The sequence below is a fragment of the Paramisgurnus dabryanus genome, chromosome 15 (genome assembly GCF_030506205.2).
Source record: "Paramisgurnus dabryanus chromosome 15, PD_genome_1.1, whole genome shotgun sequence".
NCBI classification, from domain to species: Eukaryota; Metazoa; Chordata; class Actinopteri; order Cypriniformes; family Cobitidae; genus Paramisgurnus; species Paramisgurnus dabryanus.
The window spans coordinates 34,270,693-34,559,050 of record NC_133351.1 but is presented as its reverse complement, the minus strand read 5'-3'; the positions used below and the strand labels follow the sequence as shown (position 1 = coordinate 34,559,050).

The following is a 288,358-nucleotide window of genomic DNA, read 5'->3' as shown; positions in this document are numbered from 1 at the left end:
CTCTAATTTGCCCATTTAGTAAAGCTGGCCCAATATGTACTATTTTAATGACAAGACAAGGCAATGAAGCTCCTGCAGGTAAAAACTAATACAGCAAACCTGAGGCCTGCATATTAGGAATCAAAATTATTTCTGAACTTCCCAGAGGTAAACATGACATCAGGGGGCATTCATGTGCAATTCTGACATATGAAACTCGCATTTATGATAATTCTGATAGCCTATGAAGGTATCATAATCTGTACAATTTTATAAGATTTGCTTACGCTCCTGTGACGCTGGGGTTTCGGGTGGGGTTTCATTATTGATTATAATAATTGCAGTGCTCTGGTCCTCCAGGGTAAGATTTGAGGAACCCTGTCATAGGGGAACCATTTTAGTGCTAAGTAGCACCTGCAAAGAACCTATAAAGAACCATTTGTGGTGATATAGCACACCTATAGCACCAGATATGGTTTTATAAAGCACAATATGTTTCTACACTGGTGCTACATTATATGGCACTTAAAATGGTTCCTCTATGATAACGAGCCGGTTTTAGTGCTATTTAGCATCGTTTTTTTTTAAGAGTGTATTTATTACCATTATACTGAACCATCTGTTTATATTTTCCTAAACCCCTGATGAGTCCAGATATCAGTCTATATATGTGTTTTCTATTATTGTCGAGAGAAATACACATAAATTATGGATGTAACAAAAGACACAAGTTTTTGGGGGGACAACATACTTTGAAGGAATTTTGTGAATAAAATGCACAAACCAGAATCAATAATACCCAACAAATAGTAATGGCTCTTCAAAGAACAAATTATATTTGCTAGAAAGTGGCTGTTTATCATGATCACATTTTTCAAGTTGCTGTTGCATAAAAAAGGTTCCATAAAAAATGCCTGCAAAATTATAAAGCTCAAAATTCAATGCCAAGCAATTTATTTTCTTTAACAGAATTCATTTTCAAGGTTTACACAGAACGGCCGGTTTGGACTACAGCCCTCTACTTTCCGGATGAATGACGTCAATATAAGAGTTTTTTCACTAAACTCCGCCCACAGGAATACGTCAGTCACCAGCTAAGCTCAAACAGCTCAGATTCTTTTGCGTAAAATAAAGATCACGATTCTCTCTCAATTCTCAAGAGTTAATGTTAATTGTAGAGTGATTGTGTAGTCATTTTATTTAAAGAAAAAAAATTAAATATACATTTTAAGTAGACATGGATGAACATTGATATATGGTAATGAGCTATGACGCAGTTTGACGGGAACCAATCGCAAGGCGGAAACGTTCGGCGGCAACCAATCGGAAGATGGATTCCAGAGAATGCATTCAAGCGGTTTTCGACGCTCTCATTGACGGCGTGAAAGTCCATCGGGTGAGTAAATGGAGCGGACACAAGCACATCTGGCTTGCACAATATTAAATGTGACGTCAAGACGTCATTGCGGCCGCTGTGATTGCGTGTCGTCGAGAGAACTGACGAGACTGCATCTTTCCTCCTTAAAAATATAATTACCTGAATCGTCGAAATGCTGGATTAAGATAGCTTGGGGGGGTCGAATCGAGATCACGATCTTTTAACAATTAATCGTGCAGCTCTAATAAAGATATGTAAATTGTGTGAAAAATACTGTGTTTTTTACCCGTGAAACATGAACACATTATATTGCGCACCGTAAATACAATCAAAGCTGAAAAAACACATTTATGAGGAAGAAACAATAGGCCTATTATGGAAAATACCTTTAGGGAAAAATTTACGTTTCACGGTCAGATTTCCATATTCAAAAATATTGTTTCCCAAGCCATGTTATTTTTTATCTCGTGTAAACCTGGACCACAAAAGTCAAAAAGCACCGGAACTTTTGTAGCAATAGCCAACAATAAATTGTATGTGCCAAAACTATAAATTTTTAATGCCAAAAATTATAAGGATATTAAGTAAAGATCATGTCCCATGAAGATATTTTGTATACTTCTTCTGTAAATATATCAAAAATGTATTTATCGTTAGTTATGTGTGTTGCTAAGGACTTCATTTGAACAACTGTAATGGCGTTTTCTCAATATTTTGATTTTTTGCACCCTCAGATTCTGATCTGCCAAATATAGTCCTATCCTAACAAACCATACATATATGGAAAGCGTATTTATTCAGAATAAATCTCAATTTATTAATAAACAAAAACTAAAATGTCAAAACTTACTCTTGTAGATGATTTAAATGTGTTATTAAGAAACATTACTGATTCTGTCATTTTAAAAGGGTCCCTATAAAAGGGATAGTTCACCCAAAAATAAACCTGTTATAAACCTGTATAAAATTTCTTTGTTTTGATGCACACAAAGGAAGATATTTTGAGGAATGTAATCAAACCGTTCATAAGCCTCATTCACTTCCATAGTATTCTTTTTCCTACTATGGAAGTGAATGGGGCTCATAAACGGTTTGGTTAAATTCCTCAAAATATCTTCCTTTGTGTACATCAAAACAAAGAAATTTTATACAGGTTAACAACATGAGAGTGAGCCAGAAAGATGACAGAATTTTCATTTTAGGTAAACTATCCCTTTAAGTCTGTATGGGGTCGCTCGCTGGTTCTTAAAAGTTAACAAACCCTGTTTTGAAACTTTAACACTGAATATCCCAATAACATAATATAAACCTGAATGACAGGTTTTGATTTTGAGCCACACAATCTCCTTTAAGTTGCCCTCCCCACACTGAACCTGACGGCGGCTGTTATCTGAGCGGCCCAGCAGAAACTACCGCGTTCAACCACACAAGAGAGATTTCACTTATCAGTGCTGTAGCGCGGCCGGGCTGCACTCACATCGATCCACGCGCGCCGCGGCCGCTGCTTTCACAGGAATATATCACTTTACACCCCTTTTCTCCTTCTATCTGAGGAAGCAGAGATCAGTAAGAAGTCATCCAAACAAAACTCACCATCAGCGTGAACTGCTCAGGCTTTCATCCCTCAGCACAGAGGCCACGTGAGCGGCTCTACCGTCTTGAAGGCCAGCTGGGAATTCTGGGTAACTCGCAGTAATGGCTCGACTCATTTGGTGGAAAGGTGAGGATGTGATGATTCATGGACCCTGTTTCAGTATTCACTGCTCTCAACCTGACTTCAGACCCGCGTAGCGCTATTACAATATTCAGATTAGCGTGCACTGGAAATTAATTGGACTAATTAACATACAAGTAAATGATGATACCGTTAACACATTTCATTAACTCAAACTGTCATTTCATGTTCGCCGTGCTCTCCGTATTGCATTACAATGAATTGAATTCATTAAATTATGCAAATGAAAGGTGGCAAGAAACGGACGGCTCCGTATGAACATTAACAGAGTCTGTGTCGACTTAAATTCACAAGCATGTGCTTTTTACTTTGATTTGACAGATTCAAGATTTTAGATTACGTGTGACTGCAACCACATAAGTGAGGGAAAAACAAGAGATTTTTTTAACCAAAGATTATACACGAGAAACTGAATCAAGCAAAAACATCATTGGCTAGGTGACACTGAGAAGCTGTGACACCAATGAATTACATCCTATATTGGTTTGTTTCATAATTATTATTAAGGCAGTTTTTATGTATTTGTGTCTGGGCGTGCACCATTTTTTTAAGGGGGCACAGCTCAAAGAAAATGTGCAAAAACATTAAAATAAATATTATAAAGCATCAAGTATTTCCCTTGGCACTCACTTACATTTAATCTGCAAAAATAATATAAATAAAGGTGTTGACCAGCTTTTATTTGAATTACGTAAATCAATTAATTCAATCAGAATAATGACATTAATGCATTTGCACAACCACTGCGTAATGTTATAAAATTAATAAAATATGAAATCCATAAGTATATATAAACAATGAAAAAGCGCGACAGTTCACGCGATTGATTTTAATATTTACTGCTGCAAAAGTAATAATGTTGTAACCCTTTTTGTTTTTTTTCAACTTTTTATTTGAATTGCAAATATTAAAAACTTTAAAAATATGTTTATATAAAATTATTAGATGATCGCATTTTTTGCACTAAATTTTACCTCATGTGTGACTGTGAGCATGTGATTCCGCGCCCCCCTGTGAACTCTGGCTGTACCAATATGAATCTAAAAATCTACTAATATTCTCTACACAGTGGAGGTTAACTACACATTACCGTACTAAGTTTTGGAAATGTTGTGAGCGTTTCTGACGAAGTTTAAATTCTTCAGATAGCAAAATGCAGCAGCAGCGAGGAGCCCGCGCTCAGATGCTGATGACGTCAACGACTGCGCTGTTGCGTCTGCAGCGCCTTCCTAATGCATTAGTAACACGATCAAAACGGCGAAAATCTCTGACAAGTTTGCCGCACAGAACTGATAATACTGTGCATATTAAACAGATAAAAAGACAAGTAACAGATCTGTGGACACTTCTTTGAGTTCGAAGTTGCATGCAAAATCCATTTGGCTCAAAAATCTGAGGGCATGACGCTTCTGTTTGTGTGTTTTTATGACCTCTTGAAAACTACATAGGGATGTATTAAAAAAAAAGTCAGACCACAAGAAATACACACTTTCCCACCACTATAAATTTTGTCAGCTACACAATTTCATTTCCACAGCTAATTTTTTTGTATTCAAGAAACACTCTCAACCATAAAGTGTTACGTAGCCTTAAACCTCCTCAAAGAGGAAATTGCTGTAAGTATATTTCTAGATTGGAAATGAAAAATGGGGAATGATTTTCACACTTGAGCAAGTCCAAGAATAAACATGTTTCCAAATGCAATTTAAGGGGGTAAAACAGTAGGTGGATGCTCTCCGTGTACCGTCCCTCTTTTATAAATATTTGAACAGTGACTTAAGATTCCAAACTAATTTAGGAATAAATCAGAGTCACATGAAGCGGTCAGAGATTCAGCTGGATCCCCATCTGGCCCTGCTGCTGCAGTGACATCTGCTGGACTTTATGTACACAAAGGTTACACACTCTCACACATGCACAATCACACAGTATGTAAATGTAACCATCTAAAACACACCAGAGATATTAAATGTAACCAAAACACAAATTTGTATATGGTGAGATGAGAAACTAAATATACAATTATTTCTTAAACCACTTTCCTAACAATTGTATGGATGTTTTAAAGGTATAGTTCACCCAAAAGTGAAAATCCTGTCATTTTCTCATCCTCATGAACTTTAATGAACACAAAAGAAGATATTTTGATAAATGATGGCAAGCGCACAGTTGACGGTACCCATTGAATTCCATCATATTTGTTTTTCCTATGATGAAAGTCAATGTTTACAATCAGCTGTGTGCTTACCATAATTTATCAAAATATCTTATTTTGTGTTCACCAGAAAAAAAAAAGAAATTCATATTTAGAACAACATGAGGATGAGTAAATGATGACATATTTTTCATTTTTGGGTGAATTATCCCTTTAGGTTCTGGTCACATTAAAGGATGTTTTTACATAAGCTAGTAAAAGCAAACAGGTGATTAAAACTATTGGGACAAAGATAAAAGGCAGCACCTGAAATACACACTTTCTGTGCATATAATATTATGATCAAATTAAGACAAATGACAATCAGGACGTTACGTTTAGTCATTTTAGTGTGAAATAAACAGCTGCCCTCAAAAGTGGGCATTGTACAACAGTTTGAAGCTTTCTTGAAGAAAAGACCAAATAAAAAGGATAAAAGTGACATGTTAAGATGCTATTTATAATGAACAAAATCAAATCAGACATCACAAACTAGGAAAATATAGTAAAAATGCAATCTGGATCATTGACAGAGCAAAGACTCTTATCAAATCAGCAAACAAAATAGTGTTTCATTATCTGTCATTTGCCTGCTGGGCTTTTAATCAAAACATATGAAAATGTGGTTCAATAAACTGAATAGTGTAAAAACCTTTTGGCTATTGGAGGTTGGCAACGGAACTCAAAAGTGAATTGAGAGACAATCATTTTTAGTTAAAAAAGCAAAAAAAAAAAAAAAAAACATATAGAATAAGTGTACAGTAACAAGTGGAAACAAAGCCATACTTGTACATGGACAGCAATGCATTCTCTTTACAAAATATTCATGATCAAACTTATAGTTTAACAATGGGTAACAGGGAGTAATCTCCTGTCAGGACCTGTTAAAAGGCAACTGAGCGTCTACATGGCTACGGTAAGCAGATGAAGGAGACAGATCTTTACAAAACCCCACATAACAACAACCTGGGATATATTGCCTAAAACATCACAGAGTTAAGCAGTGATGTGACTTCTCAAACCCAACACAAGCGTAAAGGGCAGAGGTATTGTCCCACCAAACATTTCTTTGTTTTACAATGGTGTACACTACACCTGTAGGACTTATTTTAACCTGGCATCAGTATTTGATTCCAGAGATTCAGAGCTGCTCTTTTGGTCCTAAAACATGATCCAGGTCCACAAACAGACACGCATAAAAGAAACAGTTTCTTGCTCACTTCATCAAAGTGTGAATCAAATAAATTTTGGCAAACTACAAACCAATTAATTTCATACAAACAATTTTTGACTTATAGTACAGTTTGTTTAAAAAAAAAAAAAAGTGAAGCCAAAGGTAGTTTGTTTCTTAGAAAAGCAGTTGTAGACACCACAAATCCAGATTACAAGGTATATAAATATTTTCGCTCAAAAAGACTTATTTTTCAACAAATGCATACTAAAGATCTGATCAACAACAAGAGGTTTGAGAAATATGATACATAAAATGTTTTTTAATTACATGATTGTTTTAATGTTCCCATTTGTTGGGCCTGGGTCTCCCTAAAGAAAATAAAACTACATAAAATAAAAACCCATTTTAAGAGACGTTTAAAGACACTTTCAAAACTCCCAACAGCTGAATGGCAAACTTCATTCTAATATTTTATCTTCCTCCTCATTTGAAAAAACTTACACCACTAATATCACTTTAACCTAGAATTAAATTACATTAAAGTTCACAAAAAATCTAATCTGTCATTATGTACTCACCCTCATATCATCCCAAACCTGTATGCTGTTACTTTTTAAACCGAGAACCAGATAATTCAAAGTCACCGTGCCTGTCACGCTCCAGTCTAATGCATGAAACAAATATCTAAATGTTAATCTTCGATGGAATATAACCAATAGATAACACACTGGTTGTGTTTTGGAGTCTGTGCTCTCTTATTTGCACTCTTTACATTATGAATGCAAACATGGACCGGACAACTTTCTTTCAGAGGTTGAGAAGATGGTCAGTGAAGAATGACTTGCTATTTGGTCTGTTCCTCAAACAGCCATCATATGTCTTAAGATGACAATAAAGCACCAGTTATTGTTAGTTTTTCCTTCTTGAAATATCTAAACGTGGTCACTATGAACTATTCAGATTTTTTGTATCCAATAGACAAAAGCATACAGATGAGGGTGTGTAAATAATGAATTTTTTTGTGAACTATTCCTTTAACATTAGCCACCAGTTACCCACCACTGCTGCATTCTTTATACAACATGATTATACCCACACCAACAAGTACATACTGAAACGGGAGCTTAAAACACCCATGAAGAACTCTAGCTTTGTACACAACAGCTTATAATACAAAATAAGGCATTTCAGTGTTGTATGTGAAAAGAAATAATGCTTAGCCCATAAAAAGATGAACAAAACCCCCAATAATTCTATATTTGTAAAATATATATATATATATGTGTGTGTTCGTGTGTGTATTTATATTTATATATATATATATATGTATATGCATTCACGTAAATGTACATATTTACGTAAAGAAGAGTAAATATGTAAAGGTACAAAAGCAAAGTATATGCGTGAGTGTAGAACTGATGTAGTCAAAATGAAGTCTGAGGCCCCAGCAGAGGATGTGACATCATAGAGGAAGAGATGGAACCTTAGCAGTCCAATAGAACGGTTCAGTTGTATCCCAGAGCAGCGGTTCCTTTCAAAAAAACTACTCCCCCTCTGCACCAGACCAGTCATGCAGTCACTCGGCCGTGTCCCCGGCGGACACAGAGACTAACTGCAGAGGAATCTCAGCCGTACCCATCTGCTCCTGTGAGCCGGAGGTGTTGACCGTAGCGTTGACTGTGGCCAAGCCCTGCACGCCACCCGGTTGGATGTTGGTGAGGATGAGTGTGGTACCACCCGCTGTGATTATGCTGTCTGTGGTCATTGCCCCGCCCACACTGCCTACCACGGCTCCGACCCCTACCTTCTTATTCTGGTGCGTCTTTATGTGCTTGGCCAGGTGATCGCTACGCATGAACCTCTTTGAACACTCTGAACACACAAACTTCTTCTCTCCTGTCACAGCATAGACAAATAATTCATTAGTGCGAAAAATGCATTGAAATAACTTGCATATAGTGCTAACACAACTTTTTTTAGCATTGTAACAACATTGTACTTAATTGAATGTGTCATTTAATGTTGAGGCGTCCATCTCGACAGTAACGTCACAAATGTCGTTATGTTGAGATTGGTCTGTTTTCCAGCAGTCTTTTGCATGCACAAGGTTTACATAAGGAGGAAACAATCGTGTTTGAGGCTCACGATATGTCATTACCATGTACAGAGCTTGTATTATTCATCTGTAGCAAGGTAAATACAGTTTTACATTCTATGGCACCTTTAAATCAACAAACTAAATTAAAACTAGACTAAACAAGAGGTTGAATTTTTTGGTTTTCTATGTGGTTTGCAAATTTTGCAACACTTTCATTAAAAGTTGTGACATTTAAAAGTTTAAATCCCTGATTTTGCAATGTTCTTGCTGTTTTGTTAGAAAACAGCTATGAATAACGAGTAACACTGGTAAATACTACAACTCAGTCAACACTAAAATGAGACTTTCTGTAACGTCTACCATTCTGTACTGCATGTTATTTATTTGGTGTGACAATTTTTGCTGTTATGTCCTCAATTTTAACTATATAAAAATATAAATAGAAAGGAATTCCATACAATTAAAAACTGATGATTTTACACAATATCTAACCAGGCCTGTGAAAACCCACTTTAACCATAAAAACATCTTACATAATGTAAAGAACATTTTGTGAAAATATAACCTTTAGGGATGCACCGATACCACTTTTTTGGAATACGAGTACGAGTACTTACATTTCAGTACTTGCCGATACCAATACCGAGTACTTAATAAAAAAACATGATTTAAATTTACAGGTAACAGCTTTAGTCATATAATTTAACAAAAAAACAAAGGACTAGTTTTCCAGTTTGTTGTAAACTCTGCCTCTTTGGACAACACAAGAGACATTAACCCCTTACACGCCGCTCAAACATAGACATTTCTCAGACCGTGGTATCGATTCCAGGTATCGGGGGGACTTTTAACGAGTACTTTAGAAAATGTGGTATCGAGGCCGATACCAGTATCGGTATCGGTGCATCCCTAATAACCTTGATATCTTTAATATTCATCGAGCAAACTCATGTCAAATATTGAAATTAAACTTTGATGATTTTACTCTCACTATCAGATTATGAAACATTAACCTGGTTTTCACAGGCCGAGTCACATATTTATGAGCTATGAATATTTTGCATTGTTAGCTTAGCGACATGCTAATGTCAAACTCAAATTAATTACGATTAAGTCTCCTGTGAGCTTCACATTAAGTTTCAGGATACTGCTTAAGAAAGTATGTCAGCTTGTTATCTGGTAAAGACACATAATTGTGTGTGTGTGTGTGTGTGAGTACCGGTGTGTGTTCTCCTGTGTCGCTGTAATTCATCACTGCGTGTGAATCTTTTCCCACAAAACATCCAGGTGCAGACAAAGGGTCTCTCCCCCGAGTGCCAGCGCAGGTGAGCTCGCAAGTGAGATGTCTTCCCATACACCTTCCCACAGCCGACTATATGACAAACATGCTGCTTCTTCTTGCCCATGTTTGATCCTCTGCAACACAAGATAAGACGACATACAGTCAGTACAAAAGTAAATAACACAAATGTTTCATAAAGACAATTCAAGTAGACAAACAGAAGAGACTAATATATAATCTGATATCATTTGGTCATTTTAATAATAGTGCATATAAAGAGTTCAGGTGCAAACCCATTTAAGTGCATCTTTTTTATCAGGTTCTTATGTTTAGTTTCATAATTTCACTTTAATGGCAATGTAAAGGTTATTAGTCAGTAATTGAGATGGCTTAATTCATGGCTTTTAATTCACTAATGTCATTTTAGTTATTTCATTGGTATTTTACAAAGTTGACGGTCTTTCACTGCAAAACCAAGTGCATTCAAGTTTTTTTGAGAAACCTTCACTTCTAAAAAAAAACTCAGTTAATTTCCTAATATATTCTGTAAACCTCCTTTAACCAGAAAAAAAATATTTTGCCGCTCGACAACTGAAATCAGTCAGTCAACAAATTATTTTTCTTTGCACCTCATTGTGGCTTTTTTGTTCACACTGCTGGTAAAAGTGGCCCAAATCTGATGTTCTCATGACAGTTTGAACAGCACAATCCGATTGTTTTCAAATCAGACCCAGGCCACTTTCATATGTGGTCTTAAATGGGGCAATCCGACTTCAGTCTATACGGCCATGTCACATTTCATTCAACTTTTACGAGCAGCATCCATGTTTTTTCCACAAACAGTGTGCTGTGTCTAGGGTTGCAAAATTCCAGGAATTTTCAAGGCTGGAAACCTTCCATGGGAATTAACAGGAATATTTGGGAATTAATGGGAATAAACTGGGAATTTGAAAAATAAAAATGCGGAGTTGGGAAATAAGTCAAGTAAGTTTTGATAATAAAACTTGAATAAATACATTATAGTTTAGCAAATAACAAAATGTGTTTATACAGTAGCTAGCCAGTAAATCAGATATATAAATGTAAGCTAGCACTATTATAATAACTATAATAATGTTATTATGCTTTTGTGTTACTCAATGAAAGAATCAATTCAAGTTTTACTTACAATTAAATCAGTCAAGACTTTATTGTTATAATACATTATTGGTAAAACCTTGCATGCATCTCTGCTAATGACCAAACTAAATGTTTATTTATGCTAAAAGTGTATATAAATGTCCAAAAAATTCCCATAAATTTGGAATATTTAAAAAAAATACCCAAATTACAATCCCAGGGAAAGTTTTTAAAAATTAACCAGAAATAATACACCCCTTTGCAACCCTAGATGCGTCTAACTTCACGTTGTCTTCTGCGCATGCTGTTCACTTCAGGGCTGTATACAATTTACACATGAGACTGAGGGCAGTTGCATTTAAATTAGGGATGCGCCGATACCACTTTTTTGGAATACGAGTACGAGTACGAGTACTTGCATTTCAGTACTTGCCGATACGGATACTGAGTACTTAATAAAAAACATGATTCAAATTTACAGGTAACAGCTTTAGTCATATAATTTAACAAAAAAACAAGTGACTAGTTTTCCAGTTTATTGTAAACTCTGCCTCTTTGGACAACACAAGAGGCATTAACCCCTTACACGCCACTCAAACATAGACATTTCTCAGACCGTGGTATCGATCCCGGGTATCGGGGGACTTTTAACGAGTACGAGTACTTTAGAAAATGTGGTATCGAGGCCGATACCAGATACCAGTATCGGTATCGATGCACAGGGAGCTACACTGCGACCAAAATGGTCGCATATGCGACCTTTTGAACTGCCGTTGCGACCCTAATTTTTAATGGGTCGCAAATGTGCTACCTAATGTTTTAGACAATATGCTATGATTTACTATGAGCATTTATTAAAACAGAAATGTGGATTTTAAGAATACGTTTTATAACATGCTCTGAGCCATCAACACGTTGGCTTCATTTTACGTGAAAGCACGTCGTGTCTCTCCCTATCAGTGTGCGTTTGCGTGCTCCGCTGTTTTTCAATGAATTAGGTGCGACGCAAGCGCAGTGTCTTCCATGTTTCTGAACTTGAGCAGAGGTCTTTCTTCACTGAGGACGCGGGACCCGTATGGTTCCGGGTTTATATTTTAAATGGTCTGTCGGGTGCGGTTAGGTCCTAGTTTAATTACTTTGGGTCCCAAGTCTGATTAATGTTGTGTTTATAACCCGAGTCGATCGGAAAACGGCCATGAGCGCTACCGCGCTAAAGCTCGAGTGCAGATTCAGCGTGCCTTCGGTTTCTATGGCGATGGTTCTTGTTACGACCACGCGCTGCATTTGCTTTCTCACATTTTTTTAATGATCTTATTATTAATAAACCACATCTTTTCTAAAACCATATCCATATTAAGTTTGGACAGAGATTGTAGCAAAAAGCAATGCTAATGTCAAGCCAATTGCACTGAACGAGCAAAGCAATGTAAAGTTTGTCACCGGGACAGCAAGTAGACTTTTAAATCTGAAATAATGAGTGGATTAAGCTTTTTAAATCGGCAAGAGAGAAATAGAAAGATAGAGCAAAAGCAGTAAATCTAATAGAAATTATTACCATTATAACATCAGTCATAACATCAGTCACATTTATAATCTATAGACCTGCACTGTCTATTAATTTACTATACATAGTATTGTATTATATTAAGTTTGATAAAAGGGGTCTAATTGCTTCATATATCAGTGCAAAAACAGTAAGTGTTTTCGTGGTGCTTTGACAAACAGTGTCAGCTTTGTTAATGGCAAAGAAAGTTTGGGGTGGTTAGATTGATGAAATATAATGTGAAATTAATATTAATTTTCAATGAATCAAAGTATTGTGTTGTGTCACACATTATTAGTTCTACGTCACATGTATAGTAGACCATTATTTGTCAGGGGGTAATAATTGCCCTTTTCACCGGCTACCACCACCAAGTACATTTCAGATCTGTGGGAAACACTGCAACGTTTAAGAAAACAAGGCGGCATGTGGTTTAAAAGATGGCAAGTAAAATAAAAAGCATATCTGTATGCAATACAGTTTCATTATTGTTCATTATTATCCGGAGCGCCTTAATATAACTTGAAAAAAATATGTGCGACCAAATCATATTTTGCGCCAGTAACTGAAAAAGTTGGTAGCGCAAGTGCCACCAGTGGAAAAGGTTAGTGTAGTTCCCTGATGCATCCCTAATTTAAATGATAATGTGAATAACAGCGCAAAAAAATCAGATTTGAGCATCAAGACCTGCAGTGAATTCTGCCAACAAACTGTCTTTCTGAATGGCCTGAGGCAGTGTTTCCCAATCCTGGTCCTCAAGTACCCCCTTCCAGAAAGTTTTTGATGTCTCCTTATTTAAAACACCTGATTCAACTCATCAGCCTCCTTCCAGAATGGTTAACATGTCTCCCCAACAAGCTCATGAGTTAAATCAGGTATGTTAAATAAGGAGACATCTAAAACTTTCTGGGAGGGGGTACTTGAGGACCAGGATTGGGAAACACTGCCCTAAGGCATTAAGCGGATTTGAAGCAAAATTATTTGATAAACGTATAGTACGAACATGCTCAATATCACTAATTTTTGACATTTTCAGTTTTAACTAATATATTGAATAATAAAATGTAGCAATCACACAAAAGTTTGTTATCATAAAAATAAAAGAAATTGTAGTCATTTAGTTTGTGTCTCTGAATGAGATCAGAAGTCCTGGGCCATCCACTCCACATCTTTTCAAAAAACACTTCATTAACATTTTATTAAAAAATAAAAACTCACCTCCCGCCTCCTTCTTTGCAGTTAGGGCAGGTGCATGCGACCCTGCGCAGTCGTTTGCCCTCCTGGCTCAAGCCCTCCATCTCCTCCTCCACTAAACGAACACGAAGGTGAGAGAGGTCATTGGCATTCAGCGTAGAGCTACTGTCCAGAGGCCACTCCTCCGAATCAGGCTCCTCCTTAATCTGAATATCTACAGAGTATAGTATGATCAGAGTTACACTAACAAAACCGTAGTTACTGCTAGACTCAAGCACATCATCTCCTGATCTCCTTTCACCACACTGCCTATTTCGAGTGGCTTTGTCCCAAAACTCGGCTAGTCAAGATTCCTTACACCAAAAGTACAATCCTTGCAAAGAACAGCCTATTTAATTGTAAGGTACCTTTAAGACCTTTACATGACCTCTGTCACGAGTGGCGTAGTTCACACTGACGTTCATCAGAGCGGGACAAGTTGCTGAATATACTGAATAGGTAATGATATCTAAATGTGGACGGTCAAATGTTACTAAGCATCATGAGGTTTTCTAAATCATTTCAGATTTCACATTAACTTTAAATGTAATCATTCTTATCTCTGAAGGAGAGGTTTTATCATCATCTCCAGCCATACCTCCAGTGCTGTCAGTGTCTTCAGACTGTTGGAACTGAACACCTGCCTGACCCACCGAGTTCACCGTCACTGACTGCAGGTTAGGAATCTGTCCTGATGCCAGACTGACCGGTGTACCGCCCTGACCCAGAGACAGTGTCTGCACTGGGGCCAGGGTGATTTGCTGAGTTGGAGTCGTCTGGAGTTGAAGGTTCTGGAGGTTCTGAACTCCTTGTACCTGCAAATACGAAGGTCAACAGAGTTTGGTTACGACTAAAATATCTGTTAGAAGTTTTAAGCTAACAAATACAGATTAAGGACAAAAATTTCATTATATTATATTTTGCTTAGTATATATATATATATCATAAGACCACATTGTGGGCCATTCTGAATGTTTTTGGTGTATCTGCTGAATACTGGTGTACTGTTCTCAAAATATATTAAGTAGTGATGCACCGATGTATCGGCCGCCGATATTTATCGGCCGATTTTTGATGAATTTATAACCATCGGCATATCGGCAAGAGCACGAGAAAGGCCGATACCGATTGTTTATTAATTAACTGCATAAAAAAATCCATTATATGTAAAAAAAAATGAGTTAATGTTGTTAATAAAATAAATGCTGAATAGCAAAAACCACCTTTGAAGGTTGTCATGCTGTCTTATTATATTTGTTTTAGCGTAATTTGTGCCTCTCTTATTAGGTTGGTCAGTTGAATGTTAATTAGATAAAATCCATGTTCAGTAAAAATAATTTGATGCAGAAATAAACTAGCTAATAGACCAACTGTATAGTATTGTATACAAGTGTTTAATATCCGTATCGGCATCGGTATCGGCCAGAAGTTGTCTGTTTAAATCGGGATCGGCCCAAAAAAATCCTATCGGTGCATCCCTAATATTACGTTTCCCAAATTACAAATTCACTGCTGGAAAGTCGTACCTGGAAGGTCTGCCACTGTATCTGTCCTGATGGTGTGACTGTTTGGGCCTGGATGAGGAAGGTTCCTGGGTTGATGAGCTGGATGTTTTGTTGGGACTGAGCAGACAGCTGACCGTCACTGCTTTGTACAGGCAACTGCTGTAACTGGATCACCTGCTGTCCGCCCGACACCTGCACCGCACCCTGAGTGAGGTAGCCCGATCCATCCCCCTGTTCACCCTGCGTCAGCACGCCCGTCCCATCTATCGTGCTGGTCGGCTGCTGCGAGGATGCTGAAGATGTGGTAGGCACATACATGTCATTAGAGTTGAGCGTCTGTTGCTGATCTCCCGCTTTCTCCGAGCCTTCAGTATTATCTGCGCTCGGATTGGTCATAATTAGCTGTCCATCAGCAGTGACGCCGGTGGCTATTGGCTGGGCCCCCGAGAGTCCGAGAGAGTCCAGATCGACGCTGTTTATGGGCACAAAGGTAATGTTACCAGGCAAACCCAGAGGCACGTTCGTGACCACTTGACCCTGGCTGCTGAAGGCAGAACTTCCCAGAGAAACCTGTGGTATCTGCACTTGGCCCGACTGGGTCATGAGGTTGTTGCCAAGAACATCGGCTGATGACGCTCCCGTGACGCTGATGGTCTGAGTCCCGTCTGGGAGGATTTGGATCTGCCCTGAGGCATCCTGCGTCATTGAAGCTCCCTCGACCGAGAAACTCAGCTGCCCTTCGGATGTCTGCACCTGAGGGATCACTTGGTACTGGATGTTAGGCACTGTGCCGGTGGACGTGTCTGTCCCTGATGTTAGTAAGATGGACTGGTTCTGCAGACCCTGGAGGCTCTGGAGAGGAAGAACATATTGTCCGTTGGACGTGACGATACCTGTGCCGGGGAGATGCAAGACACCGGAATCATCCTTTACAGCCTCCCATCTGTCAGACGACCCTGTTAAGTGCACTGACAGGTCTGCGTTCTACAGGAGAAAAAGACATGTTTTACACAGAACAAAACAATGACACTACTAGACCATTAGTAAATGCATTATCTAACATGAACTAACAATGAGTAGTAGTGCTCCAATATAGCTAGTGGTCGAGCATTGCATTTGCAACGCAAAAGGTCATGGGTTCGAACCCAGGGAACATACATATGGTGCTTTTCCATTGCATAGTACCCCACAGTTTAGTTTAGTTTGGGTCGGGTCAGCTCACCTCACTCTGGCGGTTAGCTTTTTCATCAAGTTCCGTATCACTTCGCAGTGGGAGGGATTATAGGCGTGTCATTATATTTGCGCTGCATACTGCTGTGACATCATATAAGTGAGAGCGTCCTTGTACATTCCCATTCATTTATTTATTTCTCAGTTCGCCACAAAATTAAAATTGGCCACCACAAATAGATGTTTGCACATTATGTTTATCACTAAGGTTACCTCTATCTCACATGACAGTTTAAACACCCGTGGCGTCAGTAGTTGACGCACTCTGCTGAGCCTCATTGAAGTTGCATTTAAGCATATATAATACTGATGTGCTCGTCGCAAATGTTCCACCACAAACTGCAAGTTTGGAAAAAACGGTTATGGTGTCCCTGATTCTCAAACTGTTGATGTTTTCATCGCTAAAAGGGAGTTTGGGAACTTATAGCAGAGCACAACATTTTTCCTCGAGACAGCGCAAGCTAGCACTAAAGGTAATGCTAATCTTTACATTATAGTGATGACGCTTAGACGATTGACCAATCAGTGATCTACTGTGTTTTCGCGTCACATTTGGTATCAGCTCGGGTCGCTTGGAACCCCAACCAAGGTGGTACAAAACAAAGTATCGGGTACTACATACTGCACCCAATGGAAAAGCTCCCAAAAGTAAGCTGACCTGACCCAAACTAAACCAAACCGTGGGGTACTATGTAATGGAAAAGCGCCAATACTGACAAAATGTATACCTTGTAATGGACTGTAAGTCGCTTCAGATAAAAGTTAATTGGTAATATCTTACAGCATTTAGTGATCTTTGTCCATCTTAGTTAATACCAATACAATTGTTCAAGTTAGTTCACCATTAACTCATGTAAGCAGATAAAACTTTTAATAATATTATTTTTATTTATTTATTAATAAATGCTTGAATTAAAATTAATAAAGCTGTTATTGTAAATTCATGATAACTAATGAGTTTACCTCAATTGATGTCAACAAACAAAACCTTAGTGTAAATGTAAAATGGTCCAAAAATATTCATCAGTGCTGCTGAGGTCCCAAATAAGATTTACATTTATATTTCATAGACGCTTTTACCCCAAAACGACTTAATGTGCATTGCAAGGTATACAATTTATAACTATGTGCATTCCTAGGATTGAACCCACAACTTTTTGTGCTGCTTACACATTACTTTACCATTGAGTTACAGGAACACATTTTTTACAACTGTACACATTTTTGTATAAATTTAGTAATATTTCAACTCATGCCATGACCATGCAAAGCTGGAAAAGGTGGTACTGTATACACAGTATGCTTAAAGGGTAAGGAAATACTGTTACATCTAACAAACTCAGCCACAGGACTGTTGCCCCATATAGTCAACATTTACACAAATTAAAGAACTTTAAGAACAATAACTTTCAATTTCTGCTTATAAACCCCTAAAATACCTTCCCCTTTACAGTTGGTGTGATTTTTGTCCTCCCATTTTGAAAATAAAAGTGCTAAACCACATAAGAAGATCATACTGGTTCGTTACAACATGAGATTGGGCAAACAGTAATGTTAACTATTTGGGTGCTCGGTTCCTTAAACTTGTACTGAACCCTGGACAATTCTTGAAGTTTGAGGCATAAACATCAACACACCCGAGGACACAACCGTACTAAACGTCACTGCAAGGTCCTTTAAAGGTTATAAGAGTAGTTGGTGACTTACCACCCCAGCAGAACTGTTAGAATTCGCCGCGTTGTCTCCCCCGGGGGCGGGCGAACCGAGGCCCGTGCAGGTGGCGGCAAGCAGGGCAAGCGGCGAGGGCTGGCCGTCCTGATAATGGGCGGGTTTAACAAATGTAAGTGGGTGGCCACACAGGAAGTACTAGTGTTTTTAAACTGAACTAATTCAAAACTTCACCAAACCATATGCATTCGAGAGAAAGAGAGGAGATTGAAGGATTGAACTCACCTGCTCTACACCGCTGCCGTCCTGAGCGCTACTGCTGTCCGCCATCACTCCTGCTTTCACTGGCCCTTCAGGCGCTGACACACAAAACACAACAAAAGCCGTTAGAAACCGTGCACGTTTGGTGTTTTGACAGCCTCAGTTATTTTAACGGAAACGCTCAATTGCTTTCCTTCTAATCCGAGGTCTTTATTTATTTGCGCCACGGATCTTAAACTCGCATATTTACCCGCCAGCTAACGTTAGCTTAGCCTAGCCTAGCATAAATAGAGCCTGCACAAAGATTCAAAGCAGCCATTCCCGCGCTCGTCAAACTGCTACGTACCGGTCATTACGTGCGGTCTTTAAAAAAATACGGATATTTTGCGCTTATTTACACTCCGAGCATGATGATTTTAATCTGTATCTGCGCTCGCTTTAGTCCAGTTTGTTTTTTTCCTAATTTGATTGACGGCGGGGCTTCCACTTCGCAACTGCGTCACCAACAGGAAGTTCCGCCCTTCGTTTCGCTCTCATTGGTAGTCAGGTTTCAGAGCTCGTCTGTTAATTGGCCGTGTGTGATGTCTGTCATTTCAACCGGCTTGTTTCCTATCCCTCTGAAGTTTGGGCCGGTGAAGATGTGAGTGCGCTTTCTGCACACTGAACTGTTGTTGTATCAGTTGTTTTTGTTTTCGAGGCGTTGACTTTATCAGTGAATTTAAAGCTTATTGCCACGAATGCCTTACTCGTTTAATGTGATTTTATTCACATAATACAAAAACTCTAACGTTAGGTCACATCAGTTTTCTTTGTCTTTCAATATTGTAATCAGCTATTAAGAGATTTATGGTTTAATGTAAGAGCCACTTCAGCTCTGTTTAAGTGTTTCTCAAGTAACCAAAATGATTAATGATATGCAATTATTTCTGTAGCTTAGTCTGAATGCAGAAGAGAATTATCTCTTTCTAAATGATGAGAGGGAAATATCAACTATCCATAGTCGAACTCTGTTGGTAATATATAAACCCCTCTTATCTTTGATATTCCTTTTTCCCTATAATAGCTACAACTCTTCTTCTACTTTGTAGACAATGCTTATGGTTGGCTCTTCTGACAAAATGTTAAATACTCTTATCAGTGGTAAGTCATTTTGAATAAAAGTGTATCATATAATAAAGGAAAACACCACCCATTTTTATATTTTACTATGTTCTTACCCCAACTTAGACAAATGAATGCATACCTATCTCTTACAATGCGTGCACTTAATCATTGTACAGCGCGTTGGGAATGTGTTAGCATTTAGCCTAGCTCCGTTCATTCCTTAGGATCCAAACAGGGATGAATTTAAAAGCCACCAAACACTTCCATGTTTTCCCTATTTAAAGACTTTTACATGAGTAGTTGTTACAACAAGTAAGTATGGTGGCACAAAATAAAACATGGCAATTTTTTAAGCAGATAAAATTGAGAACTAGATTGTATGGCAGAAGAGGATTTAAGGGGTTCATACACTGGACGCGCAGCTCGGCGTCGAGTCGCATCTAGGTCAACTCGGAGGTATCGTAGAACCAGAAGTGCACATTAAATAGCGCAAGTTTAGTCAGATAGCCTCTACTTCAAAATGCAAAATATACGTTAGCAGCCAATGTTAATTGTTAATGATTTGGGACAAATATGATGTTAATGTTAAACTATGTGAGTGGCGCAAATTTGAGCAACTTCCTGAGTCATAGCTGGGCGCCGCGGACAGGCTACACCTGTCGGTGCCGGTGTGCGTATACTCATAGAACACAATGTGCTCGGGTTATTTTTAGAACGGCGCTAAGCTGAGTGTCCGGTGTGCGACCCCCTTTAGTTTGCAGCACTTCAACCTCCGGTGCAGTGCTGACGGAAGTTTGAGCGAGAGGGGGAGGAGTCAAGAGTGATGATGTTACTGCTAGGTTGAAGTGCTGCAAACTAAGTGCTCTTCTGCTAGGCTAAATGCTAACACATTAGATTAAGTGCACACATTGAAAAAGATAGGTATGTATTAATTCATCTAAGTTGAGGTAAGAACATAGTAAAATATTGAAAAACTGTGGCGTTTCCTTTAACTTGTACTGTAATTTTGGTCACTTTTTTGTGTTTGTTACTGTGTAATTAGAGTGATTATTTATTAATGTTATTGATATATTTGGTTTATATTAAGTAGGTATTTATTGTTATTATTGCATGTTGTTGAATGCTTTATTCTGATTGGCCAGTCGAGACATTTGCAGGTTTGAATTCCCAGATAACAACCGCTCAAAACTAATAACACGTGGTAACCTGCATGTTGCAAATCATTTTAACAGGTTCAGTTTAATATTACCCACAAATTAAATATGAATATGTCTTTTAAGTAAGCAATAAGGTACGAGCGGCCGTTACTTATTCACGATACAGCACTTGCCTCAAGTAACTTATTGCTTTTATAAAACGGTTACCACACAATATTAAAGTAAAAAAAAAATATTAGTGCAACTTTCATGGAGTTAAATCAATAAAAAGCATTCCTTCTGCTAGAAAAAATAGTCCCTGACCGTGAACAAAAATGTGTTCCAATGTGTAATATGCATGAAAGCTCAAATAAAAACAACAAACCGATACGTGTGGTTGCTAAGGGTGTTGTTAAGGGCACAGTGATAAACAGAACGTTGGGTGAAGCGGTCATAGCCGTGTTTTATCGTGAATAAAGCACACCTATTGACCAATCAGAATCAAGGATTGGAACTAAAATTTTTATAATAACATATATAACATTTACAAATGATTAAACCAAGTAGTGTTTTCATGACATTTGAACATCTTGTCTTACCTTAAAAACAAAAGTAAACGGGGTTTTCTTGCGGTCGGTCTGCGTTTGTTAAAAGAAGCGTAATATTTTTAAAGAAATCAATATTTAATACTTCTTACCTTACTTATGAGGTAAATAGCTGTGTAATGAGCGTTCTAATGTACAGGCAGCCGATTGTTAAGTAAGGAATAATTGATGATGGGCCATTGAATAAGAAAATAATGCACACCCAAGGTGCCCGAACCGCTTGGTGTCGTGCCGTTACACCATGGGTGTGCATTATTTTCAAATAATTCAAAGGACCGGAGTCAATTATTCCTCTTATACCACGATTACCACAAACATTGCTCTCGTGCCTAATTTTAAGACATTTGAGAAGTTAGGTGTGCGGTTATTAGAAATTAATGCATAGCCACGGAACATTTCTCAGCCAATCAGAATACAGCATTCAACAGACCCGTGGTATAACATAAAATAAGCTCCTTCAGTGTGATACAACAACCTGCTGCCTGTACATTATCCCTTACGTATTGTAAAATTAAGAGTTATAATTGATTAAATAATACACAAGCAATGTAGGCTTATAAGATGTCCAATCAAGTTTGTTAGGCAAAGTAAAATCCTAATGGCAAAGAAAGAAGGCGGCATCAATATTAAAAGCCCTCAGTACAGTGTCAAACAAACAAACAAAAAACCCTACCAAAATCACAAAGACAAGAATGCTGGGCCTTCAAACTGTGGAGGCCCTTCAGTGGCAAATCATTTGATAAAGGGAATGATGGCATCTCTTTGTCACAATACTGTCTGCAATTCTTATCAACTTTGACAACTGATGTACCTATGCCTCCCTGCTTCGCAGTGCGTCAAGGGAGCTCAGCAGCACAGAATGAGAATGAAATTATCTTAGGAAATTAGACTGTCTGGGGGGCAAATTCGGCAGATTGTTTTGTTATTCACCAGAGAGTTTGAGATGAAAAACTGTTCCGATAAGACCTCACCAAGATCACTTTGCATGATCGTCCTAGATGTCAAGAAGGAAAAGAAAGTCTCCGAACTTTGTCTGTTGCAATGGTGTTGCTTTTATAAACGCTGAGAGATTAGCAAGATTGCATTGAGATAACAGCCCAGAAACATTCTGCACTCTCAGCTGCGTTCCCGATCTAAGACTTACTGTTCTCTGCATCGTTTCCACTATGTCAGCTCCTCCCAGAGAGTGACCAGAGAGAAGCGTTTTCCTTCAACCTTCAATTCAAACTTGGGCCATTACAGCCAGACTACAAAAGCACTTTCCGTGCACTCAGGGGCTCGCATCAGTGAGTGGGGGATATTTCCAATCACTCCGCTGTCACTCTGAGTGTCAGGTAAACACAGGCTGGCAGACAGAGCCTTTAGAAAGGCCCACATCTGTGGCTCTCGCTCTTCTGCCTTATACCTCGCGCTGCCTTATCCACAATCTAACGCACAAAGACACCCACGCGCAAATGGAAAGGCAAAACGCAGCTGTTGTACAATGCCGCATGTATCTAATCTCATATCTTTAGATTGAGGTACTACACAATAAGTTAATTGCTTCGAGATTTTGTCTTGCGTGTGAAAGGATGTGTTTTCAGGCTAGGTGACAAATTGGCTTGCAAACCAAGGAACAGGCTTGTGTGATACAAGAAGAGCTAAAACTTTGAACGTGGGATTGTGTTGTTGAATGATCTGGTCACAGATGAGCCATGAGTATATTTTGGGAGGTATAACACAGTTGAACTTCAAGAGCCAGAGTTTACATACAGTGCCCAACCATATATCTTCTTTGCAAAGCTTTATTCAAGGTTCCTCTATATCCTTACAAAATTAACCAAAAATGTAACTGTGGTAAAACAAAAAAAGCCATGGTTACTGTTATAAAACCATGCTTACCACAAAATAACAATGGTTTTGACAACCATGTTTTAAAAAAAAACCCATAGATAAACCCTGGTAACTGTAGTAAAACCATGGTTTTGCTAATAGTAATCAATACACCAAAAAAAAACATGGTTTTGCCTAACTTTACAAACTAAGTTTACACAAAGTGACATGAATTTGAACCCAAATACCTCCACAAATTTAAATTGGATTTCAACAAGCCCAAATATGTTGTTTGCTTCAATAGTTAGCTACAGTTTATTATTTATATTTAGCTTTTTCATGACCTGCCAACTGTGTTGTAGCAGTCTTGTAAGAATTTGTATGTCATTTACGAGTTGTTTAATTCGTATGAAGCAGACTGTACAAAAACGTACAATTATTATGAAAGAAACAATAGTGAGATTGTGAGATTCCAACTTTTGAAAGCAAATCATACAAAAAATATAAATATACAAATTAACCACCTCATACCTACAAATTGTCGTGAGAATATGTTGGATGCAGCTAAACAATTCCGTGCCAGTTTTTGTAAAGATTTGTTCCTCAATTTGATGCAATTACAAAAAAATTGGACTCATAATTGACGTAGAATTAGACACTTAGCTTAATGCATTTTGAATCTAAGGCAACAAAATCGTTCAAAAGAATAAATACAAATCCAGTTATTTATGACCTTTCAGAAATCTGCATGTTTCGTTCGGAGAGGGGGAAAAATCAGTCATTTTCCGTTATTTTGTAAAGCGCAGAGGTGAGAACAAGCTCTCCGTCTACTGGGGTGAAAATAGCCAGGCCTGCTTACAGCGTGAATATGAGTTGTTTCTGAAAGTGTTGTATTAACATATTGGCGAAGCCGCTCGCTGGGGCCGATCTGCAGTGGAAGGGACCGCGTGGAGAGAGTCTGCCCGGCTGGAGACTCCCGGTGGCCTGGGTAAATGGAACCTCAATGGGGAAGCTTCAAAATGGCACCACAGGAAAGTCTGTGGCCAGAATATCAAATGTGTCTCAATGACACACGAGAAAAGGGACCTCTTTGGACACCGCTCAGGTGAAGACAGAGGTTTTTACTGCGGTAGCAGCTTGGGCTAATGTTTGAAGAAAATATGAGTGGAAATTAGAATCAAATTTTGCTTTTTGCCTGCCCATGCAGGATAAGCAGATACCACAGATGTAGTTATGATGAAGAAAACATTCACATGAATTACCCTGCATTCTTAAAGCTTTGACACCCGTGAACTGAGATGCTGGTTTCATCTGGATAAAGGGATGCGTGTTTGATTGCAAGACTGATTCATAGTCTTGTTCTTGTTTTTGGTTGACTCATTTCTATAGCTGCTAAATAGCACCGGCTTTTTCCCCATATGCAGTATGTATATAGAAATGTAAATTACCACCCTACTGAAAACGACCAGCAAAAAAAACTGCCTAGGCTGGCTGGCTGGTTTTAGCTGGTCTCCAAACCTGGTTTTAGCTGGTGTAGCATGCTGATTTTAGATGTGGGTTTGGACACTTTTTTTAGCTGGACTTCCAGCCTGGTCAAGCTAAAAAATAGCCCAACCAGCTTGCTCCACCAACTTAACCAATTAAAACCAGGTTGGGAGACCAGCTAAAGCCTGGCAACAGGCTTAGGCTGGTTTTAGCTGGATTTTTCAGTAGGGTGTATATGGCATGTGACAGTCTAGGGCAGGGTTCCCTAATCTTACCCTGGAGGGCCGGAGCACTACAGAGTTTAGGTAACCCTAATCAAACTTACCCACCTGTGATTTTCTACTGATCATGAAGACCTTGATTATCTTGCTCAGGTGTGTTTAATCAGGGTGGAGCTAAACTCTGCAGTGCTCCGGCCTTCCAGGGTAAGATTTTGGGAACTCTGGTCTAGGCCCTGTTTACACGTACATGGTTATTTTTAAAAACTGAGAGATTTACCTTCATTTGTGCCCCTCGTTTACATGCAAACGGAGAACTCACCTCTGAAACGGATTGTTTCTAAAAATCTTCGGTTGCATGTTTGCATGTAAACTGAGACAAACGGATGTTTAAGCAGGCAACGTCACAGAGTATGCGACATAGCTCGCACCTACGTCAAAAGTGTGACCTATGTTTACATGTGACTGCTACTCTGAATGCTTCCAAGATCACATTTATGTTCGTGCAAACTCGTTTCGTGTGTTTGTATTTGCAAATACAGCTGCTCCATTATGTCGAGGAGCAGAGACGAGTGCTCGGAGGTCAGCAATTTCACGCGTGTTCGACTTCATGCGCCGCTGCAAAAACCGGCAGAATGATGATGTCAACGTACCGCGAGAGCGAGTTGAGAAATCGCACGTAAAGGTCTAATTTCGAATCGCTCTCGCGGGACTTTAACGTCATCGAACACCTACTGCAACAACTCCTCCCTCCAACACGAAGAACCAGTCCGCATCACCACCAGCGCCGCCGGTGATTGGCTTACGTGGGCTTGAGCTTCTCTTGAACACATGTACGTGTAAATGAACTCTTTTCTGAAAACTGACATGTGTGCACAATATTATTTTTGAAACCGGAGATGTTGAAATGTCCGTTTATGAAAATAGCCGCCCACGTGTAAACTTAGCCCTAGGGTGTCATGATTCTGCCCTCTTGTCCTTGTTTTATTATTAAGTCTTGAGGCAGGATCATGATAGATCCATGTTTTGTGTAAAAGCACTGGCTTTGTTTATTCAGGCCATGTGCTTTCTGTCTCTTCTCCTGACCCCGCCCCCTCGTTTCCTCAAAAATTATCCTATAATGTTTCAAGATTGTCACCTGTTCCCCTCTTGATTTTCTCCCTTATTTAATGCCCTTGTGTTGGCTGTCCTGTGCCGATTCATTTTCTACTCTTTATCCATGTAGATCTGTTCCTGTCTACATGCTAGAAAGTCCTGGTCAAGTTGAACTTTTGTCTGCATTCAGTTTCTTAGTTAGGTTTGTCTATAGTTCATTTTTATTTTGAGTTCTGTATATCCTGTTTACCCCCTCGTGGGGTTTAATAAAGTCTGTTTTAAATGAAGTCTTTGTCCACACAAGCCTGCGTCTGGGTTCGGTCCCTCTTTCTTTGAAGAGAACTGTGACAATATGGTGTATATGGCATGTGACAGCCGTTAGTCCACGTTGTTTAGGAAAGACAATTTTTTTTATAAAATAGGTGCAAAATCATTCTTAAGAACTTTACAAAATTAATTTAAATCACAACGCGCATTTTATTATTAATATTTTATTTTATTATTTATTTATTATTACATTAAGCATTGTTTTTCTTTATCAAAACAGATATTTGCTTAAAAGAAAAACTGTTTTTTACTTCAACTGAGTGAGACTGTAAAGACTGTATGTTTTATGTGCCTGCTGACGCAATTTTCGTCATCAGAAGCGTGCGCGCTTATTGTATTTTGTCGCAAAGTGATGCTTAGTGCGTCTGTGTACATGCATGACTCAAATATACTACTTTGCAAGGCTGTGCGTTTAACCATGTGTGTACGTTCGCGTACACGTAAAAAACTATACTCTGTGCTTAAGGGTTACACCTTTTGAAAACTATATTATTTTTTGTGATATATATATATATATATAACTATATAAGTTCTTGTGACACTGTATAAGTCTGGGTGAAATCAGCTGTTTGACACAAAAGTAGGACTGTACTTGATGTTATGCATCAGGAATTGATTGTATGATGAAAAGTTGCCTCTACATGTCTGTTGCTTGAACGGGGGAGCTGAAATCCCAGTACACTTTGACGTCTGTATTTTCTCTGTAATGCAGTGCTAAATCTTTCTAATGACCCTGATAAAACAACAACATCAGCGTCTGAAGAATCTTATTTACAAGATCTTATTTAAACGAACATTTTGTTTTACAGATTATCTTTATTCTTATGCATTTGTTTGTGTTCAGAATTGTCACGTTAATTTATGTGTTTGTTTCTCTCATGTAATCTCATAGATCATATTTTTGGCTTATTGCTGTGTCGGTATGATTTATAACAGCAGTTTCATGGGTGCAGTTTTTTAGTCTCACTGTCTTGCTTGGTGTGGTGCCATTGTGGTTTTTGCCTCCGGGCAGAGTGGCACCATCTGATGGACGACCGTGACAACATTCGTACCAAAAACCAGCCACTAATCAGACTTTGATATCTTCTAATCCTTTCATTTCTTTGAATCTGTTACAATTAAATGAAATGAAAGCGGTCGAAAATGAAGAGAAGAACCAGAGACGCTCTGATGTGTATTTTATTCACCAAAGTCAAACGGGCTGCTGTTAAATTCCAAACATCTTTGAGCGATGATGTGTTGACATGCGAGTGGAGTTTATGATGTTTTGTCTTATGAACTACATCTGCATTGTCCTAAATAACTTTATTATTGTTCCAGAAATGTGACTGTCACTGTACGCAAAACAAAACGCCGTAGCCAAGCCGCAGGAAAACAACTTTTCATCCTAACTCATTTAGCTTTGACAAACAGGCCTCAGTAATGGCTTTCAGCTTTGACTAGCGCAGAACCCAACATCTATTATCTTCCTGTGAACTTCTTAATGAGGAAAACCTCAGCGGTTGCTATAAAAATACTACACACATCCAAAAAGTGAAATGTTCGTGCCTTTCTCTGCACATTTAGTGGACCCTTTTTCACAAAGCTACCAAGATTTGAAAATAATAATATGTGATGGTAAGAACCTTAGGCACTGCATGTGGAAATATGTGAACAAAGATTAAATAATTAAAAACAGGCTGGACTCCTCAAAAATAGAGATTATACAGTAAATGCTGGAATGGCAGAGATTTGTGTGTGTGTGTTTTATGGCGTAGAAATCAGAGACCGAAATCAGTATGCATGGTTTCCCAGTGTTCCCGTGGAGCGAGGCAAAATATCCTTCTCTATGACCTACAATCAAAACATGTAAAGTACTACAATTTAAAATATTCTATCATCTCTCTCTTTTTTTATCATACACATCTTCTACTCAATCTCCCCTTGAAGTACAGAGACAGTAATACAGGAACGGTTTTGTTTTCCCATATCTGAGAGTGCAATTTCAGCCGGGAATACTATACTACGCCACATAGGCACAGACTTTGTCTCGTAAATTTGAGAAAAGATGACAATTTATGCAGTCTGTCTGCAGAGTAAGAGTTTGCCGGGTCTAGAGGAGAATACTCGGAGCTCAGAGACGATCATGTGTGTGTTTTTCGAGCTCCTGCCGCGAATGTGATCAAACCAACATTACCATTCCATTATATACACATACACATGCATTGGGGGTGTGGGGTAAGATGTGCCGGTTCTTACTTAAGCTGTCCTCTGGTCAAGGAGGAATGAGACAGGAAATTATGTAAAATTTTATGATTATGATTATTACGTTTACGTATTTGGCAGATGCTTAAAGATGCATTACTAGGTATACATTTGTATATGTGTTCCCTGGGTTCAAACTCATGACCTTTTGCACTGGTAATGTAATGCTCTACAACAAAATTTTTAAAGGGGACATTCATGAATATTTGACTTTTTCCATGTATAATTGGGTCCACAGTACTTCTATCATCCTAAAATGTTACAAATGTCAACCCAGTAACTTTGTGAAGGTAACCATCTTACCCCGTCATTCCCTAAACACTGGCCCGTTTTTACAGACATGGCTCATAGGGCCTATGCCGTTGCCTCGATGCTGTAGGCTACGCATCAGTTTTCATTCATATTTCTGCGTCATTGTTCGCATAAATGTGCAATTACAGATGCAGACCGCAAGTAGGCATTATTCACACTTGTAACCCACAATAGCAGAGCAACAGCGAAAAAGCAGCTTGCCCAGTAAACCCACAAATGAAGAAGAAGCTTGTGTATGTTATTTGCGAAGACCAGTAGTGATGGAGGTAAATAGACAGCGAATATTGTTGCAGTTAAATAATCCATCTCAACTTGGCCCATCTGCGATGCAAATCTTTTTGACCTGACAGATGGGGTGCTAGCAGACCGATTACAGCGATTGCAGTCCACCAGTGGCGGCTCGTGACTGCACTTCAGAGGATGCGCTTATTCATAATAAGTGTTCGGATTGTCACGTGTGTGGTTCCCTTTTCCAAAATATGTGTCATGCGTGTGGAGAGATCTTGTGTGCATCACGTGTTTTGTCAAAATAAGTGCCTGCTGGAGACGCGTGAAAACCGTTTATGATAAAAGAGACGCTCACGTTCCCTAAATACACGCAACACTCCCTTAACGGTAAACTCTGATTACGCATGAGATTGTGCGAGTATCTGGCACATACGCGAGTGTCTCCTTTCAAGTTCAAGGCAGCAGGCACTTATTTTGGCATGACACGTGATGCACACACGATCTCTTAAAGCGCAGAACACATATTTTGAAATGACGAACCACACACATGACAAGCTACATACATGTTGTGACGAACTTTGCATCGTGCGCTTCAAAAAAAAGAAGTCACCAGCCGCCACTGCAGTCCACGTAGCATTGACGTGCTGTTACATTTTGAGAGAGGACCGTCAGGCAATCCGTAGGCTACTACGCAGGGTTCGTGTCTCTGCATGGGTTACGCCGTACTATCAATGCAGACCTATAAAGCCCGCTTTAGGCCACATCCACACAAGCCAGATCTTTTTTTCCCTCATTCTAAAATAAGTCTGTAATCACAGCGTTGTCTCAAGAAATATCTGCGTACACACACTGAAACCGACTTAAATTGATGTAGTATACATGCCAGACCAGTATGTGGCACTGTAATCCTGCCACAGACATACCCTAAAAACAGAGAAGACTTGGAGCATGCGCATAAACCTTTGGCCCTGTCCCAAATGGCGCACTTCATGTGGACTTTCGTTCTCGCTGCCTTAAATTGTGCGTGCTTGCATAGTCTACGAGTCCGTAGGGTGTCCCATCTGTCATTTTGACACTTCAAAGTGTTCTCATCAGCGCCCCCTTGTACGGTCTCCGGCGAAGCCCGCACTGCAGCAGGATTCACGCACTTTACCAACCCAGAAGTCCTTGCCAAAGAGTAATCAGACCAATCAGACGATTGAAGGGAGGAGTTCACACTGACGGGCAACTTCTCTTCCTATTTCCGGCGTGACGCTCAAGTCTGTCCCAAAATACGACTCCGGTGCACCCATGTGCACTCGCATCAAGGGTCCCTAAAGTCTGCACTACTTGATGTCATCAAAGTGTGGACTCTGAGGAGGACCACAAGTCCGGAGTGGGCCATTTGGGACAGGGCCATTGTTGTTGTCCACAATCATTTGTTGCTCACCATAATAGCAAAGCAGCAGAAGATTTTGCTTATAGTAATAGGCTCACTGTCGTTGTTTTTATTGTTGCTGTTATGATACTTAGCAGTGTCTGGGGGTTCAGTCAATCCGTATATTTTGTGATACGATGATGTCATCACCCTATAGACATAGGGTGTCATGTTCAGATTGATCCACTCTGGGACCCGGTTCGAAAAAATAGCAGTTTTAGGCTCTCAAAATGCCAGATCCATCTGGGCGAAATGGACAAAATTTTTATTCCATATTTATAAAAACGATCTTTGGCGTGGAAAAGTGCTTAGCACCACGTCAGGGTCTGAGCAGGCATACGCAGTTTTGCTTGTCTGATTGATCAAACGTAAACATTATATGTCGATGACATTAATTGGGCGTCGTTTAAAGGCGGAGATCTGAAACTGCTCAGCTGCGCACAAGTTCAAGATCATTTGCGATTTATAGATTTCACATCTGATTTCACAGTACATGGGTTTTCTGCGCATACGTTTGGTTTATGAATCACACGTACGCATTTTTGATATATGATCGTAAGATCAAATGTAGGATGGTTTCTACGCAGCATTTTATAAATGAGGCCCTAGGCCCCTTTCAAACACTAAGATGCAAGTTCTTCAAGCTGTATGGGGTTTTAAGGGGTATCCGACCGAGTTCAGCAACGATTTTATTGAGAATATCAGCAACAGTGTTTATCCCTACTCGAGCAAAAAATAAATAAAACAAAATAATGAAAAAGAAAGGTTAATCCAAGTCTCATTTCAGGCGTGCAGCTCTTCCTGCATGAGATAATCAGGATGGCACACTTTGGTCAAATCCAAATCCCTCCACAGATACAATTATCCCTGTCCGCCGGCCTGCCAGTCGCTCTGTCAGCCCACTCTTTTAATTCTGTAATCAGAGACGAGCAGCCCCCGTATCGCAGTCTCCACACAGCAGCCAGTCAATACAGACATCCCCAAACACACTTCGCCTGATTCCCTCAAATGTTTTATTGAGTGCGGACATCTGGGCTACTGTAAAACACGCATTATCTGAGCTGGGAGGAGAGCAGCGCCCCGCTTTGTCCCCGCTGTCAGCCGTGGCAGCGTCGCCGCGTTTGAGGGAGATTAATGAAGTATCAGGAGAGTAATACGCTTCTTCGAGCACTCTTACGATCTGGAGGAGAGGACCGTCCCTGTCTTAAATAGCAAAGCTGTCAGCGTCGAGAGGACCTTTCGCTCTGGCACCGGCGTGTACGATGCTCTCTGAAAAAGCACACAGAGATAATGCAGTGCCGGGCAGGTGGGGACGGCCCGGTCACCTTTTGGCAGGTAGTTATCGAAATCCGAAACTTCATTATTGGATCATGTGAGCCTAATTTGTCAAACAACAGTGAGTCGTCTTTTGAGAGGATATGGACAAGAAAATATTTTTCGTTTAAACGAATCACAGGTAGGGATTTGGCAACACAATAAAACAAGTCGCACGCTCCATACGCGCTCTCGTGTGTTATTCATAACACGTCTGCATTCCCAGTGGGCGACCGTACCTCTTCCTATGTCGATTTCCATTCAGACGTACAGCTAAAATGGAAATAATTCTCTTTCATTTGAGAGGATTCACACAAAATGACTCCCATCAGCTCCGCGTATACGTCGGGCCTGTTTGTTCCCTGTCCGGCCGAACTCAAAATAATTGACTTGAAGTGCAAATACGAGCGAGTTTATGCATTCTGCTTCTGAACGGCGCACAATTAATTAGAAGAATCAATGTTCCTTTTAAAGACTCAGGAGACCATTTAATCCGAGCTCAATGCCGGCAGACTGGCTGCCTTGAGGGGGACACAGAAAAAATCAATGGCTATTTGTGAATCGTGAGTACGTATTAAAGGCGGCCTCGTCTCGCTGCTTCATTTGCACTTGAAAGCAGCCATCTGGAGCAGCGGGCTTGGCTTAAGCAGATATGATTACTAATAATGTGATATAGCCGTACACTGGCCCATTCAAACGCCCTATTCCCAGTGCAGAAATGAAAAAGGACTGGTTTGTACCGCGGGGAAGCCACGGACGGCAAACACGCACATGCATACGGATAAACGGCAGATAAAAAGTCGCACCACGGGGCTTTATGCGGATGAGACTCAAAAGCAAATCTGAAAGAAATCTTAAGAAATAAGTTTGTTTTTAATCATTATAATTAGCTTTATATAGAAATAATGGAAGTTTAATGCACACAAGACCTTTTGCAAGTGAATTTCTGTCAACACATGTATGTTTGTTTGTTTGTTTGTTTTTAGCAGACTGTGGGAAAAGTCAAAATAATTTTCCGTGCTTAAATAACCTAGAGCTAGATTCCTTTAAGAAGTTGTAAGTGGGAAATACAGGTTGAATAGAGACAAATGGAGCATATTTAGAGATTACAATGAGGACAACAAACCGTATGTGTCAGATCCCTCGGGCTAGCGCTAATAAGGGTTAAAGGGCCGTCTCAATTACACACACACCCAGAGAGAGGGATTACTGCCTAACACTCTTTATTTAACTCAATCTCCTTCAGGCTACTGATTAATCTAATCCATCCTGATAAAATATCACTTAACTGATCCCAGTTTACACAGACATTGCATTCTTTTCACACTTCAGACCCGACTGCTCCATGCATAGTGTCGGCATTGTCATCTAACCAAATATTTGGACATTTAAGCCACATGCATGAATTTCATTTAATTGGATGAGATACAAAGCTGCACACTTTTATAGGAATTTTACAAGACAACGTATACAGACTGATCTCATGGAAAGTCCTGTTATAGTCATGAAAAATTTGATCAATTTATTCGTGTCCATGGCACGAAATTCAGCTTTTTTCGTGCCTTGAGCACAAATGCCTTTTTATGTGTCTCTTATTGTTTTTTTTCCTATTTTCTTACCATTGTCACTTGGGGTTAAAATCACTTTCTGTTACATTTTCAGACATCCTAACCCCAACTCTAAACCCAACTCCAGGCGAGAATAGTCTTAAAAGCGGAAGAAAAACATGTAGAAACCAATACATAACAGTACATCCTAACCCAAATCTAACCCCAACCCTAAGCAATAATGAGAAAACAATACATAAAATGACACAGACACGAAAAAGTATTTATAGAAATTTGTACTGAGCGGCACTAAAAAGGCATTCGTGCTCAAGGCATGAAAAAAGATGAATTTTAATAAAATTTATAAATTAATAAAAAAATTTGTGACTATAACACAACTTTCTGTGAGATCATGTTGGTTTTAAATAAGCACTGTCAAAAATGTAAATCTATGTTGCACTTAAATTTGTAAGTTTAATCAACTTGAACTTACAATTCGTTTCAACTTTCTTGACAAGTAATTAAAAAAATAAATAAAGTTGAATTAGACTTGATTTTTTATAACTCCTCGCTAATCAAGAAAGTTGTAAATTCAAGTTGATTAAACTTACAAATTTAAGTACTACAATGATTCTTTTATAGTGCATTGGCTGTTCAGACTAAAAACAAACAACATATTTACAATTTCCAATTGCTTTATGTTTGTTTATGATGAGACACCTGTGTGAAAAAGTTACAAAAATATGTAGTTCTGAGAAGAGGTTTAGCATAATTTGCTCATGTAGCTCAAATGGTTGTGTTAGCAAGCCACATATTATGCACTGAAAGCCCTAATGATGTTTGTTCGAGTGCAATTAACTTAAAATGATCAGTTAAAAATGATGTAAGGAATCCCCCTTGTGCCTAAACATTTTGAATGATTTTATTTTGGTCAAATAATAACAACTGAATGGACATATGAACAGTTGTAAATAAAATTTCTGATTTATAAAATCAAGTTAAAATTGTTTAACTTAATTTTTTAAGTTAGAGTAACATAAAAATATATGTTGATTTGACAAAAATGCTTTGTATTTTTTACAGTGAGAGTTTTACACTCTTTTTAACATTATTGATGTTTTTTGTTGTAAATTATAGTTTTTTGTGAAGTCACCGTTCAGGTGATCAGTGTTTCCTTTGGTATGCATGCTCCTCATTAAACTCATTGTATTTCACTATAATGAAGATACACATGAACAGTCCAGTGCTTTACAATTTTTTGTTTAATCAGCTCAAATTTACAAATCATTTCAACTTAATTTGAGTTGTTGTAATCACTTGTCAAGATAAATAATGAAATTACTTGTAAATCTTAAAATCTTAATTGTTTAGGTGCACCGTCCTAGTTTGGTGAACTTAATTATTTAAGTTCAGTCTATGTTGCCACCAAGTTAAGTGAACTAAAATATATAAGTTTTTGGGAGTCCCATTACTTAATTGAATTGAGAGATTTAAATGAGTTCAGTCAACTTATTATGGTTTTTAAGTGTGGATTTGATCCCCAGATAACAAACATACTGATTAAAAAAATATATAAGAAAGACTCAATGCACATTAGATGCTTTAAATAAAAGCAAGGGCGTAGGTTTGATTCTGGCATTGGTGGGGACATAAATAAAATGGTCGCATTGCAAAAACTGTTTATCACCGTTTACTTGACATAAACAACAGACAACTCAGTATGCACTTTACTCAGTGACATCTGACTCGCCACCCCCGGTGTCATCCCAAATTTAATGTACTATAATAAACAATAACAATTCGTTATGTCCTAGAGCCTAATAAACAGTAACTGTTTAAGTCTTTGTCAAAAAAAAAGAAAATCACATTGTAACATATATGAATCCATATTTACTTTATAACAATGAAGAATATGCAATTAATATTTAATTCTTAATGTAATTTTGCCAAAAAAATCCCAATGTTGAAGTTGGTATCATGCTGTTTCCTGTTTTTACCATGTTGGGGTTATTTTCTTTCATGGATTAGGGACCCCCTAAATAACCTTGCTACCCCATTTATAAAAGGTTGACAAAAGTTTGCAACTCCTCAGGTTAACATGGGATTGTCGTGTATTGTGAAAACACTGTCCTTGAATCATTATGTGACACAACTTGTTCCGTATTTTGTGCATGAAACAGTTACAGTGGGTATAATAATACTTTCTTCCTCACTTACCTGTAGCCCGAATAATCACGCGCGTCTTGTTGAGTGAACTTTGGCGCGTTGTACAAAGTGAAACCATCCTATCACACGTAGCGAGTAAAGACAAGTCCATAAGTGATGTGATTTAAAGCGGCGGGACTCAAGAAATGCTAATCCAATCATATTAGCAATGTGAGTAGAGAGGCGGGACTAAAGAAATGCAAAGCCAATCATATTAGCGATGTGAGATACGGAGGCGGGCACTGCAGAGAACGAAAGCTGTTAACCGTTTGTGTACCACATAGAGCGTCATTTTTACAGAACGGGATTGCAAAAGATTTTTAATCTCATTTAAATGATTCCTGAAAAAATATATAATTAAAAAAGTAAAGTAAAAAATATAAAACACAAGAATAAGACGGACATTAGTGGTTATATATAAATACAGATTAATTGTTTGGTCGAAATTATTGCTAGGGACAATTCAGTCTTCCCTGAATATTGCTAGGGACATGTCCCTAGCGTCCCACCCTAAATCTACGCCCATGAATAAAAGTGTCTGCCACATGCACAAATGTAAATAATTTTTAGCACATAAATGTGAGATTATTACTAAGGTCCACAGTAAACAATGAAGTGTATATTTTATCTCAGGTCTAATCTCTGAATTTTATTCGAGGGCTTTGTGTCAGGGTTTGTTCTCACACCCTTATTCTGTTCCCTCCTTAATACCTCTTTAGTTTAAACAGGTGCTGCAAATACCTGCAGGCCTTGTGCGCCCTTAGGAACAGCATTAAACAACCACTCACTGTCACATCACAATGTTGTGTCTTACAATGCAAATGCACAGGTATTTCCACCAGAAGGAAAGCTTCTGTCTCTTTATCTGTGGTATGTAGATCAGTCGCTATATCTGTGGTAATATTTGCTCATAATCCAGGCCAGAAAGATATTTTATGGTTTGATTTCAAAGTCACCTGATCTGATCTCTTCTTTCCCTTGTTTCCCCACCAAACATTTAACCAGAATATCCTCCATCTTCTCAGACTCCCCACCAACCTCATATAGTCTGAATCCGGTGACGTGATTTGTCCTGGAATGCTTTTCCCAGCCCCGGGCATTTCCTGTGAGATGTGTCACAATGGCATTACCTCACATATCAATCCAATGTCACACGTTTAACCAATTTCAGTTAGCTCACCCTTTGCATCTGTTTATAAATGTACTACGAACTTAAAAGCCACATTAAAGAGTGAAGCAGTTTACTCCATAAACATGTAAAATACACACATAAAATGACAAAATGAGCAATGGTGTTAGATTTACAGCCCGAGTCAAGCATTTAACAGCCATGGCGTGCGTGAGTCAGACAGCGAGACCCCTGTGTGAAACTCTTTAACACGGTGTCAACATGCTTTAACTCGATGCTTTTGTCATTACAAATCCACCATAAAATTCACTTAGGTATGGCCAATCTGTCTGTGTGTAAAGACACGCCGGCTCTGTAAAAAGGTCACAACACGTCGGCAGTCACAAAAAAAGATATGCAACCCTTATCCGTGCTCCCTTCATCCGTGTAACACAGTCCTTATGTTAAGAATTTCACACTTTATTTAACGTGCCTCTCGGTATCAGTGTCAATGCTGTGCGCTGGTTAAAGAGGATCTGGCAACACGATAAAAAGGAAGCCAGAGGAAAGCTCTTGTACTGGATGTAGAGTGGATTTCAGACTGGATTTGGAGGTTTTGGCAGTAATTTCTCCCTCTGTGTAAAAGTGTGTGTAGTGTGGGGATGTCTGAGCTCTCTGATCACTGGAGGTCGTCCTCATCTGGGCTCTGACATCCATCCCTCTGCCAACCTCTTTATAACGACCCAGTTTCATCACATCACATAAAACAAAGCCGCCTGCGATTCCTCACGGATTACTCCGGAATACCTGCGGAGAACTTTTCTTGAGGATGGATGAGAGGGAACTAGAGATAGAGGAAGATTTATACATTTAGAGATGTGTGTGTGTGTGTGTGTGTGTCAGGGTACCTGTGGAAGGTTTGTTGGGTTTAAGTGATGCCACAGAGCTCACATTGATCAAACATCAGTCCTGCTATCTGTTATGGATTCACATCCATCTAACACTGCAGACCCATCAGGGCTGAGATGAGACAAAAAAGATCAGTGGTAAAGATTTATAATAAAAAGACTTTACATAACACAGCATAGTGTTACAGGGGAAATGTAAATGGATTTTAATATGTGTGCTTTTTTTATTATGTGCGGGATTGCTGATACCCATTACGTTGCTCTATTATGGGTGGCAGTTTATGGTTGCTCAGGTGTTCGGAGGGATTATTCTTGTGTAAAAATGTTTGCCAGATCTTTGCTAAGATATTATAGTGGTTGCTCTAAGTCAAAAGAGCCCACCTACAAGTAAGGAATAATTGATGACAGGCCATTGAATTTTTGAAAATAATGCACACCCAACGTGAAGCGGAGTGCCATTACACCGCGGGTGTGCATTATTTTCAAATAATTCAAAGGACCGAAGTCAATTATTCCGCTTATACCACGGTTACCAAAAATATATTGCCTATTTTTAAGACATTTTAAAGGTTAGGTGTGCAGTTATTAAAAAAATCAACACCAGTGGAACATTTCTCAACCAATCAGAATAAAGCATTCAACAGCCTGTGGTGTAATTATTTGTATATAATTCAAAGGACCGGAGTCAATTATTTCACTTATACCACGGTTACCACAAACATTGCTCTGGTGGTTATTTTAAGACATTTGACAAGTTAGGTGTGCGGTTATCGAAAAATAATGCATACCCGTGGAACATTTCTCAACCAATCAGAATACAACATTCAACAGACCCGTGGTATAAGTCTTTATAACATTCATGTCCCCAGACAAGTTTAAGTTTAACACATAGGGCCCTATCTTGCACCCAGCACAATTGACTTTGTCAGTGACGCATGTATCATTCGTATTTTGCGCCGGCGCACAGCGGGTTTTTCCCTCCACAGATGCACGTCGGCAAACTAGGGAATGAACTTGCGCTCCCTGGGCGGTTCAGCGCAAAAAAGGAGGCGTGTTGGGGCGCAAACCATCCCTGATGCTATTTTGCAGTTTCAAAAAACAATTGCGCCACTGACCAGAAAAAAATAGTCTAAAGTCAGTGGCGCGTTGCGCGTTGTTCATTATGCTATTTTAAGGGCGCATGCTTGACCATAATGTATAGCGTGCACAACGCGCACACACTTTGCTTATCTAATCTACACAGATGCAACAGTTATTTTTGCACATCATAAATTGTTACAATAAAAAATATTAACACATAAGATAAGAGGAATCATAGTGGTGAGCACAGTGGTGATAGTTTTTATTTATTGTGTGGCTGCGTTAACAAATTCTCATGCAAATAACGATTAAAATATTTTCATATTTGTTGTGTGGCTGTATTACGTTTATTTTATGTAAATATGCAAGCGTGGGATTCCCCCGTCTCCTGACATCATTGTAGCGCTTGGCGCAATGATGGGGTTGCCAGCTGATGAGACAATTGTGGCTATTTCCTCCCACGCCTGTTTAACCGACGCTGATTTGGGCGGGTTTCTCCTATCCCCATACAAAACAACTTCTCTGTCTTTGACTGCTCTTACAAGAACGTCGGTCTCCTCGGCTGTGAACCGCTCCTGGCGTGCGCCTGGTAAATCCGTCATAATAATAGCAACCCGCCATGGAACTTGCGCCCTTGCTTTTAAAGGGAATGTTGGATAGCGTTCTGATTGGTTTATTTGACGTTCCGCCCAAACCACACCTATGAATAATGAACCTACTTCAGACCAACCCCTTATTGATTTGCGCCTGGCGCAAGAGTTATTTCTCACGCCGGGAAAATAGCAACAGCGCCCAAGATCCGCCCACAAACTCACTTTCGTTTTGCGTTTCGCACTTGCGTTTCAGATCGTTAAAATAGGGCCCATAGGGTCAGGGGTTTATTCAAATGCCAATTTTAAAAATGAACAAACAAACTAGGTTATCATGAAATTTCAGCCTTGCTGTCTTAAAAATAAGATGTTAAAGGGTTCTTTACAGCGATGCCATACGAGCCATTTAGTGAAACGTTCTTATAGAAGAAATATTTTATTTATACCTCTTTAATCGGAAGAACCTTTTTCACTACAAATAGCCTTTTGGGAAACCAATGCTATTTTATGGCAATTCGTACATATTTTACAAGGTGACTAATTTGTACGACCACATTCCTACATTTTTGTACACTTTGCTTTTGCCCCTGTGATTTGTTTTTTACCCCTGAGTTAGGGAAGGGGTTTCGTTATTGTTTATTTATGACAATGGTATGTTTTTGTACGATTTATTTCGTACAAATTCATGGGAATTAGCCAACTTAAAAATTGTAAAAAAAAGTCAAATGATGAAGCCAATATGGAAGTGATTTAAACTGCAATTCATCGACTGGCCGCTTGATGCTGGCTCCAAAAGGGAGTCAATTCCCATAGACCTCCATGTTAAAATGGCACAGTAGAAAATAATATGTTTACAGCCTGGTACAAAAAGTGTTTATGGTCTATATAGCTAATTTTGCCCTTCATGACAACAGTGAGGGGCGTGAATTTTGTTCTAACTCATCCGTTTAAATTATATTAAGCCTTAAAGTTCTGCATAATTAAGGGCGTGGCCACTTGAGTCGACATCGAGCTAGGCGGGCGTGGTTTCAGCATCCAGCCACCTAAGCTTTACATAGGTCCCGCATCTTTACACCGGTTGTCCGCAAGTGACGCACGACCAAGATGGCGATGGAAAGCCCCGCCAACTATTGGCTTAAAAAAACCTATGGGCCGGATACTATGTCCATCAATGTACGCAAACATACATTTTAGTCTGGTACTAGGATAAGACCTGTATGGGAAACCACCCCTAAAGGTTCAGATCGGCATGTTTTCTGTAAAAACTAGACATATAAAGTTCTGTGGAAAATATTCTGTCAGTAATGATCCACTTAATGTGCTTCTGCACAACAAAAATCCCAATGTTTGCACTTCATAAAAACATGCAGGTTAACAACTAAAGAAATGATCACTTTTTATGTTAAAAACCAAAACTAGAAAATACATCCATCTCAATAAATTCATGTTTTGTAAATCCGACTTTCTAATAAAAATCAATTTATATGCATACCCGTTGGAGCGACGCTCGGACGGATGAATAAAACAAATGGCGTTCTGGCGACGCATCAATTTGACTTGCGGCTGTCGGCGATGAGCAGCCCAGCTCAACAGCACACACACGGCCGCAGAACTGTTGAACGCTTTTAATTACGTGTGTAATAAGATCAGGGTCAACATATTTCATGCCAGGAAAATGATGTGTATTTAATGGCTCTCATATATTACCCTCCCTGTGTAACATCACTGACGGAGTGCCTGTAAGTTTAACCGCTATTAATCAGCATCAGGGTTTGTCTAGTTAGAGAGGAACAGATGAGCCTGCGATGTTCTCGCTGTGAATCTTGATGCCGAGAGCCGGCTGATAGATAACATTCACCTCAATGCTGCCTAATAACGCATGTTAGAGGGCTTAACTGAGCAGCGTTACAGAGTGCCGTTTTTACAGTGCAAGATGTATTGGGTTAATATAGCTACTCACTGGTGCTTACCTGACTAAGTACCTTTCATTCAGGAGCAAGGCTGCTCATAATCAGTTACGCGCCGGGCTCTGTTTGGCCTAATGAGATGATGTTCCTCTTGGTGTTGTTCAAGTGAACACGAAACACCGTTCGCCATAACCCATTTGACTTTCGGAAGGTAACGTACAGAGGAGACCACAAGTCTGAAACTAATCTAGTTTTGAACTTTATCATTGACTGTGTAAAATGCATAAGACATAGAAGAGTGGAGGGATTATCTTAAGCCTGGACTAGGCCTTAGTTTAATTAGGAAATATAACGAATGTTCAACAAACATGCCTTACTAAAAACATTACTTGTGTGCATTCCGAGGCCAAACAAAGAGCACTGATGTATTTTAAGATATGTAAGTGCAAGTTGTTTTCAGTTTGGACAGCTCTGACATTTATTTTAGTTTAGAACTAGTCTAATCCCTGTCCGGGAAACCGCCCCTATGTGTTTATGATGAATCAAATGTAACCGAAATTTGTCATAATATCCGTTTTACAGCCATGGTTTTAACTGTAATGATAGTACACATCAGACACAGACTATGCGTATAACACTTACCTCAACTAGACTTTGCACATAAACATTCGCCATGTTCACATTGCACTGCACACTTTGGGCCCTATTTTAACGATCTAAGCGCATTGTCTAAAGCGCACAGCTTCTTCCTCGGACATTAATGGGAGTATTTTGGGCGTAACGTGCAATAAACCAATGAGAGTCTCAGCTCTCATCCCCTTTAAAAGCCAGTTGCGCTGGCGCTATGTCTAATCCCTATTTAGATGACGGACTTTGTAAACTGAAAAACTAAGCGGAGGAAGAAGATCCCCAGTTTAAGATTAATGTAAAATATTTGTGTTGTTTTTCACTTTTAATGAAATTGTTATTTTTTCATTAAAACATTTAACATTTCTTTTAGTCATGGAAGTAAAAAAGCTGGATTTTAATTGCTTTAAATGGCTAGCCAATATCATAAAAAAATAATTTACAAGTTTGTAAGAAAAGGTTTGTACTCTAAAAATACTTTATTTGTTACAAACAGGAGATAAAGAATTTAAAAACGGCTCTCCGCAAGGTTCAGCACTTGGACAGCGTCAGTTTTTTTAAGCATTACTTAAAAATGTTTCTCATCTCAGCATATCCACAGGTACAGAGTCATCATATACAATAAATCCGTGAGGTAGCATTAAAAAAACATTTAAAAACAGATGCATTTGTTTAAAGCAAAGCATTTGTTTACTTACCAGGCTACAGGTGAAACATCTCTTTACGGCTTCTTACGTCTCATAATCGGTCCTCATTTATGTCCAAGAGACTCAATAATAATCTTTCACATTCAATCCTTTAATCTTTCATATTTAAAAGCGTTTTTGTGCTGCTGTGCATTCATGGGTTAAGCAAACCTGCGTTGTCGTCCCGTTTAGGCGCATATTACTAATGCGCTCTTTAAATAACAAAAAACATATTGCGCCATTGACTTTAGACTTTAGAGCAGGTTTTTGTTGGTCAAAGGCGTAGTCTATTTTAGTTGCCTCAGAACAGCAACGCACCAACAATGCCCCTGAACACACCTCGTTTTCAGACCAGAACACCCATGGGTGCAAAATGGGGTGCAAATGCATTTGCTATTTAACCAACAACATGGCGCTTAACGTGAAAATGATCATTGCGCAGGGTGGAAACTAGCAAAAGACACTTGCGTCGCGCTTTGCGCTGCATTGCGCTGGGTGTAAGATAGAGCCCTTTATGTCTTTTTACACAAGAAAATCACTAAACATTTTCTTTGTCAAAAATAAGTTAATGATGATATTGACTGATAATACTAATGCTCTCGACACCCATTATACATTCATCAAATATTTTGGCTTCAAATAATTTATTCCCGGCCTCAGGCCATTGAGAAATACCCATTTGTTGACAGAATCCATTAGCACAACACTTTTTAGGAAAGTCCTCAAAGTTCACGGAAGTAGAATTGGATGAACGATGGCACTCTTACATTAAGTTTTTTTTTTACCTTATTCACGAGTTCGCATTCACATGTAATCGATAGGGAATGAGATAAAGCATATTTGGTGTGCAGTCCGAGGAGAGGGCTCTGAGCTCGGTTTTTCCGGCTAAACCCAGAGTACTCCCCTCTCTTTAACTGGGATAAATGAAACTAGATGAGAGAGAGGTGATGGGGTGGAGGAGGGATGCTGCAAAAAATGCTCCTCCCGAACTTATTTAAATAAACTTCATTAAAGGAGGTTTACTAAATGTTTTAGGATATTGACAGATTTTTTAAGTCTTTTACCTAGTCTTTTAGAAAAGATAGTGAAGAGATGTTTTTAGAAGTGGACTTTTGCATGCACTTAGAGGGTTTTGAAGCTAAAAAATATTTTATTAAATACCAATGAAATGACTAAAGTGACATTTGTGAGTACTAAAACTAAACATAAGGGCCTGATAAAAAATGCTTACAAGACAACAAATGCTGGCTTGTTTTTTAACCTATACTTGGGTCAAAAAGGGACAAACCCAACCGCTGCATTAAATGGATAGTTCACCCAAAATTAAAAAAAATTCTGTCATCATTTACTCCACCTTAATTGTTTAATACCTGTATAAATGTATTTGTTCTGCTGAACACAAATGAAGATTTGTAATCAGTGTGAATGCAAGAGAAGCACTGACTTCCATAGTAGGAAAGAAAAATACTGTGAAAGTCAATGGTGCTCCAAAACTGTTTGGTTACAAAATTGCTCAGATATCTTTTTTTGTGTTCAGCAGAACAAACAATTTATACAGGTTTAAAAAAACTTCAGGAGGATTCAATGATGAAGGAATTTACATTTTTGGGTAAACTATCCCTTAAAAAACAACAACACAGCATTCTGTGCTAAAACAACCCAGCGTAAGATAAATTATATGATTTGTCTCTTTTGACAAAAAGTATATATATATATTTTATATATAAATATATATTAACAGATTATGTGTCATTTTCTGTTGATTTTGTGTTAAAATGTAACTCAAGTTGTGTTAAAAATAACACAAAATTTGTTGTTTCAATTATAACACAGAGATGAGTGGATTCTGGGACAACGCATTTAGTGTGTTGTCCCAGAATCAACACTAATATGTTATTTTTAATGTATAAACTGTACCATATGTTAACCACACTTACATGCATGTATAGTGTTCATTTACACTTATGCACACACTTGCAGATTTGCAATTGAGTAATTATTGTGTACTTTTGTGTTGTTTGTCTTTATTTTTTTGTAGAGTATTCATTTGTAGAGTAAGACTTTAATTGTACAGCGAGTGTTTCTTTTACATATGACAATAAACTATTGAATCTTAATCTTGAATATCAGTATATACCAGATATACCAAACTACTAAAATTCATGTACATTTCACTCAAAAACATGTTTATTATGTACAAAAAAAAATTGTATTCAAAAGAATACATGTCTTTAGTCAGCAGAAATGTGTTTCAGAAGTGTTAGCAGTTTGATGAAAGATTATACAGACAGACTTTTTTGTTTTTATTTGGCATTGGGTACAGATTGATAACACTAAAATAAGGACTGTGCATTAAGAAAATTTTTTTTTTTTACAAAACTAAATGATTCAAAAGCTAAAAGAAAGCAATTTGTAACTTGTTTGTCCTAAAAACTCTCCTGCTATACATCATTTAAATCTTTTTCATTAAGGCTTATGACCTGTTCCTACCATTACCAAGTCAAAAGATGTCAAGAGTTCAACAAGTCGCAGACATCATTACAAACTCTTTTCTTCTATTGGGGAACATTCACTGGAACAAACACAAAGCCAAATATCTGTATCGATGCAAATCCTTCTCATGTTTTCAGATTTGAATGGTCTGAGTGGATCTGAGACGGGGGTGAAGAGGAACAGACCCCTCCTGCACGGAGCCACACACGGCCGCTTGAAAAGCCACATCAATTTCAGCACAGACAAGCGCCGTCACACAGATTAGGCAGCCACAATGCGACGGGGTCTTATCTCCACCCACAGGAGGAGGGCAGCCTGATCTGCGCAGGATGGAAACATTCTCACCGCGTAATGGACAAAATCAATTGTTGCCCTCCGCAATCAATGCGGCCCCTCGCTCTCTGCTCCGAGAATCCCGGTGTAATTGAAGTTCTCCGCGGTCTGGGATGGTGGCTTGACCCGGGTGGAGGCCGGTGATATCTGGTCAGGTGTCTGTGGCTTGGAACACCACCAGCAGGTAGAGAGAATACGACTCACCTGGATGAATCTCATATATAGACACACCTGGTTAAACAAAACTATTTTAGTCTTATTTAAGAATTAAAGTGACTATATGAATTAAGTCAAGTCAAGTATGCTTTATTGTCAATTCTTCCACATATACAGTATACATACAAAGAATTGCAATTGCGTTACTCTCAGACCCCAGTGCTTACAGATAACATTCACATTAAAGCCTAAAAATCTAGAAAAAATATAGATACAACTATACAATAAGGGAATTTAAAGAAAAAAAAGAAGGCATATAATAAATTTAAAAATAAAGTTAAAAAAGCAGCGCAAGGTAAATGACAGATATAGTGCAAATCGATGAAGTGAACAACAGTGCAGATAAAAGATATTTAGTGCAAAACAAATCCCTTATTAAAAATATCTTATTACGTCTGATTAAAGTGAACAAGGGCTCAAGAGCAACCTTTTATGTGTATTAACACACATAAAAGGTGCTGGGTTGTTTTTAACCCATAAATATTGGACAGAACAGACGAGGTAAAAATGACCCAATTTGCTGGGTTGTTTCAATTCATGGTTAAGTAACAACAATCCAAAAACTGCATGCTGGGTTAAAACATGAGATTAACTTTTTAATTATTAATTAGTCTTATTAATTATTTATGCTGGATTGCAAATTTGAGAAAAGTGGATATATGATCATAGGCAGGTCTGAGTTTATTTACCTACGAGCATTTTTATGTGTCCCTTCTTATTTTATTATTTTTACATTTTTAAATGTCTTTTAAATGTATCGTTTTTTAATTGGTATTTCATCTATTATTATATTTTGTCTATGAAAATTCAACACTAAAATATAGATTAAATTAGGCCTACAATAATGTATCAAAAACATAAAGCAATTTATCTCATAATCCCTCTTTCAAAAATTTTTTCCCTAGTTAGTTATATCAAAAGCTATTGGATTTGTTAACTAATCAGACAACAATATCAGTGAACAGCATGTTGAAGACAAAATATTAAATATATGAAATACATGGTAAAGAAAATCATATAAAATCATTTTATTGACCATCTTTTCCAGTCCAGATGAAAAAAAAATCGCTCATCAAACAATCAATCAATCTATTTAACCTTTAACCTAATACCTTTTATATTGACTGAGTAAGGTCACAGATTGAAATCAATGTGAAATCAATGAATGAAATCAAACTTTTGACCCGAATTTCATAGAGAAGATCACAAATCTACATATCTGTTTCTGTATATTGGCTTAGATTAAATTTTAGCTGTATGATTAGCGTAAGCAAGATTAAACAAAAAATTATCCAAAAAATGTGAATACAAATTCCAACACAGAATGTTAATTCACAAATGCATAAATTGTAAAGTGACGGCAGTTTAGTAAATATACATAAATCATAGAAATCATGCATGTACAGTATCTCCATTGACATTATTACACTAGCAGACTCAGTGGTGTAGCGTCTGGGCATGCAGGGCATGCACGTGCAAATGGGCCGGGGCCAATAGGGGGCCCGGCCCTGGGCCCGCCCCAGCTTTTAATGATAAAATTATTTTTCAATTTAATTTTTATTTGTGGCCGCATAAATATATTTTTGTATGCATATCATGTGTAGTGATTTCTTATTTCTCCGTAATGTCTAATTTCTCCGTCATTCTTGTTTGCGTTTATTATTTTTTTGCACTCTGCGGCTGCCGTAGACTACTACGCCATCATTTTTTTACATGACGCATCGCTGCGACAAAAAAAAAAGAAAACACACTGTGAGAGGTTACTATAGCGGCTATCTACATGAACATTAAAGATGGACAAATATAAACATAAAAGTGGGGCCTCAGAGAGAAAAGAGAAGGCGGAGAAGTTAGTCACGGGTCAAAAACTACCCAAAACATTTTGTTTTTCTTTATTTAAATCTACCCTTTAAAGTAAAAAAATAAAGGAAAAATATTTGACTACTTTATTAAAAGTATATGTTGTTAACAGACCTGCGCGCCACAGTTAACAGTGTCAACAGGCAAGGTTGGGGGGGGGCTTTGGCTTAAGGGGGCCCGTACATTTATTTTGCATACGGGCCTGGGAATGACTTGCTACGCCACTGAGCAGACTGAAAATAAACGTGTTTTACTGAAGAATTGTACATTTAAATGAATAAGGCCTGGTTTCACAGACAGAGCTTAGTAAATCTTAGTTAAATTAGGACATTTAGGTAGCTTTTATAAATATGCCTAAAAAAATCAGCACTGGTGTGCATCTTGAGACAAAACAATGGCACTGATATATTTTAAGATATGTTTGTGCACAAAAATAGCTCAAAATTTTTTTCTCTGGGAGTGAGCCTAAGTCTTGTTTGTGAAACCGGGCCTAAAAGTGTGTTTAGCTGAAGAAGCAGTCAGGAATACAATCCAGTCCTGCATTAGCAAAGACAAAGCACATTACCTGACTCAGAGACTGATTAAATATATTAAAATAAAAGCAGGATTTCAACTGTGTTATTGCCCTGCGAGCGAGTTTGATTAATTAGCATATTTGCTTTCTCATTTAGAGGCATTGAGAATTCCTCCTGAACATCATTTTCCATGCGCCTAAAATCCGCTGTCACAATGTCTTTTCTCCGCCGAGAATTTCACAGTGCGAGAACAATGAACCCGAAATGTCTAAGTTATAATTATACCTAAGATGACAGATGACAGTTAAAAACTTAATTTAGAATAAAAATCTCTTTTGACTGAGTTGTGTGGTGAGAGAGAGAGAGAGAGAGAGAGAGAGAGAGAGAGAGAGAGAGAGAGAGAGAGAGAGAGAGAGAGAGAGAGAGAGAGAGAGAGAGAGAGAGAGAGAGAGAGAGAGAGAGAGAGAGAGAGAGAGAGAGAGAGATCTCCTTTAGAATGGTAATTACTCTGCCATTTATTATTCGATCAGCTCACGCAATTAAACGGCTGTGTGGAGGACACAGCTGATAATAAAGTGAAGGGAAAGAGAATGCTAATTAACCTCAGGGATGGCTGCTCCTCGCTCCTCACCACTGCTGACACCCCTCCCGAACTCCTCTGTTCACCTCCTTGTGGTGCCGTGACCCGGTCAGCCGAGTCCAAACTTCTACCTGGGCATCTCCTTTGTGGTTGGTCTGTAAATGCGACACAATTTATTGACGTTACTGACAGACAAGGGTATCTATTATTCAGAAGCTGTTGTATATTTATGATCACAGCCACACCTTCTGTTTCTGAATGATAGGTTTTCAAGGTCATAGCGCAAACTTGTACCACAATTTAACAGAGTTACTGGAATTTCAATACTTCCTTAACTGTACACAACAGGGTTTTGATACCAGTAATGTTGACATTTTCTGAAACAGTCTGGATTCAAAGTTGGTGCTGTGGGGATGCCAAGTAAAACAACTTTATTCCCAATCCTCTATAATACAGGCATGGCTCTATCCCACATGATGTTTGCACCTATTTTATGTCCTACTGTATCGTTTTATGGTTTGAAGTACCTTTCATAGCCACAGCACAGACGGTTAAGCAAAGACAAGTACAGCGCACATAAATGTAATACTTAAGGTTAGGGGTTTGTTTTAATCGCCTTAAACTTTTCTTAAAAGTAAGCAAATGTAATCTTGATTTTGCAAATGCCACTTATCATGAGGCAATAAAAGCGTGGGCTATAATAAAAATATATAAAATAACAGCCTCATGCAAAGCATTCTGGGAACCAAAAATCCTCATCAACCTTTTTCTATTTTTTCCTTTAGATTTGGGATTTTGCTTTGCATGAGGCTATTATTTAATATTTTTATTATGTAAGGATAAAGACTTCTTAATGTTCATTTAACTTTGAACAAACTGTAGCCAGTAAATAACATACTTTTAAATCTACAGTAAGTTACTGGCAAACATCTGTCAGTAATACTGTAATGTCTACAGAATTTTTTTACGTTAACCAGGCTTCTCTTGGTTGGTTATCCTCAAGTCACTACTAAACTAGGCTTGAGAGATTTGCGTGTGTTGCTTGTGCGTGTCACACCGTCACAAGTTCATTAAACAACAAAATGCGTCTGTTTGACACATAGTTTAAAGAAGTCGGACGTCTTTTTAAGAACATGCACGCAATACATGTTTTCATTTGAAAGTAATTCTACAGTAGTCCTACATCTGCTGTTTCTTATACATCACACCTCCAGCGAAGCCACTTCAACCTGAGGCGAGAATCAAAGCCATCATTCTGAGCTAGTGGCCTCTTCTGATGGAGAGAAATTTACATTTAGTTGAAAACTTCACACTCGAGAGAAAAGAGGCGAGGAAAGGAAGAAAAATCCAATCTGCGGTAATAGTAGCTGTAGTTTGGTTTCGCCGCACATTATTTGCATTCCTCAGGTACGAAGCTCTCGCGGTAACGATTCACAAATCACTGTCGCCGCGCCAGTCAAGGGCTGCGCTCCTCTCAATAGACCATTGTACCTGTGAGTGTAATTGGTGAAGGCTTGACAGAGCCGCGAGTCGTAACAAAGATCTCTCGCTTTAGGGCTGAGGGATGATTTTCATAATGTTAGCGTTAAATGAGCTCGGAGGTCTCGGGGTCCTGGCACTGAGTGACACGAGACCAGAGTCACGCGCGCACGTACAAAGAGACGAGCAAAACACACCGCGAGCCGGCACGCACGCCGCTGTCAATTAAGGAATCTGATACGATGTCGACGCTGCTTTCGCCACCAATTTGAAACAACTTTATGACACAGGAAAAGCAGAAGTCTCCTCCAATTATCTGTCTCCAGTGCAAACATCTTGACAAATGAAGATGAAACATCAAACGTATTTCACTGATTTGTTATTTGAAAAGAAGCGTGGTTACGACATAGAAGTAATTGCTTTTGAATAAGACATCTACTCTTCAGGAAACTGCTAAATTGATGTCAATAAGCCAAGAAATGACATTACACAAATTTTGCATGACAAGACAAGACAGTTGAATAAAAATCACATGTATTTCATGATTGTATTGCAGAAAAGTACATTAACAAAACAGCAGCCCCAAAAAGTGTGCTGCATGTGTAAATGCCACTTCAGTGGTTATTACAACACAATCTTATGGCATTTCATATGTATTTTTAGCCTGATCTCACGAGAATTTGTACATATTTTACGTTAATTGTGCAAATACGTACGATTCTCATGAAAAAACAATAACGAAACCCAACCCCTTACCCCGCACCTAACCCCAACGTTACAGGGGTCAAGGCAAATCATACAAAAATGTGGTCATGTGAATTAAGACGAATTAGCCAACTCGTAAAATATGTACAAAATCTCCATTGGGATTTTTATGAGGTGGCTAATTTGCATGAATTTGTATGACCAAATTTGTATGTTTTTGTATGTTTTGCTTTCACCTCTGCTTTGTTGGGTTTAGGGGTGGGGTATTAAAGCCCAACGTGATCTTATGAGAATATGGCTGCGTCCGAAACTGCATACTGTGACAGTACGTACTGAATGAGTACTGAATGTTTTATTTATTGGTTTCTCAATTTTTTACTGTTTTTTTAAACCATTTTCGCTTGGGTTTAGGGTTAGAACAACTTTTTGTTATATAAAAATGACATCCTAACCCAAACCCCAATTCTAACCACAACTCCAAGCAACCATGGCTATAGACAAAAACATGGAGAAACCTGTATATTAAATAACCTCCTTAAGCAAATCTCAAATCTAACCCTAAAACCAAGCGAAAATGGCTTAAAAACCAATCAATAAAACAACAAAAAAGATGTGCCGTTTAAGTGAATGGGAAGGACTGGCAAAGTGGAATTTGGCGTATGTATTGCACAATTTTCACACGTCGTGCTATTTATACGCATTTACATGAGACTGGGTAGGTATTTTTAAGTAAAGTGTGGTTGTACCACACGTACATTTACTTATGTTTTAATACATACTGGACTAATATGTTAATTATTAACGTATTAACAGCTTTCCAGATTTGTATGTATTCCTATTCATTAATATTAAAATTGAGGGCATTGGTGTTCAATGGCGTTGAGTCGATGGACTCTTGAAATTGAAATGCGCGTCTTGACAGAAAGAAGCTGGATTACCGTTCTGGTGAATAAATAAATTTTTATTAATTTCTCTGTACTTCATCATAAACTCCAGATAGCACCTGCAGCACATCCTTATTTTAACTAATTTTGATACTGCTTTTAATATTTCGCAGTAAATAAGTTATTGTGATTATACTTGTCTGTCTGTTATGCTTTTTCTATCTAACACTACATGATTTTAATACACTTTGGGTAGGTTTACACTTAGTAGCTGTAAAAACGTAATAATGCTACGATTAAATGTTGTCTACATTGTACGCTTCAGCATCTATTTTAACGTACAAAAGAGCATTTTTTTGTTTTTTTAAAAACGTTACGTATTAAGACTCCTAGTGAGACCAGGCTTTTTATGAGGTGGTTAATTCGCATGAATTTGTACAACCAAAGTATTCATATTTTTGTACGTTTTTCTTTTTCCCCTGCTGTGTTGGGTTTAGGGGTGGGGATAGGGGTGGTTTATGACAGCCTAATCTCACATGACTTTGTATGTATTTTACGAGATGGCTAATTTCTGTGAATTGTATAAAAAACAGTAATAACACCCCACCCCTAACCCTGCCTCAAACCCCAACATCACAGGGGTGAAAGATTTAGAAATGTAAAAATTTTGTTACTTTTAAATGTAATGCATTACAATATTACATTACTTTTGCGTTATTTTTTTGTACTTGGCTGAGGCTTGATCTCTCTCAGTTTCTGACTTAAACTGTTCCCGCTCAGAAAAATTTAATTAATTAAACTGAAAAGTAACTCGCAATACTTTTTTAAAAAGTAACTCAAACATTAATGTGTAGATTTATAAAGTAATGCGTTACTTTACTCGTTACTTCAGAACAGTAATATTTTTACATAATGCGGGTTACTTGTAATGCGTTACCCCAAACACTGTTCACTAGGTCGGTTAACAAAATAACAGAAGAAAACACACAAGCAAAAAAAGTCACAACAAATTATTAAGAGTGATAAAAAAGACGATGTTTGTAAGCTATCTGTCCTGGTTGCCTCATACATCGACTTCCCCCAGTTCTTTAAAAGTCTCAAAAAAGTAGACAAGCCTTTTTTTGTTACTAAATACAATGAAGTTACACCAATCCTAGTAGTTTTTGTGGCCAGTGCTGTGAACAGATATAATAACATCATTATAACCCTGTACAGCTCACTGCATGATATTTAGCTCAGTGCGAGCGATTCACTGACTCCTGCAATCAAAAGCAAACGGGTGTAAATCAAAGTGAGTGGGGTCACACGTGGTGCGGGTCAGAGTTTGAGAGCGCGTTCAGGGCGTCTGGTCTCAACGCTCTCATCCTCTAGCGCAGAAGATCATTTCTCAACGCTCTGCTAATAGAAAGATTCAGCACTTTCCACCTCCGCTTCCACTCTTTCTCTCTGAATAAATGATGCCTGAAATTTTTATTCTTTTTATAATGGAATTTCAATGGCCTTCACTGCAAATCTAGTGGAAATTTTTGCATATGAAGAGAGCAAAATTAAATGTTAACCACGTTTTAATGTGATTAAAGCTGACAGAGACATTATTTCAGCTAATCATTCAGTACTGACGAGGTCTCGCGCACCGCTCCGCTGCCGGTGAGGTTTCCATCACATCAGCCGCTGGTTTAGTGCTCGACTTCCTGCGTGTGCTTTTACGTGTGACATTAACATAAACCATAAACATATCCGTTTAATACATTAATTAACCACCACCTACGTTCACGTACAATGTATGTTTCATTTGCGCATCTGAAGCATGAACATGTTGAGAGTCTTTTACTTTACCGTTTACATTGATATGATATTGTCAAATCGGTTTATCGCTGGTCTGTGTTGACATCACCTAATGGAAATAACCCCAACAAAAACAACAGCATTAATGGAGTAATGCAGGATGTTTACGACCTTAAGTGTGCATGTGTGTGGGGTTTTCATATGCCAGAGATGGCCCTGGGCTTAAGCTTTGATCTCTTTAAATGTCTCAAATGAGGACACGAGAGGAAAGAAGAGGAGAAGAAGAGAGGAGGAGAGAAAAGGAGGAGAGTAAAGCAGATGAGAGGAGGTTCATACCACTGGTGTACTTACTGTAGTAGCACTGGAGACAGAGAGAGAGAGAGAGAGAGAGAGAGAGAGAGAGAGAGAGAGAGAGAGAGAGAACGAGAGAGAACGAGAGAGAGAGAGAGCAGGTCCTTACAATGTATATATTGTGATGCAAAAACAACTTCAAGTAAAAATTCAAGTTATTTTGACAGCATTGATGTTATTTCTATGTATTTTTAAGGTGTTGTTTATTATCTCACATACAGCCGTGATTTGTGATGCTAATAAAAGTGAATTATACTAAACAGGGCAGATGTGTTGTCAATTACAGTAAGACATTTCTCTTTTAGGTTCTGTGTATAAAGATAATGTTATATTTGGAGATTGAAAATGTACATTGCATTTAATATAAATCATATTTTATCAGTTTTTATCATACGTGTGAATTTTCTTGATAAAATCATTAACTCTGAAGTCAAATGTACATGGAGGTTGAAGTTATTAGTTATGGTTAGTGCACATACTTGCCAAAATATGAATACAGTGATGCAACTGGAATCTGATAGTTCAGTTCCTACACTGTAAAAAAAAATTCAGTAGAAATTACAGTGTTACTTGCAGCTGGGTTGCCGGTAACCTACCGTAGATTTAAATTTATGTTATTTACTAGCAAGAGTTTGTTCAAAGTTAAATAAATTGTAAATATTAACAAGTCTTTATCTTTACAATAACAGCCTCATGCAAAACATTGTGGGAACCAGAAATCATCATCAACCTTTTTCTGTTTTTTGCTTCAGATTTTGTTTCCCAGAATGCTTTGCTTGAAGCTGTTTTTTAATTTTACTTTGTAAAGACAAAGACTTGTAAATATTTAATGTTCATTTAACTTTAAACAAAATGTTGCCAGTAAATAACATACATTTAAATCTACGGTAAGTTACCGGCAACCAGCTGCAAGTACGTAATATCTACATATTTTTTTTGCAGTGTACTGTATTTTTACTGTTTATATTCTCACAGTGACATGAATCACTAAAACAATAAATGTCCAGATTGCACAATAAAATAAAATAAAATAAATCAAATAAATAAATACAAATATTTATTAAAAACATTTTAAAAATATACCCTTAACTGTAAAAAAATGCTGTAGTTATGCAGCAGTTTGTCAGTAACTTACTGTAGATTTATATTTATTTAATTTACTAGCAACAGTTTGTTCAAAGTTAAATGAACATTAAACATTAAAGGTATTGCGGAGGATTTTCTTTTTCTGGGTGGATCATCAAGACTATTGGTCCTCCTTGTTGTTAATCAGGAGTGTTGCGCAATTGCATTTTTTTAAAAAGTGGAGAAGGCGGTTCTTTTCTAAAATTCGAGAAAATCCTCCGCTACACCTTTAACATTTTACATAATAAAACTATAAAATAACAACCTCATGCAAAGCATTCTGGGAACATTCATCTCCCAGAAAAGATTTACATGATGCTGTTATTTTATAGTTTTATTCTGTAAAGACAAATTTCAAAAATAAAGACAACGTTTTACTACTTTTTTAAATTAAATAAGAGTAAATATATCATGTTAAGCACATTGTATTGTACACTGTGTACTTAGATCTGTATAAAGTACTACAGTAAGTAAATAAAGTACTTAAAGATCTGTAAAACAGTACTTACATATGTAAGCCTTGACCCTAAACAGCAATAAAATCAGACACCACATAAAAAATAGAACCAACATTATTTTCAGTACTTACTTTAACACTATCTTTAAATTTCTCTCATTGTGTTTTTCACTACAGTACGTGTGAGCATGTGTGTGTGTGTGTGTGTGTGTGTGTGTGTGTGTGTGTGTGTGTGTGTGTGTGTGTGTGTGTGTACCTGGTAATTATCACATTGTGGGGACCAATTGTCCCCATAAAGATAGGAATACCAGTATTTTTGTGACCTTGTGGGGACATTTTGAGGGTTTCTGTGATGGTTGGGGTTAGGGAATGGGGCAGGTAAGGGGAATAGAATATACAGTTTGTATGGTATAAATGCATTACGTCTATGGAATATCCCCACAAAACATGGAAACCAGAATATGTGTGTGTGTGTGTGTGTGTGTGTGTGTGTTTGTGTGTGTGTGTGTGTGTGTGTGTGTGTGTGTGTGTGCGTGCGTGCGTGCGTGTGTGTGATGGAGAGATGAAGGAGAGAGTGATGAGATGATGGAAGAGTGAGAAAGAGATGGAGATCACAGTGGGACTCTTTTCATCCTCACAGCAGTGAACGACTAAAGGGACGCGGACACAGATGCTGACTGCACCCTGCACGCGCACACACACACACACATGCACTGCAATAGGTGCTCTTGCACACTCAGTTTCTTTTCTGACTCTGTCTGAATTCTGAACATCATTGGTGAAGTTCAGAGATAAACACAGCGGGGAGGCAGTAAAAGATGTTGTTGGTCAGATGTGACACGGGCTGTGAGTGAGCACAGAGGTATTTATTTGTGTATATGCAGATCTATTCCTAAATATTCAAATATACACACCATAGCATCAACCTAGCAACATCCTAGCAGGTTGGGCAAAATGTAATTAATTTTTCTTCTTATTTGACAAAAATTTGACTGTGTACAGTGCAAGTGTGCGTGGTGATGCAATAACACATCCGGTGTTATACACCCATTATAATCAGCAGTCTGTAAAACATCTCACGTAACTTTGAAATCAGTGACATACAATTGTACCAGGTAACATTCAACTCTCAAAACAAGCGATGCATCATCATCACCATGAGAGCGAATCACTTACAGTTTGTGCCAAAAATGATCTGTAAATGGAAAAAAAAATCAAACAAACCCTTCAAGAGCATGTACATCTTAAAAAAAACACTGTACACTACTCAGGGAAGCCATGATGTCACAGCAATGAATTGACTGCCAAAGCGAGAGAGTGTCAGAGCAAGAGAGCGAGAGAGAAAGAGAGAGAGATAGGGGGATACGAGGAGGGGGTCTCGCATCATCAAGATGTGACAATTGTGACAGGAGCTGAGAAAGTGTAGCTGCTCCGAACGTCACGTGCATTTCTCCGTCTCTCGCTCGGCCCGCGGCTGACAGCCTAATGTGAGCCACATGCAATATTTATTCCCATCCACTGTCAGACTGTCTAGCTGTCCACGGGAGTACAAAGAATGTCACTTATTAGAATAAAAGCAGGGGGAACCTGCGGTAATCAAGGACATATGTACATCAGCCGTAGCCTGGCCCTCACGAGAGCTCTCACCTCATCTCTCTCTCCTCTCTGTCTCTGGTAACTAGCTCTCAGGAGCTGCTCGCGGCTGGACTAAATTCATTTATTTATCTCATTAGTGCCGGCAGGCCGCGGGACGCTCGTTGCGACATGTGCGTTTTGTTACGATGCTTATCGCACAACTAATAAACGACGGTGATCGCCGCGGTGCTTGGCGTCGCATGCTATCATTAGCCCTAATGAAAACACCTGCAGTTTAGGAGAAATCGTCCCATCCAGAGCCAAGACGTCAGAGGTGAGATGCTTACAGTGCAACAGACGAGTCTGTCTTGTATACTCTATTGTGAAGAAAAGAGAGAAGATGGAGGTTTGTCAAGGTCATGGTGTAAGGAAAGGCCTACGCTCATAGTGTTTTTTTATCAGCACACAGATATCTACCAAAATCACTGCCCTTAAATTCAATTACTGAAATGCAAAACTATTAACGTGACAGGACAAGAGGGGAAATGGACAATTTTGCAATCGCATACATTTTGTAAATGACTTTTGAATTTCTCTCGGCAGGCGATAATTCGCATTGTGGCGACAAACCCTGTTTATCCTCCTGGAAAGATAACCTGCACTTAACAGAATGCATATCTCCTTTTTGTGTGGTTTAATTCATGGCTTTTGAGAATAAAAACGTGTCATATAACCTGTCCGTGTTGCCGTTTGCATACAACATTGTTTATCTGCTCTCATCAGAACTCAAAGCAGCCGATTATTACTACACGCCCCAAAAGTGAAGCAAAATGTGTTGGAAACTTCTGCAAACAATTGAATGAGGACATTAGGTTGCATTGATAAAACTGACCAAACCGTGTTGCCGACATGCTAAGAATGGATCTTAGGGGCTGTTTACACTTGGTATTAAGATGTGTTTTCATCGATCGGATCACAAGTGGACGAGAGAGACACATCACGTTTACACCTGGTATTTAAATCCGTCTTTTTTGTCCACTTTCGACCTCTTCTGTTCTGAAAACTGTGAGTTGGTGGTCTCAAGTTACGATGAGTTTATATGGACGCAAGCTAATATTATGTCGGAGTCCACTGCTTGTCTTGTAAGCAAACATGCTGCACATTGTTTTGTACATGTACATGTTAAACCTTTCTCTGAATTTTCAGCGCAATTGATGAAATAGGATCGCACAACTTTCACACGCTTGCAAAATGAAACTGCGGAGATCAGCCGCTTTAGATTTATCAATGAAAGGCTAAAAATAGCGCTGTTCACCGTGTGTTCGCGCCAGAAGTCTGAAAAGACGTAAAAGATTCTGTTCAGTACCTTAGATTAGATAAATGGGCGGAGAGAAGGCGGTCCGTGTGGCTGTTTGAACACATTCAAGCACATGTGCGTTTACACTACAAAAGCAATCCGATCGAAAGGGGTTTCGACTACCTTTGAATGTGGTTGAAAGTGGTCAAAAGTGGACGAGCTCAAAACGTTTTGAACACCGTTTACACCTGGCATTAACGTCATCCACTTGTGATCTGATCGACGAAAACGCATGTTAATGCCAAGTGTAAACAGCCTCTTTCACACTTCTATCCATCAGCGCTTCACAGAGTGTGCTAGTGAGATGTGTCTTAGATCTGAAACATATGCAAGTATGTGAAATGTTTCCATGTCAGGAAATAATATTCAAAAGAAAAATGCATAGCATTTTAAGCATTCCTGAATGGGGTGGTAGAATGAGCATAAGTGTATTTTGTCACATTATCAATAGTTTAAAGAGAATCTTGCTAAGCAAGTTACAGTCGTATGCAAAAGTTTGGGCACCCCTGACAATTTCCATGATTTTCATTTATAAATATTTGGGTGTTTGGATCAACAATTTCATTTTGATCTATCAAATAACTGAAGGACACCGTAATAGTTCAGTAGTGAAATGAGGTTTATTGGATTAACAGAAAATGTGCAATATACATCAAAACAAAATTAGACAGGTGCATACATTTAGGCACCCTTGTCATTTTGTTAATTGAATACCTTGTAACACTGAATAATTGGAACACACAATTGGTTTGGTGAGCTCATTAAGCCTGAAATGTCATAGACAGGTGCATATAATCATGAGAAAAGGTATTTAAGGTGGCCAATTGGAAGTTGCTGTTCTCTTTGACTCTCTTCTGAAGAGTGGCAACATGGAGGCCTTAAAACAACTCTCCAATGACCTGAAAACAAAGATTGTTTAGGCGAAGGCTATCGCGGAGATATAAGGTGTCAATGTCCACTGTGATGAACATTGTGAGGAAATAAAAGACCACAAGCACAGTTCTTGTTAAGGCCAGAAGTGTCAGGCCATGTTAAATATTGGAGAGGTAAAGGTTGGTGAGACCGATCAAAAACAGCCCACAGACACCTCCAAAGACCTACAAAATCAACTTGCTGCAGATGGTGTCACTGTGCATCGTTCAACAATTCAGTGCACTTTGATGCGAAATTCATTCATTCATTGCACTTTGACACCACAAAAGGAGTTGCTTGAGGTATGCAAATGCACATTTGGACAAGCCAGCTTCATTCTGGAATAGGGTGATGTGTACTGATAAAACAAAGATTGAGTTATTTGGTCAAAACAAGGCGTTATGCATGGTGGCAAAAGAACACAGCGTTCCAAGAAAAACACTTGCTCTACCCCCAGTAAGATTTGGTGGAGGTTCCATCATGCTGTGGGGCTGTGTGGCCAGTGCCGGTACTGGGAATCTGGTTAAAGTTGAGGGTCGCATGGATTCCAGTCAATACCAGCAGATTCTTGAGAATAATGTTGAGGAATCAGTTAAAGTTATGCCGGGGCTGGATATTTCAACAAGACAAAGACACAAAAAACACTGCTCAAAATCTACTCAGGCATTTATGCAGAGGAATAAGTACATTCTAGGGCTTTTCACACTACGCTTAACCCTGGGTTATCTTCATTCTAAACCCCGCTTTTAACCCTGGGTTAAGGAGCGTTTCACACCTGTAATTTGAAAGCGGTGTTAGCACCACTTTTTACCCAGGGTTATGAAACCCTGCTCCGGAGCAGGGTTAGCACCGCATTTGTGGTGTTAACCCCGCATTGCGGTGCCAAACGCATGCAGTGTGAAACGAAGCAGGGTTAGAATGTTATGACCCTAATTAAACACAGCTGAAGTAATCTTATCAAGGTGTTCAGGGTTGCTTGATAATTACAGACAGGAGCTGGGTTGGCAACCCAGTCTCACCCCATTTCGTCAATATTTGACGACACTTGACCATTCGTCAATATGTGACGCGGAGGGTATACCTTTCGCGTCATTTTTTGACGAACTGGGGACTTCAATACTATTACGTCCGTTGCATTCTCTTCTCCTATTTTCTTACCAATTTCGCGTCGGTTTAGGGTTAGATTTACATAATGACATCCCTACCCAAACCTAACTCTAACCCCAACGCCAGGTGACAACTGTTTCTAACCCCAACGCCAGGTGACAACTGTTTAATTTCGCGTACACTGTTTAATTTCGCGTACACGGTTTAATTTTGCGTAATCTAACCCTAAACCGACGCGAAATTGGTAAGAAAATAGCGTCACATATTGACGAATGGTCAAGTGTCGTCAAATATTGACGAAATGGGGTGAGACTGTGTTAGGGTTGGAGATTCCTGACCCAGGGTTTAGGAATGCACAGTGTGAGACGTCAACTTATGAATACCCAGGGTTATCTCTTAACCCCTGGTTAAGTTTGAACAGTGTGAAACATGAAAAAAATAACCCAGGAATCCATTAACCCTGGTTTTAGAATAACCCAGGGTTAACAATTTCAGGTGTGAAAAGCCTATCTGATATGTTCTGGAATGGTCATCCCAGACCTGAATATCATTGAACATCTGTGGGGTGATTTGAAGCAAATCAAACCTAACTTAACTGGAGATGTTTTGTAAATAGGAATTGTCCAAAATACATTCATCCAGAATCCAGACACTCATTACAGGCTATAGGAAGCGTCTAGAGGCTGTTATTTCTGCTTAAGGAGACTCTACTAAATATTGATGTGATTTTTCTGTTTGGTATGTATGCACATTTGCTATTGTAAATAATTGTATGCCATATAAAACATAAATATAATCATAGATGTAACTTTTAAGAGTATAATTTTTTTTTAGATTGTTTTACAGTAGTCATTAATTATAATTTTTTTTTTTTTTTGGGGGGGGGTGAGGGCAAAGACATGCACTCCACCTGTGGGTGGGGTAGGTTGGGGGATGGGGGTTAGGGGTGGAAGGGATTTGACTGCACATCAAAAAGTTTGAGAACTTCTGGTATAATGCAATATAATGCATAATCAAGCCAATCTTAACTGTTATAATGCATTACATGTGCTGCAAAGCCAGGAATATGCATTACAATGATACCCTGCTTATATTTTTTAACAAAAGGATATAATTAAAAATGCACTATAAAGCATTTTATATACTGTTAAAATGCATTAATAACACATTTATAACACATTTTAACCACAGGGGTGTTGCCGTTATACAAACAGCATTCCTGTAACACAGACACCTGAGAGTCTTTAAAATGCCTGTGAGGGAAAGATGTGAATACTGAGAGAGAGAGAGAGAGAGAGAGAGAGAGAGAGAATGAGAGAGGACTTTATTAATGCCATCTGCTTCTATTTAAACTCTGTGTCAGTCTTCTCATTACTTCAGCTCCAGCCACAAGGCCGACATGCAGCAGGGACCCGCGGCTCCTCATGGGAAAGAGTTTTTATTCCCCATCAGGATAGTACTGTGCTTCCCAGAGGAGACAGACCCAAGGGCTGTCATTGTATGTGAACCCTCAGACGTCTTCCTAACATCTATTTCATGAAGCTGAAAGTGACTGACGCCACAGGAAACAGCAGTTCCTAAAAGCAGGGATGGAGCCAGCGGTCCTGTACTCTATAAAGTCTGCTGCTCTGCTCAGATGATCACATTCAGACTACAGTCGTAACACAGACTGATGGCTACCATTGATATAAGCACACAGACATTTACATAAATCATTGGACTGAAATGTTATGATATACTACTGTCTGTTGTTCTGGTATGACAGGGTTGTTCAGCAAGTCGACATTTATTGGTTTTTGTACTTTTTTTAAGATAAGATTTTTCTACCTTCAGGCAGTATGAGGGAACAGATCTGTCCACAAAATACACTGTTAAAATATTTTCTGCATGTGGTAACATCTAAAACAACTGGTTTGTTTATAAATGTATATTCTTTTTTTTACTGAATGTACCTACATATACACCCTGAAATTGCAGGGTTATTATCAACCCAATGTTGGGTCGAAAAAGGGACGAACCCCAACTATGGTGTTATAATTTAACCTATGCTGAGTTGCATTTTCTGGGTTTATTTAACCCATTGGTTGGGTTCGTCCCTTTTTGACTCAATGGTGGTTTGAAAATAACTTTTTTTGAGTAAAACAACATAGATCAGTATTGTTACATACTATAAACAATACAAGCAATGTATTAACTATATATTGCAATACAATTATAGGTCTGTAGAATGTAAAACTGTATTTACCTAAGAATATAGATGAATAATAAGAGTTCTGTACATGGTAAAGACATATCAAGATCTTCAAACATGATTGTTTCCTCCTTTTTATGTTAACCTTGTGCATGCAAAATACAGCTGGAAAACACTTACAGTCGAGATGTACACCCCCAACATTAAATAACACATTCAATTTGTTTTGAATGTTGAGTTAGCGCTTTATGCTAATGCTATATGCTAACGTTTAGTCTACAATTGATGTTACAGTTACATTTTGCCGGTCCATACTGAAAAAAAAACATAAACTTACCACTCAGAAACGTCCAATAACTATCTCCAAAAAATTGATTATTTCTCAAATTCTGTATCTTTGTCTGATACAGACTCAAACATAAGATCTGTTTACACACACACAGAGCTACTGACGGAGCCGCTCCGAGAAACAGCCAATCAGAGCAGAGCTCAACATTATTATTCATGCCCCCTTCAAATAAGGTAATAATAGACCATTTCATTATAAATGCACATCCTAGGGTTGTAAATGAACATGTTAAACCATCTCTAGATATTTATTGCACTTAATAAAGACACAAACCTTTAGTGTAGATATCAGAAAACAAATTAAAAGATTATTACAATGCATTCTTTGGCACCTTTAAGATATATATTATAAGTTATACTTTGTATATATTTATATAAATTACTATAGTAATTACAATAACTAGTTCTTACAAAATGTATTGATGTATTTAGATTTAAAATTTACCCAATGTCATATTAATATTTCTTAAAAAGTGATGATGATCCTTATTTTCACTGTATGTGTGAGAATGTTCTTTCTGAAATCACAACAGGCTATGTGGATTGTATGCATTCAGAGTATGAAAAATGACATCTTTCAAATTAAACAGACACAGATTTATGAAAACTATCTTGTTCAGATTTGACTGCTAAGCGGCATAAGTGCTGTTGTCTTGTGTCCTTACTGTCTTATAAAGGTCAACACATCTAGAGTCCTTGTGAGACACAAACTCACCTGTGAGCAGCTGCGCTCTCACTGCATTTACACAGAAAAACCCTGAACCAGATCATAAACTACAATTTAATTAGCCACAAACGAGTGTAACTATGCCAGCTCCGTAAATAAAGGTTAAATGTCACAAACATGCAGTTTAATTGATAGACATCTTCTGTACACTGCTGTGTACTCAGAGAGAGGGAGAGAGAGAGAGAGAGAGAGAGAGAGAGAGAGAGAGAGATAGAGAGAGAGAGAGAGAGAACATATCATATCAAGACAGTGGTACAGGAGAACATCATTTCTCATAAAGTCTGCATCACAGAAGACGTCTCACTCATAAACCTGACAAATACGAGCCTCATCATTCTTTACAAGCGGAGATGTGCACACAGCAGCAGGGCTGGAGGCAAGAACAGAAGAGCAAAGGAAAGAGAGAGAGAGCTGTGTGCTTAAACTATCCCCTGAAACATCACTCGTCCTGCACAGCTTTGATCTTTCTACCGTAATTACATTCACATTTAAAACAAGACCTCAGACTTCAAACATATGCACATGGACACATTCTCATACGCTGCATAGAGTCACACACATAAACATACACAAGCTCAAAGAGTCAAATAATTATGCTGATCAATGTGCTAACACAAGTCAAAAATATCCTTTTATTTCACGACATCATCAGGATTGAACCAAGAAAGTTAGATAAAAAAATTGTATTAAAGTAATCCTGACGTTTCACTGTAATTTCACTGTTTTAAGAAGAAGGGAGATGTTGTTTCCTAGTTTAAACATGTGAATATATTATCTTTTTGCTGGATACATCATTTTATATCAAATTAAATAGATTACATTTCATGTTTCGATTTATATTTAGAAACAAAGTTAACTGCATGCTGCATGCTTTTTAAAAAATAAAAATTGCAGTACTGTTTTTACAGTAAACGTCCACCTGGACAAACCTGAAGAAACACACACACACACAAAAAAACATTTATTCACACATACAATCATTATGATTATAAGTTTAATTTAACTGTGGAAGTCAAATTTGGGTAAGTTTAAAATTAGGGTTTGTGTTAGTATGTAATTATTACTTTTGGCTTCATAAGAGCAACAGAAGTCTATTGTAAGTCTATGTCTATACTGATACAGTATATAAAATTGTTATTGAATGTTGGAAGTTAAGTGCGCTAGTTTTTGCACTATATGAATTTTTCAATGCCTATTTCTATTAGCAATATCAACAGGAGTGGTCAGTGTAATGTAATGTGTCTTGACAAGACTTCTGATAAATGGACCTGACGGATAGAAAGCTTATATTTGGTGATTTATTGGTCTGGCCGCAAGCATTTGTTACTGTTAAGCGCACACAAATCAAAGTGAACACACACCTCTGATCTTACTTTGACTCGCTCATGATTCACCATCTCAACCTACACACCATGCATTTGAATTACTTACTTTATTACTTTTATTGCAACACTATGCTATTCTATGTTTTATTTGTGTATTAAAACTTTAATTGGGGATTATTAAATCTAAACAAATATCAAAGTTGAAAAATCTCCTTTTGTTCTTTGAGAGCCTTTAGGAATATCAACTTAATATCATTCTGTCATGACCAACACTAAATACTGTGATAATAAATATGATTTCATATGTTGCCAACATCTTTTAAAATATCATGATAAATGTTTTAAATTGAATAGTACATTATTGTGATATTAATACAATATTAATTAATTCTATGAGTCATACCTAATAATAATTTATGTGTGTATGTTGTCTGGGAATCAATATATTACAATGCCAAAGTTAAGGGTTCGATTTCAAAATAACACACATACAAGTATACATTAAATACACTGTAAGTAGCTTTGGAAAATTGTATTGCACTTATAGGTAATACATTCTATACATTATGTTTATTGATAGATTAATACATTTAAAATAATAGTGCAAAAAGTGTATGATAGAAACAGCATTGGTGTTTTGGAATGATGATAATGATTGCACAAATTCATAAAAGACAAACAGTTCACCATTAACAATCCTGATCACTTTATTTCAAACCCATACACATGAAGAGCACACAAAAAGATCAAACTAGACGACACTATTTTTATTCTCAATATCTATCTATAATCCATCTCTCTTTCTCTTGAATTGCAATTTATCTTGTTGTTTGCCATGTCATCATGTCGACTGTTCACAGGAGACTCGGGGACTTCTGGCGACGGCCAAATGGCAGCGTGGCGTCTGAGAGGCAGACCGCAGCCATTAGCAGACGGAGAGCAGTGTTTATTGTCCAATTAGAGGCAGGCAGATCTACCTGTAATCACCTGCTACAGGTGTGAGCCTCCTTTAGTGCTCCGGCCATGGGAAGCCAGTCATCAGCTGTCAGAGACGGCCTCTTTGATCTTCACATTCTCCAAGAGCAAGAAATGCCCCAAGCTTCTCCGGCTTTAGACTTTATCTTTCCGCCGAAGAGATTTATTGCACTTTGTACATTGTGAAACACACATACAGAGCCACCTAAAGACGTGTTTCACGTCTGATGACGAATGATCCGACAGTCGTGTGTGTGTTGTGAGAGGCGCAGGAGTTGCGCTGCTCTGCTAAGAGCGTTTGATGGGTAATAAGTAAATGATTTCCTTTAGTTCTCAATGCTGGTGTCAGATTGAGAAACCAATATGACAATATAATTTAGTGGACTGGGGAGAGCTGACACATCAGGGGAGAAGAGATAACAAGCATTCCTTATACAACATATACTCTCTCTCTCTCTCTCTCTCTCTCTCTCTCTCTCTCTCTCTCTCTCTCTCTCTCTCTCTCTCTCTCTCTCTCTCGTTCTTCATCTGTATGATCTGTCCAGACCTTAAAGCTCTGGTTGGGTGTCACAGGGTCATGCGTGTGTTTGTGTAAACTTTAAGAGGTGAAATAGTCCCTAGCTGTCCATTTAAAAGGTCCTGTACCATTTAGGTACAGATGTGTATACATTTGGTACATTTTGAAAAGGTACCGCGCCCCAGAGACAGCTATAGGGACCATATTTTACTGACAGTGTATCATTAGTCTTTAATGATTGATGATTGGCTCTTTACTGGAAGGCGAGACCAACTATTGATTGTTAAAATTTACCCCATTCATTAGACTAGAACTGCACGGTCTTGTTAAAATCTAGACTCTCTGATGCAATACATGTACTGTAAAACTACACATTACTCAATGATAAACATTTCAAACATTGCTTTTGCATGAAGTCATTACTGTACATGTTTATTTAGGTGAGTGCACAGCATTCAACATTATTTTTATGTTACTTTACCATAACAAATTAAGTTAAACAATTTTACTTGTTTTTATAAGTTATGTCAACTTGGCCAAAACTTAGAATAGTAGGTTGAATTGTCTTGCAAAACAAAGTTGTTTTAATTTTTAATGCTGCATTTTTTTTACAGTATGGCGTTCAGACACCTCACAGATTAAAAGCTAATTTTGCAATTTTAATCCAGGTTTGTGAAGGTTGTGCATTTTATTTTATTTATTACCTCTGAAAATGGCAGGTTGAGCATGAATTATATCATAACTAAGTCATCTAGTATTGCATGCATACTGCAAGAGTCCTTTTAAACATAGCTGCTTATTCAAAATTTGTGCAATGTTTTCCTGATCCAGTGCGTTCAAGAGCCTTTGCTTTTCTGTCTTGCGTGATGCATTGTGGGTAAACCTGGGCTTTGTAAAATGAGTTATGACAATTACTTTGACATATTCAACGATGATTTTTTAGTGTGACTCACATGTTTCTGCTTAAGGCAACATGTTGTTTCACCAAACAGATAGTAAATAACGTAGTTTCTATTTGAAAACTGGCAGCTTTATATTTTGTAAGTTGTGTATAAAAGTATGTTGTCAAAAAAATCTTTCATGTTTTTAGTCTGAACATATGGCTAATACGTAATATGTGCTTACAACTTACGTAACATACTCAAGATTTGGCAATATAAACATTTATAGACCCTTGCTTGCAATCTGATTTTTACACAACAAAATGCTTTGGATCATATATTTATTGGAAGTCTAATAAGTCAAGCAAATAAAACTGACAAAACATCTTTCAAGTATTTTCCAAACACTTATGTCTACAGAAGGCACGAGAATGCAGACAAAAACAAAGAGTGAAGAAAAACATGATCATGCGCAAACTAAATCATTTGCAATGATTCATACGAGTTTGCCATATGATTTAAGTTACACTGCTGGCATCCAGTCCTTGAGAATTTGTTTTCAGAGTCTTTTAAAGTTTTCAGTCTTGTTTGCTCTTTGATATTGTATGGAAATGAGACATTTTAATAGGAAATGAAAACCATGTGAGCTCACAGCTGTGATGAGGTTGAGTTTATTAAAGGTGGGGGTGATGGTTTGATGCCACTCAGGGATGAGGGACCCTTAACACAGTCGCTCTATAGAATATATGCAATGATGGGCAGTAAAATGCTGAGTGTACTAAAACTGGTGGGGTACCGGAGGTCACTTCCTGTTTTGAGATCAGTGTTGCTTTCAATCTGATTTTATGAGCCAGCTGATGGTTTCAACCTAGCAAACACTGACAGGAAGTCAAATAACACAATTGATCAAGCTCAAATTATCCTTAAACAATAAAGAGAAATACATACTAATTAAAATTCTGCCTAAATTTACTCAACCCGTCATTTAATGTCATTAAAGTACAGTTTTTTTCCACACCACAGCATTGCACTGCCACCAATCATACTGTAGGCCTACTTAAAGTCCCAGTGAAATAAAAAAGAATTGTCAATTTTGATGTAATATTGTATTTATTATAAACTATTTATTTGTGAAAGTTATTTTTTTATTCAGGTGCCCTCATAAACTTCAATCAAAAGCTGATAATGTGCTTCTGCCCTCCTGTGGTGATCATTTTCTGATGATGTCAGCTAGATGCTTTGGGTGGGAGCATCAGTTAACTCCACCCCCTACAACTTTTAGTCTATTGCCAGTTCTATTTATGAATGAATCGCCTACTTTTCTATCTCCAATCAAAGCACACTGGAAAACACAAGCCACGCCCACTATTTTCCTCACTGTTTCACTCTGAAATACATCACAACACGTGACTTCTGGTTTATGGGGACTTTAAAGCTACAATTTGTAACTTTTGCCTGTCTATCTTCATCTCTTGTTGAAAGATAAGACTGCAGATTACTTCACATACTTATATTTACAGTATGTGTATTGCAAAAATAAATGACATTACCCATAAAATCTAACTCAACAACTCAATTGATAAGTCATTATAAGCTTACTGTTATATATGTGCAAGATAAGGAGGCTTTTTTATGTACTTTGCCAGTAACTTATTTGTGTTCATTTTTAATTAATAAAAAGTGGCAGGCTACAGCTTTAGGAATAATTTACAACAAAATTTGTTAATACACCTTTTTTATCTTTTGGCATTTCCATAATAAATTATCAAACACGTGAATTGTGTGAGAGCATCAGATTAAATATTTCCTTAAAGACTTACTGTGCGTAAACAGATGCGAATGAAGCAAATAAATTGTGCTAATCACACATGAAATGTGAAATTTGCCGGCTTTAGCTAGCTTGTAGTCTCACAGTATATATATCAAATAGAGTAAAGAGCGGTTTTTACCACTTACCAGATTGTCCGACCTCCTTACTCACTTTCTTCCAAGCAAGATCATTTTTTTACCCGTTTCTATAAAAGTATAAAGATGTATCGTATAGCTCAGGGTGTATACAGCGATAATGATTTTGTTCTTTATTGTTGTTTTATTTTTCTGCCTTCGCTCGCTACGTTATCATCACGTCACTACTAGAGCAAGCTCCTGATTGGTTAACGTGAAACGAATATCCGCCAAAGTTAAGTTTTTTTAATTCGTGAGTCAAACGCACAAAACGCTAATTTCGGGCCGTGTCATATGTGCGATTCTCGCGCTGCTTCATTCGCGTGAATCGCTCTGCAGGATGTCTATCATGTCTTTGCATTGACCTAACATGTAAATCACTTACGCTTAACGCTTCATTCGCGTCTGGTGCGAACGCACCATTACATTTTTGTCAGTTCCTCACACAAACATCTTTATGTCTGTGTATGTCATAAAAATAGCACCAAAAATTAAAATGTCCTGTTTATTTACTCACCCTCAAGCCATCCGATATGGTGATGAGGGTAAAGCGCACTTCCTGTATATCCTTCCTTTGTATGTATATCTAAGAAGTATACATGTATCTTTATCCTCCCTCTATAGGTGGCGCTCAAAGGTTGGTCTGCCACCAAACACCATAAGAAGAAGATTGTGCTATTGTTTAGCAGAGTCTCTGCATTAATGCAAATATTGTTGCAAATAAACATCGATTGGCTTCACAAGACATCAATATGTCACCAGGAGATGTGGGGGATTACTTTTGTATTGAATATATCTGCTGTTTGCATTATGAATCACAGAGCACTGGGGTTTCTGCAAAACATCTTTATTGTTTTACTAAATAAAAAATGTCATATCGGATGGCCTGAGGGTCAATAGGCAAATTTTATTTTTTGGGTGAACAATTTCTTTGGGTAGAGGAAACAACAGCATTGACATAATAGTCTTTTGTGTCCTGTATAAGAAAGATAAACATGATACATTGAAATGACATGAGTGTAAATAAAACATAACTAAATTATTTTAAGTCAACTGTATCTTTAATAGTTTATTATTGTCATATTGAGGTCATGTATCTATTTGACATGACTTGTGTTTTATCAAACAGTTAAGAATGTATGCTAATGTGTTACTCTATGTCATACATTAGTTTTCAAGTCATGTGCCAAAACTTTTGGCGTGGGGTTTTTAAAGGCCTTGCGGAGACATGAAGCTCATCTGATGCCCAGCAGGGAGCGTCTATCAAGCTTTCAGATCAATATCAACTGACACCGATGCCATTCGTTTTCTCTAAACTAATACATTAAGATTCCCACCAAACACAGCATGCACATTAGGCACTGATTTGCATAGCAGAAGCTTGGCTCGAACAGTGAGATTCTGACTTGAAACGCAGATGAAACTGCAAACCTGACGCTGGGAATTAATAATTTTGAGTGGAACATCAAAGGCTCGCGTCCTCTCTGCTCCAGTGGGGACAGCAGCGGCTGCGTCTTCCTTCTGCACGTTACGTCCTGTTTGGGATTAGAGACCAATGAAGAAGAAACCATTAGAGAAGATGAAACAGAGTTTAAAAACAGCAGGATGCTGGGTAATTATTTCCTAAATGCACGGCATCCTGATGTTGCACTGAACAATGTGGCTCCCTTGCAGTGCGTGGTGAGCAGGTATGACTGAGATGGCATACATGCGCGCACAGACACACACATGCACACACACACACACACACAACACATGCGCGCAAACCAGAACATAAACACACAGACTTCTTTGAAATGAAAAGCAGATGTTTCACCGCAGAAGCACAGTCCTGTGCAAACAACACAAATGCTTGTTAAATCTCATGAAATGTTTACTTATCAGATTACCGAAGGATTGGCATGAAAGATTACATAGTTGAGGTTTGGTTACTCATGCAATGGTATAGAAAAAGTAAAGATGCCGTAAAACTTCAGGTACAGATGCGTGTTGTCTAAATTCTGGTCATGGCACTGTAAATGGTTGATACAGTGTTGTCATAAAAAAACCCTAAGGAATGAATGTAGGGAACAAAAGTTTTGGTAAGTGGTGATCAAATGAATTTCATAAATAATTCAGACCCGGGTAAATATGAGTTTTTTTCTCAGACGAACACTAAATGATCTGAAATGGAAGCATGGCTCTATGTTGGTATGTTTGCTATTCTATCCCATCATCATCCCGTTTAAATCATTTTCATTCCCTGTATTTCTCCTGTATTTTACTATTCCATCCCGCCGTCATCCAGTTTAAATAATTCCCTGTATTTCTCCCGTATTTTACTATTCCATCCCGCCGTCATCCCGTTTAAATCATTCCCTGTATTTCTCCCGTATTTTACCATTCCATCCCGCCGTCATCCCGTTTAAATCATTCCCTGTATTTCTCCCGTGTTTTACCATTCCATCCTGCGGTCATCCCGTTTAAATCATTCCCTGTATTTCTCCCGTGTTTTACCATTCCATCCCGCCGTCATCCCGTTTAAATCATTGCCTGTATTTCTCCCGTGTTTTACCATTCCATCCCGCGGTCATCCCGTTTAAATCATTCCCTGTGTTTCTCCCGTGTTTTACCATTCCATCACGCCATCATCCCGTTTAAATCATTCCCTGTATTTGTCCCGTATTTTACCATTCCATCTCGCCATCATCCCGCTTAAATCATTCCCTGTATTTCTCCCGTATTTGACCATTCCATCCTGCGGTCATCCCGTTTAAATCATTCCCTGTATTTCTCCCGTGTTTTACCATTCCATCCCGCCATCATCCCGTTTAAATCATTCCCTGTATTTCTCCCGTTTTTTACCATTCCATCCCGCCGTCATCCTGTTTAAATCATTCCCTGTATTTCTCCCGTGTTTTACCATTCCATCCTGCGGTCATCCCGTTTAAATCATTCCCTGTATTTCTCCCGTGTTTTACCATTCCATCACGCCATCATCCCGTTTAAATCATTCCCCGTATGTCTCCCGTGTTTACCATTCCATCCCGCCATCATCCCTTTTGAATCATTCCCCATATTTCTCCCGTATTTACCATTCTATCCCGCCATCATCCCGTTTAAATCATTCCCTGTATTTCTCCTGTATTTGACCATTCCATCCTGCGGTCATCCCGTTTAAATCATTCCCTGTATTTCTCCCGTGTTTTACCATTCCATCCCGCCATCATCCCGTTTAAATCATTCCCTGTATTTCTCCCGTGTTTTACCATTCCATCCCGCCATCATCCCGTTTAAATCATTCCCTGTATTTCTCCCGTGTTTTACCATTCCATCACGCCATCATCCCGTTTAAATCATTCCCCGTATGTCTCCCGTGTTTACCATTCCATCCCGCCATCATCCCGTTTAAATCATTCCCCGTATTTCTCCCGTATTTACCATTCTATCCCGCCATCATCCCATTTAAATCATTCCCTGTATTTCTCCCGTATTTGACCATTCCATCCTGCGGTCATCCCGTTTAAATCATTCCCTGTATTTCTCCCGTATTTTACCATTCCATCTTGCCATCATCCCGCTTAAATCATTCCCTGTATTTCTCCCGTATTTGACCATTCCATCCTGCGGTCATCCAGTTTAAATCATTCCCTGTATTTCTCCCGTGTTTTACCATTCCATCCTGCGGTCATCCTGTTTAAATCATTCCCTGTATTTCTCCCGTGTTTTACCATTCCATCCCGCCGTCATCCCGTTTAAATCATTCCCTGTATTTCTCCCGTGTTTTACCATTCCATCCTGCGGTCATCCTGTTTAAATCATTCCCTGTATTTCTCCCGTGTTTTACCATTCCATCACGCCATCATCCCGTTTAAATCATTCCCCGTATGTCTCCCGTGTTTACCATTCCATCCCGCCATCATCCCGTTTAAATCATTCCCCGTATTTCTCCCGTATTTACCATTCTATCCCGCCATCATCCCGTTTAAATCATTCCCAGTATTTCTCCCGTATTTTACTATTCCATCCCGCCATCATCCCGTTTAAATCATTCCCTGTATATCTCCGGTATTTTACCATTCTATCCCGCCATCATCCCGTTTAAATCATTCCCTGTATTTCTCCTGTATTTAACTTTTCTATCCCGCCATCATCCCATTTAAATCATTCCCTGTATTTCTCCCGTATTTTACTATTCCATCCCGCCATCATCCCGTTTAAATCATTCCCTGTATATCTCCGGTATTTTACCATTCTATCCTGCCATCATCCCGTTTAAATCATTCCCTGTATTTCTCCTGTATTTAACTATTCTATCCCGCCATCATCCTGTTTAAATAATTTTCATTTGCCGTATTTCTCCAGTATTTAACTGTTCTATCCCACCATCATTCCGTTTAAATCATTTAAATTCCCTTTATTGCTCCCGTATTTTTAATCTTTCTACAAAAATCCCACGGGTCGTATTTGATGTTTGCTACATTCACCTCCGGTAAAGCAGGTGGCAGTATATCTGTAACATAACACTCAAGTCAGTCGCCAATAAAACAAAAAGGAAAAAAAGAGTAGAAATTACAGTATTACTGGCAGCTGGATGCCAGTAACTTACTGTAAATTTAAATTTAGGTTATTTACTGACAACATTTTGTTCAAAGTTAAATGAACATTAAACATTAACAAGTCTTTGTCTTACGGAATAAAAATATAAAATAACAGCCTCATGCAAAGCATTCTGGGAACCAAAAATCCTCATTAACCTTTTTCTGGGTTTTTCCTTTAGATTTTGTTTCCAAGAATGCTTTGCTTGAGGCTGTTATTTTAGTTTTATTCTGTAAAGATACAGACTTGCTAATGTTTAATTCTCATCTAACTTTGAACAAACTGTTGCAGGTAATTAACATAAATTTAAATCTACAGTAAGTTACTGGCATCCAGCTGCCAGTAATACTGTAAATTCTACGGAATCTTTTTACAGTGCGGTTAAAGAAGAAAAGCGGTGGGTTGTTAGGCTTTGGGTAATTTCCCTTATTTATTCAAATCCCAATGCTGACAGGTATGAACAGTTGATGGATGGATGCTTCAAGAACATGGTCACTATTTAGCACCATTACAAAGCTAGCAAGAGCCAGGATATTATTTAATATAACTCTGCTGAAGAAAGAAAGTCCCACAGGATGGCATGGAGGGCGCCTAAATTATGGGCTTAATTGAGTATTGATTTTTTTAAGTGTGCTGGATGATAAAATGACCAAAATTACATTGAAATTTACCATATGATCCATTCTATAAAATCCAAAATATTATAGAGAACTAAGCAACCACCAGTAAGCAACAACCCAGGAGACCTAGCCAATATTGTGGAGGTGAGTTTTGCATAGGCGAACGCCGCTACTTTATGTAGTCGATCATATATGTAGCCATTGTGTGATGCAGTTTACATGTGGTAAAATAACTGTAATGCACAGCTACTGCTTTAATAAAGATGCATGTTATGATCCTGCACTACAGCAACACATTCATTCTGTTCTTGTCAACTTAACCTCCTCTTCATAAAAACATTGAAAAAAAACAGACCCCCTCCTCCAACCTTCACCCTTCCCCACACTTCACAATCCCTCGCTCGCTCCATTTGAAAAGAGGAGAGGATAGAGAGACCGCCACTGCTTCAATTACACAAAGACTCAGTGACCCCCAACCGGTTACATTCACTCTTCCTGTGGTTCTCTCTGCAGGAATTCTAAAGACCTTTTAGCCATGCGGACCGAACACGGGCCACCCTTTCCTCCAGCCGTCCCCCCACCCTTTCTTGTTCAGATTAATCATGTGTGAAATGGAGGCTGCAAACTGTGGATGTCACAGGTTGAGTTTGCGGCGGGTCGGGCCCATCAGCTGGTCGACAGCGCTCTGTCGGGCAGGTGTTAATAAAGACTCGCAGTTTTGTCGGGGTCAAACGCAAGAACACGCATGCACAATACTTACATACGAACCCACAAATGTGGTTTTCGTACATTGGAAAACAAGATTTCAGGGAAGATGTAGTGGTTTTCTTTCATGTTTGCTTTCTTCCTCTCTGTCTCAGAGAGACCGGGTTGACCCACACTGATCTTCAGTAATTTGACTGTGAATGTAGAGGTGATGTATTGTTCTGTAATTGGAGCTACTGAAATTAGGCCTGAATGCTGTATTATCACACCTCATTCAGTCATTACTGCGTCTGATCACGGCTCACTGGAGATTGTATTCTTCAACCTCACATCATCGCAAACAGACTTAACAGCTGCTGGAATATATCCATGATGGATAATAAATATATCATACGCGCTATAATGCTGTTGTGAATGGGGGGGGGGGCACAAAAAACAAAACACATTGGTTGCTCTTTCATATGAATCTCACTGTTTTAGGTAAAAACCAACTTGATTTTGAAAAAAAAAAAATTGGTCTAAATCTGTTCTTTATATGGAGACGATGGTATGTTGGCAAATCTGAGCATAGCTTACACCATCAGAGAAAAAAATGGTAAAATGGTCACAGGGGTGGTACCCTTTAAAAATGTGCTAATATCTACCATTCAGATACAGATGGCACCTCTAAGTTACTAATGTGCCCCAGTGACAGCTAGAGACCTTTTTTTTCTTACAGTGTCGCTTCAAACTTCAAGAGGAGACACACTTAAGAAGATAGTTTCTTTGTCTATGAGAAACAACTGAGCCAGAACACAGTAGACACTCTTTGTTATTGGTCACTTTAAACTAATTTAAACCTCAATACCATCATACTTTATGGTAAACCAGTATAGATTAAACAAACCGGACTCGGAAAGAAAAACGGAAAACGAGAGAGGGTTTACAGACTGGATGAGACAATCTGAAGGGAAACAGTTTGAAAGATGTTGTTCTTGGTTGCTTCTCTGTCACCCCCCGAGACGGCAGCACTCTGAATGTGTCAAATCTCTCTTTCTCTCTTTAAGAAATTAATTACCGCTCCTCCTCTTTTCCTCTGCAGCTCTTTTGATAGGGCCTTTTCTGCTCTATCTAAAGAGGCTCCTCCATAGATTTCACTTGGCACCAAGTGCACACAACATTCGGCAAGAAGTAATGTAGATCATTTTTATTCATTGCCTCAAATTGTCAGCAATTATGTGCGTCAGTGGCCACCTGCTTGTTCTGAATGGCAGCGGGTCTGGCAGTGTGTGTGCGTGTGCGCGCGCGTGTGTGTGCGTGTGTTAGGAGGGATTACACTAACAAGAAGCGTACAAGGCCTCCAGTTGCAGGTGAAATGGCCCTTCTTGTTAGGATAATGAGTGGTCAGAGGCTGTGTGTGCCCAGGCTGGAATAGACGGCTTGAAAAGCAGGATTACCAGCCCCCACGACACACACACAAAACCCTGAACAAACCGAGGTCACGGCAGACGCCAACCTCTACACGGCTGGCACACGACACAACATGAGCAGTGGCTTTTTCAAGTGTTTGAAAGAATCACACACACATAAAGCATCATTAACCAATAAAATGAATCATTTCTTCTGCAGTCTAACACTTGTGTCTTCATGTGAAAAATCCACCCTTTTCCAATTTATTTAACCTACATCATACTGGAAAGAGAAGAAAAAAGATAAATATAGACAAACAGACAGGCAGACAGACAGACAGACAGTGCACAGACAGACAGACACGGACAGACACAGAGACAGACAGACCAAGCGACAGAAAGACAGTGCACAGACAGACAGACAGACAAACAGACACAGACAGAGAGGCAGAGAGACAGACAATGGAAAGACAGAGCACAGACAGACAGGCAGTGCACAGACAGAAAGACAGACTGTAGACAGAGCACAGACAGACAGACAGTAGGCAATGCAAAGACAGACAGTTGACAGACTGGCAGAAAGACAGTGCACAAAAGACAGTAGAAAGACAGTGCGCATGCAAACAGACAGTGCACAGACAAACAGAGAGACAGACAGTGCACAGACAGACACACAGACCGACAGAAGGCAGTGCACAGACAGTAGACAGACTGACAGACAGGCAGGCAGGCAGGCAGACAGACAGCGCACAGACAAACAGAGAGACAGACAGTGTACAGACAAACAGGGAGACATACATTGCACAGACAGACAGTAAAAACAGACAGTGCACAGACAGACACACAGACAGACACACAGACCAACAGAAGGCAGTGCACAGACAGTAGACAGACTGACAGACAGGCAGGCAGGCAGGCAGAAAGACAGTGCACAGAAAGGAAGAAAGTAGACAGACAGACAGACAGACAGACAGACAAAGACAGACAGACAGACACACTGACAGACAAAGACAGACAGACAGACAAAGACAGACAGACAGACAGACAGACACACTGACAGACAGACAGTGCACAGACAGACAGACAGTGCACAGACAATCAGAGAGACAGACAGACAGACAGACAGACAGACAGACAGACAGAGCACAGACAAACAGAGAGACAGACAGTGTACAGACAAACAGGGAGACATACATTGCACAGACAGACAGTAAAAACAGACAGTGCACAGACAGACACACAGACAGACACACAGACCAACAGAAGGCAGTGCACAGACAGTAGACAGACTGACAGACAGGCAGGCAGGCAGAAAGACAGTGCACAGACAGGAAGAAAGTTGACAGACAGACAGACAGACAAAGACAGACAGACAGACACACTGACAGACAAAGACAGACAGACAGACAAAGACAGACAGACAGACAGACAGACAGACACACTGACAGACAGACAGTGCACAGACAGACAGACAGTGCACAGACAATCAGAGAGACAGACAGACAGACAGACAGAGCACAGACAAACAGAGAGACAGACAGGCAGGCAGGCAGGCAGAAAGACAGTGCACAGACAGGAAGAAAGTAGACAGACAGACAGACAGACAAAGACAGACAGACAGACAGACAGACAAAGACAGACAGACAGACAGACAAAGACAGACAGACAGACAGACAGACACACTGACAGACAGACAGTGCACAGACAGACAGACAGTGCACAGACAATCAGAGAGACAGACAGACAGACAGACAGACAGACAGAGCACAGACAAACAGAGAGACAGACAGTGTACAGACAAACAGGGAGACATACATTGCACAGACAGACAGTAAAAACAGACAGTGCACAGACAGACACACAGACAGACAGACACACAGACCAACAGAAGGCAGTGCACAGACAGTAGACAGACTGACAGACAGGCAGGCAGAAAGACAGTGCACAGACAGGAAGAAAGTAGACAGACAGACAGACAGACAAAGACAGACAGACAGACACACTGACAGACAAAGACAGACAGACAGACAAAGACAGACAGACAGACAGACACACTGACAGACAGACAGACAGTGCACAGACAGACAGACAGTGCACAGACAATCAGAGAGACAGACAGACAGACAGACAGACAGACAGAGCACAGACAAACAGAGAGACAGACAGTGTACAGACAAACAGGGAGACATACATTGCACAGACAGACAGTAAAAACAGACAGTGCACAGACAGACACACAGACAGACACACAGACCAACAGAAGGCAGTGCACAGACAGTAGACAGACTGACAGACAGGCAGGCAGGCAGGCAGAAAGACAGTGCACAGACAGGAAGAAAGTAGACAGACAGATGGACAGACAGACAAAAACAGACAGTGCACAGACATACAAAGACAGACAGACAGACAAAGACAGACAGACAAAGACAGACTGACAGTGCACAGACAGACAGACAGACAGACAGACAGACAGTGCACAGACAAACAGAGATACAGACAGTGCACAGACAGGAAGAAAGTAGACAGACAGATGGACAGACAGACAAAAACAGACAGTGCACAGACATAAAAAGACAGACAGACACAGACAGACAGACAAAGACAGACTGACAGTGCACAGACAGACAGACAGACAGACAGTGCACAGACAAACAGAGATACAGACAGTGCACAGACAGACAGTGCACAGACAGACACAGACAGACACACAGACCGACAGAAGGCAGTGCACAGACAGTAGACAGACTGACAGACAGGCAGAAAGTAGACAGACAGACAGACAGACAGACAAAGACAGACAGACAGACACACTGACAGACAAAGACAGACAGACAGACAAAGACAGACAGACAGACAGACAGACAGACAGACAGACACACTGACAGACAGACAGACAGTGCACAGACAGACAGACAGTGCACAGACAATCAGAGAGACAGACAGACAGACAGACAGAGCACAGACAAACAGAGAGACAGACAGTGTACAGACAAACAGGGAGACATACATTGCACAGACAGACAGTAAAAACAGACAGTGCACAGACAGACACACAGACAGACACACAGACCAACAGAAGGCAGTGCACAGACAGTAGACAGACTGACAGACAGGCAGGCAGGCAGGCAGAAAGACAGTGCACAGACAGGAAGAAAGTAGACAGACAGATGGACAGACAGACAAAAACAGACAGTGCACAGACATACAAAGACAGACAGACAGACAGACAAAGACAGACAGACAAAGACAGACTGACAGTGCACAGACAGACAGACAGACAGACAGACAGACAGACAGTGCACAGACAAACAGAGATACAGACAGTGCACAGACAGGAAGAAAGTAGACAGACAGATGGACAGACAGACAAAAACAGACAGTGCACAGACATAAAAAGACAGACAGACAAAGACAGACAGACAAAGACAGACTGACAGTGCACAGACAGACAGACAGACAGACAGTGCACAGACAAACAGAGATACAGACAGTGCACAGACAGACAGTGCACAGACAGACACAGACAGACACACAGACCGACAGAAGGCAGTGCACAGACAGTAGACAGACTGACAGACAGGCAGAAAGACAGTGCACAGACAGACACACAGACAGACACACAGACCGACAGAAGGCAGTGCACAGACAGTAGACAGACTGACAGACAGGCAGAAAGACAGTGCACAGACAGACACACAGACAGACACACAGACCGACAGAAGGCAGTGCACAGACAGTAGACAGACTGACAGACAGGCAGGCAGGCAGGCAGAAAGACAGTGCAAAGATAGGAAGAAAGTAGACAGACAGATGGACAGACAGACAAAGACAGACAGTGCACAGACAGACAGACAGACAGACAGACAGACAGACAGACAGACAGTGCACAGACAGACAGACAGACAGACAGACAGCTAGATAGAGCACATTCAAACATTTCCTGGATTGATTTCTTGCTTTGGGATTTTGGGTCACCCGTGGTAACACGGCTCATATCCCAGAATGCAAGTGCTGTGAATGTAAGCAGTGCTCTGATTTGAGTTTGACTCCAGATGAAAAGCTGCTGGTGAAGAGACTTTCATTAGCGTGGAGCGCTGACCCGGGTTCAGCTGCTGTGTTAGTATCTCTCTGCTAATGATTTCTACAGCACAAAACCCTCTGACCCGCCAACATTCTCAATTTCCACAGAAAAAGAGGAGAAATGGGCCACTGAGCTGAGGGGGAAGGGAGCAAGTGATGAGAGGGGGAAGAAAAAACACAAGAAAAAAGATTACACATATATTTTTCAGATTGGAGCGGTATGAGAGAGCAGTGATTTAAAGCATGCTGGGTGGGTGGTGCACACCGGGGGCAAAGACTGTGACACACCACCCGAGAGCTGCAGCACGTGTCTGAATGAGCCGTCCAATAAACCCTTACACCCTTCAGACTTATAGATTACATCCTTCACATACCTGCAAACAAACACTCGCAACTGTACAATTACTACTCTGTCAAATATAGTTTCCCCTCTGTGTGAGAATCAATATACACACACGCTCAACGTTAAACGCCTTGACTTTTTTTTGAAATATATAGAAACAAAGAAAATATTAAAATAATTCCTAACATGTGACGCGGGACTGATACCTATTAACTCATATTAAAACAATTAAATATTAAAGATAGATAGATAAAGATATTAAAAAAAATCTGTTGCCAAAATGAAGATACCTGCAGCAGCTGCATCTGATGCCCTACTTCATAACACAGTGGTCTCTTTACACACCGGGCAAATGATGACACTGTTTGTTGGTTGGTTGTGTGTACGTTCATATGCTAGTGAAGGCAGTGTAGGGTCCTCTGATCATAATCAGGGTGTATTGTGATGGGTCGTCCTGATAGTGATTAGATAATGAATCTCTTAGACACTTAAGGTCTGATTCAGTACAGCCATCATTATATGCTAGAGCTGTTAGCCTCCAGACAGACAAAAAGCTCAATTGTGATTGGTCTGTTATAAGAACCAACCACTTCCCATGAAACAGGTCTTCTCAAAGGTAAATGACTCCTGTGTGTGACCACTCATAGTTCCTGAAAGAAGTCACATGACCCGTGATGAAGGTTTTGTGAAGCCCTCAAGCAGCGTGCAACCCACAATAGTAGAAGCATCATCACAAATCATACACACACACACACACACATATATATATATCTAGACCGACAGATTTACGACACACACGTCTACAGACCAGATATTTCCAAATATTAAAGATATTACTCGAGGTCTCTGTGTATTCATTAACCACGTACACACTGTCAATCGTAAATCATAGATGACTGTTTACGAAATGTTGGATGTGGAAAGTGAGTGGGTATGATCGGCATTTTGCGATTGGCCTTAAGGCATTTTAACTGACACCTCTCTGGAGCCGTCTGATGACAGAACAGGCGATACGTCATGACAATTATCCATACTATTCATCTTACATGTCGCTCGAACAATGTCAAACAAGTTTGAGCTGGAAAATATTGATGATTCATTTATCACCTAAACAACAACGCACAACTGCTGTGGTTTTTCTTTATTTTTCGGATCGATTTCTCACTATGCTGCAATTGTGGAACAGTTCAATAGTATATTTGTTTTATTATTTTTAAACAAAATCCTTGGTTGTCATTTGGGTCATGTTTAACACCAGAACATCTTTATTTCTATTTAATAATTTTTGAAATATTTTATAGCCATTTGAAATAAGTAAATGCGTAATATTGTTTTAAATACTAATTAATAAAGGGATTAAATAAATTTTTTGCATGTACATTCAATAGTGATCTTTATTATAATAAAATATAATAATAATAAAAATGACCACTTCCTTTAACTTTTAATTTAAATTATTACAAATTTTAATTCCCATCTGGCTATCTCTCAAGGGTTTTTTTTTCTCCCAAGATCATTTTTCCCTATGGGTTTTCTCCTACAAGTTTTTCAGTCCCTTGCACTGTAAAAAGTGTTTCTGTGCCTTAGTAGATTTAACAAAGATAAAATGAGTAAACTGTATTAAAAAAAATAATTCTTGTTTTTTTTAAACAAAATTTTATTTAAAATAACATAAAAAGATGAATAATTTGAGTAATTCTAAATGAACTTTTTATTGTGTAAATTCAGCTTCATTTTATCATGTATAATCCACTTAAAGTTGCAAGAAGGAAATTAACTTAATAATTTTCTGTTGAAACTACATGAATGATTTTAGTAAACATAGCTAACTAGGCAGTAGACTCGTAGTTCCCAGCATGCTTTGCATGGGACTGCATTTGGACAGTGAAATTAAATTTAAACGCCATTTTATGTGTTTTTAACTAAAAAGAAAGACTTTTTAGTGTTTAATGTTCATTTGTCTTCGAGATTTAGAAGAGTTTTTGTTTCATCTTTGAGTTTTGTAGTTACCATTGTTCAGAAGACTGGTGCTTGTGCATAGACCAGGGGTCTTCAACGTTTTTTTGGGTTGGGGACCCCTTAGATAAGAGAGGCATGGAGCAGGGACCCCCTAATACTAAATGTGTAAAACAAAGATATTTAAGTAAGCAGTAAGGTACGAGAGGCTGCCTTTTCGTATTAGGCACAACACAAAGTGGAGTAAAGTACAACTGATGACCAATCAGAATCAAGGACTGGAACTGTTTTATAAATAGAAACAAACCATACTGTCACACAGCCATACTATATTAAAATACATAATTTTTTTGTTAAAGTAGATTTAGTTTTTATATTAATATAATAATAATAATAATAATAATATAATATTATTTTAAGGTATTTGCAGTGTAATATATTTTAATTTTACTGTGAATTGGACAAGGGCTTTCAGTTTATAAAGAAGACTGATCATGGTGAATGGCGCAAAGACTGTCTATTCTGGTGGAGATAGAGGTTGTGCTACTTCTGATGCCTTTCTCGTGTATCATCATTGTCACGAGTTTGAGTAACGCAGGTTTATTTTCTGCATAGCTTCATATCAGACTCAGGAGAACAACATGCAACGAGTCCGAGCGCATCTCTTTGGGGAAACTTTTTGAGAGGCGGATTTCAACCTGACTATGAATCTTGCACAAAGCACCATCACGGCGCGCGTTTCATTAATTTTTAAATGCGAGCGATAGTTTTGTCACAGTTTAAAATGCAGACGCGGTGTGGTGTCATTTGCCTGTTGAATTAGTGCTTCAAATCTGAACCGCGTGAAACAGCCGTCCAAGTTCAGAAATATAAATGAGACAACATGTCGCACTGATTCTAAAATGACATTCTGAAAGAAAGACACACATAAGATGTACCTGTTTTATGATGACTTCTCTGTCGCTACTGCTGCCTCCTGAGTGGACATTTATAATCTTTAGATATTTTATTTTGGTCCGCTGGCTAAACTGAACGCGCGCCTTCAAACCTATGCGGCCACGCACGTGCACAACTTAAAGGGGACATGTAACGTTTTGTACATATATTTTACGTTTTAAGCAAAAAATTGCTTGTTGTTGAACATCATTTGACGGACCCCCTGCAGTTCCGTCACGGACCCCCTGGGGGCCGCGGACCCCCGGTTGAAGACCCATGGAATAGACTGTATACTGAAGAATGTCACGCTTTACAGCTGCCCAAAACTAAACTGGATGCGCGCGTTGATTGAATAAATAATTTGTGCCCTCATCTCACAGAAAGATGAAGTCTAAATCAATGTTAATGGACATACCAACAAACCATAAAAAATTTACCTGTACCAAGAAAAGTAAATTAAACTGATTAATACTAAAACTATTAGTTAACTCAACTTAATTTTGTTGCGTTTGTAGTAATATTACAGTATTTATTATACTTTAAAAAGGTTTTTTATAAGTTAGATTTAAGTATTATTACTTTTTACAGTGTGGGAGTTACATTACATTTAAATATTGTACACAGCAGAAACGTTTTTTTTCCCAAAAATTTTACTTCTGAAATAAAGTGTTCCCTTCTAAAGCCCTCTCATATACTTAAAGGTGTAGCGGAGGATTTTCACGAATTTTAGAAAAGAACCGCATTCTCCACTTTTTAAAAAAATGCAATTGCGCAACACTCCTGATTGACAACTAGGAGGACCAATAGTCTTGATGATCCATCCGGAAAAAGAAAATCCTCCGCAATACCTTTAACGGTATGTGTTATATCATGAAACCATTTTTGGCAGCATATTAAAATGAATATAGAAAAAAGAATCCGGACTGGTTTATCTCCATGTATCTTACTTTGATTTGATTTTTTTTTTGTTGAGTTTAGCAAACTGTGACTAATGGCTGAATATTTCATCATTAAGATGGCATGAAGGTTGTGGTGATATACTAAGTTTTGATTGTTTATCAATAAAAAGCTTAAATTCTAACATGATGTGGTTCATTTGCTTGTAAGCTCTGTGTTCTGGTAGTCCTGTAGAAATGAAGTTATTCAGTGACAGTGTTGTTAATGAGGCTGTTTTGGTTGCTCTGCTCTCTCTGAGGTACTCTACAGTATAAACAGTTCACTTACCCCACACAGAAAGGGGCTAATCAAGGGAATTATTGTTTTCCTGCTTCAATTTGCCGGCTCCCATTCTCCGGTGATTGGGAAGAAAATGTGCTATTGTTCTCTCCGTTAATGCATGAACTTTCAGAAAAAAATGACATGCGAGTCGCTCCTGGACGGACAGAAATATGTATGTTAAAATATATCCGCTCATTTATACACTCGTATTTACATATTGAATTTCTGATGGAAATTAATTCTTATTGATCATTTGACACAAGGATTCCTCAAAATATGTCCCAATTACATTGTTTTTGTACATCAGCTGTAATGCATTTTTCTTTTGGAGATCATATATGTGACCCTGTCTGTGAAATCCTGGAAAAGTCTCTTAATCTTACCAAAATTTTAATTTTATTAAAGATATCAAAGTTATTTTTAACAGAATGTTCTTTACATTATTAAGGATCATGAGTTTTCACAGACTGGCTCACAAATGAGTGGTTTATTAAAAACAGAAAATCTCAAATATCTATTTTTTTTTTTTTTTGCATAAACCAACAAACAGCTATCATTAATCCTTCATCTAATGCACTCTTTGCGTATACACATGCACTGTTAAAATTTGCTGTAGTTAAGTAGTTAGGAACCAAAAATCCTCAACCTTTTTTCCGTTTTTTCTTCAGATTTTAGTTGATGTGCATGAGGCTGTTATTTTAGTTTTATCCTGCAGACTTATTAATGTGTAATGTTCATTTAATTTTGAACAAACCTTTGCCAGTAAATAACAAATTTAAATACAGTAATACTGTAATTTCTACAGAAATTTTTAACAGTGTATGGATATTTTCCAGCGAGTGAAAGCATCTGGTTGATGTTTGAATCGGTACAGATAGCAAACAGAAGGGAAATCTCCTCAATTAGTTCTTTAACAGCAGGTTAGGCTGAGATCTCAGAGAAGACTGCACTTATAAGGGCACGGCGCCACAGCCAGCCGCACGAAGAACCGTAAAAATAACCTCTGGAGGAGGGCGAGAGCCTCAGAAGTCCAGTCTATCTGCCAATTACCATTTTACTGCTGTTCTTTAGTTACTGTGTGTTTGGAGGGGCCATTAGCAGGTGTGCCTGCATGGGCTGTGTGACCCAACACAAGCCTTCATCTTTAAACAAAACAACCACTGACAAGAGATCTGTAGGACTACAATATGAGCAAAGACAAGTACGTATACATATACTGTACAGTAAGAAAACAACATTACAGATCTTTTAACTTCCTGTAACCTGGCTGTAAACAGATTTAACTTTTTCTGCCAAACAACATTTGAAAAACGCATTATTACTCGAATGTAAACGATTTAGTGCAACGTATATGTTGCACACGCAGTAACAAGATGTATTAATGCAAAAGTGCAAACGAACAAGAATATATACATTATATATACCCGTCTGTACGTCGTGTTGAAATAGATTTATTTGCTAAAGATTTGCCTACCGAAATTCATTGCAACATATGGCCATTACGAAGCAAAGAAATGTAAAAAACACACACACACACATCACACATTTAGAGAGACTCTGATCATGCTACGACTCCGTCTTTTTGTTGTTGATGGCTGCGAGATCATGTGATCGACATCATTCACTCAAATTACAGTACTCAGCGGCAGTGCGCTTCCTGTGCGTGTTCTCACACGTGAAAAGGGAAGAGCAAATCTAGATCACTTGCATTCCTTGGCTTGCTGTTAAGATGTCCTACACAAATGTGCTGTTGCAATGGCCCTGGTATTCATGACCGTAAAAGCTGCTTTAAAAGAAGCCATTCGCCTCAGCACAACAGCGAAATAATCCGCTTACTGCATATATACAAATATAATGGACTCGGCCAGAAAATACTTTTTTTGACAGATGTCTTATACGAGTCCTTGTCTCGCAAATGTGACATTCTGTGTCATTTAAGGGGACGCTTTCCGGTTATACCCAACATTACGTTACGGGCCGACCGAAAGCAAAAATATTTTCTTTCTCACAAAGACACCCCAAATCTTAATTAACATAATATTATAGAGGCAAAAGACTGCAAGTAGACGAGACATTGAGAGGCTTCACTCGACGGGTAAGATAACCTTTCAAACCGTCCCCGAGATTCACACAGTCAAAGAATAGATATATGGGGACAGTCCCAGATTTCATTAGCTTGGAGAGACAATAATGGTTTTCATTCGCCTTTCACGCCAGCCCTCCCTGTCATTTCCCTGCCGTGGCGCGTTTGAGTGCGACTTGATTGAAAGGAACCATCATATGCACATCCGTGTTGTCCCACACCATTCCGAGAGCAAACCGTTTTAGATCCTTAACTATAGCCGCTGCTGTGATTGCTCAGTCGCCGGCAATTTCCTAACCGACCACCACCTGAACAATGATGTGTTCAGCCCTCGGCGCTCCGGGCCTTCTGAGGGGAATCATTTCGCAGTTTGGAGCGAGATCTCCATAGCAACTCCTCTTTGAGGGGTTTAGAATCACCATCCAGTAATTCTATGATCATCAAGCGCAGCCTTTCCCAACCGTTCTTTTCACAGCGGACACAGGCGGCTGGTGTGGGGTGGGGGAGTGGAGGGGCTTGTTGAAGCTGTTCTGAAATTCTACAGTCTATTTCAGGCAATTCATCCAGCCGGCCTCCATTAGAATTCAAAATATTTCGACCTTCAATCACCGAGCGTGTTATGTGGAACCGCTGCGATCTCCAGTCAAGACGGCCGACCGTTTTAGTCTAATCACCCGGGACGAGCGAAGACAGAGAGAGAAACTCCTCGATCGGAGCCTAATCAAAATGCTCGTTTAAAACGCTGACAGTCTCTCAACACGGCCAGTAAACACACGCCGCTGGATCGAGGACCCCTCCTCTTCACCGCTGCCGTTCCAATTACAGTAGATTTTCTCATTGCGGTGACGGAGTCTGTAAATGTTGTACTGTACGTCACTGATGAACTTGTGTGCTATGACGTCAAAGTGTAAGAATGTAAGCAAAAAGCAAAATGGGACCAGTCAGACAGAAAGAAACCCCGGTGGCCTCGGAACATTTATTTTCATTAATTCGTTATCTGATGACGACGACACCAAGGTAAACTCTAAAATGTGCATTCAAAATTGATTGACAGGTCTGGCTCAATGAAAATTAACCTACCGCCAGCCACGCGCTGTCGCAAGCGTTCCTGGCAAACAGAGGAGGGGTTGGAAAAGGTCTCGATGCAGACACAAGAGATAGTTCCAGTCTTCTTGGGTCTGTTTGGCAAAAACAAATTCATTTTAAATTACCTGAGGCCGCTAATATTTTATGTGACCCGTGTCCGAGGCACAATTGAAACTTATATGGCACTTTTCCATTGCATAGTACCCCACGGTTTGGTTTGGGTCAGGTTGGGTCAGCTCACCTCACTTTGGCTTGGTTAGCTTTTCCATCGAGTTTAGTAACACCTCGAATTGGGAGGGATTATAGGCGTGTTGTTATATTTGCGCTGCCTACTGCTGTGACATCATCAAGTGAGAGCGTTGTTGTAGATTCCCATACATTCATTTATTTCTCAGTCCACCACAAAATTTAAATTGAGCACCACAAATAGATGTTTGCACATCGCATTCATCACTAACATTACCTCTGAACGTTACCTTTTACCATGAAGGTAAAGCTAATGTTTTACATTATAGCGATGACACTGGTAGTGACGATTCTTTCAGACCAATCAGTGATCTGTGGTGTTTTCCCGTCACATTTTGGTATCAGCTCGGATCATTTGGAACCCCGACCAGTGGAAAAGCTCATAAAAGTAAGCTGACCCAAACCAAACCGTGGGGTACTATGCAATGGAAAAGCGTCATTAGAGCCGAACCTGCCCAGATCTCAGGTTGGACCTTGGACCTCTAAGCTTGAACTCAAAGGAAGTCAGACTACGTAATGAGAGATCAAATTATAAATTATCAAATTAGGGTAAGGAGAACACAATTTTATTTAATGTACTTCTGCAATAATTGAATTTTGCTCATTTATATCTGAAAACGTATGGATTACAACTTTAAGAAAAATACCAAACTAGATTGGTTCATGAGGGATGCTAAGCCATGCAATGCTAGTATGCTGTGGGTGGTTGCTTATAGACGGTTTCATCGGATGCATGTGCGGTTCTGGTTGGAACTTTATTTCCGGTTTCTGTTTGTTTAATGGTCTAACTAGTTGCTAAACTGAACTCTTTAACAAATACCTCGTCGAAAATAACAAATGTTTTGGTTTCCTAGGTAATCTACGCGTTGTTTATTTTTTGATTGTTATATAAATAAACTTCTTTAAAAGGACTTTGTTGTTATTTATTCCTAGCGTAGTTTATTGGAAGTTACGTGAGTTCCACAAAAGCCACTTGTTTGTGTTGTTACTGCTGAAACTGTCTATGTTGAAAGGGCTTCTGGTTTCTAGATGGCCCAGGCCACTTCTTTAATGCAGGTTTATGGGTATTTTTTGTATGTTTTATTGTACTGTTTTCTTGTATATCTGATCACTTTATAGGGTTAAGTCATATCCTTTGCATGTGAAGTATGGAAAAGAAATATGAGCAACTTTTGCTATGCTTGTCCACCACCACCTAAATGTTTTTTGTGTATTTATTCCCACTGGCAAAATCATGGTTTTACTACAGTGACCACATAAACCAGCACAAGTCATCATAAAACACTATGAACCATCAACGACATTCACGCTGGTCCTACGAAAAAACCCATCTTGAACCAGCATGGAGAGTAAGTGTCTAATTTCATATTTTACCATACTACCAGTTGCGTATGTCATGAAATGCTGACTAGTATTTTAGATCAAGAGCAACAATTCATTGGGCAGTTGGGAAGATGAGCACCCGATAGCACAAAAGTAAATCTTAAATTACAATGTGACAACACTTTACATTACCCAATGTTTCCATACACTTGTGTAGGTTATTTTCAAACCACCATTAGGAGATAAAAATCATATGAATGACATCAAACAGTCATCCTAGAGTAATGGGATGCTGACTGCTGGCTAGCTAACAGAGAATTTCATGTGGACAGATTGTTATAGCGCAAAAATGCCTGTTTATTAACATGCCACATCACAGAGCATCTCTCAGGGATATTTGATAAAATATGAAATATGGTAAACCATATTTCAGCTTTGAGGTGTCAAATGCTGAAATTCAAGAATTTAAGGGTAATTCGCCACAAAAATCAGGTTAGGGTGGGCTCGGTGCCAGTTAACACATCAAATCATTTGAATCGAAGGCGTTCGCTTCTCGCTTATTGTTTGGCTTGGTACCAACTCTGTGTAAACATGAGAGGATTTCTCATCAAGCCATCTTCCATAGTCTGGCAATTTCCACATGGTATGTGTGCCGTGGCGAATTGCCGCACGCAGGTGCCGGAGTCACTACAAAAGGTGCCGATTTGGAGAGGCCAAGCACAACAGTGGCGGTCCAAGTGATCAGCCGCTTCCAGCCTATGTGAAAATGTGCTGCTCCGGGGAGCTTTGGGCTGCTAATGGGAGTTGAGCAAGAATAACAGTGTGGGATGGAAAGAAGCTCATAATGCGCACCAGACTGCAGCATTTTAGATAGACTGAGAGGAGGACGACCACATGTCTCTCGGCTGAAGTATCCCATGGGTTAGGCGGCGCGGACCTCTTTCGGAAAACGAGGCACGTCGAGGCTTCGGTTTTCAGCGCTCAGATCCCCAAACTCCTCACAAATAGTTTTTGGAAGCTTGCAGTGAAAGTGAATCCACTGTTGACACAGCTTTTTTGGGAATCATTAGAGTACCAGAAAATATATCCGAGCCGCTCACACGCACACGCTGGGTAGAAGGTTGAGCAACGTTTCCTTGCACTTCAAAAGTCTCTGCAAGAGGCGGCAATTCCAGTCCGACCGCTGCCTGGCTCCAATCACACGCTGATAAAGCTGCTCTACGTCTGCTTACAGACAAGCTGCCGGCAGTGGTTCAACCCATGAAACAACCTCGGCTATCATAGCGAGACACAATTGCTCTGTTCCAAAACCTGGTGAGCTGCCCACAGAGGCTGCATTTTATGCGATCATCAGCTGTTCCAAAAGGAAGATACATCACATCAAAATATATTACATGTATCCTTCATAGACACACCAATCCCACAATGCATTGCAACATGCTTAAAGAAAGGTTTACTGAAACCATCAGTTAGGCTGAGGTAGGGTTAGGGTTAAGGGTTGTGTTTCATGTGAGTATCGTGACACTTGACACACACGACCATGACATTATGCCCCCTGCCATTCACCTACTCATGTCCATCTATAATCATTACAGATGAATTTACAGTTTGCTGTACAGTGCGAACTTCCATAAACACCCTGTTCGCACAATCTGGAGTTTTTGTGCCGATGCTCAGTTTTATGTAGAACATTCAATGCATTTTGGCAAACGTTCATCTCGATGCAAGAAAAAGCGTGTTCCCACTACCATATAATTATAAAAAGAAGAGCCCTGGATGTTGAAACATGTCCCTGCTGACACTGGATAAAACATTTCTATAATTACAAAACAAAGACAGAAATTGTTAATGGTTAAGTGGTGGAGGAACCATTTATTCTCAGTGGAATCTGTTCAAGGAAAACAATGACGAGCGAAAACAGTGAGCCGTAAATTCATAAAAGAAAAGTGTCTGTTTTATGAGCTGGTTTTCCAGTTCCATTCACAGGCTTTGTTTATGATGGAGATAAAAAAGGAGCTGGATATTTCTAAACATACAGAGAGCTATAAAATACCACAACGTCAAAGGAGTTGAAGCGTTTAATATCTTTAATATGCAACACAAGTACAGCAAAAAACACAAATGTAGACTAGGACTAGATATCTACATTTTTCTAAAGAAAATATGAGTGCCGAGTCTGACTGCCCATGTGAAACTCATTGGGCCGGTGCCAGAGAATTGCAAGCGGTTTCAAAGTGTTCAGGGTTTGCTAAATGTCTGCTTAGGAGCGAAGGTCAAGCATGTCCAAGTCTTAATGACTACATTTAAATGTGCACCAATAATGCCATTATTTCCAATAACCAGAGTAAGGATTTAATCACAGTAAAATGTTTACATGACTCCTGTTTGCATGCTATTTTCATTATTTTTATTATTCACAAGAATGTGAATTATTATTCACATACAGTACCCCAATGCACGGCACCAATGATGAATTCACATACAGTAAGTGTGTTACTGGCCACTGTTTTAACAAATTTAAGTCAAATGCCGAAATATGTCCGGTGCGTGATGAACACAGAAATACGATGAAAATGTGTCTGCAAGTGTTGTATTGTCATGTCTCTGGATGAAGGTAAGAAACAGAAATTGCTGTTGGTGTGTTTTCATCGACCCAATTTTATGCGCATTTTGAAGTATCGCAAAAGAAGCGAGTGACGAAAATGCCAAATTTCGAATAAAAATCCCTTAATTTGCAAAAGTTTATACGCTTGCTTGAGGTGGTTTTTGACTTTTTTATTTTTAAGTGTGTCTTGTTTTATTTACTGTTGGTTAGTAGGTACCACTAGTTACCACCATCATCCGCTTTAACAACTTGATGGAAACGCACCTAATTCATATTTGTTTGTTTTTCTTTTTTTGCCAATTTTGAAAAGATTCGCTACATGTTTCGATGGAAACCCAGTGAGTCATGTTGACAGAGTTCGAGGAAACTCCCTGATGTCATTTTAACTACAAATCTGAGCTTAATCTACATTACAAAAGCACATGCACACGTCAGTTATGTGGAAGAGATGCAATTAAAGTGACTATTTATTGTGATTAAATTCTTATGTCTTTGCATATTGTCTCCACAGAAGCTCCAACGGTGGTTTGTAGTCTCTAAGGACTTAACTTGCCAAGAAACCTTGCCATCAGATAACACAACTGATAAGTGTTGAAATGTCTTGGGTAAACTGATAAAAGATTAATTTGATTAATTTCATTTGATATTATCTTGATATTCAGATGTGTTATAGATTGGTTTTTGACAACTGCAATAACAATGCATCACATTCTTATAAGGTTTTTGATTTATTGTGCATACCTGCCAAAAATACAAAAAAAATTGCATCACTGCTATTGCTATGAATGGAGGAGATCCCAAAGGTCAATATGGCTGCTCTAGAAAAGAAAGTCTATCTTCCAGTAAAAAGAGCCAATCGTCAAGCGTTTAAAAATGACATCATCTGGAGGAGGGGCTTATACAGACTCGCCTTTTCTTTGCAACAGTCCAAGATGATTGTTTGCGCATGCGCAGTATCTGACAGGTCTGCTTTAGTAAGACCTGGAAGCGTTGCAAACATGGTGGCGTAGCGACCCAAATTTCTTATAAACACTTTGATTGCACTTTAAATGTTCTCTCTCGCTATCATCAGATTAATTTTAGTCTAAACATCTAAACATTGCGATGAAACTTTTTTTGTAGATTAATTTGTGACTTTCTTATGCAAATCATTTATATTTGCAGCACTTTTGTGTTGATATAAAGATATATTAACATTACAGTAATCTTACTATACATTAAAAAAATGACTTTCTTACTTAGTCTTTTTGTCTTGTTTTCGGTACAAAAAAATATATAAAAATTCTTAAATCAAGACGCATTTCCTAATGACCCAAGAAAATAAGTCTAGTTTTAAGACAAAAAATTTAATCTAACTTAAAACAAGCAAAAAAATCTGCCAATGGGGTAAAAAAAACTTGAAATACTTGTCCTAAACACTTCAAGAATTTATTACCCCACTGGCAGAATATTTTTTTATATATATTTGTCATTTTTTTGCAGTGTATGAAATTGCAAATGATACATTTTAAACTATGCAGTGAAATGCTGATGTTTATCACTATAATTTACTATATTAAGATATGAAATTTGTTCTTTTTAATTTTTCATCCATGCTAAAATGGAATTTTAAAATGCCATTACTCTGATAAAGATACTCAATAATAAAAACAGTTATATAGAAGATAATGTCACCCGTCCAAATGCTTCAATAGCTTGTTGACTGCTTATAATTTATAACTAGTTGTTTAGCATAACTGCTTTCTTAAGTGGATATAGACTGTAATTGAACTTGCACAGACCTTATTTAACTCTGCAACGTGAAGACACCTTTACTGTTTGCCAGCCATCAGATCACAAAGAAAACCGACAGAAGTCTTTTCATCTACATGCATCCCCCACACTATTTGTCCACCATCATGTTATGCAATGAAATGCTCTCAAATAAACACGGTTTTCTTCCGGACTGAATATTTTTGTTGCGAACTGAGTGGCTCCTTGTTAGGATTTGCAAGGTTGGGTTGATCTCTCTCCTTAGATATCAACATACAAACTAAACTCATTACTGCATAAAGGTTGACTCTCATCTCCTGGCTTGAACTACAAGTTTGCATTGCTCTCCATTTATGTTCATATTAATAGAGAAAATGTAGATTAATAGTTGTAGAGAAAGCAAAAGTAGTTTGGAGAGGTAACGCAGGAGTGTCTCTACTGAAAAATGGCCTTGGAGATGCTGTGACACCAATTCATTCCAGTGACCAGCGATAACGTTGACCATAGAGACTGGCTAGACAATAAGAATGGAGGCTCTGTATTGTAACCCTGTCTCCAGCACCTCTCGCTCGTCCTGTAAACGGCACATCCACTAATCAGAGCTCTTCTCCCGTAATGGGAAAGTCAATAGCTGCATACAATCAGTAAACAAATTCTGCTATTTTTAAAGAGAGCCTCCGTCTCCATTTTAGTGCCGGCAATTTAAATTATTCTACCGTGTAACACCTTAATTGCATAAGACAAAGACGATGTCGAGAGCACAAAAGAGACATGAGAGGAGCGTAATTTCTGTGCTGCCACGCAGAGATGACATGTGATAAGCATTCAGCGCGGACCGCTCCGCCGATACCGAATGACAGTTTGTAGTTAGTCGCCATAATAAGGCAGAGACAAACAGTTTGTCTTTAAGCTGTTGGGAATGTCAGCCTCTTAATGAAGATAAAGAAATGCCGTTAGGAGCGTATCAAAGTCAGCCTGTGCTAAATTCTCTTTTTGGATTTCATTAAACACGCTTTTTATTTTTAACGTTCAAACGCCTATGGCAGATATTGATCTTTTCAAGAGACATGTTTAATCAAGTCTTTCATACGTGAGGGTTTGAATTGTGTATTTATTATGCTGTTGTTAGTAACGCATGAAATCTCCATTGGAGTTTAGTGTCTTTTAGCGTTGAACATTTTGAACACAAGTGTACCGCGAACACTTTAAAACGTGATTCGCCACCTCAACAACCCCAATAAATAAGTACACATAACCTAAACCCTGAAAAACGCAAGTTTTTAAGTTAAATGCATGAATTGTATTATGTCTCTCATTCAACATGAAATTTTGAGTTGAATCAACCTATTTTAGCTTATTTAAGTCTCTGGATTTGAAAATTTTACTTATTGTGCATTGCAGCATGCATAAATTAACTGCTACGGTTACTTGAGTGTTGTTTTGCTGTTTATTTTTCTTCATTTATACTACTGCAGTTGTTTTTTGTTATCATTGTAGCTTATTATTTTTGTGGTAAAGTGCAAGAGCTTATCTTTTCACTTCACAAGATTTGATGTCACCATTATTGAGACTTGTGTGTTCAGTGTTGAGGTCTTTGTGTGAAGTTCTTACCTGTGTTTTCTTAATGTTACTTTTGCTTTGCAAGGCATCTTCTTTTTAAAGATTGCAGACTTCTCTTAACGTTACAAGTTTTATAAAAGTTGTTATTTGTTGTTGAGTTTCTCATATTCTTAACTGACCATTTATAGAAATGGAAATGTTTAGTTAATTAAACAAGGATATATTACTGGAACACGACGTTTTACATTCAGTTAAGAAAAATTTAAATGGCCTGTTCAGCCATTTTAAGTAGATTTAACTTAAAATTACTTGTTTGTTTACCTCAAAATTACTTGTTTGTTTAACAAACGTTTAGGGCAGCGAGCTACCCTATGTTTTTTAAGTAGAGTCAACTCGTCTGGGCTTACACGACGACGTATCATGAAAAGTAGCTTACACTTAAAAAAACATATTTATAATATTTTTTACATTACTTAAAATGCATTGTTTATGCAACACACAAAAAATAAACTATAAGATAAACTTAAAGGTATACATAAAGTGAAATGAAAAATCTGAGTTGTTTAACTATGATTACCCATAAGCAATTGCGCTTGAATATTTTGATTGTTCGTGGTTTTTCAAACAATAAGAACTGATGGGGCATTTAAATAGTTGTTAATAGGAGGTATAAAGAGGTTTAGGCTCCGTTTATCTTCACTATAAAAAATGATTTGCTGCCTTTAATGTTTTTGTTGAATCAAGTCATTTCAACTTACTATTATTTATCTATTATTTGACTAGAGATGAGTTGTTATAGCTACAGTTGAGTTGTTGTAACTTATCAAATATATTTGAAAAAAGTCAACTTCATTTCATAAGTTTTATAGTTTCATAACTCATCTCTTTTCAAGATAAATAATAGTAAGTTGACATGACTTGTAAATCTGAGTTGATTCAACAAAAACATTTGAGGGAAGCAAAGATTTTTTACAGTGTTGTTTTGTTGTAAATGATGCAGGTGATCATTGTTTGCTTTGGTAAACATGGACTCTTTTCAACACATTACATTTCCACAATAATGAAGTCCCACATTAAAAATACACTTTGCTGTGCATTTCTGAGGTGAAGGAAGTCCATGAAATGACTGCCATACACTGTAAAAAGTGAAAAGTTAGATCAAAATAATAAAATATTTCAATCAGTAATGTAAAATCTAAGTTTTTTGTTTTCAAATTAAAATGTCACTTTAGGTGAAAAATATAGGTTGAATAAACTTACTTTTTTTAGAAGGTTTTTTTTTATTTAACCAACGTTTTACTGTTAAGAAGCAGCCATGAAGTTTAACAATTTGAGTACAGTCTACTTGGGCATTACATGTTTGTTTTTGTTTGTTTTTTAAGTAAAGAAAGTTGAATAAACTCAAATGTTTGTGTAAATACAATGATGTTTTTCTTGTTATATTGACGTTAAATCTTGTTTAAAGTTGAATTTACTTAAAAAGCATGAAGCAAACATGGTGCATATGATATATTTTAAGTATACCCAAAATATCATTTTTTACAGTGAGAGTTGACGAACTATATTTTAGTACATAGGGGTGGTTTCCATAACAGGGCTTATCCTATAGTCCCAGACTAAAATGCATGTTTAAGCTGCTTTAATTTAAAAACACCTCGTCCTGTTTAATTTTAGCATATTTCATCGACTTTGTTTTGCCTTAAGATGCAAACCTGTAGTGTTTTGTAAGGTATGTTTGTGAAAACGTCTTAAATGACCTAATATAAATAAGGCCTAGTCCTGGATTAACATGAACCCTGCCCGGGAAACTGCCCTATACTGTATGCACAAATCACTTACACTTACATTTACACATTTTTTAGACGCATTTATCCAAAGTGACTTAAATTGCCTTACAAAGTTATATATATATTTTTCAGCATGTGTGTTCCAAGGGTTCGAACCAATGACCTTTTGCAGTGGTAACGCATTACTCTCCCATTGAGCTATACAGGAGCACTTATGACTTTTCATGCACCCACTGTGTTTTTAAATATATGACCAATAAAATCTGCTGTGGAATGAGAAAGTCCCACCCTCTAATGCCACCTGCCAAGAATAAAATCTTGATTTATAACTGCGTGTAGGTTATTGGCTATTAGAAAAGAGGTACGCATCTTACACTATACCCTGCCTCAACTCCCTCCCCAAGTTTCGACATAGGAAAGAAAACTGTGCTTGTCATTTCATGGGGTCTTTAAAGAGAAAATGGAAATTAAGAATGTTTTCACAATAATACACATTTCTTATTATGAAACGACTCCACATTATTCTAAAGAAAAAAAATACTTTTAGCAATCCCCTTAAATGTCATCTAACTACTCCCCTCCAACCACCCCTCTTATAAAGAAAACTAGATGTGACCCTTCCAGTGAATACCCGAAAATCATCCTACATAATGTAAAGAAATATGATCTTGATATCTTTAATATTGATTGAGTAAGGGCGTTTCAAGGATTTAAATCAATGTGAAATCCAACTTTGATGCTCCTAATCCCATCATTAGATTAGAAGACTTAGGGTTAGGATTTCCCTGTATTTCACAGACAGGGTCGCACACGTTTTCATTCAGCCAATCCAAGAATAAATAAAATAAAGTCGTGAGCCACATTTATTCTTGTTGAATATCATATTTTTATATTGTAAACACGTCTGACCAGCATGGCAGTATTTGTGAAACTGGTTTTTGAAACATTCATTATTTTAGCAGGTAGACTTTATCCTTGACACTGCATATTGGGAAAGTATTACTTTAGCTGCAAAACACAGTCCAAGCTCCAGAAATGCTCAGATACAGACCAAACATATTTCTAACCTACGTTCAGAATGACTCCAGGTGGTGTTGTTTTTTGTTAAGTAACATGCCAGCATGGGGTGGCCTTTTTCAGATGCGTGCGCTGTGATCACGATGATGAAGCCATAAAACTTCAGAGTCACTGCATTGCTCACGGTTGCGCAGATAAAAGTGTGTGAGAGGGAACAGGTGCGGTCCCATCCCGACCTGGCCAGACAGACGCTCTCGTACATGACTCAACTCAGAACAGAAAACTGTTGCGTGACTGGAAGCCTTTACATACCACCACCCCCCCCCCCTCGCAAAGAAAGAAAAAACACTTATGTTACATACGTCCTACACACCCGATCGTAAAACCTAAGGTAAACTCGATTACAACATCAGACAAGAAAAATAAACCTTACAGCGAATCTGTTCAGCAACAAACATGCTTGGGAAGGTGCACTGGCCCTAGAAAGCCACTGGGACAACTAATTCACAACAAACAAGTGGCATTTCATTAAAAGCATTTAAGGATATATCACACATTTTCACTTTTCATGAAAAAATGATGAAAAAACAAATGCTGTGTTTAAAATGAGCATAAACAGTTTCTAGTAACTCTATTAGGACACCTGTGTGAAATTCAGAGAAACTTACACCCACTTAAAATCTACCAGAACTATTAAATGTCATTACAAAAATCTCTAGCATCATTTGTCAACAGATGACACTTGTATATATATGGAATGGCATTCATACACTAGGTGTGGCTGGCTATAGGGAATGTGAATAATGATACATGAAGGGGGGGGGGGGTGACCAATTATAGCATGTTTGTGTTTATTTATAACACATGCTTGATACCAAGTACGAACATGGTGTGAAAGTCTTATTTTTTTAATCCTCATTTCATTTTTTACAGCATTACACTCTTGCACCCTAACCGACAAACTGCAGCAGGCGCAGGAACAACATGTCTAAATATTCAACAAATCCAGAGACAGACAGACGGACGGCAGAGAGAAACAAACCCCATACCTGGCAGGTGTGAGTGTGTTTGCGAGGGCGAACGGCAGCGTTGGTGGTGCCTGAAGTCAGTGTTTTTATCTGGCTCAGTGATGCAGAAGAGGAAACCTTGGGATGCGGCGCACCGTTGTGACTTCCTGCAAACAGAGAGATGTGGTGCACACACAGACCAGATCAGACCTGTGCAAACATAGGAGAACATAGCTGCATCATCTCATTTCTTCTTAAGCACAAAAGACAATGAAATGATATACATTAGATGTTTGGAATATAAAGGATGCCCTGGTTTTATTCCAACACAAAGCCTGATAACAAGGCCTCTAATCCCATAATAGATCTGTCGGATTTGGGGGTAAATTGTTTGTGCGGGTGGAGTGACGGCGTGAGACCACGACCCCATGTTGAGCTGAAAGAACGATTTGTGCGCCAGCTGAAGAGTCCTTCACTCTGGGACGGGTGACCGCGAGAGCAGCTGTCTCCACCTCACCTGCTGCTGGGAATGTGAATGGTCGAAACTCAAAAAGCAATAGGGCTGAAATTGCTTCAGACTGATAACACAGGGCTCGAGGTCTTTCGCTGCCCAGAATAACGCTGTTCAATCTGACAGCAGAATAGAAGTCAAGGGCACCTTAAGGGTGACCTCTAAAGTACTACAGGAACCTGTCTGTAAACACCTGAATAAAATTGGCTAAGGTCCATCAAATCAGATTGAACCCGATAATAATGGTGAACAACAAGAAATTAAATGTAATCTGCCTTCAGATATCTATATATATAATTTTTCTTGCAAACTCTAAAAAAAAAACAAATTTAAAGTATCACATTTGAATTATGTCATACTTTAATATACACATAGTATATTTAATGGTACTGTATGGTATTTCTAAGAACTGTTATCATTCCAAACACCGTATATTTTATTATTACACAGACCATGATACTCAGGTGTGTGCCACAGTGTTTGATTACCACATCCATATGGCATTTATGCTTAAACCAATTAATGCTAAACCATCATGTTTTAGTGTCCAAAAAAAAAACATGATATATGACCATGGTATTTCTATAGTGAATCTTTTTCTTGCTGATAAATCTATGAACAGATCCATCAGTCAGTGGATCTCTGCAGTGGTGGAGGGCGCGCATCTCATCCCTCTGCGCATGAGATTACAGAGCAGAGACTCGTCGTGTCGAGTCTGAGCTGAGACAGTCTCGGCTGTTTCACTGCGCACCTGTTGGCCCGTGTGTTTATCTGAGCTGGATCCTCCGCGTGTCACATACACGACAGAGTCTCGTGATCAGCTGTGACAGTCACATTGTTTTTTCCCTGAAAAATGCTTTTCAGTGGGACCAAACAAAAAAATACCCAATCATGTTTCTGTCCTGCTAAAACATCATTTTTTTTTATATAAAACAATTATAATTTTTTTTTAATACTAATAATAACAGAATGTTTAAAATCTAATGCAATGAAATGAAAGGTAAAAAGTGCATTCATAGTTGCATACCCAAGACGCAATAGTGAACATTAACAGACATCTACAGGAAAAACGCACATACTATACACATGCAAATTTGCATGCATTTGCAAGTAGTAAGCATGCATTGGTGCGCGCAGTGTAACTGCTGCTTTATTGTGACACGGAGAGGATAATAGATAACATTCACCGACCACTTACTGTAGCAACAAACACGACATCAATCGCCATGACCTGCATGCTGCTCGTCAGAGAAAAGCCACCAAAGAGTGATGAATTCAATGCGCACAGATAAGATCACAATGTTTGGGTATTAATCACAAAAGGTTTTAAACGTGAGATGATGTTAATTGATGCAGACAGATATTTGAACACATCTCCTTAAAATGCACCTGACACTGGACGGACATCAGTGAAGTTTACATCTCAAATAAAATGTAGACGATTGGTGACTTTGATGACGTAACGTCAACAATTATTCATAGCTGTCATGTATTCAAATTTGACTTTCACGGGAATTAAAGGTTGAATGCTCACTTCTAGCGTATTTACGCGGCGAGCACGTGCACTGGTGACCGCATAAAAGAGATGCATACATAAAAAATAGAGGCATTTTGTTATGAAGACATAATAGAGCAAATTAAGGGGAAATTGATAAAAACATTTCCTAAATCATTAAACGCATTCATGATCCCATCTATGTCTTCTTTTTTCTTAAACTAAAAGCAAACCATCAAATAGGCTAGTGAAACTGAAATAATTGAGAGAAAATGTTCTGCTTTATTGAAGACGCACATGAGTTAACCTGCTTCACTGCGCATTGTTTTGCGCCAAAATGCGTAAGAGCATAAAGACATTCTCCTAAACCCGTGTCCTTTCACAGTGGTATTCTGCTGCTGCATGCAAATAAATGATGAAGCAGTCAGTTTTTGCTTACAGCCTCGAATCATTGAACATGCTTGAACCTGTCAACGGACATAGCAGGCATTTGTTTTATTGTCAAAATCATCAAGAGCAAAACACACACACACACACAGGAAAATTACTGCTGGCCTCGTAACACTTTTACAGACAAAAATCGTTCAATCGCAAAAGCAGCCTTGAGCAGTGACACAATATGCAACAGGGATGGATGTAAGTGAGATGCGAGCTAATATTTGTTTTGACTCTGTTTGGATTGTTATGGGGGGAGAGCAGACTGTTTGGGGTGATCAAGTGAAGGACCTGTAGTAGAGAGGGATTTAAAATGAGCCAGATTAGTTAATTATCCACAAATGCGCTTTTCCTCTTAAGGGTGGGGACAAATTAATCCCAGCGGCAAGCGACAAAAATTCTGCTCTGAAACCTCCATCCCTGCATTTGTATCAATATAGGGCTTATAGGAGCTGGCCAGACCCTTTTAATGAATAGGTCCGGATTAATCATTCATCTTGTGTTGTTTAGCACTGTGATGGATGTATATCGTCACTCGTGACAATAGATGCGCAGCGTTTTGTTCTTAGCAAATAAATCACTCACATTGTTTAAGGTACATTGATCAATCTAATGACTTGTAATAGGTTCCTAATTACCACATAGCCGGAATGTGTGTATTTTATATATAAAATTATATTTAGCCTAAAAGTTTAAAATTAAAATATATAGAGTGAACTAATACAAAGATTATACTGATTGCATATATTGAGAGATATACTGGATATCGTAATTATCTATATATAGTTTTTTTAGTAACTAAAGAAATTAAGGTTTAGCAAATTACAAACATGTCACAAGGCCAGCACAGTTAAATGTATTAAATTATATTTACACTTTAATTATAGTATTTAATGTTGCTGTTATTTGTTTTTATAATACATCTATAAATATATATATATTTATATTATAGGCCTAAATATTTTTTCTGTATTTAATACGTTTACATAAATGCTGACAGAGGATCTCTAGTATGTAAATCAATTTATACATTAATCGAATATATTTAACATCCGTTTTTATTTTGCATTCATTTTGCCTCGCCTGTTAAGAAATGTACCACTCATACTTCCAATATCATACAGTTTAATTCTTGATTTTATTTCTGATGGAGTGCCAGTGTGCATTCACATGCATTGCGCATGCATTCATATCTAAATATGTAACCTAAACTTTTGTGAGCCTCAGTCCAATTTGTTTATGCTGAACAGACGTTTAATAGTGTTAATTGTTCCTCCGTCAATTTGCAGTGATTGCGCAAATCAAGCGATTTTCGAGACTCCGCCGCTCGTATTTGAATAAATTGTTTTATATTCCCCAGCTCTCTCCATAGGAGGGAATTTAAAGCAAAGCGCTCTGGAGTAAATTGCATCCAGGCTGACTGGCAGCGTTCAGCCTCTATAATGGAGCATTATTTGGTCATTTTGAATACTGTAATGCACAGCGTTTCGGCGGGGCAATTCTCAAGAAAATTGCTTTAACTTTTAAAAGGACAGCGATTCACTCCAAAGCAGGCCATTCTTACATTATGTCATTACCTTTAAATGTTTTAACAAGCAGCGCAACACACTACTATAATGCATTGATCTTTTTATATAAAAAGAACCACTGATGGGAGAAAGGGAAATTATCAGCAAGCAAAAAAAAATATATTTTAAAAAAGTATTTAATTGTTTCATCTCTGTTCTGCATCCAAAACCATTAGTAGGCCTATTTATTTATTTAACAACTTAGTCATTAACTTTTTGGAACTCAAGTTAAAGTAGTACAAAAAAAAACGTTTTTGTTTTTTTTAATAATTTCCTGAATTTGGGGTCATGCGCGCTCTGGCTATCCTACGGGTATTTAGAGAGACCGCGAGGCAGAGCGCGCGCGCGCATTAACACCCCAAACTGTAACCTACATACCCCCATATCCCTCCCTCTTTCTGTCTCTCTTTCACACATACAAACACACACCAGCACAAAAGTCTACACACCTGTTGTGAGATCAGTCCTCTTGATCCAGGTGTAATCTTCTGCGGTGACCGGTCCTAATTTGAAAGTTCGAAATATTTTGGGCTCTGTGTATTACCAAATTTTACAGCAAGAATGTTTAAGAGAACACGTTTATATTAAAATGCCATTCATGGACCCGTGTCAGGGTAAAAACGTGGTAATATTACCTAATAATAACGCTAACGATAATATTTTTAAAATAATATTTTAATTTTTTTAATCAAACCACAACACAACTACCTACTCATAGCTATCTAACTGAAAATAATACATCGGTTAATATTTAAGTGAGGTTAAAACTGAAAATGGTTACGCGCGTAAATCTTTCATTTAAAAGACATGCGTCTGTATCGACAAACAAACAAAAACATTAAATTACATCATGCACAAAATCAAGATAAGAAGCTTACCGCCGCAAGATGCCTATTAAATACCAAAATAAGCCCCGAGCACTAAACTCTGTGCAGATACTGCGCCTTGATGGCCAAATATATATATAAAACGTTGAAAAATAGCTGATAGCTTATTGCATGACAGTAGGATCAGTACCCCAGTCATTGATTGACGTACAGCTTTAGTATTTCTGTCATGGTCGCGTCGCTTATTGGTCGGACGCGTCGCGGCGCGCGCTCAGATTGGCTGCGTATTGCAGCCAGCTGTACTTCAAAGCACGCGCTCACTATACATCTCGAGTAGAGAGAGAAAGCTTGAGCGCAGTGTCCCTCAGTCACACAGCAACATTCACTCATTGTTCTCTTCAAAGAGTTGCTCTAGGAAAGGGCCTGGATATGGCTACGTCTATACTTGGGGTAAGCACCGATTTATTTTAATTAAGACAAGGAGATGCTTTACATTTTCTGTGTTAAGTATTGGTTATTGACATCAAACTTTTATCTAAATTCTTCAATAGAAACTTTAAATTACAAACAAAAACGATGCCATTTGAAACACTTATTAACTTGCACAAAGTAGTTTTTATTTTTAATCTGTATTTTTTTTGAGAACTCGTTTGTGTGCTCGTGCTTTTTGAAAACTTGTAATGAATCCAGAACGCGGAACTGACGCTGTAACATTAAGAACTATTGCAACGTGTTTGTTGTTGAGTATACTGTCTAAAAACATGACAGTAAAGTTTGTGCTTCTTGCTCATTTTATAGTCTAAACGGAAATTTCATCAGATGTGATTATTATATAAAGACATGACAACACATACAACTCTGTTAAAAGTTTGCAACAAGAAAGTACAGCTACTTAGTTATTTCTGCTTGATGGGTGATTGGTGTTTTGGTAATGAACAGGCTATTTGTTTGCTTTTCTGAACATTCCAACTCTTCTTTACTGTCTAGTAAAAAGCACAAACTTTCCCTCCACACACAGGAAGAGCCGCGGTTTGGAACTACCCCTTTAGCTATGCTGGCTGCAACCTGCAACAAGATCGGCAACACCAGCCCCCTCACGACTTTACCCGACTCCAGCGCGTTTTCCAAAGGCGGATTTCATCCTTGGAAAAGATCTTCGTCGAGCTGCAACTTGGGATCCAGCCTGCCAGGATTCACGGTCGCGACGAGCCGAAACACCTCCGGATTAACGACCACCACCGGCACAGGCAACAGCGCTTTCTGTCTGGCCTCCACCTCACCAACGTCCTCTGCGTTCTCCAGCGAATACAGCAGCTTATTCTCCAACACGGCAAGCGTTTCCTCGCAGGAGCCCGGACAGTCTGCGTTCATTTCCAAAGTTCACACGTCGGCAGCAGAGACACTATACCCGCGGGTCGGCATGGCGCACCCGTACGAATCGTGGTACAAGTCCGGCTTTCACTCCACCATCTCGGGTGAGGTGACCAACGGCGCGTCAGCATGGTGGGACGTTCACACGAATCCGGGCTCGTGGCTCGAGGTTCAAAATCCGGCAGGTACTTTGCAAACTTCACTGCACTCCGGAACCCCACAAGCCATCCACTCCCAGCTCAGCGGCTACAACCCGGACTTCTCGAGCCTCACGCACTCCGCGTTCAGCTCCACTGGCATCAGTCCCACGGCGTCCCACCTCCTGTCAACGAGCCAGCACCTGTTGACACAGGAAGGCTTCAAAACTGTCATCCCCACTTATACGGACGCATCGGCCACAAACGCTATGATATCGGGTGCCAGCTCGGGCATAGGAACCTCGTCCAGGTCGTCCAGGAGATATTCGGGACGGGCCACGTGCGACTGCCCGAACTGTCAGGAGGCAGAGCGCCTCGGCCCTGCGGGTGCCAGCTTGCGCAGGAAAGGACTTCATAGCTGTCACATCCCGGGCTGCGGTAAAGTCTACGGTAAGACATCTCATCTCAAAGCGCATCTGAGATGGCACACCGGCGAGAGGCCCTTTGTGTGCAACTGGCTTTTTTGTGGCAAAAGGTTCACCAGGTCAGACGAGCTTCAGAGGCACCTGCGCACTCACACGGGGGAAAAACGGTTCGCCTGCCCGGTATGCAACAAGCGTTTCATGAGGAGCGACCACTTGAGCAAACACATCAAAACACACACCGCCGGAGGTGGAGGCAAAAAGGGCAGCGACAGTGACACCGACACTAGTAACCTGGAGACCCCCAGGTCTGAATCGCCGGAACTGATTTTAGACGGCGTAAACCCCCGGGTCACGGTCAAAGATCAGTCTCCTCACCACGAGTCCTGAACGTGATTTATGACCTCAAATCCATTTTCCTCATAGCTGAATCGAGACAAGGAAACGGGTCTGGAGTATGTGAAAAACTTTTAGCATTCTGCATTTCCTCGCAAAACGAGTCGACGTGTGACTCTTAGGCATTGGAAACAAATTAAGCGCAACACTGGTTATTTCTGCTCTGCACAAACAAACAACTTTCGGGACGATAAGAGTCTTGTCAAGGCTCAGTGTTGTAAAAGCGGACATTTGGTTTGGATCAATGCGCAAAAAGATGGAGCTAAATAAACCGCGGCTACCGCTTGAGCTATAATTCTGTACATATATCCGCAAAAATATGTTATTTTTCCCTGTAAATGTTACTTATGATTGTTTTGTGGTGGATCCTGAAATTCAGGGAATTTTCTTTCCTTTCGACGCACTTTGTGGATGTCAGTATGTATGTTACACAGCTATTTAAAATTCATTTAACCTTTCCTTTACATTGCTAAAAATATATAAATGTTTAATTGTATAAAGTCACGCTTAAGGCTTTCATTTTGTAATTAAAGGGATTTAAAATCTAAAGCTTGGGTTGTCTGCAGCAAATATTTTCATCGAAATTATTTTTACTGAATATATGTGTAACTTGTAAAATTTACAGACAAATCAGTCAGCACGTGCATTGCATTTATCGTGAAAATGTATATATTAGAAAAACGAAATAATGTGTAGGCTATATTTATAGAGTAAATATCAATAATCCGGCCCGTTTTCCCAGTGCGATAAATCAATAGTTAAAAAGGTTTTTTTTTTTGTCCAAATGAAAACCTTGTTAAATATTATTAATTATGACTTGGAGCACATCGCAGCCCCATGTGTCTTGTATTGGAGATTAGGGATTCATGTCTTATCAAATATCTAATTACTCTCCGCAGACAATCATTTGTTCAGTGGCTCTTTATCGCACATTTTCCGATGGGACTCGGTGACAAAGGACCTCTGAATATTTATTTGAATCGCTCAAATTAACTGCTTAAATTTGCATGTCAAACGGAAAATGTCCATCTAAGAGAGCGCTGAAGGCATAAAGCATCGTTTAGCTTTTATAAAACGCTACACTTGATTTGGTGTTATGGGAACAGTTTTTTTCTTTCTTTCTTGCCTTTTCTGGAAGCCACTTTTGAAAGGGGAAATGGGGAGAGGCCTTATGCAAATGCTGAATTTAAAATGCTCTCGCAGTAAAATGGTCTTTGGCTGTTATTTGAATATCAGTGGCCCTGTACTGAAAAGGTTCAAGGATGCTCTCTGACTTCTTTGTGTTTATCCAGTGCAGCGTCCGATCCCACAGAAAAACGCGGCGGAATAATTACAGCCCGAGCCGCAGCCTGGGAACTCGTTAGGCATGTGCGTCTGCTCCAAACGCTTTTGGGTTGCAAGGTAAATTGACCAGAAGGCAATAGACTAAAATTATTTTCATTTCCTTTTGTGTGGTACTAAACGACCAGTGGCCTATTCAGGAGAAAAATACACAAATGGAAATGGTCCAATATAATTTAACGACCTAGCTTTTAAAAATATCTGATAACATTTTGCAAATAACGAATGAAGATATTTTTATAAATAATGAAATTGTAAAGCGCGAATAATAAATTATATAGTTTCAAAATAACATAAAATTACAAATAAGCACACCTAAAAAATTAAATAAAATGTACTTTCCACATTGAAACAAATTTCTCTGTTTTCTCTAAAGAGCAGGTGCACAGAACCCGATTCTGTCTTTTAAAAAATTAATGTAGGATGCAACGATTTTATTGCACACAATTTAAAATTTGTGTTACGGAAATGGGCGCTATTTGGGCGTGAAGGCATTCACGAGCACGCTTTACAATTATATGGTTCTATTAAGATTTACAAACAGGAGATTATACATGGACAAGATCTAAGTGCTTTTCAGTCTTTGGAGGGAAGTGATGCGCCTGGGGTTGCGGACAGTAGCGCTGTCACTCACTGCCTTTTGTTCGCTTTTTCCCGGAATGCCCTCTGACTGTGCGCGAGGCAAAAGTCAGCTTTGTTTCCGCGCGGCAATAAAAGAGAGATCAAACAGAAGCACCGCTCCCGCCGCAGCGCGGGAAACTCGGCCGTGACGAGTCTGCCAGCTTCCCGCGCAGACGCTTCTGTTTGATTATTGCTTTCTTTAAGGGTCAAAAGATCAAACGATTATGTTTATTGGTTCAAGAGAAATTATATAGATAAAAAAATAAAAACATCGCTTTTCCAAGATACTTTAAAACGTATAAAGACTTGAATACAAAGTTTAATTGATTTAACTTTTTGATACTTCAGCGCCACCCTTGGGTTCATTTAAATATTGCTAAATACCTAAGTGATTGATTTTTTAGGAGGGCGGGGATGGAGGTTATTTCGCACGAGTTGGTTGATATGATTTTGTGGTCACCAAGCAGAGACGCTTTTGGGTTAGACGATATATATTTTCAACATGTAAATCAAAGAAATGCATTAAGAATGCTCTCAAAAAGTTGGAATAACAAAAAAACACAAACATTCTCGGTATGAAGACTTTGTTTGCAATTTCACCATATTAACGTTGTCAACACTGGTAGTTGTTTGGACTAAGTTGTGGAAACACTGAATTTGCATTTTTAGTTCGTTTATTTCCGTTATAAATACTTCAACATACATTATCACTTTGTTTCACAGCTAATACAAATTTTAAAATTCGTTTAACCGTTAAACGACGCATCCTTATATCCACCAGTTTACAACCGACACAATTTCACTGAAACAAAAATCTAGTTTCTCTGTAGTTTCTTTTAATCTGTTCCAATTTTAATCTGATATCAAGTTGTATGGAAAAGCAATGCGATAGCAAATTTATGAAAAAGCTTGGTTTTAGTAGCGGAATTTAATTTAACAAAATTTAGGAAAAGGAGTCAAGGAGGGAAAATATTATGAATAATTAATATTATTATTATAATAATTAATAAGCCTTAAAACGTCGTTTTAACGTCAAATTAAAATAATAGAATAAAAAATCTAACTGTGCTGTATATAATGGATTTAAAAACACAATACATTTTACATTAAAGAACATGTATTGCACCCAAGACTAAAAAATACATTAAAACAGAATGATTCAAACACTTGAAAAACGATGAAAAATATATTCAACATTTTAATTCCTGGTTTATATACTGCAGTTTCTATATTCATTTATCGCCCTCTTCTGGTGAAGTCCTAATACAGTCTGTAAACGGCTGGAAAAGCACAATTAAGAGGAGAACAGATATTGTGGTAGTACACTTAAAGGAGTAGTCCACTTTAAAGATGGGGTCCATTGACTTTTTATAGTAGGAAAAAAATACTATGGTAAGTCAATGGGCCCCATCTATAGAGTGGACTACTCCTTTAACATCTGAGCACTTCAAGGTACCTACATTTATACATCTGGTTGTTCTTTATTTTTTGACACAAAATATGTCATGTGGAAAATTCTGAGCTGTTCTTTTTCATATGAGTGGATTATTTTCTACCACCAAGTTTCGAAAAAGAACATCATAAATCCACCATTTAAGGACCAAGGTTATATTGTATATTTCAAGTGTCCGAAGCAATATCATTTCAATATAATAAAAACAAAAAACGCAAATTACAGAACTCCTACAAAGAGGAAGATTATCAGTGAATATTAACTTCAATTTCTGTTTCTTACCTAAAGCTAGCACACAAAGCTAGAACACACATAGTTTAAAAAAACTTGTAGTACAGTGCACAAATCATATGGACTGATTATATAACACTGCCTTTGGGCTTGACAGCATGAGTGCCCATTCAGCTTCACTTTATAAAAAAAGGATGGGCAACATGAGTTTGGAATGACAGTGGGGGAAGTAAATCATGGCTTAATATTTCCCTTTAATCTTATAGTAACAGTGGTATCATATAGCTTACATACGTGGCTACTGTTTTTCTTTTCTTCTCCCTGCATCTCTGCTATTACTTCTCAGTTTTTCTCCATCCCGTCTCCGCTCCCGACTGACACTCCTTCTTTCTATGCCTCTACCACTGGGTCTTTCTCCACTTCTGCTCCTGTGTCTCTCCTTCCCACTGAATGTCTTGTATCTCTGAGGGCTTCTGCTCCGGTCTCGTTCCTCCCTCCTCCTCTCTCTGCTCCCATCTCGTTTATCTCTCTCTTCGCTCCGGTCTCGTTCCTCCCTCCTTTTCTCTCTGCTCCCCTCTCGTTCCTCTCTCCTTCTCCCTCTGCTCCCATCTCGTTTATCTCTCCCTCTCTCTTCGCTCCGGTCTCGTTCCCCTCTCCTTCTCTCTCTGCTCCCTCTCTCTTCGCTCCGGTCTCGTTCCTCCTTCCTTCTCTCTCTGCTCCCATCTCGTTTATCTTTCCCTCTCTCTTTGCTCCCATATCGTTCCTCTCTCCCTCTCTTTCCACTTATGTTTCTGTCTTTACTCCTCTCTCTCTGCTCCCTGCTTCTCTCTCTGTCGTCCCGTCTCCTCCTGTCCTTGTCCTCTGATGATCTGTGAACCTCCTCTCCTCTGTGGGCCCGTTCATTACGTGCTGGAGAGCGTTGTTTAGACCCACTGTGTGAGTGTTCGTGTTCCCGGTGCTCTCTTTCAGAGCCGCTATCACTGGAAGAGTCCTTTCTCTTGCTTTTTTTTCTGGCTTTCTTCCCAGACCGTTCCTCCTGCTCAGAGTCACTGCCGCTGTCATCTGAAGAGCTGCTGGATGATGTGTCACTCTTGGCTTGCTTCTTCTGCTTCTTTTTGTTCTTCTTCTTTTCCTTTTTACTCTTCTTTTTCTTCTCTTTCTTCTTCTCAAGACGATCAAGTTTTCTAAGAGGTGTTCATGAGAGTGGTCAAGCTTAATCATATCATAATTATATAAACATTATTACTGTATATAATACACACTGCCTTTCAAAAGATTACTGACAAAGTCAACAAATGTTGTTTATTGTGCTGATTAATATTAAAATTGGGTGCATAAAAGAGGTGAATTTCTTAAATAGTGTTTAAATTCAAAGGTTAGACCTCAATACTCCTTGATAAGTTGAAAAAAATAACATTTTAACATATAACATATTAATATTAATAGGTCACATGCCTTATGGTCTGATATTTATGACTGGCTTTACCCAAAGATACCTCACCTCGAAGACTTCACTGCAAAGGACATTATACATGCACTTTTAATGGAAAATAACAAAGATAATTTCCTTATTAACAATATCCTAATGCTTGGGAAATTTTTTGTTCATATATCAAAATTTCTAAAGGTGATACCGAGGTTTTTTGGATTTCATGGTGAATTTGTATCATTTACAAAAGCCCTTAAAGTGATTAAGAAGAAAAACGCAACTCGTCTTCTGTCCACCATAAAAGAATATGATTTAAAAGAAAAACACTAGCCCCTTATTCTTAATTTTATTTATTTATGTTATTTTATTTATTCATTTTATTTTTGTATGCGTATATCTGTTATTTTATGCACCTGTTTTGTAGGTTTTAATGTTAAGAACTATTATTCCTGCCATATAGTTTGTACAAAAATAATTGTTCAGTAATAAAAATAAAATGTTTTATTACTGAAATTTTATATATATATATATATTTATATTTTTATATTTTTTATTTTATTTATTATTATTATTATTTATAAATAGTTTTTTTTTTATTACTGGGCACATGTATATATATATATAATATAAATATATAATTTTTTAAAAAATATTTTAGAATATAAATTAAATATATATATATTTATAAAAAATGTGTCACCATACTATATTTACTAAAATAATGAATTTTTAATATCTGCTCTGATGCGGTAACAGACATCAGATTCATCCGCACAGAGTTGCGGGGCGAAGCACAACACACGCACAGAACATTATATGCAAATAACTGCATTTTTTTAATTCAATCAGAGATTGTGATAGAGAAGCCAGAGTAACTGACTTCAGCTTTAATAATATATGTCATTAATTATTCAATTTAAATATATGCCCATTAAATGTTTTAAATAATCATACCTTAGCAATTTCTGCTTCTGTTTAGTAGATAGAGATTTCAGGAACTCCACTTCAGGATCCTCCTCTTCCTCACTGCCCAAAAACTCCTGCAACACAAAATCAACATTTAAATGCACGCACGCACGCAATCAGAGGGTCCACTCACTGACAACATAAAGAACAGGCAAAAAGAAACACAAGAGTGAGCAGCATGCGTGTACTCTCATGTAATTGCAGCTGTTGCTTTCATCAGATCTAGTCGAACCCCTCGAACTGACAGGAATTGCTTGAAAGTCGCCCGTTTGATAATTGGACATTTTCAACAAATCACATGCTGAGCTTCAGACATGGATATGGCTGGTCTTATCTGAACAGGAAACAGGAGATTACCTGTGCTGGATCACGCATGGTGGCGTCCCTCCCAAGAACACATTTCTTCAGAGCAAAGCCACTGCTTCGCATCTCTGCCATTAACTCGGAGGGGTGCATTGACGGACCTGTTAGGACAAATCACTCTTTCAGAACAAATGATGTGCTCTCCCTCTGAGTGATGTACATTACCAGTTTTGTTAACACAAAGATACAACAAATCAACTCCCTCATCTCCTCGCTGGGTTAAGTGTGTGGTATTATTTTGCTAAAGCAGAGGTTTCGATCAATCAGAGCACACAATAATAATCTGCGGGTGTAGCATCTCTATCAGCTCTGTTGGAATACACATATTACTAAACTGCTACACATTGATCTTAAGTAACAAAAACCTAACAATGCAAATTGTGAAAACTGTTTATTATTCTAACATCTGAAATCAGGTTGATAAAGAGGAATAACACATCTAATAAGACATTTCATACACCTCCAGAAGTAAGGATGTAGAGGATTAACCAAACCACGCCCGGTACAGAGCGATCACACTAGTCAAATAAACCAGACTTTGGCTTTAGGGGTTTGGGTTGAATAGTGTGAGTACACCCTTTAAACAGCATTAAAAAAACATTTAGACAAAATGCTGCCACATGCATGCTGCATTATCACATGACATGACCACCACCTACAGGTCTGAACAACTATATCAGCTCTGACAGATGTAAAGTAAATCAGCGGTGAGTGAAACATCATATGCATTACAATATGGAGGATGTTTCTTTTAAAAAAGTTTAAAGAATGTGTTTTTTTTTCAACTATAATTTAGCAATTTTATTTTACAAAAATGATGACTATCCATGAGTTTGGCTATTTTATTTCTCAGTAAATTTGTTTAAAAAGTCAAGCAAGGTAAATATCACATAGGAACAAAATTTGCACATTGTTTTCAATTAAGATTTAATCATTTTGTCAAGTTGTGAAAAAAGTGTGAACACATTCTTCACAAAACAACATATTTAACAACAACATATTCAGAACACTTCAAATAAATTCTATGGTACATTTTATGGTATGCATAAACTCTATGGTAACACTTTGCTATAAAAGTGTATGTGTCAACATTAGTAAATGTACTTATAATGAGCTGTATAGTTTTTTGCATTTATTAATATTTAGTTAATAACAATACAAATGTTAGTTCATTGTGTATTAACTAATGTTAATAGTAATAATAACTTTTGATTTTAAAAATGTATTAATAAATGCTGACATTAACATGAACTAAAATTGAGGTTAATAAATGCTTTAGATTTTTTTATGTTAGCTAATGCATTAACTAATGTTAACGAATGCAACCTTATTGTAAAGTGTTACTAACTATGTACTAAGCACAGCAATAAAATTTTGCCATATTTTATTCATTAATTTTTTTATTTTTTTAAAGAATTCTTCTATTATGCATATATACCACTGTTAGGCAGTCTTAGTAGACAAATTAAATCAAGAAGCGCCTTTGTGTGCCCACAGGGACTTGAAGATACACCCATATATGGATATAAATGTCTGTTCACTTGGCTGTTGGTATGTTGATGTATGTGGAAGAGCAATGTAATGACTTACCTGCCTCATCGCTGGGCATAGAGCTGGCATTAATTCCCGACAAGCCAAAGAGAGGACACTCACGATCGGTGTTCACATGACCCCATTTATGACACTTAATGCACCTCACATTCCTCACCTAAAACAATCAAACCATAAGCAAAGAGGCCAAACATTTGCTGTTTACTTTCTTTTCTTTTCAAGGCCATGCCAGCTTATATGACTTTGTTCATGGCAAGAGTAGAGTTTAATTATATAGAATGAAACTGCAAAAAAGATGTTTAAGATTCATGTTGTCTTAAATATTAAAAAATATATAGAATACTACAGAATAAAAACATACCTGAATTCCAAAAGGCTGATCACGAATATTCATGTCATCTTTCGCATACCTGAAATGTGAAAAGACAGAATTAGTGAGAAATATATAAACACAATCATGTTTTTAAAAGTGTCATAGCTAGATTCAATAATCATAAACTTTGCATACATCTCACGAGGAGCTCCTTTCTGCCACTCAAACTTGTACTCGGATTCTTCTCCCTACAAAAGAAGCAACTATTAGCAGTGAGGAGTAACACTGTAAAACTAGTATACAAAAGTTTACTAGTAAAGTACAGTTAAATCTATTGTGTAATTGAACATTACCTCTTTCTCTTTAGTCTCTTCTGCTCAAAAGTCAGGAATATGAAGGGCACGGGAGTTAAAGACAGGAGATAATGTTTTTTCATTACTGTATATTCTCTACTATAATAGTAAAACAATTGTTTCAGCGGTGATAAAAGCTGGTGTTGCGTTAAACATAACAGTGTAACAAAGATCAGAGTGATCAGACATCACAATTTGTGTAATTGAATATTTTGACATTTACTGCCATTTAAAACACAGCTTAAAAGACTCAACGACAACATGCAACCATGTGACTGTTCCAAAAATGTGGAAGATGCAAAGTACCCTTTGATGCACCCGGAGGGGCTTCATACATGAAATTAAGGCCACTCTTCACACGATCATCACCCATCAGCACCCTGGGAAAAAAGAGCAATAAGTAATTGCAGGTTATTTCAATAATAAAAATAAAGCATCATGCTGAATCACAATAACAAACATTAATGTCTAATGTATCTCATATAACTGTGGGTTTGAGTGAAGGCACTTGACACCTGTTGTTGTAAGTGTCTTGCTCCTTGAGGTATGCATTCATCAAGTCCTCCTGCTTCTTCTTCTCGAAGGTTAATTTCTGCTCTGCGATCCATACCTGAGAATCAAAGGCAAGAGTTTGATGAGTTTAACAACCTCTGACACAAGTGAACAAACAAATAACACTGTCGCCTATAAAGTGTTTGTGATTAAATCCGTGCTTCTACACAGCAATTAATAAACTAATCGTGAGACTTGGTGAATGAGAGATTAAAACGGACAGCCGTGAGCTAATGTTTACATCAGTGTATAAGTAAGTTAGCTTAGCATGCTAGCAATGCTAGACATTTCGGGTCCTCTTGCCTTTTTTATGTTGGATTTGGATGCAGGATGAAAATCCTTCTTGCACATGAAATTGGCGAACGATTTCCCCATGTTTGATCACCAGAGTAACGCTCAAAATATCATCTGAAACAGAAAAATGCGAAGCTCTCTGTCGGTCGAACGACAGCAACGTCACGCGCAGCGACGCCTGTTTATGACACTTTCCGGCCAACGAATAAAATAAAATAAAATAAAATAAAATATTTTTTAGTCATATATATTAAAAACGTTTTTAATCATTGCATGAATATTTTTTAAATATATAAAGAGAGCTTACACAATCGTTGTTAAGATTTATTTATCTTTTTTTATTACATTTTTATTAATTATAAAAGACATTAAAAGAACGTCAACATTATACGGGGATACAGGAAACACATCTTACTAATTCAATATACATACATTATACATATAGGCCTATATAATAAAGTGCGTTATTAGGAGCCATTTCTTTCTTTTGTAAGGAGTCAGGACACAGTCACACCAATCTGAATGTTGCAACCTGCGGAGGTCGCATATGCAGGCTGCATACGTCATCAAGCCTGGTTTATTTAAGTTATCTAAGCATTACATTCGTAAGCCATGTAAGCATATAACAACAATTTACGAATAACTAAGATTAAAAGTCAATTTTATCATTGTTAAAATTATAAAATAAGATAGTATTGAATTTTGATTACGTATGCAGCCTAGAAATGCGACCTCCGGAGGTTGCAGCCTTCGGATTGAGAAACGGCCAATGAGAGACGCTTTCTCCCATTGACTTCGCCCACATCGCTGATTTCACAATCATGTAGACTGACCTCAGTTCAGTGTCAAACTGAGCTGTTTATTTGTTTAAAGATCAGAGAAACCGATACACGCCGAAGTCTGCACTCAGTTTTGTTTACTAAGAAAGGAAAAGGAAAGTGTTCAATGTAAAATATCATCAGAAAGTGTGTAATTTCTCATCCTACCTGACATTTCTTAAGCTTGACAAGGTAAATAATGTTTAAGTCCATACAGTGTGCGAATGCTAAAATGACTGCTAAAATGACATTTTAATGTGCTGCATGTATGAGCTGTATAAAACATAAATGTATGAAAGTAAACTGAGCTTAGTGACCATCATAAATTATAATCTAGAATAAGATGTGTTCCGCAAAGATTTGCTGTTAATATAGCATCAGTTATGCTGGTGGTTTTGGTCTGATGATAAGTTAATTACATCAAGGAAGGTGAATTTGTAATTACTGCTTTTTGTACAGTAAGCTTGGTTGATGGTTATCATCGGTTCTTTTCATTATGCATGAATTTACTTTATATTATTTTGAATGTATAAATTGAATGCTATTGATCAAATTTATCATATCTTTAAGGGCTGCATGACCATCAATCAAAACTAATCGTTTGCAAAATAAAAGCTTTAGTTCACATCATATACGTATATGTGTGTGTGTGTGTATAATAATGATGTATAAATACACACAGATGCAAGTATATATTTAATAAATATTTACATGTTTATATTCATTTTTATATTGATACCTAAATTATATATAAATATAAAAATGAATATAAACATATACGTAAATATTTATTAAATATATACATACTTGCATCTGTGTGTATTTATATAAGTACTTAATATATATTTTTATACATGTGTGTGTATTTATATATACATAATTATTAAACACAGTAAACAAATATACGATGTAAACAAAAACTTTTATTCTGCAAATGATTCATCATAATGCAGCCCGAATATCTTTTGGTAGAGACCTATATTTGAGTTTATGGAGTGAATAGTATGAAGAGATTTCTGCTGTCATTATAATCCATATGGTCTGTTTACATGTTTGTACAGGATGTACCCAACCTCTTGTGACACATTCGTAGCTTTGCCTCCATCAACAGAGGGTCAGTATATAGTCTTTGGAAAGAACTCGGACCGACCCTGCGATGAGGTCCAAGAAGTTGTTTACTTCCCCTCTAAGGACCACGCAAATGAAGAAAAAGTTGAGGTATATTAAACGTTAAAAAAATCTTACAGTCAGATATTTTATTTACATTTTATTTTAATTATAGGTTCTTATTATAAACGGTACGATTTTTGTGCAAAAAATGTAATATTTCAGCCCATATGTTGAACATTGTCCCAGACCAACTTTCCAGGTTCCACTTTGTCTAAACTTAATCAAGGACAGTTTGCTTTAAAGGGCACATATTATGCCCATTTATTTTTTAATGTAGGGTTGTTGTGTTCACACACCGCCAACACACATTGACGTACAAACACCTTGTAAAAGTGGATTTTGCATAATATGTGGCCTTTAACAATTCAGAATGAAACATACTTAAGTTATTCCTCCTCTTGATCAGTGTACATATATAGAGATCGATCAGGTAAATCACACATACGCAGTGGTGCTGAGCAGACCCGCCTGGCTTTGGGGGGCTGAGATGGGGGCAAATGAGCATCAGGTGTGCATCGGGAACGAAGCGGTCTGGGGGAAGGAGAGTGCAGACGGGGATGAAGCTCTGCTAGGCATGGATCTTGTCAGGTGAACAAACAATCGGTTTCTATTTCTCACAATTTTCTCATGAAATAGTTGAATAAAAAAAAGTATAGTAGTCATTTTCAGAATCAGATTTTTATTGCAATGAAGTATTTCAGCATGTATTGCCTTGTAAGCTGTAATTCATTAAATTGTGCAAAGCAACTTAATATGATTTATTCATGCATACCTGACGTTGGTTGTTTCTATTTAGACTTGGACTGGAGAGGGCCGACACAGCCGAAAAGGCTGTAGATGTTATAACGGAGCTGCTGGACAAATATGGTCAGGGAGGGAACTGCATGGAAGATGAGTGCGGGTTCACGTACCACAACAGCTTCCTCATATCAGATCGTACCGAGGCCTGGGTGCTGGAGACTGCTGGGAAATACTGGGCAGCAGAGAGAGTAAAGGGTAAATATCCCATCACGTAACATCACGCACACGTACCAGCATGGGTGTGTCTGATCTTGTAAGCTAAACATACTTTGTTTGTGAATGGATAGGAGCGTAAGTTGTATGTACCTATACATTGACAATAAAAAGCTTAGTGTGCTGATAAAGTCTTAAATTGCTCTTTATCTCTCTGTTAAAGATGGCTATCGCAACATCTCCAATGAGTACTCCATCACCACTAAGATCGATAAGGAGCATCCAAAGTTGAAGGACTACGCACGAGAGAAGAAGTGGTGGGATGGAAAGGCTCAGTTTAACTTTACTAAGGTTTACTCCTTTCAAAATACAGCTCGAATCGAGGCTGCAGGTGGGCGACACTGCGAGGGCCGCAAACTTTTGGAGAAGAGCAATGGTGAGCGCCAGGACAATGATCAGATTCATGCATAAAGTGATAAATAATTTAAACTGCGCTTAATTCTTGTTTAACTTTGAATGCATTTACAGCAGAACAGCATTACATCTATGCATTTGGCAGATGGTCTTATATTGTGCATTCAACTTAGACATTTTATCATCTATGAACCTATAACCTTGGCATTGCTTGAACTGCAAATTAATTTACAGCCTTTAAGCATGATTATAAGATAAAATATGTGATTCATGTATCTCCAAACCCTTGTCTGTTATAACAGTGTGCATCATTGTAGTCTAGTGGAGCATTATATTAAGCCAGACTATTGCACACAGTGTATTAAACACATTATTACATACATGACATTTTACATATAGGACACATCACAGCCGAGACAATGATGGATATATTGAGAGATAAGGAGAGTGGAATCAACATGGAGGGTATGTTCATGACCACCGGCAGTATGGTGTCAGTGGTCCCTAAAGACCCCGATCTCCCCGGCGTTCACTTCTTCACCGCTACTCCAGACCCAGACAGGTACACTGGGGTAGCTGACAATGAAAATTAAAGGGCTCATATTATGCCCATTTTAACAAGATGTACTGTAAGTCTCAAGTGTGCCCAGACTGTCTCTGTTTCAGCTTAAAACACCCCACAGATCATTTATTATAGCATGTTAAAAATGTCCCTATTTGGGTAAAAGCAAAAATGCACACGTGTGTACCATTAAATATAAATGAGCTCCAGCTCCTCACTGAAAGCACTTTTTAATTCAACAGGGACCAACAGAGGGAGCACTTTCAGTTCAAATAGATCTGATTCCTGTGAACACAATCTGAGACAATAGTATCTTATTATTGAGATCACTAAGGGGGGATACTATGGTAATGCAGGACTGTTAGGGGTCAGTGGCCGTGGGTGGGGCTTTATTAGTGTGACATCACATTAACAAGAGAATCAAAACGGACTGCTTTGACTTAATGGGGGAGTAAAAAGGAGTTGGTGGATTTTTGTAATTGTAGGGTGGTTCACACACTGCCAACACACATTTATATACAAACACCTTGTAAAAGTGGATTTTGCATAATAGGTGCCCTTTAAAGATTTATTACAGAGGTTTTCTGACATATGTTAACCTGCAGAAATTTGGAAAGGGATACAGATGTGTAACTAAAGCTTTGGCATGATTATAAAAATGTTATTTTCTATTATGAAATGAGGTGTTTGCTAAGATATATCTATTGTTATTGCTCATGCTTAAGGTTGAAGATTCAGCTTTAGGCTTAGATTTGGAAACTATACAGAAGCTTATACTTAAGAACGTAATAAATTCTTATAAGAAAATTTTTCTTAAAGGAACAGTATGTAAGAAATGTATATTAATTAATCATAAAATTGCCCTGATATGTCACTAGACATTAAGAAATCATTTTCATTTCAAATACTTATATCACTCACAACAGTGGTCTGGGCAGGATATTGTCATTTAAAAAGTGGAGTTGCAGCCCTCAACTGATGTTTATGTTGTCATGTTGTGTATTGGCCACCAGTTGTGTGATTGCAGTACCAGTTTTGACCACAATCCTACATACTGTTCCTTTAAATGTAAAAATCTGTTTTGACTTAAAACAGTTTAAATTGTTTAACTGAATTTATTAAATAACATAAAAAATGTTGATTTGACAAAAATGCAGATTTTTTTACAGTGTAGTGTAGATGATTTCAATATACAGTTATTGATAGCTGAATTTATGAATGTATATTGTAATAAAAGCTGTTAAGTTTCATGTGTTTGGTTCACAGGTCGGTCTTTAAGCCTTTTATATTCGTGCCAGACATTAAGCAGTTAAAGGATACGTGTTCTCCGGGTTTTGGGGATGAGGATCCTGTAAAGAAGAAACCTCGTTTTCAGAGCAAACCCACCCGCAAACACCCTCTGTTCCTGAAACACGAGGTCATCGCAGCCATCATCGACAGCACCAGGGTGCGTCATTAAACAATTGATTGTCAAAACAGATAATAACACAAATAATTCTAGTTTCTTGTGTCTTTTTTGAAAAACCTCCACAGTGCACATTGTGTTTGTCTATTGTTGTGACCTAGATGAGGATCAAATCCCATTTTATGGCAAATCACTGTAAAAAACCAGTTCATTCCTATGGTTCACATACTTTTTCTTGCCACTGTAGAGGTGCATAATTTGTGCCTGATTAGCTCCACCAAATAAAAAGGCAAAAATAATAGGTATTGGGTATATTTGGAGACTGTTTTCACAAACACTTTAATAAACCAAACAGTCACAGCCACATCAAAATGCCCAAATGAGTATTGATACATTAGTGTGGACCAACAATCATTGCAACAGTGTCAGCTGTGGTATCTTTAACATTATGAAGTTTTCATACTTTTCCAAGTTGTCAGTTAAATCAGTGTTGTGTGTTTCTTCAGGAGCGAGGACAGAAAATCGTTCAGAAAATGCGAGATCTGGAGAAGCAGAAGTTGGCGGAGATACAGAAATATCTGACTGTGGGGATTGAGGACAAAACCCTGCTGGTTCATCTCTTCCCAGACACCGTAACAGAGGAGTTTAACATTTACAGTAAAGCCTGAGTATATCCGTCACTTTATAAATGTTCATTAAAGGATTATTATTGTTTGTCAATGCAAGTGAGAGCTGTAATTACATGACATCAGGGGCATTTCATGTGCGTATGTTTGAAAATAATGTTAAAAGCTCATGTTTAACCATGTAATATTTAAAATAATTTCCTGACAGATCTCTTTTATCATTGTAGATCACCTGTCAAAGACTAAATAAACTTAAAGATAAAGTTCAGATTGTGTTTATTATTATGCACTTTGAGACTTTTTATTGTGTGAACTGGAAGTTGAAAAGACTGAGAAGATGAAAGACAAAAATCATGTATTATCTGTACCCTTAAATAAACAAAAAAATAATACAAACATCTCGTACCACAAGAATTTTACAGAATCAGCTGTACAACTTAATTCAAATTAGAAATTACTGACCAGTTCAATCAAATTCACATTAAATAAATTAAACATTCTGCAAACAAAAACATCTGACACATTCTATTGGGCGAGCAAATCTGCAACATACAAAATGTTTTGAAATGAAAGTACAGAAGATTATTAAGTGGACGCGTTTTTAAAGTGATAGTTCACTGAAAAATAAACATTGTCATCATCATTTTCTTACCCTCAAACTTCTTTAAATGTCTTTGTTCTGCTGAACACAAATCTGGGGCACCATTCACTTCTTCAGTATTTTTTCTCATCTATGGAAGTCAATGGTGTCCCAGATCTGCTTTATTACAAACATTCAGAATATCTTCATTTGTGTTCAGCAGAAATTTTCATTTTTGGATGAACTATCCCTTTAATTAATTGGTTGAAAATATAAAATCATAAACTTCATACCATTGTTATTAGATTCCTGTCAAACTAAATGTTTAACAGACAACTGACAGTTCAAATGATAATCTAGATTTATCAGGACCAAATGTAATCCAACACTCGCCGTTTGATTCTGTACACAACAAAAGCCTTGAAATGCAGTAAGTTTTTCCATCAACACTTTACTATCTTGTATGTGTGAGGTAGATAAGGCCATGGTGTTTGAAGAGCTCAAATAATTTCACATGTAGTTATTGCTGTGAGTATTGCAAGATAAATATCTCACTAAAAGAAACCCTCGTCTGTTTGTCAGCCTCAGTTGATCTCCTCTATATAAAACGGTAGTGCAGGGATTCGTCCTGAAATCCGTGTTCACCGGTGATGTGCTGAATGACTCTTCCTTCCAGCAGGCTTGACCCGTACGCTACCGCCTCCCCGTTGTCTCTGGCCAATCCTACGCTCTGCAGCCAGCGAACCAAATCACTGCCCAAAAATGTCTCTGTGCTACTTTTCTCTCCACACCTGCACAGCAGAGCATGTGTCACCCGCTACACCCAAACAAGACAGACCGACAGGAGTAGGCAACAGACAGACAGGACAGCAAAGGAAGAATTTAAACCACAAACAAACACACACAAAAAATCATGCATGGAGCAAAAAAATCATGCATTCATTAACAAACGTGCAATTAGTACCCAAAGACAAACTCATTCATGTTATGCACCAAAAACAAAGCGAGCATGCAGATTCATGCATTAATAAATCAATCCAGTGCTAAGAGTTAACAGAGAGAAGCGTGAGAGTCTCACCTCTTCTTCTGAACGATATCTCTGATGCACTGCTCTCTGTGATACGTGAGGAACTGACTGCAGGTCAGTCTGATCTCCTCAGATGCTGCAGAGTCTGTCACCTCCTGACCCCAACCCTGCCACAGGCTCACTAACCTTTACCAACACACACAGCAAGAGACATTTCATTTTATCATGTTTATGCAGTGCTTAACAGATGTATTAGACCAGCACCCAATAAAAATGTAAGGTGTGTGTCACAGCTGCCCTAAACTTACAGTAAAATCATTTGTTTATGTTTGTGTAACGGTTAATCCAGCAGTATGTGTAAGCTCGAGTCACATTAGTATCTCTAATGCTTGTTTTTTAATTAGGAATTTATTGTTTTATAAGAAAGACAGAAAATAACTTTACAATGATAAAGTTTTAACAGTGCCACTTTAATTTTTTATTCAGATGCCCAACTACAGTTATTTACTTGGTCCATAATGGAAAAATAAGTTTGTTCAAATGTTACGCTTGATTCATTTTTGACTTCTGAGATGTAGAATGTGTCAATTCAAATTTGGGTATAAAAATGCTATTTAATTTGACATTCATCTCTCGTTTAAAATAATCAAAAGGAAAGAGTCCACATTAGGCATGGGCCGGTTACCGGTTTCAAGGTATACCGAGGTTTTAAAGGTTTCAAAACCACTAAAATGTTTTATGTGAGACCGTTTTCAAGGTATAAGCTGTGTTTACACAAAATTAAGTTAAATAAATAAGTCATGTAATTGATTTGATGTTTACATTTAATATTAATAATACATTTTAATTTTATAATTTTTCGAAAGAATATTATAATTTAAGGCCTTACTTTTGCCTGGCATGTTACATGTTTTATGTTGCTTAAAAATAAAATTTATTGTGTCCAGTTGAAAAGTTGTTATTTGCATATGCAGACATTTGAAATGAACACATTTTAGTGTTGCAATGGCAACACCGTGAAACCATGGTATTTTTGCTTAAGGTTTTCATACCGCCAAAATCTCATACCGGCTCATGCCTAGTCCACATTTAAAAGCATTTCTCGATGCTGGATGTTCTTCGAGACAAATTGACGGGTAATCTAATAAATATGTTAAGCAAATTGTATGTATAGATGTTTAATAATATTATGTATATGCATTTAAGGATAGAAATGATATAGTGACAGTCATTCTGTTAAGTCATTGACCCCCATAGAAACACATATGAATGATTATATATTTATAATATTCTATAAATGTGACATAATGTTGACAAACTATATATTGTTGTTAAGCTCTAAGAAGTAGATATTTAAAACTGCATTAAAAATATAATACAGTGTTAGTAATGTATTAATTTGTGACAAGATTATACAGCAAACCACTGACACCTAAAGGTTGGTAAACTCGCAAAAAGTGTGACACAAACTTGTGATTTTAACCTGAAATTTGGATCAGAACTAGTTTAGGCTTGTGGCTTATTTCTGTAGTTTTCATTTTTATGTTTTTAAATATAAATACATACTTTATTGCAGTATTTTTATTTTTGTGATACATTTAAATTGCTATTTTTTATTTAATATTCACGACCCTAAATGTTTCAGTAAAAAACTTTAAATTATCTTCTTTTTGATTTTGGACCAAATAATGCCCGAGTTATATTAATTTGAATGTCCACACTCAAAAGAGACTAAATATACTCAAGCAGAATCGTATGTGTATTTAAACAACTTACAAATGAAAGAAATGATTACCTCTTTTTGAATGGAGAGATAATTAAATGCTTGTCAAGACCAAAAAATGCAAATGAAATTAAACCCTGCAAAAACAAGTATGCATCAGACAGAGAAAAGTATGCATCAAAGTTATAGTGTACACTCTTGACTTCAGTATAACAGATGCTACAGGTATAAAGACATTACCTGCCCATAATTAAGCACAACACAGAAAAACTGCAGCTCCAGATAGAGACGACCAGGAACTTTATTACAGATCCACCACAGACAACTCGACAGATTCTACAATAAACACAAACAAACACTTCATACATGCACTCTCATACAGGTTTATAACTTTATAGAGGAGAACTTCAAATGTGACTAAATGGATTTAATGAAGTAATATGTATTCAGTTATCCTTTTATTTTGCAAATACTGACCAGGATACTAAAAGTCTGTTGACTTTGAAAATGAAAACCATGAAATTAAAGTAGATTTTTGTCACTATTATTGTGAAAGCATGAATTTTTTTTTTTTTGCCGTTTCTTTTTCACGTCTGCATTTTAATACTTGCCTCGAGATGATATAAATCATCATTTGACATTTTATTTTTCAATTTGACAGGGAGATGCATTATGACAATTTTGGCACATATGTATGCATACAGTTTTCTATAATGAAATTGTAAATCTGGTTTTAATTTTTTATCATGAATTAAAGGCTCTCTAAGCGAATCTGCGAGACGTTAGTTATTGTTGACGTTTGAACTGTTTTCAAACAGACAGAGCGTAGCTAACTCCTCCCCCTCCCCCTCCCTTCCGTGCTTTCATGAACGCGCCCAACCCCCACCCCCAAATCCTTCTTGTCGTTTATTGGCTGGAACACTTTGTTATGGTTTCTGTTTGTAGGTTTGGCCATTTGTTGATATTGCCGTTTGTGAAGCCTGGGCTGTCTACAGAGATCGCGTTTTTTTACAGTTTGATCAGCGGACAGGCAGCAAGCAGATAGTGAAGAGATGTTTCCGGTATGTAACAAAAAATGTTTTATGGTCTAAAACGCTTCAATTCGCTTAGAGCACCTTTAATGTATTTTAAATTGTATTTCATAGGATAATGACTATTATATGGTATTTAAAAGGTAATGTTGAGCATTTATAAGAAATACCATGGTATTGCAATCATAACAGGTATACTGTAGTAGGTATATTTTATGTTAAAGACATTTTTCCAGAGAGTATTTCTTTGCAATCATAACAGGTATACTGTAGTAGGTATATTTTATGTTAAAGACATTTTTCCAGAGAGTATTTCTTAAGTCAATTAAGTATAACTCTTATATTTATTTCCAGCGGTTTCATATTTATTTTGACCTTTCTCTGTAGTGTAATGAATGTTGTTTATGGACTGGTGATGCTGTACTCACAGCGAGCAGACTGACAGTCAGTAAGAGACACAGGAGCACATGTCTGGTTGTCTGTATGTCTGTCTTCTGTCTGTCTGCCTCTTTCTGTTCCTCTTCCACCAGCAAACAGTGAGTGGATGCACATAGCTGGCCACACCGACCTGAAAACACAAGTGCACAACACATATCAGACAGATGAAGATGTCCAAACACTGACCTGAGAGCAGCGATCACACAAACAAACAAATGATGTTTGTTTTACCAGATAAAATACAGACACACCTGTGATTAAACAATAAATCAATTCTGTTTGCATCTACTGTTTATGTCTACATATGGAGATAATAAATGATATTTTTTGGCAGGAAAATTGGTTACTTGTGGACTTATAGGGTGTTTTCACATATAGTTTATCTTAAAAGAACCAAACCTAGTTCACTTAAAGTGAACCAGAAAAGGAACTAGCCGAATGAGATCCTTTTTTGGTCCTCTTCAGAACTGAAGTGATCTCAGACTTATTCTTGTTCACATTACAACTTCATAAGAACTCAGACCCCAGCTTTCTGTGCAGCAGTTGATTTTGATACAAATGTCAAAAGCAGTCGCGAAGCGGATCGGGACCTCATTGATTTCACATATCAAAAAGAGATCGAACCACAGAAGAACCCAAAGTGAACCCATTCCTTTTAGGGGATCTGAGATCACTTGGTTTGTTCACATATACACCCTGAACTGCTCCAGGAGCGTTTGGAGGGCTCAAACATACATAGTGCATATGTCGGAAATGTCCCGCCCCTTACCATAACTCAGCGTTTCTCAAAGTGTGGGCCCCACTGGTGGGGAACAGGAACATTACAAGTGGGGCGTGACAAATGGGAGGAAATTTGGTCATTTTTGTGCCCATCTCTATTAACTTCTTTTAATCATTGACCATACACTCAAAAAGATACATTTAAATATAAGCCTAACTTAAAGCAACATCAGACTGTGAAGAAAATGTCACCCGGAACCATAGTCTACAACAGTGGTTTTCAAACTGGGGGCCGGGGCCCCCAGGGGGGCCGCGAGATGGTGCCGGGGGGCCCAGTTTTATGATATTTTATAAAATACATTCATTTATCATGAATTCTGTGTAATTAAACCTAAAAAATAATAAGCCAACTAACCAACAGCACTACTAGGTATAAGTTTATATGTTTGGTTTAATTAAAATATTACATTTTAAAACTGTTTTTGTCATAAATTTTATTTCGGGAGGCCGTGAAAAAATGCACTGTACACAAGAGGGGCCGCACACTGAAAAAGTTTGGGAACCACTGGTCTACAAGAATGAATTAAGCAGAATTGAAGTGGAACAAAAACTTTAATGTGGAGACTGGAGAGGCGGTATAGGCGGTAGTGGGTATAAAAGTTAACAATGGATAAGTTTGTGACAAGGAATGAAAACTGGAGATTCTGTACTAGCAGAGAAAACCAAGACAGACAGTCGACCCAATCAACCAAAACGCCAGCCGAAAAGAAAGTATGATGACTTTTGTCAGAGACAAAATGCAAACACAGTTGCAAAAGGTTTTTTTACATTTGCACATTTGTTTGTTTTTTTCGCATTTCTCTATTGAAGTGTTTAATGCTGTTATGTTTTAAAATATGATGGGATTAAACAAATTTCAGCAGTTAAAATTAAAGCCTACTTGATACCATTTTGTCAGGGCAATTGGGGACAGGTGGGGCTCGGAACCCTTCCCTACCTCCAAAGTGGGGAATGGCAGAAAAACTTTGAGAAACACTGCCATAACTTCATCTTCTTAGGTGTGTATTGGACATTTTTTATTATTGTTACATTTTATATTCATTTAGATGGGTTCATGAACACTTTTTACTGACTTATTTTTTTTGCTGAGGACAAAGTCAGTTCTTTTTTGTTTAAGCACACATCCTGTTTTTGAAGTTAAATAAAGCAGACACCCTCAAGGTAAGAAAGTAAAGGGATTTGTTTTTTATTTCTTCAAGTTCAGTGTTAACCAACAACATATATGATTTATAAATTGCAAACAATAGAGGAAATATGTGTTGTGTATTTATCATCTATATTTACTTGGTAGAAAATTTGCTCCCAAGATCTTGTAAAATTGTCAATCTTTTATCATCTTAATGCTTAAATAAAATATTAAAAGACAAGTTTGTTGCCTTTCAGAACAGGTGTAAAACTACATCAACATTCAGGTGTAAAACTACATCAACATTGGTCTGGCTTAGGAAGGCAGAACAAACAGGGTAAAGATTTGGGGTGGAAAAGCAGCATCTCACATTATGGCAACAACACATTACTAAAGCCGCTTGATATGACGGCTGATAAACCGGAAGTCATTCGTTCTCTATGGAGTTGCAAAAAGGCTGTGTGGGGTGCCAACCATCTGGACGCGTAACGTTCGGATCCGTTTTGTGCTTTAAATGCGTTAAACATTTTTAACTACACCGCATGCGACATGCCGACCGGAAGTGATGCATTTCAGTGTATTTTGGTAACACTTTACAGTAAGGTTCATTAGTTAATGACATTAGTAAACATGAACTAATAATGAACTGCAGTTATACAGCATTTATTACAGGGTTCTTGCAGGTTTCAGCAAGTTAAATTTAAGACCTTTTTAAGACCTTTTAAGACCATTATAAGTAAAATTTAAGACCAACACGACACATTTCTAGAAGCATTCGAATGATCTCAGAAAATCTCAAAATGTTCTATTTTTATTGATTCAGTTATAGAAAAATATAAAATTAACACAGTATTAAACCAGATAATCAAAATATATGAAAATACATTATGCTTAACCCTATTAGACCGAGAGTGTTGGCGCTGACAAATTCTACCCATAGCCCTTTAGGAAGAAACTTCTGACAATGGAAGCCCAAAAAGCTCGGCCGTCTCGTGATTCATAGAGACTTCAGTTAGTTCATGTAAGCTCATAGTGAGCCATTGAAATACATTAAGTTTTTCTTAATTAATAGTCAAGAAATGCATTGATTTGCAAATTTTTATATATCACACTAATATGTGTAAGTAGTATTTTTATAAAATTCTATCAACAATGTTTTTTGACAAATAAAATCCACTAATATGAGATCAGTTAGAGATCAGAGTCAAAAACACTCCACCCATTTGTTTTATGCATAAATTTGCACTATATACCGCCATCAGGTTTAATAGGCTCTCTAATTACACAATAACAGATGAATCTGTATTAAGAAAATGAAATTTATCATTAAAAGGCTGTTCGTGGTTTGTTATGTGTTGCTAACGTTATCCACTAAGACTGTTTCTCAATCCTGCAGCCTCTGAAGGGTGGCATTTCTATCCTGCATACGTCAAAGACTGTCTTATTTTCAGAATATTAACTTTTAAATTCACTTTAAAATATTGATTCTTCTTCTTCTTAGTTAATCGTAAATTGTTGTAATATGCTTATGACTTGCGAATGTAATGCTCAGTTAACTTAAATAAACCAGGCTTGATGACGTATGCAGCAGCCTGCCTATGCGACCTCCAGAGGCTACAGCCTTCGGATTGGGCTCTGATTCTACCGCTATTCATTTAACCGTAACTCCTGAAGCATTTGCGCTATCAAAAAAGTTTGAATTGTTTCTAAAAGAAGACAATTGCGCTTTTTGGAAGTATATGGTTTATTATGGTACTTTCTTGCTTTCCGTCCGCCAATCGCTGCTGTTTGTGGAGAGCTGAAGGGAAAGCACGTTAGGTTCGAGTGCATTGCATCAGAGAGCAATGTTAAACTCTAAAATATAAAACTGTGTAACACTAAAGTTGACACGCTGTTTGTGGCTCATGACTAGACAGCCCGGCTGTTTAAGCTGATTTTCAATAAAGCACTGTTGATTTGTTTTCCGTTTCTGGGTCCTCTATGTTTCTGAACCTGGCAAATGTTCAGGTAAGCCACGGGCTAACTTAGTTGGTCAAATTAAAAAAAGATTTTTGCTTATACAAAACTAAATTTAAGGATTGTTTCACGCCAAACCCACAGTATACAGTCAGATCACAACACCTAAAATAAAGCTTATGGCACGATTTGCGTGGATTATGACAAAGTGCGGAAGGTTTCTTTTTAGAGACCCACCATCATACACTTTCTGCCTCCGCCACTGATTAAGTTAGTTCTTCAGCGTTTTAAATTACTATTTTATTTTCTGCGGACAACGCTTTTTGGGAATGAAAAGAGGTAAGACATTTAAGACTTGGGTAAATTAAATTTAAGACCTGGGATAAAAATCTGGGTGTTTTTAAGACTTTTTAAGGCCTTAAATTTAACATTCTGAATTTTAGACATTTTAAGACTTTTTAAGACCCGCGGGAACCCTGTTATTAATCTTTGTTAATGTTAATTTCTACAATTATTAATACTTTTTAAAAAATCTTGTTAATTTTAGTTAATGCACCGTGAACTAACATGAACAAACAACTAAAAGCTTTATTTCTATTAACTAACATTAACAAAGATTAATAAACACGGTAAAAAGTGTATTGCTCATGGTTTTTACATGTTAGTTAATACATTAACTAATGTTAACTAATGAACCTTATTGTAAAGTGTTACCTATATTTTAGGGCTGCTTGATTATGGGAAAAATCACAATCCTGATTGTTTTGGTAAAAAAAACATAATCCTGATTATTTAACACAATTACTCAATGACTTGAAAAGCACCTTCAGAAGTGCCTTACAAAAACATCAATCCAATGGCACGCAATTTATATTTTAAAACCAGTTTGCATGAAATGCATATAACTTTACAAATATAAACAGGATTACTACATCACAATCTGACTTCGGACAAATGCGAGAGCACGTGAAAGAGGCACGGCTGATTACCTCCTGCTGACCAAGATGCGCTGGATTTATAATACAAGACAACACAACAGAAACTCAATGAGGCACAATAGTCGCTTAACCTCGGTTATATTGTTTTGTGATTGTTTAATTTAAAAAAAATCTAAATTGAAAATCATAAATGATTAATTGCACAGCCCTAATGTATTTTAATCAAAACACTTTTTGTCCTTAAATTATTAATTATTTTTGTTTAACTTTATCAGTAACAATTGAATACTTTAATAATAATTAACTACTGATAAGTAACAAATTATTCATTTAATATGTATAAGTTATTATTATATCTGGTCTTCATGTGTTCTCTCCAAATACTATTAGCAGACTTTGTCACATATGCATAGCTGTTTAGTTTCATTCATTTGCATTCATTTATTTATTCCACTAAGGTGAATATTATAATGAAGGCTCTTGCACTGGTATGAGCTTCTCTCCACTGTTGGTAGGGGTGGGCAATATGACCAAAATCTTCTATCACGATAGAATTAATTTTATATCATGGTAACGATATGTATCACGGTAGAGGTTTTTTATGTTTTAATAAGGTTTTTCTGTTATTAAAATTTTTAATACCATAGAAATGTTCATAGTTCTCACAAAAATCTCATACAAGCATAAAAAGAAGATAAAAACAAAACAAAACTCAAGCTCTCTGAAGATAAACAGTCAATGATAATGGAATGACAATAAATAATTATGTGTGTATGTATATATATTTTTTTTATTAAAGGTAAAAAAGTGATTAGTCAAGAGCAGTGAGAGATTTTCTCTTAATGCTGTTTCATAAACATGAGTGACAGACAGGAACAAAATTAGGTAACTTCTCCTTTAAGACCGGATCCAATATACTGTTACACATGCATTTTCTCTTTTAGCTGTTCACTTTCTCTTAAGCCCTAAATTGTCGTGTTTATGGGGATACTTGCAAAGACGGGAATTTGACGTATATGTATTTAAGGCCAATAAAGCGGGAAAATGCTCACAAGCTTCGAGCAGCGGTTGCGCGACTTGCGCGCTCCTCACACACAGAAAGAGCGCACGCAGATCTGTTGTTTGTTTCAATGGCTTAAAATAACTCAAATACGTGTACAAACGTTACGTTTTAGTGACCACGCGCACAGGAGCGTGACGTGGGCGCGTAACCTCGATAGAGACGATAGTCCAAAATTTCTACCGGTTAATTATGTCTACACGAATGGCACGAATGTTGGCACGAATTTACGATTAAATTGAAATTTCAGTCGTGTCCTAATGTCATGTGCAGGGGAAAGGCAGTTTAAGCATCTTAACCAAGCCTCACCTACTTTATTTGAGTATGCCCTGGGTGGAAATTATTTAAATGAGAGAAATGATGAAGTCACAACATAAGAGAGAAGCACGTTGTAGTCCCAATGAGCTGTTAGTTATAGTCATCATCTGCTGTAAACGTGTGCTGATGTGTCAGGTGTAAATCATCTTTACCTGATGATAAAGGTGTCTGCTCTCTTGCACAGGTACTGGTGATCATGTCAGGCATGGGCCGCACACGAGCACACTCACATTCACACAATTCACAATCTGAAAAATATATGCACATGTTCGTCCATCAATAAACAGTGTGACTTTAACAGTTCTGGAATCAGTTAATGCAGTACCGGCCGTACCGGTATTGATGCTGGTGACTGTGGAGGGTTGCTCAACAGTTCTCTCTGCTCGTGTTTCACAGGCAGGAATCAGATCTTCTTGACTGACAGATAGTGACCGGCGCTCAAGCGTCTGATAGTCCTGCGTCTGTCTGCTGAGTAAAGCCAGAGAGACGCCACACACCACAATACTCACACATAACACCACAGACGTGCAGATCACCTAAAACACACAAACATTCATAAAACTGTTACGTTAAACACAGCTACTGACCAATCAGAATCAAGAACTGGAACTAATTGTTTATTAATCTAAGATATTGAATCAGATACGGTACTGAAATCATTAAAAGTCCAGTACCTGTGTCTTTCCATAGAAGAATGCAGAGTCAATGGTGTTAGTCATTTGCTCTCCTGACAGGAGAACAGCGCTCACGGCCAACACAGGCAGACTGCACGACACACGGACAGAGAAAACATCTCCAGTTTGCATCAAGACAAAAATGTTTTTATTAATGTAAAAAAATGTGATGCTCACCCCCAGCCAGTGATGAGAATGAATCCTGGTCTGACTTTCACCTCCTCACTTCTCCTCATGAGGAGCATAGACAGAATGATCAGACCTTCACAACAAAAAACAACTTAATCATTCAAACACTTTAAGCATCAAAATAAAACAAAGCATAAAGAACAGTTTGTGGATGTAGATGACTGTAAGGAGCCATGTTGAGACCGTGTTGAATATAATGTAGATCAGTTTGCTCAATAGAGAATATATGGTAGAATAAACTGGTTGTAAAATATTGGGTGTGTTGTAGCAACAAGGATTAGTATTAAACTTATGTACTTTACATGTTACATTTAGGTTTAGGGTCAAGTGTAAAAGTACATGCAAATACTTTAAATGTAACACATAAGTACACAAAAGTGAAACTGTGTGACCCATGTAAATAATGTAAAGAACATACAAAAAACTTGTGGCCCTGCTTGTCATTTCGATAGGGAAAGATGTTGGTTTCACAGACAGGGCTTAGATCAAAAAACATTACTAGTGCACATCTACAGGCAAAACATTGGCACTGTTACTGTAAGTAGTTTTCAGTTAAGACACCTCAAACATATATTTTAATCTAGGACTACACTTGTCTTGTCTTGTCTGTAAAGCCAGACCTTAAACTGGGGACACAATTCAAGTGAGAGCAAAGTTACATCCTGTTACGTTTTAAGATACATTGTTACAGTTCCCTTTCGAGGAAACTCGCACTTTGGGGATGCCTCCAGTGGTAAGTGTGTCTGAACGTGTATATCAAATTCAACCAATGGTGAGGCTTACACCCCATTTAGACAGCCAGCGACCAGCAGTAGCAGAGCAACGAAATATCATTCATTTCAATGGAAACCGGGCGACGAACGAAAGTGACCGTTGGCGACCGTATGGACGTGTCCAGCGATGCAAGAAAGTTAAGAAAAGTTTTACTTTATGCAAATGTCGGGGAATTTCAGGAGCGACTACCAATGAGAACGAAGCAGTGGAGTTCACGTCATCCTTCTCTCGTCAGTTACTGGCGTGGATGGTACTCATTTGTATACTGTATGACACGCAGATTTAGAAATGCCTCATTGAAAGAGATGGGCGACACACGGTGATAAACATCACTGGCTGTCTGAATGCAGCTTTAGCGACAAAGACAGGGTGATGCGGGAGTCAGGAAGTATATCGCCATCTGAAATATTGCCAAAGACGGCGTTACAGGGACGCAGGAAGTATGGCAAGGGAGACGCAGCGTCTCGTTTAGGGCTGTGCAAAAATATCGATACAGCTAACTATCGTGATAGTTAGCTGTATCGATATTTCGATCTATACTATCGATATTTTAAAACCCATCAAATTCCTCTGTGTGCGTTTAACAACCTCCTCCGCCGCTGCCGTAGTTGTCACTGTCCAGTTGTCTGCCATATACAGCCATTCGGCCAATGTCTCAGAAGTTAGAGGGAGTGAGAAAATGGCAGAAAATTTAAAAACACCTGCAGCTTTCAAAGAGCTGCAGCTGTTCAGCTCTATTTCTTTACATTTTTGATAAAAAAAGAAAAAGTATTGCAATGAATTGCAACATGCAACGTTTCGTATTGTATCGTGATTCGTATCGTATAGGGAGGCCCTAGTCTCAGTTACAGTTACATAAGTAATCCGAGACGTTTTCATGTGTCAAACACAACTATGCAAAAAGCATTTTGGCTCGAATCAACATTCGCATTAGCATTTAAAGGGAACAGTTTAGCACTTTTTAAAAAGTCTAAAATTTTATGATATTATCCTACACTACACAGGGAATAATATTAGTTTTTTTTTTTCAGAAAACTTCTTGCATAAAATAGATTCAAGCACTTTTAATGACCTGTATCTATGTATGTATATTTTCCAAAACTTCCCAGGGCCTTATATTTTTTCCCCCAGATTCACAAATTTTCAAGGATTTCAAAGACCCGTGGGAACCTGAAAATTTTATGAGCTGTAAACAGTTTCTGTAGGATAAACTGATGAGTGTTTTTACAGTAAATGTTTAAAAGCATGACTCACCCGGCCAAACATATGTGCTGTATAGAGAAGTGTAAAGCAGAGTAAAGATCAAGACGTGACTCAGGAAGCTCTCGCCCTTCACCACAAAGTTCCATGATATCATACTCACACACGCCAATAACTGCACACACAAACACATCAAGTCACATTGTGTAGTGGACAACAAATAAATAACCCTTTCAAACTTCTATTCAAATACGTTCTGTATGCTCACCTGTGCCACAAATAAATTTATAGTGAACATGTGGGGAACTCTGCCAAACTTCCTGCTCAACAGCATGACTGTAACGCTCCACACCTGCAGGGACAAAAATAATGCAGAGCAACCATGCAAAGGTTTCAAATCCTTAAAGTCTGGTAAAACATGCACCTGCAATAACAATCTCTAGGAACCAGTTTAACAGCTTAACAAAGTGAAATAGTATTGTCATACAATAACTTGCTTGCTTGTGTGAATATTGTATTAGCTTAAACTTGGTTCAGGGCTTTCTGGGGCTTTTTCGAGCTATACAGAGATTAGAAACATAAGAGGAAGTCGGTACTTTTCAATCTGTGCACGAAACCATCTGAAACTCTACCAGACACACAGTGCTTGACTTTCGTTCATGATGCCAGCCAAAGATGACGAATTTAATAACCGGCTTACATGAAATAATCTTTCTATGACAGACAGCTCTTTGTTCCTGTCAAGCCTCCATTAGTTTTCATCATCACAGATTTCCCACAGTGTGGGAGTCCATTTACTCCTGGGTTCTGCCGTATTACTGATAATAACACTTCATCCCATAATAATCGTCTGCATTACAGCAGCGGCAACACAAACCACCCGCACTTTTTAAAGGGAAATTCCAACATATATATTTACTCACCCCCATGTCATCCAAGATGTTTATGTCTTTCTTTGATCAGTTAGGAAGTAGAAAAAAGTTTTTTGAGGAGAACATTAGTTAAAAAATTTACAGTTTAAAATTGCAGTTTCTTTGCAGCTTCAAATGGCTCTAAATGATCCCAACCGAGGTATAAAGGGCGATTTATAGCCTGTGCGTAGCTCTTGCGCGTACTTCGCAAAATTTTTAACAGCGCGTCAGTTCTACGCGGACCGCAAGCGCTGTGATTGGTCCACCAGAACCCCTCCCGTCAGGTAAAAAAAACTTTGTTATAGTTATTTCTGTTTGCGACGGTTGAGGAGTGATTTAACTCAAACTGCAACAAAAGTCGCTGTTTATTTACTTCCATCATTGCTGGTCTTCTCAAATCATAAACAACAAGTTGCTGTTTCTTCCTCGTTTGTGAGTTAACTTGCTAAGCTTCTTCTTCTCTAACGGTCGCGCTGCTACTGTGGTTACACGCGTGGATACTGGCCACCAGCGGTTTGCGTGTGTGTTTGCACGTCGATGCGGAGGACAACGCAAAAGTATAAATGAAAACCGACGTGGAACCAACGCCGTCACAGCTACGCCGTAGGACCTACGCACAACTATAATATTATCTAGTGAAACAATCAGCATTTTTGGCAAAAAAACTAGCCGTGTGATGTGCCAGAACGATCTTACGTATTACTTAATCAGTATGCGTACAGCTCCAGTGTTTACAAGTGTGCAAAAAGATGAGCGTTCAGATGTTGTATGTGAAATGATACTAATTTATGCTTTGTGTCAGTTTATCATTTAAATTGGTCTTCAAGTGTGCGTTTCACATATGTGACCCTTGACCTTTCGACATGATTACATAATGCATAATGTTGCGCTGGAGCGTCACATGGCTAATGCAAGATGATGCTGCGTTTACACCAACCGCGGTAGAGGCGGCAAGCGCAAGTGATTTCAATGTTAAGTCAATGTGAAGATGCGTTGACGCGTGTCTGGAGGTCCCGGGACGCAGATGAGGCGTTTAGCGCAGCGTGGAAGACGCATTTTCGCCTCGTTCGCGCGAATGGGGTGAATTGAGCGTATGGCACGGTACGCTGTATGTGAGAATGGTGCTTTCTGTGCATTTTGCGTTTGACGTGAATTTGCAGCTGACGCCCGAGTTGAAACATTTTAAGTTTGGCGGATTTGGCGGCAGCCCCGCCCGGAGTCACTCATTCAGCATAAAGTCTTGATATTGTCTGTGAGCAGTCTCCCGGAGCTATACGACACAATGTTCTTATTTCTATAGAGACAGGAATAAAAAGGACTTTGTTTGGAAGAGTGTCAGTGAGGACATTGGGTAACCTGGTAAGTTGTAAATTCACATTTCACTTTTGAGTCACGTGACGTTTATCGACCCGATCTTTTTTTATTTTTCTAGGCGAAAATGACAATCGTTTTGCTAGATAACTCCCTTTTAAGACCCTTATGCCTCGGTTGGGATAATTTAGAGAGTTATCTCGTCAATTAAGAGAAAACATTTGCATAAAAAACGTGTTCCTAATAAATTTTTGGGTTGATCTGCAATACCGCTATTATCCACTTACCGAACTCATAAAAAACTTTTTTCCTGTTTTGTTTGTTTGCTTATTTATTGTTTGTTTGAAAGCAGAGGGTCTGTTCTTTAATTTGATATATTTTTATGTTTCTATAATTTTAGAAGAAACTTTTCCTGGAAGGCATTTTGTGAAACTTTTGTGAAAATCACAAAAAAAAAAAATGCTGGGATGAAACTGTTGAGGTCCAGTAGTCTATTACATAAAAAAAATCCTGGAATGTTTTCTAAAAAAACTTAATTATAAAAAAAAGACATAAATATCTTGGATGACATAGGGGTGAGTAAATTATCAGGAATTTTTTTTTGAGCATCTCGTGCTTTTGAGAGGAAGCAGAACAAAAGAAAAGTGGAAGAGTGAAAGAAGGGGAAATAGAAACAGAGAGAGTTGCGTGCTCACCAATGCGAAGAGGCTGACGATGCTGATGTTAAAGCTGACGTTCTGCAGCGCTAAAGCCAACGCCGTCGGGTCCATCCATGGAATGGTCAACAGCCAGGCAGATACATACATGATGGGTGCAGAGAGAAATGTGCTGATCACCATCCCTGAGGTCACCTGAATGATTTTAAACAAATACAAATCACCATTACCAATCATACATAAGTGTTTCTATATATTTGGAGGCCACTGTACCCTGATATTAACAAATATTATCCTGAACTTTACTATTCACCACTGTATAACCATAAGCAGACACGCATGCATAAGACACATACCACCTCCAGCTCCATATTGTAATGGGATGCATATATGGCCACGCTAGGGGCTGTAGGAAAGACCCCATACAGGAAGGCATAGTTTGACAGACTGCTGTGGTTCACTGAGCTGCTGTGGGCACTGTCCAAAACCTCAAGCATCCCTCTGCAGATCAAAGGCATGACCAGCCTAAAGAAAGCATGGACAGAACAATTTTATTGATTTTTTCTCTTAGATCTACTTATGATATAATTTTTTGTGTCAACAGTCATACTACTGTATAGTTCTTTAGGGAAATTTTTCTACTTCTGCAGAAAACGCGTTTGAAGCGAATAGCGTGTTCTCGGCAATTTCACTGCCTAATTCACGAATTCACATCATTTCCATCACCCGTACAAATTTGCGTCTATTCACCTCTTTGCATTGACTTTGTATTTAATCAACACGCACAAATTCTTGAATTCATGTTTGGTAAATACGCAGCATAATGCACACCAAATTCACATGCATACATTCGCATTGTGTTCCTTGCTTAATATTACTCGCTGGATTTAACATTGGGTCAGGCAAAACATTTTTTGTTCATTTTTTTTCTATAAAATATGCATTTGATGCAAACAGTGCGTTTTTGTTGACTTAACATATGGTTTGTACTCAACATTAAGCTGTATATACACCAAACACAAAGCATTTTGCTCAATATTACTGGTGGATTTAACATTGTGTCATGAAATTTTTTGCTTGAGTTGATTTTTTTTTACTTTTGATGAGTTTTAGAAAAATAGCCTGTGTTTGTGGCAATCGGGCCACCCAATTCGCAATCTTCGCATTGCCCCATGCAAATTCGCGTCTACTTGCTCAAATTGTTGAATTCGCATTTGGTGTGTACGCAGTATAATCCACACTAAACATGACACGTACATTCGAATTGCGTTCCTTGTTCAAAATTACTCGTTAGATTTAGCGTTAGGTCAGGCACATTTTTTGCTCCTTTTGAATTTTTTCAACTTGTGCGGACGATGAGTTTGAGGCAAAAATAGCACATGTTTGGCAATTGCGCCACCAAATTTGCATAATTTGCATCGTCCCATGCAAATTCGCATCTACTTAATCAAATTGTTGAATTCGCATTTGGTGTGTACTAGGGCTGAACGATGTGAGGAAAAGTTGCGATGTGCGATGACATTGTTTAATGTTGCGATGACGATGTGAGTTGCGATAAATATATATAGTTTTTTTCATGTTTTAGGGGCCATTCACATGTTATTGTCACATGAACTGCACGCTGCGCTTGTGTCATTCTGAAAAGTTAAAATGTTTTTGAAATACCTGGAAAAACGAGCGTGTCGCGACCGCGGCGCTCCAAGAGCACACATACATTTGAAATAATGAACTTGAGCGAGCAATAAACGCAATATGAGAATCACCGCTTCCACAGTACCTGTGTTTGCGGCGTCATCTCTCCTAAATCCAAAATAATTCCATGATATAGCTGAAGTGCTGCTCATTTTCACCACAAGGTCTTCGTCTGACAACACATTTTCCTCACTCTTCTCTCCTTCCTCTGCCATAGTTTTTGCTAACAGGCACAGCGTCGCAACTGACACCTCACAAATCAATCTGAGCGTAGCTGACTTGGGGGTTCCCCTGATTGGCCTAATAGCATGAACGCGCAAACCATCGCTGCGTCCGAAACCGCCTACTTCCATACTATATAGTAGGCAAAGTAGTGCTTTTTGCATACTATATAGTATGGTAGTAGGCGATTTCGGACGCAGCACATGTCTTCAGGACTAAACGTGATAGGTCAAACGTTTATTACATGCGCTTACTGTTTTCCCTTCATTCATCGCGTCAAGGCTGTCTGTTGCGATGTGTTCATCGCGTGAGTTCAAATCGCGATGACGATGAAAATTCGATGTATCGTTCAGCCCTAGTGTGTACGCAGTATAATCCACACTTAACATGATGACACGTACATTCGAATTGCGTTCCTTGTTCAAAATTACTCGTTAGATTTAGCGTTGGGTCAGGCACATTTTTTGCTCCTTTTGAATTTTTTCAACTTGTGCGGACGATGAGTTTGAGGCAAAAATAGCATGTGTTTTTGGCAATTGCGCCACCAAATTTGCATCATTTGCATCGTCCCATGCAAATTCGTGTCTACTTGCGCAAATTGTTAAATTCGCGTTTGGTGTGTACGCAGTTCAATTTTACCTCCTGGATTTAGCATTGGGTCAGGCGAGTTTTTTGCTCGAGTTGAATTTTTTAAACTTGAGCGAAAGACGCATTTGAGGCAAATGTTCGCATCTTTGCATTGACTTTGTATATAATCTACTTATACAAATCGTTGAATTCACGTTTAGTGTGTACACAGCATTAGACTAAAACACATGTTTGAGCTGTCTCAACTGAAAATAAATTGCACTGACATTCTGATCTTAAAATATGCCAGTGCCATTGATTTGTCTCAAGTTATACACCAGTTACAGTGGTGGTTATGTTTTGACTGTAATTCACTTTAGTATTTTTATAAGAACTACACAAGATCTTTACTGTTCCACATAGGGCTGTGACGGTCATTATATAACCGTGAGACCGACGGTTATAGTTGAACACCGTCATTAGAACTCTATAACCGGCAAAACCGTGTTATTAAAATATAAAAAAAAATGTATCATACAGAATTTTTAAATACTATTTAAAACAATTGTTAACAGTCTGTGTTATACGCCCCACCATGTTCTCACGCAGTGAAAAATACAGAGCGGAGCAGACACTGACAACGTGCTGACATACAGGAGAGACCAGGTTACTTTTCGGTTACTTTTGAGATTAAACATATTAAACAAAGTCTCACCTTTCAAAAAATCTCTTCCTTCTAGTTAATTTATAGCATCAAATTAACATGAATGACCATAAGAAGGAATGTTGTTTTAACCGCGGAAAGACGTCAGTACACTCCGCTTTTCAAGTTCAAATTCTCCCATGCTAATCTACTAACTCTCCTGAAAGCACATTCACTGCTTGTCTTGCTGTTAATTTTAAATAAACGTAGAGTAAGTAGCTAATCAGTGTCTAGTTTATTCAAACGCCGGTTTACTTCGCAAGTGTGAGCACTGAACAGCGCGTACTGTATGTGGAGAGCGTTTGCCGCGCGTGGCCATTGTCGGCTGCGTTTGCTGCGCATACTGTGCAGTTTAGTAACAGTATAAAAATCTCAAGTTCATATTACTTTACTTTACATGCATTTATGAGCAAAACCTCTTCAAGACGCTTTTTAACCCACATTCTGGTCCATGATATAGACACAATTAAATCTGTTTCTCTGAAGGTTATCAAAATAGATGAGAGAGGATTCATTTATTCTGAGCAGAGAGTGACAGCGCAGTCTTCTGTCAACATTGTGTTAATAAATATTTCATTGCTTTCTGTTAAATTGCTTAAAGTCATTACTGCTTAAAACACACTTGGAATCACAGTCATGATTTTATGGTAAAATGACACTTTCGCGTCAATCCACAAGCATTTAAACGAGCAAAACGCCCCCCACAGACGGTTATGTTATGAACCGTCACATTTGACTCACGTCATAACCGTCATCACCAATTCTGAAACCGGCACACCCCTAGTTCCACAGTAGGGCTGTGCAAAAAATCGCCTGTGATTCTCATGTGTATCTCATCAGTAAAGCCGGTTCCTTGATTAGTATTAAATCATCATCACCTGCTTTCAAATGAAGTGGCATTTACTACACAGAGCTGTATTTCACAAAAAAAGTTAGTTAAAATCGTGTTCATAATCGAGGAAAATCGTCTTTGATAATCTATGCGATTTTGCCTAGTTTCTTGGTGAACTACGGCTCTGTGTAGTAAATGCCGCTCCATCTGAAAGCATGTGATGGCGATTTACTACTTATCAAGGAACCAGCATTATTGATGAAACACGCTTAAGAATCGCAGGTGATTTTTTTGCACAGCCCTAGTCCACACACATGTAGTTTGTTAGAAACACACTTACAGTTTCGCTGTGATAAGCAGAATAAGAGCCACCACTGTGGATCGTGTGAGTTTCTTCAGCTGACCAACCATCGATAGACCCAGATAAAACAGTGCTGTTCCTCCAAACGAGTTCGCCAGACCGTCCACAAACTCTTCAAGGAAAGGTGGGATCTTCTGGTTCAGCAGAAAGTGAGAAATAATCCCGATCACCACCATAAAAACGATGGGGTTCTTGACGACCTGAAGGACCACCAAACCCAACACACGTATTTTACTCTGCTGGTGAGGTTCACCAGATCTCCATCTCTGCACCTCACAGAGGGCAAAGCCCAGCGGGTTCAGGACCATAAGGGAGACGGGAGCAACCAGATAGATGTACTGCAGATACTCAGGATGAGTGTTTCGATACAGAGCTTCGACTGTTGAGGTAGTGAAAAAAAAACAAGTATATCAGGAGTTATAATAATAACTAGAGAGGTAAAGCTCTTAATTGTGTTCAAGTAATCAAGTTGACATGGATTATCTGGTCAAACATTACTGATGCCCAATGGGGCAACTGAAACATTATTCAAGTTCTTTAAATTCCCTGTATCTGCAAACTAAATAAACAGCCTGTGTAACATATTGGGAAATGTTTTCGAGAAAGCAAAACTAAATACACACCATACTGTAACTATAAGTTGTAGGTTTAACTTATTTGTTTGTGCATCGACTATAATTAGTGCACTCACCTATGGGGAATCCCAAAGCAAAGTCATTGCTCTGTGTGGCAAATATAGGGAAGAGTCCAGCCTTAGAGAAGCGACTCTCTCTGTTTGCCACCAGTAGTGTAAGTACACACACAATGAAGAACACCGTCACTTTGGCCACCAGGATACTAAAGAAAAACGGCCAGATGACATCGCCAAAGTCCAGAAGCACCATGTTCTTAAACAGCACAGCTGGCAGTGCAAACTTGGAGACAAAGTTGCCCAGCCCTTTGGCTTGTGTAGCTGAGATGATGTTTGTACGCCCGGCGACGTATCCACACAGTATTATCCCAAAACATTCAAGCAGAGCTGGGAAGAGTTTATCGATTGACATGCTGGGTGGGACAGGCGGCTCTGATGATCCATCCCTGCTGTTGAACAGGGAACTATTGACTGACAAACCCTCCATCCTGTGGTGTTGAGGACTACAGACCACTCAAAGCAGTGTAGATTGAGAAAAAATCTGAAAAATAAATAATAATATTCAATACAACAATCGTCACAATTACAGACTTGACTAAATGTTTTGTAACAGACAGACTTTAACATATAGTAACTTATGTGTGTCATCAACCTCTTACAAAAAAACTATTGTGTGTTAAGCATCAGTGTCATGACCTATTAATAACTGTGACCAATCATGATTGCCAAATTCATGTTCCATGCTTTTTACATATTTTTATTATAAATCATCACTATAAGTTTTCCTTTAAATCAAAAGGCCGGTTCAGAGTGATCTCATGAGAACAGGTGTGTATTTTTACATAATTTACTTACTATTCATAAATATTAAAATTGCAGTCATAAACTAGACAGTTGAGTGCATATTTTAAAGGTATAGTTCACCCAAAAATGAAAATTCTGTCATAATTTTCTCTCCTCATGTTGATCTAAACCTTTGTGAATTTCTTTATTTTCTGTTAAACACAAAAGAAGATATTTCGCTAAATGATGGTAAGCATGTAGTTGACGGTACCCATTGAATTCCATTGTTTTTGTTTTTCCTACTATGGAAGTCAATAGTTACAATCAGCTATGTGCTTGCCTTGAAGATGAGAAAATTATGATTTTTTTTATTTATTTTGGGGTGAACTGTCCCTTTAAATGCATAGTGTATAATACACATGTTAGTCTTTCAGCTGATTTAAATAAATGAAGGCATTACAAAACTCATTCATTACAGAAGACAACTAAAAAAAGTACAAAAATACCAAGGGTATGAATAGTATTGAGCACAAATAGCGTCTCTTACTCCTTATTTATATTCCGGTCTACATTTCAACAAATATATGAAAATTCTGTTATATTTCCGTCTTTTCTTCAGTCCAAGTCAACCAACTAAAACAACATTTCGTTTCGTTTTGTAATACAGGAAATAAGTTGCCGCAAGTATACTTTTATCTACAACATAATTTTGAACATTTAAGCACACACCTTTGACTAAAATAAAGGTTGTTTTAGTGACACTAAACCCTATAAACGTTTATGTATGTTAGTGTAGTAAAGTTAGGCAATAACCCTTCACTTCATACGCCGGTTGTCGTTACGTAACTTATGGGTATTTTGTTGACAGACTCACCGGATCAGCAGATTCCTGTAAATCCGACCCCGCTGCATTGATCCGATCTGATCCCGTGTGAAGGTGAAAACACACAAACCCACTCATGCTGTGTTGTTTAGTTGATCCGTCATGTATCTTACCCCGGATTTCCACCGACTGCGGAACGGCTGCGGATCCGTTGCGGAACGGCAGCGGAGTCAATCGGTTTCCATTCAAGTCAATGTGTGTATTTCCACTGACTGCGCTCCGAATCCGTCACAGCTCCGGCCACCCGCAGCCCTCCGGCACAAATACGCAGAGCTTCTATTTTTGACGGATGCCGGACAGCTCCGCAGGGCGGAGCCATGACTTTATCGCGTGATCATACCTGAATTCACGAGAACTCGTGTTTTTTTATTAAATCTTTGCAATACAAACATTACAAACACACACAAATAAAGTCATTAATACAGAAACAACAAATAATAGACAGGAACAGAGCCAGGGGGAGTTTCAAATAAATACATTAAAGATAGAGCATATATAAATGTTTTAGCAGCCTTCTTATTTTTTGAATTTTGGATGGATTTGATGTACTGCTCTGTCTACGCGAAATCTCGTGTTGTGATCTGGGCTGGTTTGTAAAAACGTCATAATTCAACGGAATAATGGGCAGAGACAGAACTAGGTATCGCGCGATCATCACGTGAATTTGCGAGACCTCGTCACTTCAGCACGCAGCCGCTCTGCAACAAAAACGGAACTGGTGGGTATCGGCGGACGGCAGAGTGCGGAGACGTAACGCAGCGGAGCTGATCTGCAGCCGCTCCGCAGTCGGTGGAAATCCTCTTCCGCGTCTGCTCTGCACAAACATGTGCTCTAATGTCTCATACAGTACTAGTGCACGCGCTGCTGTTATGATGGTATCATGCTCAAACAACTTCAATCACCAATCATACGCAGCGAGGACTCTGCGCATGCGCACATCAGTCCAACGGCCTTTCATACGGTGCTTTAACCCAGAAATGTTATAACATCAGTCGTCTAAATGTTAAGAATATATACAGTATATGCTAAATTAATATCATAAAATTGTATTTCTGGCGAAATGTTGAAATTCGTCACAGTGACTTATTTGACTGTTACACCATAGATATGAGTTACCCAAAACGACCACTTCCGGTTGTTCGTGTAACTGCCACGAGAGGGCAGCGTTTCTACACTTTAAAGGTTTACTGCTTGCCTTCTGTTGGACAAGCTAATGTTTATACTTTAACCATTGTTTGTTATTTTAAGTCATTTTCTGTCACCCAACGCCAAGTATTTAGACTCATCCTGATTGGTGTAGTCATAATATAAATCTGCGTGAATAATAATCTGAGATGATATTGTTAAAAAATAAAAAAATAAAAATGTTAAAAATTGAAAGAAAACAGAAAACAACCGAGGAAAACTGGTGAGTAACTCGTCTTAAACATTTGTACTAAAGACATGACTGAATCTCTAAATCACGTATCTTTGTTGAGGTGAAGTGTGCTTTTATTGTTTTGGATTAAGCTATACCACCTCAAGGTTTTAGGTTTGCAGATAAAAGTTGATACATTGATAAAAAGCCAAACAGTATCTACAAACAAAATATAAAGACTTGAGAATGGCTTTTTTACTTGAGCCAATAAAAAACCACCCAAAACAAGTTACCAACTGCACAGTAATCTGCTATAAAGAACACAAAATAAGTTCAAGTGAGCTTTATTGTCATTCCTCTATAGTGGAAACATTCAATAGGAACAAAACATTGTGCCTCATATACGACACTTCACATTTAGAATATCAGAACTTACACATAGCTGAACCTGCTGAAAGAAGTCATCTTTGGTGGTGATCATTACTGTACACATTTCATTTTAATATCCTGAAGGATGTCTGTTAATTTCACAGAAGAAAATTGCTTGGCTTAAGTTGAAACCCTCAATGTACAAGATAATAACAGGATGCACTTTATTGCATTAAAATGTAAATTTTATTCTGTGAGGATTTGGATCATAATCAAATGGATGAAACTTATTGTTTTGGAAATAACTAAAAAACCTGTTTAGCAGAGAAACATCCAGCTCACATTAGACCTTCAGTAAATGTGAACAATAATAAAATTGCAGCATCATTAAGCAACTCTCATCTAGGAATTGGTGGTAAAGGTGGTGCACCTCTGTCTCTCACCCCTGAAACACAAATAAACAAATATACATGAACTGCCAAAATGATCATTCTGAAATTAGAAGATTAAAATGTGTAAGTAAATAATATACAAACCAGTCACTTACTGTAAAAGTGGGAACTAAATCTCTAAAACTTTGTGCCCATTATAAGCAGCATAATGAAAAATCTGCTTCTAATAATTTGTATCTACACTGCAAAAAATTACTTTCTTACTTAGTATTTTTGTTTTGTTTTCAGTACAAATATCTAAAAATTCTTGAATTAAGATGCATATTATTGATGATTTAAGAAAATAAGAAAAACTGCCAGTGTGGTAAGAAAACTGTTTTTAAGAAAAAAGTTTATTTTTTTGCTAACCCCATTGGCAGATTTTTTTTTGCGCACTTTAAGCACAAATCCACTTAAATTGTATATTTCTTGTCTAAAAACTAGACTTATTTTCTTAGGTCATTATGCTTATCAAGATAATGCATCTTAATTTAAGAATTTTTTGATATTTCTACTGAAAACAAAATAAAATTACTAAAATTACTAGAGAGCTCACCTTTGCTTCCAGCCTTGCTTGGGTAAGATTTGGGGAAGGGGGCAAATTGCTCTGGTGGAGGCAATTCAGACAGCGGATGGAATGAAAACCTCATTCCCCATTCATCTATAAGATAGAAATACAAGATAAGAAGATCTGTTTGCCCACCCAGCCAAATACAGCCAATGAATAAACATTATGTTAGCATTCAGTTTTGATGTGGTCGATTAAACTTATTGGTCTGAGGCTACATTTACACAACAATATATAGTACAAAAATCCAAAAAATAAAATGTAATTTGCATTTTTTTACATTTCATGTTTACATGACAATAATGTCAAAAAGATTTATGTTTACAGGCATCTTTGACTATGCCTAAAAACACTGTATTATGCATGCCATGGCAGTAGATGGCGATGTTACTTTGTAAAAAAAAAACCACTATGGGGCGGTTTCACGGACAGGGATTCGCCTGTCCTAGACTAAAATAAACTGAAAACAACTTGCACTGACATATCTTAAAATACATCAGTGCCCTTTGTTTTGCCTCAAAATGCACAAAAGGAATGTTTTTAGTAAGGTATGTTTTTTAAACTAGTTATTTTTCTAATTAAACTAAGGCCTAGTCCTGGCTTAAACTAATCCCTGTCCGGGAAACCACCCCATAATGTCTGTGCACATATGCATATTCTTTTACAGAACAATAAATTCAAACAGTAAAGACAGGAAAAGCAGTTTTGTTTAAACGGATGGTGAGGTAGTTTTATTACCACAAGTGATATTGGACTATGAAGCACCAAAACTTTTGTAATTTTGGAAAAACATAGAAAAATAAACTCATTATCTTGAGCAGCACAAACACAGTCCTGTAGGCCGCAATTGTTTTTGTACCCACGCATGCCCATAGACTGAATTAACACATGCGCATGACGTCACCGTTATAAGGACCCTAAAATGTCATTGATGTGTAAGCAAACAGCCAAACCGCATAAAACCTTTCCTGGTTTCATTTAAAAACTTTAATGTGTAAATGAGTTGGTAAATACATTATTACAGACCAGTCAGGGTCTCTGTGACTGTAATACCTGTGGCAGGTGGAGGAGGACACGGGAATCCGTTCATATCAGAGGGAGGTGGAGGAGGGAAGCTTGATGCTCCAGGGCGGCCTGGAGGTGGAGGAGGGAACCCTGCTGCTCCAGGACGATCTGTAGGTGGTGGAGGGAGCCCTGCTGCTCCAGGACGGCCTGGAGGTGGAGGAGGGAACCCTGCTGCTCCAGGACGATCTGGAGGTGGAGCAGGGAACCCTGTCGCTCCAGGACGATCTGGAGGTGGGGGAGGGAACCCTGACGCTCCAGGACGGTCTGGAGGTGGAGTGGGTCTGCCTGGTCCACCGGGGCGACTAGGAGGTGGTGCAGAAGGAGAAGCTCCGCCTCTGTTTCCTGCTCCTGTGGGTGGAGGTGGAAGAGGACCTGGAGAGGAGAACCAACGACAGTAATGAACATCAGGTTACAGCTGCTTTCCTAAAGTACTCCAAAAACTACAGTTATGAATCAGGCCTTAGATTAAATATTAACATCACATTTTTTTTTCAAAACAGGAGGTCATATTTGTCTGCCAGATTGATAAATATATCAATTCTGTGAAAGCAGCATTTGCATCCTATTTATTTGAAGATAATAACTTGTAAATAATTGTATAATAACAGAAATAACCCCCCCACACACACACACCTGATCGTACAGTTGAATTCCTTCGCGTGTCATTGGGTGGAGGGGGTAAAGGGCTGGAGCGTCCAGGTGGAGGTGGAGGAGGAAGGCTGTTTCTTGAAGGACCTCTAGAGACCGGCTCCTCTCGCTGTGATGGGGGCATGGGTGGCAGGCCCCCTCTTCCTGGTGGTAAAGAAGGAGGTGCATTACCCAGAGGTTTTTGCGGAGATGCTGGTTTATTTTCTGTTGATGGTGGCGGTGGTGGTGGAAATCCATCTCGAGAGAAAGACGCTCTATGTCCTCCTGAGGGTGGTGGAGGAGGAGGGAAGTCATCTGAGGACCTGCTAGACATCGATGGTAATGGCGGCCGGCCACTACTGGGCGTAGGAGGTGGAGGGAAGGAAGATTCCTTCGGGGGAGGAGGAAAGCTGGGGCGTCTGCCTGGTTGGCTGGGGGGCTGCGTGGAAGGTGAGTGGATTGGCGGTCGACCTCCACCAGGCAGAGGTGGTGGGCCGCTAGGAGAGCTTTGCTGTGTCGGACGTGCAGAGGAAGGTACAGGTGGAGGTCCAGACCTCCCAGGTGAAGGTCGTCCGGCGCTTGGGACTGGGGGTCTGTTTCCACCTGAGTTACTGGGTGCTGGGAATCTCCCGCCTGTGGGTGGCATCGGGGGTCTGGCTGTGTACACACAGCATAAAAACAAATGAAGACAGATTGTGATTTTAATATAATGAATTTTTGTGTAAATCGCATTAGGACATTTCCTGAAAACTTGTGTACATTCTTAAAATTGGAAGTGCTACACAATCTGAAGAACCTTGTTTCACAAAGTAGTGGCCAAAGGTCCTTTAGACTAAAAGGGAATAAAGAAATGGTTCTTTGAGGAACCTTTGAATATTTCTATGGGGAACCAGAATTGGTTCTTCTGCATCCATATGAAGGACCTTTTGTAACACCTCAAACTAAGAGTTTAAGAGTGTGATCTGTAATATAATATAATGTAAGAATATTTTAAAATAAAACCAACATTAAATAAATTTCAATACAATAAATGTTACAAATTGTAGTATTATCTTTTTATTACAGATAATTTGGTTAAGGTGAAGCAAAAAGGTCCTAATATGGAGATATTTCCTTTTTGTACAATTATTTTTATAATATTCATATAATTTGAATTATTACCATTACTGCCCCCTGATGATTTTAGCCTCGGCATTCCACCCTGAAAAAGGCCGCCCATTCCACCTGAAGATCCGCCTCCAAACCCGCCCCCTCCTCCTCCACCTCCTCCACCTTTAGGTTCTGTATAAATAAAAACATAATTTTCAATGAAAACAATTTTCCTTAAAAAGATTTTAAAATCCATTTCTTCACAGCTTTGTTTTACACATGCGGTCGCTCAATTGGTTTCTTTGTTTGAAAATGTTTTTTTTTTACACATGAAAACTCACTGTCTATTACTGGTGCGCTGCGATCATTGGTGACTGCTTTCTTGAGTCGAGCCCCTTTACCGATATCTGACAGTAAAGCATTTCTTCCCTGCTGCTGAGATTTGTTCAAAGCTGGCTTTTCTGTGTTTGCCTGTGGAAATACAATACTGTAACATCAACTATTAACAATAATTATACTTTATACTTACATTCACCTCATCAAGTATAATGTTTCAACTCTGTTTTGGGAAAAATTAAAGGGAAAGTTATTTTTTTACAGAACTCTTGATAAAAGTGTTAACTGTGAATATTTGTAATGATGATGTCTGCATGTTTTGGCCATTTTTACAATAATATTCAACCCTTTTGTTAAAGGTGCCAAAGAATGCATTGAAATAATCTGTTAAAGTGTTTTACATGTTCATTTACAACCCTAGGATTTGCCTTTAGAATAAAATGATCTTTTATTACCTTATTTGAAAGGGTCATGAATAATAATGTTGAGCTCTGCTCTGATTGGCTGTTTCTCAGAGCAGCTCAGTTCAGTAGCTCTGTGTGTGTGTAAACAGATCTTATGTTTGAGTCTGTATCAGATGAAGATACAGAATTTGAGGAATAATTAATTGTTTGGAGATGGTTAATGGACGTTATGAGTGGTAAGTTTGGTTCCCTTTCTGTCGTCCACTCAAAGTTGTGTCAATGGTGACAGTGTTGGGGAGCCAATCTGGTCTGACTTTTGTGTAAAATGCCAATGAAATTTCAATGACATTGCTCAAATTGTATTTGCATATCAGTCTCCACCCATGCCTGCGTGTATAAAACGGAGGCGGCAAACGCCACTGCTCTTGTTCTTCAGAGCTTGCTGGTGTGATCTCTCTTCCAGTAAATATGAAGAAGTTTACTGTTGGCGTGATGGCGGATTTGTCTTGAAACATCCCCTGGGTGCTTCAGCAGATTGTCAGAGCATTGTCTAAAAGAGCAATTTCCGCACAGAAAATTGTGCTCATTTCTGTGGTTCTTGAAGCGGTAGATTTCTCTCTCCCCTCCGCTGACAGGCATATTCCCTCTCCCAGCTCTCTGGGACACCAGTTTGCTGAGGCTGCGTTTGTAACCTAATACGCTCTCATTGCGAGAGTGTGTCTATTTAAAATGTTGCGGTCACGGCTGCGGCTGCTTCTTACGCTGGCGGTTCAGCTGTTAATTCAGCCTCTGTCAGTCTGGCGAGCGGCTGGTGTGATACGGGGTGAGTGCGAGCGACTCATTGCCGGTTGTTACCTGCAACCCGTTCCAACCCGCTACACTTGTTTTTCACCTGTCGGTTTAGAATAAGAGGCAGAGTTTTTATCTTCTTGTGAATTCACTGCCACTGTTCTGGGCACAGCGGAGGATGAGTTATCTGTTGCAGCATCTGAGGGTGATTTTCTGCTATCTGAAATGGTGGATGAGCCTATGGAGCTCCCGTTTTTCAGCGGTTGAGCCCTGGGTGAACCTAACACTCAGATTAGCCTTTAGTGTATGCACTGTTTTTTCCTAAATGTTCTCAGCTTAATAAGTGGTTACCTTCTGAACTGCACAGGGAATTTACTAATCTTGCAAGGTACTTTTCGTTGCCATTTGGGGTTGTGAGTTTGGTTGCTCTCATCTCTTTCGATGTTGTGGCATCTAAGGGATATGTTTGGGTAACTCAGATGAGCATGGTGTCGCGGTGAATACGTGCCTGTGTACGGCTGCCATTTGACAGGATCCATTCCGTCTTATTTTCAGTTGGGTGCCCTCAGGGCCAATCTGCGATGAAGACCCCTCTCTTAGTAGTGCTCGCCCCAATTAAGAAGGCAGGGAACCTGCATGCGGTCTTTGTTTCCCTTGAGTACCTGGAGATTGGACAGAGTGTCTCCCATGTTGTCTTGAGACCTTGGCCCAGCTACGTGCCCAAAGTTCCTACCATTCCCTTCAGGGATCAGGTGGTGAACTTGCAAGTGCTCCCCTCGGGTGGAAGACCCAACCCTGTCATTGTTGTGTTCAGTGTCTGCTGCGCCTTTACACACTGAACTTTAGAATTTCCAACCAGCTCTTTTGTTTGTTATTGAATGGCAGTAGATGGGGAATGCTGTCTCCAAACAGAGGTTGGCGCACTGAATTGTGGACACCATCATTTTGGTCTACTGATCTCAGGAGCTGCTGTGTCCATTGGAGTGAAGGCTCACTCCACTAGAGGTGTTGCCTCCTCTTGGGCACTGGCGCAAGGCGCCACTCTAGCAGACATCTGTAGAGCTGCGGGTTGCGTGACGCCTGATAGGTTAGCACGATTTTACAATCTTCGTGTGGAATCAGTGTCAGCCTGGGCCCTTCGAGGTAATACCATTTAGCCTGGTGGCTGGCTAGGCATCTCTCTTGCCCTAACACTCTCTCCCCTTCTTTGGAGAGTAGGGTCCTATGCCAACATGGCCTTTGGGATGAATGGTACTTTTTCATCATGTACCAGACTGGCAGAGTCTTTATCGGTTCACTATTTTTGTCTGAATTATGCCAGTACTGTGATTTATATCCAGTAATGTTTCTCACATAGATAGTGTTCCCCAGTGGTATACCCGCTTCAGTGTCTCCTCTACTTGTGAGTTCTTGACACATTTTTTACATGTGTTCTCCCCAACAGGTGAGACCATTGTCTATCTCCATATGGGCTCCCCCAGTTGGTGAGCTATTGTCACCGTTGTGCCCCTTTTCTGTATACTTTATTTTTGGTACATTCCCAGTATAGTTCAGTACCCTGTGGCTAAGTTGATGCTATCTGCTGTAAACGCCCTGCTGGTGTTACTGGTGAGGGGTCTGCTCCTCCTCCTCGGATGAGGACCCCTTGCACTTTACTGGAAGGTTGTGATGTCATTTAGCGGGCAGTACGGCACGATGTACCTGCCTATGCTTGCTTTATGGACGTCAAGACATGGGTCAGAGTTGTGGCGTTTCACATAGGCACCCCATACTGTTGTCATCGACACAACATCGAGTGGACAACAGTAAGGGAATGTCTAGGTTACGCATTTAACCACACGGTTTCCTGATGGAGTGAGCGAGATGTTGTGTCCTCCGTGCCACACGCTGCCCCACCTGCTGACGTGGGCCATATTGAGCTCCTCAGACATGAGCAGTGAATGCCGTTTGCTTTCTTCGTTTTATACATGAGAGCATGGGTGGAGACTGGTATGCAAATACCATTCGCACAATTTTATTGAAATTTAATTGCCGTTTTACACAAAAGTCAGGCCAGATTGGCTCTCAAGAGCACACCCCATACTGTCGCTATTGACACAACGTCTTGTTCCCTCCATCAGGGAACCGTGGATACATACGTAACCAAGACAACTTTTTTCAGTATGGCCTGAAAACGTAACTGTAATGTCAATAGTAGAACTTCAGCCTAAATGCTAACGAGAATTAGCATATAGCATTAACTTTGCACTCATAACTCATAACTTCAGCAGTCACAACTTTGTTTTAAGCATTGTAACAACATTGTAATTAATTTAATGTTGGGGCGTAGATCAGTTGATGTTATGTTGAGATCAGCTTCTTTTACAGCTGTCTTTTATATGCATGAGGTTTACAGAAAGAGGAAACAAAAGTGTGTTTGAGGCTCACGATATGTCATTACCATACACAGAAATCTTATTATTCACCTATGCCTAAAGTTTTCAATTCTACGGCACCTTTAAAATCAAAACTAAACCGTGAAACATGCACCAAACCAAGTTTTAAAAATAAATGTTGTGGGTTTTTAATACTATTTTCAGTCATTATGTTTGATTTGTGTGAGATTGGTGGTATAAGTGTGTCATACCACTGAAAAGGTTGGAGGAGGTCCAGGAGGAGGTGGAGGAGGAGGTCCAGACATTGTGTCTTTACTGTTCCTTGTTTCACTTTACACCTAGAAGACTGAGCGCACACAAAAACACGTATGTCAGTTCTTTTTGTAAAGGAAGTTTATACAACATCAATGTTGAGAAGATAAAAGTTTTTAAGGAACACCAGTGACAGTGATCTGATAACTCATGTTCATAATAACTATGGATGTAACAGGCAGTAAAATCACAGCGTGTCATGTTCTTCATGTCTTCAGATCTGAGCATCTTTAGATGAAACAGATGCTGGTAAAGTTCACATACTTCCTGCTACTAAAAACCCACAGAAACCACAACATCTCTGGTGACCTAAAGTCTACTTTTTTATTCACAAGCATGCACTCGAAAAATGGTGCTAAATAACACTAAAAGTTGTTCACTGCCTCTTAATCACAGGGAACCACTTTTAGTGCTATTAGCACCAATTTTAAACCAAATAATTAGAAATATATGTTGCAGTACTGGGTGGTCACTTTAAAATAAATACCACTGTGGTATTTTTGAATGATCCAACAGTACTTATAATTTTTGAAACACATGCCATGGTAGCGCCATTAAATTTTTAGACATAAAAACCCACGAATAATTTCAGTAACATGGTTTACATCAAAATACCATGATTTATTTATATGATCCCATAACATTATGTATAATAGTATTACATAACAGTACTAAAGTGAGCGGGGCACAAACTAATGCAGGGTTAATTGTAACGCAGCTACTTTACATATTTCATCAGGACCGAGCAATCTGTGCTTTTGGTTTTTTCTCTTACTGTCAGAAGATCTCATGTGAATTTGTGAAAAGTTTTGGTTAAGATATTAAACAAAGAGTGTTGTGGAGGCATGGAAGTAAATTTCTTCGTCTTATGTTTTTTTTTTCAATTTCTGAGTTGGGTTTGCAAGTCACCAAATCCAAGCTTATATTATTTTAATCAGTGTCTTGTTACCTAAAACATAACAGCATTTTGAAACATGTCAGTAACTCTTAGTAACTGATAGCTGGGATTAAAAATATTTTTACACAGCGGGGTTAGTTGTCACACAGTCTTACATAAGCCTCTCAGGTAAACAATGATAATAAAATGAAAAATGTTAAATACTATTCATCAAAATGATAACTGTTAATACAAATAAGAAATAACTCAGAATTATCTTTTTTTATTGTGCAGCTCTTTCAAAAAAAATCTGCATTTCTATGTATTGATGCAAACAAGGATGATTAGATGAAGGATCATGGATGGATGAATGTGTGGATATCTATCTATTATACGCAGATATATAAACAATGTCCACCTTTAGTATATAGACAGAATTTGATTGAATTATTTGTGTTTAAATAAAATTTTCTAGCAGGTGTTACAACAATATATCAGTAGTATATCAGTTTGCTCCAATTTCTATTCTGTCTTCCTTAGATGCTGTTTATCATGGCGCCCTTAGGTTTATATTACATTGTAAATCTTCTGTGCATCATTGCACCTTGTATAAAAGCGTGGGCTGGCCCTCTCTGTCCAGTAGGAGAAAAATCCACTGGTACTTAATTATTTATAAAGCTATCTTGGGGATGTTACCTTCGTACCTTTGTAGTTTAATACAGCAGAAATCTGTCACAAAATATTCTTTACGCTCTCAAAACTGCTATCAGTTCCATTTGCTAGAACTGAACTGGGTAAGAAATCTTTTGCATATGCAGCACCGTTTGACTGGAATTTTATTCAATTGAAATTAAAGTTGCAAAACCTTCCTTCTTTTGACCAGTTTAAAGCAGATATTTGGCAACTAAATGACGATTCTGAGAAATGTAATTGTTTTAAACTGTTTTGTGCTGTGTAAGTCTGTTATTGAATTCCTTGTATTGCTGCTCATCTTGGCCAGGTCACTCCTGTGAATGAGATTTTTAATCACAGTGAGTTTTTTACCTGGTTAAATACAGGTTTAATAATAATAAAAACTATCTGATTGTTACAATGAACCCCACCTATGGGGTAAGTTGTCACATTTGCACTCCTGTCAGTTTTGGTGTAATTGTATGATAACTGTAGGTCCCACAAACAAACTATAAGTGTTCATTTGTAGCAGAGATGTGTGTGTTAATTGTGTAAAAGCCAAAAAGTGTTACGTTGTGCCCCACTCTCACCTACACAGTACTATAATAGTTGTTGTATGTGTCACTGAATGCTACGTCTTACAAGAAAATAAGTACAGTGCTAATACCATAGTACTTTAACAAATATCGTGATCCTTAAATTACTGAACAATTATATTCACGGGGTAGACAAGAGTACTTTCAAGCATATCATGATAATGTCCAAAATACCATAGTAATACCATGGTACCATATTTATAGACAATTTGTTGTTTTATGGGAGAGACTGTTGACAGATGTTATCTGTTTCTCAGCTGATCACACAGGCAAATGACTTCCTGACACTGAAGAAGATAATGTGCAGAGTAACGCACTTACTAAACATCTGTGTTCCTCTTTTATTATTTTATTCTATAAAATTATTCTGTCATCATTTACTTAACCTTATGTTAATCTAAATCTGTATGAATTTTTTTTTTTTTTTTGATGAACACAAGATATTTTGATAAATGAGCACACAAAACCATTGACTTCCACAGTAGGAAAAACAAATTTGATTGTAATTCAACAGGTACTGTCATCTGTGTGCTCAAATTTAACATTCATTTTGAGATGTGTGACTCTCCAAATAAATAAATGCTGTACTGTACTTACATTATTTTCACTACTGTATATACTAGAAATTAATTTTTATTTGACTTATTTTGCATTCAAAGTTGCAGAAGCATTCCAACTAAAGATCCCTTGTGATATAAACTAAATAAACACTAAAGCAAACAAAAATCTTTGTTTCTGCCTTGTTCAGAAGCTGTGTGAAAACCAAGACTCTATTTCCTCTGTCGAGTTTCCTTTTGTGGTGCAACACGAGCATGTTAAAATAAGAAACAGTAACTTTATTCCAGTGAGGACGTTCAGCGTTCTTCATCAGAACATCACTCATCTCTCCTTTCTGACCTTCACTCCATCATTTATACACAGAAGAGCGACTCACCTGCGGCTGAGCATCTGGAGTCACCGGGTCCAAAGTTCTGCTCGCTGTTAAAGTCTGAACTTCCTGTCTGAACTGCAGACCAATCAGAGTTTGAGTGCCGCTTCAAACTCGTGCAACTGAACGAGCTGCACGACAAACAACTGACTGTGACCGCACGCATTTCCTCACACAATGTTCTTGAAAGAGTGAGATTAGTCATGCAGAGGTGTTATGAACTCAAGCCCTATAAGAACATGAGCAGAAACAGGAACTAAAGGACTACATTTGGGGAAAAAATAGATCTGACACCATTCTCTGGCTTGTGGTCGTGTAGTTTAAATCGGCCTTTAGTTATTTCAGTGCAAACGTAAATACAGAAGTATATTTAATGCAGATCTATGGACACTAAATTCTGTCCAGTGTCAGGAATCTCTTCAGAAAGGCCTGCACATGCATTATAGTACATTAGTAAAAATGCACGTGACATAACTAGTTATTTGCTTTATCACGAGAAAATCAAAGCATACATTGCAACTATTTCTGTGTTTCTACACTTGAGGCCACAATTAAAATGCATGAATGCATTAGATAACAAAGTCAAGGTGTTGTCTACAAATATAAGATTAGCAGTTTAGCCCATGGAAGTGCTTTTTAGATACACACGAGAAAACCCTCTTGTGTTGTCAGGGTGATTTTTATAGGCTGCTTGAGTTCATACAGGTGTCCTAGCACTTGTTCCCCCAATGCTGCATATGTGGTTTAAGTCTTAAAAGTGAACTACTAAAGGTTAAGGAGCAGCCGTTACCATTAACTCAAACCCTAACCATTATTACCCCTTAATTATTGTGAAATTGAGAATTTTTTAAAAACCCCTAACCCAATCTGACAATTTCTCCAGAAAACAGCGTGCGGCGCACTTGAGAGTTTACATTTATTTTTAGACAGATATCTCTTGGATTCGTTTATTGCCAAATTGGGACAAATAATGGACAGTATCGCTTTGTAGTAGCACAGCACCAGAATTTAAAATTCATGTAGTATTTTATTTTGAACAAAAAACAGCTTTTAGGGGGTCCCTCAATGCTTATAGGAGGTCCGGGACCCTCCAGCGTCCCCTCAGTTCTTCTTTTGTTTCTCTAATAACCACTGATCTTCTGAGGACAAGAAGAACAGGTGTGAGATGGTTTTATAAACATCTTTAGAAAAACAATTAATGAAAAATAATGGTGAATGTACATTCTAATAAATGCATTCTAAAAGAATAGCGTAGCCAATGGATTAAGTTAACCCAAACGTTTTTATATATTTGACCCAACAATGGGTTAAAATGACCCAGCATTAGATATATCATCAGTAAGTCTTTATGGTGTGCAAAAATGACGTATTGTGGTTTTCTCAGATCCAGTTTCTTTCTGAAATACAACCACAAAGTTCACTCTAGAAAACAAAACTAATACTAATACACAAAAAGTATAGTGACAAAACCATGGGTACAGTAACGTTAATTGTATATTCGCTGATCATGTATGTTCATTTGACGCAGACATAGTCCAATACAACCGTGATGTTACCATGGTACTAATAATAAACCTTTGGTTGTACTGTGGTATCTTGTCTTTGGAGTCTTTTTTTCACCTAACCCATCTATTTCTAAATGTTTTAATGAATTCCTCTGTTTCGTGCTCAAACAGCAGAGGGCAGCAGTGAGCTGGGATATATGATGATACTGATAATGTCCTAAACATGCTCGTAAAGGAATTATATATAGCAACAACAATAATCCCTCTCAATTATTACTTATGAACTACCAGAAGTTGTGTTTTATAAACAGTAAATGAAAATCCTATATAGTTCACCTTTAACTTGTTAGTCTCACCCCATGGCGTCAATATTTGACGACACTTGACCATGCGTCAATATGTTGACGCGGAGGGTATACCTTTCGCGTCATTTTTTGACGAACTGGGGACTTCAATACTATTACGTCCGTTGCATTCTCTTTCCTATTTTCTTACCATTTTCGCGTCGGTTTAGGGTTAGATTTACATAATGACATCCCTACCCAAACCTAACTCTAACCCCAACGTCAGGTGACAACTGTTTAATTTCGCGTACCTAACTCTAACCCCAACGCCAGGTGACAACTGTTTAATTTCGCGTACACTGTTTAATTTTGCGTAATCTAACCCTAAACCGACGCGAAAATGGTAAGAAAATAGGAAAGAGAATGCAACGGACGTAATAGTATTGAAGTCCCCAGTTCGTCAAAAAATGACGCGAAAGGTATACCCTCCGCGTCAACATTTTGACGCATGGTCAAGTGCCGTCAAATATTGACGCCATGGGGTGAGACTGTGTTACACTTGTGCTGTGCCTGTTGTATGAAAGATCATGCCTGATGCATAGACACATAACATACTGATAGATTTATTCATCTTTTATTTGCTGATGGTTTGAATGTTTACTCATGGCATTGAATGTGTGATGTATACACTGTTCTCCATGGCCTTAAACATGTTTCAATAAGAAATTTTGATGATCTTCATCTCTTCAGGAAATTATTTAGGGAGAACTTCATTTTCTTTTTTTGTAATGCAGCTTTCAAGCCTTCATACTAAACATTATTTTAAGCATTGTACGTAAATAACAAGTGCATCACATGAAAAAAAACATCCAGATAAGCACAGGATCTTTCCTCTTTTTAAAAATGTGTTGTCAAGAATATTTTAGGGGTTTATTAGAATGGAAATGAAAACTTCCTCTCTAGAGTTGCAGTTAAACATCTAAAGTGAGCAGTTTGTGTCTTACATTTAATTTTGAATGATTTATTTTCAGTAATAACACTGCTGAACTGGTTGAAAAATGAACTCTGTAAAGAGCTGGGGAGATCACCATCCTCTCTGTTAATCATGTCAGCCAATCAGAGATCCAGCAGAGACGATCCATCTTCAGAGAGAAAGAGATTTGGGTTTGTGTGTACTGACAGAAATTTACTGATAATTAGAGATTCATTACATTTAAACTTTTAAGTATAATGGAATTGTACATTAGGGGCCCTGTTATAATGATATAAGTGCATTGTCTAAAGCGCACAGCACACGGTCTGAACAGACGTGTCTGAACCCACATTTGCTAATTTAAGGACGGGAAAAATGGTTTATGTGCCAAGCACATGGCCTAAAAGGTATTTCCTATTTTCATCCCCTTTAAAAGCAAGTTGCACCTGGCTCCATGTCTAATCCCTATTTAGAAAGCCCAATTTGTAAACTCAAAAACTAAGCGGATGAAGAAGACCACCAGTTTAAGATTGATATTAAAAAAATGTGTTATTTTTTTATTAAAACCTTTAAATGCCGTTTTTTTCAGTCATGGAAGTAAAAATAGCAGGCTTTGAATTGCTGTAAATGTATTGATATCCTACATAATCATTGTAATCTCATAAAATAATTTGAAAATATGCAAGATAAGGTTTGTACTCTAAAAATACAAACAAGAGATAAAGAATTTACAAACGTGCGGAGAGCCGAAGCGTTTTAGCACTCAGACAGCGGCGTTTTTTTTAAAGCATTACATAAAATGTTTCTCATCTCACCATATCCAATGGAGTCATCATATACAATAAATCCGTAAGGTAGCATTTAAAAAAAAACAAACATTTAAAAACAGATGCATTTGTTTAAAGCAAAGCATTTATTTACTTACCAGGCTACAGGTGAAGCAGCTCTTTACACCTTCTAACGTCTCATAATTACTCCTCATTTATGTCCAAGAGACTCAATGACAATCTTTTACATTTGAATGCTTTAATCTTTCACATTTAAAAGCGTTTTTGTGCTGCTGCGCATCCATGTATGCGATAAGCAAACCCGCGTTGTGGTCCCGTTGATAGGCGGATATTACTAACGCACTCTTTGAATAACAAAAACAATATTGCGCCATTGCCTTTAGACTTTAGAGACGGTTTTGTTGGTCAATGGCCTAGTTTTAGTTGCCAAAATTGAGCGCAAATGCATTTGCTATTTAAACAGCGTGGCGTTAAATGTGAAAATGATCATTGCGCAGGGTTAAAACTAGCAAAAGAGTAAGTAAGTAAGTAAGTAAGTAAGTTTATTTATAAAGCACATTTAAATTCAGCTCTAGCTGACCAAAGTGCTGTACAAATACATAACAAGAAGTCAATACACAATGAATAGTAAAAAAGCACAACATAATAAGTAAAATAAAAACATTAAAACAGAAAGAAAAAAAATTATTAAGACTCAGCAGGAAAGCCCTGACGATACAGATGAGTTTTAAGTTGTTTTTTAAAAAACCCAAAGACACTTCTGTCACGCATTGCGCTGCATTGCGCCGGGTGTATGATATATATTAACTTGAATGTGGAATTAAAGACAATTTGTACAGCTTAGTCGAATCTTAACAAAAACTAAAAATAAATAAATAAATAAATAAATACAATCCAAAGGAAAAAGCTGGTAAGCACACAACACATAGGATGACTGTGTATGTTAACCCATGAAACCATGATCTATATAACACAGAAAATGTCACTTTTTCGTCCCCACACTTTATCATTCGTTCAGTAGGTAGGCTGAGCTCAGTGCTCTCATGTGCCTCTCTGATATCAACCATTGGCACCGGCAGCAGTTAGTCAGTGTGAATAAACAGAATCCAAGAAAACACATAGACACCATATAAATCTATAATCTGCTGGAAATGTGTTTTCACTTTAAAATGCTGTTTTGGTGCAAATATTACAGAATTCTGTAACCAATCATGGCTGCTGGCCACTCTAACCAATAACATTTGACACAGGAATATATTTTCATGGAAATGTACCATCATACTCACATCACATACCCTTGTGTCCCTGACCATATGCTGTCCTCATGTTCACACTGATGTTTCCCTATAGCTTAGCCAATAAGATTACCTTTGTCAACCTGCCTCACCACCACCAGCATAAATCAACACGGATCAGTGGAGAAATTCATGCTGCCTTTTTAAGCAGGAATACCATTTAAATACCATTGTAATCCTAACCAAAATATATAAAACACAACAATCATCGCTTCACAATACATCTTGAGAGGGTGTATGTCTTTGCCTTCACACGGGTGATGAATATATTTATTTGCAAACACACGTTTAGAGTGGAAATTGTGTGTCCTTTTCCATTACTTCACACGGGTGATGTGATTGACTGCATTGATTTAGATTTCGTTTTCCAGCCGAGTCTTATATCCATTTCACAGCCGCCCGCCTCTCATCGGCTCTACACATTCACAGACCCACATCCTACACAATCACAATAAACGCACAACTCACCCTACACAATAAAATCAGCCGACAAACTCTAAATCTCCACATCCCTGCTAAAATCCTCCCCCACCCGTAGCTGCTGGTGGGGTGAGCTAACCTCGGTCCTTCCAGCTCAACATCGCGCACCATTCATCTTACTTAGGGCTGGACTGTCACATTTGGCAATCTCTGAATTAGGAGGCATCAGTAGCCCACCAGCTCTGGCACGGCCCGGACCGAATGAGTTCCAGCCCCCTCGTTTTTCACCCCCACAAAATATTAAACCCATTCGACCTTGACTGTGAAGAGAGGACAGGAGACCCCCATTGAAAGATTCAAACACGGAGCTTTCATAACCACAAGGGTCCTACAGTACATCGCAGCAGGAGCAAACAGTCTGCTCTTATCTTAATCTGCCTTTTACACTTGATTACCAGGCTTTTAAAAGCTCAGTCTGAACATGGGGACCATACTGAACATCTGCTGACCATGCTGAGAGACTTTCATCTCCTCTCCTCGCCTCCAAACATCACGCTAAGTTGAATGGATAATAGTTTAGTCTATGGGTACTGAAATTCAACTTTGCTTGTTTGTTCTTTTAGAAACAAAAACATGCAATTTAAAATGTTCAAATACATGATAGTTGAAACCAACATGTTACTTACTGTACCAGACAGAGCCTTAAAGGATTAGTCAATTTTCTTTAAAAAAAATGTCTTTCTTTGTTCAGTCGAGAAGAAATTATGTTTTTTGAGAAAAACATTCCAGGATAAGGGGACATGGAGAAAAAATAAATAAAGTTTAGTTTCGCGTGCGCATGTGAAACTATCGCGTGCGCATGTGAAACTACCGCGTTTAGCACGCTTTCACGTGAGCACACTTAACTAAACCTTTAAAAAAATTCTGAACATTAAGGTTTCGTGTGAGCACATGAAACGAAACTTTCGATTTTTTACGCTTTCACATGCGCACGCGGTAGTTTCACGTGAGCACTCGTAACTAAACGTAAAAAAATTCTGAACATTAAGGTTTCGCGTGAGCACATGAATTTAATGATGTAAATGACACATTTTAGAAGACTTTAATACTTTAAAGGGTCCAGATTATGCAAAATCCACTTTGGACCAAATGTGTGTTGGCAGTGTGTGAACACAACCACCCTACAATGAAAAAAATCTTTTCACCCCTTCTTTTTTAATATCCATTAAACCAAAGCAGTCTCATTGGACATGCAGTTATGATTCTCTTATCAATGTGATGTCACACTGATAAAGCTCCACCCACAGCCACAACTGACTGGTTTATTTTACCCACAAGCTTTTCTAAATGTGTTTGTAAGCACATCTAATGTGCCTAAACATAAATTACTATTGTTTCAGACTGTATTCACAGAAATCAAATCAATTTTTTACCCAAAGCTGTAGCTCATTTGCATACAAAGGTACACACATGAAAACAGCACTTTTTTGCTCCCGATAAAATAGGGTCATTTTGGACATGATGTAAGGAATAATTGACGACATGCCATTGAATTATAAGAAAATAATGTACACCCAAGGTGCAATGCGGCACGACGCAAAGCGTCAATTCAAAGGACCGGAGTCAATTATTCCTCTTATACCACGGTTACCTCAAACATTGCTCTGGTGCCTATTTTTAAGACATTTGACAAGTTAGGTGTGCGGTTATCAGAAATTAATGCAAACCCACAGAACATTTCTCAGCCAATCAGAATACAGCATTCAAAAGACCCGTGGTATAAATAATAAATAATCTATGGGGTATTTTCAGATAAAACTTCACAGATCCATTACCTGAGACTTGTATTACATCTTGTAAAGATGGCCATCATATCTGCCTTTTAATATTTCACAACGGGCAGTGGATGGGAGTATTTACGGTCACATGAACACTATTTCAGTGTTTTGGTTGGTGAGCGCACCATGTGGGGAAATACTGAATTAATGTCAATCAGACCACGCTGAAAGGTCACACACACACATGTATTATATGTAATAGTGATTTATAACTGTGTTACAGTCATGCTGTGTGTGATGTCTGATTCAAGCGCTGTGATGCATGCGAAGGGCTTTTTAATGCAGTGGACTGAATGTTTACTAATGGAGATAAATGACTCATTTATACAGAAACTCTTTTAATAAATCATCGATTTTAGTGCATTTTATTTTAAGACAGTTGTGTGAATAAAATTTGTTTAAATTATAGACTGAACACGATCTGAACAGAAAAGGCTTTATGCTTTATTTGTTAAAATAGTCAAAATTATGTTGGGTATCTATCTTGCATCTGTACGTTGATGTTGGATAGAGTAATAAAAAAGAGGTTTAACATCACAGCACCGAATGACAGATAAAGCATTACAGGCTACACCAAATCTAAAACACATTGGGTCTGATCAAGCTTTGTCAAGCATCGTGTCTTTTACGACATGATGATCATTTCATGGTTACCAGCCAGAACAATGGTAGTGAATTTTATGGGATTTCATGGAAAATTAAGACTCGGCAGCTGACAGAAGGGTCATAAATGGGGGAGAGCTGCGTGGATAAAAATAACAAGAAGATCTGCTTAGAAACATACAGTACAGCTTAAGATCAGACGTGATTTGACTTGTAATGATCTACTGGTGATGATATAAAGAGTTAAAGTATTTCTGTAGCTGCAGGGTGATTCAGTATAAATTGTGTAAATCTCATCTGATCTACACATAGCTATTAAAACAGGCTGTAAATGTAAGGAGGGTCTGCGTCAGGACCACTCATGTCTCTTTAAATAATTAAATATGATTGAGACAAACCTGAGGGATCAAAGGACTTCAGCTGAACTGTGACTTTAAATAATAAACATATTGCCCTGGTCTGCCTTTATTAAAGCTTTCCTTTTTGAATGTTTGCTTTTTCAAAGAATCCACGATAGCAGGTGTTTTAAGGAGAAGTTCGGTATTTTACACTTAAAGTCCTGTTTTCAGATTGTTTATGATGAAATAGAACGGTTTTGACTGAATTTTGGACATATGATGCTGGCCCGAGAATTTTCGGGTGTTTCTTGTATCACCTCCCACCTCTACAATGGGTCTATAGGTGCACAGGAACAATTCTTCCTAAAATGCATTAAACTTTCATTTACAAAGACGTGAAATATTGGTTTGTAGTTACTGAGTTAAACGTTTCCTATTAAAGAAGATCTGTTCGAAAATATTTTTCTTTTAGGGTTAAATGTCCATTTTTTTTCTTTTTTTTTAGAATAAATGGTTCTTCACAAAATAAATAGCATGATATTTGTTTAGTGTTTAATGAATGGAAGGCAGAACGCACTTCTAAAAGTACATTTTAATAAATTAACGTATTCATGCTCAAACCAAATACAAAAATAACACAAAAACATCAAGCAGTCATGTTAAGAGTGCAAGAGGGCTTTCTAAAGGCAGGTCTGAAAGATGGATACTGAAATGTACATGGACCGCATGTCTAGATGACTCTCATGTGTACAGTAGATCTGCTGTATGAAAACCAAAAATAAAAACAATGAATCACAGATTCTGAAGAATCACTGCTGGGCCATAGCAGATAAAACAATTCAAAGCATATAAGTACAAATAAAAAAAAACAAATTTATATTCAAGTACATAACGGCAGGTTGATTGACAGGTTACAACAGTATTATGATGAATGACTACCAAGTGTATGTCACCTGAAGAGGTTGCTCGGCACCATGCTTATTTGAATGGCTATTCAGATAAAGTGTCCCCAAAAATGACTGTACTCACGTTTTACAAAAACAAAACAAAAACACTCGAAACAACTGAAGCCCGATAGATGACAGAACAACTCCATCCCATAATAATGCTGAAAAACAGCTTTAACAACCCCCGACAAAAATGGGGAGGAAGACATGCAAAATACAGGAACATAATCCATCCGCTGGGGTGTAAAGAGGGTGTTAGTAAGTACTGCTCCAAAAAAATGTTTTTATATTACAAGCGTCCTTCATGATCAAGTCCAGAGAAAGAAGAAGAAGAAGAGCAGCGGCAGCTCAGATCCGCTTCATTCACAGAGACGTTAGAAAAGGATGTCTTCATTCTTGATGAGTAACTCCACCACCTGCCTCTGATAGCGGATGTCATTCAGAGCCGTCATGGCGTCCAGATCGGGAGCTCGCATCAGGGTCGGCCCGAATACAATCCCAAGATTCTCGGCGTTCATTAGGTTATCCTTCTCGTTTTGAGTTACCCTGTGTGTCCACACACAAAAACATGTCAGACACAACTTAGTTGAGATTCCTCAAGATTAGTTGCTGCAGACCTCAACTCAAACAATGTCTAAGTGGTACAATTTTGTGTTTCTTACCTTTTTAAATGTGCCATTAGATAGCGAAGGGTTTCGCAGTGTGCTGGAGGAAGTTGTCTCAAAGCTTCATGTAAGGCTTCTAAACGTTCATCAGGATCTGTGAGCTCTGAGACAAACAAACAGATGAAGATGAAAAACAGACCACATCAACACTACCAATGAGTTCAAAACCTTCATCATTATGAGAAATGTGTTCATGGGGAAATAAGCATTGAGAAGTGACATGACAGATCGAAATAACATCACACAGGCTTCATACTATTCTGTGTATAGAATCAATGTCACATCTAGAAATGCCCTCGGGCAGAATTTTCCATTTACAGTCATCCAGATGAATAGGGGAAATCCTTATATATCCCAAATTGACAGGCAAGCTTATGTTTCAATTAGAGATGAATCAAGAAGACTAACTAACTACTAAATAACTGACCTACAGCTAATAAGTGAGGTTTTGGGTTAAATTTAGAGAAAAGAACTGAATTCAGTCAGTCTGCTGGAATAAAGTCAAAATTATTACTACACTATAATCCATTATGCTGTGTTTACACCAACCGCGGTAGAGGCATGAAGCGTGAGTGATTTCAATGTTAAGTCAATGTGAAGACGCGTTGAGGGCCGTCTGGAGGTCCCGTGGCGGGGATGAGGCTTTGGCGCGGTGCGGAAGACGCGTTTCCGTCTCATTCGCGCTTCTAGCTCGCGCGAATTGAGTATTGTGCACGGTACGCGTGAATGGTTCTTTTTGTGCATTTCGCGGTTCTCGCAAATTTGCGACTGACGCCCGAGTTGAAAGATGTAAACTTTGGCGGAATTTCGCGCCGCGTTAACCAATCAGGAGCCTGCTTGCTGCTGTGGCGACGGCCTCGCCCGGAGTCACTCATTCAACAAACACTTGATATTGTCCGCAAGCAGTCACCCCGGAGCTATATGACACAAGTTCTTATTTCTATAGAGACAGGAATTAAAAGGACCTCGCTTGGAAGAGTGTCAGTGAGGACATTGGGCAACCTGGTAAGTTGTAATACACACCTCACTTTTGAGTCACGTGACGTTTATAGACCCGCGCCGTTTATTTTCCCTCTATAGTAAGGTTATCAAATACAAACTGGTAACTCTCTCGATAAATCTACAATCAACATCAGCCATCCTGCAAAGAGACAACCGCATAGCACTTGCCCCTCCCACAAGAAGTGGATTTTGGCTCTGACGCGCGTCAAATGATTGTTTTTTCCGCGCGTCTACTTCACTCTACACGCGAGGATGCATTCAAATTGTTCAACGCGATTTTGACGCCTGAAACGCGGTTGGTGTAAACGCAGCACAAGTCTCGGTTTCTGTAATGCTGAGTTTACACCAACTGCGTTTCGGGCGTCAAAATCGTGTCTACCGCGCGTGGTTTGCCGCTTGAACAATTTGGATGCATTTGCGGGTGTAAAGCGGAGTAGCAAGCATTTGACGCGCGTCAGAGGCAAACTCCGCTTCTTGTGGGGGGCAAGTGCTATGCGGTTGTCTGTTTGCAAAATGGCTGATGTTGATTTATCGAGAGAGTTACCAGTTGGTATTTGGTAACCTTACTAAAGGGGGAAAATAAATGGCGCGGGTCGATAAACGTCACGTGACTCAAAAGTGAAGTGTGTATTACAATTACCAGGTTGCCCGATGTCCTCACTGACACTCTTCCAAGCGAGGTCCTTTTTATTCCTGTCTCCTCTAGAAATAAGAACTTGTGTCGTATAGCTCCGGGTGTCTGCTTATGGACAATATCAAGCATTGGTTGAAAGAGTGACTCCAGGCGGAAAGAGTGACTCCAGGCGGGGCTGCCACCACAGCAGCAAGCAGGCTCCTGATTGGTTAACGCGACGCGAAATTCCGCCAAAGTTGAAATTTTTCAACTCGGGGGTCAGCCGCAAATTCGCGTGAACCGCAAGATGCACAAAAAGCACCATTCGCACTTACCGTGCACACAGCTCAATACGCGCTTACCGCGCGTACCGCGCACAATGCTCAATTCGCGCGAGCTTCACGCGCGAAAGAGGCGGAAACGTGTCTTCCGCGCCGCGCGTCAACGCGTCTTCAGATTGACTTAACATTGAAATCACTCGCGCTTCCCGTCTCTAGCGCAGTTGGTGTAAACGCAGCTTAAGGACTGTGGACTTCAGGGTGGCCCTGATAATGTGACTGAACATACCAGCCCTACTGCAAAATCCAGCTAAGACCAGCATAAACTGGGAGCTGGTTTAAGCTGGCAGTAGTTGGTTTAAGCCGTTCCTCCCATCCTGGCAAAGCTGACCGAAACCCAACTAGATCAGCTTGCAACACCAGCAAATCCAGCTAAAACCAAGCTGGGTGACCAGCAAATTCATTTCAGTAGGTTGAGTAAAGACAAAAGCCGTTGTACTTTTCTTTTCTCAGTTGTTCATTACTTTTTACTAAAGTTGTGCTAAAATCTTAAAGGCGCGGTGCATGATTTTTTTTAAACACTTTGGAAAAGGGAGCCAGGCTGAGTACCAAAACAGACTAGTAGCCAATCAGCAGTAAGGGGCGTGTCGATTAACCGACATCGTTGCCTTGGTTGCATATGTCTTTCAAAAGAAGGTCCAGATTCTATTGGGGTAGGGGTGTGTTTGTTTAGGTGATTTCAAATATCAACATTGGCTTTCAGAGATCATGCACCCCGCCTTTAAGCTGTGTGCACAGCGACTAGCAACAGTAGAGTGACGCCATCTTATTTATTTCAATGAAAGCTTGGCGATTTCTGGGGTACCATTGGCGAGAGGAAGCGTCCAGCTACGCCACAAAGTTAAGAACAGTTCAACTTCATGCAAATGACAAGCGACAACCAATGAGAATGAAGCAGTGGAGTTCATCCAGTTTTCGTCATTTACTGAGAGGACGATTACTGTTTATGGTTGTTATTAGGAAAACCAGAATAGGATCACCTCCTTACAAACTCATTCAAAGAGACACACAACGACAAAGTCACTGGCAGTGTGCACACACAGTTTTTCAGCTTTCAGGAGATATACAATAAAGCTAAACATTATAATGGCAAGTAAATCTGTGATCCAGAATGATAAGATTCACTGTCAGGTAAATGTTGTGTGTGTGCGTGACTCACTGGAAGCCTCAATGAAGCGTGGATAAGCATCAAATGTGATGATGGGGATGGGCAGATCCCTGAAGTAGAGTTTAAGAGCACCTGTGATGATGTTGATGTCTTCATACATGTTTACAGAGATATCAGCTTTCTCCCCATCTGAGTGAACAAAACACACACACAGTTAGAAATGAAGTAGAAAAAATAGAAAGTAGAAAAAGGTTTGTAACAACATGAGAGTGATAAAATGATGACAAAATGTTCATTTTTAGGTGAACTATCCCTTTAATTCATCAGAGTTCATTTAACCTGAGGGAAAAACTGTGCACGGCTTAAAAGAACCGAAAATAGAAAACAGAACCGAAAAACTGAAACAGAAATGTTTTAGACAGCACCACAGATGCAGTGTTTCAGGGAATTAACCTTTAAATAAATGTCATACGTTTATTAAGCTGAGATGAGAGAGTATTTACACACTTCCACTTTATTCAATATCATTATTTTCCATACTTAATAAAAATGAAAACTCATTTCAGTCTTCCTATTTTCTCTCACACATCATCTTTCGCACATCATCCGAGCATTTCCCAGTATGTCTGATACGTCATCGGAGTATCATTATGAAACAGTAATGTGAGCAGACGGATGTTAATCCTCACACAAATGTGCCACTTTAACAATTTTAAGCCACTCAGACTTCATTTTACATTACATAAACTCAAAGCTTTTTATTAAAAGGCCATGAGTGACCTAAAAAAGCAGCGCTGAGAGCATCTCTGTGTGATTCATGCAGATATGTTTGTGTGCGTGTAGATGTGTGTGTGTGTGTGTGTGTGTGATGGGTCAGTGCTTTACATTATCACACACATCAGTAATGGAAATAATGAGAATGTAGAGCTGCTCACCTCGGTCAAATGTTAACTTCACATCTTCAATTAACTCACTGAATCCAGAGATTCGATACAAACCCTCTGACTTGAGACCTGAGGGACAGAAAAGATCATTATAATAATTTTCTGTTGAATAGTGACTGTATCTCTTTATGAATATCAAATAAAAGATAATAAATAAAAGCATTTAAATAGTCAAATATTCCCTAGCATATATACAAATGTAAATCATCTCTTAACAAAATATATCAGATACAATCATAAACAAGGGTACGGCAATAATTTGAGATTAGCGAGAGTGTGACTTCATGGTTTTTAAATATCTTTTAAATGAATTATAAATATTTTAGCTTTAAGTTACTTAGTCTACACTAGGGGTGACCCCGAATAGTCGAAGATTCGATGCATCGATAGGAGAAGCCTGATTCGACTACCAATCTCACAGTCGAATCGTCGCAGATGAGGATCATTCAATTTTGGCCGTATATGGGTGCACACATTATCTGATTTCACATATAACAGCTTTCTCTCAATATATTAATATACTGCATATTATGATAATGCTGCAAATAATATGTGAAGTAGCAGCTTTCAATAAATATTTTTAAAATGTGTTAATAAATCCAACAACCCCTGTGTGACCGGGCTACACTTCCATAATAGGTTTCTATATAAATAAACCATTGCCTCTTTGTTTCTACATTTAAAAGACAAAGCTGGCAAATTATATTATGCCTTTCGTTCTTTTAATAATTTCTATATTTTATTTTATTTCTAAATCACTTTAGGTTATCTGATTTAACTATTTGGCTTGTGTTTTGTTTCCGTGCACTTGAGGCATTTTGCATATTTGTTCTGCACTTTGTTACTTCTGACCTTATTTTATTTAAAAAAATGTATTTATTATAAACGTAAATTCTGATCTAATTAAGTCTGTACATTTTGGATAGCTTTTCGTTGTATCAATGTTGCGCTATTGCGTGCTGGCCATGCTTGCGCATGTAATTTAGCCGAACGGGCTAGGTGCTTTGCGTAACATTAAAAAACTGATGTTTTTCGACGAATACAAGTTTTTAAAATGTATTTAAAACAGAGTGGTTATCTTGTCAAAAGTTAAACTACAAAACAGGTAAGCCGGTTTTTTATTTCGGTGATGAAACGGAAACTAGTATCTGCACCGAACCTATTTCTGCCTGACACAAATGTCTTTCTTGTGATTTAATATTATGGTTGGTGGGTGTTCACTTTCAAATTATAGCAAAGAGATTCCTGAAATACATAATATCATCCGGTCTTTCTGTATCTGAAGTGAATACAGAGATGATCAAAGTCAAAGCAAGCAAGTAGATATTTCTATGCTAAATAATAACGCGTAGTGTCTATAAAATCATTAATTTCAGTGTTTTTCTTGTTATAAATTAACATTTAATGAATTGTATATAAAGATTAGTTTTTATCATTTACAGTCACAATCACAAATTATTTGTCATATCTCATTTGTCGGGTTTTTTTGGTCATGACTGCATTGACGCGCTATCTCCAAATTAAATAAAAACACTGAATTGTAGCCGGAGTTTCCAAGGCAGGATCACCTTTGTTATTTTTTTTAGGTTTAGTTATCAAAATGTATTTTTGTGTGATGTTCTGTATCGTGGCTTTAAAATTTTATGAGGAATAATTAAACAAATGTTGCATTTTACCTTAAAAAAAAAAAAAATATATATATATATACATATATATATATATATATATATATATATATATATATATATATAAATGTATCGTCAGTTTTGTCTTCGTTTATTACTTGAAAGAAAGTTTTGGTCACTTTATCAGAAAGTTGTTTATGTGTGCTGCTTGTGAAAGAAAATAAAAGTTACCAATTTGTACCTGGTCTGGCCCCCTCCCAACCCATGCACACAAACATAGATGATTCGACTATCGGTCGACTGTGGAAAGATTCGACAATTCTGATTCGAATATGTAAATCCTTAGTCGAGGACACCCCTAGTCTACACATTAAAATATTAAGATTAGACAAAAATCTATTTCATTAATAGCTTAGGCAAAATCATAATTGGCTCTTGTCTGGGGGGGGGGCAGTTCCCCTCTGCCTCTCCCCGAAACGCTGCCTATGGATACAATGGTTGAGATGTCTCGCTGCTTTTTAATTCAGGCATTTTGTACATTTAACAAAATTATTATGTATCAGCTTTCAAGTGTTCATGATTATTAGCCGCATTTCCATTAACCTTCAAATTGCAGCAATTGACATTGGTGAATTGAAAATAAGGCCAATGGAAACAACACGTCAATTTTGCAAAAAACTCTCATGTATTGCCAAAATAGTTTATTCGCATTTTCAGGTCATCTGATGTAAGTAAGTCAGAAACACATCATACTGTCTGCTCCTGAGTATAAGAGGCTTTCCTTGCCAAAATGGCTGGATAACACACTCATACATCTCTTTTTATATGACATAATGTATTATTACCTCCAAGAAACAGCTTTATGTTGCCGCTCCTAAGTATAAGTGGCCTTCCTTGCCAATAATGTGTGGATAATACTCTTGTGTCTCATTCGGTTAAAAGTAATGCCTAGTGCGGTGGATGTGATATTAGTAAACCTACCAACATCAGTCCATGAATGTCTGGAATGACTTATCACGAGAGGAAAACTAAGTTGCAGTAGCATATCATTGGTTAATGGAAACACCTTCATTTTGCAATAGTCTTTAATCGACATTCACAAAATAACGCTTAAGTTTTGCACAAATCTTTACATAAAATTAGGTATAAAATCATATATATAATATATCCTTTATAGAATCAGCTATTTCTGGCTCTCTCTCAAGCAGTTTTATCCCCTCCTAGGACTTTTCCCCCCGACTAAAAAAAGCCGGGAGGTTTATTCTTCTAGGGGTTGAACCCCTGGGGTGTCATCTGACATTGACTTAGCACCCTCTTCTATACGTTACATTATTACTACGCTCGCTTATACGGTTTAATCTTAGCCGCTGTATTCTGCTGCTTATGTTGTCCATCAATTTTTCTGTGTTTGTTCCTGCATCTATTAATGTAAAGCTGCTTTAAAACAATTACACAATTGTGAATACTGCTATATAAACACGTAAGGAATAATTGATGATGGGCCATTGAAAGAAAATAATGCACACCCAAGGTGGTAATGTGGCACCATGCGAAGCACAGTGTGCATTATTTTCTAATAATTCAAAGGACCGGAGTCAATTATTCCTCTTATACCAGGGTTACCACAAACATTGCACTAGTACCTATTTTTGAGACATGGACAAGTAATCAACACCCATGGAACATTTCTCAGCCAATCAGAATATAGCATTCAACAGGCCTGTGGTATAAATTGAATTAATTTAATACATTAATTAATTAAATCTGTAATGTAAACACATCCATTGATGTCTTAATCTTAAAGTATCCATAAAAGCACATGAGATAACATACTGAGTGATGCTGTATATTTAAAGACGATTTTCTGAATTTGGATTTTTTGCACCTTCAGATTCCAGATTTTCAAATAGTTGTATCTCGGCCAAATATTGTACTATCCTAACAAACCATACAACAATGAAAAGCTTTGATGATATATAAATCTCAATTTCAATAAATTAACCCTTATGACTGGTTTTGTTGTCCAGGGTCACTTATATAACTACAAACTGTTTTAAACTGCATTTATCAGAGTATAATAATCTTTAACATTAGCTTTGCACAAAATATTCTTATCAATTATCTCTAGCATGGGTATTATCAGTGTTTGAATCACTATTATTCATTTTAAACAAATTTTCATTTTTTTTCTATATTATATAAACCATTATAATGTCACAACAATAAGTGCTAACTGGATATCAATATAAGGTACAATGTTTATATGTGAATGATGTCTCACCTCGTGATTCGATCTCTCGTATACACATGTCCACTACCATGGGTCGCTTTGAGTTATGAGCTTTGACCAGCGTAGTGAGATCACAGCTGTAAACCTTCTTCACGTGTTTCAGGTCCGGCTTACAGTCGTTGGGTACCATCTTAGAGCACTGCTTATGAACGTTCAAACCACAATCTGAGGACGGAAAACATTCATCATTCACATCCACTGACCACACCATCACATTACTGTCAGCAAAGCAGATTCCAGTCATTATTTACTCTATTATCCCCGACACAACAAACACTGCCAATACAGTAAAGCAATAAATCCAGTATGAATAATGTCTCGTGTGTCGACGGCAGATATTCATTATTGATCCTGAGATTGATATGTCCTGCTTTAATTAGATCCTGTCTATGCTCGGTTTAATCAGTGACCTCTGCTGACCACAGATCAGTGATTTCAAGCGCGCTGATTCGCTGATGGGGATTTCACCTTGGCGATGACAGAACATGGAAGGACTACAAATGGCTTCTTATAAAAAATGCATGAGCAATTTCAGGCATCTAATAGCTTCACAACCCTTAAAAATAAACCTGGATTATCATGCAGGACAATAAAATAAATAACAGCACAAAAAATAAGAAAACACCTTTTTTATGACAACATAAAGATTTATTGCAAGAATGTGGTGATTTATTTAAGAATCTTATTATAAACTAGTTATGTGAGAATAGTAACCATTTATGCAAAATTAGGAAGAAAAGATGTCCGCATGCATGGCCATAATGAAACAATGTTCATTAAAATGGATTTATGATGGCACAGCTGTATGCAAATTCAGTGCCAGTTAAAAACAGCAAAAATAATGGCTACAGTTTCACAAACACTGGTCAACAAACATACCATATATAACCTGAAAACATCTAATTTGGTTATTTTAAAACATGAACCCACCCCCACTGAGCTCATCCGATCAGTCCAGACAAACACAAGAGCTCATGCAGCTTATGCTAATGTAGGCAAATTAGCCCATTAATATATAATGCAGCCTGAAAACCAGGCCAATGCTTTAGAGCATTTATCAAAAAACTGAGATAAAACTAAAAGAAACATTAGCGAAGCCATTCAATAGATAGATAGAGAGAGATGTGTGCTTACTTTAAAGCACTTAATGAGAGGAGAGAGAGAGAGAGATGGGTGAAGTGTCAGTCCTGCAGGCTACATCAGACATTATTTCCAACAGTAAATAGGCCAATGGCTCGGCTTTACTCTTCTTTCAGGCTCCTTTAAGGTTTTAATCATGAATCATTTATTATCTATTATAATCCTAACGTGTTCATATCAAACATTTATCATTTTTAAATTACTAAAAAATCTATATAAAATATTCAGAAATTGCACATCATTAACCCTATAACACCATCTATCCTTGGATTTCTTTATCCCAAAACAATAAGTGCATTATATTTATTTTTTCCTTTCGGCTTGTGGAATTAGCATTCAATGCAAATAGTGAATTATCTGCTGACGCTTATTGTAAAGATTCAACGCTGGGTTATTAAAAAACGACCCCTTGAGCAACTCGCCTCTCCTGAGACTTCAGCCGTGCAGAACTGTAATTATTTTTGAAGAAGAAGAGCGAGGCATCGGATAAGCGGAAGAGACGGACGTTAATAGAGGGCAACATCTCAAATGCATTGTGTCTGTCAGCTGAGGTCTGCTGGGTTCAGAAGAGGTGAAGCCCAGACCTCAGATGTCAGGAACTCATCTTTCTGTCCAGATCACTACATGTGTGCGGCTTAAGAGTCTTACCAAATTAATATCATTTCCCAGGAAATGCTGTCAGAAAACAACATTGTAAAAAATACATTTAATAAAAACACAACATTTAATAAAAAAACAATAAGCCCAAAGACCAGATCTCACCATGTAGAAGGGTTCTGTTTAGGCATACTTTTACAAAAAAAAATTATAAAAATGCATATTGCACTAATAATTCTTTGCAATGCATAATTTGTACAGGCTTAATGTGAATAAAAGAGACTCTTCCCTGTGGAAGTGTTTTGAGTCAGTACTGCTCTGGTATCCTGAAATTCCCTCTCACGCACACTGTGACCCAGTGCTATGAGCCTTGAATTTTAATGTGTGTGTGTGTGTGTGTGTGTGTTGAAAGTGAAGCTGGTTGTGAGCTCTCAGCAGCTCTTCTCATTATAAAGACATGCCAGCTTTGTTTCCAGTCTCTGCCATGATGGACTTGACTGAGAGGGAGGAGGGAGGGTTTATCCTCTCATGAGGCAATGTGGCATAACATACCCGAGAGTACTGAGGCTGGCACGCTGGCAGACACCCAAACAACACACACCACACACACACACACACACACACACAAAGCACAAGAGACAAGAAAGCTTGTCAGAGCACAAAGCTGAATGCAAATCTCTACATCAAATGAGATTTCCCTGCCCTAGTTTCTGATGGCATGAGAGAGAGAGAGAGAGAGAGAGAGAGAGGAGAGAGAGAGAGAGAGAGAGAGAGAGAGAGAGAGAGAGAGAGAGAGAGAGAGAGAGAGAGAGAGAGAGAGAGAGAGAGAGAGAGAGAGAGAGGAGAGAGAGAGAGAGAGAGAGAGAGAGAGAGAGAGAGAGAGAGAGAGAGAGAGAGAGAGAATGAATAGAGGTGAGAAAATGAGGTGGAAACAAGTAGCGTAAAGGGGTCTCAGAATGAGGGGATTTTAAATACAAACTGCTTTCAAAAGCATTTCATGCATTATTCATAAACCCGCTTCATGAGAACATATGTGTCTCTCACATTATCCTATAAATAAATTATTAAAACACGCACAAACAACCACAATATCATACCTCACAGATTAACACCATATAGCCTATGGTTTTAAATTGCTTAAAAGAATAGGTTAAGGTTTTTTGACTAACAGCTATGATTGTATCAGATAAATAAACTACTATTGATTCAAATCATGTGTGCATGTATTAGTATGATATCTACAACATAGGATTTAAATTAATCTATAAGAAAAAAGCTTCTTCTGTCTGAGTTTCAGTTTTAGTGACTCCTCCCTATGTCCTGTACGTCAATCGATATTCATTTAACAGACAAATGAACATTTACATAAACATCAGCCACAAACAAGCGTGTCCTATATCTGATCAACAGGCAATATCACTTCATTAAACTCTGTGTGTGAATACACTACAGTAACAGCTTTAAAGAGCACATATTGTCCGATTCACGTTTTTACATTTCCTTTGGTGTGTAAGTGTGTATTAGTTCATGTTTATGATATGAAAAAGGTACAAATCCCAAAGTAAACGATGACGCGAGTTATCAACTCCAACGTAAATCTCTTTTCTTGGACTACAACAAACACACGGATTGTAAGCAACAGTTTTCTTCCTGGGATTGGTGATGTAGACAAGATCGACATTATCATAATTCATCCCGCTTTAGACTCACAGCCTGTAAGTTAACTCCTGTTAGCAACCGAATCTTTCAAACATGATAAGGAGCGTCATTTCCGGCTACATACGGATTAGCTGACCAATCAGGGACACAGCGCTTTTCAGATCAATGAGTTATCAAAATCAGTGCAATTGAGGAAAAGAGGGATATCTGGAGCACCAAAATGTACGGTGTGTGGAAAATAATGTGTTTTTTAACCATAAACCACGTAAACACATTGTATTATACCAAATACACGAAATAACATAGTTTTTTAGCAATGAAATAGGTGCACTTTAACGTCACACCTGAGATGGGTTTGAGAATCCTCACCTTTTGTACAACCCTAAACAATAAGTGATTTACAAATTGCTTAAAACATACAAACAACCATTATAAACCCCAATGTTTATGTTTACCACACACATGTGTGACCCTGGACCACAAAACCAGTCATGAGGGTCAATAAAAAAAGATTTACACATCATCTGGAAGAATAAATAACCTTTCCATTGATGTATGGTTTGTTATGATAGGATAAAATTATTAGAAAATCTAGAATCTTAGGGGGGGAAATATCAAAATATTGAGAAAATCTCCTTTAATGTTGTCCAAATGAAGACATTTTTGATATATTTACAAAATATCATAACCTTTACTTAATATCCTAATGCTTTTTGAAATATAAAATGTATAACTTTGACCCATACAACGTATTGTTGGCTATTGCTACAAATATACCTGTGCTACTTATGACTGGTTTTGTGGTTCACAGATACAAATATTGTAGATAAGTATTACTTTTCAAATATTAATATTTCCCCCCACAAACTGTTCAATTCATTCCTATATCCCTGTGAAAACATTATGTTTACATACATAAAGACAGATGATGACACATTTCAGTTCGAGCAGCATTGTCCAGTCTCTCACGTGATACTGCTTTACATTTTCCATTTATGCATGTGACAGACACTTTATACAAAGTGACTTACTGTAAATTCAGTCAATACATTTGATCAGTATGTGTGTGTACCCATGATCGTTGTGACGCAATGCTATACCAGTGGAGCTACAGTAACATTGAACATCTGCTCAAACATTATAGCATATGATATTATTACGTTTTAACATGGAAAACCAAGATAACCATATAAATAAAACAAAATTATGTTATTTGAAAATCTAAAATAGATTGTGTGAAATCTAAAAAAGTTTTGTGTGAGGGTTAAGGGATAAAATATACATCATTAAAGTCATTATATGTGTGAAATGTCCGCATTACAATGGCAATCTGTGTGTGTGTACAGTATAAAATGTATAGTGTCTATAGTATTGTCCATGTAAACCACATATGCCAATGTGTGTGTGTGTGTGTGTGTGTGTGTGTTTATTTACCTGCACATTTGACTCCCTGAGCAATGAGTCCCCACATGAAGTTGGCACAGTATTCACACCAGTGTGGCCCTCTGAAAGTGTGCACCTAAACACAATCATAAAATACAATGACATCACATACTGACTTTCTGTTTTATACCTGTGAATAAAAATTAATGTGATCAAAGACATTCAAGCCATGTGAAACCTAACTGCTCTTTAATCCAATCACAATTAATCAACAGAGAGAGAGAGGGCGAGCGAGCGAGGATCATTAATCAGGAGGAAAGCCCTGCTCTCTTCTCTTCACCAGGTAACAGTTCAGCCAATGAGAATCATGTAAACACATCCTGTGGGATGGGACCATTGTTGCTCTGAGCTCCTATAGGAGACACGAGCAGCCCTCCTGAGACCCTCATCTCATTGTACTGTAGATGATGAAATCTGTGTACATTAACCTAACATCAACACAACAACTTCACTATTTGAATATAAAACATGCACTTACAGCACTTAAGACTTGAGCTGTTTATCTGCTATACAAAAAACACGGCACAGTACATCAAAAACATCCTGCCTTAAGTCTTTATTATTATTTTGATATTATGCAGCTCTCTCTGAATTGCTTGATTTCTCTTGGTTAATTATAGAAGTGAAAAATCTGTATACAGTACAATAGACTACTGTCCCAAACTACATAACTGTTTTATAACACACCAAACTTCCCATCTCAATTAATCCCAATCTCTTTGGTAAGTATGTGTATAATAAACACAAAATCAGACTGTACTGGATGTTAACACTAAAAGGTATTTTGATGTAAATTCTCCTCATCATTACTAACACAATGTTGAAGTATTTACAGATTAAAGTATTAAATGTGCTCCTGATGAGATCAGACAAAGCAGCCATTAAAATCTGAACATTTAAGAAAACATCCATAAGAAGAACAAAGAGAAAAAGATAGACGCAACTATAGGCAGAAAAGAGAGAGAGAAAGAGAGAGAGAAATTGAATTTGAAATTGAGAGAGAGAGAGAGAGAGAGAGAGAGAGAGAGAGAGAGAGAGAGAGATGTTTTTGAGCAGTCAGCAGTCTGTGTTATTCTGCGGGACATTAGGGGTATAAGGAGGGGGGGGGGGGGGTGAAGTTCAGTACCTGCTGATGATAGAAGCCAAATAAGCTATGTTTACCAATCCACCATTAGGACTTAATCCCTCCATCTGTCTCTCTGTCTGTCTGTTTCTGTCTCAATATACGCACACCTTTATTTTTGAAACACACTGAATAAAAACATTCTTTTAACATCTGGATAAAATGGCTTTAAGTAATTCATGTTAACAGATTCGTTGTTCAAACTATGTTCCCTCTCACAACCCGTCTCCTGAAACCTGCACCCGCTGCCATTATGTAAATCACATTTGGGTAAAATTTGCATAACCTCCCTATACACACTCCCAAAGTGAATCACAACAAAACAGAATTCGCTAAACATTTCAATGAATCAGTAAAAGTAGAGCCAATTTTGACAGAATGGCGATACACCACAAACAATAATGAAATACTAAGAGTAATGGTTATGAACAGTATGACTTTAATAAATGTTAAACCTTATTAAAATAAACTATGAGTTCTGCTTTACACAAGAGCCAAATCATCAATGAGCAAAGAAAAATTTAAAGCTTGTCTCTTGAAACAAATCCTATGTTACACATTAATGTTATGAATAGTTTTTCTTTTTTATAAAATGCTTATATATTTTAACTGGAAAACAAGACTTAAAACCCTAAGAAAATATTTTTGTGTAAAACCTTCTTACGAGACATAAACATAACTTCTAGTAAAACCATCAGGATCAAACAAATAGACCCCATGCACATCCCCGCTTGCTCTTACCTTAAAGTTGTGGACTTTCTCGTACTTGGGTGCGCGTTCGCTCTCCTTCAGCGTTGCTCTGCGAACCAGCGACGTGAGCTGTGAATAAGCAAACAGTTTGAGAGGTTGCCAGAGAGTGGCCGGAGGTTTCTGAGGACTCATCTTCATCCCCAGAGCCGCCGCCACGATCCCCTGCTCCCTGCTCTCCACCTTGCCCTTGTGCACCAGGGACTTTTCCCCCTTACGGAGCGCGCAGGACTCGCGGGACGGCATCTTGTGAGCTTAAGTGCCGAATCCGCGAAAGAGATGCCGGCTAAGAAATAAACTTCCTGCGACTCTTTCGACAATTACATCGTTTACCGCAGGTCTAAGGATAAAACCGGGAAAACTACACAGAACAACAGCAGCAGTATAAAGCTCTTCAGTTAATCCAGAAAGAGTCTCCTCAACAGACGTGTGTATGTGTGTCCTCTGTGGTCCTGAGTGTGTCACAGTGTGTGCATGTGTGTCGTTCTCTTTGGGCATCTATATGCAGATGAGATGAGTTGTTGAGTTAATCCTGTCCTGCCTGCAAGCAGCAGATATGCTCTCTGGAACACTGAGAGAGAGAGAGAGAGGGACGAGCGGGGGAGGACCCAACGACAGTCACGCTGAATTATAAAGATCAAATCAGCCAATCCCAGCTGAGCTGGCCGAGGTTTATCAGTGAGCACACCCCGCCCCTACAGAAACCAACCTCCACAATTCACTGATAGAGAGAGAGAGAGAGAGAGAGAGAGAGAGAGAGAGCGAGAGAGCTAGAGGATGGTGAGGAGGAGGATGGTGATGAGGGGTGAATGAGTCATGGCCGAGCCTCCTCACGGCTTTGTGCTCACACTATACTAATTTAAAGCGCAAAGCCTTGACCGTACAGATATTTTGTGAACATAAGCAAAACTACAGGTTCATACATTTTGCTTACATGTACTGTAGATCAGTGTTTCCCAACCAGGGGGCCGGGGCCCACAGGGGGGCCTCAGCAGATTTCCAAGGGGGGTCTTAAGATGCTTTAAAATGATAAAAAATTGGACAAAATGAGCATTAAGATCTTTCTGATTTTTTTGGCCATTTTATTAGCGAATATACATCTGTCTAGTCATTCCTAGTAATATTTAATTTTATTTGGAAAAAATTGAGTGAGTGGGGGCCTTTAAATATTGTTGTGGGCAACTAGGGGGTCTTAAAGTGAAAAAGGTTGGGAACCACTGCTATAGATAGTATGATTCTACAAAAGCATAATTTGCATTTAGACCGGATCTGTTTACCCAAACAATAACAGACAGGGAACGTCTTAAAAACAGTGAATATTTTTGCCATTTTATTGGCAACTATGGAGGGGGAACTAAACTTCCATAGATACAGAGTATGATAAACCTCCACTAAATACTGAAATTAACAAATCAACTAATGTGTGTTTTCATTACATCAGAAGAACTTCATCATAAAAGCTACATTTAATTTTTACAGTGCATGTAATTATTTCAACTTACTTTACACACAACCATGTCATAGTCCTCTCTCTGATTATAATGTGCACTACCATAAATCACAATGACATCATCAGCTAAGTGATTCTGGATTATGTCTAGATTATATCTATACAGACTGAGATTATAACAGAGAATGTGCCTTGACATATTAACAGAAGAGTTAAAAGCAATGAAGCTTTATCATTGATATCTAAAGTATTAATAAGAAATGCGCTGATTGCAATTTTTCTTGGCCGATTCTGATCTCCGCCATGATCTGCCGCCATGAAATAAATAACTGCATTAAATTACAGGATCTTTTTACATTTTTTCATTCAACAGATCTTAAAATAAAGTGCTCCCAGACTCATTCAGGCTCACTGACATTATGTTAGTTGTCCAAATATCAATTGTGAAACTCATTGCTGCTTTGGGATTTGCTTGCCCTTACAAAAATTAACCATGGCAATGCTAGTTAAAACAAAACAAAAAAACATGGTTACTGTGGTAAAACTATGGTTACCACAAAACGCAACATTCAAGGAAGTTTATCAGATTTCTGAAGCCTCTGCCTGGAGAACGGCTGGTCATCCGGAGCAGTCCTGCATATCAACGTGTCATATGAGATTGTGGATGTGGGGCAGGAATAAATATAGGCACGGGTGGATTGCGGTCTAAACCGAAGACCACTACGACTCGTTTACGCTGTCGCTGACAGGGGCTTTTAAAAGTCTTTTTGAAGTTTTTCAATTATGGTGCGGTCCAGGCTATTCATGCATAAAATCGGCAAATTCTGGTCTCTGGGCGGTCGAACGGTGCATCTCTAGTATTAATGAAGTTATTTTAACAATTTAAGGGGGAACTTTGAAAAAAACTGTGTACAATAAGCAAAAAAAAAACATTTAATTGTATTTGCATGAAACACATTAAATACACAAACTATGTGTGAAGTATCAAAGCGCACTAAAATGTCTACTTTACTGGTGATAGAACAGTCTAGACTTTTAAAACCCCTTTCACAAACAGAATTCATCCTAGAAAATTACCACAGAACTGCTAAGGAATGCAAACAATCCCGAGATTGATCCTGGTAAGAATTCTGGGATGGGGACCTAATAACATTGCCGGGATTAGTCCCGGAACGTGTCCTGCGTGAACAAAAGACAGGAACAATGCCGTAAGGTGTCGTGTGTCGTAGTAATGATTCATGTGTTGTCACAATTACACAGTTATAATGCAACTATGAGGGTTTTAAATGCAGATCAAATTTGTCTACATACTAGAATGAAGCCGTGACCAGTGAGCTCCTCAATGTTTGCTCTGAAGCTGAGATCACATGCCAACACAATCACACTGATAACAATTCACAGACAACTACTTTGCATTCTTTAAAATAAACTCTGCATTTGCTCTTTCTCTCCTCTCAGTCTAATTATTCATCCTCTTCCTTCTTTAAAAGCAGAATGTTGGAACCACACATGCCAACACACACATGCACACACGCACACCCAACACCATGCGCTTCTCTTTGATCAATACCAGAAGACTCGATTCTCTCCAACCCCAGCAAGCCAAGACCCCAAAAAGAGGTTTGGATTGGATGAGAGACCTCCCACCCGCTGGCTTCCAGATCAATAAGCAGAGAAGATGAAACTGCTGGAGCTAAGATGAAACACTCGTTTCGTCAAACTTTCCAGTGGTGCCGATCCCTCTGAACACCTGAAGGAACCTTCACACCTTGACAAATACCTGAACCATACGTGGGCACACAGCCATCCAGATCCTTTCATATACGCACAGCCGCCCCACGTGCCGCCGACGGGGTGTTTGACCACTGCTGCGTCTGCCCGTCTGTCTGGCAGGATGTGGGCTTTCTGTCCCATCACTAATTGACAAGATTGATCTTCTGGTTTCTTAAAATGTGTCTGCAGCACAACAGTAGTCATAAAACAGGCAAAGAATGGCTAATTCAAGCTCATTTCCTTTCGGTTTACAAAGCGACACGAGGGAAAGTCCATCTGTCTGTGCAATCACTCATCGAATCCATCACCAAACCAAATTAGTTTAACGTTAGACAGACTGATTGAGAGAAAGAAAAAATATATAAAGACCAACACAATTATTATCCTGATCAGTGGTGTTATTAAGGTCTATTAAGAGTGATTCAATGTAAAAATATTTTCTCCTGATCCTGTTCAAATGTGCAGAGACTAGTCCAAGTAAGTCGCTCATGTTTGCATTTAAATTTATGAATTTGCCAGACATTCTTATCCAAACCGACTTTAGGCCCAAGTATACTTAGTTTTTTACACATACACAAGCGTACCCACACAGCTTTCCAAAGTATACTTCATTTGATTCCTAAGCGTCCACAGGCATTCGACGCATGCGCATTGTGACAAAATGCAGTACCTCTCCTGGGCTACAAAATCTTGAATGCACATGCAAGACCTGAGTGTACAAAGTATGCACGATTACAAAAATCTGGCAGTGCGCATACAGTATGCGCATACTATTCCGATGCCCAAACTAGCGTCATGCATACTGCACACTTATGTGGCATTCACACCAGCTGTGGAAGAGGCGGCAAGCGAATTACATGTTAGGTCAATGCAAAGACACGAATAGGCATCCTGAGGCACTGTACATACTATTGGGGCACGAATTGAGGGTTGCCGCAGGAAACACGCGAGTTGAAAAATCTGAACTTTGGCAGAAAATCGCAGAGTGTTAACCAATCAGGAGCTTGCTCTAGTAGTGACGTAATTACAAGAAGCGAACGGAGTCGCAGAAGCCCCTAAGAATTTCCTCATGAATGTCTCGAATGACTAGAATTTCATGTGCGGCTTTCACGCGCGAATGAAGCGAGTAAACTCAAAGTGGCGGTTTCCCGGACAGGAATTAGACTAGTCCTAGACTAAAATAAATGTAAGAGCTGTCCAAACTGAAAACAACTTGCACTGACATATCTTAAAATACATCAGTGCCCTATGTTTTGCCATAAAATGCATGCCAGTAATGTTTTTTGTAAGGCATGTTTGCTAAAACGAGGTATATTTCCTAATTAAACTAAGGCCTAGTCCTGGCTTCAGCTAATCCCTGTCCGGGAAACCACCCCAAAATGTTCAAGCGTACAACCACACGTGAATAGTGCGTTTTTGCCGCCTCTTCCGTGTCTGGTGTGAACGCACAGTTAAGCTCCTTCAGACTTTTTCTACTATGTTGGAACCATAAGTGTCAGAGTTAAACTTGTAAATAGGGTTGGCAATTTCGGAAATATGTCAAGTTGGGAAATTTAAGGAAATTATTTGGGATATTTATACAAAGTGTATCACATACAAACATTAGCTTCCACACAACGTGACTCATCTTCCTCTGCAATTCCCATATATTCCTGTGTGTCTTCCATGGAAAATCTTCAAAATTACCATCATTTTACAACCCTACCTATAAATAAGTAAAAAAGCAGATTTTAATAGCAGTGACAAGTGAAATAAAATCAATTCTCTCAGCAGCATGTAGACAGCTTGACTCTGTATTTAAACCGGTTTACTTATTTTAATCCACAAGCCTCGTTTAACCACATCCTTAGAAATTAGTCAATTTTATTGGCAGTGTTCATATTAAATTTCTAAATATATATCAGCTCTCTGACCTCATTTCCTGTCCAACATCGCTCAGAATCACTGCTTTCTCTATATGTGACATGCGAATGTTATAGCATCCTGATTTTGCTCTGAGGATCGGTAACAAACTATCAATCATTCAGATGGCTTCATTCCATCAGTGCTCTTTCAACACACATTAGAGTTTGAAGAGAAACACTTTGTCTCAGTGTTGATGTGGGTGGTTATGTTATATAACGTTATATAAGGACAGCAATGCGTAATCTCAACTCTTAAAAGCACTTATGATGAATGAACACAGACCGGAACCTGGAGGAAGAGTTTACGCCTGGAAAATTTAACTGATTATTACCGCAATCATCCTCAAAGCTCCCACACGCAAAAGAGAATGAGATCATCCGGTACAAACAATATCACTACAGTGTACCTCCAAACACATAACACGTAACAGATGCATCGTATTTTTTCGACCTCTATAGAAATTAATAAAGTGCATATGATGTGCATTCAAATAAGATGAAAGCTTAAATTGATGATTATGTAAAATCTGTGTTTTTTACGGAAGTGTGGCACTACTCTTATGTTGAGATAAACAATAAATAAAACAACATTTGATAGATGATGCATTCATCCCAACATGTGTCTGTACAGAGCACTGTTAGATCAGCCAGCAAAACCAAGTCATTTTTTCACTTTCATCGTATAAAACAGTGAAGCGTGACATCCCACAGTTAGTGGAGGATGTCAAATTGGTATACAATGTGAATTTTGAACAACATGTAGGTGTAATGATGTCAGAATTTGTATTTATAAACGAAATCTTCATTTAAGGGAATGATATTTGTACAGTGCAGTAGAGAACAAGCTGTACAGTAGTAAAGTACACACCGCCCTTGAGTTTACAGCTTCTCTCTCTCTCTCTATTAACTTTCTCTATTCACTTCCTCGATGTGTCACACAGTGTACTGCAGATTCATTGTTATACAACTCAGCTATGTTCTACATTCCTCCTGTCTTCAATGCATTACAAAAAACACAAACATTTGTTTGACTGTGTGTTCATTTGCTTTTGATGTATCTTTAAGGGATAATGTATAGATAAAGCTACATCACCTTGTGAAGAGATTTACTTTGTGCTAATGACCTGCTAACTGCACATGATCCTTTTTAAATGCCTTGATTGACCAATCGATCATCATGTACTTTATCAACAGGTCGTAGTTTAACACTCAAAAAGCCTTTACAATTTCAGTCGTTCATTAAATGCAATTAAATGATCATTCTTTAAAGCCTCTTCAAGATCTCTAAAAAGCATCCTTAAAACAACAACAACAACAACAGGAAACAGCCGAGAGGTCTGTGCTATAAATGAAGCCTATCACCAAACAAAATACATCAAAATCTGACTTAATCCACTCATATATATTAGCTGAAGTATAAGATGACCAAATTATAGATGAGTCAAAATGTGTTCAATTTTTTAAATGGATGCAGAGAGAAATCTCAGAATGACTGAATATTGGATAATAAATCAGTCTTGGCTTTTACTAGAGTAACTACTGCTCATGTATGACAAAATGCTGTATTGTATGATATCGTAGAGTCGAATTCCCTCAGGAAGACGTTGTGTGTGACGCACATCTCATGCATGGATAAGTTTTGGTTTTTCCAGACTGCTGAACATTCGCAGTTATTTCTGGAAACTGTAGAGCTCCTAAAAGCACCTTTACTGCCTGAATCATTCAACCTGTTCGCCTGCAAAACGATTCATCAAACAACTCCTACACAAACCTCTTCACCAACACGCAGTGTTTATCTCTGTTAGCCAACATCTAAACAAACCAGGTTGAAATAGAGCCTCATTTGTAATTCATGATTCCTAAACGTATCACGGAAAATTGTCTACCAGTAACTGTGGGCTTAATGTGAGAAACGAGGGCTAAAAGAAAGAATATTAATCAAACAGAATAATACAATTATAAACATATGAGTAATATATGTAAGGAAGATGTGCGACACACGCTATGTAGAGGATTCAACGGTGTAGTGCAGCACTACAGCAGTCTGTATGGATTTGACACAAACATTTCTTCACAGCTTACACAAACACACACTGGCCTGTTGATAACAGGTGAAGCAGTTATCAACAGGAGTCCACAGAAACGTGTAAGTGTATTTGATTTTAGACTTGTGAAGTTTTAGCGCAGTGTCGTTGCTAAGAAACGCTCTCTTGTTTACCTTTGTCTCACATGCTGCAATCCGCGTTTGTTCTCGCGTGTTCTCGCGTGTCCTCGCATGCTTTAGTGTATTACAGTAAATACAGTAGTAGTTTCGGCCATTAACTTGTTGTTGATTGTTTTCGGGCGTGGCCTGCTGAGTTTCAGCCCACATTTGAAGCACTTATTAAAGCAGGCAGTCCACCGCGGCAGCGGTCGCGTGCAGCCCTCATCGTGTGAAGACCGAAGAGTGTAAAGACCATCGACTCTACCTGCGCTGCAGGCTGCCCTCTCCAACAACTACACTTTCTCACACAGTCCTCGCACAACAGGAAGGGGTGGAGGAACTGGTCTGCTCATCCCAAAGGACTGGAAATTCCAACAGCAAACCCCCTCATGTGACAGCAACTCTTTCGAATCGCATATTGTTACTATCATCCACCCTACTAAAATGCATTTTTTAGTTATCTATCGCCCCCCAGGTCACCTTGGACACTTCTTGGAGGAGTTAGACGTACTTCTGTCTTCATTCCCTGAGGATGGTACTCCTTTAGTAGTACTTGGTGACTTCAATATCCACCTGGAGAAACCACAGGCAGCTGACTTCAACACCCTGACTGCGTCGTTTGACCTCAAGGGAGTCCCTACTTCACCAACACACAGGTCTGGTAATCTTTTAGATCTTATCTACACACGCTGTTGTTCCACCTACCACACACAGGTCACCCCACTTCACACATCTGATCACTTCCTAATTACTCTCGACCTCGACCTGACTCCCCCTGTCGCTACATACGATCCCCCATTGGTCACGTTCAGGCGCAACCTGCGCACGCTCTCTCCCTCCCGCTTATCCTCTGCGATTGTTTCCACGCTGCCCGCTCCCAGCCAACTCTCTCTGTTAGATACTGACAATGCCACTGACACACTTTGTTCCACTCTTACATCCTGCTTAGACACATTATGCCCTCTGACATCTGGACCGGCCCGGGTCACACCTCCTGCTCCTTGGCTAACTGAGGTTCTCCGTGAGCATCGCTCCACACTCAGGGCTACAGAGAGGAAGTGGCGCAGATCGAATGATCCTTCTGATCTCTGCCTCTATCAGTCTCTTCTTGCCTCCTTCTCCAAGGATGTCTCCTCTGCAAAGACCCTATACTACCATTCAAAGATTAACAACTCACCTGACTCTCACACTCTCTTCAAGACCTTCTCTACCCTTCTTTGTCCCCCTGCCCCTCCACCTTCATCCGACCTAACGGCTGATGATTTTGCTTCCTTCTTTGTGAAGAAAACGAAAACTATTAGCAGTCAGTTCTCCGAGCTGCCGCTTCTTGCGCATTCTCAAATCCCTGAGACATGCTCCCTTCCCTCCTTCTCTCTCCTATCCGAAGCAGATGTTTCCAAGGTCTTGGCTTCTAATCATCCGACTACCTGCCCGCTAGATCCCATACCCACCCATCTCCTCCAGGCCATCTCTCCGTCTGTTATCCCTGCTCTCACTCACATTAACAATTCATCCCTTTCCACTGGCACCTTCCCTGTAGCATTTAAAGAGGCCCGGATAACCCCGTTGCTGAAGAAACCCACTCTCAATCCTGCTATGCTAGAGAACTACAGACCCGTTTCTCTTCTTCCCTTCATTTCCAAGACTCTTGAACGCATTGTGTTCAACCAGCTCTCCACTTTCTTCACACAAAATAACCTCCTGGATAGCAATCAGTCTGGATTCAAAAGTGGTCACTCCACTGAGACTGCGCTGCTCTCAGTCATTGAGGCCCTAAGGCAGGCAAGGGCAGCCTCCAAATCATCTGTGCTGATCTTACTGGATCTATCTGCAGCTTTTGACACAGTCAATCACCGCATCCTCCTGTCGACTCTCATGTCTATGGGTGTCACTGACACAGCGCTTCTATGGTTCAAGTCGTACCTCTCAGATAGGTCATTTCGGGTATCCTGGAGAGGTGACGTCTCCGAACCCCAACGTCTAGATACCGGGGTCCCTCAAGGCTCTGTGCTTGGACCGCTGCTCTTTTCGATATACATGACATCCCTGGGCTCTGTCATTCGGAAACATGGCTTTTCCTACCACTGCTATGCAGACGACACTCAACTCCACTTGTCGTTCCACCCTGATGATCCTACGGTTTCTGCCCGCATCTCGGCATGCCTGAGGGACATCTCACTCTGGATGAAGGATCACCATCTCCAGCTTAACCTTGCGAAGACAGAACTGCTTGTCATATCATCTGAACCAAAGATTCAGCACAACTTTTCCATTCAGCTAGGTTCCTCGACCATCACGCCTTCCAAGACGGCCAAAAACCTGGGAGTGGTCATTGATGATCGGCTTAGCTTCACGGAGCATGTTGCCAGCACCGCTCGCTCTTGTAGATTCATCCTCTACAATATTAGGAAAATTACACCTTTCCTAGATGAGCATGCTACACAGGTCCTGGTCCAAGCTCTTGTCCTGTCCAGGCTGGACTACTGCAATGCGCTACTGGCAGGACTTCCAGCCTGCACGACCAAACCCCTACAGATGATTCAGAACGCAGCGGCAAGAGTGGTCTTCAATGAGCCAAAGAGGGCGCACGTCACTCCTCTCTTTGTCAAGTTACACTGGCTTCCTATAGCAGCCCGCATCAAATTTAAGGCTCTGCTCCTGGCCTTTAAAACCACCACTGGGTCAGCACCCCCTTACCTTCACTTGCTTATAGAGCCTTATGTACCCTCTCGATCACTGCGCTCTGCCACCGAGCGACGACTTGTGGTACCATCTCAAAAAGGGAAGAAAACACTAACGCGTACCTTCTCAGGAACTGTCCCACAACTGTGGAATGATCTGCCGGTCGTGACACGATCAGCTGACACTGTAGCTGTCTTTAAGACTCGGCTAAAAACCCATATCTTCCACCATTACCTAACTTCCTAATTACAGATTTACTATCTTTATTTAGTTACCCTTCTCTTCATCTCTTTCTCTATCTACCTTCCTCTTTATCTAAAAAAAAAAAAAAAAAAATACTAACATACCCTTGGCTATGTATATTGTGTTGGACTTGATGAGACTATTTCCAGTGCACTTATGTATTGCTGTTCTTATGTTGCCATAATTGCTTCTATTGTTTACCTTACTTGTAAGTCGCTTTGGACAACAGCATCTGCTAAATGACAAAATGTAAATGTAAATGTAAATGTGTACACTGCAGCTAAATTCGTTTGTTATTTCACATTTAATCCTGTTTTGTAGACACAAAGTTCAGTAATGTTCGCGTGTGACAACTGCATTCTACTTCCGTATCAACTTCCGTAAAATGCAGGTAATGACAACTGTATTTACAGAAATGCTCCGCAATGTGTACAGTACCGGACTGACCAACTAGTTGTTGATGATAACATATTTTAATTTGGCAGGGCGAGTAAAACTTTGAACCAAAAGGCTAGTAGACAAGGCCAGTAGAAAATGTTTTTTTGAAGACCTGGTTGTTGAAGAAAACTGCAATTAATCTTCAATTGTTAATCTGTAATTCCACTATTGTGCACTAGATGTTACCCAATTTATAAAAAAACAATGCAAAAACTAATTTAATCAGTTTTAAACTCTGTGTATGTTTTAATCATTGTTCTGAATCTGATCTCTAACAAAATTCCTTTACAAAAATGTAATTATTTCTACTTTTTGCTCACAATTTGGCATTTTTGAAGAAACCTACCCATATTTAAGAGGTTATAAAAAAGTACAAATGAAGATAAGATGAAACATTTTTTCCCCCCATTTTGTTTGTTTGAAAGCAGAGGGTCTGTTCCTTCAGTTGATATATTGTATGTTTACATATTTATAGAAGTAAAATTTCCTGGAAGGCATTTTGTGAAACTTTTGTGAAAATCACAAAAAATGCTGGCTGACAACTTTTTTTAATAAAAGGCTAGAATTGTAACTGTCATTGACTGTGTGCTCCTATTATGCCCTGGAGGTTATAGGTGTGGTTTTAAGAGAGGATATATGTTCATAAAGACTTCATTTGGACTATAAATGCAATTTTCTCAACATTTGATTTTTGCACTCTCAAGTTGCAGATTTTTAAACAGTTCACCTCGACCAAATGTGGTCCTATACTAACAAACCATACACCAATGGAAAGCTTATTTATTTCAATTTTGGATAATGTAGCGCTTTACTTTGTCTCAGACTGGGTAGGATTATAGACTTGTTGTAATACTTGGACCGCCTCTGATGTCGTGTCATCATCGTAAATATAAACGTAATACAAAAAAAGACGTTGCTCAACAGAGGAGCAACGCAGCATGTCGATGAAATTGTGTTCTTGATTCTTGGCATGTAGATGTTTTTTACTGTTGAAAGGAAGTTTGGGAACTTGCACAACAAAACACAAATGAAGACATCACTAAGTTTGCTTGACAGCGCACAAGGGTAAGCTAATCTTGCATTTAGCAATGACCTTGGTAGTGACAATTCTCTCTGACCAATCATTTTGTATCGGTGTGGCTCGCATGGAACCTGTATTGGGAATCTGGTACTGTAGACAGTGGAAAACCCTCCAAAGGTGAGCTGTACTGAACTGTACCGGGTCGTATTATCTGATGGAAAAGCTCCAATAAAGTACTGAAAAAAGGTAACATTGGGTACTGCCACAGAATTTCAGGAACCAGTACTGGTAGCAGTTAAAATGTGAACTAAATGATTTACAGTGGCTCAGACAAGTGACTTAATAAAATGCCATTACAGTAGATGTGCAGAAAAGCTGAGGTGTTTAACTCTTTCCCCGCCATTGACGAGATATCTCGTCAATTAAGAGAAAACGCTTCCCCTCCAATGATGAGATTTTCCATCTTTCCGCAATACCGCTATTATCCACCAAGTGGCGCCCTTCCGCAACTTTTTAAACCCGGAAGTATTGCCCTATGGCAAGCGGTTGCATGTCCGTGTCTGTTTTAAAGATCGCTCTGAATGGGATCTCTATGAAAAGTCCGTCATAAAAATGGAATTATCTCTGCTTTTTGCTCAAAATGTGGTGTTTTTGCAGAAACCTACCCATATTCAAAAGCTGATTGCAAAAGAACCACTAAAGGTAGGATGAAACGGTTTTTTTGTTTGAAAGCAGAGGGTCTGTTCTTTCATTTGGTATATTGTATGTTTATATATTTAAAGAAGAACATTTTCTGGAAGGCATTAAACTTTGGTGAAAATCATGAAAAACGCTGGCGCTGGCTGGCAACTTTTTTTAAAAATGCTGGCGGTGAAAGAGTTAATAAAATGCCATTACAGTAGATGTGCAGAAAAGCTGAGGTGTTTAAATGCTGTTTATTAGCATGCGATAATCTTTAAAGAGGCATAATGATAGTAAAATAACCATTAGAGGTCGACTGATTCATCGGCCGGGCCGATTAATTGGCCGATTTTTGAAAAATCGGGTCCGATTCGCGAACTGACTCCTTTGAACGGATTCGTTTGAATGAACGGTTGAAACAACAGATCTGTCCCAACACTAAACTCACAAGACGTCACTTATAGCGCCTCAGAAATGAGAATGTAAAAAGATTTGCCCTAAATAACAGTCTCAACTAAAAAACATAGACATTTACTATGTTAACTTTATGATGAATAAATAATTTATCAGGTCTACCAAATAAGGATTTTATCCTACAAAGCAATAAAAGCCATGGTAAAAAACTGATCAAAGATGATGACAGCAGAGTGTCAGGTAATATCTGTGTCTGATAAATGAATGGTGCAGAGGAGGTTGTAAAACTCTTCAGAAAGACCAGTCATCATTTTTTTAAAATACTTTGACTTAAATAGTGACATTTTTACATTTAAAATATCTGCTAATGATGAGAACATTTTGATTATTATGTACATATAGAAAATCGGCCAAACATATCGGCCCTGATTTCTAAATATCAGCATCGGCCAGAGAAAAAGCCATATCTGTCGACCTCTATTAACCATCACTGCTGAATGCTGCCAAGTAACACAACTATCAGATCATCCAACAGCCAATCAGGTCTCAGTTATTCAGTTTTGACTCCCAACTGCAAGGTGCTTCGTCTTCATCCAAAGAGCTCGATTATTAACAGATAAGAGGAACTCTATTGACTGTTAAACTGTCTCTCTCTCTCTCTCTCTGAATGTGAACATCTCCCTGTGTATCACATCCAAACAAAAACATAGCAGCTGATTGGATAAACTTAAAGGTGCAGTGTGTAAATTTCAGCAGTATCTAGTGGTGAGGTTGTGAATTGCAACCAACGGCTTAATCCACTGCTCACCCCTCGCTTTTGAAACACATAGAGAAGCTACGGTAGCCGCCACCGGAAAACATGTCATCATTGGAGGCAACTTAGTAAAAACACTTTGTCCGTTAAGAGCTTCTGTAGAAACATGGCGGCACAAAATGCCGACTTCCATGTAAGGGGACCCTCTGTGTATGTAGATAAAAACATTTAATTCTAAGGTAATAAAAACATAACAGTTCATTATGAAAGGTCATTACACGCCCGTATTAATATAGTTTTGTATACTATTTTGCATTTCTGTTAAGAGATTCTTCTAAAAATAACACACTGCACCTTTAAGCGTTCTCAACCAATCAGAATCCTGCCCGGTTAAAAGTGCAAATTTACACATAAATGGGACATTTTACAATACTTAATGGACAGTTTAATTGTATAGTGATGCTATAGTGATACAGTTTTAATTTTAACAGTGATGAGGACTCAAATGCAATGATTGTTTTTTTTTTTAATGCTATCTTTAAAATGTTTACCCCGTTCCTTTAGCTATATGGTGAAGTCTGGGGCCGATGAGTGCATGAAATGTTTATAATTCCTCACTTAGTGGAAAATATTGTGCAAGAGTCCCTGGCCACCACTGGCATTTTTGTTTTATCAAAGACCAAACATCATATTTTTTGTGTTTCTTTATTTAGAAAATACAGGCAACATGTACACAAAATAAATAACAAAATGTCTTCAGGCAAAAGTTAGTGTTTACTGTGATCTCTATTAAAAGTAAATATATCTTGAAAACTCTAATTGAAGTCATTCGATTAGAAATTTGGATTTTGTTTTATTTTGGTCCTGCAGGTTCCTGCTATTGCTATTGTTTGCTACGAGAAAATCAAACAAAATACAAAAATAAAAGCTGATTCTTTTTTTAAATACTGCATACAAATTTCCTGTATTTTCTGGTTGCATTATAATAAAGAGACAGAGAAATAATAATATATGCTTATTATAGCATTGCTAAAACAAAATATCCAATGATGACATGGAGGTCTAAGACTTTTACACAATACTGTATGTAAGCTGGGACACAAATGATTGAAAAACATAGAGATCAGGCTGCTTCACTGTTCTAGTATTGTGTTTGGGGCGGCACAGTGCCTCATTGGTAGGGCTTCACCATAAATCTCATGAGATAGTCATGCGCATCTCTTCAGTAAAGCCGGTTTCTTGAAACGTAGCAAATCGCCATCAGCTGTTTTCATTTGGAGCGACATTTACTACACAAAGCCGTAGTTCACTTACAAACTGGGCCATATCGCATACATATCACAGGCAATACGTCCATGATAATTAATGCGAAATTGCCCCTCTTGTCAGTGAACTACGGCTCTGTGTAGTAAATACCGCTCCATCTGAAAGCAACTGATGGCGATTGACTACTAATGAAGGAACCAGCTTCACTGACGAGATGTGCAATGACATGCGATTTACCGTGCAGCCCTACTCTGTGGGTAGCACTGTTGCCTAACAGCAAAAAGGTCCCCTGGAAGAAAGGCCACCTGAAGGTCCACAGCAAGAAGGGCCACCTGACCCCGGCTTGGTCAGGTGGCCTTTCCGCGTATGTTCTCCCTGTGTCAGCGTGGGTTTATTCTGCGTACTCTAGTTTCCTCCCTCAGGATAAAAACATGCAAGTAGGCAAATTGGAGATAGCAAATTCTCCCTCCCCCAACCTGGGTATGGATTAACTTGGCGGAATCAACTTGTGTATGGATTAACCGGTTCTCGCCATGAAGATAGCCATAGATGCTGGAATGGCATAAAGAAGAATAAAGAAACAATGTGTTCAAAATTCAGCCCACATTACCCAAAACTCCAACCAGGAGCATCTTACACGAGTACCAATGAAACACGCTCTCAATGTCCTAAAGCAACAGACTCAAGATCACAGCCTCTCGCTTCACCGCCTCAGGTAACTGTGACAAACTAGGCCCTGTTACACAACCCCCACTTTCACAAACATCAACTGATCTGGAAAAGTCTGGATCTTGTGATGATGTTATTATGAATCACAAGACTTTTGTGTAAAACTATGGTTTATATCTGGCTGTGCAGAGGCTTAAACTTTAAAGGGAAGATCTGGGCAGTGGTTGAGATTATTTCTCACATTGTTACTGTATAAAACTCTACAGGAACAATTCTGGAGCTTTCATTTGAACAAAAACTGTATAAATGGTGCCACATTGTTTACACATGCCTAAAAAGTCAATCTGTAAATGGCTTTCCTGCAGTCATCTCTGTATACTTCAATTAAAGTAATAGAGACTATTATAACATTCAATTAAACAATAAGCTTAAGGATGGCTTATATTTTGTTTATAAAGAATATAATGTTACACAATGACAGTAGATAGAGGACTGTAAATAAAAGGACAGGGAAATGTTGTGAGCCAAGTTCAAAATTGCTGCTCCATGTTTCATAGCACCAACATCCAAGGTCACAGCTAAACCAAAAAAAAGTGGACTTTAGTTTGCCTAAAAATGACATGAACATTATCCAAATGTTTCAACACCGCAACAACGTAACACGCATTTATATTGAAGCTTGTATCCTGCTACGCACTATAAATTACAAACTCATTTTACAAAATCAGATTAAATTCAGAGGAAGTGTGGTGCACAAGACCATGATGGGAATGAGAACTCATATTTCAGCTCCAAACAGATGAGGTTAGGTTAATCTCATTCGTTTATTACAGACTGTAGTCTGAGGAAAAGCAGACACACACACACACACACACAGACAGACATACTCACCCTCTCCTCCAGGTCCGTCTCTTCACCGGGTGTGTCTTTGCCATCGGGCGTATCTATGGTGACGGGCGGAGCTTTCTTCAGTGCTGGCTCACGGTTCAGGGTCGTGTAGCCCACGTGCTCGTAGATGGGGTTGATGGTCATCTTCGATATGTATTCGGCCGCTTTGGTCTCGATGTACAGCGTGATCAGACCGTCTGTAACCAGGTCGTGGATGGACTCGAAACGTTTCTCCCCGACGAAATGCTTCCCATCGTAAAAGAGACGAAAGTTTCGGGTCTGATTCCCAAAGCTGAGAGACAGAAAAATAAGGAATACTGCTTCAGACCCAAGCGCAATAACAGACAGCTGTGAGAAGATCCAGGGAGAAAAGAAGAACACACACATACACACAACATCTTGAGTTGTGTCACTTTAATGTGCTTGAGCTTTTAGTACTAGAGAGAGAGAGAGAGAGTAAAAGATGAGGAGCTCAAATCCTGATCAATACAATGACCGGATACACTTCCTCTAACACACAAACACACACAGACACACACACTTTATTCTGCACTCCTGATCAATATGGATGAGTTTAGGTTACAAAGCATCTTTGAAATCATTGTATTAGGGTATATATTATCTATATATCCCTTGACTCTCTCTGAATTAATATAATGATCTTCCTGATTATGAAACAATTCAATATTTGCATCAAACTGTATTAGATTGTGTTATAACATGAGCAGACGTAAACACAGTAAACTACATGTCAACTGAGCAAAGATGATATTTTATAATGCTGCTGTTTCCTGTTTAAGTTTCATTTACAATCCCAGAGAGACGCATACAAGGCCAGATGGACCCACATACACACCCAAAATCAGATGCTTTAAACACTGACAAATCTGCAAATGCTTAAACCCAAAGATATGCACAAAAACTGAGTTTATATCAGATGACACAGGTGCACAACATAGGATGATCATCAGTCACCTGACCACTCCTCTCAGACAAAACAATACCAGAAACACGTGTAAAATATATGGTTATGTACCGTAGAGCTAAGGTGTACGTGCCCGCCTGTCTCTGACTCTCCCGGATCAGATAACTTCCCTCGGCCACGCTGAGCAGCTGGTCTGCATCCTCTCTGGAGATCATGCCATGATACCTTCACAGGGAACCAATCAGAAACAGAGCATTTCAAACAGGATTCATACCAATTTGCACACTTAAGCCACTGAGATGGCATATTTTAAGTTTTTTTTTTGTCAGAACAGAAGAAAGAATCGCGACAAGTCTTGACCTCGGGTCAGCAGAAGCACTACAGTGCTATACGTCTGAATGATGATCACCAGGCTATGGCTCTGATCTACTAAACTAGTAAAACAATGTGATGAAAACTAAGCTAATCCATGTGTGTACTTGCTTACTGGAGATTAATATCAGGCTAAAAGGCACACATACATTCTTTACCAGAAACATTCCTAAAATAATTTTTAAACATATATGATTTGGTAGAATGTATTACTACTATTCAATACACACAGATTGAGATTCAGCGCATGTTTTGACTTACTCTCGTCCATAGTATTTGGGCCGATTTTCCACCTGAGCAGAAAAAAGAAAAATGTAATTATTAAAAAATAAAGCTGCCATAAAATCCAAATACTTATCTAAGGAAACATGCGTACATCAGCATAGAGTTGAATGTGATGTCCGCTACCACACGTTTTCAACAGCTCACAGTTTTTTTAATAGCCTACTACAGTATACTGCTGATGCACCCTTTCTTCACAAGATCAGGACTGTATGTATCATGTGTTTAATACTGTGAAATATGTTTAGATCAACTGCTGTACTCGCAAACTAGAGATGAAACAGTAGGTTTGGAGACCAAAATCACCATGACTATCAATATTATTATGGTTTTGTGAACAATTTCTAGAAATGTAAAGAAGTACTGATGCAAACCAAATTTAAATGAGATTTTACATGCCAAATAAATATCTTTAACATTAATCATGGCATATTTGGGGTCATGAGATAAATGTTCATCTAGTTCAGATAAAACACAAGTGAGTACAACAGATTTTTATATAAACACAGGATAAATCAGCAGGTCATTTGTCTGTGTAAGTTGTGAGAAATCAGGTGAACTTTATGACCCAGGAGTAAAGCTGCACAACACAGAGCTTTAAACTCATCAGATCACATCATTTAATGGAAATGAAGAGAAAAGATGGATCTGTCTAAAGAAATATTAACTAAACGTGTCAGTACAATTAGATTTCCCTAAATGTGAACATTGTTTGAATTTAAATTCAGTCACCATTCAATTGCCACCCCTGTTGCCACCCCCCTGAAAACATTACACAGTTTGATTTTTACGAACATTTCTCCAATCTCTCAGCGGACGTGAATGCATCCTACGCAGCACGCACAAGCGTGGTGTTGCTGCTATCTTTTCATTACGCTTGTTCGACTTCATGCGGCGCCGCAAGAACCGACAGCCGGTGACGTCAAAGTTCCACGAGAGCGACTTAACACCTCTCGCGGTACTTTGACGTAATCCAGCTGTCGATTCTTGCGGCGCCGCATGAAGTCGAACAAGCCTATTGGTTAAGCTGACACGCAGTTCCTTCGTGCTCCAAAACATAACCCGGCAGCACACACAGGATCAATGAAGAGCGTTTTGCTGATATGTACGGCTTTTATTGGTATTAAATTAAACATAGTACTGTTTTAACGGCGAGTAAGGGAGACGTTGCACTGTAGTGCTTAGCATTAATACTTCAATGAGCATTACTTGTCTTGTGAAACTGACTAATACTGTCACGCCTGCATGAAGATGTTTAAAACAATAAAAACATGTCGTTAGCAAATGTTCAGCAACAATCACAGACATTTGACAGGCTTATTCATATTGTCACGTGTAATGCAGCATATTGAACTTAATAAAACCACCGTGGATATAGTACAGGGATGTAAACAGCGTGCTTTTTTCATGCCAGTTTGGGTGACTTGGGTCTGAGAGGGTTGGATTATAATTTCACAAAGTCATCTGAAGCCATTCCATAGCTTAATGTGAGGGACAGAAGTCTATTTACACCATTACATTAAAGTTTACGGAAACTCGTTCTCTCCTCCCTTAACATAACATGTCTAGACGTCTCTAAGCAATTTTCCTTGTGTTGTCAAATAGGCTAGACCTCAATATACTCCGATTTTGTCGTAATGTATTACTTTAGTATTTGTATTATTAGTAACGGTGTACTTATGGTAAATAAAAACAAGCAAATTGTTCCAAATTTTGGTTTCTTCATGAGGTGTGTAACCAAGTTTTCCTTTAGGGACAGCAGAATGAAGAGAAAAAGCAATATTACCAACTTCTTTCTAAAGAAGCAAAAGTCAGTCATTTAGTCTATATACATTTTGTGGAAAATAATTTATTTTTAGTGTAATTGAACACTTTGTATATTGACCCCCCAAAATAATACCTTGCCACCCCTTTGCCACCCCTGTTTTAAAAGTCTAGCTCCGCCACTGGCATGTGTGCACTCGGTAGTGATGGAAATTTTCGTTCATTTAGGTGACTCGTTCATTTTCAGTTCGTTCACCAAAATGATTCGTTCAGACTCGTTCACTGATTCGTTCAGTGACCATTTCTTAATTTTACAAAAATACGCCAATAGGTGGCGAAGATGTGTGTCATTATGTGTTTTAAGACAATGAATGACTTTTTGCAAAAACTCATTAGTTTTTAATAAAGCTCAAATTGTGAAATACTAAGCATAATTTTATCAAGTTACCGAATATATTAAGACACACGTACATTCATAGTACATCTAATCTGGATTTGTTGTAAATAAAAACTCCCGTGCATGCCTCCTCTGGTTCGTCAGTCATCAGATCCTCGTTCACGAATCATATAATTTCGGTCATGTCGTTCAAGACTTCGTTCAGACGCAGATGACTGATTTAAGTTCGGTGAAAGGGTGGATTAAACTATATAGACATATAAAACTATATTAAACAGAAATACCAATTTGTTCAACAGTAATTACCTTGCTTATCATTTGTATTAAGGTAAATAGTCCGCCTAAACATGGTTACTATATCTCTTATTAAAATAAAACCACATGATTCTTTCACAAGATTGTTTACGTTGCACTCGCTATCTATACGATCTCTCTCATTCATTAGGTTGTAACCTGTACCAGTCATTCAGTTTGTTTAAGAACGCGATCTCTCTATCTCTCTCACGTTCGTTCAGACTCAAAACAGCGGCTCGGTCAGTGAAGGGCGTATTCATTCAGTACGTTGAGCCAATCATATGCTCGGCCACAGCTTATACTCGATTGCCATTGGCTCGTAGTTTTGTCACTCTTTGAAGGCGGAAAGAAAGCCGCGCATCATTTGTCCGTGCTCCTCAAGAAGGGAGGGAAATTTCAGTGAACGAGAAATATGAGTCAATGGATGGCGTGAACGAGAACGATTCGTTCACATAAAAGATTCGTTCAAAAAGAACGATTCGTTCACGAACGTAACATCACTAGCACTCGGGGATCAAACCCTTAACCTTTGTGCTGCGAACACAATGCTCTATAAACTGAGCTACAGAAACACGCATGTTTAAACTAATTGAAAAAAAAACATCAACATATTTTTTCTAAAAGTCCGTTGGTGACATTTAACCGACGTTTCAACAACAGCAGCAGAGCAAATTCACTGAAGCATTAACATAACAAACACTACAATACCCTCCCCATACTGATTAACCTTGAGCTACACACAGAGAGAGAGAGAGAGAGAGAGAGAGAGAGAGAGAGAGAGAGAGAGAGAGAGAGAGACGGCAAACTGATGTAGATTAAAAAGGCATTCAATTATAAAGCATCTAGCAGCTTTGCATTCACAATTCTCTCTCTCTCTCTCTCTCTCTCTCTCTCTCCCTCTCTCTCTCTCTCTCTCCCTCTCTCTCCTTGTGTATTTTCCACAGAGACAAACAAAAGGTCTTGCACAATAGAGAATTCAGATTATCACAATCAACCGATAACAACTACTGTATAACCCCTGTAAATAAATCCAGAAAAATCAAACAATGAAACACAATAAGAAGTGTCAGTCGGTAAATGAGTGATTCTGGGTAAATAGGTTGAAATAACACACAGCTTCCTGATGAGAACAAAAGTGTGCATGTGTGTGTTTGTGTGTGCTGAGGGTGTGTGTGCGGGTTGGTATCACTGATCTATATAAATGACTGGATTGCGCAGAGAACGCTTAACGTATCAGCGTGAGGTGAAGCCAGACAGAGTTCGTTCGGCCATTGAGTTAGATTCAAAATCATGATGTAAATCACACAAGATTACATTACATTTTAGGATATATATGTACTTACATTTCTGATGTTATTTGCAATGTTTATGTTTTAATCGGGCAGGATAAGGGATTTATAGAAACCGTTAAGGTGAGTGTGTCTGCTGCATTCTGTTAGTAACACGGGTATAATAAAGTTTTGACATTAAAGTACATGGTCAGCGTTATTTCTCTGAAAAAGTTGAAGTAACTTGTAAAGTAAAGAAAACATATATTCTATTGCTTTTTATAAGCACAGCCGCATCGAAATTGGGTGTTGTTTTTATATTTCTAAATCAAATGTAAGTTTAACCAGTTCAAAATGCATTTTACTGTACGAACAATAACAATGCTGTACATGACATACCGGTAATTATTGCATGCACATACGGTAGAAGGCATGATTATTTGTTTAGATTTCAGAATCAGCACGTTTGTCATTAATAATAAATATGCTGCCGTCTGTCCGCTTATCTGATACTGTAATTAAGATGGATATATAATTACGGTTTAAAAGTAAAATGTGTAACTTTCAATAAACAACTATGTACATGCTTTAGACGTTTGGGTTGTAATAACGAACAGGGAGACTTTAGAATAGATATAAAAGCGGAGACTGGTAAAGCAGGGCTCAACATAAAGGACTGCCTTGTGGCCCGGGGCAAGCGTGAGAGACGTTCGGGCCAGTAAAAAGTATTGTCACTTTGCCCGAACGGGCCAGTGCTTCACCCTCAGTCACTGAAATATATTTTCATCAATTTATATTATTTAACATCTTGGAAGCAGACATTTACTTGGCTAAAACACAACGAAAGAAACGATGCAATATTTTGCACAATTTGCTGTCAGTTTACAGGTAAAGCAGAAAAGTTGGGAGCCTTTTTTCGTTGGAACATGTCTGTTCTATATGTGTACAAATATTTTAGACTTTTGAATTATTTTAAATGTGACACTGACATATTTTTATTGGGGCCAGTGAAAATTTTGGCCAGTATAATTTTTTTTTGCATTGAGCCCTGTAAAGTCGTGTTTTATCATTAAAATCTGATAGCGTCCATTGATTTAATAGAATGTTTGGGTATACCAATATGGCGGCGCGGTGGCTTCACAATTGTGACTTCATGCGCAATCCAGTCATTTATATAAATCAGTGGTTGGTATATGTGGTTTAGGGACATGAATAGTGTATAATGAGATGTTTATGCTACAAACATGGTTTACGGGGACACATGAAGTGGCTTAATAAACAAACTAAATGGTAGCTTTTCAAAGATTTAAGAACGTCAACAGGTTTTTGTGATGTTTAGGGTTAGGGACTGGGGTAGGTTAGGGGAATAAAATATACAGTTTGTACAGTATAAAATGTATTATGTCTATGAAATTAACACCGCAAGTAATTCAGTGTGTTCCAATCAAAACACCTTGTGTGCAAGGTGAAAATTATTAATCCCTTTTTGTTTAACTTTATCAGTAATACTTCAATCCTTTAAAAACTATTGATTGATTAATGATAAGTAAATTATTAACTATACATATATTTGTAGATTAAAGGCTCTTAATCTCTCTTCTATGTTGACAAGGATTTAAGATTAAACTGAAATTTCCTTACGACTGCCACTATAGGGCGAACTCCGACAGTCATGTCTGAATGTAGTGTACAATTTAAAGGTGTTTTAAAGGCTGTATTTCTTTAAAATATGAAAAAGAAAACAAGAAGTGCAATTTGAGTCATTAGGAGAATAGTATATATATATTAGATATATAATAGGTAAAATAGGGGTAAAAGTATGGCCCGCATCATATTTACATTTTTAAAATCTGTCTCTCAAAGAATAGTAGTTGATGGCCTCTGCTCTATTGATTATTTGTCATAAAAATATAGTGGGTATTGAAATTTACTGTTTTTATTCTTAAACACCTCTGTGTTATTTTTTGTTAGAATTCATGATCACAACTCTTAAAAAAAACAGGGGTGCAAACTTGTCACCTTTCGGCGAAATTCGCCATTTTTGAGCCAAAATAGGTCATTCTTCATGAGTTTTTGAAAATGAGGGGTGAGGGGGGGTCTGCGACAGGGTCATAGTGAATAAAAATATGAAAATCATGTCCAGCTATTGTGGCAATAATGTCAAATCACTAGCCAGTTTGGTGGGTTATGTTTTACAATTTACAGTCACCTTATTTGCTGCCGAAGTTTAAGCAGTCTAGATTGAGCGTACACACTAAACTCGTAGTATTTTCTCAATTGAGGTTACGCGCACACATCACGTTGCTGTTCGCGTGGTCACAAAAACATAACATTTGTCCACAAAGTGATTTTTAGCCGTTGAAACAAAAACAACAGTGCTATATGCGCGCTAGCTGTTTCAGTTTGAGAGGATCGTGCAAGCCGCGCATCCGCCTCTCATTGAGCTTGTGAGTATTTTTGCCGCTGTATTAGCCTCAAATAAGTTACAAACATGTGTCCAAATTCCCATCTTGGCAAGTATCCTCATAAACATGACTATTTTCTATTTAAGAGAAAGTAAACAGCTGAAAGAGAAAACGCATGTGTAACAGTAGTAGATCCGGACTTTAAAGGGGAAGTTACCTAATTTTGCTCCTGTGACATGTATTAATAAAACGGCATTGAGAGAAAATCACTTTTCTACCTTTAATACCTGTAATATTTGTACATCCAATTGTATAGGAATTTAATTTGAGTTGCTCGTTCAGGGTTCATATTCATCCTGTATAAGAGCTATGACTGTGAACAGAACAGACCCTGAATTATTTGTTTATGTGTACTGAATATATGAAATACAAGTTTCTGTAACACTTTACAAAAGGGTTTTATTTGTTCACAATATGAACAAACGATGAACGATATATTGTAAGCATTTATTCATTCTTATTTACGTCACTACAGTAATTGATGTTAGTTTGTGGTGCATTAACTAATACTAACAGTTTCAAGTTTGATTTTAAAAAAATATTAGTCAATGCTATAATTAATAAGATTTACAATTAATAAAAAATTAATAAAACTAGTGATGCACCGATGTATCGGCCGCCGATATTTATCGGCCGATTTTTGATGAACTTGAAACCATCGGCATATCGGCAATAGCATGAGAAAAACAATCGGTATCGGCCTATTAATTAACTGCATAAAGAAATCCATTATATGTAAAAAAAAAAAAAAACGAGTTTATGTTGTTAATAAAATAAATGCTGAATAGCAAAAACCACCTTTGAAGGTTGTCATGCTGTCTTATTTTATTTGTTTAAGCTTAATTTGTGTCTCTCTTATTATGTTGGTCAGTTGAATGTTTATTAGATCCAATCCATGTTCAGTAAAAATAATTTGATGCAGAAATAAACTAGCTAATAGACCAGCTGTATAGTATTGTATACAAGTATTTAATATCGGTATCGGCCAGAAGTTGTCTGTTTAAATCGGTATCGGCCCAAAAAAATCCTATCGGTGCATCCCTAAATAAAACAATTCAAATTGAAATAGCACTGTCACCTTTTTCACCCCTAAGGAGTTTGCACCCCTGAAAAAATATATCCAGCGTGTGTGAATATGATGCAGTGTTCAGATCTGAAGACAGAATGGTCTTGAGGGGTTTGGGTGATCTGCATGTTCTGAATAAGATGAAAATATGGGGGCTGTTTAAAGGGGATTATAGAGGGTTAAACCTCTCTATTGAACACAAGGGTGATGGGCTTTACAGGAGCAGATAAGTGGCCAGCAGCCCAGAGCATGAAAACAGCCCAGAACGAATCCTTAAGAAGCCCTGGAGATAAACATAAAGAGCAGCGTGCATCTGTTTAATGTTAATCCATCACTAATTAAGAAGAGGGTCAGTCAGATAAGGTGGGGGACGGGGGGGACGTATCTGAGGATGAAACACCTACTGAACAGCAGGAGACATAACACAAAGTCAGCAGATCAACTTCCTATTAAAATTCCCTTCACAGACACAAGCGTCTGCATCTTTACATACGGTTTAGTCCTTATCATTCATAGAGAACAATGTGTTACTGTTACACAAAGACTGAGTGCAATTATAATGGGGCGCATTGATAAACATTGATATTGTTGTAGATATTGATAGATAACATGCTATTGTGTTATTATATGCTGTTTATGTTATGGCTCATAATCCATATGTATTAGAATGAAATCATTATTATTATTATTATTAGAATAAAAAGCTTGGTATAAAAATAACATGTACAATATTTAGGCTTCTAATTATGGAGTAATACATAATTTATTAGATTTTATAACAAATAATACTAGATCATATGGATAGGGTCACACAAATATATTAAGCTTGTCTACAAAACCGCAGTGTCTATTCATCAGTTAAGCTACCTTTCAGAAAATGACAGATAGGGCAACCAGTTTAAATGTTTCGTCCCAGAGGGGGTCATTTTGCACCCATGTCTATAAACCGAGCTGGACCAGAGGCATTTTCCTCCTCCACAAAAATACGACTATCATGAGACTGATGAATAATTCAAAACAGATTCTCACTCCTTAATTACAGCCGCTATCTCTCCGGTTAATCGAGCAGTGTGTAGATTCCCTATTGAGACTCTGGAGACTACTGTCAGTCTAGACCATACTGCAATTAAACATGTATTTGTAATTCAGTGAAGATTGTTGACCTAAATAATGATCTGGTTCATCTTAAAACATTTACTGTATCAACAATATCAACAAACTACAGGAGCTATAACTGAATGACTACCTTAGCACAACAGCACAAAATGTGTCAACAAAATGAATGAATGAACTGGAATATCTCAAGACAATGTTTATTAAGTATGATAATAGGTTTAATATTTGTTTAACCCCGACTCTATGATTTCCACTCACCTCAGATATGCAGGTGACTCTGCGTGGATGTGGCGCCTCCTGCTGGAGCTGATACACTATTACAACAACAAAGAGTGTTAGTTTCAGAAAGCGTAAATGAATGAAGATGCATTGCATGATGTCTAAGTGCATATTGATTGCTGCATATTGTAATAAATAGCAACAACAAAGTGATATTTGCACAACTTAAAAATACAGTATAATATCAAATCTAATAAAAATATACTTACAGTAGGACTTCCACACTGGAGGTCTGTACTCATCATTGTCTGAAAGAAATAAGACACATAATATAAGCATGCTATTTAAAAAAAAAGGCCATTTGTTTTCTTATGCTTGTAAAGCCATTTAAGCACATATGTAACGTGTTAAACATTTAATAAACAATGTCATCATATTATTTGAGTAGCTTATACAGGAGTAGACTTATTAAAGTCATTTATGTTTATTTACTGTTAATGTGCAGTTGTATAGGTGGACTAAAAATAAGTATAACAGCACCAGTAGCTCACATGAACTTGTGTTGTATTGATAGTGTGACACTGCCCTCTGCTGAACAACATTGATAATGCAATAAAGCTCACCGCTGTCACTTTAAATTAAATTAAACCCTCTTTAAAACCTTTTTTCTTTGTTTACTAGCTAAAAGTACACCATTTTTTCACATTGAAAGCATGAGAAGACAATAAGCAATCAGGACAGTGGATTAAACGAAATAAAGGGTTAAACATCCATATAAACATCCATTCTATGGTGCCGCAGGCTGGGAATCACCTTCAACAGGTGTTCACATTTTAATATGCCTTTATCATTTCTAATCATGCATGTATAAATATATATGCTTATATGCTGCATAAACATAAAAACAAGTTGTATAAACTGACCATCTTAAAGAGGACATGTCACAAGACTTTTTTAAGACGTAAAATAAATCTTAGGTGTCCCCAGAGCACATATATGAAGTTTTAGCGCAAAATAGCATATAGATAATTTATTTAAACACTTTGCCACTTTGTTGTGTGTGCAAAAATGTGTGTGCCGTTTTGGGTGTGTCCTTTAAAATGCAAATGAGCTGATGAAATGCAAACACTGATCACAATGATGGTGCAATTCAAGCTCAATTGCACTGTCAATTTCTCTCTCTCTCTCTCTCTCTCTCTCTCTCTCTCTCTCTCTCTCTCTCTCTCTCTCTCTCTCTCTCTCTCTCTCTCTCTCTCTCTCTCTCTCTCTCTCTCTCTCTCTCTCTCTCTCTCTCTCTCTCTCTCTCTCTCTCTCTCTCTCTCTCTCTCTCTCTCTCTCTCTCTCAGTGCCATGTTTAGATGCAGATTAAGGGTTGTAAAGGACATCATAAGGAGAGCCAAATTTCAATGACCAAATTTTTCCCGTGCTTGCAGAGAATGGTTTACCAAAACAAAGTTACTGGGTTGATCTTTTTCACATTTTCTAGGTTGATAGAAGCACTGGAACCCCAATTATAGCACTTAAAAATGGAAAAAGTCAGATTTTCATGCCATGGCCCCTATAACAGAATGATTCTGAGGTCCAACCATCACCATTATTCATGTGCTAGGAGCAATATCTCAATCTGTCAAAGCCACTAGAGGACTCTAATACAACTCAAGATGATTTAAACCATGGTGACAAATATTCTTTGTTGTTTGAGATTATAGTTTAGAAAAAAATATAAAACAACATTAACTTTTAACCATAACTAAACAATTTAATCCCGAATCAGTTTTCTATGGTGAATATGTTGCAGTATATTATGCAGCATAAGTACAGAAACTGACAGTAAGATGCAGATGGCACAGGGTGTTCATTATAGGATTGATGAAGGCGAGCAGGAAACCCCTGCTGTAAGCACTTCATGAACAATAGAGCACACGTAGAGGGAGAGGCCCTTCACATCACTACACAAAAAAAAAACCCACCCTGGCCCCGCTCCACTTACTGCGGCCCCGCTCATCATCACACATTACTAACTCACTCTCACTCTCTGAGGAGCGCTTCCTCTTCCTCTCACAGAAACATCCAAATAAAACTGAAATCTATTGTTTGTTTCTTACAAAGGATACTTCCATGTTTAATGCATTTTAAAAGGCATTGTTGAAATAAAACAAACCTGATGTGTGAGTCTAAAGACCAGTTGAACAATTCTGGGTCTAAATATATCCTTGTCTAAGAGTCACACACACATTTCATAAGCCATTATCATCCATGATTCAGCTTTAAATATTAATGTCTGCTTCCTTTTCAACAGATAAAGACTTTCAGGGCAAACATAATTTCTTTTTTTCTCTCTCTACCAACAAGTGTCTGAGACATTGTGCTTTCAAATCAATTTATTTAAACCATTTTAATGTGTATGTATGTATAATATTTGATGATATGTAAAGCAGTCTGGTTTAATGATCATGTACACCATGATGTTTATAATCCACCTGAGAACAATGTGCATTATTACACTGCAAAAAATGACTTTCTTAATTATTTTTTTTTTCTTGTTTGCAGTTAATATCTAAAAATTCTTAAATAAAAATGTATTTTCTTGATGAGCAAAATTACCCAAGAAAATAAGTCTAGTTTTTAGACTAAAAATATCAAATTTAAGTGAATTTAGGCTTTAAACATCGGGTAAGAAACGTTTTCTTGAATTAAATGCAAGTTTTTTTCCTTACCCCATTGGCAGAAGTTTGCTTTATTTTACACACCAATTCACTTAAATTTGATATTTTTGATGTAGACTTATTCTCTTAGGTCATTTTGCTTATCAAGAAAATGATTATTGTTTTAATAATTTTTAGATGCTTTAATGAAAACAAGCATGTTTTACAGTGTATAATATGACTAAGTCTACAACAACACAAATATTGAGTATACAAATCTAGAAAATAACAATATAGGCTAATATTTTGTTTCCAGAGCATTTATCATTTTACAATAATGAGTGCATTATTAAGTCAAAGTTATTTGGACATGTGATATATATTTATCATGCATCAGATACATTACACGCGTGACGCCACGCTCATACACAAAGCATGCATGTATCACGTTAACTTACTGCTAAAACTATTGTAACATTCAGTAAATCAATGTAATGTAAGCGCAGTGTTTTAATATGTTTACACATCCGTCTCGTATATATGGGTGTCTGTCTATTAAGCAGCAAACAAATGAGATAGACTCACCAAACACAAGGATGGCCATTGCAGTGATCTCACCCGACAAAGACACAAAAGCTACAGACACAATATTCCTCAATCCACGGTTATTCCTCCATGAGGATCGGCACCTATTGACTTCTTATATGACTAAATTACACGCGTGCTCTGAATGCAACTGGTTTTCATCAACAATGCTGCATTAGCGCGAGGAATGGGCTTCTGTTAAACTTTTATCGCGAGCGAGTCCAACGGCAACAACGTAACGACATGCGCGGGAAATTTCCTCAGCATTCACGCGCGGATCTGAAACGAGTGCAGTTGTGAGTTTATTCCGCACTTTCTGTTGCCTGTAGCTCTGATTCACTCCTCACATCCCAACACTGACGTCGCCATCTTGTGAGACCACATGACCTGATCCACACACACGCGCTCGTCTCCGGGCCCCGCAGCCTCCTCATGGCTGTTACCATGGAGACGCAGTCAGTCTGTGATGCTCTACATGTGTACATATGACATCAGCAGACGATGAATTAGAAACAGTGTAGCCTACACTGTGCCTTTTTATTAATAAATTAATATATGCATTAAATAAATCACAAATATAGCCTTATCGTTTTTTTTATACAGATATTTAACAAACACAGTATACACTTAAACTTAAATAGCCTACAGATTATTGTAACAAATAAATATAACATTTAAATGCACATTTTGTCCATCTCATAGTTTGTATTTGAAAATAGTTCACCTAAAAATGAAAATTCTGTCATCATTTTCTCATCCTCATTTGTTACAAACCTGTATACATTTCTTGATTTCTGATGAACACAAAAGAAAATATTTTGATAAATGATGGTAAGCAGCACACAGCTGATGACTTCCATAGCAGAAAAAAAACAAATACATGGGTACCATCAACTGTGTGCTTACATTATTATCACAATATTTCTATTATATTTGTTTTCCTACTATGGAAGTCAATGACACAGCTGTGTGCTTACCATCATTTATTAAAATATCTTCTTTTGTGTTCATCAGAAAAAAGAAATTCATACAACATGAGAATGAGAAAATTATGACAGAATTTTCAATTTTTCATTTAATTTTGGGTGAACTATCCCTTTAAGGTTAGTATTTTGCTTTGATGGTGAATCTGTTCCTGTGATTTTAGCGTTTATTGATATTTTTTGTACTCAGGAGTGTTGTCTGCATGACATTACTTGATATATCACGTCAACCACCCAGATTTTAGTGAAAAAAGAATAAAAACATGCTCAAACACTGCATACAATGATTTTATGTGCAACACGTTTATAAAGCACACAATGTATTTTTCCAATTTTTGCAAAATGTTTTAAAATTTCTAACTGAGTGTAAAGCAGATGATGTACTTGAAAAGAAGATGAGTTACATGTGAGTAAATGGTTTTACTGAGTCGGCCTCAAGTACCACTTTCAAACTGTAAGCAATTTTTAAATACAGTAAATGTTTTTTGCAAGAAAAGTGTGAAATGTTTGCATGTTTTGTTTGTAAAGTTTAGAGAAAATGAGCCATACAGGTTTAAAAACTGTGTTAGATTAGTGTTCCTAGATCAGAATTTACCTTCATAACAAACAAACAAAAACAAAGAATGGGTTTGTCAAAATTATCTTTACTAAAATAAAAATATCTGAGGGGACCCCCCAAGTATAATTTTGATTTCTTATGGGGGGTACACTTCTTCTGACAGCATACTGATATAACAATAAATCGTTTAATGGTTTGGATTAAATACCATGCAAATCACTTTTCATAAAAGTGTCTGCCAAATGCATCAATTTTAATATATATATATATATATATATATATATATAAAAACACTGTATATCACTGCACATTTCATTGTTTACATTTTTCTGTGCAGAAATACAACAGTGCAGATTCAGAGAGTGCAGACAGTGTCTTTACTTTGTAATACCTAGGTTAAAGCAAAAACAAAATCTCCAAAAGATTTCCCGGATTTGCCCTGGCTTTTGTTCTGTTGTCCTGAGCTAACAGGAAGTTCAGACAATAGACACCAGCAGAGGACATGAACCTCTGACAGCACATTTATTCTTCAGCCCTCATTTCCTTCTGTTGAATAGAAAGTAAATATACAACAGACCCTGCTGATGATGACAAGATGAAATCTATGTGTCCTGTTAAGAGTCTGAGGCCATGGTTATTTTTACATGCTGATTCTTACATGACATCATCGATTGCACGTCGCCTACACTTCTAGCTTTGGCAAATTACTGCAAAATTTGTTCACTGTGTCTGTTGTCAATTATTTGTGTGCTGCTCTTAATGATCTTTTATGCTGGATTACACTGAACTATATATGCTCTGGTCTTAAAGGGCACCTATATGCAAAATAATGTTTGGACATAAACGTGTTGACAATGTGTGAACAAAACAACCCTACAATTAAAAAACGAATCCACCCTCTTCTTCTTTTATAATCCCCATTAAACCAAAGCAGTCTCATTAGACATGCAGTTTAGAGTCTCTTGTTAATGTGACGTCACACTGATAAAGCCCCTGCCACGGCCACGGCTGACTGATTAATTTTACCCAAAAGCTTTTCTAAATGTTTGTTAGCACATCTAATGCAGCTAAATAAACTATTGTCTCAGAGTGTATTCACATGAATCAGATCTATTTTAACTAGCTCATTTGCATTTAAAGGTACACATGCTATAAAAAATGATCTGTTGGGTATTTTAAGATGAAACTTCACAGGCACATTCTGGGCACAACTGAGACTTATATTACATCTTGTAAAAATGGGCATATTATAGGCCCTTTAATACCACTGAATATAAACTGGATGACATTGTTATTGTGGAAATCGTTTTTAGATGGACAAGAAACCTCCTTGGGAAGTTCATTTGCTTAAATTATAATCGCATCTACAAGTGCAATAAATGAATGTGAATCACATTTTAAAGGTTAAGAAAATGTAAGCTTTATCTCATTGTGCCATAACAGATATAGTCCTTAAAGCCACTGCTACTACTTGAACAGCCCTTCTGCTGAGTTTACACCTTAAATAATCTGTAAAGTGGAGGGTAAAGGAAGCCATAAATATAAATATAAAAATGAACCCAATACATAAAAATATAAATAAACAAATGATTTGAAACACATCATATAGAGCAGTGACTGGAATACTGACAGATTCATAACAGATAAAGGTCACTGGCGTCGTCACATGTGATCAGTGATCCACAGCAGTTTTCAGTCTAGTCAGGATAAAGATCATGGTTGACCAAACAACGTGATGAGTGACCAATAACACACATACAGAGGTGCAAGGTGAACTTTTTATTCACCATAGTGATAAGAAAAAAAAAACACAACATCTGAGTACTCATTCTTTTCATTACCATTCAAAACGATTCAGCATCATCACTTTTGGGGTTAAAACTCTCATGGCCTTATAGGATATAAATGATCTGACACCTACTTCCCCCTGCGTCTGATACCCCCTATACAAAAATCAGTATGAGAAATGAGTATATCCAAAACCTTATTAATAAACAACAGTCGATAAGAAGTACCTGGATGATCCACTGTTTCTATGAGATTTCTCATGAACACTTTTCTATTTTATGAGGCCACGTGAGCCAAGAAGTCACCTGATTTAAGCTACAAATACAATATCAATAAATGATTATTCATGAAAATAAAAACATGGTAAATGTATGTCCATATCGCATAAGCTAATCTGAATCACATACTTCTGCATTATTCCATGCCATAATGTACATAAATAGTATGAGTATTGTGTTCACATTGAAAAGTGCTTTTTAAGTACCCGGATGATGAACTCAAGTGTGGAAGTGGAACCCTGGCACTCCTTCCATTTAACACTTAAGTGTGACAGAAACAGACAACACTGACATCAAGCCTATCTCTCAAAATGGTACACATTAGGACCTTTTTTAAAGGTATTCCCATCTGGCCACAAATGTGTTTTAAATATATGTTACATTCATTTTGTAGAAAGTAAAGCTTAATTAAATATAATTTTGAATTTGATATTAACATTTAATTCAAAATTTATTTTACGGGCAACATATACATTTCTAATTTGACCACCCCTGACGGCAAAATATATGTTTTTCCTGGCCAAAATATAAAAGCTTTTTATAAATATATAAATGATAAAATGTGTAAATAAAAGATAAACTTATAAGTATATTTTTGCAATTGAAAACATATTTAATTTTAATCTTTTTAAACCTGTTATGTTTACAAGTTTGTATAACATTTAGGGGTGGTTTCCCGGACAGGGACTACTAGGCCTTAGTTTAATTAGGAAATATAACTAGTTTTAACAAACATGCCTTACTAAAAACATTACTTGTGGGCATTTTGAGGCAAAACTGATGTATTTTAAGATATGCAGTGAAAGTTATTTTCAGTTTGGACAGCTCTCATATTTATTTTAGACTAGGACTAATTTCTGTCCAGGAAACTGCCCCACAAAGTTTTTCTTCTAATGCAACGTGAATATAAATGCTTTAAAATATATTTAAAAAAGGCCAAAAAAATTGTAAACATATTTCAAAATATATTTCAGCACATAGCCTATATGTTTTGGCCATTTTTTTGTGTATATTTTGAAATATATTTGAAATATTCGAAAATTTTGGCAAAAATCTTTTCAAAATATACAAAAAATTCACTCTCCATATAGTTCAAACCAAGAAAATATATTCGCCTTGCATTGCAAAGACATTATGCTTATTTTACAAACCTATATATAAATAACATGTTTAAAAAGGTTATGATTAAATATATTTTTTAACTTCCAAATATACTTTATAAATAAACTTGTATGTAGCATATATTTAAAATATTTTTTGCAAAGAATACATTTCTTGCTATATGGGTTGTAAAATTAGAAATGGATTTGCTTGCCCTTGAAATACATTTTGAAATATGTTAATAAAGCTAAATATATATTTTCAATTTCAAAAATATATTTAATAAGGCTTTACTTTCTACACAGAGTATTTAACAAATATGATTAGAACATATTTTTGGCCAGAGAAATGTATTTTTTAGCTGTATGGGTGTACTAATTGATTATTATCTACTCACAATGGCTGCATCCGAAAGCTCCTTCAGAGGCAGCATTCCAAGGCAGGAAGGCATCAAGGCACGTCCGAATCCAATGTTTGGTTTACTTCCTGTCTCCAGAGATACCTTCATTGTCTTGTCCCACAATTTTATGCACGGGCATGCACAGGAAATGTGATTGGTCAGCCAATAAAATGGCGGGTCTGGGGCCCAAATTTTGTGTAATAAAGTTTTATTTTCACTTTATAAACCTTTAAAACCTGATTGCATTTCTAGCGAGAAAGTAGTATTGTAGTTTTCAAACATGGGTTTAGTTATCACAAAGGCGCTCTTTGTTTATATTTCAAACTGAATTGCATTACACTGCCTATGAAGTCTGTCTAAATGCGTTTCTCTGAGCTGCCTTCATGCTGCATTGCCTCATGACGCAGCGAGGCAACAAGTCAGCTGCCTAAGCTTTCGGACGCAGCTAATGTGTTGTGTTTGATGTAATTTGCAGTCGTCTTTGAAATTACTTTTACTTAAAACTTTTTACAAAAAACCCCTAAGGGGTGGATTCCCATACAGGGTTTAATGAAGCATATTAGGACATTTAAGTAGTTTTAAAAACAAACCTTACACTCTAAAAACAAACGGTGCTATATAGCACCAAAAGGGGTTCTTTGCTCGTAATCATAGAAGAACCGTTTTTAGTGCCATATAGCACCGGTGAAGCACCTGTGTAGAACCATATGGGGGCCATATAGCACCACTATAGCACCAAATATGGTTCTACATGGCACTATGTGGTTCTACACAGGTGCTTCACCGGTGCTATATGGCACTAAAAACGGTTCTTCTATGATTACGAGCAAAGAACCACTTTAGCACCATTTTTTTTTAGAGTGTACAAAAAAACAATGCAGGTGTGCATCTTAAGACAAAACAATAACACTGGTTAAGAAATGTCAGTAGGCTACGTGTTTTTAAATGAAGGCAGCTCAAACATGAAATTTCGTCTGGGATAAGAATAAGCCATCTTCTATTTAAGACCACAGTACCCATCTGAAATTATAGACACTGGATGCGTAGTTTAAATGCAAATGTATGCCATTTGGGACATATATAGTCCGTACTGTTTCAAGAAGCAAAGACCTCATTTCATCTAAATAATGTCACAGTATGCAATTTCCAATGCAGGGCACATCATTCGGTATTTCTCACCTCCTGAATACTGAGGATTCAGACATATCACTCATAATGTACATATTATAGGAAAGAAGGCATATTCAGCTGCTGGGGATTATTTGGTATAAAAAGATCCTGAAAGTGCACCTGCCACTGTTACCTTCAAAATGTTAAGCTACTGACAAGAGACCAGGAAGAATTTACCAAAAGATAATTGTTGCTTTAAATTCAATTAATATGTTACAAATGTGTGTAGGGATTGTACATGCATGCAACACGTTACTGTTAAACACGTTTTGGCAAAACTTGAATGATCCTTGAAAATCCCTTTTACTTTATATTTATTCTATTATATGATTTTATTTTTTACATATACACAAAGAAATAATATAAAAGCATACTGCACTCTAAAAACAAACGGTGCTATATAGCACCAAAAGTGGTTCTTTGCTCGTAATCATAGAAGAACCGTTTTTAGTGCCATATAGCACCGGTGAAGCACCTGTGTAGAACCATATAGTGCTATGTAGAACCAAATGTGGTGCTATATGGCCCCTATATGGTTCTACACAGGTGCTTCACCGGTGCTATATGGCACTAAAAACGGTTCTTCTATGGTTACGATTCAAATCAACAGTTTTGGTGCTATATAGCACCGTTTGTTTTTTTTAGAGTGTGGGAGATTAAAACTAAACGACACCTTACAAACATAAAATTATTCTGGTTATGATGCTAACCACATATTAATTGAATCTTGCCCTTTGTATTATCTACAGCCTAAAATGTGTAATTAAAACTGTTTAGTTAAATACATTTTTTTTATATATATATTTCTAAAACCAATACTTAAGTTGTTCACTATTGCTATGTAGACCTGAATATTCCCAGGCGCCACCACAAGATGGCAGAGATTACAAAGCAAATGATCATGCAAACATACGAACAGAATAACTTTCAGATCTTACATAACTTTAAAGAGCTATTAAAAGATTTATTACAACATTGTAGTCATTTTTATATTTTATACATAGCCTTCACAAGTTACAGCACATTAAATATCACATCCTTTACCTGGAGGAGTGGACTCAAGAGTTAAGAATAAAACCCTCTGTTGAAAAGCTGCCATTTTTCTGGTTTAAAAATTTAACCACTGGCTTCACAGACGAGGCTTAAGACTAAAACAAATGTTTGAGTTGTCTCAACTAAAACTTACTTGCACTGACAGATCTTAAAATATGCCAGTGGCATTGATTGGGCTTAAGATACACACCAGTAACATCTTTACTAAGGCATGTTTAAATAAAAAATGCTTAAACGTCTTAATTTAACTAAGCCTTGAAAGCCTTGTCTATGAATCCAGGGGTCAAGAGTAACAAGATGTTCAACTGCAGTAACCCGACACAGACATGGTCGGAAAATGTGTCTTATTCTCTCAAAAAAAAAAAAAAAAAGTCATGCAGGTTAACATATAACATCTCAATACAAATTTACCTTTAAAAACACAAAAAGACATTTAAAGTAGTTAATACCTAAAAGTGAAAAAATGCAAAGTCTTGTAAAACTACACAGTAGTAAGCCAGGACATTTTAAATATAAAAGTAGACACAACGTAATGATAATGAAATATTGGTAACCTATTCTGACTAATTGCATCTTTAGTTCAAAACTTCAAATGAGTCTCTGTGTTTTTATTTTAAGGAGCAGATCTAGTTCCTGTTTCACAGAGAAAGCCTCATTTCTTCAGGTGATCATTTTACATTTTTTGTTATGATCCTAAGACAAACATAGTACTAGAGATCACATATATAATAATTGAATCAGTAATGGCATTTACAATGCTTCCTTAATTACACTGTAATTAGAAAGACAACAAAGTGTAAAAACTTCATCTTTTCTCTCAAGGTTTGTAAGAGTCAGACACCACAAATACAAAGTCGAGCACTTTCTAAGCAAGCGGAAAGAAAAACAAGCGTAAAGCTTCTTATCAAAATAATCAGTATCACCCATATTACTAGTTTTATCATAAATATAATTGTAAGTTAAATAACTAAACATAATTTATAAATACATTGACATTTCATTTACAAATTGAAACCTGCAACAAATAAATAATGGCACAGAAATAAACATTTGATGGTAAATAATGACAATCACTGTCCAAGGAATCATCACATCCATATACATCGCAATGATTGTACAGATGTTCCCAAAGACTTCAGGCCAAGAATCATCCACACAACAGCACATCACTATTTCAAGATTGATGGTTAGTTTCAGGTCAGCTGTAACAATTCAGTTTGTAAAGCTACTTCCAAAAAGCAAAAATGTAAAAACCTTTCACTCTCCTCATGTGCAAAATATAAAATAAAGTGACCCGTTCATCCATCTTTAAGCCTCTGATAGTGTTTCAGTACATCTCCATCCTTACTCTATAAATACACCACACACTGAAACACAAGTACAACTGCTTCATGATCTTCCAAGTGCTTTCTCTTACTACTGTACTTACTCTTTTTACAAATGCATTGGATTGAAAAGAGCTGGAAAATGTTCCTCTCTCCTTCATTTCAACATGGTTGCAAGGAATCACAGGAACTGATTTTATAGGCCTGATCAGCTTCCTGAAGACTGGGTGTCAGAAGCCCCACCCATATTCGACTCCTCCTCTTCCTCTGTGCTGTGGTCTGCAGCAGGCCCTAGATTGGGTTCTGACGCGAGTGCCGTGGACGAGCTGACGCCGTTGGATGTGCTGATGGAGCTGTGCTGGATGGCCTCGTTCTGTGGGCTGCTGGGAACAGACATCTCCCCACAGCTGTCCTCCTTATCCAGCACTGAAATACAGAAGCACAGGAGCGACTGAGACTCCCCTAACAAGACAGCACAGACATCAGGAGACACAGCGAGACTGAATGTGATCTAATTTTAGCACGGGAAACTCCTGAATACACACCTACGATCACCATCCATCATGCTTGTTTTTAATCCGGGATAAATAATTTAAAGTACACCAATTTATTGCTAAAAACAATGTTATTTTGTGTATTTGGTATCATACAATATGTTTGCATGGTTTACGATTTAAAAAAAATTCCCTGATTAGGAACATGGTGGTCGTAAAAGAATGGACATGGTCAGAAACAATGCTCAGGTAGGTCGTGGCATTTAAATGATGCACAATTGGCACTAAGGGGCCTAAAGTGTGGCAAGAAAACATCCCCCACACCATAACACCACCACCACCAGCCTGCACAGTGGTAACAAGGAAAGATGGATCCATGTTCTCATTCTGTTTACGCCAAATTCTGACTCTACCATCTGAATGTCTCAACAGAAATCGAGACTCATCAGACCAGGCAACATTTCTCCAGTCTTCAACTGTCTAATTTTGGTGAGCTTGTGCAAATTGTAGCCTCTTTTTCCTATTTGTAGTGGAGATGAGTGGTACCCGGTGGGGTCTTCTGCTGTTGTAGCCCATCCGCCTCAAGGTTGTGCGTGTTGTTGCTTCACAAATGCTTTGCTGCATACCCCGGTTGTAACGAGTGATTATTTCGTTTAAAGTTGCTCTTCTATCAGCTTGAATCAGTCGGCCCATTCTCCTCTGACCTCTAGCATCAACAACGCATTTTCGCCCACAGGACTGTCGCATACTGGATGTTTTTCCCTTTTCACACCATTTTTTGTAAACCCTAGAAACGGTTGTGCGTGAAAATCCCAGTAACTGAGCAGATGGTGAACTACTCAGACCGGCCCGTCTGGCACCAACAACAATGCCACGCTCAAAAATGCTTAAATCACCTTTCTTTAACATTCTGACATTCAGTTTTGACAGTCTTGACCAGGACCATAACCCTAAATGCATTGAAGCAACTGACATGTGATTGGTTGATTAGATAATTGCATTAATGAGAAATGGAACAGGTGTTCCTAATAATCCTTAAGGTGAGTGTAGATGTAAACAGACACAAACTCATGCAGTGCAATGTGAATGACGTGGCGCGATTGCCATAGAAACATGCGCTATTTACCTCAAACGAGCCTTTGAAATATTTAACTAAAGCAAAACATTCACTTGACACAAAGTTAAATCCTGCATGTAATCTAGAGCAAGGAACACAATGCTGCGTGTTTGGTGTGTACGCAGCATTACAACGCTTGACCTGCAATGCTGAGGTTACAATTCACATGGACACCACTCGCACAGGTGAATGCCGACACACGTCACGTGCAAAGGTTCAATTTGAACTTCTATGGGTCTGGCTGAATGTAGCAAGTACAATTAAAGAGAGTTTCCCAGTCCAACGCTTTGTCTTTTATTAATCCCTGTGCACGCTTTGTAACCTTTAATTAAAGTTACAATGTCATTTTAAACCAACATCATCAGGGTGTATTAGAGGCTGTAGCATGAGGCCAGACTCTCGCACCCCTCCCCACGTTCCCCTTCCAATCCTGCCAACTACTGCAGCGACAGATAATTACTGCACCTGATTTTAATGATACACACACAGGAGAGCAGGAGAGATGCGCGGTCCAAATGCCACCAGCTGTTCTGCAGTTGCATTGAATTAATTGGCTCCTGATGAGAAAGGGAACGAAAAAGGCCCACTCGCGCTCTCCCTCGCTCCGACTCGTACAGAAATGCAGACTAGCGCGATAATTAATGTAGCTAATGAAGCAAGCGCCGCCGAAATGGCACTTGGTAATTAATGCGGGGCCATTTGATTGCGTGTGCCGTTCTGATACGTCGCAGACCCTATGAATCGACTGGGCTCCGATCGGGCGATGCGCTACACGTGTATGCCACGAGGTTGTAAATAACCTTGCCTGATCTGTGCGCATAAGGTCGAATTCGGCATAAATCAGAAGCGGGTTTTCTCTTTGCCTCTGTATTCATTTGTCTGTAATTACACTTAATGGTATTAAGCAGAAAAGAGGATGATATATTATCATACGCAGCTTCTGGCGCACCTGAGACAGCTCTCGGCTCACCTTCTCTCGAATCATCTCCACTGCAAGCAGATGGGGCTTGTGCAGTGCCAAACGGAGGCATGGCCCGTCTTGTTTGCAGGGCAGCTCGAGTAATTTTTTCCCAACTGCTACTGGGCCAGTGCTGCTCGATAGATTAAGGCCAGAAATACTCTTTACATATACATGCAATGCTTGGCCAACACTAAAAGTGTGGTCCTGCTGAACATACACCATGTTCTAACACAATAAAGCAACAAGAGCTGGACCTTGTAAATGAACCACAGGCCACCAGCCCCACCCACCTGGCTTGAGCACGAATGGGCGTAAACTTAAATTTTGGGGTGAACTATTTCTTTAAATCAAGCTCTAAGGTTATGTTTCAGGCCTAAACTCGGGGAACAAAACTGGAGCGTTCGGTAAACCGAAGGTGAGCATGAGAAACCTGTACAGACACATCACTTAGACAGCACTTTTTCATCGTATTAAGAACACCTTCTTGACAGGCGATGACCATCTGCCGCTCTCTGTCCCGCGATGAATGTAGCACACACCGCCGTTGTTTACAAACCCGGCAAAGACTGAACGCTGCTCTTCTGTGAGTCTCATTTGCACAGGTGACTAATATATGACCCCTCACGGTGCTCTGTGACATCTGCCGCGTAAACAGGATTGAAGAATGGTTTCGATCATTTCCATACTCTCCTCTACCTCTCCAAGACCCACCAGATGCTTGTAAATGAACCAGCTCTCTGACAAGCCAATTTCACCCGGCCGTAATATGCATGAGACCTGTCAGTCAAGCTGCTTAACAATGCCGTCGCATAATGAACTGCACGGCTGCGGCGACGCATCCGAGTTGCGAAACAGCGCTTCTGTCAGCCTCTCGGCTATAATACACTCATTTTGAAGGCAATCATTGTCAATACAAGTCAGTGCCGGATTAAAGAACGATGGCTAACGTACGCAAGATCGACGGCGTGCCGGAAATCAAAGTTATCTAAAAAATGCAACACATGCAGCCATTAAGTTTTAGTGTCTGGCGAAGGCCGTGGAAGAGCTGCTGGCAGATGCGTACACGCTCGCGCTATCGTCCCCACAACCGCTTCTCTGTCCTCGTGACAACAGCTAATTGATATGAAGTGGCTGCATATGGCAGACGAGCCACAGATCTGCACATTTCACAAGGCGTCATTAAAGCATAACTGAAAAAGACGCATGTGTAACAAAAGCAGCCCCCCGTTTCTGAATGCCTCTTTATCACTCATCTTAAAGAGGACAGTGCCACATACAACAGGGATCATTTTGCAAATATATGAGTCCACGGTCGTTCTACAGTAATAATGGGAAGAGATGAATCTGTGTTATTTTACACTCAGGGCTAGTTTATAATCCATTTCTCACATTTCATCAAATACCCTACAGAACGCTCATTAGGAATAACACTCATCTGTTACAGTCAAAAAATAAATTACAAAAAAAACTTTTACAACCCATTAGGCATGGCTGGCAGTCCAGAGATTTTAGCTCATTTTTACAGAAAGCCAGACAGTCTTGTCATGCGTGATGTGATCTTAAATCCTATCAAATATGATAGTAAGTCTACAAATGGTGCCCTAATGAATAAAATCTCAGGCTACAGATGCAATGCATATGACTTATTTAATGTGACATTATGAAGTATCTGCCCGGGTTTGGTGGTGTGGTACTCACGATGGTATCCTGATTTCTTCTGTAGGAGTGTCACAGGACAGTCCTTATGAGCCAGCAGAAGCTGTTTCAGCTGAGCAACCTCATTACGCAGAAGAGTCACTTCATTCTGGACACAAAGAGAAGAGTAACAAGCACGTTATCTGTCAGGATTCGTAAGGAATCAACAAAAAGATCCATTTGAGCTTTTTTGGGACACAATTATAGCTGCTTAATGGCAGTGTCCCACGAGAGTGAAATACAGAGAAACCCCCCTCCTCCCATCAGCCAAACACTGTCGCCCATTCTGCCGAGATTTACTCTCGACTGCAGTTAAGACTCCCATGGGGCCGCGCTGTTCTGCATGCGCTAAAGACAGACTGTTTAACAGTGAAGGTGACTTTAACAGGATTTACCGAGAAACGAATGGCAGCGAGAAAAGGCCACAACACCCTCCCGAACATTTAACCGTTTCTTCTTTTCCTCAGAAACATGGCTGACATTTAATCTAGCAGTCTAAAAGTGTGCCAGTTTCTCTCATTCCATCTGTTTCATCTTGCCAGTGTTGGCACGGTGGGCAGCAGAGAAGCAGATTTAAACACAGATGCTCCGACACTGCACGTATGTGTCAACAAAATCGAAACTACTCGCTGCCATCAGCCATTATGGCCACAAAGACGACCCCTCTTTTTGGTTTTCTGGTAATCTGCTCTCTTATTAAAATTCAATGCGTCCATCTAAACACCGTTAATGCAGATTGTCAGGAAGGACAAATATAGCTTGACTTGACCAAAGGCAGAACAGTACTAGCTACATTTAAATGGGACATTTTTTTAAATTTTACAATAAACTGTTTAACTCTTTCCCCGCCAGCGGTTTTTTTTTTTAAGTCACCAGCAGCAGCATTTTTTATGATTTTCACAAAAGTTTAATGCTTTTCAGAAAATTTTGTTCTTTAAATATAAAAATATACAATATATCAAATGAAAGAATAGACCCTCTGCTTTAAAAAACAAGTTTCATCCTATCTTCTTTTGTTCTCTTTGTTGCACCTCTCAGATATGGGTAGGTTTTGTCAAAATTTGGAGCAAAAAGCTGAAATAATTCAATTTTTGTAAAGGACTTTTGTTAGAGATCAGACTCAGAGCGATGATCAAAACATACACAGAGTTTTTACTGTTTTTGGATCAGTGAATGCTTCAGGGTTTTATAAGTTTGATAAGAGCACCACCTTGTGGATAATAGCGGAAACATGGATTGCCGTAAAAACTCGTCAGTGACAGGAAAACGTTTTCTCTTAATGAAGCACTACAATAATAACTTGAATAAGCTACGCCGAATTCAGATTCGATGAGTTCGCAACACAGGAAAGAAACTAATTTTGTTGGTGGACCAAAAATAAACCAATAAATCTCTGGCCGTTCGGTGTCTGAAATAATATATAAAACTGTTTACGCATGTCGTTTATTTAAGCAAATGTTTTGTCATAGTAAATATCAGCGGAGCTGTTATTGACGGAGATACGTGATTGGTATGTAATTGCGTTATATCTTAAAAAATTGCTTTATTTTCACTAAAACTATTGTATTCAACATTTAAAAACTATTTTTTATGGATTTCTTAAAAGAATTGCAATATAATATGGTTATGTATATTATCAGTGGTGTATAAAGACCTTACATAATTAACTGTACTGTACTATCTCCTTATATGGAAGTAGCCATTTCGCGCTGCCATGTTTCTACAGTAGCCCTAAATGAACACACCGATCAATAGAGCGCGTTTCGTCACTACGTTGTCTCAGACGTTGACATGTTTGTCCTGTTTGGCCCTCTGTACCGTAGCTTCTCTATGCGTTTTCGAAAGGGAGGGGTGAGCTGTGGACTGAGCCGTTGGTTGCAATTCACAATCTCACCACTAGATGCCGCTAAATCATACACAATGATCCATTAAGTTGAGACAGGTTTTAAATGCCGCAGATAATTACAAAATGCCCAGTATCTTTGGATAAACTGTTTACTTTTAAGTTGAAAATGATTATTCTAATTCCAATTCCTTTATTCCCTGCTCCCAGCTACTGAACGTTTAGTAACATCTAAACTGACATACGGCTTCCTCCCACCCTGCTATTCAATAAAGCAAAGATTGAAATCTATAACATCTGATGAATCTCAATTTTCCCATCTCGTGTTTTCAGAAACATGGCAGATAAAGAAGAGCAGACCATTAAAGTGTTTAATGTCATCACAGACCGGCTGCATCCATAAAGACAGCACAGGGGGGATGTTTGGCCCGAATGTTGCAGTGCGCTGGTCGGCAAACCCTGACACCTCATTAAAAAGCCAGTTAAGGATGATGTTAACGTAATTGAGCATCATTAGAGCTCTACGCTCTGATCAGCTGGGCCAACGGGGCAGAGAGGGACAATTACAGCAACCCATCAGTGCTGATAAATGCCCTCGTATTACACAACGCCTCTCGAATGCGCTTCCTCTCGGTCTCAAACGTTCTGCTATTCGCCCAACAGCCTTCTTCAGCTCTCCATCTGTTGTATGTTAGTTTACTCGTTCATAATATAACCCACAAATTAATCGGCCTTCCCCCACCCCTCCGCTAAACCGGTGCGCTTTGTCTAAACGGACAAATAAAAAAGACAGCGCGCAAATAAACAGTGGCACATCTCATTAAATTGTCTGGAACGTGCCGCCGCCGCGCCGCACTCTCCGTTATCAGCAGAGACAACGGTTACGTGAACTGTTTCGAACTTGTCAGTGGCGGATCCTAATTGCCTGCTACGAAACGCGGGTTGAGAAAAAGACGGCTTTTCCTGAGAGAGTTCCAGGGCAGCTCACAAACGCTTCGACAGAAGAGACGACACGCATGTGTGCCGATGACATCTGGAGAAAACGTCTTTATTGACAGGGCCATATCGATGTGCGGCACTCAAACAATCACACTGCGGCTGTCATGCAGACACATTTCTTAATTTCTATTAATGACTTCATCGCCGTCTGTGTCTGGCTATAAGACGCACACTCTTGTTCGACCACACTGCTAACTATTGACTTTAAACTGCTGCTTTGTGTGTACCTGTAGCTGTCCGTTCACGGTGCTCATGTCTTCAGCTTTCTTCTCCAGACTTTGCACCCAGACCTTCCTCTTTTGCCTGCAGCGAGATGCAGCCGCTCGGTTTCTTTCCAGAAACTTACGTCTTTTCTCGTCTGGGTCGTCGCTGGTGGTTCTCCGTCTCCGCCCGCCTGTACTGGTCGTGTGCTGGGCTGCTGGGGCTGGAGACAGCTATACAACAATCAGACATATGTAAAAAAATTTAAATATATAAATTTTAAATGGCACCATCCCACTCATTATTACGTTATCGGTTTTATTAACACTTTTTCATGCGTTTTCTTAAGGTCCAACATTCTGCCAAAATGAACCATTCCTAAAACTTTCAGCTGTTTATTTTTTTAATTTCAAGTATCTCAGTATTTAGTATTCAGCACCCAGACCAAATTAGTATTAGTATAACAAACAAAATTTGACTAAACTACATCATCATTTTGGACTTCAACAGGACACATACAGGATTTTCTGTAGTGGACGTAGCTGGTTGCTGTAGTGACTTTGGACGGGGCTCTTCAGGTGGAGGCGGGTCTGGGGGCGGAGTTTGGCTGGCTGAGCTGCTCTGGATGTCACCTGCATCCCCATTGGTTACCTGAGGGAGCTGCTGGCTAAGGGCCGCCTTCAGCTTCTATAGATGAAGACGACAGGAGAGAATCAGATGCCGAAAATAAACAATTACTCAGAGAAGTTTTATGGGCAAAATTTTACATACAAACACAATAAAATCCTATCAATACAATCAACACACATAAGTCACAACAAAAAACTGTAAATAAACCCCCAACAAAAACTATCATTGTTTCTGTCACATGAGGACTAGCCTCAGAAGGCAAGCCCAATGGACCGATCAAAAACTGTCTGATGCATAAAGGCCGTTTCACAACCGTGCAATCGCCGCGCGGCTACAGCTTTGTCGTGTATAGTGGAAGCGTTTTGTGCAGCATTTAGTCCAAATATGTTTATCATCAACAGCGCCTGCCGTGAAGAGCCGTGTCCTTAAAAGGGAAAGTTTTTTGGGGTGCACAGGCAAGGCTTGTGGACCAACGCCGCTTCACCTCTATATCCGCCCTCGTTTTGCCGCTTTCCACACGTCTCCTATTGAAAAAGAACCACAACACTTGTAGTTGCAGCGTACCAGGTGAAACGCCCATAATGCACACAAAAACAGCAAAACTGTCTGAAATCTGATTGGCTATCTCGACACATTCTTTCAGGAGTCATGGGACACAAAAACCAAAGTCTTACCAGGTAGCAACAATAAGGCCTGTGATGAAGAATTATTTGCATGAGTTAATGTTTCTAAAGCTTGCAAAACAGATTCCTTAAAATAAATTCAGGCATTTAATGAAAGGTACACCTATATATTCTGCTTTGACCAATTTTCACATATAGGGGTGAGCGGGGCACAAACTAACACAGGGTTAATTGTCTTTTGGTCTTTTTCTCTTGTCAGAAGATGATCTTTGAATTTATTAAAAGTTTTGATGTGTTTTGGTTAAGATATTGAACAAAGAGTGTTTTGGAGGCATGAAAGTAAATTTCTTTATCTTATGTTTGTTTTCTAAGTTGGGTTTGTAAGTCACCAAATCTAACTTTATATTATTTTAATCACTGTCTTGTTACCAGTAACATAACACCATTTTAAAACATGTCAGCAAGTCCTAGTAACTGATAGCTGGGATTGAAAACATTTTTACACAGCGGGGTTAGTTGTCACACAGTGTTACAATTAAGCCAGGTATACAATGATAATGACAATGTAAATACTATTTATCAGAATGATAACTATTAATACACTATCAGTGGAAATAACTCACAATTATGATTTTTTTTTGTCTTAATTGTGCAGCCCTTTCAATAAAATCTATTTATATGCATTGATGTGTAATACAAGGATGATTAGATGAAGGATCATGGATGGATGAATGTGAGGACATCTATCTATTATAGGCAGATATATAAACAATATCAACCTTTAGTATATAGACAAAATTTGATTGAATTAATTGTGTTTAAACTCAAATGTTCTAGCAGGTGTTACAACAAACCCTCTGTTTGTAACAATGAACTCCACCTATGGGGTAAGTTGTCACGTTTGCACTCCTGTCACTTTCGGTGTAATTGTATGATAACAGTAGGTCCCACAAACAAACTTTAAGTGTTCATTTGTAGCAGAGTTGTGTGTGTTAATTGTGTAAAATAATGATTAATCTAACTTAAATATTTTTTGAATGATAAAACCAAAGCCAAAAAGCGTTACTTTGTGCCTCGCTCTCCCCTACTTGACCTTTAAGCCCCCACCAAAAAACTATAGTTGGTCAATTGAACGTTAGACAGAGTTGAAACACGTTTTTACCAAAAAAAGTGCAGACATTATGCTCAAAGTCAAAAACAAATCCGGCTATGTGCCCTGCATTTAACAGTTAATCTTCTCTTCAGCACTTTTATATACCTGCAGGATAACTGCAGTCAAATGAAAAAGAAAAAACATGGTGCTATCTTTCTCTCTCAGGGATCAGGAGGCTAAACTACATTAGAAAGATGCGAGAACTGAAGATTAGAATAATTAACTTCTGCAGAAAACCAGAGGCAAGGATTAAAACAACATATTCATCACAGCTTTAAACAGATGCTTCCCTCAGAGCTCTTCCACAGGAGTAAGAGCTGTCGTAGCTAATTCCCTATTCCCTGGAGACATCTATGATTTTCTCTTGTCAGGGAAATCTGCCTTTCCCTGGCGTACTGTAGCACAGAGACCTTAGCGCTAAGTGCTGTTCTATATGAGAATCCCCTAATAATGACAACACAATGACTATAGAGCTACATTTTTTCAGGCTTTTAATAATATGTAAAATATTTTGTCATATACATTTTGTCTGAAATTGCTTAACTTCTAGGGGAACCATCTTTTTTTTAACAAAAAGCCAATGTCGCTAATTAAATTCATAATGTATAATACAGATTTAAAATCTAGTTAAAGTGTGTGTGAAGAGAATTGTCTCTAAACACATTATAAATGTTAGAAATGTACTACTGAAACACATTACAAAGACCTATGTAGTACTGAATTGTGAGATTACACCATTAAACAGTTTTTCATTTCCGTGTTCAGGGTAATTTGGGCGGGGCTAAAACGGTGGCTCGATGACACAGTGGAGACCATAGATATGTATAATAAAGGCTAGCTGTGTTACGGCAGAGTCTCTAACGTCATCTCCTGGCGGCCATCTTACCTCAGAGAGCTTGCTCACTCGTAGCATTGTGTTTTAATGGTGCATTTACTTTTAAAAGACCATAACTTGCTCAATTTTCTTCCGATTTTAAAATGGTTTGGTGTCTTACAAACGTTATTAAAATGGCTATAATTCTGGATGCTTTAACATGTTTCATGAAAATTATTCATAAGCATGCAGTGTCATAGGTACATCTCTGACGTTTATAACAAACCAAACCACTTGTTATGGACAGTGACCTCCATTGTACAGCAGTGCGGGGGAGACATCTAGCCTTTATTATACATATCTATGGTGGAGACACTGAGCATGGCCCCGCCCCTAAACACAATCACACAGTATTCGAAAGTTGAGAGAGACGGCAGCTTTCCTAAGAGTGGGCGTGGTTTCAGCGCCGACAGCAGATGCTTCCCCAGCATTTGAGAGCAGAGTATCCGGCCAATTTTTTTAAAGCTTTTGTTTTTTCAAGATTTTATTTACTTGGTGGTTTATTTCGTCATTCAAATTTGGCTGGGAGGTTAATAACATATTTTCTGTGGTGTGACATACTCATTTGTTTCTGAAGTCTGATAATAAAATGTGTTCTCACTTTGTGTTTTTGCACATTAATAACTTTAATATGTTTTATTTTTAAATATATTTTAAAATTTTACAACGATTTAACAACAAATAGTAATAAAATGCAATACGCACAACCGGTGGAACGTCATAGAATGTCTTGAACAGGTTCACGCCCACTTTTGGGGGAAACCAAACTAGACATCCCATAGACTTCCATACAAAATAGCGGAATAAAGCAGCGCTTGTACGCAGCTGAAAGGCGTAAATAACTAAAGAAATCACTCAGATTAAACATGTCCAGTTATTATATATGTCCACCATGCCTGTCATAGAGCGCCGAAAGATACATCAACAGATTTAATTTGGTCAATTTAAAAACATGTCCGTTTCATTCCCCCATCAGCAAATTTGTGTAACCCAGTGATTGCTAGAAATATCACTAAGGGGTTGTGAACACTAAGGGGCTGTGTACACCAAAACTTTTACGCCCGCGGCCAGCGCATGTTTTCAATTGTTTCCAATGGCAGCTCGGCGTTTTTCAAATAAGCCAGCCGCAAGCGGGTTTTTTCCGCGCTGAAAACCGGCGCTCGGCGGTTTTTCCGCGCTCAGAGCTGAGCGTCGAAAGTTGAAAGAGATTCAACTTTGGGAGAAAAGCTCCGCTCGTCAATGTCAGTTCTCACACGGCCGCCCAATCACAGTGGAGGAGGGGCGGGACATTACCAAAGCAACCGGCTCGCAGCTGAAGTATCACAGCTATCAAAGCGCTCAGCTGAAGAAAGCTGGCACTCAGCTGAAAAACAGCTGGCATTCGGCGTCCTCAAGGCGTTTTCAGCCGCGTTTAAAAGTTTTGGTGTACACAACCCCTAAAACTTTTACGCCCGCGGCCGGCGCATGTTTTCAATTGTTTCCAATGGAAGCTTGGCGTTTTTCAAATAAGCCAGCAGCTAGCGGGTTTTTTCCGCGCTGAAAACCGGCGCTCGGCGCTGAGCGTCGAGAGTTGAAAGAGATTCAACTTTGGGAGAAAAGCTTCGCTCGTCAATGTCAGTTCTCACACGGCCGCCCAATCACAGTCGAGGAGGGGCGGGACATTACCACAGCAACCAACCGGCTCGCAGCTGAAGTATCACAGCTATCAAAGCGCTCAGCTGAAGAAAGCTGGCACTCAGCTGAAAAACAGCTGGCATTTGGCGTCCTCAAGGCGTTTTCAGCAGCGTTTAAAAGTTTTGGTGTGTCCAGCCCCTAAGGCTAGTTGTATGGCTGGACGGAAAAGTGCACTCAGTACTCTAAATATAAAGACATAATATATAAATACGAAGTAACTTTCAAATACGAAGAAAAATCTTTTACTGGCTTCCCTGTTGACTCAATGGGGAAAAAGAATAAAGGCACGGATAAGACACCTCTGGCCAATGGATAGCATTGTTACACAAATTTGATGCTGGGAGAATGAAAGGGACATGTTTTTAATTTGACCAAATTAAATATGTTGATGTATTTTCGCACTCCATGGTGGGGAGGGTGGACATATAATTACACATTTTAAATCTGAGTGATTTCTTAAGTTATTTACCTGTCGGCTGTGTACGAACATTGCTTTGTTCCGCTACTTTGTATGGAAGTCTATGGGAAGTCTTGTTTGTTTTCCCTTAAAAAGGCAGGTGACGAAATTGACAGTCAAGTTCCTGGATGGGCCGGGAGTCCGTATAGTAACCTACACATTTTACTAAAACAGAACAACTTTACCACAAACATTTGCGTGATGCTTTAACTTTTAATTTAATTAAAAATTAAACGAAGGATTGCCAAAATATAATTAGAGAAAAGAAAACAGACGATCCGTACTCTTTACGTATTAAATATGAAACCAAAACAAAATGCAATCTTATTATAATTTGGGGGGTTTTATATTCACCATTTGTTTTGTCAAACTAATATTAAATATAATGTAAATTCTCAATATATCTCTTTCGATTATATTTCAATCGATCAAATATCCTTTTAATTTTACTCTAAAACCCTTTGGAGGAAGCCATTGTTTAGTTCAAACCCAGTCAACCTTAAGTTATCAAACCCCTTTACAGCAGGTGAGGTGTGTAACCATAGGCACAGTGATGGAGGATGCATTAATTTTTATGGTAAAAGAAGGAAAGAACATTATTTTAACAGCTATTCTAGCCAGACCAATCTATCAGACAAATTAGTTTATGGAGCAGTACCTTCCCGAACTCACATTTCCACATGACTAGAAGGGAATTATTCACATGAAACAATTCATATGGAGTCTGTGAGAAACACTGAGAGAGAGAGAAAGAGAGAGAAAGAGAGAGAGAGCCTGTGAAGAATGTGTGCAGGGCCAGTCAGATACATATTTCATATCTGCCATCGTAGTCTCATCAGAACACTAGCCCAACATCTCGAGGGTTTCTTTCAACCATCTGCTCCTTTATTACTTATCTTTATTTTGCAACTAATTAACAGCATAATCTTCTAAATTCAGCAAGTTAATTATCATTATTGTGGTCTTTGCAGCATCATCAGTCCTTGTAAAGTGCCGTGTCTGTGTGGCTGGGGAGCGAGCGAGCGAGAGATAGAGATAGAGAGATGGGGGGTGTTCGGTTGATGAGGGTTCATTAGATGTTTTCTGATGAGTTGAGGTTTTGTAAGTGTTTTCTGTAAATGGTGGGTGGATGAATATGGTATACTGTTTATTTTATGTGAGTAAATGTATGTACATGTGCTCTGTGTATGTTGGTCCATGGAGATGATGTGTTTCTATTGTTGTTTAGAGCCATGCAAAAGCAAATGCACACTGATTTGTTCACATGGATATCTGAGCGCCTGACAATTCATGAAAGCTTAAATAAAATAAGACTTGGAAAATCACATTTTTACATCAATAAAAGAAAAGGTATATCTTGATATCTTTAAAGGGGACATTTCACAAGAATTTTCGTTGGGGTCCCCAAAGTAGGTATGAGAAGTTCAGGTTCAAAATACCATATAGATAATTATTATAGCATGTTAAAATTGCCACTTTGTAGGTGTGAGCAAAGAAATGTTTTTTGGTGTGTCCTTTAATATGCAAATGAGCTGATCTCTGCACTGAATGGCAGTGCTGTGGTTGGATAGTGCAGATTAAGGGGCGTAATATCCCCTTCTGACATCACAAGGGAAGCAAAATTTCAATGACATATTTTTTCACATGCTTGCAGAGAATGATTTACCAAAACGAAGTTACTGCTGGGTTGATCTTTTTCACATGTTCTAGGCTGATAGAAGCACTGGGTACCCAATTATAGCACTTAAACATGGAAAAAGTCAGATTTTTGTGATATGACCCCTTTAATATTATTGACTGAGTAGTAAGGTCACGTCAAAGATTGAAACCAATGAGTAAAATCCCATTTTGATGCTTTAAGGTCTTACAGACAGGGTCACATACAGTATGTTTTTGAATATACTGTAATGTACATTCTGCTTACTTGTAAAATAAATTATTTCTCAGCTAGTACTTTATAATACTTATAAATGCTTTATAATGCTATAATTGTCTGTAAACATACGAATGGGTGATTTTATACCAATCTATGTCCCGACTCCCACCCTATAATACTAATTCCACAATAATCCCTCTCACACAGAGTTCAGACTGATGCCCTCTAGTGCTCTTATAATCAAACTACAATTTGCAAGCTGGCAAGGATCTATTATGTACCAATGGTGTGTACTGTATATCCTCCAGTCCCTCAGGGCTCAAGCTAAATCTGCTTACACCGAAACATACTTAGTAATAATCCACAAGAGAATTCATATGTAAATTAGAGAGTGGAAGAAATTACCATCTTGGCTTCTGATTGGACAGGCTGTGGAGAGGAGGGGCCGGGGATTCCAGGGACACTAGGCACTACGGTGACTGGTCTGACCAGCTGAAAACACACAGAAGCAGAAAATAAGACCAGTATATAATTATTCTTTGCCACTTTCATGCTCAATGTAAAAAAACTAATGAAGAAAAACACAAAACCGAAAGCTATTCATCTCACAAATACACAGAGAGCTTGATATGCATTTAAAAGTCCGGTTGAACTGCAAATAGCAATAAAAACTTTTATTTTCTGGTTAAGCTACAGGACAGCCACATTGTGTTTTAACATGCAATTATTCATATATTCACATACAGATACATATCGTGTGTGTATTAAAATGCTTTTTAAAGTATCTCATTGTTAGCTTAGCAACATTATTAATGCAAAAGAAGACTGGATGATTTTAGTTACGACGTTGCCTGATGACATCTACGTCTTTAAAATTATAATAATTACGTTTTCAATGAAATAATTGTTTTAGTATGGAAACACTGTTAATGTATAATAATCATTTATTCAATGATAACATTTATATAATGTCATAGTACAGGAACTTTCTGAATGCATGTAAATAAGAGGACTGTGACACTCACAGGAATGGCCGTGGGTATATGGACACTTGAGCTGGCGATGGTGGCCGGGATGGCGACTGGCATGGTCTGACCATTTGGCAGCTGCAGGAGAACCGGAAATGTGCCTGACACCGGACTAAAGACAAAGATAGAAACACACAAACATTATTCAGACCAAATGTAATAATGACAACAGCAATATATGATATAATCTAAAACCTCAATTTGACACGCAATTCAAGCAAGTACAAAAACATGACACAGCATCATGCTTTAAAGTCAACATGAAATTACATTTGCAACTCACCCAATTCAAAGATAACTTGCCTTAAACTTTAACACTATATATGTATACCTTCAACAAAAGTCTGAAACCTATTTGGCCTAAATAGCGGTTTGGAGATTGCATAGCCATCAACCAAAAAAGAAAACATTTTCAGAGGGGTAGCAAGATGATGCATTTTGATGAAAGTATTATGACATTTCTTTCTTTTAAATCATGCATACAAATGAGTTTTAAACTAGACAGTAAGTGTTTGTTAGAAAACCAGACAAGATCGAGCTGAATTTCATGTTGACTTTAAGTATTTTAAAATAATAATAATAATAATAATAATAAGGAAGAATGCCTTGAAGAACAAATATTTTGGTGCATAAAACAAAGCAAAAGGCTCAAATGAAAAACAGTAAAGTGCTTAGATGGTGGAGCACTTCAAAATTCTACTGAAGACACATGAATCACAAGTAACTGAAACCGAATCAAAAGGTCTCCCAATTAAATGAGTGTCGCAAGCGAAAACGCTGAATGAGGCACGCAAGAGAAAATGATGGTAAACTGAGATAGAAGCAGAATAAGCAACGTTTAGAAGTTACTTACACTATTGGCCTACTAGAGGACGGGACCTGGGTTATAACAGAGCTAGATGTTGGAGATGGAAGGGCTTGCTGAATAACAACACCAGCATCAGAGCTGGCCAGAAGTACACTGGGGACTTGAAGTGAAGCAGGACGGACTATAGTGGATGGAGGCAGAAAGGTCGGCTGCAAAGAAACCTCCTGAAAACACCACACGAAAGCCAAGCTGCATCAACCGCTTACACTTCTGACTGCTTCAAGTCCTCATCTTAGTCAACTCTTTCTTACTGTGTTAGATCTACAAATAAAGAGCCTTCACACCTAAACATAAAGGCCTGTATAGCTTTACAGCTGCTTCAGGCAACACTTCAAAACATTAAAGTAGTAGGTTTTTTTTGTCCAGGATCGTTAGATTTTTGTTCATTCACACTGCCAATGATTTATCAGAATCTGTGCATGCACAGATACCTTAAAAATCCTGTAAAGACACATGTTTAAAGTTCGGTATTTTTCACTTGCCCTGTTTTCAGATTGTTTTTGATGAAATAGAACGGTTTTGACTGAAATTTTGACATATGCGGGTGCCCCGAGAATTTTCGGATGTTTGTGTTTCACCTCCCACCTCTACAATGGGTTTAATGGTGCACAGGAACAATCCTTCCTAAAATGCATTAAACTTTCGTTTACAAAGACGTGAAACTCACTTAGTGGTCAGGGGTGTTCACTGATATGCTCACACAAAAATTGCTGCAAAAGACGCATTCCAACAGGTTTTATCGTAGTTTTTACCAACTCCATTGACTTGTATTAGATGTGCTGTGAGGTACGGTATTACTCCGTGCCGGGAACTTTGTTTCTATTCTTGCAATGGGCAAAGGCGGATTATCGCCACCACCTGGGCTGGAGTGTCTATTATTCAAGCTCTCTTTTGCATCTTTTGCAGCGATTTTTTTGTGAGCATATCAGTGAACACCCCTGACCACTCGGTGAGTTTCACGTCTTTGTAAACGAAAGTTTAATGCATTTTAGGAAGGATTGTTCCAGTGCACCTATAAACCCATTGTAGAGGTGGGAGTTGATACAAGAAACACCCAAAAATTCTCGGGGCAGCCGCATATGTCGAAGTTTCAGTCAAAACCGTTCTATTTCACCATAAACAATCTGAAAACAGGGCTTTAAGTGTAAAATACCGAACTTGTCCTTTAAAGTCCTGCACTTGTTTGTTTTTTCTCCGCAACATCTGAAGTTTGCTATTTATCTGTGATTTCTCTCTCCAGAAACCACTCATTCAAATAGCTGAACGATATATCTTGTTGCGGTGACATGTGTGCATTTTTGTTTATTATAAGCTTATATGAGCACATAACGCACTATTCTTTTATGCTGCTGAATGATGCAGCTTCAGCGTTGATAGTGACACGCTTTTTGATATCAGCATCAATCCTGTGTGTGAATGTTAATCTGCATGTAAACTCCTCATTTTAAAGAGCTAAACTATAACTTTGTGTTGACATGACGCACGTCCTCACTATGGCACGCCCCCTTACAGCATTGTTTCTCCGGGTATATTACGGCACTGTTACTAGGTTTACGAGGGCGATCCCAGAACATTTACAGGACATGTTGGCGTTCACACAGAAGCATCTTTGACAATTTAACAGGTATTTTCTGGGACCGAATGTACTGTGTGAATGGGGTTTCTGTTTCTTCTACAATTGCTGTGAACGCAGGTGTTGTGCAGCTCACTCCTGGGTCCTAAAGTACACTTTTTTTTTCTCACTACATACGCAGACAGATGACTTGATGATTTATTCTGTGTTTATATGAAAATCTAATTTACTAACTTGTGTTTGACCTGAACTAGATTAACATTTATCCCAAATGTGCCATGATTAATGTTAAGGTTATTTATTTGACATTACCTTTAAAGGAATAGTCTACTCATTTTCAATATTAAAATATGTTATTACCTTAACTAAGAAGAGTTGATACATCCCTCTATCATCTTAGTGCGTGCACGTAAGCGCTGGGGCGGGCTGCGACACTTCGATAGCATTTAGCTTAGCCCCATTCATTCAATGGTACCAAACAGAGATAAAGTTAGAAGTGACCAAACACATCAACGTTTTTCCTATTTAAGACGAGTAGTTATACGAGCAAGTTTGGTGGTACAAAATAAAACGTAGCGCTTTTCTAAGCGGATTTAAAAGAGGAACTATATTGTATGGCGGAACAGCACTTTTGGGAGTACTTCGACTTTTGGTAATTTTGGTCACTATAACCGTGATGTAAAATATTCATAGTTTCAACTCTATACTCACTCTCATACCATCCCAGGTGTAGAAGACTTTCTTTAGCTCAACACAAACAAAGTTTTAAAATCGAAGACCATACAATGGGCATTACCAACGAGAGCTGTCAAATTGTTTAAAACAACTTTTTGGGGGAAAATATTCCTTTGATGCCGAGTTCAGACTGCATGATTTTCAAACTAGTCGGGTCACAGATGTTTTCACACTGCGTGACTATCTGGGGTAGCGTTCAGTCACTGCTGTTTCACACTGCATGACTTTACCGTTGGAAGAATCGCCGACAACTTTGTCCCGGTCCGCAAACTACGTCTCACAACCAAACGCATGCGAGAAGTGACACGAAGGAAACAAAGCGAGGTTACGCGTGCAAGACCGGAGTTCTCACGTGAGACTGGGATTATTATTAAAATGGTAGCCCGCAAGAAGCTTACCGTACAAATTTCATGTGCGCTCATTTGGAGCAGAAAGAAGAAGAAGAAATAAAGATTATGAAGAAGGAAATGTTTGGAGAGACTCCTCCCCGAACTTCCAGCTGCCCTGTATGTTGCTCTCTCATTGGCTGTAGGTCATCGCTGATGTTATTTTCAGTCAAAACACATTTCACACGGCATGATTTTGAATCGCATGCCAAATATCTCACGGGTGTCGGTGACTCGTCTCCGATTCTCTCAGATCACATCTTTGATAATTACACTGTGTGATTGTCACACGTGTGCACGAGCATCGATTTGCCTGTGATTTCGGGCATTTGTCTGCGATTTCACAAAATCTGTCGGCGAGTCAAAATCAGGGCTAAAATCATGCAGTCTGAACTCAGCATAAGACGTGCTTCTCTGTTCCAAAACCTGAGAAACTCCCCACATCTGACTAAAGCTGCATTCAGACTAGAAACAACTAGCAGCAGCAGAGCGACGCAATCTCACTGATTTCAATGGAAGCTTGGCGACTTCCAGCGACACAAGCGACTGGCGACTGGATGGGGTGTGTCCAGTCGCACAACAAAGTTGAGAAATGTTTAACTTTACGCAAATTATGAGTGACTTTCAGGAGCGCCTATCAATGAGAACGAAGCAGTGGAGTTCACGTCATCCGCCTCTCGTCAGTTACTGAAGTGAACGGTACTAATTCGTTTATGACAACCAGATTTAGAAACCTCTTTTTTGAAAGCGACGAGCGACACACAGCGACAAAGTCACTTATAATGTGAATGTTTCTTAAGGGCATCACAGTCATGCTTGCTTTATATTCATACACAATAGGCGGCCAAATTAAGCTGCATTGTAAGATATGGCCCAAAATCGAATGCAGAACATGTAATAATGCAACTCCAGGATGCACAGAAACAAGCAAAATAGTAGGGAATACACTTAAGTAAAATATTTATTAAAATATATTTTATTCAATGCCAAAGTACTAAAACTTTTGTGTTTGTGTGGTACTTGAAAGTGACCATTAATGGAGTTTCTTTTCATAAAGACAGAGCTATGGGCTTGTTAAGTCATGATGACATAAGGAATACTGTTTCCGGGTCCGAGTCTCCACTCATTTCAATAGACGATATTATTTAGTTTTATTCATATCACAAATTTAAGCAAAAAAATAATAATAAAAAATATCTGTGTACACTGCAGTCCCCAGGCTCACGGAATCGCAGACAGCAATATATATTAGTAATTGGTAAAAAAAATGTCTCATGTCTATGAGTCTATGTCTGGTCATCTCATCTCGGATTTTGTTATGGACATACAAATTAGGGTTGTGTGTTTTGGTCGTTTTTTTTTCCATTATGATATGAGTGTATGTTAGCATGATTGTTTTGTTATTTACCCATGGCATCATCCCGAAAGTGATGTGTCATGACTTAACAAGCACATGGCCTAAAATTTTCAGTTTATACAACTTCTATGTTAATGAAACTGTACTTTAAAAAAATAATTGCACTGGCAATATTTGGATACTGAGATAATGAGAACATTACGGTAGTAAAGTTTTTAAACCCAGCAGTTTGTAGGACTTTCACAAATGGAACATGGGAAGATGGCAGCCACATGAATGTAGGCTGATAACACGAAGGTCAAATCCTAGGTAGTGGTGACCCAGAAGAGAATAGCTGATATCATAATTCTACATAATATAAGCCTATGATCCACCATTGTGAACTTACAGTGTAATTACCGTAATGGCGGATAATTTAAATAAAGATTTCTTTCTAAATCACAAACTTCAGAGACATATACATTAGATTTTACTTCCAAAGCGCATATATAGCATTGTGGGGAAGACCCATGTCTTACCTTCTCATCAGTGGTAGTAGACTCAGGGTGTGGGAGTGGACTGACTCTGTGAGACTCAACAGATGGGTGCTCCTCTATTTTGTTTCGGACAACAGGAGTCACTAGAGGAGACAAATCCAGGGGCAGCTGCAATAACCATACACATTACAGTTTGATAATACACTCAAAATCTGGCATCCACAGTTATCTGTAAAGTGATTTCAATTAATATACTTATATATTATTTTTGATTGTTTTTAAAAAAAGTGAATAATCAGATAATAACTGCAAAAATTGATGATTTTAATTAAACACTTTATTGGCTCATGCCATCATCAAAAAAAATAAAATAAAAAAAAATCCTAACATCCCGCCAAAATATTTAGTTTCTAATGTGGCAAGCAGACGTGATTCAAGGGCAATAACGTAGATCCAGCAGGGTTGATATCGCATAATAAACCATGTTTTGTGATGATAAACCACTGAATGTACAGTAACCCTTACTTGACACACAGTAAATAGTGCTGTTTTTGATTTCATGCCGTATTTAGAGAACTTTGTCCTACAATGCCTATAAAACACAAAATGTTCACACAACTAAAAAGGTAAACTAAATTACCTTTTTAATGTCATCCTCCGTGGCCTTTTTAAAGTCGTGCTCAAACGGGCTGGTGAGCTCATTAAACAGCCCTACCTCCTCACAGTTCTTGAGAAAGCGGGTCGGTGTTGGTGTCTGGTCTGTAATGGCACAGCAGCCCATGAGGCAGTAAAATCATAAAAAAAATAGTTCACTGTTATTTGATCTATTACTGTGCACCAGTGACTTCTAAGGCTTACCAGCAATGATGACACTGTCATTGCGTGCTGGACCAAACCTCAGGGTCATCTCATGTTTGTGTTTATGCACCGCCAGGTGGTCTTCATTTGTGAATCTCTGTTACAGACAGAAAACCATTGTGTCAACCATAAACAGTGAGATAAAACAGAAAATGAACAGGACCATCAGGGAAGTAAAGCAAAGGCAACTGAAGACCAGACATGCAGTGTTTATTTTGAAGGTTTAAGTGTTTCACGTGCCTGTCCACAGCCAGGAGCAGTGCAGAGAAATGGTTTATCATCACTCATATTCACAGCTTCAATCTGCCACCTGATAACAACAACAAAAACAAGTTAAACCTGACAATTTTTGATAGCCTGAGTGATAACAACATAAAGACACAATGCTGGCATAAAAACACAATCATGTGATGTTTTCATTTACAACTAAGACACCATGAATATTATAAGTTCAAACTGTCATAGCAGATGGATGTGTAATAGAAAGACACTGACAGGTGTTTAATAAGATGCTCATAAAATTAAAGATAAGATCACAGGCAACATGTATCTCTCTATATAACACAAACTTAAAAATACCCCAATGTGTTTAGTGAACAGTTAATCGCATGAGTTTAATCCTCAGGCTGCTGTTCACAACCTATTATCACAATCTGCTCTAAATGCCATGCAGTAAAACATTATTTATATTTCCATAAGACTAAATTCAGGGTACACGAGATAAGACTACATTTCTTTAGTTTACACAAACATTCCTCGTGACAATGAGACTGTATCAACACTGAACATCTTGTTTACATCTGTCTCAGTAAGGCTAATCGCTGCTAGCCTCTCTTTCAATTCATCTGAATGGGACCTTGGCTAGCTCCCGTCGTCACGTCATTAACAAAGAAACACTGCTTGTTTTGTATTGTATCGCAAACATTTGTTTGAACTTATTGTATATGGTACCTCCTTCGCCAGGCAGAGGATCACAAAGACGAGTTTGTTTATAAATATTGTGTATTGATGCAGTTACTCACCCGCGGGCTGAACCTTTCAGAGCCAAAGCCCACTTATTCAACTGTCGCGAGAACTGTGAACTCCGCTGTAACCCTGGGAGACAACGCGAAACTCTCGCGAGAAATCCGTAATCATGCAGGCCCAGAGCCAAGCCCTTTAAAAACCTAATCTCGCGAGAGTAAGGCGCTCTTGTTTGAACCCATTTAGAACGAAAAAGTGAAGACTGCACAGTTACATTACATTTTTATAGTTTTTAAACTTTAAATCATTCATTTTAATTATGTACTGTAAACGTATTAAGCATGGTTATTAGTATGGCACTACACGTGAACATTTCAGACAGTGAGAGAAAAAATGAAATTCAGTCACTACAACAATCTGAGATTTAAATGTTCTTTAATGCAATTTACAAAAGCAATTCATCAATTGCTATAAATGTACAGTCATACTATGGACCAGCAGTTCAACTCCTGAAACATCTGAGTGGACCCATGTAGTCTACACACATACAACACTAAATCTTCCCAATTTGGATGGATGTCCAGAAAGTGCTCAATGTCTTTAGATCCAGGCTAAATTTCAGGCTGATTCCATTAGCTGTTGCCGTTGTTATACAGTGGGCATAAACATGATTTAAGGTTTAAATAGTTAAACAATTTGTAATTGTTAAATGGTTTTTCACAGAGTGGACTTCATATTTAGACATTTTTCTCAGCAGACATTTTGGCTGCAACAGCAATATAGGCATGTCAAAAAAACTAGCAGATTTTTACATAGCGAACAGGATCAAGAAAGCAACCATCAAACAGAAGAGTCCCATAGCTTCAGACAGAGCAAATCCCAGGATAGCATAAGAGAAGAGCTGCTGCTTCAGAGAGGGGTTCCTGCAAGAATCAAACAAAACCATCATGAAACAAGATTCAAACCTCATATACAGGACACTTGTTAATATTTTACATTTATGCATTTGGCAGAAGGTTTTCCAAAGCAACTTAAAGTTATGCAAGTTATCATGCTGAGCTACAAAATGCTTTTTGTGTGAACATTTTGAAATACTTAGTAGAATTTATAAATGTGCTGGACAGTATGATACATGTTCATTCATAGTATTATGAAATATAGTATTAAACATTAAGTTTAATAAGGTTTAGTCAAATTCTATGAGGACATGATTTACTAATAAAAAAAACTCTGAGGTTGTGCTAAAAACAATAATAAACAATCGCCTCTTTCAAACAAAAATTCAAAATTAACTTTAAAATTAAATCACTCCTACAATAATCACCAAAGCTGTGGCAGCACACACTTGTGACAAATCAGAGTGGACTACTGCTTACGTCCTTGTATCAAAACTGTAAAAAAAAAAATTGAGTACATTTGAACCCCAAAATGCGGTTTGTTTGGGTAGTGCGACTGTGCAAGTGCTGTGTATTGTATACACATATCGTACCCCTGCTGGCTTGCAGAGAAGGGCTTGGTTCACGCGCGTAACACGCAGTTTAGTCGCAAATCGTGGTAGAGCGCGATTCAGAATCAGAGACGTCAATTTCATCAGCTTTCATAAAAGCCTTCTGATGCGCACAGCAGGGTTACGGGAATGTCTGGGCTGCACATGCGACAGATCAACTAAGCAATTTGATGGCATGTGAAAGGGCAGTGTGTCTCTAGTGTTCCTTCCTGTTTTCTTCAAAACAATCGCATCCTAATGACAAAAAGCGTGCTCAGATCTCTCAAAATACAAGGTGAGTGTGTGCTTCTGGGGAAGTAGGGAGGGGGGCAATCGCGCTGGGGCACAGTTGGGTATAATATGAGTGCGCCCTTAAGCAGAGGTGGACTCTGGTACAGTTCACTTTAGTTCAAAGGTAGCGTGCAATAGTTTGAATGCGAATTGTGCAGAGCCAGACATGACTTCAATGGTGTTTGGTGGGGGCCTCTCACTGCCACCTATAGAGTGGGAGGGTAAAGTGCACTACTTAGATATACATACACAGGAAGGATGTAGAGGAAGTGCAATTTTCCCCTTCCACTCTATAGGAAGCAGCGAGAGGCTAATTTCTCCACCTCCTCTGCACTAATGCAAAGTTAATAACTTTTTTATTTCTTGCAAAAAACTATTAATTGGCTTCACAAGACACCAATGTGTCACCAGAAGTCGGGGGGATTACTTTTGTATTGGATGTACCTGCTTTTTGTACTCTCAAAGTGGCGAAAAATGTTAAGATACATATACATTTCAGAAACAAAAAAAAAGGGGTTTCTACAAAATATCTTTATTGTTTTACTGAAATTAATGTCACAAACATATCGGATGGCCTGAGGGCGGGTTAATAAACAAACTTTTATTTTGGGGTGAACTATCCCTAGATTATGCTGACTCTGCTGAGAGAGTGTGTATATCTTCTGGTCAATATTCACAACAATCGCATTATAATGGCGTGGTTAAATAAAATGTGAGTGCGCCCTTAGTGTAAATACACAAATAAAAATCAGTCTGGTGACATTTCAGACATCTAGCTCTGTAATATAGTAACATGGGCTGATCCAGAAGACTCACCTGGCATATCCGATGATAAGGCTTCCAAACACTGTTCCAATTCCAGCACCGGATCCAGCCACTCCCACAGTAGCAGCTCCCGCTCCGATGAACTTAGCAGCAGTGTCAATGTCACGACTGACAGCACTGGTCTGAAAGTTTCTGAGGACCACCTGAGTGAAGGGCGACTGAGGAAGGACAGCAGCACTGACCTACAGATTTAAAAGAGTATCAGTAATCGGCAAATGATCCGCTACAGACCTTAACACTTGCACATGATCTCTACGTCAATCTGACAAGTCATAACATTTGTCCAGAAAGATAAATTCGTAACGGCACTCGCAATACTTCACTGTCTTTATGAACATCAAGAGTTTAATCGACATGGATTTGACTCGGTTATGGTTAATTTTCGTATTTGTCTTGTTTTGTCTACAGTATATACAATGTGTTGAAGAATTAAAGGAAGTTTCAGGCTGGTTTGACAGTCACCTCTGCTTTGACCTCTGGTCTGGACAGTACAGCAGCAGACACTGGCCTGTAAAGGGCCCTGGAGCCTGCACGCACCTAAAAAACACAAAACACAGTTAGCAAGAAGTAAACACTACATAATCAATAATAACAAAGTAGTGTTCTTCAGAAAGGCATACATTTTGGGTAAAGCCAGTCTAAATGTACAATCCAGATTTTGCACATTGCCACTAAAATAAGTACCAAGACATATGTCTTTATATTTGACAGCAACATTAAAACCTTTCACCATAATGGTGGTGGTATACATCAAGGTCAATAAATGCATACTGCAAAGATACCAGTACAAATCTCGCCAAGATGGCAAAAGGTGGTGTAACCTAGTGGTTATACGACTAGGATAGTAACTGAAAGGTCATAAGCTTGGCTTGCATATTTAAATTTATGAATTATTTCTAAAGTGCCCTTGATAAAGGCAGACAACTGGTTATTCCATGGGGTAAAAGATCTTTAAAAACACCAACAGACAGCTGACTAGGATGAAGTAATGCACTTGTACAGCATGTAACTACTTAGTGGTCACCTTTATGTATTACAATATCACTTCACCAACACATAAAGCAGCTTAGATTAACTAGTACATCCTTAACCTTAACCTAAGCGTAACACACACTCAAGTGCCTTAAAACTTACACGAAAGGTCGCAGGTCAACTGTAAATGCACATGACATTTAATGCGAACCCTTTAAAATCTTTCCAGAAATGAATGAATTTGGAGTTTCAGACGTCAAGTTCATCCTACAGGCCCCACATGACCGCTTTCACTAACGTAGAAAGTAAACAGCAGGATTACACTATTAAGGGCACTCACCAATGCAGGCGTGGAGACGAACTTTGCGCAGGTGAACATTTTGAGGTTTGAGTGATTTTAAGCGGCCCGGAATTTCTGCAAAGAGAAAAAAGGAGGTGAAAAGAATTTACATGAAGACCTTCAGAAATACGACTGATTTACTGTAAGAATTAATCTTTTAACATTGTACGGAACAAATACTACACTCTGTGCTCTTACAAACAGCGGATGAACCTGGATTTATGTGTTGATTGTAAACTACCGATCCTGTTTTACTTACCAATGGCAGAGGTCGGACACCGATGAACTGCGCATGCGCAAACCAGAGGCTGCGTAAAGTCCCGGATGTTACCGTGACGTCACAGCAAGGTTATTTCAATCGAACTTTATTTGATAATGCACACAAACAATTTACTCAAAAAGGCGATTGCAAACCAACGTTACTAATACTAATAATGTTTGTATCTTTTTTATTTTTAATAACCATATCAAAAGTAGAATACATACATTAAGGGGAAATAAAAAACAAAAAACTGTTAATAGGATAATATAGGATATATTTAGTATTGCATATGCAAACATAATGAAAACCACTCTAAAACCGATAAAGATGTGTAACTATTCAATGAAAAAATAAATTGAATTGTATATTACCATACACATTACATAGAAGCAATGCTCTTCCAGAGGGTGTCTTTCACTGAGCTACTGGCTCAAGTTGTACAATATCACATGCAGTTTTTGTTCGGTTGATTGTGATGAATGGCCTGGGTACAGTGGGGTGCGTGGAGCCCTCGTTCAGGTAATGAGGGCTGTGCCATGAGTCCTGATGAACTGCTGCTGTCTTCATCTCCACCACACTCACTGATAACCAGTCCTATTAATACAGGCCAATGACCTCTGACTAGGGGTGGCACGGTCCATGAAAAAAATCCGAACCGTTCGGTTCGCTTGTCTCGGTTCGGAGCGCGTGTGTACCGCACGGTTCAACGGTTCATGGCATGCGCAATGTAGTCTCATGCCCTGTATGTGACCTCAGATAGCGTGTTTCCGTTTCGCGCGAAAGAAGAGGTGACTGGTTTGGAGTATAAGTACTGCGGGTTATGTTACGTGTAGAAATGGCAAGTGGGAGAGAAAAGGAAGTCTGCCAGCAGTTGGAGGATGTGCCAGCGTCGTATAAGTTTGGTGTGTGGAAACATATTTTTATTTCATGTTACTTATGATGACAGCGGAAATAAAACAATAGATAGAACTGCAGTCTATGGGTTGAATATGCTCCAACAGCCACAGGAGATCGCCTTCTTTCTGACCATTTATCTAATCTGAGGTACTGACAACAATGTTTTACGTCTTTTCATATTCAGCGCTATTTTTAGCCTTTCATTGATAAAATTAAAGCGGCTGATTTCCGCGTAGTTTCATTTTGCTAGCGTGTGAAAGTTGCGCGATCTTATTTCAGAAATTGCCCCTCAAAGTAATCAGAAGTGGTCAAAAGTGGACAAAAGAGACTTAAAGAGATTTTAATATTACAGGTGCAAAGGTTATGTTTCTCTCTCGTCCACATAAACTCTCAGTATTAAAGCAGCCTCTCAGTGATAAATCTAAGAGCTACACTGAAGTTGGCATTTTAATAAATGCAAGTTATCTTTGTGTGCTAAAAATGCACATAAAGTTTATGTAGATGGCAATACACATTCTCTTTTTTGCCAATTAAATGAAAAGCATGTTGAAATCATCAATGTCTTCCCTCTTGCTCTATCAAAATCTCACCTGGCTTTCCTCAGAGATGGTCCAATGTGCTTAAAGTCAAATTCAGTTTGTGCATGATTACATGATATAACTTTTTTTAATACTGTATCCTAAATTATGGATAATTAATACATTAATAAGATAATACATTTCTGGAGTGTTAAAAATTTAAAGAAAAAATAACAACAAGAACCGTACTGAACCGTGAACCGTGACCATAGAACCGTGATACGAACCGAACCGAGGGTTTTGTGAACCGTGCCACCCCTACCTCTGACACATGCCAAAAACACACCTGTCAAAGGTCCAGAACACACCTAAACCATTTACTGTTATTAGACTATATAGGCTACTGTACACACCCAGTTAATGCTTGTATTGTCTATTATGTTACACTGTAATGTTTTACATGAAATGTCAGTGCTTCCTGGATAGGATACTGTCTAATGTATATTGAAGAACATGTTTTATATTTATAAAGATAATAAAAGAATCAGGTTCAATTAAAGCTAAACTCATCCAACAACATTTGTGCCATTTTACAAAACATTTTTTTCACTCAATTAAAAATCATTGATAATGTAAGACACTTACAGTATAATAAAGTAAAGTTATAGCATTACACTACCAGCATAAAAAAGTAATTTTTGTGGTAATCAAAAGTATGCCATTATCGATTAAGCTTAACTTAATGAACCTGGAATATTTAAATATTAAAGCAATACGCATAGATGTGTTATGGCTGTATAGGACAGTGCCACATGTAACCCAAATGCACAAAGCTATTATGGTTACTTTTGGCATTGTTCTGTTGTGTAGACATAACAGAACAATTAAAAGTGCATTAACAATTCAATGTACAAAATAAGTAAATAAGAATAAAAAAAATACATGAAACTTATTTCGGATGCTAGAAATTGTTTATAAATCTGGTTGGTGTTGAATTAAAACAATAATAATAATAAACAAATTCTTCAGTTCAAATGTTTTTAAATCTAAGGTTCTTCAGTTCTTTGACTTCAAATGTCAGAATTGATTTATCTGATTAACTCAACTATAGGACCTTAAATGAACTTAAGTTACTTTGTTCTGTATTTCTCACAAGTTGAGTTCATCGACTAGCTGAGTTTACAAGTCAACTTTATCTATATTTTTATTTTATACTACAGATTGTTTCAAAGCAGTTTCACAAAAAAATAATTCATTATGGATTCACTTTGATTTGAGCTTTGTAAGTTTTATATTACACAGAGTGAAGTATAAACACTGGACACTTTATGCACTCAATGGTCACAGTTTTTAGGTCATGAATTTCAGGGATGAGTGAAACAACACTAAACAAACCCTATAGTAAAAAAAACCCTGACAAGGCAGCTTGTAAGCTGTATGTTTGAGAGAGAGTTAAACTGAGAGTGCACATATTTTAACGTGCTCACTTATGACAGTGGGACTCAAGTATGGTTATGTAACAGTTATGGCAGAGTATAAAGAACATTAAAGTGCTCCAGCCCTGGTCCTAAAGCAGCACTCTCAATCAGTTTCAAGGACCAGAGCAAATAATAATTTTAAAATAGGTTACTGTATTTGATATTCTCATAAAGGTAATATTTCTTTAAAGTACTGCTATTTTAAAATTTTCGAAAAAATTACATGCCAATAGCAGCATTGTAGATAATTAATATAATTATGTGTATAAATCTGCAGAGTGATCACTGCAAATAGTGCATTTATTATAATGTCTTGCACAATAAAATCTTTAGAGGTCTATAAATGTGCCCTGTGTCCCCTGTCCACCAGAGGGGGTCAATGAACCTAGTGGACCTCCTGTACCCTGCTGGTCCCCAAGTAAGCACACCAGCCAGCCAATGAACACTAAAGCTAATTTCAGGATATCACTATGCTCCTATTTTAAAATTTCGATAGAATATTATATATAAATCATGTGCACTCCATAATGTCTTAATGCATGAAATATTAAATATTATATTAAATATGGTCTCTGTTGACTTGACAAGTGTTTTTCTATCTATCTATCTATCTATCTATCTATCTATCTATCTATCTATCTATCTATCTATCTATCTATCTATCTATCTATCTATCTATCTATCTATCTATCTATCTATCTATCTATCTATATGTAGATGTCATGCAACATTTGTAATGTGCAGCATACATAATACACTGTGTGGGATACTTTATCCTGAAATGCAAATAACTTTACTTTCATTTTTTTCATGTGATACAGTAAATTAACTAGCAATGATTTAAACCATCTATCTGGACTCATAAATTCATTAGGTTCACACTTACTGTTGCATACAACATATTGCTACAAACATAAGTATTCTAGTATATAATGCACAATATTTAGTAAACATAAGTTAATATTCAATCCTGAAGAAGGATCTTCTTCATGTTTATGGACATATTTCATATTATTTTCACCATGTGTCATGTATTCAATGTTTAATTTACATATAAGCATTAAAGGAATGCGGCCAAATTACCACACAACAATGTGCAGAAAAGTTTTTATGAGGTCGTCTGTCAGACAGATTATTCACCTGGGAACAATATGGACGTTATATTCCCATACTTGCACTTGGTACCACTTTCACTATTCATTTATTCTCTGTTTACCCTCTTTATCACTTTATTCATCTTATTTTCAGATTTTTACGATCACCTCAGCACCGCTCCACCTCATTCTTATGCTTGACTGTCTTTACTACTCTTCCCTTCCCCCTTCAGTGAGTGTAACATCTTGAGTGGATGTATTTGCATGCGGCCCTCATCACACACAGACACACACGCATGCACGCACGCACGCACACACATACACACGCACGCACGCACGCACGCACGCACGCACACACACACACAGGCGGCTGATAAAAGGCACTGACCCCCTTAACCTTTCTGAATCACAATTTGTGCCAGCACCACATCCTGTCAGGCATGTAAGCACCTATGGAGCTCTGGTTGTGTGTGTGTGTTTGTGTGTTGTGCAGTTGTTGGAGGCTCATGCAGGTTCTGGTCAACACCTCTGACAAGCTGTGAGAGGCATTCAGTACACTGACAGCACCAGCAAGAGAGAGAAACACACACATGCTCATGTCCGTGCTACATTAATACATGCAGACAGGCACAGCACATGCAGATTGACCAACACACACATTCAGAATCACAAATACCTTTTATAGCACTCAATTCTTTTCAGCTTAGGCTGTGCAGCTGTTGGACATTGTTTTAGCAATCCTGATAAAATCCCATCTTTTTTAAATTCTGTTTTACTTAGGAAAATGTCACATAACAGAAATAAAAAAGAGTTGTGGCCAGCAATTCAATTCACTTTGACTTTACAATGAAAATGTCCAACTGTAGCAGATTTGATGAACAATTAAAACGTCTAATATTACCAGTAACATTTATCCTGTAAGTAAGATCCTCCTGTTTATACTTTTTAAACATTAGACCTTTCCTTATTTTTAAAGCAACACAGTTTTTTACCTTTAAATCAAAACCCCGCCCTCGCTCTCGCAGAATGCGCATATCACACGATATCACAGCTGTCAATCATGACGTGACACCACCGTTTTTTTATCATTAAATAACTAACTAAACACAAACTTATTTTAAAAACAAACATTTGAATTTGCATCAGTGTGATAAAAACTACAATAAATGACAGAAACTAGGTTCGGAAAAAAGATAATTGAAGTGTAATTAATTTTTTTAGTTGGTCTCAAGTCCCATTGAATAACATGGGGAGGCGGAGTTTATGACCTATTGAGAGTGAGGAGTCACGTGCCGATTTGGGCGGGGTCTGAGCCGGTCGGCCATGACGGTAGGAGACGCTATCGGTTGCCAGGGACAACTTCACAGAGGCGCGACTTACAGAGCTCTTTAATTTGTTATTTCGGCAGGACATGGACGATCTACAAACACGATAAAGAAAAGGAATAAAGCAATGCAAAAAGATAAGGTGAAAGAAAGGGACCTTACAGGAACAAGCTCACAAACAGCGTTGTACTGGCAAAGGTAACTTAAGTTTCTTCACATGCGTTTAGTGTACTGTAATTACATTGCATTTAGCGGACACTTGACCAAAATGACAAAGTAATTAACTGCGACGGTTTCTAAACACTAGATTGTACGGAGATGTTCAATGTACACAAACGTTTCCAACATGTTTTGATGTAGAATATTTAGGTATTTAGTTGTAATTTGATTTTAGCCCAATGACACATACTGTTGTAACTTTACCAGGTTTTTGTGTTGGGGGTCTGCAAAGTGGACAAACCAGTTCTGGGTTGGCAATGGTAGTTAAATGTGTGATAGCAAGATGTAAATGATTAACGTTAAAGATTAAAGCCATTAACAGTGTGGGTAACACTATACTTGAAGGGGTGTGCATAAGACTGACATAAAACCTTCATAATTATTTATGACATGAAACATGTCATCATGAATATAAATAAAGAGGGTTTTATGCATGTTTATGACAATTGTAAGTGCCATTCATTCAATTATGACATTTTTAATGCAAATATGGCATTGTTTGAGATGTCTTTGTTATGCATAATGGTGTCTCCATTTCGGTAACGTAAAAAACTGTATTCCATTGTTCGTATGTTTTCCATATAAATCGTGTGCGGTACTGGGGCAGTTTTTAACGCAGCAGTAACTGCGAGGCATGGTAAAACAGTGTAGAATTGCAAAAAACTACTCTACTACCAAGCTAAGAACACATGTAAACAATCATGTTCTGCCGCCGGAATCCTGCCAACATGGCGGAAAGGGGGAGGGGCTCTGTACCATGACGACAGCTCCTCACTCTCAATACTGGGACCAGTCACTGGGGGGCGATCGAGCGTTTTGGCTTCACTTTTCAGGGCTTGTGCGGCACGCTTGGTCTGATACCAGGCACTGTTGCGCTTTTCAACCACATGGGGGAGCTGTAAGTCATTTTTATACGGAAACTACATAGTGTTGCTTTAATAGGCTGTGGCTTTTTAAACTAAGTGCAAGTAGCGATGGTGAAAATAGCATATTTTCTTAGTGATAGATGTTATTTACACTCAGAAAAAATAAAAAAAACTATATAACTTTTTTCTATTTACACTAAGTGGCACTATCAAATGATTTTAGCGATATGCTATAGACAGTAGATAAAAATAAGTTTTATTTAATAAATAAAATGATCAAATTTGCAATAAGTGTAAATAGCAATTACACTGCAAAAAATGAATGTCTTTCTAATATAAATATCTAAAAATTCTTAAATTGAGATACAAGAAAGTGGCTTAAGATAAAAAGTATTGTTTTTGGAAATAAATGATGAAAATCAAGAGTTTTTTTACTTAAAACAAGTCAAAATATTTGCCAGTGCAGTAAGAAAAATAAACTTAAATTAAGTTTATTGAATTAAGTTGAAACTGGAATTAAGTTTATTTTTCTTACTGCAGTGGCAGATATTTTGTCTTTTTTTTTAAAGTAAAAAACCTCTTTATTTTCTTCATTTATTTCCAAAAACAAGACTTGTTATCTCAAGCCACTTGCTTACCAAGTGAATGTATTTCAATTGAAGAATTTCTTTATATTTATATTAGAAAACAAGACAAAAATACTAAGTAAGACATTCATTTTTTTGCAGTGTAATTGCTATTTACACTTATTGCAAATTTGATCATTTTATTTATTAAATAAAACTTATTTTTATCTACTGTCCATAGCATATCGCTAAAATTTTTTTTTATAGTGTCACTTAGAATAAATAGAAATATATACAAGAAAACAAGAAAAAATACTAAGACAATACATTTTTTTCCAGTGTAGATGCTATCTATATTTGCAGATAGCATTTGCTCTACTGCCTGCAGCACTAAAACATTGATCTTAGCGACTTTTTCAACTTTAGTGCTTCAATCAGACATTGGTGAGCAGAGCATTTGCCAACAAGGTACGCTATTTACACAGTTTTTTTAAAGGGGACATTTCACAAGGCTTTTTTAAGATTTGAAATAAATCTTTGTTGTCCCCAAAGTACATATGTGAAGTTTTACATCAAAATACCATAATATTTATTATGGCATGTTAAAATTGCCACTTTGTAGGTGTGTGCAAAAATGTGTCGTTTTTGGGTGTGTCCTTTAAAATGCAAATTAGTTGATCTCTGCAACTAAATGGCAGTGCAGTGGTTGGATAGTGCAGATTAAGGGGTGGTATTAGTATAATAAGAGCTCCTTATGACATCATTAGGAGAGTCAAATTTCGATGACCTATTTTTTCACATTCTTGCAGAGAATGGTTTACCAAAACTAAGTTACTGGGTTGATCTTATTCACATTTTCTAGTTTGATAGAAGCACTGGGGACCCAATAATAGCACTTAAACATCGAAAGTCAGATTTTCATGATATGATAAACACCAGCAAGGACACACAGACAGCACTCGTAACCACCAGATAACTACACATACTTTCATACTCTATTCATTTCTGTTTTTTTATAATGCAATCCGTTATAAATGGTAGTACTGTAATCTACCTGGATTTCACCCCAGTGACACCAACACTCTTTAGTGTCTTAACTGACTCTTCAAAACTCTAAGCAACAGACAGAAACAGCAAGAGAAGAGGCCAAGCAAGAGAGACAAGTCGGTTTTCCCATATAAACATGAAAGATTCCCCTAGGAGCAATGAAATGTGTTTCTGACTGGAAACTAGAAATACTCAGGCATAATAATACGAATATCACAGAGCGAATCATCAAGCCAATCGATGTGCAGAATTCATTAAAGCGTGAACTCGTCCGGGTGAAAAGAGAAAATGACCTGGAGAGGAAGAGAGATGTTGTCGAATAACCACGTGCACATGTGTGTGTGTGTGTGTGTTCACTAATAAGTGTTATTGGAATCAAATGAGCTGCAAGGTGAGGAGAAAAATAACTCTGCACACTGCTGTCAACATTTCTCTCTTTTTCCCAGCATATCTGACTAGCATTAAAGGAATAGTACGCACAAATCATCATCAAATATGCGGTTGTTTCATTTAAATCTGAATGTATGGGGCTTTTGTACTACTGTATATGCAAAATAGCATTGCTGAAAATCTTCTTTTATGTTCCGTACAAGTTTGGATCGACACGAGGGTGTGCAAATGATGACAGAATGTTCATCATTGTGTGAACTATTACTTTAAATGTGGTCCTTTGTGCATATTTCTGCATATGTCTGCACAGCTCTTTACGTCTGGGTGGGAGCGCCGGCTGACGGGGGCAGCCGAGCGATGATTGGTTTACAGATGTGCACTTCCCTTCTGGTCTCCAAGGTGAGCTGGATTTACGATGTTGGAGTTTGATGGGAGAATTCCTCACTGTTTAATCTCAGCCACTGCTGGGTGATTTAACAAAAAAAAACCTCAGATAATGGAACACATATGACCTCTCAGTTGCTAAGCGAAGGGCAGATGATCATATTAACACAATACTCCCTTCTCACACACTCAGAGTGAAGACATCTGGAGAGAGGAGATCCTCTGTATTAACGTGCTAGGTTGAACTTCACGGATGTGAATTAGCACACGGATAAGATACATATTTGTGTTTTTAATTGTAATTTTAACATCTGCATCATCAAAGACCACAAATCGCTCGACTTGCTTTGCGCTGAACTCTTGGTTGCGACTAGGTGTCATTAACATGCCAGTCTCAGTAATAACCTGTCGAGCTTCTCTGATTTCTAATGGCCTGACCTAATGTCAGTGAGAAGGGGGACGGGGACAGGGGGGGATTGGAAGTCCTGCGCTGTGGAATGTCAGCAGCAGATGCCAAACTCAGCAAGTTCCGGAATGCTCAATTAGTCGCTTTTATAGGCCCCATTAATAAGCATTAATTTTCTCTCCCTAGATATAAACACAGGCAGCCTGCTCACGGCTGTTTAGCAGAGACACTGGCTTCTCACAGAGACGTCCTTTAAATCCTTCAATACCTCAAATAGTTCAGAGGCCACCGCGAAACTCTGACAGGTCTGTGAGAATGAAGGAGCTGTTATGAAAAGGATGTTGGCTGCTGTAGGTTTGTGGTGGGGTGCTGATGGTGGTCTTACGGTTAACGCTCAGGGTGGGAACACAAATATTGATGTGATCTCAGCGGTGGTGAACCGCGAACATGAAAGCACATTTTACCGCTGATTTAAAGTTAGAGTTGACTTTATATGACCTTCAATTACTTTAAAACGTCAATTACTGTATTTTGCACCTATAATCTAAAATGCACGCCATGACATATAGGTACAGTATAGTGTATATTAAATTGCGATTTGAACTATGATTTCAATGCACATTAACTTGAAAAATATCTCTAGATTAACTTTAATTTACTCTTGTAAATGCTGTAAAGCTTTGCGAGCAGCGCAAAAGCTTGAGATTTGATTCCCAGGGAAGTAATGCACTGTACAGTTTAACCAAAAAAAAAAAAAAAAATTGTCACCATTTATTTACCATCAAGTTATTACAAACCTGTATACATTTCTTTGTTTTGCTTACAACAAAGGAAGATATTTGTGAATAAGCTGGAAACAGGAGCACCATTGAATTCCATAAGAAAATACTAAGGAAGTGAATTTGTTATGAACATTATACAGGTTTTTAACAACCTGAGGGTAAGTAAATGATGCCAAATTTCTATATTTGGGTAAACTATACCTTTAAATGTGCTGTAAGTAGGGCTGTCAAAAGATTAATCGTGATTAATCACATACAAAATAAAAGTTTGTGTTTGCATAATATATGTGTGTGTACTGTGTGTAATAATTTTGTATATATACATACACACTTTGAAAATTGTTATATAGGTATATTTTTTATTTATATTTATAATAGGGCTGTCAAAAGATTAATCACGATTAATTGCATACAAAATAAAAGTTTGTTTAATTATTGTATAATATATGTGTGTGCACTGTGTGTAATTATTTTGTATCTATAAATCTGTATCTATATATTTTGTATCTATAAATACACACAAATGCATGTATGTATTTAACAAACTTTTGCATGTATATATATCTAAAAAAACCAAAAAACATTTATATATATATTTTTTGAGATTTTGATATATCACATAAAAATATATACATACATAAAATGTGTGTAGATTATAGGTGCAAAATATATTATTTACATATAGAGAGTGTTTCTTAAATACAAACAATAATGTGTGTGTGTATTTATTTGTATAAAATAATTACACACAGTGCACACATATAATGCAAAAAAACTTTTATTTTGTATGCGATTAATCACAATTAATCTTTTTACAGCACTAGATAGATATAAGTCATTTTGGAAAAAGGCATCTGCCAATTTAAATGTATACTAAGCACTTTTTAGGTCTGCCAATTTGCCTCATAAGCAAAAAATAAAATAAAAATGTTTGTATCCCAAAAATTTGTCATAGATAATATGATACAATATGCATACATTTTTAAATCCTATAGTGCAAACTGGGGGTCACGGTAACAGTCACTATGTCAGATCTGGACCCACTGGCCCCTTACATCACATGTTTAATTACATCTAGTTTTATTCTCACTATTTGTAACCCCGACTCCCTTCATGTTAATGCAAACAGAATGGAGAATATGGGTGGTCCAGAAAACATCAGTTCAGCGTCACCTCTTTTTAATCTGTCAGACCCCTCAGCGGCAGCGACCTCTCGTGACCTCTGAGTGTGAACATGCAGGACCACACTACGTTGCCGATGGAAAGAAAGCTCACCTGCGATCGGCCACCAGCCAAGAAATCACTCGCTCTGTGATCTGCTACCCGGACTGAACGTACACACACACACACGTATACACACATACGCTAGGTGTGGTCTTACTGATTCAAAACAAATGTGGCTTCTCTGGAGTTTGTCAATGGCACTTCACAGGCCTTTCATGAGCTCAGGTGAAAGCTTTTATGTCTAACCTTAGGACAGATTTATGTAACAAACAATTAGAAGCATGGAAGGTTACACACAACCAACATACGGTATATAAACCTACAAAACTGACCTAATATGAGTATACACATAGAAACACATATGCATATACATTTTAAAAAGAAAAAGGATAAAGTAATGATTAAGTGATTGCTGTGTACGTGTATGAAACCATTACACACCTTGACTTTTCCTTGTAGTGCTGAAATGAAAAACAGCAAGGTGCAGCAGAGATGCTTTAAGCGCGAATAATGAATAAATGAATGCAATCTCTGTGTTGGAACGAGGTGATTTTTACAATGAAATTTGCATTAGGAATAATGTCTATAATTCACGGAAATGGTTTATAATTAATTAGGTGGTAAATAAGAAGCGTCCACTCCGGCAAAGCCTGCGGCGCAAATAATATTAAACACCAATCAAAGTCCATTTCTATCATCATAATTCCTGATCGTCAGCAACACCTTTCCGCACGTAGCGTTTAGCCTGGTAACAAATCTCAGATTTTATTGACTGTCTCAATTTGTTGCCTTTCATATTTCATATTTATGGCTCTCCCCGACACAATCCTGTTTTTTAAATAGGTAACCGTGCCATTTCTGATATGTAGCATAATTATTTAGACGCGGAGGTATGAGAGTGCCGGTCTGAGACAGCGTCTAATTGATGGCGGGCGAGACTGAGCCTGTGCAAAAAATCATACGCCTCCTGTACCCATTCTGCATTAAAGCATACAAACCTGGGCCGCGCTCCCCCTCGCATAAGGTGAACCATTAATCCAGGTTTAATTTTCTGAAACAAAAAATGGAGGCTGTAATTAGCTTCCTATAAAAGTGGCGGTCAGATTGGCTCAGTATTTTTAGAGCGTGGAGCTGCGCTATAGACATGCTTTATGTCGGCCGGGAGGGCCGTAAGTTATGGTGCGTCAGGACTCTATGTATTCTAATTGAATGGAGACTGCTTAATGGCTGTGGAAATTCAGCTGCCTGATGCTACGTTCCCCAGAGAGCGCTAACACTCCAAACCTCCAATAAACCTGCAAATGGGCCGATATCACAGAAAAACAATAATAAAAACGGGATTGCGCTATCCGGGCAAGGCAGATTCAACCCTGAACACCTTTGAGGAAAGTGGTAGAAATGTGCTGCAGTCTGATTATGGCTAGTAATGCTAGTGCTTAGCTTAGCAGTCCCAGACAGACAACACGTTTGCATGATAAGGTTAAAATTATTGACAAATATTAGAGTTTATAATTAAATTAAAATCTTGTCTAATAAATATAACAAAATAATTATGTGCGATACTGATATTCGATTACATTTAATGACCTCTACTGATATCCATAGATACAGATACACTCAATAAAAAAAAAAAAAGGAGCTAAATAGTAGAGGAGAGTGGGGCACAACCTAACGCTTTTTGGTTTTGGCTCAATCATTCAAAAAATATTTGAGTTTGATTCATTTTATTTTTACACAAGCAACACACACATCTTTGCTACAAATGAACATTTGAAGTTTGTTTCTAGTACTTACCATTCTTGGACAATTACACCAAACGTGACAGAAGTGCAAACGTTACAACTTACCCCATAGGTGGGGTTAATAGTAACAGGCAGGGGGGTTAGTTGTAACACTTGCTAAAAATTAAGTTTGCAGGCAAATATTTCAATACTGTTTTGTCCATATACTTGAAGTGGATATTGTTTATATATCTGTCTATAATAGACAGGTATCCACACTGTATTCATTCATCCAGCCCTTTACTAACAATAGTTCAATTATAAATGAATATAAATATCTAAATATGTGAGAAAAAGCAAGCACAATTATGACAAAACATTTTTTATATGTGACCCAGTCTGTAATAAACATACTACAGTTTCAAAATCAAATTCTGATTTTAGTCATTAATTTCATTTTGATTTCAGTCTTTGACGTGACCTTATTCAATCAATATTAAAGATATGAACAAAAATAAATTTGACACACGATTTTTGATAAGACAGACACATTTATTTTGTTGGCAGGCAGCATTCATTCGTGTGTAGCCTATTTAAAACAACGGCAAGAATTATGCTAATGTTAGCGGTTTTCATATTGTAAGTGCTCAGGGGTTTGTTGTAACACAGCGTTACAATTAACCCCGCTGGGTCAAAATATTTTCAAGCCCACCAAAAAAGTTGCTAAGAGCTGCAGACATATTTAAAAACGATGCTATGTTTTAGTCAACAAGACACTGATTAATATGACATAGCATTGGATTTGGTATCTTACACCCCCCCCCCCCCCAAAAAAAAAATATGATGAAAAAATGTACTTACATGCCACCATAACCCTTGTTCATCAATAACTCGTTTTTGGCAGTGTGAAAATATACTGGAAAAACTAAACGCTCAACCTTGTGCAACAATGTAAACAGTCCATGTTACAACTAACCCCGAGTTAGTTTTTTCCTCGTGCAAATGCCCTACTAAATGCTCATAATCATAGTGGAACTATTTTTAGCGCTATATAGCACCTCTGTAAAACCATAGGTGGTGCTAAAGTATGACTATAGCATTCACTTGGTTCAACATACTGTAGCACAATGTGGTTCTACATAGGTGTGGTCATGGCCGGTTTCTGCCAGCGCTATATATATAAACTGTTTAATATGCACAATATTATCAATTCTGTGCTGCATACTTGTACCTTTTCGGAGATTTTCGTCGTTTTGATAGTGTTTTGATCGTGTTACATTACTTTATTCTGATGGTAAGTTTGTTGATCTGAACACCTAATTCTGTGCTGTGTTAACACACCATCGTATTGTACTAATACTGTAACATCTACGACTAACTATTTAGTTTCAAACATTCATGAACCCGTACATAATGAAATAAAACAATGTCATCAAACGCAACATTTATAAGACTTGATTACTTTACCTCATCCGTTAACATGATTTCTCATTTTCGTTAATTGATGGCCTTCAGCGGTTAAGTTAAAGACAACAAATCCCATCATTCCACGCTGCTTCAGAGCATCATTTATCTATGTAATCTAATCTTATTATTTTGATCGTGGACCCTTTAGCGGCGGATTCGACATGTTGCATCTTTAATGAAAAAGCGATTAATCAAGCTGAAATTATATAAAGAAAGCTACCAAACAACACTAAAACAGTTAAAGTGCACCTATTTCAATACTAAAACAAATTTATTTTGTTTATTTGGTATAATACAGTGTGTTCACGTGGTTTATAGTTCAAAAAACACATCATTTTCCATGTACCGTAAATTTTTGTAGCTCCAGATTTCCTCGAAAGTTCCAGTCTTCATGAAACGCAAGGATTTGAAAAGCTCTGTGTCCCTGATTGGCCAGCTAATCTGTACATTGTGATTGGCCTGAAATGAATACCTCTGACGTTGGCCGGAAATGCAATGCTTCTTACCATCTTTGAAAGATTCAGTCACAATGCAATGCTAACAGGAGTTAACTTACAGGAATTATGATAATGTTGGTCTTATTTACATCACCAATCCCATGAAGTAAACCCTTGCCTACAATCCATGTGTTTGTTGTAGTCCAAGAAAAGAGATTTATGTTGGAGACGATAACTCACGTCATTGTTTACTTTGGGGTTTGTACCTTTTGCATATTGTTAACATGTACTAATACACACTTGTAAAATGTAAAATCGTGAATTGGACCATAGTTGCTCTTTAATGATTTACTTCTGCTATATACTGATATGTCTGACTTTACAGTACAATAAATCTCTTATTTGCATTCTGCAAGCTGTTGTTTAAGATAAACTCATTGTGTAAGGGTTTTGTATTGTGTTCTCTGTGGTTTTTTGTTAAGGTCTTTTATTTTGATATCTATTTTTGTTTCTTGTCTTTTATTCTGAAACTATCTCATGTCTCACTTCACCATTCACTTTCTGTGTGTCAGTATAAAGCTGGTTCAACTTCATTATCACCTTCGAAGTATTGTATGTGTAACATTGCATCACTAAGCGCTCTTGTTTCATGGTTTTTTGTTTCTTGTTCATGTTCTGGTTTTGATCATTGCCCGCATTTGGATTGCGCCTATGGATTACCCTATTGGATATGTTTGCCTGCCCTTTTGGGATTTCACAATAAACCTCTTTGCACTTGGATTCATCTCGCTCTCTCTCTCTTTGTGTAAGCAGCCCCTACATTATACATTGAAGGCGTGGCACGCTTTAACCCAATTCTTTCATTTGCACCAAAAACGTATTTAAACACAACTGATTGGCCATTACAATCAGCCGGTCAACAGCGCGACTGTGATTGGTTGTAATTATTTAACGCTGCAAAAATAATTCGTACAGTATGAATACATACAGTATGATTCTTAAAAGGTAAGTGCAGGGGCTTTGAATGGCTCTGAGTCGCTTCTGACTCACACGGGGATCACAGGTAAGTCCCCTTAGCCTGTCCTTATCTTCTTTGTCCACTCGTGAATTACAGTGGGATAATCTCAACTTGCGCTCTTCATGTCTTTCAGATAAACTCCAGGTGGACGCTCCGACCTCTCTTCCTGGGTGTAGAAGCAGAGACAGGTAAATACACTGGGGAATGGGTAGGTAAATACCTTAACGGGCTGCCTTCGGCGTGTAGAGGAGTACATTAGGCTTACAGCACGGCATCTAGAAGGTCGACAAGTGCGGGCCTGGACTTGGAGCTGGAGACGTCTAGGAGGTATACAGGTGAGTATACGGGAGATACACTGAGCTCTTGGCTTTGGGCGTACAGGTAAGTATACAGGGGAGGTACACTGGGCTCTTGGCTTTGGGCGTACAGGTGAGTATACAGGGTGGTACACTGGGCTCTTGGCTTTGGGCGTACAGGTGAGTATACAAGGTACACTGGGCTCTTGACTTTGGGCGTACAGCCGAGTATACAGGAAGGTACACTGGGCTATTGGCTTGGGCGTACAGCTGGGTATACAGAGCTTTTAGCTGAAATAGATGCAATTCACAGACCCATGGGAAGGCAGACGTCAGGCTTTAACTCTGCGGGGCTTGAATGGCTGGAGAGGGCGTATAGGCCATTATGCAAACATGCAGTTAAATATAAATTTGAACAAATATGGCATAAACCTTTACTTAAAGAGATCGACATACATATTAAATTGGAAATAAACCTTTGAATTATCAAGTTGTGGATTACAGCTGCCTTTCCAACGTTATTAAGAAAACTTTAATGATAAGGGTGCACTAATAATCATGAATTCATGCTTAACTAATGCACAGATAATACTGAATTAGCGAATTTCTAGCCCTCCTCACTAGGACAGGCTTCGAAGGAACACCTTGACGTTGACTTCCAACACATAGTGGAACAGTCCCACGATGACACAGAGCCCTTGGCTCAGATCTACAAATTGACAGCAGAGAACACACAGACTTCTGTTTACGGTATGATGCTTCAATAGACATTCAAGAGATACAACACCTCTTGGCCTCAAATAGAAAGGCAGGTGAAAACACAGTCGAGTGTATATATATATATCACAACGTTTGACCGGAGAATAGACCTGGATAGTTAAAGGGGTTGGTGTGGAGGATGACCAGATGAGGACGTCGAGGCCACGACCGTGAAACACACTCCTTCTTCTCGGCCGGTTTGATCCCCGGTGGTCCGCTTTCCCGTGTCCTTCAACAACACGATTCTTTCGAAGTAAACAATCACTTTAGCTCAAAGGCTTCCAAAGGAATGATTTAAACATCTTAACTTTGTCTTTCTTCAGCCCAAATCCTCCACTTCGACTTCGCCCAGCCTGCAACGTCCACGTTAATCCGCCTCTCCAACACACCAAACACTTCCGTCTGACCCACAGCGCTTGCTGGAATAAACTTCCCCTTCCTGTTTTCCTGATGCTCCATTTATACTCCTTCTCTTCTCTGAACTGCCCAATCGCCACGCTTAATAAGCACACCTGACGCCGGTATCGCCTAATTTCGGTTGCCCGGAGTTACCTGAACTGGCCAGGTGTTTCAATGAAAAGGGTCCGGGCGGAATTATTTCCGGCATTTTTAGTTCCCCCATATTTTTTGTTCTGCTGCATACAATCACTCCGTGACACTAGTATCGGCCGATGTCGGATAGTGGGAAAAACTGCTTTTATCTGCCAATGCTGATTCTAGACCGATATACTGGTGCATCCCTGATAAATATTTCAACTAAGTAAAATACATTTCAAACTACCAGTACTGTAGTAATGACATCGTTTTTTTAAAAAACAGGGACCATTGTAGTAGCCTACTGTTTTTACGGTAATACCATGAGTTTCTAGACATGGGAGTTTATCTACTTACAAATTATCATATGAAGCCAATCCTGCCAATACTTTATGTCATGGAAGTATTACAAAATATTTAATATGCATAAGGCAAAACTCTAATAATTACAATATTAAAATTTTGGCTTACAGATTCAATAATAATATTTATAAGATGTTTAAAATGAATTTGAGACACAATGCTTACTAAATCAAAGTACTTTCTATTAAGCTGTGCTGTCTAAGCTCCTATTATACCAAGTTATGTTTTATTCTTTCATTATTTTCTGACTTTAACCCTTTCACTGCTTTAGTGACTTTACACTGCAGAAATGGTTTGCCATAACCTCATTTTCAGTGTAATCTCAGACATGGCACAGCTGTCCCTTAAAAGGATGTAATTTTAGTCAAGCATAAACGCATTCTCATTCCCCCAACTGAATTTATTTTCTTAAATTGTATTCACCCTTATTAAACTTCTGCATGTGTTTTTGTGCGTTTGTGTGTGTATGCATGTGCACCAGAGTGAGTCTGTGTGTGTGAAAGCACCATGCTGAGAATGAAGCAGATGGTAACAAACATCTCTCGAGTGAGAACAAAACTCTTCTCCATTGATACCACTGAAGAGAGAATCGAGGGATTTCTCTTTTCTCCGCTATAAATCTCTTCTGTTCAGCCGCTGTATTTGGTTTTAGTTCAGATGGACAGCCGTCGTGTGGAATGCGTTCATGACAGTTTTTTATCCTTCGTCCTCTGACAGTCTCCGTGATAAGCAAAGCTAACATACTCTAATTCTTCTAGATAGAATGACATTTTTTCAATTTGGACTGAGAAACTGCTTCCATGATGAACGGCTGAGCGCCTCATTTCCTTACACCATTTCTTCTTAACCTCTCCTGACAGTTTAGATATTGCCTACCTGGTAATTTGCTCGACAATAATTGTTAGGGAGAGATTTCCCAGTACCTTTCACCGGCATTCTCACCTCCCTCTGTAGGTGACAAAATGCAATTACAGAAACGCGGATCCCGTCGTGACCGCGGTCGCCCGGCCAATACCGGTCCCGCCGCCATTAATGGAAAACCTGCATCTCGTAGACGCCACAAATAAAACTTTAATTAAGAGATCCGAAGGCGTTTCATTGATTAACGGTGATTAAAGTGTGCGGATGGAGCGTGCATCCTGCTTTCGTCCCCCTTGGATTTGCCTAATTGTCGGCGGTCCGTTTATTGATAAGACCGCTGGATGAATGCAGATGCGAGCGCGTGCTGATGGAGAGATCATGTTGCGCGTAGCACCGGGCTACAGCGGGACCAGCTGTTGTCGCTCGCTCCCGCTGGGACGGCGCGTTTCACCGCCACCCCCGGGCGCGCACACTGCTGCGCGCGCCACGGTTAATGCGCACACTAACATTTCCACAACCTCCCTTAACAACGGCATGAGTTTTACAACCCATCGTGGAGCTCACGGGCTCTTAAGCTTAAAACGTTAATCATCGGTCTAATTGCTGCAACTCTACTAATTTGGGTTGTAATCCTTCAGCAATTATATGTTATGCTCAATATCAGCTTTGTTCATTAATTAACAGGAATATTAACCTTTGCGTAGTACCCGTTTGGGATTTGGCTCCGTAATGTTTGGTGGTGAAATGAGAAGAAAACAAGTAATTTAGTCATAATCAGTGGCGCTGAGGTGCTGAGCTGCTGCGCGGCCTCTCGGCAGGTTGATGATACGAATAACTGACGTGGACCGGCCAGAGCTAAATTAGAATTCATAGCGGTCTGACATCTCGTTACTGTGGCCTCCGCAGGAGAACGGCAGACGGGGGGGAGGGCAAAATGATGCCTCTACAAGGCTACCAAACATGGGGGTGGAGCAGGGAGAGAGAAAGATGGGGTAAGAGAGACCGAGAGAGAGGTGCTATGTCAATGACAAAGCTGTAATTAGAACACGGCCCAATCAAATCTTTGAATCAAGGACATGCGACCTTTGACCCCTGGCTGCATCAGGTCAAAGGATGCTGGAGGTGTGGATGTCTGATGGTGTGATATAGGGAGTGAGTGTATTGATTGTGGCCTCTTCCATAACATTCTTATGTTTAGAGGACAGGAGGTCTGCTGCTATGCTATGATCAGAGAAGCAAAATCATTTGCAAGTGGGCTATAATTATATTCTTTGATGATTTACTGACCCGGTTGGAAAAATAATGGTTTAATGTGCGTGAGATTTTGAATGATGTGTTTTCAAAACAGGTTTTGGTCTGCCCCAAATAAAGACACATTTTTTATACAGATGTTTCTTTACTTTATCTCCATGACGTGTGCATTGGTGTGAACTATTAAAGTAAAAATTGTAATTAGCGGTGCTTGGTCGGCCAAGCATCACTACAATTTTTTTAGAGCCTCTATCCATTAAACGTCGGCACATAACATGCCCCACGCCAAACATGATGCCTCAAATCATGTGCGACGTTAAGGAGAAGTAATAATACTTTAATAAGCAATATGATTTTCCTAGTGATTGATAGAACAGTTAAAATTGTTTTCCAAAATTGCAGTACCTGTTGAATTAGTCATTTCCTGACATTTCAATTTAAATTCAAATGTAGCATTCTAGGATGTGGTCAATTTAAATTCAACTTCTTGTGGGGTGTGGTCAATTAAAAATTGGCATCCTGTGGGACACGGGGCTGGAGTGGGGCCACTTTTCAGCCCAGGAGTTTCAGGCCCAAGACCGGCCCACTTTTTCCATGGTGGAATTCCAAATTAGCACTTTTGCCAAATTGGATAAATGAAGCAACAGTTCAGCACTTTTGTGTAGTTTTTGTTAATACCATGGTTCAACAAATAATGTATTAATTAATTAAATAAAAATATACTTATTCACTACAAAAAATAATTAATTAAAATAAAATAATAATAAAAAGTAATTTTACTGCAGACACAGATTAAGCTTATGTTTTGTTATCAATATTAAACTGCATAATAAATCAATGAATCGCCATGTATTGTGTGATACACAAAAGGGTACTATTTTGATTAAATTTTATATTTTGCTTGTGAATAGGTAGACAACAGTATTAGCCAAATAATTAAGTTGCTAATGCTTATCATTACTAGGCATATCTCTTTTTACCTGTCACCACTTGTGTTAATCCTCTTGAAAATAAATCGGTAAGCTTGGCACATTTGGCAGCATCCTCCTCCAATGTCTTTCTTTTCTTCAACCTGGCTTTTACAGCCCTTCCTGGCCTCTTCCTCCCACCCATCCTCCCTGAAATGCATACCGTTATGGTAGGGCCGGCCTAGCCTACCTGAGAAAAGTTTTGGAAAAGACGCGCTATGGACCGAACCAACTCTATGGGAGGGGGCGAACTCACTCATATAGTACAACCCATGCAAAGGCTGCGCGCTGCGGTGTCAGAATGTGGAGCGTGTGTAGTGTTATTGGGGGTTATTACATCTCTGGGGTGCGGTCAATCAAATTCAGAATCATGTGGTGTGTGGTCTATTTAAATAAACTTCCTCCGTGAGGTGCTCAAATTTGGTGTCCTGTGGGGTGTGGTAAATTAAATTAAACTTACTTTGGGGTGTGGTCAATTTATAAAAGAATAAGATGATCAACAAATATATTAGGATAAGGGTGTCCTTTGGGGTGTGGTCAATTAAAAATTGGCATCCTGTGGGGTGTGGTTAATTCAAATTGAGCGTCCTCCGGTGTGTGGTCAATTTAAATGAAACTATCTGTGGGGTGTGGTCTAAATAAACCTCCCTTTGCGGTTGGTCAAATCTGTTGTACTGTGGTCAATTATTAAAAGAATTAGATGAACATCGGTGCATGTTACCCGTTTGAAGGAGGTTTTCCAAATATATTAGGATTAGGACAGGGGTGTCCACTCCTGCTCCTGGAGGGCCAGAGTCTCTGCAAAGTTTTATTCCAACCTTAATCAAACACACCTGATCCAGCTAATCAAGGTCTTATTAGGCAGACTAGATACTTTGAGGCAGGTGTGTTGAGGGAAGTTTTAGCTAAACTATGCAGGACACCGGCCCTCCAGGACCGACTTTGGACACTCCTGGATTAGGATGTCCTTTGGGGTTTGGTCACTTTAAATTTATAGCATCATGTTGAGTCTGGTCAATTTAAATTCGACATTCTGTAGGGTGTGGTCAATTTAAATTCAGCATTATGCAGGGGGTGGTCAATTAAAAATTCTTATCCTGTGGGGTGTAGTCAATCCAAATTGAGTGTCCTCTGGTGTGTAATAAATTTAAATGAAACTCTCTGTGGGGTGCAGTCAATTCAAGTTCAGCATCATGTGGGATGTGGTCTAATTAAAAAAAAGTTTCTCTGGGGGGTGGTCAAATTTGGTGTCCTGTGGGGTGTGGTCAATTTAAATTAAACTTACTTTGGGGTGTGGTAAATTATTAAAAGAATTAGATGAACAACAGTGCATGTTTTTACCCGGTTGAAGGAGGTTTTCCAAATATATTAGGATAAGGATGTCATTTGTGGTGTGGTCAATTTAAATTCTGCATCATGTGGAGTGTGTTCAGTTTGAATTAAACTTCCTGAGGGGTGTGGGATAAAACATTAACATGTATTTAAAGTGACATTTATAATTGTTAAAATTCCCAAATTTTGCCCCATCAGCTTTATGTTTTTATATATTTCTCGTATTTCCTTATAAGTATCTTCATTTGTGTTTGAAGATAAAGGAAGGTCGGTAACACTTTATTTTACGGTGTCTTTGTTACACATGTTACATGTAATTATTATAGTAATAACAGTTAATTATGCATAATTACATGCAACTAACCCTAAACCAAACCCTAATCCTAACCCCAAACTTATAGTAAGTACATGTTGTTAATGATTATTACTTAGTACTTAAATGTATAATTACACTGTAACAGTGATTCCGTAAAATAAAGTGTGACCGCAAGGTCTTACGGTGTGAAATGACATGAAGGGGGTAATTAATGACAACATTTTCATTCTGGGGTGAACTAACCCTTTAACGGTCTAAATTACCAGAAGAGAAGCCACTAGCCCCTAACCCACGTTATCTTTCTTTATACCCCTCTACCCACCTCACCACCCTTTCAGATGTATTTATTTCTCACACAGGTGGTCCAATCAGCGGTAACTTAGCAACATCAATTAATTGTATGTGTTTATTGATGAGTAGTGTGTGATGTGTTCAGGATAGACAGACAGATGTTTCATGGCAGTACTGCAGGGCTGCTGCAGTCTGTTTTCATTTCGAAACAAAGATCCTTTAAAATCACTCACATCCAGGTTTAATTATGTGCTGTTAATTTCTCACTAAATGCAGAGCTGGAGCCTGATATCAGATCTCAGTTTCCACCAATATTGACTGATGTCTTTGTTTATGAGTTAGATAACCATGTGAACATATTTTAACATCAACAATAAAATTGATCAAAGCTGTTTTTTAATGATACTTGTAAATAAAATCACTTTATTTTATTCACTGTGACATACCACTAAAGCCATGTCTTTTTTGTATTTGGTATAATACTGTTCAATGTTTCCACGTGGTTTATGGTTAAAAAACACATAATTTTCCACATACCATACATTATTGTTGCTTCTTTATGCCCTGCCTTCCTCAAACCCTCTGATTTGTTACAAAGTTCATCGTTCTGAAAAGCGCTGTGTCGTACCATTGGAAATTAGGCTCCTCATCATGTTTTAAAGATTACCTCCCAATGCAATACTGACAGGAGTAACTATCGTCTTTACTTCCTTATCAATATGAGCCGAATCTGATCCAGAAAATGAAGATGACCAAGCTGATCAATCAACTTTATCAGGCGCGGCTTGAGCAGAACGTAACAGATGAGATTGGTTAGGTAAGGATATTAAAACATTAAAATCATTTCTGCGTTTGTGATCGTAGAAACGTCAAACAACAAGCGCTACTCTGCACTGCTCAAAACTTGTGTTTGAATCATGGTTTAGTCAATTCTTTAAATATGAAAACATGGATGACTTACAGGTCCTTCTGTGAATCAGAAGTGGGTGGGATTATGATAATGACTGTCGTGTCCATGTCAACAAGTCCAGGAAGTAAACTGTTGCCTACAATCTGTATGTTTGTTGTAGTCCAAGAAAAGAGATACATGTTGGAAACGATAACTCGAATCGTTTACCTTAGGGTTTGTACCTTTTGCATATTGTTAACATGTCCTAATACACACTTATACACCAAAGGAAATGTGAAATTGGAATCTGACAATTGGTGCCTTTTAATTCAGTTGTTTAGAATTGAAAAGCTCAGATAAGCCGCTTCCAATGTAATGATTAAAGTGACATTTGTAAAAATGCAAAAGCATTTTGAAACGTAAAGCATTTTAATGACCGACTAATAACCTTTTTACTGCCATTAAAGTGCAACTACTGAACCTAAACATAAAAATTTTAATTTAAAAGAAAACCTGTCAGACCCACTTAGGCTGGATTTACAATGCCAATCTTGATGCCCAAACATCCAATGTTTTTGATGACCCGCTTACATCATCTTTTAAAAACAACTTGTATCCAGTATCAGTATTTACACGAAACACTTAACAAAACAATTCAAGGTAGACATACTTACCCAAACAGCTTAAACCACAGAGGTTTTTAATGTTGTGATATGCAACGAACACAAACAAAATGAAGATTATAGAGCTTTATTTCTGTAACAAGACATAAAACCTCAACATTACAGCACTAAGAGCCGCCGTCCTTCACTGTGCTGCTAAGAAGAGTCTTGTGATCGCGGGTGGTGTCCACCTTAACGGACAGCGTTGCATTTTCAATGACACACAACATTTCTTGACATGGGAATATCTGATCTGTCCGCTTACATTGTGGACATGAATGCATGTATCCAATTCATATCTGTTTTCTACAGATGAATGAGGGCTAAAATGGATCAGAGAATATTGGAATTTTTTTACTATTTTCCTGCTTACACCTCCATGGATCTTAGAGTCACTTCAAGCAGGCAGTGTAAATGCGGACTTAAAGGGTTCTGCATCTGAACTCTTCAATTATGGTGTCTTTTTTTGCAAATTAAGTTTCTTTGTGTCAGACTGAGCTGCTTGTTTTGAGAACTTTAATTGGTGAGGACATGACCCTATCCATTCGCCCCCGGCTTTTATGAGCCGGTACCATCTTAGAACCTGCCTGTCTGTGAAAATGACAGAATGTGAAGCAATCTCTCACCAAAGTGTCCATATACCTTCACAAGAACTTCTGCAGACCACTGAGGACACCTGCTGCACTTCCGAGACAGAAGAGAGAGAAAGGTACAATCCACGAATAAGGTAGAAAATGAAAGAATTACAAAGAAAAAGAGAGAGAGATATTAGGTTAAAAATAGTTAGCGTCTGGCACGATATGATTGAGTTTCCAGGTCTCTGAAAATTCACTCTAATTATTCAACGCAATCCCACTGTCATCCTGGCCTCTGCATTCCTGCTCTGGCAAATCCGAGTCATTTCCACTATTATACATAATTCGGCTACTTAATTGGCACGGATCGGACGGAAAGCGGGCTGTGGAAAATCCTCAGAGACTCGCGAGGGCCACATCTGAGTGGCTCCATCAGCACGGCAGTCCCCGAGGTGAGACAAGTCAGCAAATATTTCATCTGCCGGACTACCAAAGTGCTCCACCTCTGGAACCCGATTCACTCTTCCACTGAGCGTGCACGCTGACAGTATTATTTATAGCCAGAGAAGCGAGATGACGGATGTTAATGCCAGTAAGATTATGCAGTTGCTGCCGTAACGATATGTTGGACTTGAGCGGAGAGGTTAACTAAACTAGTCATTTAAGTTATAAGTGGGCCACTGGCATGAACGAAAGCAGCTTTCAGTCGACACGGCAATGTACGAGGGCCGCAAAAAATGAGACAAACTGTTTGTGTAACGCATTAAAATAGATTCTAATGGTGGTCCCTAAAGACGCATACGTCTTATCTCAGATCTGGGGCTGTGCAAAGGTGCCAGAGAGCGAGTTTATTGCTAACCTTGGGCTTGCGAAAAGAATCATTAAACAAAGGAAAAAATGTGACCTTGACCAGAAATGGAGTCTGCTATATTTTTACAGACCTGAGCTCTCAGACATATTTTACCTAAAAACAGGATACGGTGCCATAGCGGACGGTGAGAAATGTATTTTTTTTAGAAGATAAGTCATCGTGTGCCTCATGATGTCATGATTATATTTTTTTCTGCAGTAGAGGTCAGGCGGTATCATGGTTCATGCCGTGCCAATTCAGATTGTGCCTGTGAACCCCTTTTTGAGTTCTTACCTCTGAAAACGGGCTTTGCCGTCCCAAGACATCAGATGTACTGCAGTGCCACAAGCCACTAGTGCAGAAATGTTTCAGAGAAAGATCTTCAGGGATTCAGACTTAGTGTCTTGGACTTGGTGCATAATTTTGTGGTACCTTCATGTCTTACAGCATTTCTGTAGAATAATAAAGTGATCAGACACAAACACACACAACATTACAATGATTAAACTAAACTGTTAAGAATGTCTGTAGAAATTACAATATTAGAGGTAACTGTTTGCCAGCAGTGTTGTGTGTAACGCGTTTTTTGAGAAAAAAGTAGTGTAACGCGTTACTACTGAAAATTTGGTAACTTAACGTAGTTCATTTTCCAATTCAGCCCAACGTTACTTTTGGTTAGATTTGACAGCGACACTGCCATCTGCGTGTTTGCGCAAAAGTCACAAGGTCCACACACATGACAGAGGCTCGTATCAGTCTGCAAAGAAATCATGGCAAGCAAGAAGCAGCTGACGCTAACTTTTGAGGGATGGAGGCATCTTAATTTTAATCAATGTTTTATCAACCAATTGCCTGATTTTAATAAATAAGAAATAAATTAAAGAAAACGATTCAGCTTCATATTTATGTTTAAATGAAATAATTTTTTTAAAACATAAATATAAAACTAAATCGTTTTCTTTTATTTATTTCTTATTTATTAAATTCAAGCAATTGGTTGATAAAACATTGATTGAAATTAAGATACAATTAATACAAAACGAAATTCACTTTAGAGAAAGGTTTCTACGAAAACAAACTTAATAAAGTGGTCAAAATCATGTCTACCCACTTCGTTTGAAGTGAGTTTCGTTTTGTATTAATTGTATCTTAGCATAGTATCTCGGAAGATCGTGCTTGTTAAATAGCTCTGTGGCTATACTGCACTTAAGCGGCAGTTTAAAATATAAACTCAGAATTCAGCGAACGTCAAGAACAAGAAAACGGAAACAACAATCAGACAGAGACGCGGAATTGACATAATGTTACACAGACCATGTTTAAATTTCAATGTTTCTGCACAGAAATACCAACTTGTTCACTTTGTTTGGTATTAATAAGCTGCGCATTGGAGTGCTGGCCGCGGTGCTGAAGACGCACTCGGACGGAGTACTGGTGGCAGCACAGATATTTACGTGCAACCTATTGGAAACTATTATTCGTTATTATATAATTATTTTATATACTTTTTATTTCAATATTTCTCTTTATATAAATACTATTTTGTACTTAAATCTATAATTTCATTATTTTACTAACCCAACTAACTCATCTGGGCTTTCCGATAGGTTGCACGTAAGGGGAAAAGTATAGCTTTCTTCCCCTTGGGAAGAGTTCTGCACTTTTAAACTTAAAAAATATATCTCTTTTCTTCTATTTAGCTGTAATTTCGTTATTTTACTAACCCAACTAATGACTCCTCCACTTTCCAATAGATTGCACGTAGATATCTGTGTATATGTGCCATTACGCGCGTCTTCAGCACCGCGGGGAGCAGTCAGCACTCCAATGTGCAGCTTATTAATACCAGACAAAGTTGGTATTTCTGTCCAGAAACATTGAAATTTATACATGGTCCGTGTAACGTAATTTAAATCCCGCGTCTTGGCCTTATTATTTTTTTTTTCTTGTTCTTGACGTTCGCTGAATTCTGGGTTTATATTTTAAACTGCCGCTCCAGTGCAGTATAGCCACAAAGCTATTTAACAATGAGCACAATCTCCCGACTCCCGAGACACTACAACATGCTACTAATAATAAAGAGCTGTTTTCTTGTACACAATTAAATATTTTAAGTTAAATGTAAAGTGTTAAAACATGTAAAAAAGACAAGATTTTAACAATGTCAAGATCAAATGCCTGAGTAACAGGGTATTGTGTGTATGTGTTTGTGTGTTTGTGTGTGTTTCCAAAATATTTTCAAAATACAGGCAACATAAAAGTAACGTAAAAGTAACGAGTAACGTAAAAAGTTACTTTCCAAAGGCGGTAACTAAGTAAAGTAATGGATTACTTTTTTAAAAAGTAACGAGTAACGAGCAAACACTACTTTTTTAAAGTAACTTCCCCAACACTGTTTGCCAGTAACTTACTGTAGATTTAAATTGATGTTTTTGATTGGCAACAGTTTGTTCAAAGTTACATGAACAATAAACATTAACAAGACTTTATCTTTACAGAATTAAACTAAAATACCAGACTCATGCAAAGCATTCTGGGAACCAAAATCTGAAAAAAATTCCAGTTCCCAGAATGCTTTGCATGAGGCTGTTTTTTTATCATTTTATTCTGTAAAGACAAAGACTTGTTAATGTTCATTTTTCTTCTAACAAACTGTCAATAAATTAGATAAATATACAGTAAGTTACTGGGGAAACAGCTGCATAACTACAGCAATTTAGTTTACAGTGTAAAGACCTTTTGTCCCAGAAAAACCTGTAAAATTGCCAGACAAGCATCTGTGTGAACGCAAACACGTCCCGTAAATCTTCTGAGATTGTTGCCGGAAAGAGGAACTAGTGATTTGGGCTGCGTTCCCCGAAACCTTCTTAGATCTACATCATTCTTAAGTTGTACCTTAAGCTGTAAGCTGAAGTCATTAGTTTGTAAGGTTGGTCTGGAGCACTCTTAGCTATACCTTATCCCACTTGACTCCGCTAGGGGCCATCACTGTGATAAAAGTTTGTGTAGATTGCAGTCTTTATTACTAAATATCTGTAAAAAAAGTTTAAAGGGACCATTTAACATGTCCGCCCAAAAAAAAAAAAATTCATACTCCACACTCCAAACAGACGGGGGCAGTATACCTCCAGAAAAGTGAGTTGGTCTATTTTAATTTAGCAGCTGCAAATTTAGCAGCATATATCAAGTTTGATTTACATTAGCAACTAAGTTATCATTAGTCACAAAAAAAAACATTCGGTCTCATTAAAATTGCAATGTTTTCCGCTACGTTTCGTGCGTCCATTTGGTGTTCATTATAATCGAAGACATTTCAAGCTTCTTAGCTAATGTTACATTTTAGCATCAGCTTGGTAGATAACGGGTGAAAACCGGATCGGATCCGTGGGTAGAGCTAACTATTAAACGCTAACAGCTAAGGATGCGCGATAATTTGCATGCGATAGTCATGGCGCTTCTCGTCAGTGAAGCCGGTTTCTTGATTAAAAGTGAATCGCCATCAGCTGCTTTCAGATGGAGCCACATTTACTGCACAAAGCCGTAGTTCATGTACAAGCTGAGCATAGGTTATCACAATGCCTATTATAAGTGAACTTCTAGCGAAATACTAACAGCATCTTACTTACCAATCGAAAATAAATGTTGTCATTTCGGAGTCGAACCTCATTTCTTTCATGTCCATTAGTTGTCTCCAGCGATGAAAAGCAGTGCCAGTATTTACTCTGGTTCGGTTACTTTATTTATCATATTTTATTTGTGATTCCGAGCGCGTTGTTCCCTGCAGCAAATGTTTGTGGTAGTGGTAAATGTCTCTTGCTTTAGCCATTCCTCCGCTCTCTTCCCTGAACTGAAATACGTCCGAAACCCCTATTGCAAGGCAGGAAGGCATCAAGGCATGTCCGAATCCTTGGCTGTCCGAATTGCATTTCTCTGAGCTGCTTTCATGAATCTTAAGCCAACAAGTCGGCTGCCTTAGTTTTCGGACGCAGCGGTAGTAGTAGAGGGCTGTACTCCCACACATGCGACTTATTCGTGTATTGCAGTTTGGCTGGCGGTTATGTGCGTGGCCCGCATACCGCCTCCCATGGTCGAAACTGGTATTACAACACCAGTCGGGCTGTAGCTAGTAATTTAGCATGCTAATTCAGATTGATATTTCTGCAGCACTATACCTTGTCATTTTTTTAATGACACCTTTGCCCTTATTTCTTCTCATTCTTTTGATGCGTGTAGCTAATTTTTTTTAAATCTTTTACCTCAATTATTACAAATGGCACCTTTAAGTACACCCCGTGTTAAATTAGGCATTTTTTTTATTTAAAGAATAAAACATTCACATAATTAGACATTATTACACTAATGGTTGTTAATTTGTAATATTTTTTTCCCAAAGAAACATCAGCTTAGAATTATTATTACAGGCTTAAGAAACTATTAAAAAAAGAGTTTGGGTGGAGGAGTTGGTGAAACAATGGCAGGCAGCTGGCTATACAGCGAATATTACTATTTCATTTGTGCTATTCAAATCCGTTAAATCTTTAGTTTACCGGCTATTTTAGCTGCAATAAAACAAATCAAGTAAAAATCGCATGCCACGGGAGCACATTCATTACAAAATCATAATTGTTGATTTTCCTAAATATTACTATTGATGTTAAGTCGACTTTGCATCAAAGTTTTTTAATGCTTTCTAACTTTTGAGGCAGCTGCATGGCATTCTTTATAAACACTCAAAAGAAACTGCTCCACTTGATTATTGCTTGTATAAGGTCAACAATTTTTCCACATTAAAACTAATCAAAGCTAAAATCAAAACAATCATAATTAGGGATGCATCGAATCCAGGATTCGTATTCGGCCGAATATTGGGCTTTTTGATGGGGTTCGGCCGAATCTTAGATTTTTTTCCACCAAACCGAACCCTAGGCTTGCGCTACGCTGGTCGACGTCACACGGCCGTTGATTACACACATCGGGTGCTGCCGTGGAGATCACATTTCATGGATGCACCTGGAAAAAACTAGCGTGTCATACCGTATCGCTTTCATTATGCATAGGCTTATGGTAATTGTCAAAATAGTTTTTCCCATCCTGGCATAATGTTGCCTATCCTTTTTTTACAGTTAAAATCAAACAAAATGAAAAATACATTGCTGTGGACGTTGTTTACTTCATTAATGTGTTTTACTGTGTTAATGGAATAAGAATGCGAGTAGGATTCGTTATTCGGTTTTGGCCGAACCTTAAACAGTGGATTCGATATTCGGAAGAACCCTAAAAATCTGGATTCGGTGTATCCCTAATCATAATATATATTTATATAGAAAATATATTTTTATGTTATATTTAAGGTAAAAAGACAGAAGAAATGCGTCCATTAAGCGTTATCCGCATTCTAAGCGCGCTGCTTGCGCATCCAGTGTCCAAGCACAATAAACGCGTGAACTAATGAACAACAATTTGTTTTTATATATTTTAAGTGTAATGCAGAGCCAAGCCAGGTGACTTGCACGACCCACCTAATTCCCCTGTGCAACGCATTTATTGGGAACCCCTATTATAAATAATACTTTAAAGTGAAGGAATAATGGATGCATTGGAGCAGTTTATGCATGATACTTTTGGACATGAAGTTGCGGGTTTTGCATGTGTTTGATATAAAATAAAATATACAAAGTTTATATTTGTTTGCAATTTAAAATATTTTACCAGATACTCCTAATAAATGTAACTTGAACTATTTCTGAAATGTTTCTTAAATAAATAACACCGCTCTCTCATAACGCAACGAAGTACCTATTACATAAAGTGAACAATTGATTGTCGAGCAATCGATATCAACCTATTCAGCACCATTGCCATGGACAGCACCTGGTAACATGGTACGTAAGAAAGTATACCTTAAGAAACCCGCTAAGGTACAGTTCGTGAAACACGCCTAGAAAAGGTATACCTGTAGTTAAGGTTTAACTTAAAGGGGCAATCAGTAGGATCTACCCCCATCTAGTGGTGAAATTGTATTTTGCATTCAAACGAACAGTGCTTACTAGCTCCTCCCCTTTCCAAATGCGTGTTGCAACTACGGTAGCCATTATGTAATCGCTGATCTCCTTGTCCGTTGCAGCTGGTTCATGTGTTCTGAATGAAAATGCGTTGTGGAAACGCGTTGGTAGGCAAGTGCTTTTTGTCCCTCTCTGCTATTATAGTTTATCAATACGGCGGAACGATATGGATGCCTCCTTGGATTTACCCGTTCAATGTAAGTAAAGAGAAGAAATTCTAAGCTTACTAAGAAAAGTCAGATCACTGGCAGAGGTCATTTGACACCAACGAGGACATATTTATGAATAAAGACATTGATTTTGTTTAATAAAACACTTAAAATCCTACTTATTGCCCCTTTAAGAGTCTTCGTAGCGCGCTAAGAGACAACGTTATCGGGAAACGCAGCCCTGGTTAGAATAATTTTTCAAAATATCTTTCTTCGTGTTCATCAGAAAAAAATAACACTTTCGGGTTCATCAAAACAATGAAATGTATAAAGGTTTGTAACAACATGAGAGGGAGAAAATGATGACAGAATTATATAAAATCGGTATCTGTATAATCGGCTAACGGCCAATAATCGGTATCGGTCAATGCAAAAAGCAAATTTTCTCATTATTGGCCAGCAGTTTTAAAACTGCCAAAAGTCATGGCAGATATATCCTGTCAATCAAAAAAAATAAGGAAATAGAAATGAATTTGAGCTATGTTTTAGAAAAGGAAAGAAACATTTTTAGTTTAAAGGGACAATTCACTTTTTTTAAATATGCTAATTTTCCAGCTCCCCTAGAGTGAAACATTTGATTTTTACAGTTTTGGAATCCATTCAGCTGATCTCCGGGTCTGGCGCTAGCACTTTTAGCATAGCTTAGCACAATCCATTGAATCTGATTAGACCAGCCTGATCTCATACTCAACTGTTTTGTCCTATTTTCTTACCATTTTCGCTTCGGTTTAGGGTTAGATTTACATGAAATAACATCCCTACCCAAACCCAACTCTAACCCTAATGCCAGGCGACAATTGTTTAAAGTTTAGAAAATATAAAAGAATAAATCAGATTTTTTTTATAAACCAATAGTTAAAGTGACATACTAACGCAAACACCAAATCTAACCCTAAACCGAAACAAAAATTGTTTGAAAATAGGAAAAAGCAGTTCAGTAACCAATCCGTGAGAATGCCACGGAAAAAGACAGTCCGTAGCAGGGCCACGGAAAAATGCGGAGATCCGTGAGAATGCCACGGAAAAATAAGCACAAAATTTTGTGTCTATCCTACGGAACTTTGTGAGATCAGGTTGGATTAGACAGCATTGCGCTAAAAATAACCAAAGAGTCTTGTAATTTTTCCTATGTAAAACTTAACTCTTCTGTAGTTACATTGTGTTCTAAGACAGACTACAGAAGAGTTAAGTTTTAAACAGGAAAAATATTGAAACTTTTTTGACTGCGATGCTAATGGTCTAATCATATTCAATTAATTATGCTAAGCTATGCGAAAAGTGTTACAGCCAGACCCAGAGATTGGCTGAATGGATTTGGAAACTTTAAAAATCAAATGTTAAACTCTAGGGAGCCGGAAAGTGAGCATATTTTCAAAAAAAGGTAGTGTGAACCTTTACTGTTGAATATTAATGGTTGTTATACAGTCGGAAAATGTAATCTTATAACCACCAAACTATCATTATCAGCAGATATCTATGGATATCAGTCTGAATATTCGGCTATCAGTATCAGTGGAAAAATTTAGTACGGTGTATCTCATATATATATATATATATATATATATATATACAGTCTTGTTCAAAATAATAGCAGTACAATGTGACTAACCAGAATAATCAAGGTTTTTAGTATATTTTTATTGCTACGTGGCAAACAAGTTACCAGTAGGTTCAGTAGATTCTCAGAAAACAAACAAGACCCAGCATTCATGATATGCACGCTCTTAAGGCTGTGCAATTGGGCAATTAGTTGAAAGGGGTGTGTTCAAAAAAATAGCAGTGTCTACCTTTGACTGTACAAACTCAAAACTATTTTGTACAAACATTTTTTTTTCTGGGATTTAGCAATCCTGTGAATCACTAAACTAATATTTAGTTGTATGACCACAGTTTTTTAAAACTGCTTGACATCTGTGTGGCATGGAGTCAACCAACTTGTGGCACCTCTCAGCTGTTATTCCACTCCATGATTCTTTAACAATTCATTCACATTTCTTGGTTTTGCTTCAGAAACAGCATTTTTGATATCACCCCACAAGTTCTCAATTGGATTAAGGTCTGGAGATTGGGCTGGCCACTCCATAACATTAATTTTGTTGGTTTGGAACCAAGACTTTGCCCGTTTACTAGTGTGTTTTGGGTCATTGTCTTGTTGAAACAACCATTTCAAGGGCATGTCCTCTTCAGCATAGGGCAACATGACCTCTTCAAGTATTTTAACATATGCAAACTGATCCATGATCCCTGGTATGCGATAAATAGGCCCAACACCATAGTAGGAGAAACATGCCCATATCATGCTCCATGCTCCACTGTCTTCACTGTGTACTGTGGCTTGAATTCAGAGTTTGGGGGTCGTCTCACAAACTGCCTGTGGCCCTTGGACCCAAAAAGAACAATTTTACTCTCATCTGTCCACAAAATGTTCCTCCACTTCTCTTTAGGCCAGTTGATGTGTTCTTTGGCAAATTGTAACCTCTTCTGCACATGCCTTTTTTTTAACAGAGGGACTTTGCGGGGGATTCTTGAAAATAGATTAGCTTCACACAGACGTCTTCTAACTGTCATAGTACTTACAGGTAACTCCAGACTGTCTTTGATCATCCTGGAGGTGATCATTGGCTGAGCCTTTGCCATTCTGGTTATTCTTCTATCCATTTTGATGGTTGTCTTCCGTTTTCTTCCACGTCTCTCTGGTTTTGCTCTCCATTTTAAGGCATTGGAGATCATTTTAGCTGAACAGCCTATCATTTTTTGCACCTCTTTATAGGTTTTCCCCTCTCCAATCAACTTTTTAATCAAAGTACGCTGTTCTTCTGAACAATGTCTTGAACGACCCATTTTCCTCAGCTTTGTTTGCATGTTCAACAAGTGTTGGCTTCATCTTTAAATAGGGGCCTGATTCACACCTGTTTCTTCACAAAATTGATGACCTCAGTGATTGAATGCCACACTGCTATTTTTTTGAACACACCCCTTTCAACTAATTCAACTAATTGCCCAATTGCACAGCCTTAAGAGCGTGCATATCATGAATGCTGGGTCTCATTTGTTTTCTGAGAATCTACTGAACCTACTGGTAACTTGTTTGCCACGTAGCAATAAAAAATATACTTAAAACCTTGATTATTCTGGTTAGTCACATTGTACTGCTATTATTTTGAACAAGACTGTATGTGTGTGCGTGTGTGTGTACCTGGTAATTATCACAAAATGATGTATTTCGGAAATGTGAAGTAGGAGAAAAGTTTTTGTGATGGTTGGGGTTAGGGACTGGGGTAGGTTAGGGGAATAGTATATACAGTTTGTATGGTATAAAATGCATTAAAAAAAACTATTAAACCATCAGAACAAGAGGGATTAAATATAAGGAACTTAGTATATTGCACAAAATATCTCACACAAACACACATATGATATGAGGTCATGTTCACTGTACATCAGTTGCTGTATATACTTCATAGTACACTTTATTAAATCTTATTATGAGAGGTGTAAAAATACATAAATCAAATAACAATAAAAGTTCATAACAGCATTTTGCTAACTGTTGTGTAATGACTATGCAGCTTTATGGCTTTAAATTAATTTGAAGACCACATAGAATATTTGTAGGCTGCTTAAAAATTAATGTCACACCACACAACCATTCAAACTGCACTTATGAGCAATGCAGAGCAGTAACAGGACTTGAAATTTGCAGTTTTACATACGTATTTATATAAATGTTATACGAAAAGCCGTATGGTCATAAATTCTAACCATACAGTTAACATGAGAGAGAGAGAGAGAGAGAGAGAGAGAGAGAGAGAGAGAGAGAGAGAGAGACGGAGAGAGAGAGAGAGAGAGAGAAAGACGGAGAGAGAAATGTGGTTGGGAAATAGGAAGATAACACTGGACAATTAATGTGTAAAGAATGACAGCTTTAAAGCTCACAAGAGGCTCTGAATAAGAACATGAGAAACTGGAGAGAGATAAAAGTGAATGAATGGGACAGTGGAGATGAAGAGAGGATCTTCTGAATGAAAGCATTTGTTTCCTTGTGGCATAATTCAGATTTGTTACAATACAAGAACCTCGCAGCTTCCGTTCTCTATATGTGCTAATTCACGTCAGAGCGGGAAATGCCTGAGACAATATGCCAAATGATGGTGTTTATGCCCATCTTCCTGCGATTAAACCCGTCTTGGGTGAGCGTGCGTGTCTGTGAATTTTCACAGTGTTTGAGGAGAAACAGGATTAACAAACTGCTAAAGCTTCCTGTCTCACTACTTAAGTCTTTAAAGACTGAGAATTTCTCATACAGGAACATCACAGCTATTATTAATCAACTGGACAGTACATAGGAACGTTTGGAGAATTGATGTTCTTAATTATTATGTAATGTCCATATTGCCACTTTCCAAGTACACCAAACGTTATACATAAAGTGCAGGCTAAAGGTGCCAGTTTTACAATTTACCCAGTTGCTCAGACACAATAATTACACAAACCTCACACCGTTTCTTAAATGTCCAAAAAAAAACCCACCCAACAGTGCAAGGACCATTACACCAAATTGGTGCCATTTCTGTCCCAATGACATTATGGGGTGGTTTCCCAGACAGGGATTAGCTTAAACCAGGACTAGGCCTTATTTAATTAGGAAATATAACTAGTTTGAACAAACATGTTTTACTAAAAACATTACTTGTGTGCATTTTGATGCTAACCTCCATTAAGAAACTAAAGTAGTTACCTGAGATTGACCAATACTCATAAAAAACTGTGTTATTACATTTAGGGCCCTATTTTAATGATCTGAAACGCAAGTGCGAAGCGCAAGGCGCAAGTGACTTTGTAGGCGGATCTTGGGCACTGTTGCTATTTTCCCGGCGGGAGAAATAACTCTTGCGCCAGGCGCAATTCAATAAGGGGTTGGTCTGAAGTAGGTTCATTATGCATAGGTGTGGTTTGGGCGTAACGTCAAATAAACCAATCAGAACGTCATCCAACATTCCCTTTAAATGCAAGGGCGCAAGTTCCATGGTGGGTTGCTATTATTATGACGGATTTACCAGGCGCACGCCAGGAGCGGTTTACAGCCGAGGAGACCGACGTTCTTGTAAGAGCAGTCAAAGACAGAGAAGTTGTTTTGTATGGGGATAGGAGAAACCCGCCCAAATCAGCGTAGGTTAAACAGGCGTGAGAGGAAATAGCCACAGTCTCATCAGCTGGCATCCCCATCGTTGCGACAAGTGCTACAATGATGTCAGGAGACGGGGGAATCCCAAGCTTGCCAGCATAAATTGGGCACGCCGTGTAACGGGAGGTGGATCTGCCTCTACACAGACGCCAGCAGAGGACATCGCTGCGTCCACCCTCACCGTTGAAAGGGTTTGGGGGCTTTGAAATCGGACCCAAAAACGCAAGCAAGGTCCAACCCCAAAGTAAACTTACAATTCAAGTTCATATACATTAAGGTTTCTTATGAAAACATTTTAATTATTATTTACATAAAATAAACGTAATACAACCACACAACAAACTTATGAAAATATTTTAATCGTTATTTGCATGAGAAATTTTTAACGCAGCCACACAATAATTAAAAACTATCACCACAATGCTCACCACTATGATTTCCCTTATCTCGTGTATTAATATTTTTTATTGTAACAATTTATGATTTGCAAAAATAACTGTTGCATCTGTGTAGATTAGATAAGCAAAGTGTTTGCGTGTTGTGCACGCTATACATTATGGTCAAGCATGCGCCCTTAAAATAGCATAATGAACAACGCGCAACGCGCCACTGACTTTAAACTTTTTTTTTCTGGTCAGTGGCGCAGTTGTTTTTTGAAACTGCAAAATAGCGTCAGGGATGGTTTGCGCCGGAACACGCCTCTTTTTTTGCGCTGAACTGCCCAGGGAGCGCAAGTACATTCCCTAGTTTGCCGACGTGCGTCTGTGAAGGGAAAAACCCGCTGTGCGCGGGTGCAAAATACGAATGATACATGTGTCACTGACAAAGTCAATTGCGCTGGGTGCAAGATAGGGCCCTTAGTGTAAAAAACGGATAAGAATAAACTTCAGTGGAATGGCCCACAAACAACTAACCTCTGAATTTTAATTTAAACTTTGCATGCACTGTAAAAAGATGCAGCAAACCCCTGGCAGCACACGACTCTGGGCCGGATCTGCACCGGGTCAGCGCTAAAGTCTGCAGCTTTGGTACGTATACCTGCTGATCCGGCGTAGAGTCGTCTGCTGTCTGGACTTAATTATACAAGTCAATTCAACCTACATTTTTAAGTTCTGGGTTGTCATATGTTGACATTGTTTAATTTAATTTGTTAAGTTATCATTTTTACAATGTGTTTGCTTTTCTGGACAAACTCGACCTTTGAACTGTCTCACTGATAAAACATTTAAGGAAGAGTACAGTAACCCTTACAAAAATAAGTACAGGTTACTCAGTGATACAGCATCAGTATTCATCTGAGGCCATAATGTCTCATTGACATTATACATTATGATTACTCCTTAAAGCAGTGTGGGTAAAAATGCCCTTATGTGTCTTAAATAACCCTAGATTCTCCACAGGTGTCTGCCTTGGCCTGTTGGAGGTTTTACTGTGTGTACGGGCACAGATTTGCAGTCAAATTCCTCAATAGTATTCTTAATGACAACATTTTGGATCTGCTTTGGTGGCCCTGGCTGTCCTTTCTGTTGAAGAGTGTAGTTGTTCTCGTAGTTGTGGTTATAATGTTTTAAAAACCTGCCCCTTTGGTTTGGTGCCCCCTGTCTGTTGTGTCAGCTGCTGTCTCTCTTTAAAACCCCAACAACATTTAATGTGTGGTGCCGAATGACCACATGTTCATATATCACTGATCAGTTGATGTGATTCAGAGACATCTGCAAATGACCTCACTGAAATATCTTTATTATTTTAACTAGTTTGTCTTATTTATTCTACCTATCTAGTCTTTATTACCTAAATAAACCTCTTGTCTTCCCACGTCTCCTCTCACCTCCACTCCCCCCCTCTCTTCATGAGCTTTTTCTTGCACCTTTGCAGCATTCAAAAAATAATTGCATAGTTATCCTCAAATTAATGCCTAACTGTTTTACAACACACTGAGAGAAAAGGCCAAGCCAATTACTATTCTGTGTTCACCTTACAGAAGAGAATATTATGCTAATAACCCTGCTCTCTCTCTCTCTCTCTCTCTCTCTCTCTCTCTCTCTTTGTATTTCTCGCTTTGTCTGGCAGAGTTAAATGCATGAATTTATTTAATTATTTTTGTAGATATTTCACTGGTTATCTTTGGTGTTGACATTAAAATTATTTCAGAAATATGGGTCAAGCATTATTTTTAAGCTGATTGTGTGATGTATGACTGGACTAACAGTTGTAGTGTGTGTTATACACATGTCAGTTTTTGCCAGCAGGTGTGTGTGTGTGTGTGTGTGTGTGTAGCTGTGTGCAGAGAAGGGACTTCACACTTTCACACACACCTGTGGACACATATCTGAAAGCACAAAGTGTTTATTAAACTGAGACCAGATAAACCGTGAGAGCTTTCAGCAATCTCCTACCATTTAAATCAACACATTAACATTACATCACATAAAGTGAATGGAAAATATTTACATCCTTAAAGAATTTACATGACATCATCTGATCAAATTAATACATTTTATTACATACAGCGCGGTAAAAACTGCTAAATTACAGCAAACATTTATCTGAAAAAGAAATGTACATCTTCTTCTGCCTATGCTTTATATCACAAGAATGAATACTGGTTATAAAATTCCTTTACTTTATTTGAAGCATTGCATTATCCCAATATTACACTGTAAAAATACTTTGCTGCCTCAAAATGTATTGTTGAATCAGATTTACAAGTCATTTCAACGTAGTATTTTTTATCTTGACTATAGAGATAAGTTGTTATAACTACAGGTGAGTTGTTATAACTTATACAATTATAGTTGAAAAAATAAACTTAATTTTATAAGTTGTAGCAACTCATCTCTTTTCAACATAAATAATAGAAAGTTGAGACTTGTAAGACTTGTAAATCTGAGTTGATTCAACAACATTTTAAGGCAGCAAAGATATTTTTTACAGTGTATGAAGTGGGTATAATTAACATGCAGTGTAAAAGTATGCAATACATATGCCAAATAAAAAAAAAAAAATTGTGCATTACGCCATTCCTTCCTGTTCCGTGCCATTTTATGTGTTGTTTTCTATTTTTTTCTGTATTTTTACCAGTTTCTGTATTTTTCTGTATTTTTGACAAAACACATGATGCACATGGTTCACATGACGCAACAAACACATAAAATTTGTGCATTACGCCATTCCTTCCTGTTCCGTGCCATTTTATGTGTTGTTTTCTATTTTTTTCTGTATTTTTACCAGTGGCAGCCGGTGGCTTCTATTTTCGAGAAAAAATTTAACTCCCAACCTTCTCCTGTTAGCTGTGGTGTTCCCCAAGGTTCTGTCCAAGGACCCCTATTGTTCCTAATTTACCTTCTC

General features: G+C 38.3%; 9 protein-coding genes and 1 long non-coding RNA gene across 17 annotated transcripts; 2 read left to right on the top strand and 8 right to left on the bottom strand.

The window, feature by feature from the left end:
- Positions 1-5,856: 5,856 nt before the first annotated feature.
- On the bottom strand, positions 5,857-18,925 carry sp3a (sp3a transcription factor). Of its 2 annotated transcripts, none has more exons than XM_065293218.2 (8): positions 18,746-18,925; positions 18,424-18,497; positions 18,178-18,285; positions 15,262-16,224; positions 14,334-14,550; positions 13,721-13,910; positions 9,778-9,974; positions 5,857-8,356 (listed from the first exon to the last, which is right to left on the bottom strand). In XM_065293218.2, the coding sequence occupies exons 1-8, from the start codon at positions 18,750-18,752 to the stop codon at positions 8,037-8,039; spliced, it is 2,076 nt and encodes a 691-aa protein (XP_065149290.1). In that variant the 5' UTR covers positions 18,753-18,925; the 3' UTR covers positions 5,857-8,036. The 2 variants fall into 2 exon arrangements, with proteins under 2 accessions (XP_065149290.1, XP_065149291.1); XM_065293219.2 differs by having other exon boundaries at positions 13,721-13,811.
- Positions 18,926-69,995: 51,070 nt separating this feature from the next.
- Positions 69,996-104,304, bottom strand: LOC135782739 (uncharacterized). Of its 2 annotated transcripts, none has more exons than XR_010545471.2 (4): positions 104,174-104,304; positions 103,745-103,798; positions 99,329-99,496; positions 69,996-70,531 (listed from the first exon to the last, which is right to left on the bottom strand). It is a non-coding gene; the product is annotated as an uncharacterized lncRNA (long non-coding RNA). The 2 variants fall into 2 exon arrangements; XR_010545472.2 differs by having other exon boundaries at positions 69,997-70,531; positions 99,329-99,453; positions 104,174-104,302.
- A 130-nt stretch (positions 104,305-104,434) lies between these two features.
- On the top strand, positions 104,435-106,997 carry sp9 (sp9 transcription factor). Of its 2 annotated transcripts, none has more exons than XM_065293221.2 (2): positions 104,435-104,572; positions 105,141-106,997. In XM_065293221.2, the coding sequence occupies exons 1-2, from the start codon at positions 104,552-104,554 to the stop codon at positions 106,440-106,442; spliced, it is 1,323 nt and encodes a 440-aa protein (XP_065149293.1). In that variant the 5' UTR covers positions 104,435-104,551; the 3' UTR covers positions 106,443-106,997. The 2 variants fall into 2 exon arrangements, with proteins under 2 accessions (XP_065149293.1, XP_065149294.1); XM_065293222.2 differs by having other exon boundaries at positions 104,473-104,572; positions 105,110-106,997.
- Positions 106,998-109,474: 2,477 nt separating this feature from the next.
- On the bottom strand, positions 109,475-116,096 carry cirsr (corepressor of RBPJ and splicing regulator). Its single transcript, XM_065293220.1, has 10 exons — positions 115,925-116,096; positions 115,585-115,679; positions 115,376-115,449; positions 115,070-115,089; positions 114,912-114,964; positions 114,765-114,813; positions 114,443-114,560; positions 112,847-112,953; positions 112,478-112,563; positions 109,475-111,278 (listed from the first exon to the last, which is right to left on the bottom strand). The coding sequence occupies exons 1-10, from the start codon at positions 115,994-115,996 to the stop codon at positions 110,393-110,395; spliced, it is 1,560 nt and encodes a 519-aa protein (XP_065149292.1). The 5' UTR covers positions 115,997-116,096; the 3' UTR covers positions 109,475-110,392.
- A 666-nt stretch (positions 116,097-116,762) lies between these two features.
- Positions 116,763-122,051, top strand: scrn3 (secernin 3). Its single transcript, XM_065293217.1, has 8 exons — positions 116,763-116,925; positions 117,795-117,951; positions 118,310-118,491; positions 118,700-118,899; positions 119,081-119,293; positions 119,671-119,833; positions 121,100-121,280; positions 121,745-122,051. Exons 2-8 carry the CDS (start codon positions 117,796-117,798, stop codon positions 121,904-121,906), a joined length of 1,257 nt encoding a protein of 418 aa, XP_065149289.1. The 5' UTR covers positions 116,763-116,925; position 117,795; the 3' UTR covers positions 121,907-122,051.
- A 72-nt stretch (positions 122,052-122,123) lies between these two features.
- Positions 122,124-145,343, bottom strand: gpr155a (G protein-coupled receptor 155a). Of its 2 annotated transcripts, none has more exons than XM_065293215.1 (16): positions 145,222-145,343; positions 143,625-144,105; positions 142,913-143,312; positions 138,913-139,081; positions 138,596-138,751; positions 135,947-136,030; positions 135,733-135,853; positions 133,693-133,777; positions 133,516-133,606; positions 133,176-133,377; positions 132,994-133,089; positions 126,654-126,793; positions 125,435-125,530; positions 125,267-125,331; positions 123,523-123,657; positions 122,124-123,235 (listed from the first exon to the last, which is right to left on the bottom strand). In XM_065293215.1, the coding sequence occupies exons 2-16, from the start codon at positions 144,049-144,051 to the stop codon at positions 123,043-123,045; spliced, it is 2,460 nt and encodes an 819-aa protein (XP_065149287.1). In that variant the 5' UTR covers positions 144,052-144,105; positions 145,222-145,343; the 3' UTR covers positions 122,124-123,042. The 2 variants fall into 2 exon arrangements, with proteins under 2 accessions (XP_065149287.1, XP_065149288.1); XM_065293216.2 differs by having other exon boundaries at positions 123,097-123,261.
- Positions 145,344-146,915: 1,572 nt separating this feature from the next.
- On the bottom strand, positions 146,916-158,205 carry wipf1a (WAS/WASL interacting protein family, member 1a). 2 transcript variants are annotated; one of them, XM_065293212.2, is made up of 8 exons: positions 158,032-158,205; positions 154,892-154,986; positions 151,078-151,207; positions 150,809-150,928; positions 149,654-150,304; positions 149,009-149,392; positions 147,944-148,048; positions 146,916-147,401 (listed from the first exon to the last, which is right to left on the bottom strand). In XM_065293212.2, the coding sequence occupies exons 2-8, from the start codon at positions 154,943-154,945 to the stop codon at positions 147,355-147,357; spliced, it is 1,491 nt and encodes a 496-aa protein (XP_065149284.1). In that variant the 5' UTR covers positions 154,946-154,986; positions 158,032-158,205; the 3' UTR covers positions 146,916-147,354. The 2 variants fall into 2 exon arrangements, with proteins under 2 accessions (XP_065149284.1, XP_065149285.1); XM_065293213.2 differs by having other exon boundaries at positions 154,895-154,986.
- An 8,402-nt stretch (positions 158,206-166,607) lies between these two features.
- On the bottom strand, positions 166,608-212,486 carry chn1 (chimerin 1). The gene is made up of 13 exons (XM_065293211.1): positions 212,095-212,486; positions 209,134-209,172; positions 208,904-208,959; positions 200,255-200,286; positions 199,733-199,846; positions 198,700-198,988; positions 182,305-182,382; positions 180,432-180,516; positions 175,593-175,766; positions 171,678-171,755; positions 170,794-170,931; positions 167,679-167,784; positions 166,608-167,562 (listed from the first exon to the last, which is right to left on the bottom strand). Exons 1-13 carry the CDS (start codon positions 212,111-212,113, stop codon positions 167,391-167,393), a joined length of 1,380 nt encoding a protein of 459 aa, XP_065149283.1. The 5' UTR covers positions 212,114-212,486; the 3' UTR covers positions 166,608-167,390.
- A 6,639-nt stretch (positions 212,487-219,125) lies between these two features.
- On the bottom strand, positions 219,126-243,684 carry atf2 (activating transcription factor 2). 2 transcript variants are annotated; one of them, XM_065293208.2, is made up of 12 exons: positions 243,581-243,608; positions 242,870-242,939; positions 242,630-242,726; positions 242,412-242,530; positions 241,814-241,939; positions 237,230-237,408; positions 236,374-236,488; positions 235,754-235,840; positions 228,581-228,748; positions 228,088-228,294; positions 225,022-225,127; positions 219,126-221,177 (listed from the first exon to the last, which is right to left on the bottom strand). In XM_065293208.2, the coding sequence occupies exons 2-12, from the start codon at positions 242,915-242,917 to the stop codon at positions 220,960-220,962; spliced, it is 1,470 nt and encodes a 489-aa protein (XP_065149280.1). In that variant the 5' UTR covers positions 242,918-242,939; positions 243,581-243,608; the 3' UTR covers positions 219,126-220,959. The 2 variants fall into 2 exon arrangements, with proteins under 2 accessions (XP_065149280.1, XP_065149279.1); XM_065293207.2 differs by lacking the exon at positions 243,581-243,608 and adding an exon at positions 243,652-243,684 and having other exon boundaries at positions 219,127-221,177.
- Positions 243,685-244,010: 326 nt separating this feature from the next.
- On the bottom strand, positions 244,011-247,846 carry atp5mc3a (ATP synthase membrane subunit c locus 3a). 2 transcript variants are annotated; one of them, XM_065293209.2, is made up of 5 exons: positions 247,766-247,846; positions 247,507-247,581; positions 246,657-246,731; positions 246,186-246,376; positions 244,011-244,515 (listed from the first exon to the last, which is right to left on the bottom strand). In XM_065293209.2, exons 2-5 carry the CDS (start codon positions 247,543-247,545, stop codon positions 244,401-244,403), a joined length of 420 nt encoding a protein of 139 aa, XP_065149281.1. In that variant the 5' UTR covers positions 247,546-247,581; positions 247,766-247,846; the 3' UTR covers positions 244,011-244,400. The 2 variants fall into 2 exon arrangements, with proteins under 2 accessions (XP_065149281.1, XP_065149282.1); XM_065293210.1 differs by lacking the exon at positions 247,766-247,846 and adding an exon at positions 247,705-247,744.
- Positions 247,847-288,358: the final 40,512 nt, after the last annotated feature.

What these genes read in the sequence shown, in the direction of transcription:
- sp3a (XM_065293218.2), bottom strand. An exon ending in CTAACAGTTCTGCTGGGGTG is followed by an intron (nt 16,225 to 18,177) that starts GTAAGTCACCAA and finishes TTTCTCCTGTAG; the next exon opens with AACGCAGACCTGTCAGTGCA. An exon ending in ACACAGGAGAACACACACCG is followed by an intron (nt 8,357 to 9,777) that starts GTACTCACACAC and finishes ATGCTGTGACAG; the next exon opens with GAGAGAAGAAGTTTGTGTGT.
- atf2 (XM_065293207.2), bottom strand. Translation starts at nt 242,917, where the DNA reads ATGAGTGATGATAAACCATTTCTCTGCACTGCTCCTGGCTGTGGACAG. An exon ending in CGGAGGATGACATTAAAAAG is followed by an intron (nt 241,940 to 242,411) that starts GTAATTTAGTTT and finishes TGGTTATTGCAG; the next exon opens with CTGCCCCTGGATTTGTCTCC. An exon ending in TCCAATCAGAAGCCAAGATG is followed by an intron (nt 228,749 to 235,753) that starts GTAATTTCTTCC and finishes CTTCATCTATAG; the next exon opens with AAGCTGAAGGCGGCCCTTAG.
- wipf1a (XM_065293212.2), bottom strand. Translation starts at nt 154,945, where the DNA reads ATGTCTGGACCTCCTCCTCCACCTCCTCCTGGACCTCCTCCAACCTTT. An exon ending in CTCCTCCAACCTTTTCAGTG is followed by an intron (nt 151,208 to 154,891) that starts GTATGACACACT and finishes GTATTTCCACAG; the next exon opens with GCAAACACAGAAAAGCCAGC. An exon ending in ATCATCAGGGGGCAGTAATG is followed by an intron (nt 150,305 to 150,808) that starts GTAATAATTCAA and finishes GTGTGTACACAG; the next exon opens with CCAGACCCCCGATGCCACCC.
- atp5mc3a (XM_065293209.2), bottom strand. Translation starts at nt 247,545, where the DNA reads ATGTTCACCTGCGCAAAGTTCGTCTCCACGCCTGCATTG. An exon ending in GACCAGAGGTCAAAGCAGAG is followed by an intron (nt 246,377 to 246,656) that starts GTGACTGTCAAA and finishes TTAAATCTGTAG; the next exon opens with GTCAGTGCTGCTGTCCTTCC. An exon ending in CTTATCATCGGATATGCCAG is followed by an intron (nt 244,516 to 246,185) that starts GTGAGTCTTCTG and finishes TGATTCTTGCAG; the next exon opens with GAACCCCTCTCTGAAGCAGC.
- sp9 (XM_065293221.2), top strand. Translation starts at nt 104,552, where the DNA reads ATGGCTACGTCTATACTTGGG. An exon ending in TGGCTACGTCTATACTTGGG is followed by an intron (nt 104,573 to 105,140) that starts GTAAGCACCGAT and finishes CTCCACACACAG; the next exon opens with GAAGAGCCGCGGTTTGGAAC.
- gpr155a (XM_065293215.1), bottom strand. Translation starts at nt 144,051, where the DNA reads ATGGAGGGTTTGTCAGTCAATAGTTCCCTGTTCAACAGCAGGGATGGA. An exon ending in TAAATTTATTTGTGGCACAG is followed by an intron (nt 135,854 to 135,946) that starts GTGAGCATACAG and finishes TTGTGTGTGCAG; the next exon opens with TTATTGGCGTGTGTGAGTAT. An exon ending in ATTCTCATCACTGGCTGGGG is followed by an intron (nt 133,607 to 133,692) that starts GTGAGCATCACA and finishes TGTGTCGTGCAG; the next exon opens with TCTGCCTGTGTTGGCCGTGA.
- chn1 (XM_065293211.1), bottom strand. An exon ending in AGACGGACCTGGAGGAGAGG is followed by an intron (nt 182,383 to 198,699) that starts GTGAGTATGTCT and finishes GCTTATTCACAG; the next exon opens with CTCACGTCGCTGGTTCGCAG. An exon ending in ACGCTTCATTGAGGCTTCCA is followed by an intron (nt 167,785 to 170,793) that starts GTGAGTCACGCA and finishes TGTTTGTCTCAG; the next exon opens with AGCTCACAGATCCTGATGAA.
- cirsr (XM_065293220.1), bottom strand. Translation starts at nt 115,996, where the DNA reads ATGGGGAAATCGTTCGCCAATTTCATGTGCAAGAAGGATTTTCATCCT. An exon ending in AAGAGACTAAAGAGAAAGAG is followed by an intron (nt 114,965 to 115,069) that starts GTAATGTTCAAT and finishes CTTCTTTTGTAG; the next exon opens with GGAGAAGAATCCGAGTACAA. An exon ending in TATGCCCAGCGATGAGGCAG is followed by an intron (nt 112,954 to 114,442) that starts GTAAGTCATTAC and finishes TTGTCCTAACAG; the next exon opens with GTCCGTCAATGCACCCCTCC.
- scrn3 (XM_065293217.1), top strand. Translation starts at nt 117,796, where the DNA reads ATGTACCCAACCTCTTGTGACACATTCGTAGCTTTGCCTCCATCAACA. An exon ending in CTAGGCATGGATCTTGTCAG is followed by an intron (nt 118,492 to 118,699) that starts GTGAACAAACAA and finishes GTTTCTATTTAG; the next exon opens with ACTTGGACTGGAGAGGGCCG. An exon ending in GGCAGCAGAGAGAGTAAAGG is followed by an intron (nt 118,900 to 119,080) that starts GTAAATATCCCA and finishes TCTCTGTTAAAG; the next exon opens with ATGGCTATCGCAACATCTCC.